The sequence below is a fragment of the Phymastichus coffea genome, unplaced genomic scaffold (genome assembly GCF_024137745.1).
Source record: "Phymastichus coffea isolate CEN01 unplaced genomic scaffold, Cenicafe_Pcof_1.1 PCOF00028, whole genome shotgun sequence".
Taxonomy (NCBI): Eukaryota; Metazoa; Arthropoda; class Insecta; order Hymenoptera; family Eulophidae; genus Phymastichus; species Phymastichus coffea.
In genome coordinates this window covers 1,573,516-1,861,873 of record NW_026706839.1, presented here as the reverse complement: position 1 = coordinate 1,861,873, position 288,358 = coordinate 1,573,516, and the positions used below count along the sequence as shown (strand labels likewise).

The 288,358-nt window shown below is 39.2% G+C and overlaps 3 protein-coding genes across 4 annotated transcripts; 2 read left to right on the top strand and 1 right to left on the bottom strand.

Annotated features, from left to right (window-relative positions):
• Positions 1-65,957: 65,957 nt before the first annotated feature.
• On the top strand, positions 65,958-68,278 carry LOC131662779 (uncharacterized). Its single transcript, XM_058932689.1, has 3 exons — positions 65,958-66,099; positions 66,451-66,795; positions 67,316-68,278. The coding sequence occupies exons 1-3, from the start codon at positions 66,069-66,071 to the stop codon at positions 67,345-67,347; spliced, it is 408 nt and encodes a 135-aa protein (XP_058788672.1). The 5' UTR covers positions 65,958-66,068; the 3' UTR covers positions 67,348-68,278.
• A 3,938-nt stretch (positions 68,279-72,216) lies between these two features.
• Positions 72,217-189,721, top strand: LOC131675721 (neurotrimin-like). The gene is made up of 10 exons (XM_058954829.1): positions 72,217-72,423; positions 151,365-151,459; positions 161,580-161,787; positions 175,727-175,885; positions 179,221-179,349; positions 179,497-179,634; positions 180,874-181,023; positions 182,011-182,067; positions 185,476-185,541; positions 186,740-189,721. The coding sequence occupies exons 1-10, from the start codon at positions 72,336-72,338 to the stop codon at positions 186,907-186,909; spliced, it is 1,260 nt and encodes a 419-aa protein (XP_058810812.1). The 5' UTR covers positions 72,217-72,335; the 3' UTR covers positions 186,910-189,721.
• Positions 189,722-191,159: 1,438 nt separating this feature from the next.
• LOC131675770 (opioid-binding protein/cell adhesion molecule homolog) lies at positions 191,160-284,161 on the bottom strand. 2 transcript variants are annotated; one of them, XM_058954902.1, is made up of 10 exons: positions 283,997-284,161; positions 218,310-218,407; positions 199,527-199,734; positions 198,982-199,140; positions 197,675-197,803; positions 197,462-197,599; positions 193,993-194,142; positions 193,574-193,657; positions 193,075-193,170; positions 191,160-192,570 (listed from the first exon to the last, which is right to left on the bottom strand). In XM_058954902.1, the coding sequence occupies exons 1-10, from the start codon at positions 284,106-284,108 to the stop codon at positions 192,308-192,310; spliced, it is 1,437 nt and encodes a 478-aa protein (XP_058810885.1). In that variant the 5' UTR covers positions 284,109-284,161; the 3' UTR covers positions 191,160-192,307. The 2 variants fall into 2 exon arrangements, with proteins under 2 accessions (XP_058810885.1, XP_058810886.1); XM_058954903.1 differs by having other exon boundaries at positions 218,310-218,404.
• Between the last annotated feature and the right edge of the window lie 4,197 nt (positions 284,162-288,358).

Below are 288,358 nucleotides of genomic sequence, written 5' to 3'. Positions count from 1 at the left end.
CGCGGGGATCGATCGACTCTCTCACTTGCGCAAGTTGTGCATTGGATTTTTAGGTCGGTCCTATAAGCGTGAACTAGAGGAGAAGAGGAAGCAAAACGGCGGAATAAGGAGCGGAAAGTGCAGACAGTTGAAGGCGCTTACACGTACACGTACACACACCGAGTGCGCAGCCTTACTCGAGAAAGATCTCCAGCAGATCTGGACGTTTGCCCGTAGTTCTCTCTTTCGACTTTTTCGTAGCTCTTTCCGGCCACTTGAATACGCGCTCACTCTCTCTCTCTCTCTCTCTCTCTCTCTCTCTCTCTCTCTCTCTCTCTCTCTCTCTCTTGGCCGATTACCATTTTAGCCTCGGAAGACGAACGGATATTACGCGGTTTTTCCTGATAAAGCGTGATTTAGCCGAGCGATAATCTTTAACCTCCCTTGTGCCATTGTATGCCTCTGAATGGAAATAAGAAAATAAGAGAACTGCGCCCTCGCTCTCTTCTTGGCTCCCTCTCTACTTGGGCCGAGAATCTTTTCGGACTTTTCGCATAATGAGCTACGAAAGCTTGCTTTACGTTTATAAGAAACTGGCCGACCCTAATGCATCGCACGACGCATTCTCCTCGACGACGGCAAATTTCAAGCCGACTAAAGTATTCATCCCTCTTTCCCTCTCTCTTTCCGACTTGTCTTTATTTTCAAACTTCATGGACTTATTGCCACTACTGCACGGAAATTTTGCCAACTTTCTGGAAACTGTTATGCCTTACATCTCCGATCTCGACAAACTTTTCCAAGTAAGCTTATCCATGAAGTGCTATATTCGTAGCCTTTTCAGAAAAAAAATGAATTTAATTAATTTACTGACTCGCGTGAATGTGCCGTGACCGATAGGCATTGAAATGTAAAACACTAGTTGGACATTTGATCTAGAAACTCGAGTCTTCAAACAGAAAAAAAAATCTCCATGACACGCACACACAGAGCGCGTATTGATGTTTCCTTTGGACATTTGAATACTAGATCCTCGTTTTCGAAATATAAAAAAACCTCACGTCGCCTTGTGTCTGTGTACCTTTGAGCAGGCTTCTCTTTCCGAACTCGGCGGTGCTAACATGAAAACAAGAAGAGTAGAAGTGCCGCTAAAAACCGAACAGGAGGCGTGGGGACTGCTACTGCGTCTCGTACGCGGCTCGATTGCTAAAAGTGGCCTGGATTCGCACACCAATTCCGTGTGCCTATGTGCGCGCGCGCGTGTACCCACCTGTTCTTCTCTTTTTTCGGTGTGCGACTTGACAGCTCGGTAAGCTACCGTGCGCCGCTGTGTAAACGCCGTTGTTACACCGAATACAAAGGGGCCCTCGATTTACTTCGGCTGCTGTTGCTGCATTCACTGATCACTCATGGACAGACCGCGTTTTTAGCTGTTTTTAATGCTCCTCGACCACTATACTATGACCAACATTGTTATTAGTAGGAAAGTGGATTTCTTTAAAGGGGATAATGGACAACGCAGCAGCTGCTCGCTATCCAAATAATTGTCTTTGTGGTATTTTTTGACTACATAATTTATGTAATTTACTTTTAAATGGCGCACAGGGGATTACGTTCAACTTTATTTAGATGGCAAATCGTACGGATGAAATTCATCATTAAATAAAAGTATATTTGAAAATATAATAACATTGATAAATTAAAGAAGAATATAGTATATTATTTTTGAAACTATAGGTGAAATAAACTACAAATCGCCCGATAAAATCTTATTCTGTAGAAGTTGTGGTTAGATTAGATATACAGTTTCTAAAATATTTCTCTTACTCAACAAATAAACTAACCAAATTTTTCCCATAACCGATAAAAAAAAATAGACATTCTCGTCTCGTGCAAACATTTTCTTCCAGCGATGTGTAGACGCACACACGTTGGCATTTCGAGTACGCGTATGTGTTGCGCATTCGTTAACGTTCGCGGAGCGCCTTCTTTGCCGCGCTCGTCGAGGCCATTGTGCGGCTTCTGTACAAACACGTCAACTTGTCGCGACGCTGTCAGTTTGGCGAACGGGCAGCTCTCTGCTGCTGCTGCTGCTGCTGGTCACTGCTGCTGCTGCTGCTGCTGCTGCTGCTGCCGCTGCTGCTGCTGCTGCTGCTGCCGCTGCCGCTGCTGCTGCTGCTGTGTGAGAGCCGAGTGTCACGACACGCCGCCTATTTAGCCTTCCATCAGGCTGGCTACGTCCTTTTTATGCCACTCAGGTGACACGTGCCCAAGCACGGAAATGGGTTTTCGACACTTGCCGCCTTCCTCTGTCACCCACACGTCGCTCGTGACGAGCTTTGCACCACTCTTTTTTTTGTTTCGCTTTTTATTCTGCACTCACCTTTCCTTTTGTTTCGCGAGTGCGTTATTCTTAAGTGTGGGTAGTTTTGCTTTTGACTGCGGCGCGTGACTCTGAGTATTTAGCTTGATTATACATGTCAGTCACGGATCATGTTTAGTATTTCCAGTTTATATATGACAGGTGATTGATTATGGAAATTTAATTTTCAATTTGCAAACCTGATCGCAGGGAATATTGTATACAGGTTTTGTCGAGAGAAAGAGAGGGAGGGAGGGAGGGAGAGAGAGAGAGAGAGAGAGAGAGAGAGAGAGAGAGAGAGAGAGAGAGAGAGAGAGAGAGAGAGAGCGGTAACTGACGTTTAATATCAGCATTGATGCTCGCGCGCGCTTTGTCATGCTTTATAGATTATCCTTAGAAATTCAATCAAATATTGAATTATGTAACATTATGTGCTTGTCAGGTGAATAACAATAGCGCTTTATTCGATATACAGTCCGAAAGGTAGAAGGCTTTTGGATATATATATAGACGTCTGTATGCATATAATCCAATTGTATACACCCTATAGAAGTGTATCATATTTAAAATAAATAAATATGTCTTTACTCGTATAACAAACGTTACATGGAAGATTAGGAAATAATATCTTTCTATTACGTTAATTTGAACTTAATGAAGAAAAGCACAAAAAAATTAATAAAATATTATCATAACTAATGAAAATGTATTACGTATTATTAATAAATAATTAATACATAATTAAGTAATAAATCATCTACCGAAAAAATAGAAAGTCAGTTGTAATAATTAATAGAAATATCATCAGATTTTCCATTTCGTTATAAGTATTATGGACAACTGGAAAGTAATCTACGATCAGTGAAACATTAAAATAATGTTGTATTCTTTACAAATAGATATTTTTAAGGAACTTGCAAGAATGATTAAAAATGGAATAAATCTATCTAAAATTAGCAACATAGATTTTATTGATTCTACTACTTGTGAGATCTGAAGTTATAGTAGTTACACGCCTCTCTCCAGCCGATTAGACTCGTCGTGAGCCTCGCAGACAGGAGCTCGTCTCATCGAATCTTTGTCAAGCGTGTTAAAAAGTGTTATCCGCGCGTGGGCGCGACGTAAATACATGCGCATGTCAAGGAAGAGTAGTAGCATCAGCTGACGGACGTACAAAGTGAAAAAAAATAACGAAGCGGTAGCAGCAGCAGCACGGTCTGCATAAATAATGATGTCTTCTTCTAGTATGGAGCCTCCATTCAAGTGTCAGTCCTCTGGCACGTATATGTAGCAGGGGATGGGCGGCTGCTGCTGTTCTGCGCACAGTGTCAAGTGAGAAGAGCGAGCCTGACTGACAAACCCCTGTGCCGTCGTCGTCATAGCACACATGCGGTCCACGTCATACTTCATAATGCGCAACGAGATTAGGTCGCGCATTGTCACGGCGTTGGCTTCATCTACATGCTAATCTCTCGGCACAACGTGACGTGGCTCTTTCTGCGTTGCGTGTAAAAAAAGAGCCATGAAGGGATGGATTCTTTTTTCCTTCGTTGTTTTCCTCCTTTCTTTCTTTCTTTCGTTCTTTTTTTCTCTGAGTGACGCGTAGATAAAGCTGTCGTGAATTGTTTCTTTTTTTGTTGTAACTTGTCGGCTTGGCTTTGTGAGAGAGGCGGCTTTTTATTGGGAGAATAATGAGATTGGAGTTAGATTGGAGTTGAAATAGACACACTACTGATTTCGAAATATTTTTAGTTCCGTTTTACTCGCTTTGTTCGAGTATCGTTCAAAGGAATACTCATTGTCGCGAGCAATCTATACTTGCAATTTTACACGTATTACATGCAAATAGTAGGGTCATTCATTGAATGTTGTAGAGCTGTTACTTAGCTTGGAAAAATGAAAATTTTTTGGTCAGTGTAGTAGGCGGGACAGTACGTATTTGCCGAAAGCAGTTGAATTCGAATTTCAAACAACAGCTGTCACAACTTGGCTACCAGCCATGATGACCGGACCTCTTGTTTGAACTGGTTATTTGTCTCCCAATCTAATTTAAAGACAAGCAAAAGCTTTACAGTATTTGGCCAACCGAACAGACAGCAAACGTTGAATTATACATATTTGCGCGGCATAGCAAAGGTCAACAAAACATGCCGATTAAAGATAATGAAAGAACAGCGTATACGTAATGCCATAACTCGAGTTTGCATCATTTGCATGCGGCAGATGGTCTGTGTATATTGATGCATAAGTAGATTTGCAAGTGCTAACGACTGCAAATTGTCGCAATCGGACGTGCATAGGGGGTTGAAAAATTGAACCGAGCATCATCTGGCACGGCACCGCTGGATTATTAAAGTATACGCACGACCAGCGGACGCGCGATCGTAACCTCGTGGGAAGAGTGCAGGCGAGTCTTAACAATTAGCCGAGCGTAGAGAATACGTGGCATCGGTCGAGTGACAGGCTTGCGGCGCGCTCGGACGACGCCACGCGATGCAGCAAGGCCCGAGACGCTCGCACGCGAAAGAGCACGTCAAGGGGAATTAGGTACGCCACTGCTGCTGCTACAGATTATAGGAACGCTTGACGTTGACGTGCCACCGGCGCGACTTGCCCCTTCCGCTATATCGTCATCTGTACGTATATATAGCATCGACCAGATCTGACCATCGGTGCTGCCTTTCTTTATTTTATTTTTACCTTTTACTTGCGGGCACGGCTGTGTCTATTCTTTGGTTCTGTAGAGTTAACGTGACTAGTCAAAAATAGATTACCGAGACATTGGAAGATTATATATTTTTTTCATTATTACTAATCAATCGATCTAAAGCAAGAGTCATTTTGTAGCAAATAACGTAATGACGATCGAGCCCAACAATGCACCGATGCTTGTCAAAAATACAGATACTCATTTGCACGCCTAAAGTTTATCGTTCGTTGCTATATTACGGCAAGCCATTAAGTGCACCCTCTCCCTCTCTCTCTCTCTCTCTCTCTCTCTCTCTCTCTCTCTCTCTCTCTCTCTCTCTCTCTCTCTCTCTCGTGGTGGACATCTATGAAGCGTTGGTTGGCATGAAGAGACGTCTATCGGCGTGCCTCCGCTTAACCGCGATATGCATATTATATAGCTCGCGTACAGGGCGGTGGCGGCGGCGGTTGCGGCCGCGCGAGAATTTGCGGGATGAGGAATGGCGGCGAGCGCATTGTGCGGTGGTAGTAGTATCGTCTGCCGGGACCTCAAATCCCAAGATTGCTATACTCTCCCTCTCCCTGGCTTGCCCGCGTGCACGCGGCAGAGATTTATACCGATCACCCACGCGCTTATTATAGCTTATTCATGCTCAAAAGGGATTTTTCTTTTTCGACGTCGAGCAACGGCGGAATTTACGATATTTTGCTTTTTCTCCCGCGGAGAAGGGGCAAAAATCGTAACGATGCGAGAATACAAAGGAGTAGCGAAAAATTGACGAGCCTACGATGAGACGCCGTACGCGCTCATCAATCTTTCTCGCCGATCGATCATCCCTACGCGGCTGCATCGTTGCTATTATATATAGAGAGCGCTCGATACTTATCGAAGCTTCTTCATAACGCTGTCACACGCGAAGCTCATCGCAGCAGCAACATTATAACCATCCATCTCTTTCCATCGGGCACTCGCTCAGCTCGAACGCCAGGGAGAATGATTATCCGGGCACTCGCTTCTCGCAGCGACTGCATTATATATATACATATATATATATATATATATATATATATATATATATATACCGAGAGCACTTACACATTCGCGTTCGGCTTGATTACGATCGCAAGTAAGAGAGAGAGAACGGGCCGCAGCTGCGCCCACAATTTGTGTTTGCCGTCTAGCGCGCGCAAGAGAGCCGTCCGTCAACGTCGACGAGACTTAACGAGATGCGAAACTCGACACTGAATGAAAGCTTGATCGCCAGTCAGACAGGCAGACCTATACCTGCCTGCAGCTCGCTCGCCGACTTAGAGCTGTCGCTGCCATAGCAGTGAATCTTGTAATGCACCAGCATCCGTGAAGTCGTACGTATTTTACGCGCCAACATTTGCGCACGTCCGATTTCGTTTTTGATTTCCAGTATAGTTCGCTTGCACGCCGAGACAGCGGGGAAAATTAAAATGTACGGGCTTCTTGTGTCCTGCTCGATTGCTCGCGCGAGCGCGCCAGTTTATTCGAGCGACAGCTCGGCGTTTAATTCCGCGCGTGTGCTAGAACTAAACGTCAAAAACCAAGCAGTGCCGGTTTTATCTTATGTGCACGCTGTGCTAGTCATGAATGAGATAACGTGCAATCATGCAAAATTGCCCCGCGCAAGCTTTAAACATTTAATTCAGAGTAGATTTCATTTACAGTCAGCGTGGATTGAGACGTACTATAATTATTTTCGCGTGCAATTGCAGTTTACAGAGTACAAGCTTGCAGTTTTTGAAATCGCATGCTTTGTTTTTAATTGCCGAGCCTGATCGTTACTTTTAAAAAATATATTAGTACCAATTTCATCTTCTAATAATTTTTTATATTCTACAATATCTCAAACAATGCACAATTATCCTAGTAATCAAATATACATAGTCGAGTTCTCACATCGTTCGTCTCCTCAGTGACAAAAATCATACGCACGACGTCATAAGTAAATGAAGAATATTTTTCATGGCAATCAACAAGTAACATTCCAAATGAAAACACTGCGCTCAATGTTTGTCATTAAAGCTCACAGAAAACAATGTGACACGGCCAGCTGGATGTTAACATGCTCAATCCATCATTTCTTAGACAGTTCTGATGTGCGGACAAAAAGTCTGAAATCTCTGGCGTACGTGACGTCTGTGAATGGTATAAAGGAATCTCAGGTCTTGGAGAGCCGATACATACGGTAGCGCGCGCGCGCGCCCTCAACACCAGTCGACGGGCCCTCCAAACTTCGAACAGGTAACACGATCGGGTCGCGACGGCAGCGGCGGCGGCAGCCTAAATAAACTCTCCAGAATAAATAAAAGTGCCATTGGAGACACGTCAGCCAGCCAAGGTGTATTTGCCTTGCTGTCAAGCCTCGCCACCTTCCCCCGTTTTTGCTCGTCCCTCTTCCTTGCTCCCTGCCCGTGTGTACTTACCAATTGGCTGTGAGCAGCAAAGCCGCCCACGATCTGTCGCCGCGGGCTCATCAAAGTAATAACATTTCCATCCTGCGCGGAAGCGTAGGAAAACACGAGAACGCCCGTGCGAGTGACGAATAGGCCGCGCAGGGGCCCTTTTGTCGGGAATGGTGTTTATATACTGAACCTCGTTTCTGCGTCCCGTCAAATCTTCGACTGCTTGCTTGTTTTACGACGAAACACCCGCGGCAGGCATGTAATTTTACCTTTTGTTTTCGAGAATTGATTGTCGGTCAAGCGATCATCGCTTCTAACTTGTACGTTTCTTTACATAAACATTTTCGATTTGTGGTTAAAAAAGCGAAGAACATCCGTGAAAAACCGACTGGCAAATGAAAAGCCACGTTGCTTGTATATTCTCGAATGCAACGATACTTCCCTGCATTTGATTTTGAAAAGCAGGACTTATAATTCGAGATGAAGCAAAGTTCGACTCGCACAGATTCAATAGGAGCGCTTCTAAAACATTCACGCCCAAGTGAAAAGTAAATCCTCGGCAATGCTGTCTGCGTGTCGCGACGTAAATCAAAGGTTCGTCCGTGGGTCGCGGCGGAATTAAAGTTGTAAATAACGCTGATTCAATTTCCAATCAAATCGAGTGTCAAGCTTGGCGCGCGATCGGCATATTCCTCTTGCGCCTCGTACACGACAGAAAGCCGATCATTATTCGACCACGAAGCTCTCAAAGCAATAATTGACAGCAGTTATGGAGCTCCGTGCTGGTGCGCGGCCCGTCGTTAATTCATGCCGTAAAGGACAATCGGTCTAACTCAATTTGGCTCGGGCACACGATGTCTTCATTATCGCGTCGTTTCTCTCTTTCTCTCGCTTGCTCTCTTTAACGGTGAGAAAATCCGGGAAAACGGGGCCGGATGAAAGTGCGCCGCGCGAAAATTGACAAGCGATGTGTCTGTCTTTCCATTTCAGTCTCGCGGCGGCTGTCAGCGTATATAGTGCCGCGCCGCGCCTCTTTATTATACATTCAATTATTAGGCATACTGCGCTTGACAAGCCCTCTCCGTTGCATATTTATGCGAGTTTAAGAATCGTGCGCTTTTTTTACCCCTCGCACCTTCGAATTAAAAACACGTCAAATCGTTCGCCCTCTTTGCCGGATAGAGTGCCGACCAGCAAAATGCATTAGCCACAATCTCCGTGGAATTTTTTCCTTTTTTCGTCGCTCGACGGATTGAAGTGCCTCCGTGCGGTAATGTATTTCACGCCACTCGCAAGGATAACCTGGAATTTGTTCTCTTTTTCCGCTCCCTATCCCCCTCATTTAAACTGATCCCCTCCCCCCTCTCTGTCTCTTTCTCTCTCTTTCTCATTGGATTATTCAAACGAGTGATTTACTCTAGGCGCGAAAGGCAAGGCTGGTCTGACTGTCTTCTACCACTGAATTTTTATTACGTGTTGGCTTTTATTTTGGTATAAGCGAGAGAACTTCAAAAAGATTTGCACTTCACAGAGTTTTCTGTTGCAAAGGGCGTCACACAACAGAGCCACTTGTTTAACAAACTATACACCAGTTTCTAATGATATTTGAATGTCAAGTTTTGTTGTAAAATAAAAAAGGAATGAGTTGCTTTTGACGTAGCGCAATTCTATTCATCTTTCACGGCTTTTGAATTCGAATATAACATCGTTCCCATTGCAGTTCAACGTAAAACGAGCGATCCATTTGCTTTGAAGTGTGTACAATAACATTAGGAACAAATTGCAAAGACTACTTCTCGGACTAATTTCATTTTTCTCGTCGCGCGCGTTCGCGATTTATAAAGTTTCGTCCAGACTTTTTCCATTCGTTACAAAAGAAATTACATGCATGGTGCATGCCCGAAATTGCGCATTAAGCGGATTAACTTACACGTCGGGTATTCGAGGAAAAGGGCCGAACAGTATCGTGTGTCAAAGAGAAGCTGGACACCGAATTGAAAGCTGTAATCCGACGGCATCCCGCGGATAGCACGCGTCTTGTTCTTTTTGACGGGACGTTTGTTTGCTTTGTTGCCGTGTGCACGCGCGATACCAATGTGTGGCTTGCCGCTACGAGCTTTTCTTTGCTCATTGTGTGGCTGAAATGTTGCGGGAGCTATAAATGAAGACGAAAAGTTGTTTTTCCTTTGTACAACGGAAAAAGACTATCTTTTCTTTTTTTCTTTTGTAAGTAAAAAATTTGTATAAGAATCGATCATGCTACCGATGTAGTGTTAATTTAATAGGTATAAGATACCAGGAGGTGTTTCTTTTGAGTGTATTGTCTTGGTTCTCATGGGATTTTTGCGCAACCGATAATAACAGCCACTTCGCGATGGATATCCTTAAATTGCGACATAAAGTACGAAATATCTTATTTTTGTAAACATACGCTTGATCTGTTGATGATCTGTAATCGTTAAAATTTAATTTGCATTATCTTAATTTATAAGTAAATAAGAAAAGAACTCGTTAACGTCTTATTAACAATTCACATATGCTCGTGTCGACTAGTTTTTACTCCATTATTCAATATACAAGATTCCAATACAGTAAAAGTATTATGATAAAGTGTATACAAGAAACTAAAATAAAATACAAACTGAAAACTATCATTCATTTCATAAATCAATAGCACATTCAAAGGCCTTACACTTTCCAAACGACAATCGGAAAAACTCTACGCTATCAATCCATAGGTAAGATTGCATGCACACACAAGTCATAACTCTTGTAATATATAAATCAGTCGTATTTTTATTTTGCAACAGTCATGTGAAAGGCGGCATATAATGCAATAAGTGACATTCGACACGTGTTGCCGCGACGGCGGTCGTTGCATTAATAATAAGCCATAAATTCACGTACAGCTTTGAATATAAGCTTGCGCCGCGGTGGATTATACGCTTTGAAAATATCGCGCGCATCTCAACTCCTTTAAATAAATTACAAGTGTTGAACATTGTCAAAGAGGCGCGTGCGTATATCAGTACAGCGCACGTCCGCGGGCATTTATCTACCTACGCGCGCGACGACGTGGTGCGAGATTAATGGCACACCTGCACACGAGGTGGCGCGATCCGACGCGAAGGGTGAGAGAGAGACAGAGAAAAGTCCATATTTCGCGCCGCAATGCAACACTTGCCATGTAAATAGGAAAAGCAGGGCGCATAAGGTGACGAATAAATCAAGGCAGCAGCAGCCGCAGAAGCCCAAGGAATTGCTAGAGCAACTCGCTCATCTCTTGAAATATACATTGAGCCTTGAAAAATTGCTTGGCTTTCAATTCTTTGCTCTCTCTCTCTCTCACACTGCTCTGACTCTCTTCTTTTTGCTTCCACGTCGCGAACACTGCGCCTTTTCTTTGTCGGCAACGAGATTTTCGCTTTTGCTACCTGTCTGCCTTTTGCTTACAGAGACTATTTGTCGTGCGCCAAGTCTGAAAGGATAACGACTATTTTCTGTTGCTTTACTTTGCTACTGTTTTTTCTTTTTTTTTTTTTTTTCTGGCGAGTGCGATTCGCGTTTGCAAAGTGTTTCATGGAAAGAAAAGAATTAATTCTTTAGATGGAATTCTATCGCTGCATTCGATTGCAAATGAGCTTCGAAATGAAAATTGAATGCTCGCGGCGAAATATTCTTGTAAACAAATAATCGTCAGAGAGTGAAAAAAAAAAAAAAAAAGTAGGAGACAGGAGAGGAGAACGAGCCGCGCAGCGAAACAAAGACACATTCAGAAGTCCCTTTCATCCACCCTTCGCTTAAATGTGGCATGGCAGTCGCGCGCGAGAACGAGCACATTATTTGCAAAACGCGCGGACCCAGCGATGTATTATGCCCGGCAGGCAGGTATAATATACCGAGCCGAGGACGTGGCAGTCGACGCTGGTTATATAGTAAATGTGCAGCAGCTAGCAGCAGTATGATTGATGACAAGTCTTCTCACTGTTATGAATATAATATCGATCAATCACGCTATTTACCGGGTGAACGCATAGGACCACTCTATCATTCGGCTCCTCATTCTGTATGTGTTAGTGTGTGTGCGTGTGTCTGCGTGTGTGTTGATATATATACGTGCTCATCCATTTTTCACTGTCACGCGGGCTCTCTGACTTCTTGCTGATTTCCTAATGACGTGATTTATGCTCTCATAGCAGATGCACATTTTTTTCTCACGAGAATCAAATCAATTTGAATATCCTAATTAGCGAATAGCGAAGAGGACTGGACGTTAATTGAGCTATCTCGCTCGATCGAGCTCTCGACAATTTTCGGAAGGCACGACTACAATAATAAATCGAAAGTTAAAGGCGTGGCTCGAACCGGCGCAGAATTCTAATTGCAGTGTATATTTTCCCGAGAAGTTCGTAAATTCTTCGACGGCGTATCACTTTTATCGGGCACAGCTTGAAAAAAAGAAAAAATTAAACGTTAAAAACTGATTTCCTGATAAGTCCATCTTTATATACCACGGAGCTATAAAGGGCATTAACGATGATAGATGCTGGCTTTCGCGCCTCAAGGATCCGCGCGAGCGCAGGATCCTTGCGATAGCATCAACGTACTACGATAAATCTGGCATCGCGGTGTCCCGTGTAATCATGGAAATTCATACAAAACTCAGGCTGCTACGATGCAGATAATTCATGCGTGGCCCCGATAAATTCGCCTATATACCGCCCCTCGGCGTACGGCAAAAAAAAACAAACAAAGAAGAAAAGAAACCCTCGACAACGCGGTTCATTACACTCGCGTCGAGAAAGGGGAGAGCAGGGCGAAACTCGTATGATTTACGCTCGGTTGCGAGAGAAAAGATGCTGTTATTGTCGGCGTGAAGATGAATGCCGCGCATAAAGCATTCGCTACTGGCTTGTATAGGGAAAGAATTTGTAAGGACCTGCTGCTCGCGCGAGTACACGCATCTGGTGTGCGTGCGTGTACGTGCGGTTATACGACGATCTTGTCACCGCGTTTTCACCTTTGTATTCTTTTTTTTTTTTTTCGCGAAGCTCGTTAAAAGTCCGTTACCGCGAGATGCTGTCAGATGTATAGGATGCTTTTGTGTGTGATTTGAATGCGATCCGAGAGCTAATCTCCGATCAGTGTCGAGGCGGCAGTGTAATACGATCCGACGTGCGCGAGAGTATATGTATGCATCCGTTCGAATCTCGTCGTTGTCGTCGCTCTCGCGCCGACAGACATATATACTCGGATGCTGCCCGCGCCGCCGGCGATCACACCTGCACACGACTTTATCACGCTTGTGAATCTCAGCTTCTTTTTTGGCGGTTGGTCTCTTTGTTTATCGCACACGCCGAACTACCGCGCCAAGATTGCCATCGACTTGTATACTGACCACTACTGCTTGAACGTAATTGCAGATGTTTTCGTCTCCGCCACTTCGTGTAGTCCATTTTGCGCCCTCTGACACTGATTTCCTTCATCTGTTAATTTATGGCGACGCTTTTTCCGCGAATTTTTATCGACGTTTTATAGATAAAAAAATTCTCAGCACTTTTGCCATTTGAAAGAAAGAGCTTTGTGAATTCGATTGGTGTATAGCCATCCGAAACGAGCGAGGGGCCAACGTGTAAAGCCCTTTTTAAACGAACAAATCCGCGTGTGGACAGAGCCACGAGAGAATGACTGACATTGGGACAAAAAAACTAGGGGTCGATTGGAAGCTAATAAACGCCAAGTGGCATCAAACGCGCGCGACGCAGGCGTCGGAGGCAATAGACGTGTCAGTTTGTGAGAAAAGAGCGAACAGAAAGGTGGCCAGAAATCCGACAAAGCCAATGTGGCCGCAACAGGCATTGTTCGTCGTAGCAAGCGTCAAGAGTCGTCGTATATGCGTGCACGGGCGCGCGTGTGTGTGTGTGTGTGTGTGTGTGTGCAGAGTGTTATTTGCGTACACGCACAAGTGAACCGGTTATATGGTTCGAAGGGCGTGTAACAGCTGCCGGCGTGGCGCTGTAACCCACGTACATCACCAAGCGCTTGCTCGCGTCATTGTTCGCGCCGAAGAGAGCTTTGCAGGTATGGTTATAGCTATACATATGTAATATACGTGTGTGCGGGCCCCATGTCAACCATATGTCCGGTGTGCGGCGTGAAGAGGCCTGCGAAAAAAATGAGAAAATGAACGCGCCGCCTTGTCGTTTCTGTGTCTTGTAGGCTTGAAGACACAATGATCACGTGAGAGAGAATTGAATTGATATGTAGTTGAGAGAAAAAATGAGAAAGGATGATGTATTGAGTTGGGGAGGATGTGGCCTTTGAAAGGAAAAAATAAAACGATGCTGTAGACTTTTCAACTCTTTATTCACTCGTCTGGAGATGGGATAAGAAAGAGCCTTTATTAACCTTTTTATTATATTATTTATTATGGGAATGAGTCAATTGGAGGTGATTTTTGAATGACTGTCATTTTTGACAATCACCCTTCGCTCGCGTTTCTGAGATGCAGATCGAATTTTCGAAATGAGACTTTTCGAATGATGCTTGACGGACAGGCAGTGAATAATATCCTTTTAATAAGATTATCCAAAACAAGACAAAGGAAAAGTGTAATGACGTTTCCGGTTGGATTGTCGAATTAGTTCATACTCGATATAATTATCGGCAATAGACGTATCATCAATATCCTGTTGCAGGCAACATTCGTCCGTTTAAAACCGCAAAACAAGTGCAAGCCCATAGCATATGTCAGCTTATTTAAAAGCTTGCGGATGTAACAGATATCGACGAAAGCCGGCATCCAAGTCGGAATGAATTTGACGGATGGCGTTTTATAAATAGCTACGAAATTTTTATTGTCGCACTCTGCACGGAGAGAAAGGATGTGCGTGTACCGTTTCGTGAAACACGAAGCGACAGTATGACGAGTGGTTGGTATTTTAGCGGAACGGAAGTTTGATTCCCACCGCACAATATTCAATAGGGGGACGCTGCGTGAAAAATTACGGAACGATGATCAGCTCGATGTTTCGACGCCATTGAGCTGAGCGCGGTAACGGAGAATACACTGCTGATGGACGATTGGATCTGTATTGTTGTCGTTTAATGACGATAGCCCTGCGAGCGTTAGTTACCTAGCGATATTGCGAGACTCCCGTGCCGCACGTCCATTCGACGCGAATCAAGGGTTGGCATTGTGTTGCTTCAATCTGTTACTTGCTGGCTTGAAAATTGATTGTTTTCGTTGTGGATAAAGCCACGGGAATCAGTCACGAGTCGCTGCGACGTACTGTCAATTTTCAAGCTGTTTTCAAGCGTCTTTCGCCTTTTCGCGCTGAAAGATTTCGAAATACGGTAAGCACTCGAATCCGCAAGAACCACGCGTTACAAGCTCTGCCATCGAACATTGAGCTTAGACCGGTGCGCACACTCGACTGTGAGTTCACACCAAACACGACACTCAATTAACCTTATCGAACGCGACCGCTGTGCTCGAGGGATCGTTGTAGCTGGGTCAATCGTAATTTTGATCGTCGATAATTCGAAAATCGATAATTCAACCGTGCGCGCAGCGCGTTTAGCATTTCTCGGACGTAACTACCAGCTCGTGTGTAAAGATCTTCAAGCGGAGATCTTTCGCTGCAGCGCGGCACGTTTTCGCGAATATTTGATCACGTACGCGATCGAACCGTATCCTTATGTCGTTTCTCTTTAAGGAGAGTTCTCGAGGATACACGCTCATGACCAAAGCCAAGGATTCTTTTTTTTTCTTTTCTTTTTCTGCTCGTGGCAAAGGTGGCTTGGATTGCGCATGATCCGCAAAAAACCATGAGCATTGCCAAGGACAATAGCCCAACGGCGCTTCATGGAAATCCCGATGCTAACTCGGAAAAGTGAATACAAACTCCGCCTCGGGCAATAATAAAATAATCGCGCTGCGCAGCGTTAGCCAAAGAAAATCCCTCTCCACGAGGAAAAAGAGGTAAATGTCTCTCATATTTGGGGCGAGCGGAAAGCTAATCCGACGGGAAAATCCTGGCATGGACTAGTGCAGCAGCCGTATGTAAGGATTACCAACGTCGAGTGGCGTAGCGCGGCAAAGTCGAGGCTAGCCATTAGCAAGACCCGCGCGAGCTTACGTTATCGGACGACTGAAACCGAAAGAGAGAGCCACCTTGCACTTCCGGCTTTACGTCGTGTAGTAGAGGCCATGCGATGCCAGCATTTGCTGCAGCTGAGATTTACGCTCTTTGGGTTCAGTTTCGCTGTGCAGGAGCCTTCGTGTATCTCTGACTGCAGCAATGTGTTTATTGGTTTTGATAGGATCAACACGTATTTGGCTTGTTTGTCTTTTTGCGCACTCGCTTGCGTATTGCTATTCTTGGCACTCAAAGAGAATATATTCTGCGACGAAATGCTTGTAGAAAGCAGAGCTAAGATCGCTTCCACTTGACTCAACAATGCGCCCGCCGCGCGACTCTGAAAACGTAACGACACGTGCAGTCTTATTCGCCTTCCCTATAACAGTGTCAGTATGGCGCGTTACTGCCCACTTTAACGTCTGTGCGCACGTGGGTATTACTGATCTCAAAGATGGCTATCACCATCACGAGAGGGAAAAGGAGGTACGTTCGGATGGGCCAATAGCTGGGGATTGTGAGCCCGTGCTTCCATACGAGGTTACATCGGTGTATAAGCTCTGAATATTGAAAGTCTTCGTGCTTATCAGTTTTCATAAATTATATTATTATAACGCTTTGTATACACTTCTGTGGCATATGCAGGTGAAACTGTGTATTTATTGGTAAATCAAATGAAAAAATACATTTTTCATAAATTATTTGACCGAATGGGATTACTAAAAGGAGAAATGAATGAACACAAAGATTTTAAAAACCATACCTTTTTTATTTTATCACTCGACAGATGTCATGTTTGCTTGCCTTACAAATATTTATACACTCAAAGGATCTATAAGTTATATATTGAGTGGTACCGATTTCACCTACAATGAATAGAGATTCAGTATATTGTTTGTCTAATTATTTTACATAGTGCAAACGCGAGCAAGAAAATACTTTGGCTGTTCAATAGGAAAAAAATGTATTGATTTGTGAAAATCAAGATTTCATAAAATTCCACAGAGTTACATCAATTTAATTTTCCAAAGCACGTCTCGGTCTTTGAGTCGGCAAGTGACGGGGGCGCGTTACGTGCCCACGGGGGACGTAAACGAACGGACGGGTGCAAAGAGAGCGAAAGAAAAGAAGGAGAGGGGGGATCAAGCAATTTATCAATCCACGAGACTGAGCGAACGACTCCCGGCCGGGCGGGTAATTTAACAAGATTGATGCGAGGCCGACATGCCACAGTTCGGCGGCGTGCGCGAGAGAGGTTACGTGTGAGTGACTGTTTATTAGGAGGCTCGAAATCACGCTCACACTCGCGAACTGCTAATGAGCCTCGACCATGAGAAGCCGATTCTTTTGCGACAATACCCCCTCGATCGAATTTTTATGAGTTCGGTGCACGATGCTAAAACGAAGAACAGCTCTTTCTGCGTTGAAGGCCATTTATTTTACGCCCGAAGTTGACATCTGCGACGGAGAAATATGGATCTCGTGTAATTTTTTTTCTTCTCGCCAAACGCATGGGAAAACTTTGGCTGCCGATAATGAAGTTTATCGGCGTTGATTCGTTGATGGATGATGTCGACGCATTGCTTTGGCAAACGTAGATTTCGAAACGATTTGTAATGATCTGATACAAATGCAATTTATCAATATTTTTTGTTTCCTTGACGGGTTCTTTTTTTCTTTTGATTTTTCAAAACTATCGAAATAATTGCATATCTCGATCGTCTTACACCTGCCCATTAATTGCCTTGCGAGCTTAATGAAAGACATTAAAATTAATGGTTGACTGGGAGGTAAAAAATAAACTGGTCCCCAATAACGCGCAATGAATTTCTCCGATTATCGGTGATGAATATTCTATACTTGCATATACGTAAACGCCATTTCTCAAAAACTTTCTGATTACAAGTGGAGATATGACGTATGATTGATGCATGTAAAAAGTTGTGGTTATTAAGATCAAGGATTGATTGAAGTAACGTATTCATTATCGAGACTTGGTCAACTTCTTCACTTCGAGCAGTCAAAACATTAATTACGATTCTTAATTGACGCGTAGTGCTGCCTTATAAAATGAACGATTAGGAAGAATTAGCAAAGCGTAGATGTGGAGATGTGGATACGCAGTCGTGTGTTCACGTTGCTCAAGCAACAATGTTCATCCATCCACCTTGAGCCAGCAGTATCGACGAACGCGACGTAATACTGAAGAAAAAGGTGCATTGGCGCGCGAGACCATCCATTATTATAAAGACGAGCCCAAAGGCGCCACGGCATTCTTCGGCGTGTTACACGTTGCGGCGAGAAGGGAAATTGGTGATATCGAGGCCAATTTATCGACGATGACTCGCACCGGAATTTGAATAATTCCGTCGTTTCCAGGCGGACTCCGCGCGCGCATTACGCGTTAGCCTGTAATGTTGGCTAGTTATGCGTTTGGCGATATACACATTGTCGGAGGAAGGGTAAAAGGAGCCCTCGGAGACCTGCCGTTGCCAAGGAGTGTATAGGCGTGCACATTCGAGCGCGCGCAAGGAGACGTAACGTAGACTCCTTTGCGCCTTGCAAAGACCTTTTTCAATTCTGGACAATGGTGATGCGCTGCAGAGATGCAGTCCAGTTTGCCAGGCTCTTGGATTATTGTTACGGATATGGTTATACGTTTGTTTTAACCTACTTTGTTTCTTCTCTCTCTTTTATTTTTTTTTGTAGACACGTCAACTGATAAGCATTGTATGGAACTGCGTGCTGCTACTTTTTACGAGGATCATTGTGGAATCATTTTCTTCTCCCTTTTTTCCGATAGATATTTCTACGTCTTCAATTAATATCTTATATTATATTCACTGCTCTGCTTAGTCTGTTTGCACGACGAAAACTCATTTCCAAGCGCTTTACTCGCTGTAATTATCATATATCGAGTATAAAAAAAAGTTGTAGTTGATGAGAATTACCGCAATAAATTAAGTCTTAGTAATTCAGTTATCTGCGCGAGACACTGACAGAGAGATATACACAGTTCCGAGAGTTGACAAGGTCTTGCATAGTTGTTTACGCGACAAAGCGATAATTGGAAATGGTAAAAGAACGACAAAATTATTTTCACATTGAAATCGATCGTGAGTGTTATTTTGCGAAAGATCGACTTTGAAAAGCGGGATATGTTGTTAATCTAGAATGAAAAAAAAAAACGCATCGTAAATTTATCAGTGCAACGCATAAGCCCGTGTGCCGCGAGCGACAGACGTGGAAACTGTTATTTCGTTACGGCGAAATTACGTTTGCGGATGGCGCTATCTAAACGCAAAGCGATAAGTTAAAAAATTTACGAGCCTCGTGGTAAATCATACGTTGCGCGCGTGCTTTTCAGATTTTAACGCGCTGCGTGCGTTCTGCCGAGAGAGAAGGATAGGATGGGGGGGGGGGGGGGGGGAACAAATATTTTCCATGCATCCTGAAAACGTCCCTCGCGTATTAAGCAATAAAGCAACGAGCGCGCCAGAACATGTGGCTTCAATCACGCGAGACTGTGCGAGCGGAACCACAAAAAAAAATAATAATAAATAGTCGTATTTTCCGCTTTATTCGCGCGCGGGGTTGCATCGCAAATACAATGAAATTTATGAAAGCTATGTGCTTGTGGCTATGAGGGCGAGCCAATTCTTATTTTGCAACGGGAACCTCGTAAACGTCAGGTCTTCCTAATGTTGCCTATTTATGAACGCTGGAAAAATGTTTAGATTTATGAACTTGTACTTTACGTAATTAATTTTTTTTTTCTTGTTCGGTGGAAAAAAAAAGACTTAGATATTTTATAATTTACGCTTTACATATTGATTACCGAAGGCAACGCAACACGTCATTAAATTGGATATCCTCGCAATATATGTATAGTTTCAATTTTTCAATTAATCATTGTCACCTCTAGGATTAAAAAAGTCAAATTTATAGAATATCTAATGAAATAATTGCAATGTTCCATCTCTCCCTGTAAACTGCAAAAAATATGTTCTTATAAACTCTACACATACAAAATATGAAAGGAGCATAAGTATCCCATCATACAAAAGTAATCGAGAGCTAACAAGAACAGTTGGCGCGTGCAAAATGCTAATTTCCTGGCGGGACAAGGCATATCAAAGTAAAACAAGCCCCCATCGTCGTGGTCGTAAAAAGTGCCGAAAAAGCGCGTCCTGAAAAATACAGTGCTACTCGAGGCGCTAAAGTCACGCCACAGCTAACAAGCATTCTCTCTCTCTCTCTCTCTTGATTTTTTCGTCGTGGTGCAAAAGGAAGGCAGCCATTTTTTGGCCTTTAATCTTCCTTTATTTTGCCCCCTTCTCGGGGCGCGCGCTCACGGCTCGTAATTTAGCCTTGAGCGTTTATGGCATTGTTGCGCGAGTGTACGCGAGCAAGCGGCGTCTTATAAAACCAATTTCGCGGGTATTATGCAAGCTGTCAGTCCCACGGCAAAGTTATGGCGTCGTTGCCCGCAGCGCAAACATACATTACCGCCTCGCGGAAAATAACAGCGCGCTCTCTTTCGCTCTGGCGGTCGAGTGTTCCCGAGTGTTCCCTCCTGGCAGCAGGGAGGCAGCTTCTCATTTTGATTTCGAATTAATCGCGCGCGGATTCTCCCTATTTGCTTTTTCGCCTCGCACGTCGTTTTCACGTGCGTGCTTTGGAAGCGCACGACTCTGGCCGCGCGTCTGCCCGTGCCGCTCCGGAGTAGGGTCCGACGTCACATTAATATCCTATCTATTTTAATTGTAAATCGCGGCGGAGCGGGCGTTTCTTCAAATTTATCGTCGCGCGTAGACACTTGTCGCTCGCTGAGCTTGCGTACGCGGACGGCGGCTTCCGCGCGAGACTTAATTTTTATGAAAACCCACTGCCATTCTTCACGCGTATAATTTCCCAGGCGCGATATTTCCTACGCGCGAGTTTGCGCTTAAGTGTGCTGCTGCCTGTCGTGATTGCGCCTTCGGAAAAAAGCTTATTGCAGTTGGTAATTTAAGGCGGAATCGTTTATAACGCCGCGCTCGTAAATTCTTCTCCTTGAAAAGTAGCATGATTAAGAATAATGCTGTGGAATAGATATACCAAGAGATTGCCGCGAACAATAGGCGTTATTACATCAGTTAACTTTTACGACTGCGCGCTATATAAATTCAACATGCATCCTTCAATCACTGCCAATTAGCCTTGCGTGAGATTTCCCGTTACACACTTGCTGACTACGCGATTTTTTCGCAGAAAGAGAACACCTTGTTTACCCGTCAGCCACGAGCCAACAACTCTCAATCTTCGTTTAGCCAACGCGCGCAGCTCCCTCAAAATACATTCGCCACGGGCGTACCTGTCGCCCGAGAGCTGCGCATGCGATATCAAAAAGTAATTAATCGCCGAGCGGTGCTGGCGTATAAATCTCGCGGCACTGCTGGCCATTAAAAAGGAGAAACGAACGAACGCGCGCCGCCACCCACGATCGATTTCGCAGCCGGGCGTTTGATCCATCGCGTGATGCCGCGGACCAGCCGGTGGATTGAATAATTTCTAGGAAATGCCGACGGCGCGCGCGGATTATAATGATGCGCGAGAGTTAAGTGGCTGCAACGCCAACGCGATCAAGTATTTACAAGCCGCCCGACGTCAGATTCTCCTCTATTTTCTTTCATTCTCTTTCTTTTCTTTTTATTCTTCCTCCTGTTCCCTCCTCCTCCCGCTCCCACCCCTTTTCTCTCTTTCTTCAGCTAAAGCGAGTGAATGATTTATAACGCGCGCGCGCGCACGCGCCTTCTTGTTTATTTATTTACCGCGTGATAAGAGCTTTTCGTATATAACGATTAGATCCACTAAATGCACGCGTTGACTTATTCATGTCGCGGTATACACACACAAAACTGATTGCTAGATATACGTGACTTCAGTTTTTCATGAGGGCAAGTATAATTGCAAAAATTACCGACGTTCTGTAAAGTGTTCTATTTTTTTTTTCGAATAATTGCTGGTCAGAACAATTTCGTAGAATCGGTGCGGCATTTTTTCCGAGAACTCGCGCCAATTATCGAATTAATATTTACGTCTTTACGAACAAGAATAATAATTATTAGGGTTCGAAACAATTGAAAAAGCACTGCGTGCATGGAGCATATTGCACACCTCGATAGTTTTACCGTGCAATCAAACTAATTGCAAGCTCATTTTTACGCATTGCAATGAAACCAACACGTTGCACGCTCTTGCAGTTACAGCGGAAAAAAAACCTATTTATACGACGACGTAGGATCGCCTGAGATGGTCAAAGTAGTATGTGATCACGTACGTACGTACATTTCACGGATTCCCAAGTAAATCAATAGCTAGCGAGAGAGAGAGAGAGAGAGAGAGAGAGAGAGAGAGAGAGAGAGAGAGAGAGAGAGAGAGAGAAAGAAGAGAGAGATCCGTGAAATATAGTCATCCAGTTCGCAAACCGTATAAAATGGCGATCGAGCAGTAGCAGCTGCATTGGCAAGTCGTGTAGCCTTTTACGCATCGATCGGGAGCGAGCTTGTCCGCGCCATATAAGAATATATACGCCGACCATATCCGTTGCTCGCGCGACACTAGATTCTGCTTTATCGGCCGTCGTAATGGTTATATCTCGCGCAACTTTTCCAATCTTATCTTTCTCTCAGGAGAGAGCTGCACCACCACTACTACACAAGTCCAAGGGGATATTTGTAAGGAGGCATCCTCTTGCTGACTGCTGTAAAACGCGTCCGCTCGGCCTCCGCGAATTGACCGGGGAGAGTGAGCTGATACGTGCTCGGCATTTATATGTTACAAGAGCGGGACGTGCTCGAGAGCCAAGCTGATGAGATTACCACAAAGGCCGATTTCCAATCGATGCTTGTACCATCCGCGGCAGAGCAAAGTCACAGTGGGAGGGTTAGAGAATGTGTTATTGGCTGGCTTAGCGATTGACCCAGCATTGCTGCACGGCTCCGATTGTTGGTCCAGGCAGAGGGCGAAAAAAAAACACAGGATTTCAGTCTTGATGGCCCCTTTGCCAAGTGCCAATAGCCAGCTTGTCTGACATCGCCGGCGGATTTCCTGTGGAATCGTTTGAGAGACGCTTGTCAATGTGGATTACTTGTGTGGAAAGGCTCGAAAACCAATCGTTTTATGCAGCGAGGGCGTGCATAGCACTCGAGTGTTGTCGCGATTTCGAGGAAAGACTAACTCCAAGTAGTAATAGTCCGATATGGTCAGGCCTACGAATCGAATCCCCGTAAGCTCTTCGTGTTTCCGGTAATCGGGAAAAGTATCAAAACGTTATCGCGGCACTATATCCAAATAGAAAATTGGTTGTTTTATGTTCGAATAACAGAGTCGTCGCGTGGAACGGAATCGTCTTGAATTTCACGCGCGCGCGCCACCCTATTCCCAACAATTTTCTTTATAGCAGCTATCGCGTGCCTCCGGTAGATAAAGCGGAACGACATCAAGCTTTATCAATCCCATCAAGAGAGGTGAGCAGGCAAGTCTACTAAGCCCACGCGATAAAACATCTCTACCCGCTCGAGTACTCAGTCAAGAGTAGTAGTCAATAAAACAATAAACTCGTCGGCACTGCATGCTCGTTGTGTTTCATACTGCTGGGCTATATTCCATCCTCGTTCAATCAATCGTTTCAGCAAATTAATAAAAATAGTGAAAAGGGAAAGCGCCAACACAATTTGATCGAACATCTTTGCGAGTAACATGTTTTTACCAATCTATTTCTTACAATCACGTTACATTGTTATTATTTTCTCTTATCACTTCGATCCTGTCCGCATTTTCATTGACACAAATTAAAAGCTGTCTTGGTGATATCGACTGAAGAATTAAAAAGATGTAACGTCTGGCAACCGCAAATTCATCACACGCTTATGACTATTTAGTGACTGAGATGGAGGTACAAGAACCATACTCATTTGCGTACGCGGACATCGTTCGACGCGCGTGGCCAAAGTGCAATAATAACGTCAAGCAATCTGCCTTCGCGGTAGAAAGAAGGCAGTATGCACAGTGGGCACAGGGACGAGTCGAGTCGAGCTGACGTTGCGCAAAGATTTACGGTCACATACATCCTGCATGAATGGTGGACAGCTTGCGATAATTCAGCTCTCTGGCGGTGGCGTGGCGGCGGCAGCGGCCACACCTCGCGTCCGCTTCCCGTCCGCACGTGTGCGCCCAGTCGACGAGTTTCCGGCAGCGCCAACCGTAATTCTCTTTTCCTCGGCAGATTTCTCGCCACCCTCTTTTCCGACCGATTAAATTATGAATAAAAGCTCCGCTATATACACTTGCAAAAGATGAAACGCCTCGTCGTTTTGCTTGCGTTAATTGTGCGTCTAATGTTAGTATTATTCCTCTCGGCATGCGCAGTTCGTTCAATTAATTTATCATTTTACTAGCATTCTCCAGTCTCTTTCTATTTATATCTCATTTTCATTTGTCGACCAAGTACAAAGGTGCGTCAAAAGGACTGGATGAATAACATAATCTTAGTACTTTGAAAAATATGCTGACAGCGGTCTAGGAATCTAATAATAGAGATCCAAGAGATACCTAATATATAGGTACGTTTATGGCACCAGCCAAAGGCGAGCATAAACACTCCGCACGAGTTGTGAGATTTAACTTGTAGTTCGAATACCACAAAAAGCGGCAAAGGTGCAACTTTGAGAATAAAATGTAAATAACGATATTTCATACACTTTTTTTCAATTAATTCAAAATCTTGGTAACCGCTCTCCGTTTGGGCAACTGCAGCATGATACGCGCTGGACAGAAAAAAGATTATGATTTTACATCACAAGATATAACATGATCTGTTTTCCTTTTTATATATCATCTGTGCATAACACGGCTTATGCATCGTCAGATTATTAGTTTTTGAAATATAGTTACAAAAATAAATCTTTCTTTTCAGTCATCTTGTAAAAGTCCGTCTTGCTTAGCTGTTTGGACTTATTTGAAATTAAAAAAAAAATTTGAAATTATATTTTAAGCTTTACAATTCTCCCATTTACACCTAAGCTCTAAAATAAGTTTAAGTAGATGAATTTTTCAATTAAAAGTCCAACTAACAATTTTTTTTAATTTTATAAATAATTAATGCATATCAACTGGTTTACAATATTTACGCATTGATAATTTGCACAAAATGGTTGACTATACGTGACATCGCTTCAATATATTTCTAGTCATTCTCAATAATAATATGAAACGCATTGTAGGAATTAATTGTCATTTACCTTTGCATTGTTCCATAAATTTTTTATGATTAAAAAAAATAATTATAAGCCTGCTCAATAAACAACGAAGTATACGTGTCTTTCTAGCCGCAGCAAATGGCAGCTGAAAATAAAAAGAATGTGTAGTTTTCTCTCTGCGGAGCTTGCAGGCGCGTGACAACGGCCCTCGAGCGATTTATTCGCGAGCAAAAGAGCTCTTCGGACGCGAAAATTTACGGAGTCATGCGCGGAAGTCGGGGAGAGGGAGGCCCGAAAAGACGTTCATAACGGGATATATCGTGTACAAGCGTTCGCTCGCTCACGTTTATAACCACGGATATAAATTCTCCGATATTCCAGTGAGAGAGAAAGAGAGAGAGAGAGAGAGAGAGAGAGAGAGCCCGTGTCGTTTGAAATGGGGCAGTTTTGCTGGGGACCTAATGGTTATTGCCTTTTCTCGGGAGAAGGGGGGGGGGGGGGTTACGTCGACATATTGCGTTCCATCCAGTGCAATGTGCGCTACCGATATATCAGCAGCCGCACCAACCAACGGTCCTCTCTTCTTCGTTCGCCACTTTTCCTCGTTCTAAATTTTCTCCGCCGTCTCCTCGTCGTCGTTGTCGCTATACCGCTGCTAGCCGCTGCCTCGGTCTGCAAGCGACAACTGAGCTACGCGGGGATATAACAAGCCCCCTCGACTTTCTTTTCGCTTGTTCTCGTTTTTTTGTTCTTTTTTCATTTGTTCCTTTCCTGATCAAATGATAGGAGTGTGTAGTCGTGGAAAAACGCTCGACCATAGGGATTCATCGCTGGCTTTTCGGATGTTTTCACTCCAGATATGGATTTTTCATAACACCATCTAGGGATGGAGAGTCGAGCTTTTCTATTAATGAACCAAGGACTATGTGAATGTTATTAAATAACACGAATGTTTAGAAAGTAAATTCTGATTGAATAATATTGTACGAATAATTGCGCTCCACGCTTAATAAGGTCACGTGTAGATTTTAAAGAGAAGGCAACTCGACCATGGATACAGTAAGTCTGTAGCTTTTCTATTACCATCATTTCAATGAATCTAAAGCTCTGACTAGCTCTCGCCACTTAGCTGGCGAACTCGAAGATGCTATCAAGCTAACTCCTCGTCCACTCTGATCAAGTCTAATCCCATTAGACTGAAGCCTCTCTGCCGTAGCGCGCGCGAGCTTAAAAATCGTTGTCGCGCTCAGAGCACATAGGAAAAAAGCGTGCAATTTCACGTAATCCATAAGAAGCGCGCGTGTGCGCGGATCGCGCTTCAAATTAGAGGTTAGCGCCACGCGCGAGGGAATCGAAGAAGTGCCGCGGAAATTGCCTTTTCTCCGCGCCCATAAGATGACCATTATCACGCACCATCTTGCTCCAATGTGTCCGGCCAGTAGCGGTCGCGGCCACGCGTAAACGAGATTGCAACTTTTTTTTATTTCCCTTGCCTTTGCTTCCGGCGCGCGCTGACCTTTCCTCCCAGCTTTCTTATACTTCCTTCGTCTTGTTGCCGTCGCACGTACAACTTGCTACGTAGGAAGAGGATATTGCTCGATTCTCTCTCTCTTTCTCTGTTACTGGCGCGCACTCGGTTCGAGGATACGTAATGGCACAACGTCTGCCAAATTATGCCATTTATTTAATCTCTTGGAACGGCCGCGAGCTTTCTCCGAATTCCCTTGTGTTATACCCTGAAGGAAAGGAGAGAGTACATTTTTTTGGCGATGTACGAGAGTATCGCGCCAAAGTGACCCACACGCGCACGTGCGAGTGTTCACTTCGGAGCTTCCTGCGTGCACTGTGTAAGGATCTTTGATTTTTCTTCAATTCTCATTTTAGCATCGCAGGACGACATTGAAAAGTATTTTACGCTTCCGCTACGTTAGCGCAATAATCATAATTTGGACACACAACATCATAGACGCACTGAAAGCTACATCTGTCACGCAAGTGCGGTCGCGTGTCCTGATTAGTTCCATAACAGATCACCTAAATCTTGAATGAGTCCTAAATCACAGAAGGCGATCATCATAAAAATGGTCATTCGAATAAATAAAGCATAAATCAGTGCGAGAAACGAGCGCGCAAGCAAATTGATCGACGCATTAGTATTAGCCATAGAGGCTCTTCCCACCACCCTAACCATATCCCCGTATAACGCTGACATGTAATAATACCGCACACACCAATGTAAATCAAAGAGCCTTTTGAAAAATGTCCCGTACGCGTGACAAATTAACAAACGGGACGCACTGTATTGCACAAACAGTCGTGCAGGGAGAAAATACGAATTACATGGAACGAATTGACCCTCTGACAAAATTTTTTTTTCGATATCATTCAAATCGGTAATTTATTGAGCTTGTCGAACATCTGCGGCATAGCTAGGTTTTTTGAGAGAGAGAGAGACGAGTCCCTTTATGTGTAAGGAAGAGCTGACAGAGACGAAGTAGCCACCCTTATTCGCGTGTCACGAGTAGGACGCGAGGCGACGATGACGAGAGTGAGTATATATAGCCGCGTATTTGTCACTCGACACGTCGCCGCCGTCGCTGCCGCCGCCGCGCAGCAAGCAGCCTTCCCAGAATAATATCCTCGTGTGTCTCTATTGTCGACACCACCACACGCGCGTATGTCTCTTGCCGAGTCAGCAATAGGCCGTGTCTTTGAAGAAAAGGAAAAAAAGAACGCATAAATGATTAATCACGCGGAGCAGCGCCGACAATGACCACTGGGATTACAGCGTTTACAGCGATGAATTACCCTCATGGACTCCTGTGTGTACGCGCGTGTGCACCACGGACGCCTGCTTCAGTACTTTCATTTGACACGCTGACTTGGCTAAATTATTCAACCTAAATTTTTCATTTTCTCCACAGAGCGAGACCGAGAGAACGAGTACGTGATAAATTGTCCGCTGACGATTCCAAGCTTTGTCTCCTCGTGTACACATTTCAAATACATTTCAACAATATTGTTAGACTTTTTGCCGCGACTATTTACTTTTGTGCGATAAACAAATATTGCGAATTCAGGTGATTTTTGTCCACCTTCGTCATTGATTTATCGTCACCGGGAGACACGATCGCGAGGATGAAAAGGAGGGGGCGCAGCATAACGCATTTTCATAAGCTGAATTACGAGGCTCGGGCAGAGGAGGCACGTCTGCCAAGTAACAAATAATGAGCGTATGCCAAGTTTGAAAGGCGCATTTCTTTCCCACTTTCACGGCTGTCCGTTTCGGCTGCGGCGCAGAAAGTGAGTTGGCGTGTGCGAGCTCTGCTGTCATCGTTTGAAACCGAAAACCCATGCGCTGCGAAGCCGAATATAACTCTCTCGCTGTTGCGGGCTCGCTCATCTGCATACGCACAGGCTTTCGCTTGCCCCTTTGAAATGAAGCACTCAATCACTAGCGGGAGAGAAAGAGAGAGAGAGAGAGTACGGGGCTTTGAGGTAATCACTTCTCGTTAGCTTGCGTGAGCGATGCAAATTGCTGGACACATTGGGATACGTTCATTAGTATGGCTGATATTCACATTGACGTAGGAGGGAGAAAGAGAGAAATACACTGGTCCCTCCTGCTGCGCGCGCGTGTCTACGTGTTTGGCTTTAGCGTGGCGCCGCCGCCGATGAAAAACAGACGGGCTGTCGGCTTCGATGTGCCGTTTATTTGTTAGGTTTACAACGCGCTGCCTGTCGATGTGTTCTGCTGTCGAGTGACGCGCGGGGATATTGTTGCTGTCTACCGTGCCACATCAAACGGTTTATAATGCCACCACGCCAGTGTGAATATCGTCCATGGCAATGCGCGTCTAGTCCGTAGGATTTGCGCGCTCGATGTTATTTATTGACGTCTGCTACTGCTGCTGCCTGCTCTCAGGATCTGTTATTGATGGTGCAGAGTTTACAGGATGGGGAGCTTGCTACGCTTTGATTGTTGATAAGAACTGTTGAATTGTATTTAGATTTGAAGGCTGTCGGCTGGATTGAAAAATAATTTCAAGCTTAACTCGTCGTGTACATTAGAATGGTGAGCTGGCATTCGTGCGTAAAATTGAATGACATATAAATATGATATGAAGAAGATCGCAACAAAGATATACGAAGGATAAATAATCAGAAAAGCCTCTAAAAAAAAATTGCCATAAATTTCGTTGGCGAGCATCCATGCGTGCGACAAGAGCGCTCCGCGCGAGGCGGCGCGGCGGTGGCCCCGACAAAGGGGTCAAACTGCGAGTAGTCCCGTTTGTCATTTCGGTAGCAGGGCTGTTGCAATAAAAAATAAAATAAAGAAAGGACGAAGAGAGTACCTCTTCGAGGCGGCACGCCATTAGCCCACGAAGGGGGGATGCAAAAGTAGTATTGTCAGAGACGTGTGTAAAGAGTTGCTTCCCCGCTGTGAGATTCCAGATAGGGTTAATGACGCAGTCCGACAATAAGACGGCGTTATTTACGCTCCACTCGTTACTCTTGCGAGGTATATACGAGGGATATAAACGGACTTTACTTCATTACCACGCTGAAAGCCACCCCGTGGCTTTTATTGCGGCTACCGAGGTCGATTATGTTTTTCGTTCAATGATCCTCTAAGGGGACCTGACGCACGCTTCACTGGCCAAGACAGAGAGACTCGCTCTTGCGCGCATTTGCTAATGACCTCATTCAGAATTTCAGCAATATTACGCTCTCGACTCGAGAGATGGTTTATTCGATTGCTGAAAGCTCCAGCACGCGCAGCCACTTTTAATTAAAAATAAAGAGATCGATGGATGGAGGGGGAGGGGCTTCAGAAGTTTCGCGAAGAAATGATGATACTCGAACGTTAATGGCCGGACAATTCAATTATACAAGGACAGATTTATACAAATCGCTCTTTGTCTCTCGCTCACAAGCCGTTCATTAAATCAGCGTGAAAAACGCGCGAATCAAATGGATTCTCGAGAGCAGCGCCCGGCCGGTTCTTTCCCAATCAATCCGGAGCATCTGCTACGACACGCGCGCTAGCCGATTCATTAAGAGAAAGAAAGAGAGACAATCCAGCCTCCCCTTCTTCAAGTATTGTCATTCGGGCGTGGCGTTACTTTTCCAATCTGTTCGGCGACTTTTCACAAGGATCCAGAGGGCGTGAACGTGATTAAGGTGGCGGAGCAAGAGCAACGCCCACAATTTCTCTTCGATTCTTTTAATAAAGCTTTTGCGAACGGGAGAGAAAGACTTCCCGATTAACGAGCTGCACGTTTCCAGAGGGACGGGAAAAGACAAGTGGCCCAAAAGGGAGGAGTTCTGTCGAGAGGGAGAGTCTCGTGAGTTCCTAAAAGAATTTTTGAGCATATTCTCGAGGGCTATGGCTCTTCATCGTTCGACAATTTCTAATAGTCTACTTTGACGAGTAAGGTTGCAAATATTTCTTTTTCGGGAAAACGAAACGGTTAAAGGAATTAGTATAATGTTCTTACGTATTCGATGTTATTCAAATGATAAATTATTTTCTGTATACAGAAATTGAAATGGTTATTGAAAACGTCAAGTTTTTATGAAATTACTTACTACTTTCTTAAATTATACTTTAAATGCTACTTATTGCATTCAAAATAAAATTTTTAAGAATTATTACACTTGCGAGATTGATTGTATTGATTCTATGATTCTATTAAAATGAATGATATTTCTTTTATCTCATTACTATTTAGAAAAAAAATTAGTTTGCTGCGTTCGTTATAGAGGAAATCATGATAATTATATTCGTTATTAGAACATTTAATTCCAAGATTTTAAATAACAATATTAAATAAGAAATTTTGTATTCGAACAATCTCTCAAAGATTTTTCGTAATTTTGTGGTATTGAACTGATGTAAATGTTTTAAATGTAATTTAAATATAGCACTAAACACGTCTAGCACGCTTAGCGTGCTCATTTTACCTTTTTCATTTTTTTATGTCGACTTGCGGGCTTTTCGTAAACCAACAGTTTGGCAAACGAATTTAAATACTCCAATACACGGTGAAATACATATATGGTTATATAATTTAAAAATTTCACAATCTCAACTTTGAATATTAAATAAATAAATAAATAATCACCTGGAGTTTGGAAAAAGTAAGAACGTTATTTCATAATTTCAACTACATAAACATATAAAAAATTGTCAAATAATATTAATTTCTAAGATATTTATTGATGTGTAATCTTATTCATAACTTAATGTTATAAACGGCAAACTTTAGTTGACCTTTTACGGTTAATAACAAATGAATAAACCTATTTGAAATTGATTGTTTGCTAAGATTTCAGAGGTGAATTCCAAATTAATTTATTATTTTTGTACAAAATAATTATTTGATTAATTACTTGATATTTTGCTTAATTTCAATACATGTATTTACGTCATTAGTCAGTTATCGGTTGCAATTGGAAAGTTAATTTATTTATAAAACATTTATATTTCATATGTTTGAATTTCACAATTTATCACATTAAAAACTGTTATTTCAACGATATTTCCAACTACAATTATCCAAGATAATTATTTTATATTATTGTTTAATATTATTACTATATCGACAATGATTTTGAGATTCCTACAGACGACAAAATCAAATTATTGATTAGTAATAATGAATATTTAGTATAATAGTGAAACATAATATCTTATTTTTGTAAAAAGATTTATGTCGTGCGCCTAATCAAATGAGCGACACCGTCGAGTGTATGGAATACGTCATACCACGTGACCATTTCTCAGCCAATCACGTCATGAATAAAACGTGACACTGTCTAGTCCATTTCCTTTTTTTATATATAGTATATAGTATATAGTATAGTATAGTATTGTACACGAGATAAATGACTATACATTTCGCTAATATTCCTGTTTCTATCAAATAATACTCAAGGTACGTAGATCTAAATAACAATCAGTTTCACGAACAAGCAGAAAGCACGGACCAGAGAACTTTATCAACTTGGAAAATCGTAGGAGGAAGGGGGTGGAAAACTGCCCCATCGTCGCGGTTGAAGATAAAGACGTGGCCCAAGGGAGCACTAAACAGAATTAGTGGCTGATTCCCGTTTGAGAAGAGAAAGACGTAAATTTTCCCGAGGAAAACGTGACTTCGGTAGGTACTTCCGACACGTTTTTTTCTTCATCGCTCGGCTTTCTTACATATTCCGACGTTATATAAGCCAAACGAGTCTCGAACGCGGCTTTTATCTTGAGTCCCTTATTTTTAGATTATGTACCCTCTGCCGTGTGCGCCAAGCCGATGACGACGACCTGAAATATTGCGGATTAATTTAATCTTGAATTTTCATAAATTCACGAGAGCTCCTCCTCAGATTACGCGGAAATAGTTTGGGCCACTTTTTTTTCGAGAAAATAGATTTACGATTATTCGCTGACAACGACAAGGTATGTTACTTATCGATTCTATACGAATTTTACAATGGTGTCTAGTTAAAACGCATCTTTCAAAACAGAAAAATTAACGAATGATTAATCGGCAAAAAATATATACGAAATAATATATACTATTTTATAATTTTTGCTAAATGAAAGTACTGTATTAAATGAAAAAGTAAAAAAATTTCGATACGAAGCCGATCGAACATTAGTATACTTTACGGGCGAATGATTTTCAGTGGATCTTTGTAATGTAGTATTAGAATGAGAAGCTGATTGAAAATGTATCTACACCTCTAAACATAAATCATTTTTAAAATGTAACTCTCAAAGCGCAAATATATATGAAAAGAATGATTAAAAATGTTTATTCGTTTGAAAGTGATATCTAGATCTCTTCATTAGAAATATCTCGACGATCACACAGTTGGCCTATACATAGATGATGCGAATAAACAACGCACAATGCATTGCGTGTTAAAGGGGTCTTGTCCCTTGTTAACATAGCCCAATACAGATGACGCCGTTGAACAAATGAAACACAGTGGGCATGCTGGTGGCTATACAGTGACGGTCGCGCGCGCATATTAAGCCTATAATCATCATAAAACACGCGAACACGCTTTCTCCGGAGCGAATTCGTGCGCGGGCTGCTGGTTAATGCCATTCATCGGAATCGCGTTATCATCCGATCGAAACAGTTAGCTGCGCGGAACTAGAAACGGCGCACACGCACACAAACACGCGCGCGCACATGGAGAGCGATTAAATTCGAAAGCATATTTCCCTAACGTGTTGTCGCTTGTGCGCCAATTTGTAGGACCTCCCCAAGCGGCTGTTACCTGTTAACCAAAATTAATCCCCGTGCCGAAAGCACAAGCGATAAGCTCTTGCAACTATATGTACGTATATAAGCGGCGATAAGGATGAATATATATACGCAATACCTTGCGAGAGTTTCTGCACACCTCCGCTGCGTTTCCGCTATTTGCTACAGGAGCCCTTTTCCGAATCTTACCCGTTAAGGGGGATGTTTAATCAGGATCGGCGCGATTTTAATTAGAATAAACTGGATTTGTGGCCGGAGGGTTGCTCTGCTGCTCTGTTCTGCTGCGAATCTTAATTACCAGTGAATTTATTACATGGCAGATGCTCACTTGGTGCTTAAAGTCATTTACGACTCTGTTTAATGAATATCATTTGAAATAGTAATTGTCATCGTTTTCATTTATTATTCGTGGTCGAGTAATTTTTATGGATGCGAGAACAAAACTTTTTTCAAGCACTTGGTTTCAATTAATAATTGACTGCAGCTTACGAAGTAGTATTAAATTTATTTGTTAAATCTTTATTTATTAAAATTAATACAGTTATTCACGATGTAGCATACTACAAGCAGTAGTGCATTTTAAAGTATCGTGATAGTCACTTTCTTCGTTTGAAAAGCAAATTTCAGACCATCTACATCTCGGCCCGACAAGTTGATTTTCCAACTTCAGTGACAAACGTAATATCTCAATAAATACAATCGAAAGTAATACCGTTGCGCGTCCATTAATTAGCTCTGTAGAGAGAAGAAAAATAGAGGATGTAGTAGACGTTGCAGCGTCCAGCAGCAGCAGCAGCAACCGTCAAAAGCAGTAGCTGGGACTGTAGCTGTCGTCCTCGTCAAAATGGCACGTCGCGCGATTAATGAGCGACGGAGTAGCTCTCGCTCGCTCGACGACGGCGTAAATTCACGTCGGGACTGGAGCCGCGCGTCGAGTGATTAATGCGCGCAGCTCGTCGCCTGGCCTGTCGGGACATCTGTGTTAATGGTGACGGATGGCCGCGGCTAATGGTGTCAACGCGCGCGCGATGCTACACAACCACCACGCCAGGCTCCTATCTCGCGCTCGCTCGCTCCCGACTCTTCGCGCCCGCTGTAGGGCACAGCGACCGCGCGTACTCGCGTAACGCACGGGCGCAACTTATTCTGCAGCTTTCAATTAGCTCCTATTTATTATTACGGATGAGCGAGGCGTTCAGCGATGACTGATGGTCCACACATGCATCACCATCTGCGAAAATATTTTTGTCTTTGCTACCATCAGCAATGCTTTGACTACTTTCTTTCGTGAGATTTTTACTGATTGATCGGTCTTCAGGAGATTGGGCAGTGCTAATCCATTCTATAATAGAGTTTTCTGGTGTAAAATTGAACGATCGTATTTTTATACGACCGGACTGCTGCTAATCCCTATTAGTCCGCTTTGCATCCAACAGTAAGCTTCTGCACTAGTTTGAACGTGTAATCGAATAATGATTTTCTTCGAATTATTTGATTATAGCTGTTTCAGTTAATTGAAACGTCCAGTATTTTGCAATTGAGAGTATAAGAGTACAATTGTATATTGATTGTTTTCTTTCGTTTGAAAAACGCACACCGCATCGGTGAGGATTGTTTAAGATCGACCTTTTCAACATCGACAAAGAACAGCTTGAAAATACATCCAAATAATTTATAAATGCACAGGAATCAAAAAATCGAAAATATCGTCGTCGGAAATTTGAAACACCGCGAGCATTATGATTTCTCGGTAAAATCGAAATGGTTTCACGTGACGCCAGTCACATGCACGAATTAATATCGATGAATTATTCCACTCCGCACGCGTTACAAAGATAAAGCAAGGCAGCACAGCTCTCGTAGAAACTTAATTAATTCCAGTAGTCGGATTCGAAAAATTTCTCTCAACAGAGTGGTATTAAGGAATTCCGTTCGGACGCGCGAGAAAGCATCCCCGTCGTCGTCGGAAGAAAAGCGAGCTGCGGGGCGGCAAGGCAGATATTGAGCTCTATATTTCCATAAGCTGATATTTACGTGGCAATATACGCGGTCGTAGCCGCTACTTTACGAGCCTCGTAAATACAACGGCCCGCCGGGAATTGGCTGGCAAAGGCGCGGCGGGCCCTCCTTCAGCTCTATTCGTCGTTTTTTCTTTTCCTTTCCTTGCGCGCTAACTTTGCCCTCTTGAGCTCTCCAACTTTAATTGTGTGTGCGTGTGCGTGTGCGTGTCTATACTCGCCTGTTGTATTTATGAGTTTGACTCGAAATTCATAACCCCGAAAATACGAAAACCTACATGTTTATGTCCTATAAGTTGCAACCTCATTTGGATTGCCAAAGCACTTTGCTCTTCTTTTGAACTTGAATCATACAACGCCGAGACATAGCAAATCCGCAAATCGTTGGCTTGTTTTACGACCGATTTTCTCGCTGGAAATTTACGAGTACACTTTAGTCAAGTTATGCTTCTCAGTGCTGAATTTCTCCACGAAATGTCGTTAATAAATTTCACAAGCCAAGTAAAATGTCTTAACTCGAGAGGTTCGGCCGCGGCAATAATTAAACGCGAATAAAAAAATGCCGTTTTCGATCGCGATTATACTCGAGCGATTATCCTCGGACAACGACAACGACGACGACGACGACGACGACGACGACGACGACGACGACGACGACGACGACGACAACGACGACGACGAAGAGAAAGCACGACGCGAAAGGATCTTACGAGTATGATGGATGAAGGCGCATCTTTTACCATCGATATTCCATGTCTCAAGCGAAGCACACAGCACAACTCACTTTATCATCAAGGCGCATCTGCTTGGGCTCGTTCATCATCCGCAATCACTTCCTTGCGGCGTGGCGCGCGCACGGACGTGTAATTGATCGAGCGTATCAATGTTTGCTCGTATAATTACTACAAGTAATTTCGCCTGGCGATGCGGCCATGAGAAAATTTCACATAAAATTGAGTCATTTTCGTCCTTTTTTTGCCCGTCGTTTTAATTCCACGCGCGCGACGATTATCTTGTATAATAAATATCACTTGGGCTTGTTATTAAGTTTTCATACTTTAGATAAATTGGCGATGGCATGCGTTGCGAGGAGAGAGGACGAGTTATGCGATTGCAGATATCAGTATAAACTTGTATAAGGGGAATCGCGACACGATATGCGCTTGATATAGCTGTCAGGCAGTTTATAAACACGTTTTACGTGGAAGAAAATTACTTGGATGCATTGAAATCGGGTGATTAGTTATACACAAGCGATGGATAAATCGAAGAAAAAGCTGTTAATTAGCATGAGATTTCAGTGAAACAGCCAGCTTCAATCCATATCGCCATAATGGGCATGTCTCAGGACGGGTAAATGCCGTGTAGCTGCGCAGGCACTCGAACGTGCAAAGGAAATAGAAGCCACGGTGACCTCGAAAATATATGTATGGCGAGGAGGTAACGCAAACCACGCCTCGAGTCCCTCCCTCCTTCTGGCGAATGTACATAAGCTGGAGCGCGCGAAGCGGCATTATTTACGGCCGCCTCTTGTTTTTCGGGCCCCGAATATACTTCACATAGCTATTATATTTATATTCATAACTGCGCCGCCAGACGGAGAAAGGAGTGCATATATAGAAAGACAAAGGAGGAGCGCGTGGCGAGAAGGCCGTATTGTTTGCGCGACCAGTGCCGCCTCTCTTTTCTGCATGCGCGCTGTATCGAACGCTGGAATCTAAAAAAAAAAAGAAAAAAAAGATATCAAGCAGCTTTTTTAAAATGACGCGGCCTGCCGAGTAAATTTAGTGCGCTTTATTTCTTTCTCGCCGCGAGCCCCGCGCGCTTTTGCCCCTCACCTCCCAAAATTTACGAGCTCCGAATTGTAAAATAACGTATTTTATCGGCTAAGAGGGTGCGCTATCTATCGGATAAAGTATTGGATTAGTGGTTGAGACTGTATTTACCGGGAAAAACGTTTTTATCTATCTTTTGTGCTTTTCTTTCGCTATTCATTACAAGTATTGTTTACTGCTTTTTTTTCGTGATCAGCTCGATCCTCGTTTGTCATTTTTATTTTCCCTTCCTAAATTACTTATATGTTTCAATGGAATAACGTAGTTACGACCATCTCAAAATTTTATTGATAAAACTGAATCGAGATAATTGGATTGCCTACATTATTTTCTTGCCGAAAACTGAGAAGAAAAATCATTAAATGTGTATTCTTTAAAAACATCTGACCTTGTTTTCGATCTCCTCAAAGGATTGTTCAAAAGTATTGTTTGGGTAATGCATAGCAAAGTAGATGCAATGAAACCGCAAGCGTGCTAAGCTCGACGTAATAAGTCTATGCTGAGACTGCAAAACCCGAGTGCGGAGAAGCAAGTGGGAAAACACTAACGAGAGAGCGAGAGAGAGGACGAAAGCGAGAGAGCTTGCGAAGAGCCTGGGATGTAAATGAAGCGACTCATTAACATCGTAGCTTCGCGCTCGCTCGACTGCTCTTAATGCTCAAACTATTAGCGCCCTTCCCAAATTAGAATAGATACCTGCTCTTGTGGAACATTCTTATGTTACGCCACGATGCTCTTGTAATTTGCACGGCTCTTTGCGGGCGCAAAGTTCGTACTTAATCGATACTTCATTTAGATAATTTCTGACTGAATTTAGACTTATTTGTCTTCTGCACAGGAACATTTCATTCTATTTTCTCGTTTATCACTTCTTTCAACGCAGTTTTCAAGTGCTCGTCTAAAAATATTTGCGAGACTAAGACGTTAATTAGCACGCTATCAACGTAGGCTAAAATATAGCCAAAAATGAAAAATAAAGAAGCTCTGAACGTTAAAACCTTCAATTCGAAAGATAAACGGCGAAACGATAAACTCAATTATCTCGGAAGCTGCAACTCTGGCGACCGACGCCATAGCGCGGCAAAAAGAATTTCCTTAACTCCTCGCCGTGAGGCGAATGCTCCGTTTCCACGTCGATGAGCGGCGGCATATTAGAGCTTAACGCGCCGATCGCCGGATCGTTTATCAAGCTTCTTCGCCTTCTTGTCTTTTTCTTTTCGGCCCATTAACCGCGACAATTCGGCACATTCGTTCTCCCCCCCCCCCCCCCCCGAGTCATGTTTGCCATTAGTTCACCGCCACTTAGTTACCAAGAGAAGGAAAGAAGCTATATACTTTATACGTCCCGCACTTTCGGGATGTAATAACTTTCGAGTGCCTCAACGCAGCAGAAACAAAAAAAAGAGAAATATCATGCAGCTGTTATACGGTAATTCCACCGCGTCAAGCAGAGGCGTTATATAAAGGCTCCACGAGACATTTTAACATACAATCGTATCATCACTCGGCGGCCAAGTATAATGCTAAATGTCAAGTGCGTAAGATTTTTCGGAAACATAAATTCGCGCAGGAAATCTAACATACCGTTCTGCGGTCACGCTCGAAATTCGTAAACTGCGAGGTCTAATAGCCACGATAATTCGCGTGCTCAAGCGCGCACGAACCTACATAACAATTCTATTATTAACACAGCCAGCGGAGCTCTAGGAAACATTTACTTAAGCTTTCTCGCGGCTAAAGTAACTTGCATCATTAAATTATCAAACTCGCGCTCTCTTTGCGTGCACAAAGAACACGGAGCCGCGGTAATTTCTCGGATGGTTGTAATGCCACGAGAGCACGACAGCTGCAACGGATTCGCAACCAGGAGGTGAGCTGCATTAACGTCAAACCGACCACGTCGATTACACGCGTTCAGTTGCTCTATTTTCGGAATATTAAGGCCAGGAGCGCTCGTGGTGTGTACACATGTGCTCTATACGTTTGTTTCGAGCTGAGGCTCTGTAGAAGTGATAAAAACCATTTCTTTCGGCGGAAGTGCTTCTCTCTCTCTCTCTCTTTCTCTCTCTCTCTCTCTTTCCCTCGCTGATGAGTATAAACACACTTTGAGCTTAATTTTACGCGAGGCGACTGTGTTGCGACATGTTTGCCTTGCGCTAATAAAACAATCTGTCTTTGATGTTTTTTCTCTCTTTCATTCTTCTCATGCTGATGTTGGAAAGATAGTGAGTGGCAATTAACCGCAGGGGAGATCTGAAGAGTCAAGTGTTTTCTCAAGAGTGTCGGGTATTTTAAGTTTACCTCGGTGATTGATCGCGCAGTACTTTTTTTAAGATCTCCCGCAAAAAGTCGATAATTAAAACTAATGAAAAAGCTAGTTTAAATCGATAAAACCTACCATTTCAAGACAATAAAAGTAGTTAAAGATTTTTTGAAATTTACAGGAAGGAGTAGTAAAATATGTCTTCAGAATTTCTTTTGAAAATAGAAACTCTATCAATAAAAATAATTTTGCTCGTAATGGAGACGAACCGTTTATTTTTCAATTCTCAATTAATCGTAATTTTTCATTTGACTGTTAACTCGTAAGCTCGTGCACTGAATCAAAGTAGAGGAAGCTCGAAACGAAAGAAAAAGAAAGAAGTATAATAAGCAAAAAGGTGGCACGATTAAAGCTGAAAAAGCGTTAGCCGTCGTCCAAGCGAAATGGGACAATTCCTTTCGCGAGATTAGAGTTTATAGAAGCTCGGTCGTCGCTTGGGGTAGAGTCAATTTTGCTCTCTGCGGCTGGTTGTCGCTCGGTGTGGCATAGAGGATGCATACAGATGAGGCCGATTACAACTGGCCGCGATCATTTGCCACTGACATCCGCAGCCCATTTGCTCTGCGGCCAGCGGACCTTTCGCCGTACGTTCTGCTCCCAACTTTATAGATGCGAAAGCTTTTCCACGTAGACGTATATATACGTCCCCTCTCCGCGACACCTTTTTCCTTTTAATTAACTTTCCTACTTGTAAACACGCATTTCCGTCTCTCCTCGTAACTCACCAGTCGACGCGTCACGTCGACACCCATTACGGCTAAGCGTTCCACGAATAAAGCGGTGTTCTCATGCCAGCGAGCATATTTCGAGCTTGCAAGTTGAAAATAGGCCTCCTCTTCTTTCTCTCTGTTCGTGTCTGTGTTACACCTCGAGGTATCCTGCCTAGATTAACCTTACTAAAGGTTTTATATAGCCTCGAACATTGAGCTTCGCGAAGTTAAAGGCCAGTTTAATGGATTTATGCTATAGCCCTTTATTGATTCTGTTTAATTGCTCGACGACGTGTTTTATCAATCTTCGCTTCTCGGACGACACTTCATTGGCAGAGAGCTATCGCCGAATGGAGACACATTTCATTTGCTTGATCCGCCCAATTAATTCGTCGGTCTGGACGCTTGGCTTTGTATATTGCATTATAATTCGTCGGATTCGAGATTATACATCGTCGATGCTAATTTAGTTGTCGGGCAATCGCGAAATAGACTAAGAATTACAATACACTAATTAAACGATTGAACATTCATGACGTGAAATATGCTAATAGACTGAAACTGATTATTGAAATGGCACTCAAGCTATTTTAATGTTTGCCCGAGACAAAGTGCTTGGCAACTAATCGAGTCGATTTTTTAATCGCAGAGACGACGTAATTACTTCTCTCTCATTATTTCACGCTTGTTCCCAATAACTTCACCTTTGCAACTCCGTCATCGTGCGCCAAAAAAATTTCGCTCAATAAAACGCTCCATTCGATGCAGGCTCTTATTCGTCGCGTTCACGACTGTACGTGACTCGACAGCTGCGCGACAATGAGCCGCGAAATAATAAACTTTGACGCGTTTACCGCGTGTGACGACGGCAACGCGACGACGACGACGGCGGCGACGACGACGACGACGACGACGACGACGACGACGAGGCAAGTTACGATCCCCCTTGAGAGAGCTGGATTATGTACTTACTTTGGTGAGCGTCAGCGTGGAACGACAGAAGTAGCTACACTCGAAATTAGAAAGCGCAAGTGCATGCATACACACATACACACACACACACACATACGCGCACACATACGCGCACGCACAAGTGTGAGCACGCTTGGGACGTACGTTTCTGTCAGCAATGCGGCAACTTGTGAAGGAGGCTTCTGCTGCTACTTCTCCAGTGCACACTCCTCGGGGTAATTGAGCAAGTATCGTTGTATTTATATGCCTTGCACTTGCCTGTGCTGCTATTTCTCGTATAACGCTGTACATATGCATAAATATATACGTATGGGTATATATTTCTTGGGGTATCAATGTGCCACGCGATGGTGAGAGGTGCGTGACAAGTTTTGACAGTTTGTTGCCGCGGAGATGATTTTAACGCTTCACTTGTCTTGTTGACGTCGAAAATGCGCAATGCCGGTCGTTAACGACACTTGTGCAGTGTGCAAGAGAAAAAGGCTTAATTTATTATCTCTTCAGGCTCGTTATTAGTTAATTCCGCGATAAAGGTTATTTACGATGTGACTTTAAAGTAATAATCAGGTACGCTTTTGAAAACACACGATGAATTATGTTACAAAACTCGTATCAGAGGCTTAATAACTATTTATATTGTCAGTTTGGTCGCGTCTTACTAAATCTACTTCGCACCGCTGAAGTTGAGGAGAAATTTTGCGACGTAGCTCTCTACCATAAATAATGGATATTACATTAAAAATCGCAAACTGCAGTCTCTCTCCTGGTGCAATTGCTTGTCACGAAAGCCATCGCAACGCTCTTGCGCGAAGATTCGAGCCATTAAAACGAGGCGTCACGGCGATAGGCGCGCGCGAGGCGATAAGTAAAGCCGCATTAGTATCGCCTGCACATTCGCCGCATCATCCTTCCGCTGGCAGCGGCGGTGGTAGGCCAGCACATAGCCGACAGGTGCACAAGTCCCTTTGACACGACTCCGTGAAATTGGCCGGCCACGCGAAATCTTTTTATCGGCACTCTGCCGCTTATTTTTTCCCCTCTCTGCTCTCTGCGGACTTGATCGACGTGAATCTTTGTTGCTGGCGAGCGCACCGGAAACTGCTCAAGTCAGTGTGACATTTGATTGGGATTCTGAAGGTTTGGCATGAAAAATGAGGGTGTTCGAGAGTGCAGCTTGAGCACTTTTTGCTGGAATCGAAATCGAGTTCGAGTATTCTTGGAAAGCCGTTCGATACGTCGTGCATTTTTCCTGAACTTACGTCTGCAGTGTGTTCTTTTTTTCATTATAGCGATGAACTAGATCCTAAGAATACCTTGCAACTGCTGGATCGACAGCGACTGAATCATGCAGCGTCCGACAAAATTAGATCTACGTCTGTATATGCGGAATCGGTCTTATTAACACTTCATTAAAAAGCGTCTGCTGCTACGCGAGGGAGAGCCAGAAATCGAGGTTGACTTGGCGCGCACGTAACGCGATATCGACTCTCACCCGGGCGGCGCGGCGCGGCGCGGCTGCGCTCGATCGACGTGCGCCATTAATTATGCGCGACATTCAATAAACGAACGGCTCATTCGCGACGACGTGCCGCATGAATCATTCTTTCGGATCAGCGCACTACCGCCGCGGCTGCTACTCCTGGCATGACTTCTTAATGCTGCACCCGATCGTAACTCAAACCGAAGGCTCGCGTACGATTTCGTAACGACTATTTAGTCGCTTGAGGTAACGATTTAATAAGCTAATGAGAAATATTAAGGTTTATTACTGGCAGGCCTATAAATCCTGTATTTACGAGCGAGAGAAAGAGAAAGACCAACCAACCGCGAGCGTTGTTTCTCGATTTTAACCTGCGTATAAATCAGACCAGCGATCGATTTATTTTCATTATTTCGAGTGCTTTTTATTGTTTTCTTCAAAGATGGAATTTATGCCTTGTTATAAAGATTTCTTTTCCACACAACAGAATGTTTCATGGGTGAAGTTTAATTGAATTATATAACTTATGGTTATTATCTCTATGTACGGAACATAAATTAATATAATTTTATTATTTTTCATAGAACTGATCGATGGTGGAATCGATGAGATCCCAGAGATTTATCAAGTTCTTTTAATTTATCTCGTTCCGCCAAATCTTCAGTACATTAAAGTTACAAATTCAGATACAAGTGGAAAGTATGCATGTGCACTGTGCAGAGACTCCCGATAAGCAGACCCAACCTGCTTTTGTCGGCTCAACTCTCATTCCAAATAATTTCCCTTTTTCACCACCTTTCTCCAAGTTCAGTCCTAAAACTGTTAAACAGATGATTGCAAAAAGCATACACTCTCTGTTCCTACTTTTAACAGAAAACTAAACCCCGACCACGCGAAAACTTGTAAACGCTTGATAATCTTTATCTGCCTATTTTCCTCACTATGTACTGTACATTGGTCATTTTTGAAACTTATGCATCTTACTCAATCATAGTTTTATTTATTTATTTTCATGCAGTTTTGGTATATCACTGGTAACTGCAAACTTGCAAGAAGCATGTAGTTCCTGTACGCAGGGTTGCATACAAAGAGCCTTAGGAATGAAGCTCGTAAAAGCTAACTAACCTACACTCAGTCACAAAGAATTCAATCCTAGACTCTAGTTATACTAGACTCATTGCTTTAAATATTTTTTTCAATCCTTTCTTTGATTCTTCTTTGGTATATTTCCTTCCTTTGTTTAATATTTTTAACTCATTTAGTAAGTAATAAAAAAGATTAATTTTTATTGTATCATCTCGCTTAAACAATGTCTCTAGGAACTTTCATGTCTGTATGCTTCTTATTCGAGACCTACCGTTCGATTTTGCGATTTGATTTTTGAGATTTTCATAGTGATAATACGGAGATTCTAGTAAGAATAATTTGATCATAGCCAGTAATTCTCATTGATGAGTGTTTTTTTACTTGAGATTATACCGTAGGTCTCTATCTCATATTTCACTTTTGGAGGTATGCGTACTATATTGACAATAGAACTTTTGCACTCAATATTTTAGCTTCGGTTTTAATCATACACACTTTGTAGCTTTTCATTACGGAACATTCTGAATTGGCAAGGAAGCGTAGAACGAAGCTACTAATTAGTGTAAACTAATTTTCAAGCGCCACATTCCGAATTCCCCACGCTGACATTTACTTGCCGAAAGAGAGAAAAAAAATGCAAATTGGACAGTGTCAATGTTGCGAGACACACACAAACGTGCGCGACACCTCTCACCGCAACTAACGGTATCACGCAAGTAGCCAATTTGTCGGAGCGTACAAGCGACACACTCGACTTGCGCGCCGCCGCCATCAATTAAAAGCACGTGGTCGCGCATTCATAATGAGCGAATTGATGTGAGACACGGCAAAAGAGACGAAACCCCTTACATTGCCTCCGTGGCAGCGATGAATTTGCAAGTTTGTGCGGCGGCGATGTAAGCATGATTTTTTTCGTCGCTTTTGCGGTTATGCTATCATTACACCGGTGGCGCAAGAAAGGCTGCGATAAAGTGACCGACAGATGCCGCGGATCATAACTTTATACAAGCATCCAACTTTTATTCCTGCATGCCGTGGCTAATGAATTTCAAACGGCGTTGCGAATTGTGTGTAAGTTATGGCGTTAAGGTAGTAGACGATGAGACTACGACTAACAAGATTTTGTTCTTATAATTAAAAAAATTGATTAATGTTTGATTTGATAAGATTATATTGATCGAAATTATATTGGATGAAACGTTAATCCTAGTCAAGTTGTGCACTTCATTGGAACGTACTAAGATCATTGAACAATCCGATGCTTGGAAAATACTTGGAACCAGACCATAGATTAGAGAAAACACAAATCAGCAGTGAGCGCGCGAATTGAAAGCCTTTGCGCGCGAGGCAAAAGCAAAAGAAGTCGTAGTTCGTAACACGTGTCAGCGTATATCTCAGCCGAAGTAAGAAGCTTCTTTCCAAGAGCGAGGGCGCGTAAAACGAATAGGGAATTCCACGGCGAATCTCGGACGCCATAGATCGCGCCGGCGCTGGCAGAGGCGGAGGTGTGCGGGCGACAAGAAGAAGAGAGGTCGGCCGCGACACTATGCTTGCGTGGCGAAAGGAGCGAGTAAGGGAGAGAAAGTGCAAGCGTTCAGTCAGAGAGGAAAGGCCGGAAGGAAGATGACTGCTCGGCTGAGTAATGGATCAATTTATCTCGTTGCCTCCGCTGCGATGCGGGCATTTCTTTCCCGCCGCCGCCTTCTTCTTTCGCTCGCTCGCGCGGCGTATTTATTTCCGCGCGCGCGCGTGAGAAAGGAGCGCGAGTGATCTATGTGCCGCGCGCGCGCAGACACATCTCATTTACTCGCGCGCGGAGCATAATTCCCCGACACTTTTTCGGCCTCGTCGTATATCTTGGTTACGCGCCACGGCAACGCGCACGTACGTACGCGTATATATACAAGCGTTCGCTCGCAAGAAAGTGCAAATTTCGCGCGAGAGCGGAGCTGCATTTTTCTGCCGGCAGCGCCAGCAGGATTTATTCATTAGCACAGCCAGACCCGACAGCTGCCTCGACACTTCATCCATAACTTCTTTTTCACGACCTTGTTCGCTGGCTTGCCTCCTAAACATGCTTAACGTCTGCGATTTCACTTTTGCCTAATGATTATGTTTATTGCTCTCTCGCGGCTGATGGGTGGCTTTCCGTTCGCTCTTTCTCGTCGTTAGCGAGATACTCTCATTACGATGCAATTCGCAACACAGGCAAAGTTCACTTGTGTAAGGTGACGCACTCGATAAATCGTCGCGGAATGTCTCCTCGTAAGAGACTTAATGGATACGTTACGATGTCGCTAACGCTGAGGAATTAACGGCATTATCCGTCAGTATCTAGAAGCAGCAACAAGAAATAGACCGAGAGTGGCTGTAATTCACACCGAGGTCCCGCATAATTTGCGTATTGTCGACGCGACGGCTCTTGCTACGCGGAAAGACGCGGCTCATAAAAGACAACGAATCACCGTCATTAAGTCCGACCGCTCGCGTCACTTTGTCAAAGTCGACCGAGCGACTTTTCATTCGACACGCCCGATTTTACAGAGGGGCGGCCGTGGCGTTATACGCTGCCAGAGCTACCGTGACGATATCACATTTGAACGTTCATGCCTAGCATGTTGCTTCGCTTTTCTCCGTTTCATTTATAATTTACGGATATACATATGTATGTTGATCTTTGAAATTTCACTACGAATTCATTACAAACCATTGCGGACAAATTCAAATGACACTTTCGATTCTGAGCAGGATGATTTCGTCTTTTATCTGCTACCTAAAAGTCCTTGTAATAGGGAGCTATATTTTTAACTCGGAAACTACCAATCGAAATATTAAGTTTTATAACGATTGACAGAACGAATCCAACAGAATTATATGAATTTATAGAATACGGAAAATTCCTTGACATATGGTACGAGCAGCACTTGAAGTATGCCCGGAGATGAAAAGTAGATTTTTTTGTTATTATCTTTCAATAGAAATAAACAGCATTGAGAAATCACTTAGCATATTTTTCAGACTTAATTGGTATCATCTTTCGCCTCGGCAATCAATAAGCCGCAGCTCGCCCATAGATCTAAGGGTTCGTTAGAAAACGTAGCATGCCGACAGCTCGCTGTCGGGAAAATCAATGCTCTCCCCTCTCTCGTATAGCTTTGGCGCCGCACCCTCTCCGCGGAGAGGGATCCAGCGCCAATCGAGGCAACGGAGCGCGATAAACGCGGAGATCTGTCTGTCTATATGTGTGCGAGAGAGCAAGTATCGAGAAATGGGGCTTCTGCCAGTGCACTCGAGCAATTTGTTGGAAGCAGCGCCTGCGCGACGATTTATTGTTGCGGGCACCCCGCGTGCCCGTCTGCGATCCACTCTCATCCATAATTCGGATTAACACCGTGTATCGACACGTAAATCCTCGCGCAGCCGATAAATTTTTATCCAACGAGAGAGAAAGCTGTCTCCTCAAAATGCAACGGGGCGGTAATGCAATGGCTACATAGCTTTCTATTGGAACTGTTGAGCAGTTGATTTATATCCTTTGCTCGAGAGATACGTCGAGGGGTGTACCGTGTCGCTATTATATGCCGCCAATAAATTTCTGTTTTTCCTTTTTTATTTCTTTTCCTCCTTTTCTTCGACAACGATTTGATCGGCTCGAGTGGCTTTTGATTGGCGATGGTTATGCTCGCGTGCAATAGATTTGTCGTATTATTCTGTCTTGTGGTGGTCAGAGTTACAGGTAAGTCCAAAGGAACCAAATAGTATTTATGATGTCCGAACCAACGATATTACATTGATTTGTAAATAATAATTGCATTTTCTTTTGCAATTTTTCGAAATCACACTTTAAAATTGCTTCTTTTATTGTGAACTGATTTCGACCCTCGAAAATAACGATTTTCATTTTTAGAGAAAGCTCACGATTGAACGTGAAAAAAAGGTTGGCTTGACAATAAATTCAGCGGGATTGACAGATTCAAGAAAGAATGTCGATAGTATAACAGAATCATTCGAGCACCACCAACAAAACGTATCTCGCGTATATATCAATTTGATCGTTCGAAAAATGATGTCTATAAGTATATCTATATATGCCGCGAGCCGAAGATCGCGATAGATTGAGAAATACCTGAGGGGAGATATTCGAAAAAGGCGCGACATAAAAGCGGAGAGCGAGAAGGGGATTGGCCCCCTTTCTCGCGAGCGACGTACTCGTAAATCACGCGGATTTACGATCTTAGTTAAAAAGGCCAACGCAATATTTATAGTCATCTCTCTTGTTCTCTTGTGAACCTGTGCACGCGCGGCTGAGCAGTTACACATAACAAATTGAACTTTTATACAAACGCGTTTGCCATGCTCCCACACTACTACACACGGCCGGCAGATTTTAATTATCGATATCGATTTATTGCCAATACATATTAATGCTCGCCAAAACGAGCATCACGCTCTCTCTCTCTCTCTCTCTCTCTCTCTCTCTCTCTCTCTCTCTCTCTTTCTCTCTCTCTCTCTCTGTCGGCGCTGTTTATTCACGCTGATAGCCACTGGATTGAAACGTAAACCGGATATGCGATATGTACAAACCGACAACGAGTGATCTGTTGGACGAACCGCCGTGCGCTGCCGCCAAGTTTTGTTTCCATGTTTTCAATCGGCTAACAGGTGCATTTATCTTTCAACACTGATTGAAAAAATACACATATCAATCGAGCCGCATTAAACTCGATTCTTACCACTTGATCTTCGCATTTAATTAAATCGTTGCGAAGAAATGCAATAATCGCGCTGCACAAATTAATGATAATTGAATCCGATAAATCCTTGGCTTCATTCTAAGAACTATAGACTAAACTCCAATGATAAATGCGTTAATTCACCGTCCATCATTTTTCATTACACACACACAGATATAGACACCTCGAAAAATGAAGACGGCCGCATCGTCCCGTTCTCATATCACTTCTAAATTGACACGGCGATAAGCGCCTCGATTACGTGCTATCAAACAATCTTCAAATACCCACTCCAGTCGCTCAAAAGCTGACAGCCAACATCGTTAGCCGTAGTAGTAGTGAAGAGAGAAAAGAAGAAGAGTTTGAAAAATACGATTATCATTTTTCCGTAGCTTGGCATTTTATCTGCGTCACGCTCGTGGACTTTTCGCCTGTCCGAAGGCCGCGAAAGAGGAGAGAGAGAGAGAGAGAGAGAGAGAGAGAGAGAGAGAGAGAGAGAGAGAGAGAGAGAGAAAGCCGAGGCATATAGTCGGATATTCTATCGTCGGGCAGCGAAGTGAATGACAGACAGGCAGACAGCAACCAGACAGGAGACTGACAGCGCGGCGGCGACCTGACAGCTCTCGCGCTCTCTACTCGGCTACTGTAACGTGTTGATCCTCGTCGTCCGATTCGTCAACAAAAAGCGATCAAACCTTACGCGTACACGGTTCTTTTTCGTTTTCTTTTGATCCGCCAGGTGTACGCTTGCGCGCGTTAAAGCGCTGATTAAATGATTGCGCGCGCGAGAAGACGAGATTGCCCAAAGATACGAGGGGGATATGCTAATGAGAAATGTACTGTGTACGTACAAGGATGACGTTTTGACACTCACTGTAACGTCGGTTAATTTTTTGAAAGGTTTCTCAAGTGGCGATAATTGCCCAACGTGGCAGCATGCGAGTTTTCTGATTTAGGTATATTATTTCAGTATCAATCTCGACAACGTGGAATATATATTGACCAAATTAAAGTTGTGATTTCTTTCTTTTGGTGGCCCATTTAATTTCATAAATATTTTACGAGTTTTTAGTTCAGAAAATTCGAGATCTCCAAACTTAAGTAAACTAAACCAAGTAAATAAATCAAAGTTTGAACATAGAAAAAGAATGCAAGTCTCGTTAAAATTGAGAAGCAGTTCTCGTTAATAACATGCTGGAGTGCTGGCTAAAAACTACACACAGAGGCTCTCTCCCTCGTGAGAAGAGAGAAAAACAAGAGCGCGGTGTAAAGTATCGCCTTTGGTACACACACAACACAAAGGTGGTACGCTGGTGTTTCGCCGCCTATCATTCTCTCTCTCTCTCTCTCTCTCTCTCTCTCTCTCTCTCTCTCTCTCTCTTTTCTGCAGCTCGTGCAAGATGAGGCAGCAGTAGCTCAGCAGCACTCGGGGCAGCCGCGGGAGTTGCCATTATGTCCGTGGGCCTTGAATTAAAATGCCATATAATGACACAGGGGCTAGTGCTCTCCGTGCGCCTCTCCTGTAATTTACGTCCATAAAAATAAAATCATAATTACAGAGTTGGCTGGCCTGCGAAAAGGGCGGTAATAACACGCTCTCGCGCTCGTTTGGCTTTTTTTTTAGCGAACTTGCGTGCTGCTGCTTGCATTTCTTTTTCTCTTTTTTCTCTCTTTCCGCGCAAAACTTGCCTCTTCATTTTGGCCTGTTCATTATCGAGAGCTGCAGCAGCAGCAGCAACAGCAGCCGCGAGTTATTTACATCGTGTGTTGCCCGCGTGCGAGTATTTTGTGCGCGTGATGCGATGATACGAGCGTTTTGCCAGTCCACATACACAACGACGATGATTGACGTCGATCAACTCTACCACTGAATGAATAGTTGCGGCCAACTGCGCGACCATCGCATTACACGCGTTCGCTGCACGAGATCCTGTCGGCCTGCTATTGCCTTTCAAACTGCCTAGCCTATCGATCAGCCCTGTTATGTATTTGTGCGTATTACCGACTGATGTATTTCTCACGGTTCATTCGCCACAGCGCAACTATACCTGTATCGTTGGGAGTAATAGAAAATTATATTTTAACATAATTTTATCGGCTGTATAAAAGTTTTGAAAAAAGAATTGATGACTTTGTCGAGATGGAATCCAGTGAGTTATCGAGCGTTTATAACGTAACAAACTGGGGACGTAACGATATGGGCCACACTCGGCGAGAGAGATTATATATATATATATATATAATCTCTATATATATAACACCTATATATATATATAAGTGTTTTGCGCGGAAAGGCCAAAAAGAGCTATTGAGGCACTCAGGATGACGAGGCGATTGAAATCGAACATCCATTAGCAGAGCGACACATTACGCTTTATTGAGGAAATAAATATCCTCTGCCTGTGCGTGTAACGCGTCCGGCTTCTCTTTCCCCTCGATATAAATGACGTGGTGCAGCAGCAACGGCTTGCCGCCACAAGGTTCAAATAAAATAAATGCAAATTTATCTGGCCTGGGCATCTCTCTTTCTCTCGCACACGCATACGTACAGACGATTCAATCGAGCTGATAAATCTGAGTGATCAAACGGCGGCAACGTATCAATTATGAGATGCTAAAAACAGTGAAAAACAGCCATTGGTATATATAGCCGCAGCAGCGCAGAAATCGTCACGAGAGAGAGAGAGAGAGAGAGAGGGAGAGGGAGAGAAAGAGAGAGACCCTTAAACGCGATCGCGTTGATGAATGTCCCCATTACACGAACACCGCTAGTTACTCCGCGGAGATAAACCGCGCTCATTATTCACTCGCTTGGCGTGACCTTATTCTCCTTCGCCCGAGCGAGCCAGCCAGCCAGCCAGCGAGCTCGCGCCTATTAAACTAATGCAAATTAATATTGGCCTCTTTCATCTCTCTTCTGTAGCGGCAACGGCAGCAACGACGCGCTTATTAGCGCCGTGCGACTCGACATTGCAAAATAGAGCTGTGCGCTACTGCGACAAATGTTGTGTATTCAGCGACTTTGGTCGGCGACAGATTTACGTCTGCGATCGGTTCTTATTGTGTCTGCATTGCTTAACTGCAAGGAAAAACATTCTTTTGCGCGAAAGTATCGGCTTACATAGCGAAAATACTCCTTTTATGCATATACTTTGAATGTATTACAAAATTGTTAGTTTGTACGTGTCAAGTAGATGCTGCTTGATTTTTTTTCAATTATTCTTTCCCTCGTTCTTCCTATAGTCAAATTTTTATTGTAAATAATTGTTTATGCAGTTGGCCAATGCTCAGCTCCCATGCTGTTGGATAATCATCTCTACAAGTGGAATTAATTGACTGTTAATAAATAATACTTTTATAAGAAAACGAGCACATTGAAAAGTATATATTCCCTTCTACCCTGCTCGAGAAGTAAATTGGTTCATGGTGCTCAAATTAGAGCATAACAAATTAGAGCTGTCGTGATTTATTTGATGTTGCGGAGCCTATCTGCATCACAGCGCGCGCGCGCGCGCGCGCGAGAGAGAGAGAGAAGGAGATAAGTTGACCGGTAGTCATTAATACAAGTCAAGAGCATAGTTCGTTAGGGAGAAATTATTAAATTTCTTACATAAATCTGTTTAGAATCGGCTTGAGAAAGGATGGGAAAAAAATTTGGGTATAATATTTAATTTCGTTTGCTGAATACATGAATTCATTATTGCATGTGCGCGTTATATTTTACATATTTGCATAAAATATTCCGGAAGAAAAGGCTAGTAAATTACCGCGCTAATCTTGTTTCATGTTTCTTAATTAGCTCGTAGAATATGGTTATCCAATGAATTTCTTTGTGAGATCCAACAATTGTTCGTAATTCTTCAACTTTCTCAGACAGTTGATATCACGGGCAATTGGGTTTTCGGCTTCCGTGCATAATTCTAAAACAAAACAAAAAACAGTGTTTGGAATCGCGTGGACGCCTCTGCAAAATCGGAAATTGGGCAGTATATAAGTATCGGCGACATGTCCGGCAGCTACGGTGGTACGGGCAGCCAAGCGAGTAATTGAGCGGGCGAGAGTGCAAGACACTACAAGACAACGTTTGCACGCAACTATACGTGCCGGCGGCGCGGCGACAATGAACGCACCTGATTCACGCGCGCGGCTATTGTATGAAAGAGTAATGTCCCATTGTTTATCGGTCGTGATAATACGTGGTCGCGCTTGTCCGCCTTCGCAGGAGGTATATTTTTCGATTCGCTGGATCGCATAATTGTAAATATGATCATTCTTAATTTATCGCGCCTGTAACGTATCCTCTCTCACGAATGCGAGGCCAGTGATTTACGATTTTCATTCACGGTCGAGAAGGTATTTATTGCTAGAAAGCTTCAATGTTGTAAGCCACTTAGGTATAATAATATGAATTGCTCGCATAATATTGAATATTATTCATCTTGCCGACGGTTGGTGAATATTTTTTTAATTGAACGAGCGAGTACAGCATACTTGTTAATGTTGTATATACGCAGACGCGCAACACGATTTATTACTTGTTGTTCAATGTGAGTATATCTATATTGCTAGATTGTTCATTATTTCCTGCTTATAATTTTTCTCTGCATGTGAGTATAATGAAAGAATGCTTGTACTCGTCCAATGAAAGGTTCTTTACGCGCGCAGGTAATAAAATATCTTTGCACCGTTAACTGTCACGTTAACTTGCCCATTCAAGTAGACGTGCTCTTATCTCTATCAGACATAATCAGCCAAGACAGCACTCGACACCCTCATGGCAGCCTGTCGAAGTAATAGAATATCTCCGCAGCCGTCAACGACCACGACGACGTGCGAATACGAAAAGGCTCACGCCATTACTGTGTAATTGTGATCTATAACAGCTATAAAGCATCGCGTAGACTAACACCGACCGACGAAAAAGGGGGCTGTCTTCATACACAGGCACAGGCAAGAGATCGTTGCCCGTAAATCTCTTGAACGCAAAACTTTTGCCTCTCACTCACGAGCGCCTGAAATATTTACGCGCATAAAGCCACCCCTCTCGAAAAGAGAGAGAGAGAGAGAGAGAGAGAGAGAGAGAGAGAGAGAGAGAGAGAGAGAGAGAGAGAGGAGAGAGAGAGAGAGGAGAGAGAGAGAGAGAGGAGAGAGAGGAGAGAGAGAGAGAGAGAGAGAGAGAGAGAGAGAGAGAGAAAGAAAAAATCAGGATGCGTGAAAATGCGCGCACACTTTTCACGCTTCCATTACGGCTGTGCGCGATGCACTGTATAATGGATTATACTTCTCTGCCAAAGTGATCTATGGCGACCTTTCTCGTATACCTACTTCGCTTGCGGCATGTGAATCGCTTGAATGAGAAATTTTCTGCTTTGCAAGAGGCTGAGGGGTACTTGAGAATTGTGGTTCGACTTCCGCTTTCCGTACACTTGTAAATAAAAGCCACGTCAAAGATGTTCCAAGGCGACCGTTCAATTTTTCTACTCTGCAAGCTCCACAGTAAATTTGTAAAGACTGAAAAATGACATCGCCGAAATGGGCAAGTCCATCAAGAACGCCACGGAGCTCATAAAAGCGTCATCGATCTGACAAACGCTGCAGTCAAGAGCGTAGCTCTATTTACAGAAACAAGTTTGGTCACACGAATTTCAAAGCGATCATCACCACTCCATAAAGGCTGTCAACTCGTGAAATCAGCGAGCACGCGCGTGCGGTGGAAAGAGCGAGGGGTGGTGGTGGTAGGTTATACGTTGACAGTTTCGTTCCGCATAAAACCATCAGTTCTCGGGTGAGAGAAAGAGAGAGAGAGAGAGAGAGAGAGAGAGAGAGAGAGAGAGAGAGAGAGAGAGAGAGAGAGAGAGCTGTACGCACGCACATAACTCGGCGCTTTTGGATGATGGATGGTGGCAGTATTTGAGAGGGGCAAGGGATGAAAGGAGACGTATTGTCCCCGACGGTGAGTTTATTTTACGAGCTTTCTCTCTCTCTCTCTTTCTCTCTCTCTCTCTCCTCTCATCGATTATAACGACGCCTTGATTAATCGAGTGCGGATGTTTACAAGCAGGGATAGAAATGTGTAATGTGAATTATTGGAGCCATTACCGAGGCAACGCGACGATGAAAATCGTGTTCAGTGTAATTAAGTGGCCTGCTCTTCTTGCTTTATGTATTTTTCTCAGTGATGGATTTTCCCAGGCTCTGATGTCGAGGCGACGTGCGATCGCTCGTTATCAATATGGCGCTGATCGATCGTCAGTTATCACTCTGACCGAGGCTCTGATTTTTCTTTATGGACGGCACAGATCGTTCTGGAATCAGTGAAAATTGGCTACCGTCTCTATATCATAGATAATTAATAACAAAATAAAAAAGCAAACAAGAAACAATTCCTCGGAGATTGGTATAGTATGGTACTTGTAGGGAACTACATTGAATAATCATTTTCAAAACAAAAATTGAAAAGTATTAAGAATAAGTAAGATGGCAAAGAAGCAAGCAAAAATTAGAGACTGTCTACCGGCGCCAAATAGTAATCGTATGTGGCAATTAGCAGCAAAAGCTTTCAGGCGAAAAATTCTCCTTGTAACCGATACTCGCCCGTAAGAAAGTACCTCTTCAATATATCAGTGCAGCGATGCTTCGAAACTAAAATTAGCTGAAAGGTGAAATCTGCAGGCTGTTTGAATATTCCAGCCACAGTTTTTCTCTTCCTCTTGCAAGCTTCTGGTATTACTATTGAGTGAAGTCAAGAAGCCTTACAGCCTCCTCAAAAGATCATTACTCAGCGTCAAAGTCAAAGCCGTCAAAGACATCGTTAAGCGACGCATCTCTCGCTCACGGCATCGCTTACGAGGATCTTAATACACCGGGCGATCCCACTCAGCGATAGCTTTGAAAGTCTCATGAAATATGACAGCCTATCCTCCCCTCCGTTTCTTCTCTCAAGTCATATCACACGCGACTACAGGCTGAAACGACTTGAACCAAACGATTGAATCGTGTAAGAATATAAGTCCCTCTCCCTCTCTCGTGCCGCGATCGCAATCTTTATATACGTCATTTATCAACAAATACGCGCGCGCGCGCGCGACGGGTTTTAGGATCCTTTCCTCTGTCGCAAAAATTGATGCTACTGTGTGCACGCGCTCGCGTGAGCAGTGCATTAGTCAACTGTAGAAAAGGGCCGCGGCTAAGCGAGCGAATGCGAAACAGGAAATATACGTACAAATGATGGTTTATGGTCCCGTAAATCCCACCGGCTATCGTCGTTTTGCGACGTCGCGCGAGCGCGAGCATGTTATATACTTCGCCTCGTTTCAGCTGGCTGCTATACCCAACTTTGATGCACTTTCATACGAGTGCGCGCGTGCTCTCATAGGTTTAGTTAATGTTGCCAATTAGAATGATTTAAAGCTCATTTTCTGATACGAGAAATAGATGCGGTACACTGATATATTGCATCTATACGGGTGTTCCGCGTAGTGAAGGGCTGCTCGGAAACTTGGATGTTGGCGCCATCTAAGAACAAACTCGCGAACTCTCCGTTGAAATGTACCAAAAAGAAAATGTTTGCGAGTGAAAATCCGTTTGAATTACAATTTCATTATTATAATTGTTATGTTTTCAATGTAATTCAATTGCATTAATTTTAGTTTATTAAGATGGTGTTAACATGAATTATTGCATTGACACCGTCTATAATTTTTGTAAAATATTATTAAATCAGCGACTGAAATTAATTATAACTTGACCTTAAGTATGTGAATTTAATTAAAATCAAACCAAAGACAATCGCTCGAAAGCGCAGCGTAGATATTCCAACTGATAGTGTTCAGCAGTGTCTAAATCGGCGCATATATATACATACACTTTGAGACTTTTGGCTACAGTATTAAACTCTTGCCAGCTTAGCTCTCGCCTGGTTCGGACGTCACGCTCGCGGGCGTGTCAGTGAAGTCTACGCGCTGAGTACGATGCAACTTTGAAATCAGAGTATCAGACGATGCTCGGGCGATCTGCTGAAAAGATAGGGTAACGCCCCGGGCGAGAACGAATGGATAGATGAGAGGGAGAGAGAGGAAAAGATCCTCGCCTATGAATGAGAGGAGAAAGGAATTGCAGCTGATTTGACTGACAGTTCGTTGGTTAGCTGAGTGCATTTCTGTTATATAGTTCTGCTTCGCAGCTTTCCCGAGACGGACGTGTGGCGCGTCTGCAATAGAGTTGTATAGAAAGGATATGACTCCGGGCTTTGGCTGACTTGGGCGAAGAAAAATTCAACCAAGTTCCAAGCCTGATCGTGTATTTCATTCTTTTTTTTTTTTTTTTTTTATTAAGTGAAAAATGACAAAGAGTAGATAGCTAGTAAAAGCCATTCTTTTAATAAAATAAAAATAATGAACCGTATAAAAATATTTTTTAGATTTTCAAATAAATAATACTACGTTCTGTCAGACATTGTGTCTAACGATGAAAATACTCAATGCCGTAGAAATCATTTCGCACGCTGAAATTGGAAAACGTCCTGCAAATATTCAGTTGGAAACTTGCTCCAGCTATTAGCCTTTTATTGGCCAATACGCGGTAGCTATTCATCCCAAAAACTTGAAGTAGCCTTAATTTGATAAGGCGTCGTACAGTAAGCTCGCCTCAACTTTCCGTGCGTCAAAAATAAACGTCTTTCTCGGTGGAGGTCGATGATTAAGTAACGCTCGGCAGCAGCAGTAGCAGCAGCAGCAGCAGCAGCAGCAGGCTTTTTTTTTTTATTTTTGGAGGGGGTCCTGAAACTAATAACTCTCTCGGCTTGCACGGCGCACTCTCTGCGCGAAAGTTATTGCACGCGCGCGGGCACGCGGAGCTAAAATCGTGCGGCCATATGCGCGCAGCACCTCGCGCAAGCCATTGACTTCCCCGGCAAAAGCAAGAGTCGATATATATCTCTTTGGCTTGAGCCGCTGCTGCACCGGGAAACGCGCGTATTTCAAGTGAAATCGGAAACGCGTCATGCGCGTCGCTGAAAAGTCGCGCATGCGCTCGACGTGATTTATGACGGAGTAAATAGCTAAACGAAAGGTTTACTGCGGGTGCGGAATAAAAAAAAAAAAAAAAGACAAAATACAACAAAAAAAGAAAAAAAAAACGCGCGCACACATACACATCGTTTTCAGCGTGCTCCTTTCACGTGTATATATATTCGCGAATATACACATACGCGTGCATGTACGCGAGTGTTGGCCGTGTCAAAGATTTACGATAATGGCAAAGATACGGGCTCGCGCACACACATGTATAGGCTGATTTATTGGCGAGCGATCGGCGGACGCCTCGTTAGTTAGACTCGCGAGTGAGCGAGCCTGGTAGTCGATATGGACGTCAGCCACAATTCGTTTCGTTGCCTAATTATAAAGAGCGCCCGCGGTTTCGCGGCTTTTTGCTAGACGCGTACGCTGTTTTGTGCTTGTTGCCCCGTACTTTACGGCTGCACACCAGCTGAAAATCTTCGCTACCTTCATTACTGCTTCTATTTTATTCGCGTTTCTTTATTACAACTCCATAAATGACTTTTCCTTTATTGCAGCTGTGTGAAAAAAAATATATATATAGCTAAAAGTAGCGTGAAAAGCTGTATTAGAGTTATTATAAGAAATTTGGTTTCATATTTCGTAATATTATTGATTGAAAGAAACATGATCCCCTTATTCAATAAGTGCGTTGTTAAAATTTAAACTACCAGAACAATTTAATATTTTCTTGCTGTTAAAAAGAACAGCAAGAAAGCTGATAAATAGTTCTTACCTTAGTTGAAATTAAGCATAAGCATAAGAATTTAAACTTGTGAACGTTGGACTAAAATAAAATTATGCTCATTGCAGTATAACAGTTATGTTACAGCAAGTGTTTCTCATAGCTATCGGGCGTTGCAATAGAAGTCGTAAACTTTCTCTTTATTTCATGACACAACTACAAAGTATCTCTACTAACGAATTTCAGATTGCTATATCGCCATTTCCACATTAAACTATATCGAATAATTTGAAAGATGCGAAATCGATGTAGCATTCGACAGAGCGAGCAGCGTAAACAACGATCTTTGAAAAACGCAATAACTGTCGAATGAGCTACGCAAAGAAACAAAAAACAGATGATATAAAATGGCCAAGGATGTTTGGAGAATAAAACTGAAACAAGCGAAGGCATATAAAATAACGACTGCGCGCGAGAAATAAAAGGCAGAGTCGCTCTATTACCGGGAGAGCTGAATGAGAGCTGAGACGCGGCAATAAAAGCGTGAAATCACGGTGCTCACATGCAAATAGTGCCATCGGAGAGATTTGACTCATCGCCGCTTAGACTCTAATGAATGGTACCGAGTGATTTACGGCTCGCTCGCTCGCTACGTACGCGCCGAATGCCGAGATATTGCGCGGTTGATAAAGCTGACTTTGAATGCGTTATGTGCATGTATATATGTATTCGTGCAGCTCGGAACCGCCGGCTCTCTCGACTCTCGGTTATAGTCGTTAAATTCAATGGCGCGTGCACTGAATCAAATGTTGCTTAGTAATGAGCTTTATGCACGCTTTATGCTCTCCAACCTATATTGAAACTCGCGCGCGGCTCGACAATTAGCCAATAGCTGTCGCTGATAATACTGCTGAGTAGAGACATTAACGAGCTAATTACCATCTTCTCATACTCATTATTTCCACGATCAAGGTTTCTACTCCCATTTTTTCAAAGAAATCCAGCTTTCCTACTTAAGTATAGGCTACAGTGCATCTTCTCAATCAGTTCATGTCAGATACTCTCGATGTTTTTAATTGATTTTTCACGTATAGCTGACAACTCTAGTTACTCTAGTTATATTTTCCTAGAATTCAGCTTTTCTAATTTTCACAATTCATCTCTAGTCGTGTAATCTCACTGCAACAGTATGCGTTTCAAATATTAAAAATGACAGTAATATTCCAAATAATATATATTCTTAACGTGTCAACTTTCAATAGTAGCAATTAAATCTCAGATTGATAGTGGTTTTATTGGCTCATAAAAAATGAATACTATGTCAAATCACACAAGATTGAAATTCATTAATGATTCGACTAGGTAACGCCATCTTGCAGTTGAACTTAAAAGGTATTTTGCTCTTTTACCGTATGGTTTTTCGAGTAGATGTCTGTCTTACCTACAGCGACTGAAACAGAGAGTACATGAATTTTCGAATTCTGTACAGATTTTCTAGCTATAGATGGCAGTTCTATTGACTCTATATAAGTATGCCGCCAGATATCGTATTTCAAAATCTTTCAACTTTTACTTGTATATTGCAAAAGTTCCTAACGGCGACATCAGATGGTTCTCTAATAAAGCAACAATCAAAATGAGAAAATATTCAGCTTGTATTCGCCGTTTTATATATTAAAATTATAATAGGACACGTGACGTGCAAACTATGTATTAAGGATTAGAAAGTGTAATTAAAAATTATCTTATACAGATGTGAATGATGATGTGACGGTAAACACGGTTAAAGGAAAACGGTGTGACCCATAAAAGAAAAGTGATCATAAGTATAAACGTCACGAACAATCGAAATGAAATATAAGAAGGAGATGGACCAGATAAGAGAGGCCTCAATTTCAAGTCAGAAGTAAGTCTGAATTCATGTGGCCGCCGCGAATGAAACAATGAAGCGAGTGAGAGAGCAATTTAAAAAAAGCAGGAAGAAGAACAAAAGGTATAGCGAGCGAGTACAGCGGCATTGGAGGGGCAGTGGTAGCGAAATCGAGGTAGCGTGTTTCTTCATACGGGGTTCGCGTGTCGAACTCTGATTTGCTTTGTTGAATCAAGTGTGTACGGGGTGGAAGGGGGGCCAAGTCGGCGAGGTCGTTACACAGAGAAAAGCGACGCTGCCAACAGGATAGTGCACTTTTCCCTTTATTCGCGTCTCCCTTTCTCACGCCAGCCCGTTCCATTATCATCGCTAACGATTAGATTGGAAGCGCGATCTAAGTGCAGTTAAACTTTAATCGCCTGCGCGCCGGCCGCTCGCGCACCACCACCGGGCGAATACTCCCTTTTTTAAATCGAACAAACAAAAGCCAGATCTTTTAACGCAAAAGTGCGCGCGAGACGAATGGACAAAACAAGCAAACGGAGCAAAGAGAAGGAGAGTGGAAATATAGGAAAGAAGGACAAATAAATTTTTCCGCGAACGCGCGCGCGAGTGAGGTAACGAGTGCGAGTTAAGCCGATATCGCACTTGTACGCGCAGGATTTCTTTCGGAGATAATTCATTGTTGGGCTTGCGTGTTGCAAAACTTTCTAGAGGATTTCAAGTATCAGCGGTTATGAAAGCCATTATTTAACAGTCTTTCTGAATTTCCAAGCAGCGGTCAATTAATTTTGTCATGGAACCTCTGTAATAAAATTATTCTCGTTGCCGGAGCGAACAAATTTCTTCTTTGATCGGAGACCAGATATAGCTGCTAAAGGAAGAAATTGTTATGGGCTTAAAATAAGTGTGTATGTATTAATGGTGAATTGGCGTGATATTCTTAAATTAAGGCTTCGATGCGCGCAAGCCTACTGTTTCACGCAATATACCATTCTAAATGAGCAAGTCACTGAAAGATATTTAGATTTATTTTGCAGATCATAGTTCTTCGGGTATTTATTACGTAGACTCCGTCTGCGGAAAGAAAGACATCCTTAATTGCATCAATTTATCGCGAGTTACAATGTTAAATTCATACGCAAAACAATTACTCCACAGGCGCGCTTTTTCTATTAATTTGATCAATTGGTTATGGAGACGTGCTGTATAACCATTTCGTCAAGATTCCACGTATTTCTCTTCAATGTATTTTCGAATGAAAATAAAATTATTACGTTACTGTTAGCGATAGAAATATGACGTACCGTTTGAATATTGTCATTCCTCGAACAATATTATCGATTATATACGTGAGTTTCAATACAGCGCAAGCTTGTAAAATTCAACCCGATAAAAATTTATTTTTAAATCGATATATTTAATTGTTCTTGTTTTTATTTGCTGTAATGTAATATTCCGTACCTTATGTAAAGTATTGTTGGATATGAAATCATGTGAAATTTGAATATTACAATGCTGAAAAGTAGGTTGTAAAATGAATAGTCCATTTAAAACGACACGCTCGAAGCTCGTAAAATTTTATACACCGCTTAAATCGTTTGAAAATCTTTAACAAGTAAATTGACACTTGCAAAGCTTGTCAGTTTGGTCGCTTTATTTCACTCTCAATATTATTACAGAAAGCTACACATTGAAAAGGTGGTATTACCATCCGCACGGAATGAAAATTAGGATTGATAAGTTCATTGGTTTCCTATACGGATCCACGAAGCCATTCTGAAATAGCCTCGTGCGCGCGGGGATATTGCAAACGAAGGACAGCCTTGGTGATTTATCGATGGAAAGTTTTGATTCTGAAAGTCAAAAGCCGACGTGCACTTCGATATGTGAAATCCCACTTTATCAAGCTGGGATTAGTTTGCGTCTTTGCGCTCTGTGCTATCCCAGTTAATGCTTCTATAATGAACGTTACTCATCGCCTAGGCACACTTTCGCTATATCTATCTCTAGCCGAATGAGCTTGCAACCTCTAATCAACGAATCGCGAAATGGCATTTATAATTACAATGCAGCAACGTTAATGTATTTAATTTTACATATACAAGACAACCACAAATTATTCTACACAGTATAGGAAGTTTCCCTCTTTCCGATAAATACAGTGAAAAGTAAGTGTTACTTATTTTATATTTAGAAATGAGAACAACTTTTTAGAGTATACTGATAATTAAGAGTCCGATGATTTGGATCGACGGGCAAAAAATTTGAAAATTAGATTCGAAGTGCTTCGTGGAAACGCTTGAAATAATTCCTACACGTCCGAATTTTCTTGAAAAAGGAAAAAACCAAACTAGCCAAATGCGGAAAATAGCCGCTACAGCCCCCGGATTGCACGAGTGGCGTCATCACCAGACTCTCTAACACTAAACTTGTTACCTTGAGTGGTCTGCAAGTCACGAGCATGCGTTTGCTGGTGCGATGCTGCAAGCAGCACGTGTCATCTCTCCCGCATATTCGTAATCGATATCCTCTGCACGCAGACAGCCGTACTGTGCTCCCCTTCCTCTCTCTCCTTAATGCGACGTAAGTGAAAGACAAAGAAGAGATATCGGTGGGGCGTGGGGCGAGAAGTTCATTCACGAATACATAGGCGTCATTTTTTTTCATCCCACTGGGTTGCGCAGCGATCCGATCGAGCACGCACGTGGTGCGGCGGTTGCTCGGCGATGTATTTTAGAAAGCGTGACGTCGACGCCTACGTCTGCGTCAACTGCGTGCACACGTGCATCAGCTTTTCGTTTGATTGTGTACGAGCCGGAGAGCTATGGTAGTGCTTGATGTCCTGGTCGGATTAGACTGTATCGCCGAAGTCAGAGTCAAGAGGCCGATCAATTGGCGGGATGTTCCGTTGATTGATTTGTCGAGAGGGGAGAACGATAACGAAAAAACTAAAGAACGAGAGGCTACAAATTGGCACTTTGCAGAACAATGAGAACTGAACAGATGCGCGCTTCTTTTCCCTGATCTCGGATTCCATTGAAATCATAATCAGCAACGATTCACTGAACTTTCAGAGCTGGCTGAGAGTTGACGCTAATGTAACCTAATTAAAAATTCAGCCGTATCCACGAGCGCCGAGCATCAAACTTGCGGCATCGATTTGCGCAATGTGTGTTTGCTCTCTCTCTCTCTCTCTCTCTCAGCAAATCGGGGAATCGACGTCTATTGGTTTTGATTGAATGTACCTCGCTGCAGCTTGGGTATATCTAGAGGAGGGTGGACACGTTTTGCGCAAACCCTATATGCAGCTCTGGAGGCAAGACAGCAAGCAATACCACACGATACGCCAGGCATGAAAATAGCTTGTGTACGGATATGTGCTCCGTGAAGCGACACGCGCGCGTTTACGGATTTGCTCCGTGATATTACTATACGCTGTCGCTTCAATGGCAACTTTCGATTTCCAAGCTTGCCCGAGCGCGCGTTGTTTGCGTTTAGCAGTGCAGCTAGACGCGATAATGCTGTGCTAGGTTGTTGATGAAGCGTTTCAAGCACTTTTATTGATCTTCGTTGAACAATTGCTAACTGTTTCTTACCGGAGATCGTATAGCGAGTTTACGCGAGACTTCGTGGTAAAAATTTCATAGTAATATGTTGAAAACATGGGTTTTTCGAGAATATAAGCACTTACAGATAAGAAATGTTAAGAAATTATTCTTAGAATATTCTATAGTCACTCGTTAATTATCCTAAACCGTTAATTACTTTGACCTTGATTACTCTATTATTATAGATTACAAGACAGCTGCATGAATTCATGAAGCCTTTATTTACATTTATACTTTGCTAAAAATAAGCTTCTGCGCGCTTCTCTAATTAACGTTACTTGGTTGAGTTCATAAAGTTTTCTTCCGCAAATACTTATAATGATGAATTCGCATTTGTATACTATTCAAACGAATTTAAATAGAAACATATATAAGGCTACGCGTATATAACAGCGCGAACAAGTTCAATCAACTTGGCGATTTCTCGCTTTTCAATATCAGCGCAAAGCAAAAACCAGCGCACCAAAGTACATAAAATAAAATTACTGGATCGTGTTGTCCGTTTTGTCCATGATAAATCGCGCAATAACAATGAACACCAGTGTGCGAGGGAATACCAAAAACAATACAATAGAGCGCCGTGGAAACCTCAACATTTTCAATCTCTTTTTAATTTCCGCGCCTTCGCATGCGAATAGGAGGGTGCAAGGCGACGACGGCGAAAAAAAAAGACAAAAGACGGAAGGAGAGAAAAGAAAAGCAAAAAATCAACTGGCAGTACAGCGAGCTACGTAATCGCTCGTCGTTGTCCGCGCAAACAAATGGCGCAAAAAAAGCGCGTCATTCGGCATTTTCCGCGTAAAATCGCGAATGCAGTAGCGGCAGCGGCGTATGGCGCTTTAATCAAGCCTAGATGGCTCGTGCTGATTGACAATCTTCTGCGCTTCGGGGGAGAGAGAAGTGCACGTATGTGTTTGATATACGTGTACGCGCGTGAACACTCGTTCCAGATTCTCTCTCTGTCTCTCTCGGCCTAAATTGCAACTGCTGTGCGCGCAGAAATACTGTTTTATCTCTCCCTCTCCTTTCGGCACTTTTCGCCTGGACTTCATTTTTAGAGCACTTTAACGCGATTGATGGATTTTCATTGGATTGAGTGCCACTTGCTTTTGTGCTCTTTCTTATACTGGAATTTCAATTTTGATCCATATACAGTCGTTTTTTTTCCCTCTTTCTCCAATAGGATATTTTGTGATCGGATATTGAAATTGGAATGGCGTCGATACCTCGTGCTTTATTAATTTTTTATAAATTGATTAGTTTTTCAAGAATAGTCTGAGAAAATTCGATTGTTTTTGAGAAGACAGCAGCCTTAAAATTGCAAAAAAGTATTAACCAAATTGAAACTGCGGTTTGATAAACTTTTTACAACGTATTTCTCGGAAATGTTTCAAAGCCTTGTAACGAAAAAAAAGTGAGATTACTCGAGAATGCTACGAAAAAAACTAAAGTATGGTGGTATGCACTCGAGCTGTCAGTGAATAAATCACGTAGACTAGATTTGCAGCGATGTGTTGACTACTTTTTCGAGTACATCGCACACTATCCGTAAGCTCGTAATAAGCTATTGTGTATGCCAAGTAGATCTCAAATGCTTCGAGCGAGAGAGAGTGTAAAGTAGCTTTACGCTCCAAGCCCTCGTCTCGCGCGCGCGATATATATGTATATATCTATATTGTGTGTATGTGTGTGTGTGTGTGCGTGTATGCATGTTTATGTGTGTAAAGGCTAAGGGTGAGTAGAGATTAAGTGTTAGGGCTCTTGATTAACAATAATCCCCTTTCGTCACAAAAGACCTTTCTGTGTTCCAATGCAAATCACTTTTGTAAGATCTGATTACTCCCATACTCTCTAATTTTGGCATTATTGTCACTGTGGAAAGCACTCCCGACGTATGAGCTCTTTCTCTCCCTCCCTCGGCTTTTCACGATAATATTTATGAGGCTCTTGATGTAAAAGCTGTTTGTTCTCTTCACAGTTGCTCTAACCAATTTGTCGCCGTCCCTTTTTTTGGTGTTTTTTGTCGGTAAACGAACAACTTGTTGAACCCCTTCTTCCTGTGATTTTTCTTTTGATTATTCAACGTATATAGGGGCTCGCTGATTGTTTTGGATTACCGAATACTCGCATTGACTAGGACAATTCATATAATAAAGATAGACATTATAAAGTACGCAAAAGATACTTTTCGCAAACTTGTAAGTAGTATTGTAAATTTATGTTTTCCTCTAATAATTCAATAAAAATGCGAAATAGAACATGTTTATTTAGAGTAACTGTTATTTCTGAATTATCTAACAGCTGTAATCTTACATCGTTATCGTTGCTGAATTGCAATCGAATGCTCTTTCGACTCATATGTAAAAGCGATAACGTTAATCATGACAATATAAACTAGTCGATAATAATGTAAAAAGCGATTTAATAATGACTGGCTTCTAAGCACTGCAGTCGTATTCAAGATTAGGAACACGATAGATTGCAAACGCTGAATTCCGTTTAGTAGATTAACGCTAAAATATTATCTAAATAAAAGCTACATTTTAAGCTACATATAATTTTAAAATTATGTCGTTTTTTCGTTCTCGATTACTTTTAGGTAAGTATTTCTGGCTATCTTCAAGTCGATTTTCTCTCGAATATCAAATCCGCAATTCATGCGTGTGCCTTCTTATTTACAATTTTTTTGAGCAATTCAACGCGCATACGAGCTGAGCAATAAAAAGTAAACTATAAAATACGAAAAAATAAATGAGAATAAGACGTCGCAGGGATAAGGTTTAGCCACAGTGTAAGCTGCGTATATATCAAAAATTTTTGCCGGACTCGTGAGACAGAGAGCGCGAGACAACATAAGTACACAAAGCGAAAGAAACGCGCGCGTTTATCGTGCCGAGCGAAGGCCTTTAGTCAAGATCAAAAGTTCTTAACGCAAGGTTGCCGTTTGCAGCGGTGCTGCTGGTTCTTGCGAGCACTGCAGCCGACGACCAGTTGAACGAATGCGTGACTCCGCCGACGACGACAACGACGACGGATGAACCTGATCCACCGTGTAATTGCGACGATCTCTGCGGGGTAATTGGCTTGGGCAACAGAGAGTCCGCTCAGGGAGTTCTGCAAGAGGACAGTGACAAAGATGGCGATCCGACGATTTGCGCTAGCAGCCGGGAAATGAAGCATCGAACTTTTCACAGCGTCTGCCACATGATGTGCCACAATAGCTGCACCACTTTTCGCCTCTTCCGCATGATGCGTGGTGATAAGAAAGTTTCTTTTATCGCCAGTTACAGAAACAGTAAGTCACTTTCTTTTTTCTGCTCTCAGTTACTCGATTTAACGGGCTTGAAATTAATTTCGATGGTTGACATTATCTTTGACACAAGTAACTCTTGAGAGAGATAAATGCTCGGGCCTTTGTGTGTGGAGCAGCTATTCGTGAATGCGTTGAAATGAAAGTTTTATGTCAAAGCAAAATGGCTACTTAGGGACTAATAAAATGTAAAGTACAATTGTGATTGCGCGAGTAGTGAGTATTCACTTTGATTTAACGACAGAGAAAATTTACATTTTTGAAGAAAGTAGCGCAGCAAATTGTTTCAATAGAACAAAATGAAAATATATCATTTTGCTTCGCAAAGCACCAATGTATTTTATTTACTTTGTTATTAGGTTGTGCCGTGAAAATTTTACTAAAAATGATCGATAATTATGGTTAGTAGTAAAAAGGCGCAATTGATGATACGTACATACGAGATATAAAATAAAGCAAGCATTCATAAAATTATCACGGTAAACACATGAATCTTTCTTTCCAGATTTTTACAAACTTCACGACGGTGCGTGCTAAAGAGTATATGCCACTTGAGCACCAAACACCGTCTCGTGCGCAATCTGCTACGGCAATAAAAGTAAATGAAGAGAGGAAGGAAAAAGGAGACAATCCGGGGCACGTAAAGAGCAAGCAACAGTAGAAATCCCCATCGCACGTGAGCGCGCGCCACCTCTCACGAAGACAGATGCTCGAGCGGCGACGAGGACGAAGCATTTAGCAATCGTATTCGTTCCTCTGCTCGAGAGAGGCGCGAGCCAACCAGGCTTGGCAATTCTCATTAACAAGCTGAGCTGGTGTGCGCGCGCCAAGCTCTCGGGAATAAACAGCCAATTAAAATGGCAGAACGCGCAGGGCGCAAATGACGTCCTTTCTCAATTAGGCGATACGGGGAAATGCGCGAGGCACGCGGCAGCGACCCCCCGACCTCCGCTATTCCGCTACTCGAGGAATGCTACCTCGCGTGTGAGGCTCTTCAAGAATTAGCCGCTTGTTGGATATTTGGCAGCAGCAGCAGCAGCAGCAGCTTGCAGCGAGCGACATACGCTGCGCGCGCAAACTCGCTTGGGCGCTGCGCAAAGTTTTTGGTGCTGGAAATTCGGCGGTGCTCTCAAAGGCGATTATTCAGGCGATGCCAAATATTCATTCCTCTGCGAGAGCATTTCTGCGCGCGCCGACGTATTTTGATGAATTTATTCACAAGCTTGTATTTCATGTGCCCGACGCTGGCTACCTTCACTTTGTTGCTCACTTGTTGCTTCGTTATAATAAGTTGTGAGCTCGAAGAAAGTTTCGAAAATTGTTCGAGATAGATCTTATTCTGTTTGCGTTGCTCCGATGTAACTTGAATTTCAGTAGAGTTGCCTCCACGAGTTTGCGGGGCATCGAACTTTTTGCTCAACTGTACTCGCGAATGGTATTTATAATAAAATTTATTATGTAAGTATGACGTTAATCCTCCTTACTGTAAGCTCATCAAGGTTTAAACGAAGAAATAATGAAATATCACACTGACGTAGCGAATTATTCAAAATACGAGCTGCCTCTCTGAATGAATTCTCGAAATTGGAACCGCATTAAAGACAGTGACAGCGCTTCTTTGTTTTTTATTCAGACGAGGTTTTCAAAGAATACCCAGAGAGCGCTGGCGCGCACTCGACGAATGTAAAATGCGATTTTTGAAAATTAGTAAAGCGCCTGGCGAATATTAATTAGAAATCTTACTAACAAAGTGCAAAGCATAGAAATGAAAATAATGGAACAGCAAGGGAAATAGAGAAGCAAATGAGAATCAAAAGACGGGAGAGAGGAGAGATAGCACAATGCAGGCTACGATGAAAAGACCTCCGAGCGAATTGAGTTGCGCGATGGTAGAATTTAAACATTCAAATTAACCCATTTAGCAAGTCAAAGGGCTTAATGCGTAAGCCAGAGCGAGAGAGCGAGCGAGAGAGAGAGAAAGGGAGCTCGCAGGATCAGACACCCGGGTGCCGCGACTAAGATCGTAATATTCAATCGATAATGTAGCGTCTTATCTTGGTGCACTGCTACTGCAGCTTTAGCTCTGCGCGCGCGCGTGTGTGTGTGTGTGTGTGTCTTTTCACAGGGGGTTTGCTTGCGATAGCTTGGGCGATACTCTATTGATCGTAATTGCATCGATTGTGCTATTCTCTTCCTAGAAACTTGTTTCGATTCTTCTTTTTCCACTTTCGACTGGCTGCGAATACACCTATGTTCAAACGCGAGCTACATTTGATTGAGCTCGCTTTACATGCAATCGCGAAAATCTATCCAATTTCTTTTAGCCAATTATAAATTCAGGGCGTTTACGTTAAATGCAACTATCCGAGTTGGGCGTAGAAAATTACCCGCCTATAGAGCTGATACTAGCGCACACATTTCCCGCGAGTGAGCCGCGCGTGAATGACGTAACATTTTTTATTTAAGGCCGCTCGTATTGTGCGAAACAAGTTATGAACATTTCAAAGTTTCCTTCCCTTTTTTTTTATTGCCACAGCGAGAGAGCGTATAACGAGCGACAGAAAAGTTTGCTTTTTCAATCTCATAAAGGCGAAAAAGGCTTCGCGCGGTGCGGCTTTCGCTTAATTGCCTATGAAAACGACAAAAAGACAACAACAACAAAGGGATAAATGGCATTGCAAGCATTTGTATGCTTTAACATTTTTCGCAGCGAGCAACGTTTTGCAATTTACACTCTTGGATTGTAAAAATGTTTGTTTAGCTTTCATCGTAGGTATCTCGCCGTCCATTACCTGCTCAGTAATTTAATCAAGCGGATTAATTCCAACTATTTAACAAGTTTTATATAGGTATTTTTATAGCTCTTGCGTTTTCTCATCAAAAGAATCTCAGCAAAGCAGTAAACTTTGTTTTTATTTTGAGCGACCATTCTAATTTTCTATAATGCATTGGGATAGAAATGTGCCGACCCCGCAAAGCATTTCAAGTTTGCACATTCTCGGAGGATATTTTTAATGGCTTCTCTTTCTACTTTTTTTTCATGTAGATGCGTAAATCCTTCCAAGTACATTCACCCTCTATTTCTTACAAATAAGTGAAACAAATTTTGGCCGTTAGTTTATTGAGCTGGTTAACAAGTATTATCTTTCGAATGTTCTTAGTAATATTTGCGAAGTAAAATGTTGCACACGAATTGAATCATGTTCTAGTTCTATCGTGGTCAGAAAAATTTGTCATTTTAGTCAAAAGGCAATAATGGCAATATCGAGATTTGATAACCTTCGACAAGAGCTTTAATTATCTCATATAAATACAATCGAATGAGGTGTTGTTTGTAGTTTTATTTTTCCAACAAGCGAATGTCAAAAGAAGAATAAGGGTCAGTGTATAGGCGTTAGATGTATCCTTCGTAGCGTGATTCAAGTATATTTGTAATTTTGCTAATTACAAAGCAACAGCACCAGTGGAGAGTCGAGTCAGGGCGAGTTTTACGTTAATTCTGAAGTCTGAAAAAGGGAGGTTTATTCTTTAATTAAACTAATCCTATTCTTCGCCAGAGTCTCTCTCTCTCTCTCTCTCTCTCTCTCTCTATTTCTCGCTGAAACGTAATAAAAATCCCTTGACCTCTAGTAGCAGCGCGCATCTCACGCAGAGAGAAAGGCAAGTGCTTCAAGCTTTGATTTACGAATGAGAGACTCTTTTTCTTTCGGAGAGAGCGAGACAGAGAGAGAGAGAGAGAGAGAGAGAGAGAGAGAACGCGCATCTTCGTGTCTTCCCCCTTCGGAGCTTGAGCAACTGAATTTTCCTCGTTCGTCTGGATTATTGAGAAAATTGTCAAGTAACTGCGCTCCCGTGCTGCTGCTGCTGCTGCTGCTAGAGAGTAGCTCGTGCGCGCCACGGAAAAATAAAGGAAAAAACAAAGAAGACGACGAAAGTAACGAAGAAGAAAAAAAAGTGGAAAAGAACGCTCGAGGAAGGAAGGAAGAGAAAGCTCGCTCTGGCGAACGGACTAGAATCACGCAAGTCATTCCAGCCAATTCCAATACGCGCGTGAGTTAAACTTTCATACTCGACGAGAGAGGGAGTGGGGTATATTCTTATTATGCGCCACCGCGGACGTGTAATCGGACGCACGCGATTGCAGACGATCGTCCTTACGACTTTTTTTATTCTTCAGATCGCGTTCATTTGATTGCTGCTCCTAACACAGCTCCCCCCCACCTGATGACTATATTTAGTAAATGTTACTTTTGTTGTGCAGGATGAATTTTAACGCCCAATATTAAAGACAAATATATAATGCTAGCTGGTCTTCAAAAATAAATTCTGTGTAATTAGATTTGGTAAGAGTTTACGTTTAATAAGCTTGCAGTTGGCAATAAGGAAAACTTGCAAGTCAAACGATGTATCGATTGACTGACGCTTTCGATCTATTCATAACTAATTGCATGTCTAGCCAATCCCGTATCAAATTTCTTGATTGCCTTCGCATTCACGGAGATGAATGGTATCTTCTCACGCAAAAAAAGAGATACAGCTAAAATAAAAAAAAACATGTTTTTTTAATTTTTCCTTACACACTTTTACGTTCACGAATTTTACGTACATGCTTATGATGCACGAACATTAAATTAAACTTCAACAAGTAATCTTCGTATACGTTTGAGCTTCGTGGATCATTACTTTTATAAACAAAGAAATTATATTCTATATGGGTCATATTTGATTCTACCCGATAATATTTTTACTCAGTGAAGCAATAACCGACCATTGATCTCTAAAGTGAGAGATATCGCAGAAAATTTTAGCACAGCCATAAAATACAAATGCTCGGAATAATTTCAAGGTTATAGTTTTATTGGATTCGTGGAATCGACAGCATTCATAAAAACTTGAATATTATTAATTTAATAAAAAAACCGATACTGTCAGCAATGCTCATTCGATTAAAAAGTTTTCGACAAAGCAAGACATAATTTTCAGGAATCTGTGTTGTAATAAGTACCAATTCGATTAAATCTCACGTAAAATCGGCAATCTTCTAGAATAAATCTATGATTCTTTGAGGAGTTCCGAGACCGAGTCAAAGATTCAGCAGCCTGCGTTGAATAGAACCGGATACATACAATTTGCAAAATTTCGTTCACCAAAATATTGCCGCAAGCACAATGGCCTTTTCCCTTTGATATCGGTTTTCTAAGTCGAAATATCAGTCAATCATTCTCTCAAGAAAGCTGAGTAATGTAAGCGGCAAATAAAAAGCAGAGAAAAGAGCATCATTCAGGCAGTCGTCGACGGAGGGTAGTAGCTGTTGGTGGGTTGCGCGCGTCGAGTTTGTACGGTGGGGGTCGGTGGATATAGAAGCGGCAAGCCGAGAGCTACTGAACTCCAGTCTCGTCGCGACACGCGCGCGCGTAACATCGGAAGCTTTGTCTGTGCCAGTGGCTCCTATATACTTTGGTCACATAACATCCACCATATGAGTGAGCATTGAGATAAAAGACAACCACATTGCCATTACCAAGATGTTGCTGCCATCGTGTCGATGGAGGACTTGGTTCCTTGGCATCTATCTGTGCTGGACTTTTGCTGTAGTGGAGTCGCAGCTACCTGGTGAGTGTTTCCACTTTTTTTATTACTCTACAGACGGAAAAGTAATTAGTTCGCTGGGGGGGGGGGGGGGGGGGGGAAGAAAATTTTTCTTTCGCTCTATCTTTCTCGATTGCTCGAGCGTCGATTTTAATTGCAACTCGAGGAGCCTAGCCGGTAATTAGGTCGTCTCCTTGCGCTGACAGTTGGTTGCAGTTCTTTTTCACGCGCGCAGTCGCCTGTTCCCCGATTAATTATAAATAGTCGTTGTCGGACGCTCTAATCGCCCATATACTCAAATTCAGTTGAATACTTTTCGCCGCTGTCAGTCTCAGGCTCGTTCACTCTCTCGCTGCAAATTAATTTCTCAGCCGAGTAATTGCGCACGTCATAGCGCCACGTGCCGCTGGCGAGGGTGGATCACTCAAAACTCCTACTGTTTACTCCAGGGTTTTTTTTAAACCAGTCAGTGTGCAACGTTGACTTTGTGTTTGACGTGATTCTTCCTTTTTGGTGTGCATCTCGCATAGCTTGCCATTCATATATGATCTATGCAAAACCAAATTGAATGACTGCTCTGATGTAGCTGCGTATACGTGGTCTAGTCAGAAAAACGGATTAAACGGATCGAGCTGTAAGCTCAATTTGATTGAATTCCAAAAACTAACGAGCGTGCAAGCGCGAACAAAAAGTGCGTGACTCTATACCTACGCTGTGAATGACTTATAGCAAAAAATATTGGCTGGAATACGTGCAATTTTCAGTTGACGATTTTGTTAACGTTTTTTGAGATACATTATTCTTTTAAGAAGAAATAACGAAGAAGGGAGAGCAATTTTAACGGCTGAAGAAATCCAATGAAATATGTGAAAAGCAAATCCTTGCATCAAAATGGACGTATTTACATATATAATATGAGCTCCGAGTATAATGCGCGCTCTGGAACACTAAAATTCTTAAAAGACTGGATTACAGGTCACATTAAATTTTTTTTAATTCAAACCAAATTAATTACAGGACCGTAAATTAATTTACCATGCTGTTCGACATTAACATCTCTACGGTTTATAAATACTTCACTTTTCGAGGGAATAATTTAGTAATGTTTTATTAGTAATGCATATTTGTACATTTCCATGATGTGCTGCATTTATCTATAGACATATGTAAAGTAGGATGTACAGAAATAATTATTGAAAATAGATCGAGCTTTAGCTACAATTTACGATGTACGAAAAATAATACGCATGATTGTATTTCGGCAAAACGTAGTCCATATTTGTGTCCCCAGAAAAAATCATTAAGTTATTTTAAAATTAACTTCTATTATTCTTAAATTAATTTGATTACGACGTCCAAGTTAGCATAAATTCATGTGGAATATAATAAATTCGTAAGCTATTCTTGAATTGAATGTAAATTAAAATTCCTCACATCGTAAACCACTGCGTTTATATGATTACTTTTTATTAATTTTATGAATATAATAAAAATATCGTAAATGAATCATTCGGCTCACATTTACTGAATTTATACGCATGACGAATAATTAAAAATCAGTGAAAGCGCTAAATACTCTGTAGCTAAGGAAATGCTGATTGTCCGGTGTCGATAAGGGTTTAAACCGGTAATGACAGTGATAATTGTCCGCTTGGAAGTGGCGTGCGCTAATCCTTAGGTTGAGCTATAAGGAGGGGGGGGATAAAAGAGAAGGGGATAAGGTTTAAACGGATCGATTGTCAAAATGAGACTTGCAAATGTAGGTGGCAAGGAGAAGAACTGTGTAACATCGCGAGTCGCCTGAGCGTGTCTGTATGTACGATCGCGTGTCTGGTTATATATGGCGAACGTGAGCAAATCGATATCATTACCAGTTGCGAAGATGGATATTTCGAAAATCCCGGGCTTACAGATATATGGTAACTTTTTTGAGTTTTCTTTTTACTCCTCTTTCATTCGGTTGTATATCTTGAGAGCATACTTTATACTGAGAGAATTGCTACAATAAAATTTGCTATAGTTGTAGTAAAATTTACTACAAAACATAGTAACCGTGGATCATACTCGAGTCATAATAAAATTTATTGGACTTTTATTAAATTAATAATTTTTATATGACGATATTGAAAAGTTCATTATAACAAATAATAAAAAATAATATGTTATAATAATTATTAAAATGCGTAATAAGATATGTTAGAATACCTAGTAATAATTACTATGATCTGAATAATTTTTATAGTGAATGTAGCAAAAATTGCTGGATTAATTGAAGTTCCTAGCGCGCGCGTAGTAGCATTAAACTAAACTGCATATTGCTAATTTGATAATTTGCAGGTATTTGATAATTTGTTCATAGGTCATAAAGTAATATATTGATGAATTTCATCAAAGAAGAATTTTCAAATTAATGTCACCAACAATAATCCGAATTAAATAATACATTTAAATTTAGTTTTCCGAAACAATCAATATTGCAATGTACGTACAGTAAAATTTACCGATATAATGTCCTGTATTTTGTTTAAAGTAATAATCACTATGGGTTTTAGTAAATTTTATTATGTCGCGTAATAACACTTCCAAAGTGTAAATTTTACTATGTTAGATAGTAATTTTTACTTCAGTCAGTGTACATTCCACGATTATTATGTTTTGTAGCAATTTTTACTATAGATTATGGAAAATTTTGTACTATCAATTCTCTCAGTGTACTTTCGGCCAAATCCATTTAGTTAAAAAAAGAAGATTATAAATAGATTTTCGTTACTATATATAGTGAATAGGGTCAATCTCGACTGACATCGACAATGTAATTATTTCAAGCGTGTTATTAAGATTTTTATCAATCAACTGTCTTATGTAAGGTAGCGTATACTTGCTGAATCACTCTGCGTTTAAAGACTTTCTTGTTATTGTGTATCAAGAATTTTATAAAAAAAAATAGGATTCATTTTCTTTCTGATGAAAATGAAGTAGCGATAAGAATTTGTATTTTTTGGTAGCTTGAACAGATAGTATTTTACAAAAAGTAGCTACAAGAAATAGCGAATTCTCAAGATATTTTGCGCTTAATAATGAAAAAAGCTTAAATATTATCTTGCGTGTTCAACTGTCTTATTTCATCTCTATTATCAAAATTTTACAGAATATTTATTTTTTAAGATACCACATTTTCTTTGTTAATAGGCACTCGTAGGTTTTCTACAAAACATTTGTTATTGTAAAGTGTACATTTTTTCATGCACATTTGCTCATGTACAGTTACATTAATAATGTGAAATTCCAAATATGTGCAGCGCTAGTAAAAATTAGAATAGCGCATTTGATCTATAAATCTGAAATTACATTACATGGGACATTGAATGATAACAAGAAACGAAAGTCATGCAAAATGACGTATGTAAAAAAAGAAAAAACTAAGGATTCATAAAGAGCGGCGCGTCGTACTTTCTCTTTCTTGAGGGGTGTGTGAGCAAAGTCTTAGCTTACCGAGCAAAGGAATCATAATCAGGCTGCGGTGCCAACTCATGCTGGGCAATAAAAGCCTCGTAAGCACGTATTATAGGAGACGCGTGCCTCCGAGCGTTGCTTAAGATAGGGAAAGGGGAGAGTCGCTAGCTACGACTTTTATTTCTCTTTTATAACGTCTCTTTCTCTTTCACCGTCTTTGTTCTAAAAGTACGCAAACTGGTGTGATGGCTTAGATGTCAATATAACGAGAATAAGGACTGAATTGTTCGGAACGATGAAATTTCTGATGATACAACCCTGTGCAGTCGATCGGCTTGTTTGCACTGTTTTGAAAAAAAAAAAAAAACAATTGGCCAACGATCGATATACAAATGCCTTTTTTCTTAAGCTTTTTAGATTTCGAGCTTTGACGATTATTGTCGGTAAGTCAGAATATCATAAAAAAATTCGTTTCATTACATCGATATATTTAAAATTTAGAATACTGACTCATTTATACCAAGTACGAAAATATACAGTTCATAAGCTGGAAAGACTTGTAAGTTTGAATGCCTTGAGATTTTATCAAGAAAATATTTTCTATATAAATCCAATTACGTGTGACTGCTATCAAGTAGCAATAAGTACAGTTCAAGGGGTTTCATCAAATCATTTTTTTATTGCCTTAACGGGTATAGCGTAATTTAATTATTTTAATAATTTTCAATCCGAAAACTCATTACGTGAAATATTAATATTTTTATAATTAAATTTCATAACGTTCTGGTAAATGAAAGTTAGTTCTTATTTTCGGCTTCTTTTTAAAAACAGCTCTCTGGAAAAAAGATTTTAATTAGAAGTACTTTATCAAATTCTGCTCTGATGGAATACTACTCACTTGAAACTGTTTATGAGTAGATCTCGTACGCAATATAGGAAAACTTTATTTCAAACATTTTTGCCAATTATACTGAATTAAATTAAACTTTTAAATTCAAACTATCAAAAATGCTGCATTTGAACTTTCACTTGGTTTCTTTTATCGAAAAAATGTATAAACTGCGCAAATCAATAGATTGAATTTCGTACGTCAAGCCTTTTGCTTTGCCTCACGAAACAGCAGAAAAAAACAAGCATATAAAAAAATGAAAAAAGTAAAGTGGCAACGTTGAAAAAGAGAGAGTCGAGAGTAGAAGAGAGAGAGAGAGAGAGAGAGAGAGAGAGAGATGTACAGGTTTATCTGTATCCTTGAAGGCGGAGTAGAATGAAAATTTGCAAAAGCGCACGTGTGCGAGTGAGCTTCGCTGCTATCGAATGCAAATCCGTGCGCGCGCTTTCTTGGGCGAGGCGGCAGTGACGGCGGCGGCAGCGACGGTGGGCGGCCAAGCCCGTAAATTCTCATGGAATTCTTTAAACGTCGCCATAACTCAGGTTCCGACGTGGGCGCATCGATTGGAGCGATTGGCCGCTACGCGCCGCGCCTCGGAGAAATGAAAACCAATAAGCGAGGCAATACTTTTGGCTGGCTAGATCGCCGCCGATTACCACTTTCTTTGCTTCTTTTCGTTCTTCTTATTTGTGACCCTATTCAACAAGTTACAACTTATCAATTTTTTATTGCGACTGCTGCGAATGCCATTTCGCGAGATTGTTGATTTGTCTTGGAGCGCAAGCTACCAGGTAGCTAGCTTTTTCGAACAATTGCTGGCTGTTACTGCTCGCTTTGCGCACGACGCTCTTGTTCTTTGATAGAAACTACTTGATGTGGACGGCGGTGGCGGATTTTGCTGAGTGAACGAGCAAAGTGCCGAAAACTAGCGTAATTAAACAGTTTTAATCTACTTTGAGACTGTGCGCGTTGGTCAGTTTGAATACCGTTGGAAAGCACGGATTAGTGAATTGGCTGAAAAAGGAATTTTATTACTTTTTACGGTAAATATCAAACTTATGAAATATTAAAATTTTTTCCTTATATTTACAGAACTCGATTTTCTCTTGATAAGCTGCAAGTAATTTCATTCAAAATTTTCAAATATTTAATGTTACCGTGTAGATTACAAATTCAACCACCATGATCTATAGAGTTAAGTTATATTAACATATTTGATATCCAAGTCTGTTAAAAATTTATAAAATGAGTTCGTCTCAAAGTATAGCTTTCCAACCGAGTTCTTCTGTTACATAGTCGGATATGTTATTCAGTCTACAGTAGCGTTTCTTCTCATTATTCAAATTAAATAATATCTATGATTCCAATACTTTATTTCATGCTTGCATCATGATTCAATTGAATCACGTTAACTTAATTTATAATCAAAAAACCAAATTTAAAATTTTTCATTAGGATTGGAAAATCGCTTGCTCTGAAAATATATATATTTCCGCGATTTCCAAACGTTCCGAACAAGTTTTATTCTTTGGTATAACTTTTGGATATGCGCGCACGGCTGTAGCTGCTACGCTGGCCAACTTCGAAAGAAAATACAGATGTATCAGCGAGAAAAACGACGACACGTCGGTGGTAGGCGGCGGGAGGGAGCGAAAAATGTATAGAGTTTCTTCTGATATCGAGAGGGAGGTGGCGCGGTAGTAGAGTGCATGAGTGATCTCCGCAGATATCCATGCGAATCCGGGAATAATTCATGCAGTCGCGCAGAGCCGAAAAGTGAGACTCTCGCGCTCTCTTGAAGGTATTATATGAGCTGTACGCGACATTTTTGTTACAAGTGCACTGCGGGCACTTTACGACGGATACTCCATTCTGATTATCAGGCTATTCAATTTCCCCTCGATTATTTTTATTCAGTTTGCCTCAAAAGCAGTTTATTGTGTTTCGACGAACATCGTAAACAAACGGAGCTTTTTGTAAAATTTTACTTTCTTCGTATTTATCTGATTAAGCGTTAATTTCGAACATCCCTTTGAGCGATTTCACGTAAATATTCAACTTTATAAAATGAAATACATGTTTATTGAAATTCATATTATAATTATATTTATCATTTATCTGTAAATAGATAATAATTTTTAAAACAATTATCAAGAATCGATTGATGGGTCGTATTCAATGCATCGAACTTTTGTATTTGCTTGGAGCTTCTGTTGATCGATGGATGATATGCTCCAGGAAACCGACTTCAAAGCAATTGTATTACCCTTGAGCCTGCAGAGTTTAATTTAGCTCAATTTCAGGAAGCTACAGTTGCTAATTATTAATTACTCCGAAATAATTACTTTATCAAGGGGAAGCGCGCGCAACGTTTCGCCTAGTGACTTTGATGCCTGAAAGTTTAATATTTTTAATCAATCGAGAAAAACGACTGACGAATTAAACTTTATTATAACTTAATACTTTGTTCGTATCTCACTGATCTTATTTACTTATTTACCTTTTATTATAGTCGTAATTACATTTTATTTCTTCCATAGAAAAAATAACACAATTGTAAATAATACCATTAACAAAGAGAAAAAGCAGTGAATGATGTTTCTTCCACGTCGACCCATAGTTTGCACAAGATAAACATTCGATACCGTAATTGAACGCGCAAAAGAATTTTTTTTCTCGCAAAATCAGTAATTTGAGCTCTCTTTGCGCCAAACAATAGAAGCATTGAAGCTTGCAGTTTGCTTTTTTTAATTTTGTATTCAATTTGAATCAGAAACGATTCATCGCTCGACGTGCAAGCCAGACAAACGATCAACCCCTGATATAAAGACGAAGATCGAGTTTTTTTAGATGTGCGCTAGGTGATTCCTCCAAGAAGAGAGAGAGAGAGAGAGAGAGAGAGAGAAAGGGAGGGGAAAATTCGTTTGCCTCTTGGGATTGAAGTAGCACCGAGCAATTGAAGCTTCAGTCATTCAGCACTCGGACACGCATGATTGGCTGAGCCTTTACGAGCGGGATAAATAACAAACTTTCATCAATTCACTGCACGGCGAAAGCTCTTATCGCTCACCTACCTTTTCCTCTCCCCTCCCCCTTTCTCTCTCTCTCTCCTGCTCTCCGCTTCGGTTGTTGTTACTGTTTTTCCTTCTGCCGCGTTTCTGGCGTGAGCTTACTTAGCTGTTAAATGTACCCCCGACTGCGAAGATGCCGAGAAAGCGGTTTCTTTAATTCGCTGCAACTGCTCGCAGTAAAAGCACAAACATACACACACGCGCGCGCGAGCGCCGACCCTCTTGCATGATTGCAAGCTGGAGATAGCTTTTAGTATCGTTCGAAATTAGCGAGTGAGTCTGTAGTGTGCGAGTGTTCGTTAGCTGAAATTGCATACGAGCATCACCGTGAAATATCGTTTATCGACATGCTACTTCTCTGTTTGATTATATCAGCCAAGCTATATTCATGCATAATCTTGTTTTTTTATTTCAGAAGAATTCTTTTGTTTTCTGCAATTAAAATTTATCGGACATGCTACGGTTATTTAACTATGGAATTTTGTGGTTTAATATTTTATGGATGTTTCATTTATTAAAGCACCAAGTGAATTTGATCTAAAATTAAAAAAAAAAAAAGAAAAATAAAAAAGATCAGCCTTTTCAACTTGGATAATTCCCCATTCGAGTAAAACTGCAGTGTCCAACTTAGGTTTCTCGTAATTACTGTTACGCGGATATAAAGAAGTTAATCGCCGAGCTCATCAAGTTGTAACTACACAATTTTTAAGTAATTACCGAGAGTAGTCTGGTGCAGAGCTTGAATGCGGGAGAATAACGTAAAATATTTTATTTATTATTTGATTACGAAACAACGTAAAAAGAGATCGCAACGGAAAGGCCCCTTCTAAAGAAGCAATTAATAGTAGTTCCCTACGAGAATCTATTATTTCAGAAAGATCCGAAGAACTGCATACATTTTGCTGTTCTCTTTCTGGCATCCATTGTGCTAAATATCAAGCCGCTTACATGTAGACGTGCGTAATTTCAGTTTTTACGTGCAGAGACAGAAGGGAGAGAGAGAGGGTGGAGGGGGAAGGACGAGACAGGTCAATTCGCTAAAATGAGAACTGCCAATTTGCCGAAAGTAGTGTAATTCCGCTCAACCAGTGTTTTCTCTCTTTTTTTCAAGCTTCGCTCTATATACACATACACGGGCAGCAAAAATAGCGACGAATGATTATAATGTAAAGTGTCTGGGTCTAATTTAAAAGCGTTCGTGCGGTGGGGGTGGGGGGGGGGGGTGCCTGTGTCGCCCGAATATCAAGAGACGCACACGATCTACATGTACAGGTATACACGCTTGCTTGCGCGAGCGCGGGGTCACGCGGAATATGTAATTTCCCGGGGCGAATCTCGGCCCCGAAAGAAAATAGCTTTGTTATCTTGTTCTCGTAAGTTTGGTCGCACACAATCTCGTTCTTTCTCTCTCAATTTTTTTGCCATTCTCTATCCCGCGCGCATGCATCGGCTTCAACGAGTATTAGACGCGGCCGAATTGCATCTAACCCCATAATTTCGCTCGCTGCTGCGTTTATCACGTAGAGAATTTTTTTTTTCGGTACCAAGATTTTCGCATTTTCGCGTATAAACATAAGTTAATTGAGATGTATACAATAGGGTTCGCGAGTGTACAAGATTACATCCGCAGTAATAAGATGAGTTACGCTGCTAAACCACCGGACTTTCTCTTCATAAACGGCCTATGTTAATTTATTTTGAATTTATTTATTTCACTTGCATTTTATGCTACAAAGCTTAATTTTAAAGTTCCTGTTATTTTTGTCTTGTTAGCAATAAAGTCTTTTAATTGGATTGTAGAAACACGGAATTTTATAACGACAAAAGCTATTAATACGGACTTTAATAAAGAAGATTATTTAATTTTATTAACGAAGATTATAAAATAAAATTCGTAATCATTTCACAATGCATGCAAAAAACTGCAGAATTCCTTATTTGGATAGGATGTTCTTTTAATAATATAAGCTTTTCCTGATTCTTATATCTACTCGTTCATACGAGCATTTAAATGAAATTTTTTCTTCAAAGATTGAATCAAATAATGAATACAAAGTAATAGAGGAGAGAAGATAAACAAGAATTTAATAAATAAATAGGATAAAGTCAACAGTTTTAAGGTATTCGCCTTGCTCCTTATTTGCTGACTCACTCGCCGCGCATGCAAAGCTTTTTCCGTATACGTTTTCTTTTATGCAAACGTTTACTTTTCTTACTTTGTGTGGAGAAGCTGGATTTGGATACAAAATCACAAATTCTTTATATACTCTTGTAGCCATCTTTCATTATGTAATCAAAAAATTTCAAATAGACCCGTTGCTTTTTCATTTTTATTTATTTGCATTGTATCTAAACTAATCTGGCAATTGAAAGCGATTTATATTATGAGAGGTTTATATTCTAATACATAATGAAAAATGTTGGCAGCAATATACCTCGAGTACTTTTATCAGGAGGGTAGAGAAGAGCCGACGATTAGTCGTCGTTGAATCTTTGATCGAGAGTCTGAAAATAGATTTCCACTCGAAATCGCATTATAAAATCAATTTCGTATGAATTTACAAGTCACTCTATATCCGACGTGAGCGCACAAGCTCGGCGGAAAGAGCCGATATTTGAAATATTTGGTGAAACAGTCTCGGTTTAAATAAAGAATGCAGAGAAATAGAGAGAAAGAGAGAGAGGGGAAGGAAGAGAAGGGGGTAAAATGCGCACAATCTTGTAGCCAGTAGCAACACCTCTCTTTATTATTTCCTTTGTACGACCAAACATTTCGTCGCGGGCGCGCGTATTGCGTATATAAGATACGCGCTATGTAAAAGGGGAAATCGGGCGTTTTGTGCTGTATGTAGTTCGCATGCTTCGAAGATTTTCTATGGTTTATTTGGGAATATTTTCTTGTTTGTCTTTCTTATGACTTATTTTCTTTGAATGTTCTGATTTAGTTTTAAAAACGCCGTTAAAATATGTATAAAAATTTATCGAACAATATTGCATCTAGCAAGACTATATGAACTAACAAATGAAACTCTGGTTTTGATACAGAATGTCGAAATTATGAATTAGGATAAAATTTTAAAAAATGAAATGAGGATTAAACTAAAATTCTCTGTGTTTAAATGTTTTTTGTTTAGTACCAACAAAAAAAAGATAATTAATATAAGAATTCTCTATTTTTGGAGTCGTCGCGTAAAAGAGCAATTGATAATCTTTAACTTCATCGAAATTAAAAAATAAAACTGCAAGTTGACTTTCATTTCCTCAATGAACCTGATTATATTGGAAACTCGACAACCCGTGATAAAATTGTCATTCGCAAAAGAGCTTGAAAAAAAAAATCACTGTAAATTACGAGAACGTTTTCCTTTGAAAACAAAACGCAATAAAAATATTCAATTTTAAATTTATATCCACTTTAATCTTCGCTCTCTCTTTCCTTGAATCCAAACAAATAGAATAAAAATACAGCTGCGAATGCTCAATAAGTGACTCTAAAAAAATAATGCAGTTGAAAATGCGTGAAATGATGCTGTCGACTGGATGAAGCATCGTTAACGCTTTCTCTTTTCTGTGTCTCTTTCTCTCGAGGGGAGAGAGATAACTTCACCCCCTTTACCAAGTAACGCTTCCGTTTGTTCGGAGTATTCAGTCGTAAACGCCTCTCCATCCCTTTACTCTCTCTCTCTCTCTCTCTCTCTCTCTCTTTCTCTCTCTCTCTCTCTCTCTTTCTCTCTCTCTCTCTCTCTTTCTCTCTCTCTCTCTATCTCTCTCTCTCGTTCTCTCTCTCTTTCCTAGTTTAGCGTCTACATTAGGTGCAGTACTTGGGACACGCGATCAATGTGCCCTTTAGAGAAGCACGAACGACAAGGAAAGGAAAATGGAGAGGGAACGGGCGACGAACATTCTATTCTTGCGCATTAATGAGCGGATTATGTATATACGCGTGCATCTGACAAGCTGTCTACTGCACTCCCAATGTCTTATTATATTTTCACTTTTCCAAACTGTGTTTGCAGTTTTATTGAGGCTTATATTGCTCACTTGCACGTTTCAATTAATACATCTTTGTACACTGAATTTTATACTTCGTTAGTTATTATTACATTTAATTAAAAACAGTGTAAATTCTTTCATATCCTTACAATTAATGAGGTGATTAATTATTAAATGCTTTATTATATCTAAAAATGACTGTATTATTTTGTTTCAGAATCTGAAATTCCCGAGTTTGATTGTGACGACAATGGTGTGTTATAAAGTTAAAATTTGTGGTGTGAATAATCTATACTAACATACTGTTCACGTAAATGTGTCCATCGTACTAAATTATACACTTATTTGATTTCCCCGTAGAGTAAATTTTAATGACGGAGTGTAATTAAATATACCTGTAATGGTTAGTATATATATTAGTGAGATATTATGTTTACCACTATAATGAAAATTCGATTATTCTAAGAAATTGATTGTTAAATAACTAATGCTGATTTTCTGTGGTTTATCTATTATTAATCGTTTATCGTCGTAATAATTTGATTTCGAAGTTGATATTTATACAATAAAGGAATGATTCGAATAACGTTCTATGTAATGTTCATCAGGAATAGAAAGGTAAAATGTAGTTACAATCGTTGAAATGCAAATAATTAGAATGTGTAGTATCTGAAATATTTTATATTAAGAAACTTACTGTAAAATAATTTATTGAAAATAACATAAACTTGCCAAGATCTTTTTTTATTTGACCACCAACTGAAAAAAAGAAAGATCGGACGACACTCGCGGATAAATTAGCGCGTCTGAATTATCACCCAAGTTATTATCGTCTCGTGAGGATAGTTCCACGACTTTATATACGTATATGATAAGAGCAGTATGAGTCCTGAGGGCTTAAGGAAAAGAAACAGTTACTGCGAAAAAAGAAGCTAAAAGCCCTAGAAAGATAGGGACGTTTGCTTGGTTTCATAACTCATTACGTTATATTACTTCTTTCATCTATCCTTTCATAAGGAGCTAAAAAAGAAAGAGAAATAACAACCTCATGCAAAACGATTAATTTTCTTTTCACAATTAATCCATCTAGCGTATTCCTGTACAACGGTGTAAATTGAAGTTTTAATCCAAAGCTCGCTGACAGCTTAATTCCAAACAAAGAAAAGGGCGTCGGGTAAAAAATGAAAGAAAATGAAAGAGCAGAACAAGAAAAAAAATAATAAAAATAAACGATCGAGCGCATTCAAACGGAGCGCACGCGGGTAGCAAAGACTTTTCTTGAACTTAATTAAACGAGGGCGCGTGGAGTTGTACGCGGGCGGGCAGTTGCTTTTGCTGAAGTGGCGGCACGCGACTTGAAGAGCGTGTGCGAACCGCGCGCGCGTTCCCGCTGAAAAATAATTTCCCAGGTTAATTGTGAGCTTCATTTACCCCTCTACGTGAGGCTATTTGCAGCTCTGCGAGCGCATCCGTGAATATGAAAATTCCTTTTTTTTCTCCTGCACCCCTGTGAAAAATACGGCGATCGTGAAAAATTTGCCCTCCTCGTTATTGCTATGCTGCTGCTACTGCTGCTACAGCTGCTTATTGCCCTCGTGTTTCGCGAGCAAGAAAATATTATAACCGGCTGTAATTCATTTGCATTGATTAAGAAACTTGATTATTGCGCTTCCTTCCTGCGCTTTTGCCTTTATTAAGTGCTTGTAATGTCAAGATGTTAATTCTTTTACTTTCAGGTTATTGTAATTAAAATGATTAAGCAAAAAAGACACGAGAATTTCTTATGAAACATCTTTAATCAGACCAGCTAGACGTTTTTTCTTTAAGCTGCTAATTGAAAACTCCATTTCATATTCCATTCAAAACAGTTGGTGGAAGTACTCTTTGACATTTCGGTTATTCAACCGAACTTTTTAAAATTCCGTGTCCCTGATTTACTTAATTCGCGCTTTATTCCGGGATCTCTCCTCGCGACGCAATAGCCGGCCATGGTTTTTAAGCATCACAGCCGACGACAGCGCCTTGGGAACACGGTTTCATTCAACCTGGATAAATGAAAGGCAAGCAAATTTGACTTGGTTCCAAGTTAGCTTGCTTGTGGCTACTGCTGGTGGGCGCAGCATTCATATTTGCTAATACGACAATTCATTCCGCTTACTTAGAATTGTGTCGAGATGAGAAATTATACGCGCGGTTCTTGTTTTTTCTGGTCAGCTCGAAGGGAAACAAGTGGTTATGCGGTCGAACAAGAACCAACAATTTTACTCTTGTTTGTTTGTTTTTTAATTCTTATCAGATAAATATTTTACTTAAAGTCATGTTTATTTCTTATGTTTGTATCGCATCGAGTATATTATATTTTGATAACTTTTTCATTAAAAGCTTTAAAAAATTTTTAATAAGAAATCAAGAAAATATAATTTCGTATCGACCACATTTTATTTTGAGTACTCGTTCGGCATCTGCCGTTGAATTAAATAATAACTTTTAATTATTACTTCGTTTCAAATCCATTTATCAATAACGAATTCTTCGATTGAAAGAACCAAGTAAAATATAAGAATCATGATATTGATTTTATCAATTTGCTTTTTATCTGAACTCTCATATAAAATTCATATAAAAAGGTGTCACGCCATAACAATGGCACGCAAATATAGGGGATTCCATAGCGGAACTATTTAAATAAACATAGATACCTCAAATTGAAAGCGCGATGCATCCGTCAATTGTAAAAACATGCACTCGTGATCTAAAAAAAATAAATAAATAAATAAATAAAAACTAAGAAAAAACAAGAGAGAAAGATTAAAATATTCAGCAAGTAAAGGATAAACGCTTAATACCATCGGTGTGAGCTAAATAAAACAAGCGCTGTGGAGAGTGTACAATCCTCTTCAATCTCGTTCGACCAAACATTCAGAGATACGTCCCTGTAGACTTGTTGCTGCTGCGCTTTCGAATCTAGAATGTCTAGACTTGCACCCAGTCGCGTGCAAGCCACTCCGAGTAAAATGCAGCTAGAAGCAACAACGACAGAGACACATAGCTTCTTCTTCCCTAAGGGTTTTCAATTGAGAAAGGGGGGATGAGAAAATGAGATAACTAAACTTTCGTTATCGATCGGTGCGATGCCGATATGGATGCGGAACGCAATCTGCTAGAAATTAGCCTTGGCATTTGGTATCGCTCCATTAGCTGTCTACTCTCGTGAATACGTCTTATTATCAACTATTCAAAAGCATCTTTGCTAACCTGCTCGCCCGCTCGATATTTTATAAAGGGTTCACCGTCGGCTTCTTTCTAATTGCTGCTTTGACTTTCTGGCTTTAATGGATTTTGTTCTCTCGTATCTGCAAAGAACGAAAAACCTTTAACAGATTCGTCAATTAATCATCGATGGACATATACTACTATGGACGTTAAAGTGAAACGTGAGCTCTGAAGTCATTGATAAGAAGAATTTTTTCGTTGTAAAAATAATTTTAACATCTTGAAACAAAGGAAAATCGTAAACAATAAGCCTGAGCAAAGAAAAGTAATTACGTAGAAAGAGGCAGAGTTAAGAATTTATCAAGCATCTTTTTTTTGTTCCGATTTACACGTTTTGAGACGTCATCCCCCATTGCATTAACCGTGTAATTTTTTTGAGGGACAAAAAAGGCTTAGATTAAACTCTTGGTTCTCGACGTACAAGCTAACTTTTTTACGACCACGAAGGGCGATGCTGTTCCGCAAAAAAATACATTTTGTGACTCGGAAACATATATAGTTGTAAAAGTGATATTTAAAGACTCGATGCTATGTGATGTTGGTCATTACGTTTGTGTGTAAATGTGTTTTCTTTTTCTTATTTTTGAAAAAGACAGGATTATTTAGAACTCTAGGCTAAAAAAGCGAGAGAATAGAGAGACAGCGCCTGGACCGGTGCCACTAGACCCAGTAGAATTTACCTTGTCATACTCGAATGTATTCGGGCAGTCATATAACTGCGAGCTAGATCTATGATAAGACGTATAACAACAAAGTCAGAGTTTATAGTCTCTCTACTATTCTCTGCTGGTTTACGAGTTGTTTTCACTATCAAATTCGACTCATGTTCCGTAGCACACGTTTCTGCTCTTCACGTAAAAACTAATTTAGATGAAGTGTAATTATTGGCAAGGAATTAAATTTATTAAGATGGCAAAGTCATTTAATTTTGGAGTAGGCGACATATACAGCTGAGGGCGTACAAGCTCGTCGATGGCCCTCAGCTAACTGACTGACTGGTGCAACAGTCGTCGTGAGTTCAAAAATCGTAGAAAAGCAAAGAAAATTCTGCAAGTACCGACTGAAAGTAATCGATAACTATAATCGTAAAATTTTTAAACACGAGCACTTGCTTACCATAGATAACAACTATATCGATTACTACTTGAGTTCCAAAAGATGTATTTAAAGCGAACTTGAATTATAATTCTTATTTTCTGAATAGTAAATGCCTGGAAATATTCAATGATATAGTGTAAAATAATATTGATTAACATATACAATGAGGTATAATTAGAAATTATATCACATGTTTAAAGTCTCTAATGATTATGCTAAAAACATTCAGTCTAGTACAACTCATATCAAAGCTCTCAAAAAACAAAAGAATAACAAATGAATTTGCGCAGTATGGAACGGACATCAAACAGAAACTTTAGTTTTACACGAACTGATTGACATTTTCAATAGAAACTATCGAGTGATTGAAATGTTTTCGATTAACAAATCTCACTGCGTTTGATTTTGTACAAAAACAACAGATACAAATAGTTTTTCAATTAAATTGCACTTGTTATTTTCTGCAACGAAATTTTTTATACCATTCTCAATAAAAAAAAGTTCCACAACGATTGCATTGTTTAAACATATCAATTCTATTCATCCATAAATAACGCATTTTGCATAAGAGTGTTACTTTTCAGATGGACATGCATCGGATAGATATTAATTGCATATTCTTGATTCCAATGAAACATAAACTCAATTTACACGAGAGCTATAAATTCAAATACCTTTTTTTAGGTTTGAGAGCAATCAAACCGTGAACGTCAAAACTCGACTGATTTTTATAAAGTATATAAAAAAACTCGTTTATTATCGACAGTCAACGAGTGTTTTTCAAATTTTGATAAAATTACTTTTTATTGCAACGTTTTTTTATTAAAAAAAATGTTATAGCTACGTCACTTGTGAGCATAAACGAAAAAAAAATTAAGGGTTAGTCGAAAACTCGAATATTTGAAGCAATAAACGTGTTTATGATAGAATGAATATATTGGTTATTATCATGAACGTGCCTACGACAATCGAACCTCATTTGGTTAATATATCTTGGACAAATAGAGAACAATCGACAGCGTCAGTAAATCGAGTAGACAAAGTGTCCCAAACGAGTACTACACGCATAACCTTGACAATCAGAGCAGATCGTCGATCGGTCGCTGCTGACTGCGACATTAGCTTGCCTTTAGCGTGTGTGTGTGAGTGTGCGTGTGTGTTGTTGTATAGGAACGTTAAAGTACACACGCGAGGGAGATCGTGGCTCGTCGATAAAGAGCGCGGCGGGGCAGAGGCGACTAAAACCACCAAGGGAATTTCTCTCTCAGCTCCCCCTCCCCCAAGAGACAGACTTGATCGCGTGTCGGCATTTAAATAAATAACAACTCCCCACCACCTTTGCAACTCTACTATGTTTCTCCTTGATTTCTCTCGCGCACCTTAGAATCCTACCGAGCGCGTCTTTGAATTGTTTGTACCTTCACAAGCTTTAGATTTCTCGTAGTTCTCTCTCTCTCTCTCTCTCTCTCTCTCTCTCTTTCTTCCTTCAATTTTCTTTCTTCCTTTTTTTGGTACTGCGAATGTCTGGTTTTGCGCTTATCTTATTCAGTTGGTGTTGGGATTTTCACTCGAGCTAGCTCTTAGAAAGTAGTTAGGTGGTAACGGGGTGTCAAGTGTATGCTCTTGCACGCCGCTAAACTTTGCTATTCAACCAGTACGCGAGAGTTGCTTTATTTTTTTCTCGCTTTCTCGTTTTTCTTTTCTTTTTGATACAGCGGTTTCAATGGATTTTTTTTTCACGTGATATTACTTTTGAAAAATGGAGTTCTGATACCGCGCGCTTGCTCTCCACGCATGTGAACTTTACGGCTGCACTGCGCTCTTGTGCTATCACATACGTACATACGCATGTATTTTATGAATGTTTTTCGCGTTGTAAAAAAAGTAAACAAGTTCTTTTGACTACTTTCGCGCGATTCGCGATACGCGTAGCTTTCGGAAATACATAAACACTGCATGCAATATCAGTTTGTTTTAGTCTTTGAAAAATTCTGAGAAACTAGTACATTCAACCTCTGGGCAAAATGAAAAGGCTTTAAATTAAAAATTAACATTGAAATCAAATAATTCTTATCTAAGTTTTGTTAGATCAATCTATCATAATGCTTTTAACTTATAAATTTCCTGTGCCACAAATACCAACAAAAAAAAGACATCAATATATCGTTTTTTTTTTTGAGAAGACAATTTAATTTTGCGATTACAGGCTTGTAACCCTTATGAGAAAATAGTTATTTGAACTCGTTTGTCACTCGAGTTACATAATTGTACGCGTGAGTACTCAAAACAAGTATATACGAGAAACGGTCTCGGCAACTGCACAAACTCTCTTGTCGGAATAAGGTTGAGTTTAAAAGTCACGTGCCTTGCGCGAGCGGGCTTGTGTCAAATAAAAGGTACCGTCGCGCGCTTTGCGTTGTATACATATCGTACGGGGCGACGACAGATACACAAACAGCGCGCGGAGGGGAGTGCCGTAGCGAGTAGTAGGTGGCCTGTGCTTGCGGTGCCAGCTGTTATAATAGATTACTCGGGCGTCGTCAACGTAGATGGTGTCGCTTAGCCCCGGCCGATACAGGAAGGCGTACGTGCGCGCTGTGGCGACCGATAACATCTCATTGTCACAAGTGCCGCCACATAAATCAGCGCCACTCGCTCTCGTTGCCTTTCGTGCGATCTCGCGTGGAAACTTTTCTATGAATAGCTCGTGTATTTCACATAACTACCAAGCACCCCTTAACGAGAATCGTTTTTCGGCTTCGAAACTTCTTCGCCTTCTTCTACTTCTACTTCGTTCTTTTACTCGCCAAGTATTTTTTTTTGCTTGCTTTCTTTCTTTGCCGCGAGATGTACCTACGTGAGCTATTATTTGTTTTGAGGCTTGCGTCTACTGTGTACTTCGTCCGGAGCATTGGATCTCTTTTGTTTCTGACTTTGAGTCATTTTTATTAACGAAGATTGAAAATGGAGACAAAATTTTTTCATCAATCACAGGGAGGCATTCGTTTTTATTTTGGCAAATAAAAGAGAACAAAATAGGTATACAATTTTTTCAGTTCCTCGTACAAGCATCCAATATTCCTTTCGGTGCGTTATAGTAATGGCAGTTTTTACCGTTTGGCTCGTTCGACCGCGAACTCGCACCTTCAATTTCGCGACCAGTCGCGACAATTAAACTGCTGGTTTTCCCTCGCTATGCCACGGCAGTGCAAATAATCCTTTAATCGTACGTTTAATCAACTCTTCGCTTTCTCTTCCTCTCTCCCATGAGCATAATAATTATTGCAAGCCAGCTATTTGCGCAAAAGCCACGGTTATTTTGATCTTTTTTATAACGATAGCGTGACTTGATCGAGCTTTTAAACAGCTTATAGAGCACAAATGTTATATAGAATACCTGAAAGACGCTCGTTATAGATTACGAGGGTCCATTGTGAACACGCTTGCAAATGACTTAGAGCTATTTGTACATCTAAAAATCGTTTATTTTTAGGCTTATGCCTAATATAATTCTATAGTTGCATGCTACTTGCGTATATTGTCGAAGGATTATATTTCATGAAACTAAAACCTATAACATTCGAAATTCAATCCAGCTTTAGTACTTCTTGAAGAAAGTTAGGTTATAAAAAAGAGAATCATAAAAAGCCTCAACTATGCGAGTTATATCAAAACTTCTTGATTATTGTTTATCACTCACTGAAAATACTCGCAGTTTTTTACGAAACGCATTTACGAAACAAAAGTTGGACGCAAAGCTAATAAAAGTTGTTGAAAGACTAGTCGCAATTAACGCTCCATACAATTAATCTTGGCAAACGATCAACACAGAAGAAACAATTAGCAGTTAAACCGTGCAAAATAAAATAAATGAAAGCTCACGATTGGACGCAACGAGAAAAAAAGCCGCGCGTTGACACAGTTTTTGCCCGAAATAAATAAAAATCTAATAAATTTGATATTGTCAGGGACTCACTGGTAGCAGTAGCAATAGCTAGTAGTAGCCAGCGCAGCGAAACTTGTCGCATGCCAAGCGAACGACATCAATCAGCGGCTTTTACAATCGCTTTTCGGCGCTGATGGGCTTCGTCCGGGCGAGCACGTAGAACGTTCTCTCTGTCAGCCTTCAGGGTATCGTAAGTCGAAGGGGAGGGAGGTGACGGGGGTAGTAGTAATAGTGGTAGTAGTATAGAAAGACCGGCCGTCACGAAATGCAATTCCGGCTCGCTTGGCGGCGGCGTGGCGGCGCGAAAGCTCAACGAGAAAAAGCTGAGCCGAGCGCGTGCCGCTTGTAAATCCGATAAATACGCAATGTAAACGCCCGACTGACCCGTTCTTCTCGCTTACTACAGAAAAGCCTATACACGAGTCTCTTGTTCATCCCCTCTCTATCCTCTTTTTTCTTATTTATATGTTACGATATAAAAGCTTTTATTGCTCAACTCGTATATGCGAATATAGTCTGCTCCATGCACGACATTCGGACATTTGCCATGCAAACAAACATGATCGGAAAATCTTATCGTCTTTGAAATAGAGGCAATGTACCCTTGTACAGTTAAACGTTAGAGTGTATTTGTGACGCATAGAAACAATTGCTCCTCATAATCCAATAATACTTTGGCTAGAGATCGGCAACCAGCCTTATTATATTATCTTAACTTCATTACATTTATATATACTACGGCTCACTTTTATCCTTCTTCATTTCTGCTAATTCTATTATATATAAAATTAAAACGATGTAAAGCGAATAACTGTACTTTATAAATTCTTTATGAAATGAATAATAAAAAGTAAGAATAAGCACTGTGAATTCTCTTAACCTTATTAGAGTACAGCGAGAAATATTATGAATTCAACTTCGCAGCCATCACAGTAGCGATGCATCAATGGAAAAATCACGATGCAATAAGGATACCACAATTAAATAGATAATATTCACGTACCAAGTATAAGCAAAGACTGTGTGCATAATCCGCATAGAAAGACCGTAGGTATTATCGGAAGATCGCTGCATATCTGCATCGTTAAACTTTAGTGGTCCACGCATTATAGGTCTAGATGCTTTTTCTTTGAAAGCGAGAGAGAGAGAGAGAGAGAGAGAGAGAGAGAGAGAGAGGCAGTCGTCGGGGAGGAGGTCGTCATGTTTCGCCGATACATAAACTCAGCTTACGATCCCGTTTCCACATTCAAGAGCCACCGTAAAACTTACCAAAGTCAACTTCATATTCCAGCGAACAAGCGATGCCCCTCTGCTGCGGCTGAATATTCGATGAGTTCTTGAAGACTTAAAAATGCACTTGTATTCTCTCAAAGCTAACACTTATAGCTTTGCACTCGCTTCGATCGGCGCTTCCCTTGCCATCACTGTTTGTTAAATGAAGGGTGAATTGGAATGATATTTGGCGTTTTCTTTTCTCAACACAATAAAAGCGCCATTCCTTACTCCGATTAATGATTGAATGATCAGTGAAAAGTAATAACAAAAACAATACTCTTATCAAATTGAAAATACGGTCGATTGCAGGGGTAAAAGTGTATTTTACTCTGGAAAATATCGACTGCGCTATTCATTGAAATCCGTAGTTGCGGTTAGGTGAAAATGAAAAATAAACAACGTTGATACTAAGAGGCAGTAATGAATTAGAACGACTTTTTTCTTCATCTTTTTATTCGTTGAATTCTTGAACATTTAGCTAACATTAACATCGTTAATATTATTGCTATTTAATACCTATGTTGTTCGTTAAAATTTTAATTTTAACAACGACAATTTGAGGTTTATACGAATTTTTTGCGCAGTCAATATTATACATTTGTTGCATGAAAAATAGCACTTATTTCGTTATTTTAAACTATTGATTGTACTTTCAATTGAAGCTGTTGCTGAGTTATCTTCTAAATGATAAAAATAGACGCTGAATAATACACTTACAATTGAATCTTGATTCCACCATCACTGGTAATTCTAAAATTAGCCCACTTACTAGAGGTAGCTAGCGCGCTAAATAAATGGTCTTTCTTTGGTTGCTTTATCAGGAAAATCAGCTACTGCAACTCTCATGAACGAACCTATCGCTTAGTATTTACATGAATACGAGGACACAGCACAAAAGATAGATATACCGACGCGGGGTCAAACAAGATTGCTCCCTCTCCCTTTACGACGTCTAATGGCAGCATCGGTGGAGGCGGTGCAGCTTTGCTTTCCCCTCCTTATAACTATATGCTTGCGGGGGTCCTGAGAGTCGCTGTTCGTTTCTCATCGGCTATCCGCAAGCAACAGCCAATTATCCAGCTAATAATAGCATGTCGATGCGGGCATACTCGCGCCTGTACAATAAAATAAGCGGTTTGGCGGACTTCCGATTATAACTGAGCACGATAAGACCGATTTCAATTGGAATCGATGTTTACTAGATTATGCACACGCGTATTGTTTGATGAAACGTACGCGCACCACGATTTCATCTAATTGTTCAACGGTATTATTCATTTTAATTTGACGAGACGATAGCTAAATTCTCTTATTTGGTTTAATCTAAATAAAGAATTCAATAACTGAATTTATAAGCAGAGAGCCTTTTCATGGCATTGTGAACAAATAATATCAGCGTCACTATACGTATCAACAATACGTCAAAGGAAAAACGCGCGTAATACGATAACCGTTATTTTTATAATTAACGAGATATTCTCATATAGTATCGTAAAACAGTTATCGCCATATCTACATACACAATATATTTGCACGTAGCTTTTATTTGGAAAAGTGTGAATATTCTCAGTGCAGCGATATCATCGTTAACACGGATACTAAAACTGGACAGTTATTGCGAGAATTATCGGAGTAATATTTAATAGACAATACCTACTGTCTGACATTATTGGATTCTAATGATTCCCTGAATATATTAAAGCAGTAAAACACATTTTCTCAGCAGTATCTTACCGTACACCGAGCGTACCAATTTGAAAGCTGACAACAAACAAATCCTATGGAGATAGAATAACAGCGCGAAGAGAGATAGAGGCACTTTCCGAAAATAGGTTGCGCATCCTTTCCAATCACGTCGCTTGCGCGCGCTGTATGTTTCTCTTAGCGCCGGACGAATCTTGTGCATCTGCTGTGTTCGTTGCGCGTGGCTCTTTAATTATTCAATTAAATGGCGGATGCACGCATTTCCGAGAAAAAGCAACCAAAGAAAGACCGTTTATTTAGCGCGCTAGCTACCTCTAGTTCGCAGTTTACATCGTAAATACGTGATTTGATGCTGAATATTGCAAGTTACTTACGTCTTATGTATGTATAAATATAGCTTTCCTTATCTCTTCAATTGATTTTTATCTCTGTGTGGAGGATAGTAATAAGATGAGACAATTTTCGCGCGATGTTTGTAAACCAATTTTTAGCTAGCCGAGTAATAATATTACAAAATCAATATCAAACAACGACGGTAGTTTCACATGTAGGTTTCTCAGCGTTTTGTAAATTGAACTGTAATGGAATTACGATAGAAATTGTTGAAAAATATCAAAGCTTTCGTTGATTCTAATGTTATTTCTGTTTTAAATAATATATTAAATTTATTGCATACGAGAAATCACACACACATACACATACATGTATGTAATTAATCAAATAATTCGAACCAAAGTGGTAAGGTATGTTATCTCCGAAATCATCTGAAAAACGTTCCTCCAATATATATAATATGCTTCTTAATTCATAATGGCACGTCATTAATTATCCTTTCTCAGCATGTCATTTTGAAAGAAGAATTTTAATTCAATTACCTTGCGCTTTCCCGTTCGCGCAGCTCCCCAGTATAATCGCATACACACCTTTTTAGCCATTGTGCCTCGTGAATTCATTATTTTCCCTTTTCTTTCAGTGAAAGCTCATCGTGCTTTTTTCCGTTTTGCCCCCCCCCCCCTCCTCCCCCTCTCTCCCTTCCGCCCTCGGATCGTCTTTCATTATCACAGTCGGATCGCGTGCATTATTTCGTCAATAGTGGCTTAGGCAGGAGAAAAAAGAAAAAAAGAGAGACAAATGAGGAGCAGACAATGAGACAGACAAACTGTCAATGAATCCTCAAAGCGACAATTGAACAAAAGTAGCGCGCACGAAGAATCAAGCGAGTGTAAAAATAAAAAAAAAGTGGCTCGTGGTTATATATCCCTTAGTTCGCTCTTCCTCTTGTTAATGACACAAAGTGCATTTCATTAGCCTCCAGACCGTAGCACAAGTTTTCTTTTCGGTGTACACTCTCCACCCTCCCTCCTTCAGTTGCGCGAGCACGAGGGAAAATAGACGGGAAGAAAGCTGGAAGAGAGAAAATATTTTCAAGCTGGCACAATGAAATATGTCGGCGTCGGAATTCTCGACACAAATACGCCTTGCTGGCGCGCGGCGCGGTGAGCGGGCTCTTTATTCTTCTCGGTAGTTTAGCGAAACGCTCGCCCGCGCAATCTCACCTTGACTCGAGCCGCGGCGCAACGCATAATGCTCTTTTAAAGCTTCTTGGTTAACACCAGATTCTGCTGCCCCCCCCCCCCCCCCCCTCGTGATATACCGTTTTAATTTTCATATGCGCCGCTGCTGCCGTCGTCGTCCCTTGCTACTACCCGCGTCTATTGCCGAAGATTGATTTACCTCCACACACTCCGGTCGCACCATTCGTCTCTATTTTGAATCTCTCCTGCAAATATTTCTTACGTTAGATCGTTACTGCCTGATTTACTTACTGACGCTCTCTACCAAGTTTTATATTTATTGTGAGCGTTTTCCTGCTCGTTGAATATTTTATAAAAGAATAAATAAAAAGCATAACGGATTAATTGATTGAAACTGTAAATAAGCAATTTTAATATGAAATATCGCTAGTGCATGAATGAATATCAAATTAAAAATACTCTAACCATTTTTATTTTCATTCTCTGTTCGGTAGAAAGTAAATATTTGTAAGGTTTCGAACGAATAATAACATTATTTATTGAGCCATCGCTTCATTTTCAAAATAACAGAAAAAAAGTAAATATTTAACTTCAAATGGAACAGACTTGGCAAAATGTTGAACAGTTTACATTGCAACGAACTTCAGGTGTAGCGTTCGACACGTTTTTTATTCGCGTTTGTTTACCCAAAGTGGTGTATAGTATTGTTTATTACTTCAAGCGTGATTGTAAAATTGTGCTTTGAAAATGCCGCCAAACGTTTGTCAAGAACATTATGCAAAAATTTTTTTTGAAGCTGAATTTATTACAGTATCGGAAAATCATAAATATCAAAGACATATTGTTTGTCATATAACATGCAATGAACAATCATAATTTTACCGTTCGACATTCTCATATAACGCATCTCACAGGCACACCACAATTCGTAAAAATTTATTTCGTTTGAATTTACGTAAAATTCGATACGCACTTAATCTTGATTGCACTCTGGAAATAAGTATTGAGAATTATAAGAGTATGAAATATGCTTCATTATCCGGAATTAAATATCAACGACAGATGAACATACTGCAAAAACCATAAGTCTGTATCGCTACACAATATCGCATCATGTGTCATTGAAACATACACATAAGTATACGTTCGGTTGAATTGACTCCTCTTCACGAACTCCTATTTTCAGAAAAGCTCGCTCTGTTTGAAGCTCAAAATCCGCGCGAGTCTCCCTCACACTTGCAGCAGAGAAACGTGCAAAGCGCGCGCGTATCTCGCATGTCGACTTGCGAGCTCGCGAATTTGTTCGTGACAAGCCACTGCTCAACCTGGGTGGCATAGGTTTGCGTTACACAACAATTTCGCAGCGCTCTCGCATTCTCTGTGGCCTTCCCCTTGGCTGCATGTATATGTATGGCGAGAGGGCTTCGTTTCTCCCCATCAGCTTGCCTCATTGTTTTACCAAAACCACGCGCACGCGGTGACTCGTTTTCTCGTTCTTTACCCTCGAGTATTTTTAAAAATTTTTTTTCTTTTTTAACGTAGTCTCGACGCTGCAGGTGCGCACTTTTGGTTTCCTCTCGTGCTCAAGAATTTTTTCGCTCGGATACCGAATCCACTTATAAGTATCGGTTATTTTGTCGTTGCATTCGGTACTGACTGCATGAGAAATCGTGTCTATTTTTGTCGCAGCGATGTTTACGAATTTTATTTAATTAATTGATTATTGAATACGAATTGTACGATTCGCAATCAATTGTTATTGTATAGCTTTGTAATTTGCAATCAATCACTGTAACGCTAAGCCAATCTAAGTTAGATTCCAACTTTATGGCGACTTTTATTACTGCAATTCGTATTTTGTAATTGCAAAATAATTGGAGAGAAAGATGCAGGGAGGCTATAACTCAATTAAAACTTTGGTGCTTTATGGCATGTAACAAGGTTTTTCCCTTTCACTTTTTCTCCTTTCGCGCTATTCTCTTTTTCTCAATGAGAGCTGACTCGCAGTATTATTTTTTGAGCTTTTGACAAAAAAGATGAATCAGGCCATTCTACATTTTAACACGAATATATTTTTCTGAAAATAATTGTTATCATTTTTTTCTTTTCGTAATCAAAGGTTGATATAAATATTTTTATGACAAATAATTAATATTTTTAACCAACGGAAAAACGTAATTATTTTGAGATAACAACTCGTTCGCGAAATGTCTAACTGACACACCAATCTTAGTTAAAGATAAAAAAACCTATATAAAGCCACGCGTCGAACGCAATTCCACAAAACAAATTGTTTTTTCTCTCATTTTTTTTTTCGTGCTACCATTCGTTGCTCATTTCAGCGGTGGTATCTACACCTTATAGACTGCTTAAAGAAAAAATAAAGCAGAAAATAGAGACAGGTCAAAAGAGAAAGAAGAGGACGTAACACGTCCGTTCGCCCCCGAGCGAGCCGTTTCAGCGCGCAATTTTCCAGAGCGTGCACGTCGTTTTGCCATTTTTTTTCTTCTCTACCCTCTTTCTCTTTTTTTCTTTTCTCTTCTTTTTGCCTTTCTTCGTCTGTATGCGCTTTTCGCAGTACGCACTCCCAGCCACAAGGAAATTCACTGAAAAAAGAGAGAGGGAGAATTATATCTTTCGGTAAATCAACATGTCGCGCCGAGCGCCAGCGTAAAGCGAGTCGGTATATGAGCGCTTGTGGTTTATATGCGGGCAAACGTCAAAACTTATGCCTGGGATCAAAGTGAATATTGCCAGCTGTTTATAGATTAGACAAGAGTACTTTCGCCTCGCGGATTTGAATGTCCAAGTTTTTAATTGCGGTTGTGAGGCTCTTTCCTTTGCCGTAGCACCAGCTTATTTACCGTATATCCGGATATTAAAAACGAATCGAGTTACTTTATTCAGGAAAATTACGATTAGTCTCATTTCCTACGTTTTATTTCATTCGAAATCTTTTAAAATTACACGGAAAAATAACGTCATAAAGGATTATTATAAAATCATAAATTATAACTTGTTACTACGAGAGACACTGCATATTTAAAAGCGCACAAATCGCGTCGTTCATTAAACTGTCAATTCTCACTGACGGACGTCCCTGATTGACACTTCGTAGAACTGCGCGTAGAAAAAAAAAGTGTCCATTTGAATTTGCATGTCACATCATAAACGAACATGAATGTTTAATTCACTGGGCTCGGCGTATTGCTGGCACAACGACGAGCTTCGCCGGAATTCGAAAATGCAGCTGCGACGACGGCGACAGCGAGGACTGCAGCGCAAAGGCAGAATTTACGTTGAAGATTCAATCGGTTGCACATTCCGCGAGCGCCAGCGTAATCGGGAATTAAAGTTATCGTCTTAGCGCGGCAAGCACGCGAGGCGCACTGCGTGGTACAAACGACCCTTCCGCTTCTAGTATTTTCACCGTCGATGGATTCGTCGGACGCCCAGGAATTCAACCTGAGGATTTTTATTTTGAATTTATTTGCGCAAATCGCAGCCGCGCTTCCTCCAACGAGATTGCTCGTGGGCTTATTACAGTCCTCTTTATATTTATTTTTGGAAATTTGCCAAGTTTTGGTGAACTGCTTATAAGCTTTTATTTGCTCTTCATACTGATTGAATCAATCATTCCTGACAACTAAGGCCGTGCTACTTGATTATAACCAAAATTTCAACCATTAGTGGGTATTGACCTCAGCAACTCGTTCAATTTCTTATTTTGGCTTCTGGATACGGGTCACGTACATATTTCAAAGGATGCTCTATATTATATTTTTAATTCCTTTCGTAACGGTTATGAATATAAGTTTTAGACAAGGATTAATGGTAGCCATGTCTTTTTTAACGATGATATGATGATATCATCGCTTCGCGCGTAGTAGATTCCCATTATTGAAATATTGAAGCATTATTGAAATAAATTCGGACGTTTCGTATAATTTCAATTTCGATATAAACGAATTAGAACATAAAAAATACGATAATAACTAACTTGAGGTCGCCTATTTTTATGATACAGTGGATTCAATCATTTTATTTCAGATCGTCTGAAAAACGAAAAATACATGAATGAATACTGCAGCACGCGATCGGACACGAAAATAGTTGAAACTCCGAGAGATAAAATCTGTGTGCATTGAACTTTAACGGAATCCATCGCAGCGCTTACATAAGGCAATCCGCGCGGGGCCGTAGATAGAAAGTTGAGATAAAAGCTGCTAGTCGATGTAAGACGAGTCCTTTCAGCCAGCATGGGCTAGAATCATAACGCACAAATCAAACTCGGATATTGAATATGGCGGGTGAGCTTGGCAAGCGCTAAAGGCGCTTTTCCATGTTCTCCCTTCACTCCGTTCGCTGCCAGAGTCTGCAACGCGGCAGCGGTCTCTTAATTGGAACTGGGAAAAGTGAGCGAGCGAGCGAGGAGGATGATGATGAGTCGTCGTGGAGCTTGCGCGCGCGCGGCAAATGCCGAAACGTCTTAATTAGCGCTCGAGGATTACACTTTGACGAGGTTGCCGTAAGGAGGAGAAGGAGGAGGGCCGCGATTGGATTATGTAAAACAGTCTGAATAAATCGCGATCCCTCCCCTCTCCCCCCCGCCCCTCTCTCCTTTCAAGCAAACGCCAGCTGGCAAGTAGTTAATATTTGTAATCAGCTCTCTCTCGCTCTCCATCATCATCCGCGCCCTGAGCGAGGATGTTGTATAAACTTTCGCTCGCGAGCAGCAACGGCGCGCGTCGAAGCCTCGAGTTTGGCTTGCTTCCTTTTTTCGCTGTTATTACCGCCCGCCGCAGCGCCAGAGCACGGGGATCGTATTCTCGTCCGAACCGCCTAAGTTTTCTCGTCTCTACTTCTCTACTCTCCTCTTTCCTTTTTCCGCTATCCTTTCATTCGTCTTTTTCTCGCTTCTTTTTTTTTTCTTTAGCACTCATTTTATTTCAACGACACCTCGCACCGTCTGCGCACGATGATTTCCACGAAATTAAACTTCCGCTTCATCTTAATTCGATCTCGCGGACGAATTGAAACCCCCCTCCTCCTCCTACAGATTCAGAGACGCTATTACCTCTGCACTACGTACCGGTTCTCGTGACTTTTTGTCTTACATTATCTTAGCGTTATGATTTATGCTCCAGTTTTTAGCTTACATATTGAAACAAGAACAAATGGACTGTCACTGATATGGAATATAACTACTTAGCTTAATATTCATGATTATGGCGCTTTATTTTTTTTCAATGTCTGATATGATTGGCGTCTTAATGAAAAATTTCTATTTTTTAGTTCTCCATGATAATAGACGAACTTTTGAGTACTTTGTGCTATCTTGCGGTGAATGCACAGTGTGAATTTATATTTACACTGTCGATGTTATACAATTATCAATTAGTGATAATTTTTACAGTATAATTCAATTTTTAACGGAAAACATGGTGTTTTCACAACTAGATGCTTTATGTATATATACATCAGATTTATTCAAAACATATTATCGAATTTAATAATCTATTTGAAAAATGCACTGTTAAGACAATTATATTATTCCTCGATGTATTATAACATTCAATGCTTGAATAAATGAGTACTTGTACAATAATTGGCAAATATATTTAGCAATTTGTGTGCTAAAATATTTTCATGTTTGTGGACGATTACGTAAGTTTATGAAGAGTACACACGCGTGTTGTAAAACTTGGTACTTTGTTGTAAAAACTGTTCTACGTGTATACTTAAATTTTACTTTGCAGTGGTGTTTTACGAAGTGTTAGTTTATTTTACATTATGATGAGAAATAAAGGAAACATAATGTTAGAGAAAATAGCATTTCATACTTACAGCTGGTAGTCGGCAAGTTGTACATTACTTAAAATAAAATAAATGTAAGATGAAACAATTCTAATCAATTTATGTTTTTTTACATGAAATTTTATTGCAATGATTGTTTTTTTATATCACTACGTACATGACATATCGATTTTAGCCCACATAAAGATAAAAAACACAAGACAGCTTTTTCAATCGAGTCTCGTAGAATTGATACATCATTTAATCGATAGTCGATAGAGTTGCTAGAAGATCGATCGTCATTCGAAAAAGCAATTATCGAACGTATACCAACTTTAATGTCAGTGTCCTCGTCATTCGGTGTGCAACAAGTTTCACGAGACTCAGATCGAACTTACGCGCCTAACGCATTAACTCTCTTTGAGAAGATACTTTTTTTTCTCTGGCTGTGGATGGAGGAAGGATACAAAAAAGAAGGAATCGAAAAGTGGTTAAACGTCTCACGATAAAGTTGTTGCATGTTTCACTCTTTCCAGAGGCGCATCTATTGCATTGCGCGCACGTGTTGGCTTCATTTCATTGAAGGAATGTATTACTGCAGTTTTCGTTCAGTGATGAGCGTAAATTTTCCTTTTATAGCTTGAGCAAACTAAATTACGCGAGATGAAATGTCACTTGCAACTGCTCGCGAGATTAACTCCAACTTCTAGCGTTTAATGTATTTTACACTACTGAATTAAGCAGCTTATTCTGAAGAGTTGTATATTTTGCAGCAAAGTGAAGACTAGGTTTTACATCCATTTCATATTGTTGAACAAATATCACAACTTCATCCGATTAACGTATTTCACCTTCCTCGCTAGCTATAGATCGTTCTTTAGATGTTGTAGCTATGCATACCACTGTACCTCTGAATAAATATTACGTTGAAATCCAATTTTGCAAATCGAGAGTATTCGTGAATGGTATTAATGTCATTTTCAAATATCTTTAAATGAAGCATCGTACTAAATCATTTTAAATAGTCAGCCTACTCAGTCAGATGATATTATACGAAAACATATACTTCTAAAACAATTAATTGCCATTTTTCTTTTCAGGTAAGTACCTCAACCATATCAATTGTATCTTGTCAGTCTTGGATAAGCATGGTATGTACAAAAATTGTCGTTTGCACAAGCGTTACCAAAATCGAATACAACTATTTAGTTCCGTTGACTTTGCCTCGACCTCATCTCAAAATAAACGTCCTGAATATAATGAGATACAACGAGGCACCGCGTCGGTACATTTATTATCGTAAACTTCCGAGAAACTAATTGACCAAATAAACTAGATATCGCTCGATCTCTGTGTCAATGTTGAATAAATCTTGGGCGTAAGCAGCGTTCTGGGAAAGTGCGCGAACTAGAACATATTTGCCGGATGCACAGCAAAGGAAAACATTTGTATAAAGTATAGGCAGAGAGGAGAGAAGAGAAGAGGACGGAAGGGCAGGGAAGGGATAGCCGATACTCTTATCAATTGATCGTTTGCTCGAGAGATAGTCTAGCCGAGTCTCAACTTGGCAAACTTAAGTAATGTCGACTTTGTTCCAGTTGGCCGTCGTTTTCTAGAGCATCTTCCGGGAAGTGTGCAGGTGTATCGCAGCCGCTAGTGTTTTCCGGGAAAAAGGCGATCGAGACTAGGCCACGTGCAGCTATATAACGATTTATAACCCGAAGAGAGTAGACGAATAGTCTGCCGCGACTATAGCCAACGCGCCGTCGCACTCTATCTCTATCTTACTCGCGCGCGCGCGCTGATCATAAAACTTGGCTTGCAACATCAGGCCAACTTTTCGAATCGCTTGATCATTCTCGGGCGCTCGCGCGGCACGCTGAGAAGCGTCTCTTACCTTGCGCTTTATTATCGCGTCCAATCGAAACTTTTGCCGGCCTCGCGAGAACAACGTAAACAGAAACGCAAGTTTCGCGCGAATTACCACCCTGGATTTCCGCAAATCATTCGCTACGAATACTCGGTCTCCTAACCTTCCTACTCCTCGACCGAGCGTAGAGTTAAATAAGTTTTGCGGAATGAATGGAGTGGAAACTTGCGTAATCGAAATCTGCCTTGCCTGTCAGCTCATGCTCTCTCGTGGATTTACTCTCACGTTATAGCCTGTAATGCGCGAATTGCTAAGCTACGCGGACACGCTACAACTGATCAATGGCTTACATGCCATGACATAGAGCCTCTAACCTTTAGCGTCTGGGTAACTTCATTGCAACTTTTATCGCAATAAAATTCTCCTTTGTAAAGTTCATTGTATCGTAATTATGCGAGAGCTAGGATTTGTGAAATACGCGGAGGCCAATTATTTTTCTTGTAAAGGCCCCGCAACTCAGCTCTTATTTATTTATCGAAAATCACTTTTCATCCGTCTTCAGAAAGATAATACATTACAAAGTTTTGAAAACAAATTCTCATTTCATTTGTTTATTTAATAAATTCGAGAAAATATTTTGCATAAGTATTAAAATATATACTTAGAATTTATGACCATTACAATTTAAAAAACTGAAAAAAATAATTTTTCGCTAGATATCCCGGATTTTTTCTTTTTTTTATTCAAGATACATAATTACGGACAATGTTCGCGAACGTCAGAAAAGTTGACAAAAACCATTTATTTAAAATTTTTAGATCAAGTTGGCTATAAAGTACAAAATTAATGAAATGAAAGTTGAATTTTTTATATGACAGTTTGAGCTGCTATCTATGTACAAATTAGTCTCAAACTAAAATTTAATATTTTAGATGACCAAAAATAATGATTTTTGAGATGACTATCGTTTATTAATAAAGCCGTTTCAAACGATAAATAATTCTGTTATTTACAAAGGGCTCTTAAACATTCGATTTTTGTGGTGATCTTTCATCATTGTTATCTGAACTTGAAATCATTATTTTGATAGTACAAGGTATGAAATGAAGGATCTTGCCATATAGGTCCATATTTTTACTCAAAGCTGTTGTTAGTAGATTTTAGTTCAAACTGCGAGTCACAGAAGTCGTTTTCATTTCAGTGATTTTTATTCGATTCTCAATAGTGTAAAACTGATGATAAAAAATGACTCCTGCTAGCTTTTTTAATAATCACGAGCACTTTCCATCATTATGTACCTTAAGCAAGGAAGATGAAAAAAATTTCGAAAGTTCTAACGGAGAAAATATCTTTTTCAATATTCAATCTCAGAATGGAAATCGTTATATATATGTAAAATCAGTCAGCTGTTATGAATGTTGCATATGTTTGTCATACTTGTTGACGGGATTTTTTCTTTTATTTTCTACCTGTCAAAGTCAGGTGGTATCTATCTCGTACGTACAATAAAGCGTATTATATTTTCGCTGACACATTTTTCAGTATAATTTTTTACTTTAGAGGGCTTCCACTTGCATATCAATTGGAATATTTTCATAGAACGTTAAGCTTGACACATGTACATGAAATCTACACGATGCTTGAAACTGAAAAGTTGTTCGCAAACGATAAAAAAAGAAAAAAACGAAAATAACTAAGCTTCAGCGCACAAAGTTAATCCACACAGCATCAATCACTCAATTAATTAAGAGGTAGATGTGGGTAGGGAGACTCCTGGCGATCTTTATCGACTCATCGAGCAAAGTGAAAACTTGCGGTTGGTCTCCTCGGGGCTCTCTCTCTCTCTCTCTCCCTCTCTCTCTCTCTCCATCTCTCTCTCTCTCTCTCTCTCTCTCTCTCTCTCTCTCTCTCTCTCTCTCCGTGCACTCAATAAACGACGGATCACCGTCGAGAGGCGAACTGTGCATTAGCGCGCTTGGTATATAACTTACGAGTGAGTGAGAGCGAAGTTGTCGCGCACGTTCAACTTCGTGGCAGGCCCCGTTGGGAATTAAACTCGGCCGTGCATTCGTCTTATTACCGACATTGTAATTACCGTTGGAAATGTTTGCCACTGCTCTATTTCAGCTGCTGCGCCCCGAGAAGTTGCTTGGACTCACTGAAGTACGCTCGCTTCAAAGGAAAATGTCCGAGATCCGTCAAAGCGGCGACCGCGGATTCCGCGTATTATACGAGAGTCGACGGTATGACCAAGGCATAGTAGTGGTAGTGGGATCGTTTGTCGAGTCAGCCGGGAGAAAGCTTCACGTGTCGGCGCACACCAGCAAAGCTAAGCTCCTTTCCAACAGATGCTTAATGCTTATGCGATCGAGCGTTTACGATTGGGCAGAGAGGGAGGGGGGCGGAGAAACTTGTTTGTGGCCAATTATTCCCTTGCGGCACTGTATGAACTTCTCTTGCGGCGCATTTTCTTATTTCTAACTTTACGTTTCCTTTGAAAGGCTTTCGTACTTCCAGAAAGAAATTGACTTTGATTTTTTGAATAACCTGGCTACATTTTGCTTGGCCACTCGAGCGACAATTCATGCAATGTTGTACGCGGAAATGTTAAAAATATTCATAAAGAGAAATTATAAGTGAATTCTTTCTTCTGAGTAATGTTTAATGTGCTTTCACGAATTACTTCTACTTATAATTTGTCTACATTTAAGAATCGATGATGAAGTTAGCGATCGAAAAAAGAAATTTTCAAAAAATGAAAAGTATTGAAGAATGGCTCTAAACGTAGCTCGTTCTATAGCCTACGTGATGGCCAATAACGAAACTATGCCAAATTGAGAATCGGGGATAGTAATCGCATGGACGCAAGTAGAGATCGATTTAACTGTCGGTAGCCACGAAGAAAGTGTACAATAATAACGAAAGCGCGTTAGGGCAGACCTTCGAAGCTGCCGCCTAATCTCATCCATTAAGTGGCGACCTATCGCGGCGCGGCAATTTCAAATGGAATTACCGAAGGCGTGCGCATTGTCCCCCGCGAGAGCGCCAACTCCGATTAAACATCGGTTACAAGCCGAGCGTCCCCCGGAACATTAAGGCTTTCCCCGACCGACTTTGCATTGTTTCCGCAGCGAATAATTCACGCTTTGATACGTTACAGAGAACCGAAAGCAGGTTTCCACCAATTATTTCAGTAGCCTTCGGTAATACGTACCTTGCTTATTCCTTTCTATTCCGACTAGTTTATTTTTATTGCGCGTGAATTTGCTTTTCATACTTTGAAACCATGTATGACAATTTAGTCTGACCAAATTTGAATAATACTACTATTTGTAATACTGGTTTAGATGGCGAACATATCCCGAAAGTAATTTAATGCGTATATCGCGTAACGCAACTTTGGAACCAGCTTTCAATAATATCACGTCCGGCTATTATTTAAACGAGGTTGAAAATCACGTGTCACAAAGGAATGAACGAAAAAAGTAATAGTAAAGAAATAACATTTAGCCTGAGATATTTAGGAATTGTTCTTAGTTCCGAAAGAAATTAGTTTTGAACAACTATTAAAAATCTAAACAATATATTTATGAATGATGGCCATGAGTCGCAGACTCGCTTGAGTTGTTCGTGGAATTGCTTATTAAAGGCACATCGGTCTCATAAAAATAGAAGCTAACTCGTGTAGTCACCGAGGCCGCAAGCAGTCAATGAGGGCAAGCATCAAGCACTTGAACATCGTCGAAGTGCGTATTTGTGTGGGTGTGTACGGTGCACAGCGCAATGGCAATACAAGAAGGGAAAAAAAGCTACCGCAAAGGAAGCTGCGCGGTACAAAAGTAAGTGCAACAACAACGGAAGCAGCGAAGCTTCCTCTTCAACTAATTAACGTTCTTGGCCGTGAGTGCGATTCCACTAATTTCCTTAATGCCTGGCCGCGGCGTCGGCTCGCGGAAAAAATTACGAGGCAACTTTTTAATCAGGTACTTTCATTGGTGACGCGCGTGCACTTTTCCACCCTACTACTTACCTTCGTGCATGAGTATACGTAAGTTCGATCTATTCGAAGCTGCTCAATATACCGCGGGATGGAAATTTACAAAAATGCTGCATGGTGGCTTTGGATTTTTGTCTGGATGACGCGATATTTAAAGCTCAGCTATCAGTGATAAACAGTCGAAGATGTCTTTCTTGATTCGGTATACAAATGCATGTATAGAAATGATGAACAATTGAAACAGAAATATCCGCCGAAACATGAGAGTCCCTTATTCATTTCTTCAATTATCAGTAGTAATGCGTACTGTACACATAGACAAACACACACATAAACAGACGAATCCGATGGATCAAGAGCCTGAAAAGCTGCTGAAACTAATCGGCAAGGCGCAACGCCGAGAAATATAAACCGCGGTGAGTGGGAGAGCCGGACATTAATTTGCCGAGAAGTCAATTCGCGATCGCGAAAATCCTTTTGAAAGTACCCCTCCAACTCTCTCGGCGGAAAGCGAGATGAAGCGGCGAAAAGAAGAAGAAGTAGAAGAAGAAGCTGTCCGTTCGCCAAGGAATTACTGCTGGCGTTGGAGGCATCATTAGGGGAAGCTTGAGCCTCTGCGCGGGCGCGTCGTCGCCAGTTAAAGTGCCTACGTGCGCTTTTCTTTCCTAATTGAATTCGCGCGCTCGCTGCCTGCCAGCGCGATTTATAATAATGAGACGCCTTATTTACAGGCGGAAGGAATGAGAAAAGCTTTCGCTCTCGTCGTAGCCGGGCGGTGAGGGAAAAAGGCAAATCGGTTAAGCCTCTTACGGCGATCTGCTCCCGACAACTAGCAGCGCCTAAGCGAAGCTCCGAAGCAACCATCTTAAAACCCGTAATTTCTTTTATGTAAATGGACGACGAAATATAAGCCGACAGTTCCGTATAGCGTATTAGGTGATGGTACCTGCGCTCATTCTGCTTTTTTTTTCCCCTTTCTCTCTTTCCCTTTCGCGCGCTCTTCACGTCAACTTGCGAGCTCAGTGAAATATTACAAATGAGGATTTTTCAGCTTTGTTAATTCTATTTACTCGGAGGGATAAGAGGAAAAAAATTAGATTTGTATTTTTTACTGGCACTGTAAACAATTCACTCCGCTTTTTGAATTATTTCGATTCGATTATACATTAGTGCTCGGGAAACCGATAATTCTATTTCTATTGCTTATCGTGAGATATGTTTATTATACCAGATGTCACGTTAAATTGCTAGTCACTTTAACGAAACTACATTTGAATTCTTCTCGTTTATTTCAATTCTATTTTAATGATACCGGTACTTCATTATCAATTTGAAAATCATTTTACATTTTGACACTGCTCGTATTCATGCATATCATTTGTATTCGTATTGTAGAGTGAAAAGTCTGCAGAAATATTCTTCGAGCAGGTGGAAAGTGAAATGCTTTTATTCGGGTTAATCCTTTATATGTAAAAATTATGACGGTAATTCATATATTCAACATTGACAACTGGAGACGTTGATCTACGTCAACACTAATTCTCCGTAATTTCCAGTACTAGTTCATTAAAGATTTGCAGCGTTCATGCAAATAAAAAGTTCGACTTTTCCGGATATGATTTTCCCAATTAAAAATGATGAATGGGAGAAAATAGCGTTGACGAGCGATGCAAAACGTGTATTCAGTAATTTGGACAACTGAGCGACCTAGGAAACGAGTCTTCTATGGGAAACTGAATTAACGCTCGCTCGCTGGCGAGCGCGCAGTGCCGAGGTCGAATCGGATTGAGTTTGTTAGTTTAGAGGTTCTTCGTGTGTCCCGCGTGCGGCTCATGCACACATGCGCGCTTGTGCTATCTCTCTTTTAGCGCGTAAAGAGGGAAGGGGCGGGGGGAAGGCGGAGAGGCGGGAGGGCTAGTATCGAGCTCTCTGTGGTTCATCCGATTTCGCTCGGCGAGCGCGTTTGTATTAGCGAATGCTCAGCCGACAAACTGACTGACTGCGCTTAGCGACGTGCGCGCGCGCGTTCTTCCAAAAACCTGCCAATTTCATTCGACAAAACGCACCTGTGTATGCGCGTACGGCAAGACTCGTGTATTTACCATTATTTACCAATTATTAAACTGAATTAGCGCCGGCTTTCTCTTTCTCTCTGTTTGTCGGCTAAACGCTAATTCTCAAAATCCCAGCAGAATTCGCCGATAGGCTTTGTCATGATCGCGTTGAGAGGTAACGATATATTTTGAAAAATGGTATCCCAACTGATGATTAATAAATTTATGGGACAGTTCTACAGTCGACAATAGCGCGCGAGGCGCGTATAAGTGTGTTCGCCGGTTGAAAACTGATTTATTCGGGGAGGGAAAAGGGCCGAGCCCCGGTCGTTCATTATACACACCAGTCGAGTCATCGTTCCGCGCGCGGCGATCACGCGACACGCGAGCGCTAGAATCTCAGAAACGATGGGTGACAGCTCCCACCCACTCCACCGCCTTTCGACCTTTGTATTATCATACTTCTACGGAGGGCAGAGAGGTAAATGGGCTTTTGTTTTTCTTTTCTTTTTTTTCATTTTAATCGTTGATAATGACAATTGAAGCGAGCTGTCTTGCTCGACGTACTTTTTAGGAACGATATTTCATTATGGAAATGCGCGCGCCCGCGTGCGAATGATTGTATATTGAGCGATATTGTGAATTGATTAGTTTTGAATGAGCAATCATGCGTATAATTGGATTATAGATGCTGAAAAGCGCGTGTATCATGCGGAATTTTGAACACGGGCCGTCGTATAATTCTGTTAATTAATTCCGAGCTTCGACAATTACATTTCGTTTTTATGTTTCTTTCTTTTTATTGAAAGTAGCAGCAGACCTCGACATTGGCACTTTTGAGAAATTCAAACTGGCGATCGTTATGTATTTGAAGATAAATAAGCTTCACAACTTGAGAATACTATACAAGTTAATAACATCCATTGCAGCTGATATGCGGGCGTAGTAACCTATAAAATACCGAAAGAGAACTCTTTCGTGGAAGCACACTGGAAATGAATCTTATCAAGAGTACAATCGACACTCGAATCTAATTTAGAAAACCACCCGAGTGTGCGTGTTTGTCCGAAGTATAAAATACACATCCACACACGTACATTCACATTTGAAAACACCGTGAAATTAATTGAAACTCTTTAGCGAATGATCGCCGCGAGGATAGTGCTGGTTGCATGGCCGTAAATTGGTCGATCGACCATTCGCCTCGGCACTTGTTATCTCATCTCACTGACCGTTTGATCAGGCCGATCGTGCTTATTTGACAGGCTTAAGTTTCAATTATGGCAATATTCCAGTTTTAGGCGCTCAATTACTTTTTATTTCTGTTTGTTTTTGTATTTACTACGCTTGGTACAGTGCGGGCATTTTGTAAAAAAATACGCCCACGTACGTCGCTGGTCACACCGAATATCAGTTTCTAGATTTATTTGGCCATGCGTGCATGAATCCTGAATTTTATGTTTCAAGTTAGTGCACATAATCGAGGTAATTATTATCTTATGCTATGACAATTAGGTCGTTTGTTGTTGTAAATAATATCTTCATAAGTAATTTTAATTTAATTCTACATTATTTAAAAGTTATTGCAGCGTTTATGTTTAGTATTCTGCGTCACTTATACTTTCTGATTGTTATACTATCGATAAACATGTACATAGAATTGTGTAAATGTAATTTTTTAATTATTTACTTATAAAATAGGCTATAAACTACTAATTGTTGCAAAATTGTGTGGATAAAGCTATTGAACTCAATTATCAATAATATCGTAATTTGGATTTCCATTACTGAATGCGCAATTATTATCATCAATTAGATAATTCGGTAGCTGAACTCAATAATTTCTGATATAGTGTTGTTCAATATTACAATCAACATCATGTGTCAATGCTGTTAAGACTTTCTAGCGCCTTAAAAGTACCAAATGCACAAAAAAAACAACGAGACTCAATTGCACAGAATCGAATACACACAGCGCTTGCACTTGCCCGCACGTGTGGCGCTACATAATTCTTCTTTTGAATAATGGATATTGCTTTTTGTCGCGTAGAGCCTCTGATTGAATAACAACATACATTTACCGAGATCACACAGTTGCAAATTGCGCGCCGTGTCCACGCGCGCGACTCGTTATATTATTCCAATGCGCAATCAATAGCCCAGGACGAGCAAGCAAGCGAACGAAGCAGCGAGCGAGCGAGCGAGCGAGAGGGAGGGAGACATCAAGTGGTCAACCGCAACAGCTCGATCGTTATCGAGGCGTCGATGTCGGCACGCACTTTAATTAGAACCAAATCAATTTGTCTCTATAAAATTGGCTTCGAGTGCGCAAATCGTTCTTTTGCATCCACTTCAACGATTTAACTCGACGAGTAAACTGTTTCGTACTCGTCGCTGCGAAGACTTCCAAGCTATTACCGTTTCGCTCTAAAAATAAATACGGATGAGAATCTAAAGATACTTGTCGTTGCAAATTTGTCTGCGCCATCTATTAATGTCAAAGCAATTTATTGATTTAGTAATCCAAGAAGTACATTGCAAACATTCTGACTTCTTAAGCGTACTATGGTTTATAAAAGAAGACGCGGCTATCTAGATCACGGTCAGATCGAAATAGTTTTCAAGAAAGCTGAAATGAGAACGATCGAGAAAATGCATGTTTTACATAATAATGAAGATGCCGCGTCGTACTCCTCATCGCGTTAATTCGAATTACCGTACGAATATAGCTATCGGCAACGCGAATCAAGCATCCATAAAAATAAAAGTGCAACATTTGCGAGTAGTAAGTTAAACTAGCTTGAACAAATTACGACAAAATCTGAAGTAAGAACGCGAACGCACAAGGAGTTCCCTCCCTCGGCACGAAAGGCGCGCTATACATGCAAATTTTTGATTATCAAACACTTTACGATAAAATACCGTTGGAAAAAAAGCAAAATAAAAGAAAGAAAAATAACGATGAGACGATACTTACCAGTGTGGCACGGAATGTTACGAAAAAAAAACTCGCACGCACGCGACTCGTGGAAATTATCTTCGTAATTAACAGCACTTCTTGAAGGTGCTAGACGTGTGTGCACGCGCGCACGCGCACGGGGATTGCATGTCTGGACCTTTCACCGAAGCGCGCGAGTTTGAAACCACTCTCTGATATTCGATAGATATACGCACGTGTGACTCGTCCTGGATCTCACGGCGCGGGCTGCGCGTCTACGAATCCGAGTGTGCGCGCACGCGGCTCTTGCTCGCCTTCGCTAGGTACGTTCAGGTATACATATATAGCTTTTGGCATCTCTCAACCATCGCTACTGCTAATTACTTATTAATGCACGCGAGTCACGCTTTCCGCGCCACACTACTAACGAGCCCTTTTAACGTCTCTCCGTTGGCCTTTGACATTGCACCTTTGCTTTATACATTGCCACTTTTCTTTTCGTGTATTTCATCTTTCGAAAGATTGCTATATGAGAACTTGTTCGGATTTCTTTTTAGGTATTGAGCTCGACAGATAGATTTTTTTATGTATAAACGTAACAATTACAAATTTTTATTTTAATTATATGTCTTGGTTTAAAGACATTGCTTTAGTAACTAGTTTCAAATTTCATTAAGTGTAATAAAAATATGACTTTTTATATATTTTATTTTTGGTAAATGTTTGTGTCGCAATAAATGGAAATCTAATGTTATTTCTTTATTCTTAGCATGATAATTTCTTAGCAATAGTTATTAAGATGATTTAGCGGTGATGCATATTCTATTATTTTATTTTAAACTAAAAATTTAAGATTTAAGTAAAAGTCTATTAATACACAATTTAATATGTAAAATGACAGCTACAAAATCATTCGAAAATATTAATTTTACAAAATGAATAACGTAATATACGTTTATGTATAAGAGAATATGGAAAATTAAATGTCCATGTGACACAAAAATATGAGTTGACCATTAATTCCTGTGATGATTTGTAATATGCACATAAATTAATTACTAACAAATATTGAAAGGAATATATCCGATGCAAATTCTCCATATAATTCGCAAAAGCAATTCTACGATGAAAAGGGTAATTAAAAGGAAATTGCATTTGGCTATTTTTCATATGCATGGTCATATGGCACGAGAAATTCATATTTCATGAAATCGAGATGGCCTCAGCAGAAAATTGCTAAATCCAATCAATTATTAAAAAAGGATGATTTTATGAACCGCATGGTGCTACCGCTAGTACAGAATATAGCTTTTCATAACAGTTTAATGTTTTCCAAAGGTATAACATTATCACGTCGTAATTTCATTTTAATAATTACCGATACGCTGCAGCGTAAAAGCGCTGGTCTTCGCGTCCACACACCGTAATAACCGCACACAACAAAAAGCTTAAATCTAATTTTTCGAATTAATGACCGCATGCACAAAGGGCTGGTATATATCTGCGCATTGTTAGTGAGAATCTCATAGATGGCTGACGATTATCGTTATTCATTCAAATCCCCGACATACGAGTTGCCCACGCCGAGGTAGAGGTAGAGAGAGAAAGTCAAATCGCAATCCCGTCCGCAAAGCGAGTGCATCTGTTATCGGACGCTTAACGGCCAGTTAGCGTTTGCTTAATATCACGCGATGTTGCCGACGGTCTCCACCATTATCCTCCCCGCGGATTTTCCACGATGCCTTGGCTCTGCCTGATAAACCACGCCTAATGCGTTTGTGTTTGTGTGTGCGTGCAGGCAGGCACGGAGGATTATAGATGCCCGAATGAGAGAGAGAGAGAGAGAGAGAGAGAGAGAGAGATTAGGCCGAAAGAAAATGAGATGCAGCTTAATGGCCAGCACCAAGAATATTTTGAGACATTTTGCATTTCAAAGTACACTTCTCTCTTAATCGCCGATTTTTTTTTCATTTTTCTATTTTCGTTAGCCCTTTTCCAGCAACAAGTCCAATAAAGAACGGATTTGTGCCAAAGTGATCCAAAATGCTCTCGATTACAATTCATTTATTTCGTACCGACGTATCGGAAGTTTGACAAATTGATTGATTTCGTGATTAATCGCAGAGTGCAGTTTTATGATCGCATCAATGTAATTTTCACCTTTGGCAGGCAGAACTGCCAAGCCGTAATGGGATGAAATATCATGTACGCGGGTAACGTTGCAACGAAAGTATCAATTAATTTTTATTCTTTCAATCAGTAATAACACGGCTTGATGTGCTTGCGACCGCTAAGCGAGATTAATTACTAGAATAATAGTTGCATTTTACGCGTGGTGGAAAGAAAAACAAAACACATTGCATCAAGACTGCAACTCAAATGCATTGTGGGAGAAGGTTAAATAAATTACAGAAAATTGACAGCTGCGAATAAATCGAAGGCAATATACATTGAAGCGCACGCTGAAGCTTTCAATAAAAATACATTGGAGTAACTTCAAGTGATGATACCGCTTTTTTTCATTTCTTTTGGTCCCGATCAGTCAACTCGAATGATAACTTTATATTGTCGGTATATGTGGCGTGAAAAATAAGGTCACTTGAAGAAAAAAAAACGAAAGCTTCTCTACTCCGTATTCCAAGTGAAGGAGAAGATCCATTACGCGACAGCTGATATGTCGTCATATCGATGAGAAAGAGGCGGCCAATCTTGGGTCCCTTAACGAGCTTACCGGAAAACGCTTTTATCCAGAGCCCTCTGGTTGACAAATAGCCGTCATAGAGGAGGAAAATAGACGTTTTCAGAGGGAGTCGATTTTCTTCCAGAACAGTTTCGCGCAGCTGGTTATTGTCATTCATTGGAACGAGTGCACTATAGATCTATTCGACTACAGGACGATAAAAGAGGCACGTTTAACTCTTGATTGCTGTTTCCTTTGACTTTCACGTTGCCACATTCTTTCTATTTTAATATATATTAGGTTTTATTGTTGATAAGTTTCTTACCAATCGAATTATATTTCGTTCAAAATAATTTAACAAGATTACATTTGCGAAGATTGTTATGCTATTCAGCGTTCCTTTGACTTTCGAATGATAAATTATGCATTATGGTAAATAATCCTTATTTTTCTTAAAGATCAAAACAAAAGTTATTTGAATAAAATTACAATAACTGATTTAAATAGTAACCTACAAAGTAACAATACATTTTTAACTTCCATGTATTCTTGTCACTAAAATTTACTGTTGGTTCTTTCTATACAGATCTAGTTACATAAATTAAACTTAATCTTTGTATAGAATAAAGATGCATGTTCTAAGTTGTGAATTGATTTAGTAATGTTAATTAAATCTGAATAGTTAAAGAAACATAACTTTGATAAGTATCGTTACATTCGATAGCAAGTGTTGAAGTATGACTTGGTATACCTTGATTTCGATAATGTCGGTCTGAAACTTAAATTAAATTTTATCGGCACTACTGCAAATTAGTAAGCAACAAACTATTTGCTTTCTAATTAATTATCGTTTATAAAAATCTATACAGTGGGTCCATTTTTTGCCATATACTAACCACAGGATACATTGGCAACATCTACGAAAACGATTTACCAATGAAACTTGAATTCTTTTTGAAGAAATATAGTACTCCATTGAAATTCTTGACGTGATGAAATCAATTTTAAAAAGAAAAAAGATCGATTACATTAAGTAGGAAGGACGAGTGTTCACGAAGCGTGTAACCAAGTGTCGTGAAATCTCTTTTCGGCTGTCGTGAAGCATCTCGGTAGGAAAGAGGGAGAAAGGAGAAAAAAGTCTCCGAGAGCGAGGTGATAAATTATTCGTGGGAAAAGACGCGAAAGAGGTGCTACGCTACCATGGAGAAAATGGGGAGGGGGGTGGGCATTTGACTTTCGAGCGCGCAAGAGCAGGATATGCGCCAAACTTCTTGATCCTTAAGGATCTTTTCTCTCTTGGAGCGTTACTAATGTAGCTAGGACACGCGGGCTATACGAGCGTTATGAGGCTTAACGAGACTTAACGCCGACTCGATTTGCCCGCTACTTGATTTAGACGAATTGCTACGGCCCAGTTTTAGTCTGTTGACTTTGCCCGATGTGTATCTTGTTCAGGAGTTCTCGCTGCAGCTCGTTTGCCTAATTATTGTGAATCCCATTTATATCACTTTAAGAATAAAGTTTATTATCTACGATGAGTATAAAAACTAGTGGCTCGATGAAATTGTTTAAATTTTCCCAGCAAACTGTATACAGAATAAATGGTTAAAACACACCGAACGAGTATCAACATTCAGTACGCTATAACAGACGATTGATTGTTGACGATTGGAAATACAAAGTTGGTTGTTAGCTATGTAGCCGAGTAATTTATTTAAGAAATTAAATTTTTAATCGGTGTACCAGCAGTTTGTTGTTTGCAAATTCGTGTCAAAATGTCACTCTAAACGAACTTCTGCTAATTTTATTTCTGGAGCACTTGAAATTCAATTGAAAACAATTTCATTCTATTTACAAAAGCCAATTGTAATCGAATTATTGCTTTTATGTGTGGTTCACAACGTCCAGGAAATGATTGTATTTGAAATTCATCAAGCAAGACTAGTGAGATCGCTAATAACTTTCGGTCCATTAGTTCTCGCATCCTGGGATTTTCCGGGCGGTCAAACCTTGACAGGCCGATTACAGCATCCTGTCTTCATCCTCTATCTCTCTCCTATGTGACTAAGCGTGTGTTCGCTTGGGGAAACCAAGTGATCCAATTAGATTCGAAGTTGCAGTGCGCCAAAGCGGGAGGCCTCCTACGCATACACGGCGGTCAAATACTCGGCAGAATCTAGTTGATCAGGCGCCACGACGTCAACTGTACAAAATCTTTGCGGAACTTTTAAGACACGGAGCACTGACTCCATTGGGAGAACTGTTTTCGAATACTCCTTGTGCTCGTTACTACATATACGTACTCATGTGGTCTCGAAAGCTCTTGCAAGCTCGATGTATGATGAACAATTCAGCTGTACATTTCAAATTGATTATCGGGCGAAAAGTAACGTCTTACAGATTGAAACTGATTATCAATAAGACTGCTGACAACTATTCGTAATTTCATAGGCCATTATTAGGGTTATGCTGAGACTATCTAACTTAGACATACTTACAACGAGCAAATAAAATTATGATACTATTTACTAAATTGATGAATATTTTATTTCTAAAGTAGCTGGTTTACTTGAGACTCTAACATTTCTGCCTGAGCGCATAGGCATACGTCAGCCTTGTACACCTTTACTATACGACTATCGTATCGATACCATAAAGACCAACGGGGATAGACATGATCGTTAATAATTGAGTGACCCAACGGCCAAGCCGCCCGGCTGTCTACCGCCACGCCGCCGCCACACCGCGCTGCATCGTCAGACACTTTAATGTACAACTGACGACTGACACCTGACGAGCTACTTTTCGTTAATTTGGAAATGATCGACTTTATTTATTATTCACATTGCCTAGTTTCTTTTTATCCATGTTGCCTGTACTTTTATTTTCAATTTAACTAATGCTTGTCAAGTTCGTGGATTGCGGATTTCTAGTTGGGGTGAGCCTATCAATTCAATCAAGTTCTGTATATATATAGTTCTGATGACGTTACGAAAATGTAACATTTTAGATCTTAATATTAGGATTTCAATTGATTTCTGATTAAACAAAAAATAATGAAATTTGTTTCATATAGATTAAAATTTACAATTAAATGGATGATTTATCAAAAACAATTTATAGAGGTAAATTAATACTATTTAAAGTATATAAAAATGTTGATATTTTATGTATAATAAAGTAGTAACATTTTTTTTTATCAATAGAATTGTAAATAATTTTGCTAACAAATGGAAAGTTAGTCTAGCTATGATAAAAGCAATTTCTTAAAGATTACATACAGTAATGATCACAATTACAGACCAACTACAAACTAAATCTAGATTTAGCCAATTTCTAATATACATTGAATTTTTAAATAAAGAAGCAATAACACTAGAAAAATATACTTTTATATAAGTTGTAATATTGAATCTTGAACTCGAAAGAAGGCAGGTTCAATTGAGGTCGCATACTTGCAGCCTTTTTGCAAAAGCGTAAACGTGGACGTTCTCCACAACTGAAGTTAGTTGCATTCAGGAAACCATACCATTTGCTCAGTGTACTAAATGTATAGAATGTTACAATAGAATCGTATAACGATTTTAACAAACAAGAAGACAAAAAAATTTTTGCAAAAATAAAAAAAATTTTTTTTTCATAGTGCTGTAATATTGAAATTTGATCTTGCTTGTTTATGGAACTATTTTATAATACTCATTGACTTGAAGTGCTATTTTATAAGCATGTAGTTGACTGATGTCTTTAGACCTCGTGTGAAATGCAAAATTATAAATTTGCCTACAATGGGAAGGACCGCGACACCAGTGTCATTTTTATTCAAATAAAAATAAAGTGAATGAGCTACCGTACACATGTATTAGCAAGATCTGTCGAATATTTTTAACAATAGCAAATAACACCGGCTAGGTATTGCTAATTGATACGCACTTAGTTGCAACATCTCATCTGCAATCTCTCAATGAAGAAAGTGACGGTTAAGCATTTGCAACAGATACACGCAGGCAATTAACTGGAAGAGCCTATTGACCTTTGATCACTTAATTAAGAGATTTGTAGACTAGTTTACGGTGGACGATGGCAAGGAATGCAAGGTGCTTGTCAGCCGTGTAGTGGACAATACGCTTGTGACCGTTGGGCTCGATGAACGAGTAATAGCCCGTGACACGGTCGCCATCGCGGGTTTTCTTCCTGGGACTTGATGTCATTAGTGTGGTGATCCTCCATTTTGTAGGCGATTTTGTATTTTGGGTGGAATTTCAAAATTGAGGATGCATACTTTGAAAGCCATGACTATAGATTGATTTCTTTTGGAGAATTTTGGCTGTGCGTGGTCCAGCAAGAGACTGATGCAATTTCAAACGAATTTTAGACTTTATATACCAAAGACGGTAGCCTACAGTACACATGCAGGGCGCATGTCTGAAATTATTTGGCAAGATAAGCACGCTTTCAATGGCTGGCTCACGTAATCCAGAAAAAAGAGCAATCAAGGAAAAGTACAAAACTTCCAAAGCAAATAAGAGCTTCGTTGAATGCTCTATTATTATTTTCGGATTTCTTTTATACAAAAAAATAGTATTTTACGTAGTAATGGGGCGAAATTTTAGCAATTATACTAATTGAGTGTGCAAAAGAAAGCTTGCTTTAATGGCCTAGATAACTAATATTTGAATAGTTTTTTAACATTTTAGGCTCAAAGTCTTGAAAGGAATAACTATTTAGAAAGAAAAATCGTTCATTTACTATAGAAGGTCCTTCACGATCAAGTTCTATTTAGTCAATCGATTACAAACATTGCGTAGAGACACTGATTTCCGAAAATATTGTTATAAGCCATATTCGCAAGGTACAAGCACGGCACTTAAAACTCGATACTACTTATTCAACGATAAAATTCGTCTATTTCAGAAGCACAAGCAGTGAGGTAGGAAAACTCTTAAAGTTGTAGTATCAGTTTCGGTTGAAACGAGTGGCCAGAACTGCCAAACTAAGATCCCAAAGAGTAGCTTTGGCGGATAGTTATTGTGTAGCGCGGGCAAGAAGGCTTAGATACGAAAGGTTCGGGTCCGATGAAAAATGCAGTCGGTCGATCGATTTCGCCGCGAACTCCCGGAATAATTCAAGGTTTCGCTGTCTTCGTCCTGCCGAGTTGAGAGAACTACTCCTGAGTCCTCATTGTAGTGCTATAGTTTCCAACGCGGTTACCGCTATTCTTAACTACCCTGTTCAGTATCTTGTTATTGACGTTGTTCTACTGCTTTTTACTAAAACGTTAATTGATTTCAAGTAATAGTTGCCTCTGTTTTGCTTTGTATTCTTTGAAAAAGTGTCATCGGTTTTTACAGTAATTGCAAACAAAAATTATTTTTGTAATCAGCTGTGTTTCACATTTTAATATGTTATTTCACATATTATTACATGCACGCTGCACATATTGATTTCCGGTAGATTCAGAATCAAAAATACCGTTTTACGTTATCTTTCTTAGAGAAATATGGCATAATAAGAATTACTTTTCTAACAAAAGAGTTTAACATGCTGAGCTATCAGTTATACTGTGGGTATTAAGTTTGAAAACTTTGTTATCATAATCAAATCAATAATCTGTCGAATTAAAAGTGCCTCGTATTAATTCAACGAATTAATTACTTGCATAAACCGTAGAGTTTGGAAAGTTATAATAGACTTGGAGACTTCCGCATTATGTGCGTCGATCAACATTCACATGCAATCTAATTAAGTTAAAAAAAACTTCACGTAAAGTAAGCATCTATCTCACTCTCTCTCTCTTTCAACCGACAGGGATTAGAATCGATGTTAAGATGTATATAGATTGCAACATTCTGGTCTTTAAAAAAAAAAAAAGTAAAACAACCGAGCAGCAACTACCGAATTACGATGCGATAAATCGTTAATCGTGTGCTGCTCTCGCGCGTCCGAATTTATACGTGGCTTGTCTGTGAGTATGTGTGTGTTGGCCCCCTGCCCCTGCCTGAATAATTAAACGCTCCTAGAGGCAAATTTCGCGGCGGTGTAAATGGCCGCGCGGCGACGTAATAAAGCGTTTATTTCGCATCAATAATGCAAAAGTGACCGACAACAAGCGCCATTGTGGCTTGCCTTGCGCGAGCTATTAAACGTAATACTATGTGTAGCAAAGCGGCTGCGCTTGACGCTTTACGAACTTTCGTACTTTTCCTTGTCCAAGAGATGTATTGAAAATGTTTATCGAGGGGATGGAATTTCTTTGGGCGGGGGAGTGAAGTTTTAATAAAGGTCCCATCGGTCCTACCAAGTGAACCCCCTTGTTTTTCAATCACCGCCAGGACGTTTGATGAGTTGTGTAAGACGCTCTCCTTTGGCCTCTTCGAGCAAGACTTTAACGAAGTTTTAATTGGTTCCGACAGCCGTTCTTCATTGTATTTGCTTGTCGTCACTACGATCTCTCTACGAAAATACTTTCATTATCAGGACGTGAAAAGTGTCTTTTCATTACATCTGTTTGGCTAATGAACCATACTTTTCTTTTTAAATTTAGTTTCCATATTTAGTTTTTATTCTCATATTTTATGATCTTTGACATTATGTTTTAATAGCGAATATTTCTTTTCTGCTACGATTTGTAATTTTAGTATTACAAATACTACTATATATAAAAGTTTGATTAAAAGAGAATAATAAATCGTAAAATAAATTTTCTAGTTTAATAAAAAAAAGTTATGATTATACTTTAAAAGAATATTGGAAATTTTCTAATTATTGTAAATAAATTAATTTTAATTATTTCGTGGTATAAATATTTCATGAAATTAGCTTTTGTTTGTATATCTTCGATCTGTTGACACATGTATATTTGTATTCTTTACCTTTTTATAAAGTCAGCTTTTCATTTATAAATGCTATGCCTATATATCTGCTTCTAGACACCGAGCGGGATGTAATAGTCATGATAAAAAATGACAGAACTAATAATAATAAAATAGGTACAGTCAATATTAACAGTCGAATCACAATCACAGTTAGTAACGTACAGAATTTTGTAGTTGCCGTTGCGCTTTGGCTGATGATATTACGCTTGCATTACGGGTCTTGAGCGCGAGCCTATGAGAGTAGCAGTTGGGTGGTTTAGCTGGAAATCCCGCTGTAGGGTAAAGGATAGGTGCTGCGCGTGGACGCATTCGTGCGGATAAGTGGCTCCGACTCGAATGCTCTTTCTAGCCGCTTGCGCGCGTCTAATTAGCGAGCAGCCGCCGCGGCGACGCTTTGCATTGTTTCACTCAAAGGGCATAATGTCTGAGTCTGCCCGAGTCGTTCATCATTTACCAAGCTTTGCTACTGTCCTTGTTTAAACGAGAAACAAAGCTCGCGCTCTCAGACGAAATTCCGAAATAACTCGAATTCAGGTTCTGTTTGATAGCCGTCGCCCGAGCCTACACTTTATACACAGCCTCCTCTTTCTCCCTTGCCCCCCTCTCTCTCTCTCTCTCTTTTTCCGTCTCTTTCTTTAAGTATAAAAATTGCATTCTTCTAGGAATAGCATGTAGAACGTCCTCATGTAACGCTGGAACAGTAATTAACCTACTTTTATATTCTATACCATGGCAGGTTTTGTAATTATGAAATACCAACATTTTTCTTTCGACGTTTATTCAACTCTGTCGCGACAGTTTTCGTCAATTATTCAATCTATTTTTTTCATATAATTATAGCTTACCGAATTGTGGTGACATTATCGACAAAGCTTGCGATTTCGCAGTTCAATTGGTTGGAAAGCGAGACAGAAGAATCATCGAATGATTTATTCGCTTTACGAATGATGACAAAGTATATTCCGAAGCGCAACTCCTGTAATCAGTTTCCAAAGTAAATTATAGCCACTGTAGTTTTAAATTTACGACTTTTGGACTCTTTCATTTAATTGTGGTAATCCGCCAGATTTAATGAACGAAAGTTAAATGTCGATTTAATTTTTCATTAAATAATAATACTATTAAACGAATTGCTACTCCATTCTCGAATTTTTAGTTAAAGATCCATATCAAACCAAGATTCGGAATAAATATTGTTAATTTTTTATGTTGACTGATATTAAATCAGTTATGAATTTCTCTGTTCATGATATTGTTTTTTAAGTTTTATTATTATCTATTACTCCTAATATAATATATACATATATATATTAAAATAAACACAAATTAAAGAAATTTATTTTACGTAGACACAAAGACTCAAGAATTCGATCAATATTAACGCGGTAAGAAGAGAAAAATGAAAAAATAAAGAAGGAAAAGAAAGCACACGAGAAGCTCGAGTTTGAGAACTAATTACAAGAGCACTTTGTAGAAAGCACACCGTGAAACCTTTCACTCTCTTACTCGTGCTTGCGGGGGTGTCCCCGAAGAAAATTACTCGACCGTAGTGTGGTACGCGCAAATTACGTAAACGAGAGGCTCTCAACGTCGTCGTCGTCTCCCGATTTTTATCGCTTCGTGCTCGCGCACACAGCCGATGTTCAACCTGCACGCCGAGCATTGTTGCCGCTCATGATTTACCGCTGGGCTTTGCCGCTGCCACCGCCGCCTTACGATAATAATACCACATTGTACTACGAGAAAACTTTTCTTTTTCTATCTTTGAAATTATATATATAACGAGGATACAGATTTTACTTAATGAGAGTTGTGCTGGATGGCATGGAAAAATCGTGAATTTTTCGAATTCTTATCACTAACGTGTAAATTGCCGTTTTTTTCTTCAACGTAGAATATTATTCCACGATCGCATAACAGTGCAGATAATGCAAATCGTAATACACGTTTACGATGGGAGCGTAAGTATAATTATTATATGTACTCAGTAGTCGACATGGAAAGCTACTTTGAAAGGAATAAAATTTTTAATACTTTGAAAAATGGTTTTTTCAAGCGGTGAATTGTGTGTGGGTGTGTGTGTGTGTGTGCGCGCTCGCGTGTCTTGTATTCTTGTCGTTGAATTTTTCGGCAGTTTTGCAATGCAATGATAAAGATAAATCTTTTATAAGCCCGGCCAGTATGAATTTTTTATATTCAATTTCCGGCGAAGTGAGATTCACATTAGAATTGTCGGAAAGCATACATTATTGATAATTTAATGGTATTTTGGTATAAGCAAGAATAAAATCTGTTATATAGATGAATACTCATTTCTCATGGATCTATAATAAAATGTCATATTTCGATCGTCATGTTGTAACACTCATTCCCTGCATCATTACTCAAAAACTCAGCAACTCTAATGATGAAATATGAATGATACCAACCGCGTGAAGTTGAAAGAATGATTATCCGTGAGTATATAACGGCAACACTACATATGAATAGCGGCGGCAAGGTAAGCTCGTGCAAGTTCATTCTGCGAGAGGCTTTTCGGGTTAGGTGCGTGGCAAGCTTGCACGCACTCGGCCATAGCGTTATAAAGCATGAGAAAGAGGTAGTCTGTAAAACGCTTAAACCGCGACGATATTGAACTAGTGTGGCAGAGAGAGAGAGAGAGAGAGAGAGAGAGAGAGAGAGAGAGAGCGAGAGAGGGAGAGAGAAAGAAGAGGCCCAGGTGATACATAAACATTGCGCGCAAGCATATACGAGGCGATAAAACATTATTGCCCCGCGTAGGACGCGAAGCGCGTCAGACTTTAATTCGTTCGTGCGAGTAATATATACGTGCAGCGAGTAGAGTACGCCGTACGCCGGGAAATGAAGCACGCCGATACGTGAATACGTGCTCTATTTTCTTTTTCAGCATCGCCAGCGGAGCACACCTCTGTTAAAATCTTCTTTTCCATTTTGGCGAGGAAAGCACAAAAAATGCCTCGTTATCAACTGCCACGGCTGCTTTAATGATTCGTATTTTCGAGATGCGTGCTTTTACTATGGAGATATAGTCGCCAGAGAAACTCATAACTGCTATATGCACCCATGCGCACCTATGCGCGCCTGACCGTATCATACTCGTACTACTGAATTGTGCCTTGCCTTGGTTTCTACTGTCTTATCGATGAATGAAAACTGAGAATAACCAAGCCGCTCGATTAAACTTTGACGAGGTATATACAAGAGCTCTGGTAATTCGTGTAACGAGCGCGTCACGCGCGGTATTATGCAAACTGCGATGCAATTGTCTGTGAATAAAGGAGTGAGCTTTATCGTTCGTGAGCTGACCCTCGCAAGTTGGTTTCGAAATGACCGTTATGTTACACTAGGGAAATCTTGCGTAATTTCTTCTTGAGACGTCTTGTAGGCGCCCAATTCCTCTCTCTCTCCCCTTCTGTGGCTTACGAAATTATAATAGTGAATATGTAAGAATGATCATCTTGTACTCCCTGGTGGTCTTTAACTTGCCTACTGTGAAATTATTAACGCTCGAGTTATGAGTGTATACTAGTGAGAATTGAAAAAATACCTGCTGCAATTTGCGTGCTCAACGAGCCCTAAAAAATCTCATTTGATTTGGGTTATTATTTTATATGAAAATAGAAAACCATAATTCAAGGTTGATTTTTATGTTTATGATCCGTTTCGTATATCAAAAGCTTATATTATTATGATGTTATTCATGATTAACCAAACTTATAAATGTTTCATGTAATATATCTTTATTAAGTTTGTAAAACACATCGGAAAAAAGACTTAAAAATAATATACATTGGTCGATGTACGATCGCTGCTAATTTATAATGAATGTGCTATTTTCTCGGTGAGTAAGATTCCACTCTCGATAATGACGTCCTGGATATGCGAGGTATGGATATTAAACTAAGTCAATCGAACTTTTATTGAGTAAATGGATCGCGGCTTTCCAATAGCGTGAATAATAAGAATAGCAGACGCTAGTTACGTTAAAACAATTCATTAAATTTATCAATAACGTATGCGTATATTTCCCGAAGCAGATCGTTCAACATATCAGTTAAACGCTGTAAAAACAATGTAGAAAAATACAGAGCAGTATTGCGCGTACTCTTTCAGCAATTGAGCATCGAGCCAGAGGCAGTGTAGTTGTGCTTTGGCTAGCGAACCGCGTCGTAAATGTCGAAATCGTCGGTTGAAAGTTGTGCGTGCGCGATTGTGTGTGTGGCCGCGGTCTACCGAAGTCGAAAGTACGCAAATGAGGTACTAGTCTACACGCAGCTGTACGAGTCGCGTCAGTGCATTAAACTTGCCGTTGTTGAACGAGTTTGCATATAAAACAAAAGGTGAGAGAGAGCTGGATTTCACACTCGTCGCTTATCGTTGGCTTATCGACAGCGGCACCAGCTGCACACATGCGCGACCAGCAGGCGAATTACGGCTGAAACACCGATATTAAGTCGGCCCTGTTTCGGAGAAATACTTAGTCCGCAGCACGAACTGCAATTTCGTCGAGGTAGAGAGAGAGAGAGAGAGAGAGAGAGAGAGCACGGGAGAGAGAGAGAGAGCACGGGAGAGGGGGAAGGGGTTGGGACTCGCACGAAAGCCAACTTGCGAGCTTGTCATTATTATTTTTCATTTCTCCTGGCGAACGCGCGATTGCCCGGTATCTTTTCAACGATTGCACGAGAGATCAATTTTGGAAGCAAATTTCATGCGACTTGCCCTCTCCATTCCGAGAATGATTGACGACGATTGCGCGGCCTTATTTGTTTTTCATAGGGACGCGCATTGGCACGTGCGAGCACTTGATCAAAGCCCTCGCATAAATATATATGTATGCATAACTTTGTATTGCTGTGATGAACGTAATGCCATGAAAGAAACGTTTGCAGGAAAGCTCATCCGTAGAGCGTTATTCAGTTAAGGCTCGTTCGCCGTTTCCGGAGCAAACACAACTAATATTGCTTTCGTTTCGTGAAATACGGTAAGATTAATCTTACTTGGCGCATTGAAAAAGTTGATTGCGGGAAACGAGTAAAGTAATTTTACGTTGAATTGCATCATGACAACGGCGCTACTAAAGTATAAAAGCTTCGCTTTGTTCAAATGGCAAATAGTTTCGATAACGAGAATAATTTCAAATAAACGTCAAAAAGTGAGCGGTCTGCAACTTTTAATGATATTTGCCCATCAAACATTATGCGCCACGAGAGAAGAGGGCACCGATGGCTTTTCATTGAACTTTATCGAGGCTCGTAAAAGCCCGTATCGTTTTGCAATGGATACGTACATATACAGGCCGATCGAACCGTTAATTAAGCGATCGCGCAAAAAAAGCGAATGCCGATTCACGATAATGCACAACACATTTCACGCGGCTCGAACATATCGTCCGAACAAAGCACGAAAAATATAAAACGCGACGGACATCGCAATCATCAATCACGATTTGAGCTTGCGCGCGGTAAATCTTTGGCGTTTACGGCGTAGAATTGGCAAGCCTCGATAGCGCGGCATGGCTCTGGAAATTCCACGAAGCGCGCAGCGGCAGCTTGCAGGCGCGCGGCGGCGACGCGGCGGTACCGGCAATTACGCCGCTGATTTTCGCTTAATTTCACGTTCGGCGACACGGAAATCTTGCTGCTGCTGGCGCTCGTGTGCCTGCGTGAGGATAATACCCTGTCATGGGCTCTATTGCTTGTTCACTTTCTTGCCTGGATAATGGCGTGGCGCGCGATACGATTTGCTGAAGCCCGCGAGACTCGTACTTATTTTGTCCCAGGCTCTGCATTAATTTTTGGACGCGGCGATTCCGTTTTTCTTCAACTCAATTTCACGTTATCGCGCGTATAACGTTATGAATTTCAAAAGAAAGGAAAAAAGGGAATAAGATAATAATTATTTCAACGCAAAGCAAGATTTATGACGTTCGATAAGATAGAAAAATAAGCCCGTAAACTTGATTACGCACGAATAGAAACAGCAAAAAAGGCAATGAAAGCTATACTTTAGTTGACGAGTCCGTAGCCACATACGTCGCACATACATATACACGCGCGTTTCAAACTGTTTTATATCCTTGCAAAAACTTCAAAGAAATGCAATCTACGAAATTATAGCGTACCTAGACCGACTCTCCGGCGGTAGATATTCGTGAAAAAGCTCGCATCGCAGACACATCAGTTTTTAAATTGCACTTGGCATTCACTGCTCAAGATCTTGGTGACTCTCTTCTTGCTTGTTCTCTCCTTCTCTCTTTATTTATCTTTTCACTCTTGCCGACAGCTCTTCGGTACGCTACCTGACTATTTGGGACAACTCGACAACTCGGCGCAATGCTTGTGGTGGAGTCACTTATTAGCAGCTCTTCAATTCCCAGTTTTAACATTTCCTTTTCCACGCCAACTATTTTGAAATCACTATTGTTTAATCAATCGCGCATACATGCCAAGTAGAGCATAAAAGAAAGTACATTCACTCTGAATTTCGCGTAAGAACAGATAGAATTTCGCGAGTTGATAGAATCATATTTCAACGTAGAAGGACGCCCTGTTGAATGAGAGCTTTCGACAATGGCACAAGCGCGCGTGCAAGCACCGAGAAAACTAAGTGCAGCGATACATCTTACGCTAGGCCCCGACCTGCCGCCAGTGCGGCACCGGCCCCATACCGACAGATTCAAGCCCGAGTGGTATGTCATCGTATCATTCCCGAACGAAAAATAAAAAACTGGCGTCTTCGAGTGCATCTCCGCTACTGGTTGAAAGTGTTAAAATTGCGTTGTATTACATGCGAAGATTTATAAAAGATGTAAGGCTAAATTGTTTCCAGGAAAATGTGGCGTGGTAGAAAGATAAATCGTTTAAAAGAGTTGTAAAGAATGGAAAATATAGTAGTTTACTTTTTAAGTGATGGAGTTGAGTCAGAAAGTGCAAGAATATGAGATAATGTTACTCATGAACGATTCATCGAGGAATAGAAAAGTTCTTGAAAATGAACAATTGACTTAACGAAAAGTGCTCATTTTCGTTAATATTTCGCATTGACATACCTTCATAATTAATGTTATATTCTGCCGTAGCTGTAATTATCTTAAATCAATGATTACAAGTATAAATGACCGCAGCAAACGTGCGTAAATTTAGCATAGATTTGAGAATTGCTGGGCGCGTGTATCACGGCCCATTGATTCAGTGAAGACTGCATCCCCACACACCCGGCCTCAGACAGGCGTATACCATAGTGAAATAGGATCCGAAGCAGTAGCGCAGATAGACAGGGCGCGCATTCGCTCGCGGCCCACGGTACAAGAAGCCCACGGGGGACGTTGGCCCTAAGTGATGGAGTGCCGCGCAAAGCGGCCAGTCGAGTTTGCGTAAAATACTACATAGGCTCGAGCCTCGTTATCGCGTGTCCCGTTTGATTAAGCTACTGCTGAATTTCAACGCGCACGTCATCTGTTTTTCTTCTTCTCGTCCTCTTTATTAATTGAACTCGTAATAAATTGCCAAAAAAACTCGGTGACGCGCCGGGTGATTGATGGACAAGCTGCGTATGAAAACTCTACAGCCGAGTCAAAGTAAACACACGAAGCTCTCTGTAGTTTCTAGCGCGGGGATTGCGCTGCCTCGTTGTACGAACAGTTCAGCGGGCATGCAGACACACTCGGAAGTTTGTATGTGCGAGTTTTAATATGTTTTGACAGTGAAGTATCCCGTGTAAATCAAAGTTGGGGGGCTTTGTTTTTGGCGAGTAATGTAATGCATTTTTTTTTATTATTATTTATTGCTTCTAACTATTTTTTCAAATGCATTGGTCGAGATTAATGAGCTAGCTTTGGAATTTTAGTTCGCCCAAACACAAATTTAAGCAAATATTTCAATAAAAACTTTCGTTTCTTTGCAAACACGAATCGACGACTGTGTGTCCAAGCGAAATTTCAATTATTCAAACGGGATTAAAAAGCCCGTCGAGTTTCCCCACGCAATAGTGAGAGATTAAAATAAAGTCAAGCACAGATAATTTTCTCTTTTGGTAAAATAGTAATTCTAACGGCAAAGTCAGCAGCAGTGGGATGAAGATAACACGAAGAAGCAGCGAATTCGCGGATGAAACATTTTCCAGCCGAGAATCCGAGAGTAATCCAAACAGAGCCGATTGAATTTATAATCTATTAGGCGGGCTCTTAGCCGACATTTTTCACAAGAGCCTTGAAAACGAGTAAAAACCTCATTGGCCAAAAGAGAGAGAAACTGCGGGACCAGTGGCAGTTGAAGTGGAGGGCAAACGGAGAAAATTGGAAAAACTGAGTATTTTTATATTGAGAGAGAGAGAGAGAGAGAGAGAGAGAGAGAGAGAGAGACCTAGCCAGGGTGGAATATCCGCGAAAAAAAAGGAGAGGAACGGGGGCGCGCTGGTGCAGTATTAAATTTCAAATTCGTTTGAAAGTCCGAGCGAGAGCGTTTGTCGTATTTTAATTAACAGATGGATCCCCCTTGCTCGATAAGGGCTTTAAGAGAATTGCTTCGTTCGCTTGGTACCATCGGCAAAAGAGAGCGTCATAGAGACGGGAGTGAGAGTGTATACGCGAGAGAAATGGAGATCGAAAATGCAATCGGCCGGCCGCAGTGTATAGATTGCAATCAGTGTTGCGAAAATTGTCATCAACCGGCACCATGATCAATGGAAAATTTATTGCTCTTCATCGATAACACAACAATCGTTTTATGCTTTTCCTTTTTTAACATTTTTTGTTTTCGCTCTACACTCCTTCAATTTTCCTTTCACTACGCGTGCACTTATCTGTATATTCAACAGTATTCGCTTGTCAAGATATTTCATACTTTCTTTTATGCAAACACTTCGATCGTTGATTGAGTTTAAAGATTATAGGCTATATGCTAAATGAATTTAAAAAATTAATGGATCGTACGGACGAGTGCGTTAATTTTATATGTAATAACGCACAACTTTTTTTATGAATTTTTGAGCAACACTTTGTATTATGGCGATGAAATGCTCGAAAAACAATGCGAAAGGGAAGAATCGAGCGACAGATCGGTTCACGTAGCGAAAGAAAAAAGAGAGGAATAATTGGTGCTCCAAATTTTCTCTCAGTAGTGAAACGCACTTGAAAAAGTTGTTGGCTTAGTTCTGTGATAGAGTAAGAGTGAGGGAGAGGGAGCTCAGGGTATTCGAGCGATAGAAATTAATAAACACTGTGCGCAGCGAGCGAACTCTGCAGATTTGACGACGTTTGAAGTCACGCAACAGTGACTGCGATAATTGGGTTTCACTGACGTTATCATTGCGGTCCAATCGTACGACTATACGCGTAATTATGCAACTTGCCTTTCGCAGCGCTCTCATACGTACACGAAAGAAACTTGAGCAAATTTTTTTCTGACACCGAGCATTCGACGCGCAACTTCGTAATACTTTCAAATAGAAAGCATGGCTGGCTCTCAATCAAATTCCAACTTTTCCGTATTTTGCTCACTCTTGATTTTCTCGGTGAAAAGTAATTTGCGCGTCATGTTATATTAAATATCATTCGATTGGTTGTTATTGTAGAGCAAATCTTAACGCAAATCTCTTTCAAAGGGTTTCATTATGAGCAAGCGTTTACAAAGGTCCATTGTCATTCCACTGAAGCAAATACTTTTACAAAGCTACTTTTCTGCGATATTTATAAATCGAAATTGGACAGCTATGAGTTTTCATTAGCAGCTAATAAAATTTTCCAATCATATTTTCAGTCAAGCAATGCCCTTGACGTTTATTGAACAGCACTTTCGATTCATACCGTGGTTTTCAGCCTTTCGATGTGATATCATCACTTTTTCATACAGCTGTAATAAGTGATTAATTCTTTATTCGTAAACGTTAAGCATATAACGAATACCACACATTCATTGAATATCTACATTTAATGACAGGCTTTGTGCTGATATTTTAAATATGCATTTCTCTTCAATATTAAAGACTAAGTGAACGTGAACTAATTTTTAAAAAATCGAACAATATTACATTTGAATACGTTTAATTCGGTTCGATTGTTATCAATAACGCAGCATCGAATGAAACCTTGCGGTCCGAGTAAGAATTACAAGTTGACCAACGCAAGATAAAAATCAGGGGCGTAATATAAGCCCCAGCGTGAAATTTCTGACGTAGAGCCGTGACACGAGTCCGTCAAAAAAAAAGTGAAAGGGGTCGAGCAACTGCGGCTTATCAAAGTCTCGAGCGATCAGGATAATCTCGACGGATTAGACGCGATTAGCGCGCTCACAATTGGAGAAACCAAGGGAAGGAGAGAGAGAGAGAGAGAGAGAGAGAGAGAGAGAATAGTCCCCAGTGGGCAAAACGGGGAATTACACGCCTATCTGAGCTCGTATATCGCGAGTTCAGGATCAATGAGATATACATCACACGCTTTGACGATTACTTGTTTTTGTTCCGTTGTTATATTCTGAAGCGTGCACTCTCATTATGTATATATAATTCAAGTTGACTAGTCATCAAATCTGGTAATGAGAGAATAATGAGCTCGTGCGTCGCGAGAGAGAGGGAGAGAGAGAGATTGGTTGGGGCGGATTTGGTTGACTAATTTATTTTTGTCATGCGATCGTCGTCGCTATATAACTCGCCACATCATTAGAATGGCATTATATATCTACTAGTAGTGTTGCGCAGGAGGATGATGGTCATATACTCGTATCGTTGCCGTGCAATGAGTTTTATATTTGAAATGACAATATGATATTGTTAATCGTTATTTATGATTTTAATTACCGCGCTAGCGTAACGGGGAAAATTATCGTTGTACTAACCGTAAAATGTCGCTGTATCACATGTAACTAAGTCAGGATATAATATATATGTTAAAGTGATATTAATAATCGCGTAATGCGAGTCATTATTAAATAACTGTTTGCGAAATTGTTGAGTGCAAATGAATCAATCGGTTACATCGGCTTGCGGATTTCTCAGAAATACCATTATCCGACAAATCCGCGGTAAGCACAAACGCAAGATAGTGTTGCTATCTTATTAATGAAGCTTAGTTGGGATCATTACCGATGCCAACAAAGACTTTCTTCGGCTCGGAAAAATAGCACAAACAGAAAATTATCGCGGGCTCGCGCGGCCGCACTGTGATAAATATTATATCCTTTGTGAGTAAAAGTTTCGTAGGCGAAATGCGAATATTCAGGCTGCTAAAACACACGCGAATAAAAAGCGCATTGTCCGGAGAAAAAAACTTGGCCGCCGTAGTATTTTATTTGATGCAGGAGTACGTGGATATCGGCTTACGCGCCGCAGCATGAGGGAATGCGCCAAATGCACTTTTTATTCGCACTCGCGTGCGAGGGGGGGGGGGGGCGAGGCTCCATTTCAATTCCAGTAGCACTAGCAGCCAGCGCATTATGCGTTCCTTTGGCACTCGAGTTATCTTTCGGTTTGAGCATCAGACGGGCCTGGGTTAGATACGCGGTCAGTCAGTATGCGCATATAACGCTAGCGTTGCCTCTCTCTCGCGCTCTCTCTCTCTCTCTCTCTCTCTGCCTATTGTCTCTGAGCGTAATTAACGATGGCAATGTTAATGCACACCGGAGAATAATCTGCACCTCAATTAACCCGGATACATGCATGCAAGTTCAGTTTCCTCCGATGCGGCGGGCTTTTTGGTAGGGATAAAGGGATCCTTCAATATAGGCTGTCCGTGCTTTAATGATAGTTTCGGTTTCATCTTACAGTTGGATTTTGAATAAAATACCTCAAGATCGCCTACGTCCACATTGAAACTTTGCGAGTTTTTGCTTGGGATCGTCGTTTTGCGTTTTTCTTCGCTTTGAACTTTTATAATAATTTCAACTTTCGTCCTTGAGAAAAGAAAAAACTGAAATGGAGTTTTCTCCTAAAATTTAACTACATTCAGAGCTTAAATTTTACAATGTAGGAGCGTCAAAACGCTTAATTATTTCATTTTAAGATACTACTTAAACTGTAGCGTTAGTAAAGTTTATTTTCGCACCCATAACTGATTCAATTTACTCTAGTGGATTCAAGTACTAGAAATACTAATTTTAATTTCATTTAATTTGATACTTTTCATAAATTGCTATCCACTTAATTAACGTATATATAGCTCGAATAATCAACGCGAGCGCATTTCAAAGTATTTGAAATAGTAATGGGAAACATCTTCTTTTTTGTAGACGAAATGGTAGTGCATGTGACATCGAGATAATAGCCCTAACAAGCAGTCGGATACATTATGGATCATGGGTATTCATGGATTTGGCGTCCATTGAATCATCGAGCAAATATTGGTAGTGCAGGCGGTAGAGCCGAAGTTGACACTGACTCTTGTTGCGGAATGACAATGAAAAAGCTCAAACTAAACACATTCACTCGATCAGTTGGGCTCCGCACTTCGAATCGAATATTCAATTTATCGTTGAACCTCAGCAATTAGCTTTGACGTTGTCGACTCCGCGTGAAACAACGTCTCTACAAAAGCTTGCATCGGACTGGGTATTTCATTCGTTTACAGAGCAAGAGTATCTCGCTCACTCGGAAAATCTTTTTAACGAAATTGCGAGTCCGTGCAAACTGATACAATGGCTGCAAATGAGTCGAAGTCAGCGCAAATATAGAAACGCGTTTCGCGAACTAACAATTCGCACGCGCGCGCCGAGTCCGCTGGTTGTAGCACGCGCGTATATTGGCATTGGAGTAGCTGCCACCTATATCCGATGCAGCGAACATTGGCTTCTGAGAGACATAGACAGAGATTCTTTTATTTACACGTCACTGTGAGCTTTGCGTTCATCACGCTTGAATTACACGCGCAAAAGGGACACTACACAAATGCTTTGAGGCGATGCCGCTGCCGATGAATTGGTCATCGCTGATGAATTTTCAGTTCCCATTGAATCACTGCGTGCTGCGCGGCAAAGTACGACTCGGCTTTTTCCTGTTTTTTGCTGAAAAATATTTGAAAGAGCCTGCGCTCGTGGATGCATCTTTTCACATCATCACCATCACAATCATCACACATGGCTTGATCAAAATACAAGCAAATCTTACAAGATTTAGTCATTGAATATTATAAAAATAACAAAGAGAAGCAAATAACGAGGGATTAAGTTAGTTTAAAAGGAAATGGATCGACTATTGAAAGCTGCTGGGTACTAAATTATTTTAGAAAGCGAGAGAAAAGCAAGGTCGGGTAATTCTTTCTAACCATGTATGGAATCAGTACAAAAGTTAAATTTTCAGATACTGTTCGTAAATATTTACTTAAACTAATTAAAGCAATTACTTTTTTAGGTAATGATATGAAACGTGTTATTGCATCCGTTGAACTGCACCGGTTATTCTTTTTCCTCAATCATCTTTTATGCATTTAATGATGCCGTAAAATTATAGACTTTCGTGATTGTCAATTTAATGAAAATGTAATACTTATTTTTTCCGGTATTGTTGTGCAGCAACAAAATAATAGGATCACGTGCCTCTCGAAGCAGGCATTTCTTTTTTAAATACCTTAAGCCATTAAAATAAAAGTAATCAAATATGCCATCAATGAAAATTGAAGAAACAAAGAAAATCTTCGTTGTGTACTTTTTCCAAAATGCAGTGCACGCAAACTCAATAATGCGATATTCGCGGGGTGGAGTGCGTTAAATTGAGACGATAATCGAGGCGATGCAGAGAGAGTCGTCCCGTGATTACAGAAAGCCGGCGCGTGTTGTGTGAGCACAGCGCTCGCCAGTGCAATTTCGACGACCACAATAATCAGAATCTGTATAAAGTGACTGGCCACCACGCCGCTATATATCTACCTGCAATGTGTGATGGAGAAGAGAGTATTTATTTATGTACAATTTATAAAAGTGTTGGTGTCGATTAACATTCTTTTTCGATTTCAACCATAGGTGTAATCATTGGTGCACCTTTAATAATCAACCATGGGTGCGTTTTTGTATATTGATTGAAAACCTTAATGACCTCTATATGTACTAACTTGCTAACAATCTGCACTCAATTTGTCATGGAATATTTCAGTGGCGTCCTGGCAGAATCGCTTGCAAATTCGAATTTCAAGAAAATTAAGCTAACTTGATATTGACTGATTGAGTTTTTGAAGATATCATGTGCATATTGGACAAAATTTAAGCTAAATCCCTGAAACTCACAATGCATAATGCGTCAAATTGTTCTTCATGAAAAAAGCCATCGATACAATGTTTTAGAAAAAAAAGTAAAATGCACCATTTGTAAGTATCTCAAACGAAGATCTTAATGTCAATTATCAAAAAAGTAATTTACAGTTCCTATCTACTTGTTTAAACTTTAAGCTTGAATATTTTGGAATTGCAAGTAACTAACTTGATTGATTGTTCCGGGACTCAACTAATTCTTACTTCATTCAATAAGTTCGTGAGTTCGAAATAAAAAAAATATTTATTTAAATAATTTGTACTGACTTAAAACTTTGTATACGTGATCGTTTTAGATGGGCCTCTTTCAGAGTATAAAATACATTATGATAACAGCACTATCTTTCCAGAAGTCATGGACTTATTGAACAACCTTCCTAAAATTATTCTTGAAACGGAACATTGAATCAGAAATTTTCAAAGAACATTATAACGGAGAGATTATCAGTGATATTTAAAATAAATACTTTGCTCTCATTTCATCTGTTCAAATTTGATCAATCAAAAGAATTACGCACGTAATATTCATATTAAACTTTCGTTTATCTTTACATTTACTTTTATTTTAGAGCACCTGCTATATATAAAAATTGCCATTGCTTGTTCATGTTTCGAAACAACCGGAGCACTCGCATGATATATAAATCAATCCCCTAACTACCATGCGCACTCGCAAAACCTCAAAAAATGACAAAAGACGCTAATTCAGAATACGCAATAGGTAGGATTAAGCTGCTCGCTTGAACAAATGTAACCTAATGACCTATTTTGTAATTAATTTATAAAAAGAGCATTCGGTATCGTTGGTACGAATAGTTGGAACTATCACGCGCACGATCTTTAGGTAATATTTCGCAAGATTTTCCATTGCACTGGCAACGCGAGAATATATTGATTGATGATTTTGCTCTGTGAGAAGCCAAACAAATTCATCGGATGGAAAATGATTTCTACCGTAGGATTATTATTCCGATCGTACTGACCTTTCGCCCCCTGCGCCTACCACTCTGCCTCCCTTGACAAACAAGCAATTACACGGTAATGTCATCTCGTGAATTTCGCTTCGACATGTATTAACAATGCCGCAATGCCAATATTGACGCGAGTGTATGCGCGTGGATCCTCGTGTGCACTTGGCACGGCTTTCGCGGTACGGCTGATGTTCATACGCGGATTTGCAACGCTGTATCTACCTATTCCCATTTATTATTGACCTACTTTTTGGAGGAAAAAGAAAAATACTTAATATCCCACGCTTTTACTTATGCTTCGTATGTTTACTGCACACAAAGCCTATTGAGAGATAGCCTTTTCAATTTGAACATTGAGATTTGCGGTCAGCGCGCGCGAGCAACGAGTGATGATTTGAACTTGGTTTTTCTCTACCTCGCCTAATTTTTTTTAGGATTGATATTGAAATATCCGATCCAACCGCGCGAAGCAAATTATTTTTTCGCAACAAAGGTTAAGACTCGAATCAAGTGTTATGAATTATGTCTGTAATTCGCTAAGCAACGGTAAGCTCAAAAGCTTACCGAATAAATCATTGTAGCAATCGGTCATAATACCCACGATAATGTTGCTTGAAATAGCGCTTTTATTAGAGCCAAAATTCTCTCTCTGTATTTTTAGGGAGAGCAGGAAAAGCTCAACGAAACAAAAGACAAAGCCATTAAAAAATCGTAAAAGCCCCATTTGTCCAAGTCGCCGAGAGTGCAGCTTGGCGTGAAGCTTGCGCGCGAGCACCAGACGTATTATAAAAGGCCCGCGATCCGTGACGCGCCAATTTATTTGTGCTCTCGTTTATTTATTATTTATACGTCAAAGCTCGGTAAATTGCAACAGCTATTCCAATAGCGAAGGACCAGTCGAGCGCGCGAAACAAAAACTTCTCTGCGATCTGAATCGGTATTTTTCTATCCGGAGCATCAGCCTATTCCCTCTCAGTCGAAAAATAATTTGAGCGCCGGGTGAGACGAAGAAAGAAAAAGGAAAAAACGCACCGACGCAGCGGATTTTTCTGTATGCTCGCGCGCCTCGAAATTGATAGCGGTAGTTCGGAAGAGTTATTGCCGTGAGCGCGTGCTCTCTTCGACGGGACAGGCACAGGCAGGCAGGCAGGCAGGCAGGCAGCAGCGACTTCGGAGAGCAGCACACAGCGCTAGAATTCATTTTCAGTCATGAGACTTTCCGCATCGCGCGCTCGACGCCATTTACTGGTTCATAACTTCCGCCGCGACAGCTGCCCTCGTACGCGTCCGCTCGAGCAGTCTAATGAAGACCTTTTTGCCATCTCTCCTTCAACCTTCTCTCAGTCATTTATTTTGTGAAACAGAGTTGAACGTGCTCTCTTTTGTACTTTGCTGAGTTGCGGTAAACGAGTTCTTCCATCGCATTGTTTAAAAAAAGGAATAAGAGAGAAAATTATGATGCTGGAATAGCTACCTCTTTAAATATAGCAAGTGAATTGATTTTTCGATTTGATGGATTATAACAGAATCGTTGATTATATTTTTGGTGATCTGGGAATGAACTGGTACGCCGTCGTGCATATCAACCTCACAACAAGGTATATGAATAACACACTGATATGTTAATCAGCATCCCAATCGACTATTAATTCAGAATCGTACATCTGCTGTATAGTCTAACACATCACTTTAATTAATTTACTTCATACTAATACAATTATGATTTATCGATAATTTCGTTATTCAAAATACAATGATCCGTTAATGGCATACGCTGAATGATTGCACGTATGCAATGCTGAATCAGTTAAGCCAGAGATGACGTTGTATCGTCAAAAAAGTTAAATAAAAACATTAATAACAACTCAAGCTGAAATAAAAATGAAAACATAAATCGTACGTAACATAAAACTTTACCCGACCGTAATATCTTTCTTGCTTTTCTTAATGACCGGATTTTATTTCTTCATGAGGTCAATGGGTATTCCATGACTACTTTACACACTACCAAATGCCTACATCAGCCGGCAATAATTTCGTGTTGGATATATCCTGTCTCTCTCTCTCTCTCTCTCTCTCTCACACACATACATACACACACTCTTTCGCGAGGCTGTTCGGAGGCGTCCGGTTACTGCGCTACACTTGCGCCTCGTGCAATATCGTAAAAATAGCGAACCGAGGTTCCATAAGTATACTCACTGCTAGACACTAACAGCCCAATTAGGTTGGCTTTAAGTTATTAGATTTTTACACGCGCATTCGAGCCCAGCAGCAGCAGCAACCAACCAAGTACACTGTCATCGGAAACTCTCACCGCCAGGTAATCGGATATCGTTCAGTCTCTTCCTATCTCTATCTTTTTTCCGCGTCGCGAGAATTGTCTAAAACGTAAAATTAATGGGAAAAAATTCCAATAGATAGCCCCCAGCGTAACTAAATTGGAAGTACCACGATAAAAAAATAAAATAAAAAGGAAAGAAGCAAGTGAACGATGAATATATAGGTGGCGCAAGTTTTTTAAAATTTTTTTTCATTATTTGATTATTCATGAAAATGCATATTTATTGAAGCTTATTGTATACGGAATAAATTTTCGAGAGATTACACCGGGACGAGCTTTTGACTGGTTTGAATGTGCACGACGATGTGATTTTTTTTTGAGGAGAGAACACTCGCGCTCGTTATTTATGGCGCTTGAAATAATTTTCCACTGATACGCGGCATTTCATAGCTTTTCGTGCAATTCAACCCTTAAAATTGTGCCACTTAATAAAGCTCTGCTCAAGGAGTGCAATGTTACGTAATGCGTTATATTTCCAGTATTTTTTACACGAATTGTTAATGCAGGGTTAATGTTTATGTAGATTTTGTGATTGTATAGTGTTCAAACGAAGGAAACCGTAATGACAATCAATGAATCACTGAAGTGAATTATAGAGCAATTCATCTGCCATGGTCCAACGAGAACAATTTGTGACGTCTAATAAGGAACATCGCAATTGTTATAATTATCCAATGAACCAAATATAATTTGTCCATGATAGAACTGTCTTTCCCGATCTCTCCTCTCTTCTACATAAAAATAAATAAATCTTCTTGAATTTCACGGAGTGAATGGTATAGCAGAAATAAGTGGCATCAAAAAGTCGGGATGCAATCAGCAGCGAGAGATATCGATTCGTCACTTTAGTTTGATCTCAAGCGCTTGGTGCTTGCGAGCGGCAGGCAGTTCGTTAGCGTTGGCCGTCTCGCTCTCTGTTTCGCTGGTTCGGCAAGTGGACTTATTTACCGAGTAGGAACTTGCAAGCTTGGAAATCGGGTGCTACGTGAAAATTAGCTCAATCATAATGAGAGAGAGGGAGAGAGTATGCACGTAGCGAAGAGGCTCACTAGCACTCCGCGGTACATTCGATGCTCGTCGAGTACTCTCTCTCTCTCTCACTTATCGCCTAACCGTAATAACAAGCACCTAATCCTCCTCTTATCCTATATTCTCCCTTGTTCTCTTTTTCTCCCAGTTCGTTTGTTTTTTTTTTTTTTTTTTCATTTCTACTGCTTTTGTTCGAGTGCCAACTTCACCTCTCACGCGCGTACTTTTTTTTTTATTCCCGCAGCGCGCTGCTCTCTGCGGTGCATTTGTCGGGAATTGGGTTTCTATTGGAATGCGTGCGCGCGCAAAACAAATCGACAGCCAATTCGTTGCAGGCCGCGCGATGCAGTAGAATTCTCAAGGTCGCGATTTATGAGCTAGTGGTGTTTCTGCGTGCGATTGATCGCCTGCAACCTCCAAAAAACGAATTGCCGCGACGAAGCGTGCGTATACTATGAGATACCGTATACCCAGGCTTGTTGGCAAGGAAACTCTGTAGCTCGAGTGTTGCGTGAAAAATTTATGGATGAAAATTCGTGCGCTTTTTTCAATTTGAATTTGAGATACAGCTGAGGCTCATCCATATTTTTAGATTTTTTTATTAATTTACGATGAATTTTAAAAATAAAATTTTCCGAACAGTAAATGTCATGGTAATGTTCTATAGCAGAATGATAAACAAATGCAAAAACAACAAGCACTATTTCCAAGGAACTTGTTAAAAATATTCTAGTTGTAGGTGATTTGGAGCTGTACAATCGCGGCCTTTTTAAGGAAAATCTATAATTCAAGCACAGCAAAATGAATTCTATTGAACAACCACGAAATTCTAGAAACGTCAGTTCAATATGATTGATTTTATTCAATAATGGTACGTATTCGATTCCAAGAGTCGATCGAGCAAAAAGTAAAAAAGAAAAGCCTGTTGATCGAATGGAAGGGGCAGTACATACATTCGTCCACTTGTCCATGATAAATCAAAGAAAAAAAAATCGCGGAAGTCCCGGTACTAACGAGCGCGCAAGCTATTGACGTCGTTGAAAGAAAGTTGTCGCGCGCTTGTCATCTCTCAGAATACAATCCAGCCTCGAGGAAATCGAAATGTCAATTACGCTTTACGCCGGTCAATGATAATAATCGAAGTCACGAGCTATGAAAGCGAAGAAGAAAAAAAAACTTCAAAGTGATTCCTGAATGATGCCTTTTTCTTTCTTCTTTCCATTTTCCACGGTTCGATTAATAGATGCTTCTACGCATACTGCGTTCGATCATTACTACGCTTGCCGTGCTTAAAAACACGCTTTCCGTACCCGAGAAGCAGCAATGGCAGCTGTGGCACTCTCATTGTGCACTGATTATTAATTATACGGTTTGAATACCGTGATTGTCAGATGGTATAATTACTTCCCACCGACTTGTACCGGACTCTCTATCTCTCTCTTTTACTCTCCCTCTACCGCGCCGTGTCGATTTACATCCATTTTTTGTTCATAATACGCGTCATTCCGACAAATTAATCCAGTAAACTGGTGTGTACTTTAACAAAAAAGATACGGAATACACAATTACTATTGTGACGAGTTTGCCTTGATATATTCTTCGTGTACCTATGTGCTCTGATAAAATAACAACGCTCGTGCCGACAATAATCCTTTCCTAACAATGCTCACTCGTAGACAGGGGCAAGCGTAACGAGACGGCCCCGTTGAATTTATCGCGACAGCTGAAATGCTCGCACAAGCGCGTCGACGTGCAGGTCATTAGGTATCAAAGTCTGTGAATCATCGTCTTCGTAGCATCATTTTTTTCGGCGACCGAGCGCGATATATGGATATATGCGTATCGATCGCGCAACGCGATATGCCGCCCTGTCGAGGAAGGAAGCCAGAGTAATTGCAACCGCAAGATTATCTTTGCGGCATCGCAAGACGCCTACACTAGTGACTACGGTTTCAGACGAATGTACAACTCTGCTCTACTATGCGGTTTTTAGATATATGCTGATTCCTTTGCGACCAAAGTTCTAAGAACATTTCAAGTGTCACCCCTTCGATTCACTCTGGAAAGGACTGCTTCGTTTATTCACACGTTGAAAGAATTCTTCAAAATTCTGTTTTCCCAACCACGACAATTATTTTTGCATAATATAGAACGAGTTTGTTTTCTGAGATTACTTGGCCCATAAATTTATGATGAGTTTGCCGTCAAGCCTTTTGAAAAGGCCAAATTTGTAAATTGCTTATGTTTTGTAAACATCACGGTAATAATATAGGTACCTCGATATTTCCACGCAATTTTCAGCTTTTATTAGGGAACGCATGAAGGATTAAACAATTTTTTAAGAAACTCTCTCATGTTTTTTTGTTGCTCTTGCACACTTTGCCAGTAGCCCGTGTTATAATTAATGACATAGCCGGGGTCAAATGAATTATAAAACTACGCGCGAATAGGTCACATAGAAAAAAAAATGCAATGTAAAAAGGCTTAGAGAAATTTAACACGTTTTTATTGTAGTAAAATGTATCGTAACCCGTATTTTTATCGACATTTTGATTTGCCTATCCAAAGCGGATGCTCGTTATTCATTTCCTTCAGTGTATACACAAGAGTAGAGTCATATAAAATAATAGTATACATGAAAGTATAGCAGTGCAGTCTAATTTAGTGTTTGTAGAAAATGGAAAATAGGCAAACACAAAAGTGCACTTTTCAAGCATACTGCAGTGCGATCGAGTCGTTGCTCGGTCAAGACTAGACTGGCGTACGGTCATCTCGTGACTAGCAAGCGTTAGTGCTTGGCTGGCGGTGGCGACGCGATCTTCCTGACCGAATAATACTGCAATTTAGGTGTCCCAATGCTTGTACGTCTAACACCTGCTACCAGCAAGAAAGTCGTCCGCGGACCGAGGTGTCGCTCATAGCACGACAATTAATATTTATTTATTACTCTTGTCAAGAGGAAGCAAACTACACCACCGGAACCTTCCAAATGACTCGGCGGCTAATTTAATCAGCTATAGTTTTGGACACGCCCTAATGCTGTACCGTCATTATGACTCGAGGCTAGCAATTCTCGTGAGGCTAAAGGAAAATTTGTCATTTTGAGTGCATAATATTAGTGTCAACCGAGATTGTATTATGTCGTGACGAATATTTTTTTTCGAGAGAAGCAAATGTTGTCTTTCCATTTGCAAAACAAAAATGTTTGACGGGTAGCTTGATTAAAAAGACTGAGATAGGATAAAGCGAAAGAGAGGAATAGAGCAATGGAGCAAAAGAGAAAGAGAGAGAGGGAGAGAGACTGCAAACTACGGGTGAGTCATGCATCGCGAAGTGTTTTTTTTTTTTTCAGGGAGATTTGCCGTGGCATCGTTAATGGTAACTGTTCCCGTTGCCTGCGCCGCAAAACCAAAATATCCAGGTCTCGTGCCATTTGATTCCTCGCGTGTAGAGGAGTATTTTTTAGCAGACCTATTTGTCCGTTAATTGGAGCTACCAAATCGTGTATATGTCCGTTTACTTTCAAATTACTTGATATTCCATCGAAATAATAACATGAAAATATGCGCGAATCGATCGTTAAACTTCAATTCAATTCTACATCAAATTTAGTGTTGGGAATTCTCGAGCATCGTATATTCGTCGGTGATAACGACGACGAGGTCACGTGGGAAGTAGGTGGGAGGAGGGGGTGCGAATTAGTTAGGAAACAATCCAACTATAGAAACTGTTACGCATAGAGTGCAAAGTACAAATCGCAGACCATTGAAGCGAACGTGTGCAAGCGAAAACACGAAGCAGCGAATCGAACGTCGAACTTGCACAAATTGGTAATCCTAGAGTTGGTGTGTACGCGATGCTCCGTTATGTATTTGCAGGTGTAAACAATAATTAGCGCTCGCCCGGGGCGCGAAATCTCTCAACGTGTAGGTATACTAGCGACGAGCAACGCCAAGAAATTGACTACTAGAGTTACTTGCTGAGACTTCGAGATACTGATGAGAGAGAAATGCGTCTAATGCGCGACCTTGTTACTTAACCGAGTTTCATACTGGGCTCAACCCTCTTCATTACGTCAGCTTCCATAGTTATATATATCTACTTACTTGGTATTCTGCTGCTGGTTATTTCTATTTTTTCTAATAAGCTCACTGAACTTTTGTTACGTTATTTTTGTTTTATTTAAGTCACGGGCATGAATAAATCTTTCTGTTTATACCAATATTCCATGTAGATTTCATTGTAATAATAGAAATGTTATAATTAACATTTACATTTCCAGACGAGAAATGATAGTATAATATAAGATATTATTCTGTGTAAACGTGGATGTTATAAAAACAGACTCTAGAATTGGAAATAATTTAATATTTAGAAGTTTAAATACAACAAAACGATCTATCTTTTATATTAATTTGTCTATTTTGAATATTTAAGACATTCATTAATAAATGGTCAACAACTTACAGTATCGCAATATCTTGCATATACTAAGCATTACCAAATTTAATGAAAAAGAACAGTAACTCGACGTTTTTTCTTGCGAAGTTGACTTTGCATTTGTAATCTTCTGGAATTCTTTAGCGTTAGTAGAAAAGAGCGTCTACCACGGAGGAGCAGCAGAAAACGGCGACCATGTGATGCATTATGGTAGATTGCTTTCGGACGGCTAAAGGTACAAACAAAGTAAACGTGAAGAGAGAGAGAGAGAGAGAGAGAGAGAGAGAGAAGAGCATACGTATACAGGGAGCAAGCGCAAATGTGCCCGAGCATTAGCTTAATCTTCGCTGGAAAGTGGAGAGACGAATTTCCTTTACCAGTTTTTCAGCCTTTAGTAATAATATACCCACAAAATCATCCTAATACGCATTACCTCGTTTTCACGCTTTATCTTGTTTCCTGTATATGAGTAAATTCTTAAAAAAAATAAAGTACCCCTTTTGGGATCCCAGAATCGCTAAATTTTCTTTCAACGCTATGACTTAAAAAAAAACGCTCGCAAACATTGAAAAAGTTTTCAGGGACTTTTTCCTTTTTTGAAATTTTTAAACAAGCCAGATTTTTTATTACATCTTTTTAAATAATTTTTGATATCCGTTGATATACCTAGCAAATAAAATAATACCCTACGGCGGTTGATTCAAGGGATAATGATATAGATTTTTATTTCCTTCAACTTTCAGGACTATACAACATTATCTTCAAAACTTATGAAATATTTTCGATGTATTTTTTTATGTAGACTCGATGGGGCTATTGATTTTATGATATAATCTATATCAAAACGCTAGAAATGAAAAATCATAAATGAACCACGAAAAAATTTGGTTTATGATGTAACAATACAAAAAAATATAGCTCGTTCGAACTTTTTAAGGTTCATGAGTTTTCATGACTATATATTTTAAGCCAGAAGTAAGAAATTCGAAAATCAGACCATCGAACTACATTCGCATTTCTGGGATCTAAAAATGTGCATCATTTTATTTTGACATCTATTCACATGTATTTAGCTCGGGAATGGATGAAAATTATCAGTAAATCCATTCTGTTGGTCGATTTTCATGGTACCATTCTAACAATATGATGGATGTTCATTGGATGAATTGCTATAAGTGTAATCTGTGTCATTCTGAAATTAAATTTCCAATAGTTCTTGAAACTCTAATTTCTTTTTACAACAACATTGTCAAGTAAAGTTGTGAGATGATTTCCAGTAAACAATTAATTAAAATTCAATCTGCACTAATCACAATATCTTGAGATAAGTCTTATTGAGTGTACGAGATTGCCAATCTGATAAAAAGTAAGTTCGTTTCACTACTACCAAATTCCAAAGCAAAATTTTATTGGTTTATTGATACACGCGATGCCATATCTACATCCTCTTTGGAAAATATTTGGCGAGTGAAAATTCGTGCAGAAAGAGAGAGAGAGAGCCCAGGAAATAAATGCACGTGCGGACTTTGACTCACCGAACAAACAATCAATCTTTCCGGCCATAATTCATCGGGACAACGAGAGAGTGAGAGAGAGTACGCCGAGAGCTTTCTGTCCTACATTCGCGAAATAAATAATGCATTTGCCTGTGGGCCATTGCACTCACTCCCTGAAAAGTTAAGAATCTCGAACTGGACGTTACGTATATACGAAAAATTGACAATCCGTCAATCGTTGTTCGAATCACGACCTTACTAAAATTTGAATACAGTGAATGTGAGAAAATACATCAGCGGTGTTATCATGACGTAATTTTTTGGTATGCAATCGATTATCTTAGTGCAGGTAAGATGAATATGTAGGGCGCATGATAGTTATTGACTAATTCGAATGTGTCGAGAATATGAAACTGTATTAATAATTCAAAGCGCATCACAAAACAAAGATTCCGGTTTCTAAAATTTATAGATTTAATAACAGAAGTAACAAAGCAGAATGACACGTCTAATGATAAAAACTTTAGTATCACTGTAAGACAATTGCATTCTGTAAATCCGCCTACAGAAGGAATTCGAGCTATGTAGGAAACACATCGCGCGTGAAATGCAACCCGCTGATAGTGTCCCTTGGAAAAAAGAAACTGCCAGAGAAATATTCGTCCAATGTGAGTACAATAGACGAAAAAAAAGAAGGTTCGTGCACAGAGAACAATGGCAAGTTACGCGACTCAAGAATGCGAAGACTTGAAAAGAGTGGTCACACAGATATCTGCGTTTAATTTCGTTTGAACCGAAGAATTCGTTTGTCCACATTCCTTGCGGTGCGTCAATAACGCGAACGTAATGTCAAGTATACATTGTAATTTGTATCTTTTGTGAAAATCTTCAATGAATCAAATTTAATATTTTCATATTTTTCGTTAAATTGACAATGTAATTTATTCCACTGAAATCGTAGCAAAATGATGAAAATCTAGCCTACTTTATCCAATATGTAGGTCCAGGTGAATGCTTATACCATAGTCCACATAAAGACGTCGCGATATATAACGTCAGCACAGAAAACGGGGATTGTATAAGAGACCATTGGGAGTCAGAGAACGGCTGCGACCAGGTATCCTCATTACGTATTTCATGCGATCAAAAAAAAAAAAAAAGAATCGACAACTTGGCTTTAATTTTAAAAATTCGACGATGGATGCTACTCTATTCTTTGTTATTTATTTTTTACTAGTTAAAATTATGTTTTTGCTACTCGACTGTACATTGGAGCTAGTATATTTCTTCTTATAACTCAGTGTTTATGAAATAAGGTGTACAATAAGAAAAAAAGATTTTTTCGACTCTACATCCTCGGTGACTCGATCGACGCAAATTGCTTCAAATATCGTTTCGCACATGTCGTATTGAAAAATCAAATTAGATATATGTGCGAGAAAGTGATTCAGCCTCATCTGGCCTGTTCACCCGCGCTTTGATCGGGCGTAAATCTCCCAAATGTACTATTATGTTATCAGTCCTCTTGTTCAGTCCTCTTGCAGTAAGAAAATATCTTCTTATATAACAAAAAGAAATACTTCTATAATAAGAGAAAATTTGTACTCCGGATTACTTTTAGAAGAATGCTCTTAAACTTTTTTCCGCGTACTTTACATGGTATTCAGATTTACATAAATTATTAGGAAGTCATTTTTGTAGATAAATGCAGAAATTTATTGTTTAAGTATTCAACTCATGCTGTGCTATTTGAAGTTATTGGACAAGTAAATTAAAAATGCATCAAATTGGAACTAAATATCTCGTTAAATTATTAATATTACGCGCAACTTTGAGCGAACGTTAATATTGCATAACAAAAGCATTAATAGACTGTATTCTATTCACTTCAATAATGCAAAGAAAAAGTATCGCGACAATCATAACGGATTCCCGAGCAATAGAAACGTTAACAAGCTTGCGCGGAAAGAAGAGAGAAAGAAAGAGAGGCTCGCTTTCTCGGAGATTATCTTGGCTAAATGAAAACACTTCCGCTCAATACTATGTTTTTTCGTTATTCTATTGGTACCAGAATTGACTTTTTTGAATATGTATTTACAATTGAAAGTTGCCTAATCTGTTTATCTAATAAATCGTCGCTAGTATAAATTAGCTGGAATCGAAAGCTCTTACAAATCTTTCTACGCAAGCTCCCTCAGAAGGACTCATCGATGAGTTAAGCAAACGTGTCGTTGAGCGGTCAAATGTCCAGGAAGGCAAGTGCTCTGTACGTACATATATCCTCGAGAGTGCTCAAGGGCGCGTCATCCTCTTCACACGCTTGACTGTTTTGACAGAAGACTCTCAAAAAAACATCAGGACACTTAGAGATATGCTGGCCTACCACCCCTTTAGTTCGAGGACCCTAACCCTTCCCCCCTCCCTCCCCCTTCACCTTCGATCTTGAGGTTTCTCTGCTACTTACGACGAAGGTAATGGTTTTGCCGTTACAACTTCTTAGCTCCTTACCTTCCTGCTGCTGTTGCTGCGCCTTTCATAGGATAAACCCGTCAACTGGGTGACGTGATCTGCGAGTGGCTCTTGACGTCTACCCGCTTCTCTCTCTCTCTCTCTCTCTCTCTATCTCCCTCTCCCCCTCTCTTTCGCTCTCTCTTCGCCTTGAGGAATTTCCGACGTTAAACATCTTACTCATACGTATATAGTATACAGATGCTATACAACGGGAGACCCGCCTCCAGATTGTCGTTGCTGACGATATGGTTGCATCTTCATAGGTTTTTTATAGAGATATTTTCAGTGAAAAGATTTACTTATTCGAAGGATTTTCATGAGCATTGCATGTAAAATACGAACTCATTAATGTTCTCGAATTTTAAAAAAGCATACTAGTTGCAATTTACAGAGATTTTAAATACATATCTCAGGAATAAATCAGTAAAATCAAATGAGAATCCTGTCAATTTGTTAGAGGAATGCTGATTTCGATTGAGTATTAAAGTTCTTAATTATTCGTAAAAGTTGCTAAAAAGTTGTGCAAAGTTGAGAAAATGAATTTGAAAATAAAAGGCTCCTCAAAGATGGAATGACTTCTAGTCGGCGAATCAAGCGTACGTTACATTTTCTGACAAAGATTGAAATTGTGCTTGATAACTCGTTATCGGTATTAATTTCAGTATTCAGAGAGAAATAAAAATGTGTTTTTCGTTTTTGCAATGGTATGAAGCTATTCTCTATATGAAAAAGCTTTGGATAATTTATCCCAGGTAAAACAGAAGTAAAAATGATTTGCTCGAGAGAGAAATAAGTTTTATTTATAAAATTGAATGTCCGCAATGAAATGCCGTTCGTGCCGTAGCCGCTTCTCGTTATTTTAGCCGAGCTGTATAATTGTTGACTCCTACTTTGCGAATAAATTAAACTGCTTCAACTCTCGATCCGATAAAAGAGCATTTTATTTTGGCTCGAAAAAAGATGGGATCGAAGACTCGTCAAGCGATCCGCTTTTATTACTCGAATATCCGTCGGTGAACTCTCTGGAGATAGAAGGAGAGAAAAGTCCTGGAAATATTTTCAAGTTGAAAACTAGGAAAAACGAAGCTTGATGATCATGACTTTAATCTTGACTATGTGGCATGGCGTGGATGCATCAGGCTGGCGGTGAATGTCCTAGTCTGGCAATAACTCGGAGTAGCCTGGTGCATTATTACGAGGACGTGTTATTGCCATTACCTTTTAATGTCGTATGCAGCACCGCGGAGGACTTTGTTACGGGCGAGCGACCATAAAAACCTCGCGGTGAAAAGTATGCATTCGTGTGTATGTATCGAGCTAGCATCATATAAGAGCGTGTTCATGCTACGCTCGTATAATCCTTGGCGTTGGAGTGAGAACGAGACAGAAAGAAAGAGAGAAACTATAACTCGATGCCATAGCTCGCTTTATATATAACGCGCATATGTCATAAGTCATTTTCTATTCTCTTTCTTTTGCAGATCCCAATTTCAAGGAGCCAATTACGAATGTGACGGCGCCCGTCGGCAGGGAAGCCATTCTCGCCTGCACTGTGCAAGATCTTGCCAGCTTCAAGGTAAGGATTCGCACTCATGCTGCTCTGACGCATTATACTTTCAAATCGCGCTCTCGTTTGCCACTGTTTTTTACCGCTGAATTTATTCCTTTTTCCTCTCTGTTCTCTTTTTACGATTCGAGGATCTCATGTCATTGTTATTGAGCCACATGTAATGTCTGAAGGGATCGTTTTGTATGAATCTTGTCTGTGATTATTTCATGATTTATCAATTATTATCTTGAAAAATTGCAATCTCGCGTCATTCAATTTTCTCGTTATGCACGAGACTCGTGATATTTGTATAAGCAAAATATACGAATAGATTCTTTAAGATTTTTTCATGCAAATATCACTGTAATAATAAATCGAGTAGCATCTAAAATATATCAAAGTTTTAGTCTGACCAAACTCTACTTTGTCAATTTACTTTCATGCCAAAGTGTTAAGTTAAACTCTGTATGAGTTATGCTATTTTGCTTCGAGGCCCTAGAACTAGACTTTTTCGAAAAATAAAGAAAGCTCACAGAGTTTCTCCGTTAATTCGTCAAAGTTCTGTTTTTTGAGAGAATAAATTAATGATTAGGAAACGTCTGTCTCTTTAAAGCAACCTCAGCGCCTGAATAAAGCAGCATGGAATCTAGTCTTAATTGTTTCTTTATTCTGTTCGCTTTTAGATAGGCAGAAGCACCTTTTGACAAGAAAACAGTTTGAAGCGAGATAATTCTCGATTACTGTAATTTCATTTGACATTTCTTTAATTAATAGCCGTATTGTCAAAGCGATGCAGCATCTAGCTAGCATTCTCTTGTCGAATACTTGAAAAGCTATACATTGTGTTTCGATCGCTCTTCTACAACGATTCTACTTGTCAAATGCTTCGCTAATACTTTGTAGCTATACTAATGGCTCTCGCCTTTTCTTAATCTAAAGGGATAGTCAGAGAGAATATTGACAATTCAGTTACTAATTATACGGCATTTCTATTATAGATTTTTTTTCATCTACTTTCCAGTAAGATAAATGGATATTTGCACAGTAAATGGATGGTCGGATTAATCTCGGCTGCAGATATAAGAATTTCCTTTTTTTAAATACTTCAACGTTAACTCGAACGTTTCAGTTTACTCAGACTAACTTATTATTCTTCTTACTGATTCTGTGACAATAATTAATTAAATAGTTTCCTAGCTGGGACGGTAAGATATTTGCGTAGATAAGCGCGGTTCCTTTTAATCCGTATCAATAAAAAAGTGACTAATTCGCATGTTAAATTGCCGAATATTTAAATCAAGCTCAACCGCGAAAAATATGCAGCCATGAACGTACGCAAAAATATAACCAAGTCATTAATTAAGTATTCCGAGCGAAACGATAAAGCAGAACGAAATTTATTCTTAAAAGCTTTTTCGGAGGGATATCCATAATAGGCGGATGATTTAGCGTCCTTGGGAGGGAAAAAGTATAACCCATACTACAAATATTCCCCAAGCGAGAGAGCAAGAGAGAAGTGCCTCGCTCTGCCTGCTGGAATTTTGTGAATCGGAGCCCATAAAGCCCGTCGCACAGAGCGACGAAGGGAGAGCCGCTGCCGAGCGCGATTGTGCAGAAATGAATTGTTGTTTGCCTGGCGGCTCATGCAGAAATATATATACGGTAATGCGGTCGGAACGTGCCGCTGCCTCCTCTGTGCGGGTTTCAATTTCAACGATTTCTATTCGGCGAACGCGCGCGCACCACGGACATGCTATATACGATCTGCACCACACTCCTCTGTACGTGCATATACATATAGATACTTGCACCACGGAACGAGAGGGAGGGGGGGAGTGAGTGAGAGATTCAACCCGAGAGGCAAATACCAGTTTCTTTAAGGTCGCCTGCACCTGTATGTTTTCATTATGCCAGCCCGTACGTTTTTTCTTGATGAAAATTTAATGCAACTATACGGGGCGTTACGAGCTGAATTAGCATTTATGTGGCTCGTTTTTTTTGTTTTCTTTTTCCGTGAGCTATTATTTAAATTAGCCGCGCTTTGTTTGTCTTCGATATTTCGAATAATAATAGTAGTACGACGCTTGAATAATTACATTCAGCGTTTACGGATGTTTAATCGGTTGTGTAAATGCGTGAATTTACGACGATGCGAATCATCAGACTCGAAGTTAATTAAGTATATATTGATAAAATTATACACGGCGAATTCGGTCTCCATGAGCAATCAAGACGTTAATTGCAGCTACTCGTTATACACGTTTGCGCAAATTAAATCTTTTTATTATTTTTTTTCTACAGACGCGTTTTTGATCAGTAGTTACGTTACACTTGAATTTATTAATGCGAAATTTCATGCTCGTTAATTTTATTAATGTTAACATGATGCACATATAAACGCTACGTGAAAATTACGATTGATGTTTTTTATTCGAATATTGACAACGTGCTAATAAATCACAAGACAAACTCCAGCAGTACCAAGGCCAAAGAATTGCATCTGAAACTTACGGTTCAGCATCGAAAAGCTCTCGACAGAGCGCAGCGGCAGCAACGGAATATCGGAGAACACTCGCGTATGAATTTCAAATGTCCCGGTCAGTGGTGCTGCTGTTGGAATAATCGGGTCATTTACAAGCCTGCGCATGCGAATGACGGATAAAGACACAATCTCTTTGGTTCTCCCTCTCTTTCTTGCGTGCTTGATTTTCATCATTGTTGTTCATTTTCGTCCTTCCCCAAGCACACCGATTACACCGTCTATTTTTCATGGCGAGTAGCGAAGAGAGAGACTGAGGCAGTCGATCCGCTAGCTTGTTACTGGGTAATTGGTTTTTGTTTCGAGGCGCGAATAATGTGTTTACGAAATTAGCGTAATTCGCGAGATGCTGTTAACTGCGAGCGCCGAGGTATTTTCGTGGAATACTTCATGATGTTGCATTTGTGATTTGAACGGATTACAACGAGACGTAATTACAAACGGCAATGTTCTTGTTCGTTCAGTTATCGGAAATACAATATTTCGCCTTAGCTGATATATACGAAACGATGTTTATAAGCGAAGGAAAACTAAAGAATTGGGAGCGAATCAATTCGTCCTCGCACGACTGCGAGATCCATAAAGCCGGAAAAGAGTCGCTTTAGCGCACGCGAGGACGATATTAACGGCGTTGGACTTGCATCCTACACAAGTTCGTTACTACTGGAGCTAAGGAGTTAATGGCTTCCGCGAGCGAGCAAGTGAGCGCGTTGGGCGCATTTTACGACAAGACTATGACAGTGCGACTATGCCGTAAAGGTGTTGCTCGCTCTCGCAGTTTGAATTTTAATTGTGCCGTTTTAATTTTATCGCGCGCGCGCGCGCGCGCGCACGAGTGTATAAACCGTCCTATGACGCTTCACGCTTTCTCTTTCTCTCTTACTCTCCTAGACTACGTTATATGCTGTAAAATACTTATGATATTTTCTATTTTGACGATCTCGTAACTCATGGAACGTTAAGAGCTGTTTTTATGCACTCCCGAGGATTATTCTTCCAGCGATGCTTAAAAATTCTCTCGGAAAACGTCGTTGTCGTAGTCGTTTAACGCGCCCATTCAACTGTCAGATAAATTTCATGGTCATTAGAATGTGGTCTGCTGCATAATGCGCTCTAAATTGCCGCGTGGATAATTGATATTAATTACTATGATAAATGAAATTTCGCATTCGTCGCGTCGAAGAGAGGCGCATTATGAAAATAATACTAATGAAGAGGAGAAGGAAAAATAAATCGGATCATCGTCAACGAAAAATGCATGCAGCTTAGTCTAGTCTAGATGAGAATATAATAAGAAATAATGGATCTTCGCACTTAGCCTTTAATCAGTCTTTGGCGACATGGGTGTGATTAATCTGAGTAATTTGAAAGATAACACGATCAGCCACTTCATGCATAAAAATCATAATATTTCTCATGTGGTGGGGTGATTTCTATAATTTTTTGCTCAAACTTCTAGTTCAATATTGAATATGATGGAATACTCAATTAATTAAACCGCGTTAGTGCATCCCTGATAAAGCAAAACAGCAACTCGCCAAAGTCCTTTGAGTGAAAGTAAACATCGGTAATTAAACGCATTTCACATCAATGAATGAGTCTCGTTTTACAGACTTTACAATGTTAAAAAAGAAGGACAGAGAGAGAGAGAGAGAGAGAGAGAGAGAGAGAGAGAGAGAGAGAGAGATACAGAGATACAGAGAGAGGAAGGGAGCAACTTGGTTGGAAAAAAAATATCAAAAACTTTGATGATAAATACGCGCGTACAAGAGGCGAAAAAAAGATGTTCTCTCTCAATTCCACATTTTAATAAAGCCTGAAAAGAGAGAGTCAAATGAAATATCATTTTTTTTTTCACGGAACACACGAGGCGGTACGGAACATGAAAAGCCCGTGGCCCCGTAAAATAGTGCCAAATCGGCAGAACTGAAAGTTCCGTCGCTGCACATTCATCCTTAGCTCTACAGTTCAAGTGGCTCGTGAAACTCTCTCTCTCTCTCTCTCTCTCTCTCTCTCTCTCTCTTCTCTCTAATGCGAAAAGAATATTAATTACGAGTGGGCGCTAAATGAAAGTTTTCGAGGGCGCCGCTCGCGTGAACTATTACATTTGATAACCCAGAGCGAATGAATGGACTGGCCGCGCGAGTACGAGTGTTTGTCGCGCTTCCGACTGTATGATAACCCAAGTATTTACGGCGAGAGCGAAAATCCACGTAATTTACAGTAGCCTCTCGGCGCCTCTCCATCCTCTCCCTTCCTCCGTTCTTTTTTCCCGCTCTTCCGCACCAAGCTGCGAACTGAATCCGCTTCGTGGACTCGAAAATTAAGCGTTTTTGTGCTCTTTACCGGCGAGAGAGAGGGAGAGAGAGAGGATTCGAGATAAAACTTTTTCAAACAGGATTAGAGTGAAAACGCAAGCGACCGGTCGCCCCCGAGTCAATTAAGCTTGGAACAGGCAGGAAAATCATTATAGCGACTCAGCGCCGTTTAATGCCTCTTTTCACTTTCTACAAAGAGTGACTCGAGCGCGTAATTGAAGAGAGATTCGCTTGTCCATTGGCATTCAATAGATCGCTATTGGCTTCAAAAAGCTCTCGCTTCTTTTTTTTTTCGATCGCTTACAAAAACATCAGCCTTTTTCTCCCAATTTTTCAATTATCTTGGATGCTGATCAAAGTCTTAAAATTCTGCATTGGAAATTGTTGGGGGGAGTTATCGATGCGAAAATTATTATTGAAGGCAGCCAAATACTATCGAAAATATCTCGTGCTATTTGCAACATAGTTCTATTTCGCGGGCATGTTAATTGAAATATTTATTGTTTCCAGACGAAACACAGGAATTTTCACTATGTCATGTTCACTCGTACGTCTAACAACCGTAACGCATATCTATTAAATTTTTCTGATTATCTATTAATTTAACGAATATTAAATTATTTCAAACTATTCCAACAATTTATCAGTAAAGAAGCTTGGTATAAAGTGGCAATTAAATTTATAGGAAAATGAATTATCTGCTTATTCGAGAGAAATTTTATGTTATACGTCTGACCTAACAAAAATTTGTACCACTGAGCGCGTCAGAACTATTTTTTGTTTTGGAAATACAGATGCATAATTATTCGTTCGACAACTGCAATGTAGAAATGTTAAAGTGTAATTTATTTGAGAAATCGATATAACATTTTGATTGAAGGTATCACGACATTTGAACAGGGTAATTCTCGCTTCTCGAGAGCGCGTAAGCGTTTCACTTAACCCGTCGTATCTTGACCCCACGCTACTCAAGATTAAGGGGCTAGGTGGTGGAGAGGAGTAGGATAGGTAGAGGGAATGGATAGAACGAGCAGGACGCGTACAAGCCGCGCGCTTGTCGATGGGGATATTGCCAGTCAGAGGGATTACCGTACGCCTGCCACACTAAAGACATCCGGACATCAGATGGCTTATTGTTAGTGCGAGAGCACGGCGCACGCTGCGCGTTCTGCTGTTACTATTATCACTGAGCTTCCGCCATCCGATAATGATGGCGCTGACGATGATGATCAGCACGATCCTTATGAATTTCTTAGCAGCGCGCATCCAAGTTATATTTAATCCAACTCTCGAGCGTACACGCGCGCTGCTAGTCCGTTTGCGCACCTACTTGCCTATGGTTACTCCATACAGGATGATTAACTTGGCCTCAAGTCATTTTCCACCCTAGAACACGTTTAAATGTGTATGTGCGTGTATACACTCACACTTGTACGCATATATATCGTTTTGTTGCGCGCGAGCGTCCGCTGACCTAATTCACGATTTTTTTCACCGCGTTGATTGATCGCCAGCACTTTTGTGTCGCAGAAGCTTTTTTCCAAATCCTGCATCGTTCGGATAAAAGGCACACGTCCGATGCCCTCTTTCGACTATCTAAAGTGAAGCTCTATTTTTTTCGTTTCGTTTTGTTTTATCAACAGTATTGTTACGATCTTTTCTTTCTGTTGTAACGGATATATACGGCAGATCTATTCGGTGCTTAATGTGTCTTTGATACTGATTTTTATTTAATGAGATGATTTGTGCACAAAATTATTTATGTAATAAATAGGATGTCTACTGGAAAAAATTTTCGAGTGTAAAGTATGTGTAACGCGAGAAAAATCTAGTTGAAGGATACTCGAATTAAAAATATCCTTGTATTCAAAATTTTACGGTAAAATATTCAAGTTACAAGTATCAACAGTATTTACTTTCTATAAACGATCTTCAACTGAGAACAAATGTCAACTTTTTCAAGTAATATGTTTCTCGCATCTTTGTAAATGTTTTCTCTTAAAAAATCTCTACGGAGAAACGTTGTATGTGACAAAAAAGGAGAGAAAATAAAGAAACTTTTTTTATTAAAAAAAAATCTAGAAAAAGGAGATTGTTGCTCACACAACGCGGACGACCTAATTGAAACGAGCACGCTTGGCATCAAGTTGCTCCTCTCGACGCAATAGAAAATGACAAACGACAAGCAAGTGTACATTATATTCCTTCAACAAAGTATATAGACAACGTAATGAATTCGTCGCGGTGTTCGTCTTAGAGCGAAAACGAGGAAATTCGAGCGGTATACTGACGAAATAGTTAGCGTGCAATTAGCAGGGGCCAAGTGGTAACGCGGAAGTGTCTGATGGTATTGAGAGAGAAAGAGAGGAAAAGAGCCAGTCGGAATTATTTTGCACTAAGGTTAGTTCAAATGAGAACGCCTGGGCTATGAGATTACTCTCAGTTGCATATAAAGCAATTTAATAAGTAAGTTTTACTGTCGTGAAATTGTAAGATTACCGTGGTAATACATTTTCCGTTATCTTGAGAGCTGAGACTTATAACAGTCAATTGAAAAGCCTGGAAATGAAAATTTATTTTTAGTTTATATCGACTGGCAATGAGAAAAGATATTTTATCTATAATGCGTAGATTTATTACGCGTTCTGTATTTGAAAAATAAAAAGAACTTTTATAAATCAGTTGAGCAAAGTCAACAATGACTGAGCTTTGTTGCTCATAAATTGTACAAATAGGAAATGTTAATTTTAGTCTTTTATTATCGGAATAAAAATTGTGACGTAAAGTACTATTGAATTAGATATACTCTGAATAAAGTCAGAGTATAATCTAATACGAAATGTTAATACACTGGCGGAAAATTAAATTATTTTAAAATAGAGATTTATGCCGTCGTCTCGCCTCTCATTGTCAGGCATTTGGCTCGTGCGTCGAAAGTCGAACTCTCTGCCACTCAGGACGCGTTTCAATTACTTCATTTATTTCTTGAAATGGCACACGTTATCGTGCCACGGATGACGAAGAGCCATTTTCTACTTTAATTCACGCCGTAAGTTGGCTCGCACCGAGCAGAATAAATTTACGAGCCGCGCAATTTGCATGTGCTCCTTGTAAAATCGGCCCTTTATGAACGCGTATATATCGCCGACTCGCCGCCGCATGCTGCGAAGCAACTGCGCGATGAGCGGCGACTTTCACGCTAGTCTAGAAAGAGTCGGCACACGCGACCACGATATAGCTATGAATGGGCACGTGACATGAGAACGAAAAAATTCACTACCCTTTGCGTATAGATATACACGTACATGTAGTCGCTTCTTTCAAAACAGTATTCGTATATATATACTTACATAAAAAATAATTAAAAATCTCTATGTGGAATTATATCCAATCTTTTATATTCATTTCTAATCAGATTACATTTGAAGCGATGAATATTATTTTAGTCTGTTATGAATTTCATTTGAAGAAGTATTGATCTCAGTACTAATCAAATAAAAATTTCTTCCCCTTCTGATCTTTACGATTCGATTAATTGATAATAAAGGTTGATAATAAACGTTAAGCGAATAACATTATTGTCGAGCAAATTGAAAAGTCGTTATTTCATACGCAAAGACAAACATATAATATGAAACAGTACACATTGTGAACTGTACGTCGTCAGAATGTAATATTCGCTTGACTTTTAGACCTTTAAAAAGGTGATACGAAATATGATCCGAACGTTGCCCAATTTTTCAAATTAATTGTCAATTAATTTTTATTTCATTACCCCAAAAGCTCCTTCAAATTGAAACAAGATTGTAAACCGCTTGGAATATAGCATTATCAAACATTGTTGTGAATTCAATTTATTTATCAACTAATTCTCGATCGCGATTACACGTGGCGTTATACTTTTAAATTTTTAATTTAAATATTTATCTTGTTATTACGATATAACGTGCGTGTGCATAAAATATATAAGTTAGCATTGTAGTTCCTAATTTGGCCGTTCTTACTTGGTGTTTTTAAGTTTCGAACGTACTCGTCCGAATATATTCAATAGCAACTTGATAACATCTTATAGATATAAACATCAATTCGCCATATCTTGTACACAAAACAAGCTCCTACGAAGCATAAACAGTCTCAACGTACAGCGAATATTATTTCGCTTGCGTAATTCCAAAGCTGATAAGGTTGTATACTAATGCACCGGCGATGCGCATCACAGACGCATTAAACGTCAAGCGTACACTGCATTCGAGACCATTTAATGTGTAGCTTTGACTTGACTTGCATTAAAGCGCGTAGCTCGAAAACAATGATTATGGTACAGCAAGAGATTCTGCATGTGTTTGTTTTTGAGCATTGCACTCGTAATGCGCCCTTGAAGCTCTTGTGCACCAGGCGTTCTTCGTGCCAACCTCGTTACTTCGGCAGGGTCTTCAAAAGATCGCTTGAACAAATATGCCATATTTTCTATGCTCTGAACTTCCGTCAGCGTTTATTATAATACACATTGTTTCCGAGATGGTACGTTCAAGTTGATTCCGTTTATAAATATGGCGTACGAATATATCTTCTAATTTAAAGTCAGATTGAAACAAAATTACCGTTGTTTCGATAAAACTTCAATAATTAAATAAAAATATCTGCTTCCTCGCCGTGACTCGTTTTTCATGAAATAACCGCAAGCTCCAGATTGGCGGCTTAAGGAAGTACATATAGCATGCAAAACTTGTCTCGTTTGTACTCTCGTATAAACGACTCTTTGTGCTACACGAGAACGAAAAAGAAAGCTCTCTATTGCGCTTTGCAACTCCCATTCATTGGCAGCTGTACGAAGGCTGTGTAGAACTCGTTCTGCCTTCTTATTCAAGAAACTCATCCGCGTTAGAATGTAATGATACTAATTATTTCTCAACTTTATTCATTAAATTAAACAAAACAGCCCTTTTTGAGACTGATTTTCTCTAGTTGCAGCGAGAAAATTGCTTTTTTTTTTCTCAAAACTCACATTATTCGCAGACTTTTAAAACATGATAATTTCATCTTCATTATGAATTCCGTGCAAATTCAATTATAATATCTGAATGTGGCAATAGACGTACCGATTTCGTATACAAATCCCTGGCTGTATAATAAATTTTTCGTAACTTCAGGAAATTAAAATGAACGGAATTGTCGCCAGCTGATAAATAACGTAAGACTGTCGACGATAAAAGATGAAATAACGCCTGAACTAAAGAAGAGAATAAAAATAAGTTCTCGAGTAATCAATGGTACGCGTGTGTGGTTGCAGGTCGCCTGGCTGCGCGTCGACACGCAAACGATACTGACGATAGCGAGTCACGTGATAACGAAAAACCACCGGATAGGCGTGAGCCATAGCGAGCACCGCACCTGGTTCCTGCACATAAAGGAGGTGAAGGAGACCGATCGTGGCTGGTACATGTGTCAGATCAACACCGACCCGATGAAGAGCCAAATCGGTTACCTCGATGTCGTCGGTAAGTTCATCTATATATACATAGTATTTGCGTGTTGAAGCTACAGGTCGACGACATTGTCCCTCTTGCTCTCTGAGCTCTCGTCTAAGTTTCATCAGCTCTTTGAATAATCATTTGGCAGCGAGCGCGAAGCTCGCGCTTGTCGAGCTACTCTATTCCCAATGGCTGTACGCTGCCGCTGCTTTCATTATACTGAATAAGATATCGAGCTCAAAGTGAAACTTTGGTTATTAGTTTTCGTTCTTGGATATTATTTCCGAGAAAGTTGACTCCGACACAATTAACTTCAGGATAAGCTGCCGTTTCTCGTTGTATCGAAATTTTACGGGTCAGCCACGCTATTTTTATCAAATATCGAAATCCAATTGAAGTTCCTTTTCGCAGGCCCAAAAAGGCTTTTTACGCGAAAGACATTTTCCCATCAAATTTAATCGAGATTTTGCGAACTGATCTCAGAGTTGAAAATCACCTGTACATTCGACACACCCAGAAAAGCAAACTATTCGCTCGCTCGACCCTATAAAAATGAAGCTGAAAGACTCAATCTCCCGTGCGTTGCATGCATGAAAATCTCGGTGGATAGAGTGCAATAGCACAAACGTCAAAGCTGACCTTCGCCTCTTTACGGATTTCCTCTCATGCGCGCATGCGAGAGAACGTGAGAGCGAGAAAGCAAACGGGAGAAAACGATCTCACGAGGGAGATGAAGTTTCCTTAAAGGCAAGTCGAGAGCAGTTGCGTTATACGTCGACGGCGCGCATAATCTCGCGGGATTGAATCGCTAACAGACGTAAGCTGTAATGGGATGTCCGTTCGATGAATGGGATCAAAGCTTGGAATCATCTCGTGAATTGTAATTCCTTTGCATCCGGATGTACGTCTAGATGAGTTTGTACCCTCTCGATATCTTAAGACTCTCTATTTCTACATATGCTTGCCTGATCACGAGTAATCAAGCTGACATCATCGATGTTTTTTCAATCTCTTCAATAATTAAACTTTAGACAAAGAATACCACATTACGGACATTAATTTCTTATAGCTTAAAATATATTTAACTTGCAAGCTCTGCGGTCCAAAATTGTCGATGATTTCAGTGCAGGCACCAGTTTCAGGCAGCAAAAAATAACTTTAGTTATAAAAGACAAAAGTATACCATTTACTCGCTGCATATAGTTTCATCGATTTGAAACTTATTCGTCAAATGGCAGCCGCAAAAGCATAATTAATGTTTGACTTTAGAGCACTAAAAGCTTTCCAGAATATAATTAACTCAGTGCATTGGCAAACAATTTTTTGTTTTTCTTTTTTAATCACTCGATGTTCGCTATCTCGCACTCGAGACACCAGCGCTTCACCCATTAGTGCCTTATTTATTCGGCTCACAATAAGTTAGGGGGATAGACTTTCGAGTTAATGCTCCTCGTTAATTGAATCGGCGAGTTTCGAGCACCACGACCTCACGTACACATACTCACCTACATCTGTGTATATACACTTATGTACATGCGCATACGCTGGTAATCGCTAGTGTATAGCAGAGCGTATCTCGCAATTAGACGATCAAACAGACAACGAGTTGCTTTTTCGAGTATAAATTTTTTTTGTAAGGTATCAATTAGTATTGTATAGTCAGACGATGTTGACCCGAACCAGAGTGAGTGAGAGAGAGAGAGAGAGAGAGGGAGACAGAGCTACCAAACTATCGACAAACTTAGCAAGTGGCCTTAGCAAAGCGGCACTTCTCCAAGAACCGAGTCAGTTGTGGAAGTACCGACTTCCACGCTCTCTCTCTCTCTCTCTTTCTCTCTCTCTCTCTCGGTGTATTAATGCTCGAATGCACGCCGAAGTAGATTACGATTACGTGGGTGTTGGTGATAAAGAAACTTGCGGATCCACTATGGCCTACAGCGAGTAGCGATGAATGTTTGAAATTTTCGCAAATCGCATTCTCCTGCTATACAATTGCTCTTCCACGCAACGGCTGTCCATAACAAAGTCTGCTCGAGCTTAACTTGCGCGCTCTAGTTTTGATGTCAGTTGCTGCGTGTGTATGTATATCCGTTTCTCGCGGGCGTACGAACGAATGGTAATAAAGTCGTATTTTGCTTCGAGCTTCACGTCCCTTTTGATAGCGCAAACTCTCATCCACGTATTAATATGACTTTCGAGTGTTTTGATACTGAGATTCGGAGAGAATGCGTGTATTCGAGCGAGTTTCTCATCAGTCGCTCAAAGATAACAGGCTGCAAGGCGAAAACAGACTGAGAGCTGCTGCTAGTTAACTCTTGTCTAATTTAGTTCACGCGAAGGTTTCGCGACGTCGACGACGACGACTACGCGCGAGAGCTAAACAATGAAAATCATGGAAGAGATATCAGCGCGTACTACTCGTGCGAAGGCAAACAATAGGTCGTCGAGGTTGTTAGCTTGCCGGCTGAATTAGTCTGGCATTTCATGATATTAGAAGGGAAGAAGAGCTAATGGCACACGCCTAGCGCCATACCAACAGAAGCGAGAAAGAGGTTAGCAGTGAGAGAAAGCTTGCAGCCACCACTGCCGTCTACAGTAATGAATAACGCGCGAAAGCTCGGAGCAACTGCTAGACATTCCGTGGGCAGGGCTTAAGTGGATGTACTTTGGTTTTGCCCGGGACTTTGTTCTACGACCTGCGCCCCTTGCCTTCTAGCTTTTCTACCAACTATACATATATGTATACGTCCATCCGCACGTTCTTTTCTCAAAACATTCCAAAGTTCTATTGCTAGCTTTAAAAACAGAACGCTTTTATTTCGACATTGACGATATGAACCTATCGATAATAACTATAACCCGACTGTCACCTGTCTTGACGTAATATACAATATGGATATGAAATATGCAATTTTTCTCGTAAAGCTTTTTTTAAGTCTTTGCAGAAGAATATTTGAAGACTGCAAAACGTGAGAGCTGAAAAAGAAATATACGAATCCACCAGATGTTGTTTCTTATTTCACCTCACGGTCGTTAAAAGAGTTCTGACTTTGTAGATATCAAAGGATTATCCGACGTAATATTTCCAGTTGAGAATCCAATCATCATTAAAACATGAAAGAGAAGCTTCAAATCGCAAGAGAGAGAGAGAGAGAGAGAGAGAGAGAGAGAGAGGAGAGAGAGCATGGTAGAAAAACAGAAGGAAAGGGAAAAAAAAGAATCGTTCCATTGTCAAGCTTGCTATTGAGGCAAGAGTTCTTCTATTTGATAAAGCGACCCATTGTCCAGCAAGTGGTGGTTCACGCTGCACTTGATTTGAGTACCGAACTTTTCACGCAAGACATACGCCGACGACAATCCACTTGCTCTCTCTCTCTCTCTCTCTTTCCCTTTCCTTTTTTTCTTTGGTCTCCTCTTTATGGCCGGATAACAAGACGGCAGCGAAGCGCGAGACAGAAAATATTTCTTCGCCGCAAAAAGCGAGAGAGAAAAATGTCCGGCGTTAAAACGGAAAGCGTCTCTCTTTATTAACTTCCTTGAGATCTAGGCAGTTATCACCCTTTTGTTGCTATATTCCATGGGAAATGAGGCAACGCACGAATGTATTAGGCATTGTTATACCAAGTTGTCAAAACTATAGTGATGATATTTCAATAACAATGAGTCCGCATTAACAAGTTTGCGGAACAGTTGTTGCAAGTTTCAAATTCTTACGGCTCTCGAGTTAGTTTTCTTGCTCAGTAATATCCTACTTATGTCTTTATAGTCGTGGTTTACAATACCGCTGTGTAAAATTGTAAGATAAATTATTTTATAATGTACCTCTTATAACGGAAACATATGTGCTTATTCATTTAATAGTAAATTAAATAAATCAGGGTTGTAAATTTAGAGTAATTTAGCACAGTTTAGTACGTAATTTTACATGTGAATTTGATACATTAATTAAAATTATATTCTATTCTTTTTTTCGATTAAGTATATAATGTGCAATATGTACAAAAATAGAACGATTAGATTTATGTGCTAATTAATTCATTATATATAGGTATTTGCATACCTTCAATATTGATTTCCAGTCAATTAAATTAATATAAAACACCGAAACATGGTCAATATTCACACCCAAGGCGGCAGAGCGTTACGAGTCGTTTTGCGCTGGCAGCTCTCTACGTCGAACAAGTAAAGTCAATGTAATCAGCGATTCGCGCGTTGATATTAGCTACGCTTGATTTGAAATCAAAGAGCCGGGCGATCGTCTCTCTTCGACCGTTGACCAATTGCGTGAAAGTCACCCGAAATGATTTTCGAGTGTACGGCCGCGTGTTATTTACCTTTCGAGTAGGGCGCCACTCACCTCTGTTATCAAGTAAACATCATATGACCACTGAACTACAAAGATTTCTTTGTATCTCTTGAATACGATTTAGTATCAGAGTAATATTTTTCGACTAAAAAGTAAAAAAGAGTACATACGCACAAGTTTTCCCCTCGCAAATCATAATTAACGAAGATGGTGTTATAGAATAGATCCATCACTAAAGAATCGTACGACTGAGCAGATAATTCAATCACTCGACACGAGATAGTGAATCCGTCACGGGGCAAAAAAGGGCCTAGGCGCGTGCATTTTAGAAGAGTGCGCCCGAGTGGCCACTTCAGCTTACGATTGTCCGGCTATACTGGCGCAATATCGTGTCGTGCTACGCTCTGCTCTGGGAAATAAATAAATCGGCAATCGCTCAAATTAAATCAGCCAAGTACAAAAGAGTCCGTTAATGAAACCCGAAGCGCCCTCGAGAACTCCAGAGGGAATTGGCACACACACACATGCACGCATACACACACACACACATACAAATAGACAGAGAGATGCTCTCACTTGTATCCAACGGCTTGGAAACGAGTGGCTTGTTTCTCTGTCTCTCTCCCCGACTTCAAAGGCAAAGTCCAGTAAAAAGCGGGGCTGCTCATTGTGTCGCGCGCATTAAGGGTCTGCGCGAAATCAGTCAGCGCGCGCACACGCTCGCACACATACTCTCTTTTCGACGGACCGTGCACAAGCCTTTGTTAGACCGATGATAATGGGGACAGATTGCCTGGCGGAGAGAGAGAGAGAGAGAGAGAGAGAGACACGCTTTCGCATCTTATTAAAAAATTTCTAAGGTCCCCCTTGCCCCGTCCCATGACTGAAGAGATTTTTTTTCTGATACGCTCTGGCTCTCTTCTTTGTTGGAGTGCACTTTTGGATTTACTGGGACTTTCACATATGTATGTACACATACATACATGTACGAAGGATGCACGGCAACTTGTGTGCGGTTCTTATGAATTTTCGAGGCGCACCGCGCCGCGCGCGCGCAGAATTTTTCTTTATCTGGTTTGCCCGCTAGAGCAGACTCTTGGGACCCCTTTCGAAAAGCTTCGTTGCCCCTTGCCGAGGATGAATTATTTCTTGCATCTTTGCCCAACGTTCCAAGTAGTCTAATTCACTACCGAACTTGGAATAATTGAGATATTTTATTGAACAATCAGTTTCTCATCCTTACACTTATGTTTCATTGATATGATTTTGCATAAATTCATTCATTTTTTATTTTAATTTAGTATTCTGCTCTCAATTGGTTTTCCAAGCCACGGTTAGCTTCACAAAAAATGTATTTATCATAAATGAAAACAGTTAAATTCATCATAATATTTTCAAATTTGGATTTGAAAATTTTATCTAATTTTAACTTCCATCATCTAAAACGAAATAGTTTCGAGTCGTTGCTACCGTCAATTGATTCAATTTCTTCGGTACGTGGAGTTTAAACTTAGTTAAGTTTCTCGATATTAAAGGAGAAATATGATATCCCGTAAGTGAATTATTTACTGTGCCTCAAAGCTGCAATCCGAATAGAAACTAATTTTATCGTACAGACCACCGTTTGATGAAAAAAATATATTTATCTATAAAATGGAAATGGCACATTTTAATGTAGTGGATTTATAAATATTAGAAAATTAATTCGGAATAAAATTATTATTTTATCGAAATAATACACTGCTTATTAAAAAGTTCATTAAGAACCTATAACAAGATTCGATTTCATCGAAATTGTTAGCAAAACGCGTAGACACGCAGAAGAATCCTCTTTAAGGAGCTTGAGGAACGAGAGTCTCTTTGGTGATAGAGATTCGGACGGGTCGGGGGGGGGGGGGGGGGGGGGGGGGTGAGAAGCTTGCGAGAGCAGCTCGAAACTTCGAGACTTGTCCGATCTTGTGTATCTTAATACTTATGACTTCTCTCTTGCGCTCTTCCCGACTGCTGAATTTTCTCGGCTCAAGCAGGCCAAGTGTAAACCTTAGCGAAAAGTTTTCGACTCGGCCGAGGAGATATCCTTTTGGCACGCCAATCAGATTCGCCGAAGTTGCCACCTGAATTTACAGCTTGCTCTGATTGCTCTCCATTTTAAGTGTATGCGCGCCTTACTTCCATCAATTTCACTCTAGACGCTATCAGCGCACGCCAATCTATTTGAAGCTTGTGCGCATAATATTTAAAAACTTGTAATTTTGCCTTTGAGCTTGATGAGACTCACTTCTTTACTCTGATTTCTTTATATTTACAGATAGTTAGTGTGTACTTTTCTGCTGATGCTAGATTTATTAGTCCAATTAGCTCAACTTCTTATCCTACATCTGAAAGCTTGACTGATGACTTAATGAGATTTGCAAGGATGCTTCAGCTTTCAAATATTTCTTTTAAAATCTATAGCATCACCTTTATAAATTAGTTTCTAAAAGTATATTTTGTCTGATATCTTGATTATCTTTTATAAATAGCATGTAATGAAAATAATTTTATGTGATGGTATTCAAATAATGTGATAAATCATATTTAATAAACAGTGACAATCAAATTTCGATAGGTCAGATTTTCAATAATTGTTTTTATACTATTGCTAGGAATATTTAAATCCATTGTATAACAGCAAGTTTCCTACGGCATAACGATCATTCAGAGCTTGATTAGTAGAAATTCTGAAAAAGATTGACTGTCGTAACACAATGAAAATTAAATGTAACCAGCGTTTCAATCATTTGATCGTTGTGAATCACAAAGAGTTTGATTGGTCAAACATTTAATCTATTCCGAGAACAATTGAATACTATATGGCGTGAAAACGTATTTTAATTGAGTCCAGCGAAGCCTTAGCGAACCATTCGACTGGTATGCGAGCCATTGGAATGGTAGGCGGAGAGTTTCTGAATTTTATGGTGAGTGCACAGTGCGCATTGTGGCAGTGTTTTAATCATTCAGGCTTTTGTCCTGTATACAGAATAAAGTACTTGTCCGTCCACCCTCAAGGCTTTATTTATCAATTGAATTTGCCAATTGACGTAAGTCAAATTTCTCGTAAGCCTGATTATAAAGTCCTTGGTAATTTCCTTATATATACAGTATGGCAACGGCGATGAACGAAGTGATATTTTTTTATCGCGAGGAGCTATTATATCGAAATAAAAGAATTTCGCGCCGCGACGAGTTCGAAGAAGCGTCGTTGTCGTGGATTACTCTTTCAGTCGTCGTCGTCTGCTCGACTCGGCAGGTATAAAGGTCCAAGCGAATCCTTCTTGATCGGCCTGAGCGTCCAATTTCAACTTGCATCGTTTAGATTTCTCTTTTCTTCTCCCCCCCCCCCCCCCCCCGCGGACTTTGCTCGCGCTCGGTTTGTCGCCTCTCCCTCGAGGATTGGCAGCATCGGCCCAAGCCAACCAGCTTTGTCCCGCCTCACTTTTATTTTCAATCCATTCGCAAGCTCCTTTCGTTCCGTCGTCTCCCTCTCTTTCTCTCTCTTCCTCTCTCTTTTGTAGGCTCTTGTCTGATTTGTGCGTTGTGTCGTAATAGCCGATATTTCTTTGTAGTTTATTTGGTTTGAATCACTGTACCGAATTATGGTGCTCCAAATTGCTCTGCAATGGGCTTTACTCGGTTTATTTTTTCCAGATAAAACGTCGCTAGACTCTCTCGGTATTATTGATGAAATATTCCGCGGAAGTGAAACAGTATCAGCAATAAAATTGTAACATAACTCTTCTGCGAAAATGTACCTTGATATGAAATTGAATTTACTGCCAAATTGAATTTTAATTTTCTGCTAACCGAATTATTTACCAGAAACGCTCATGTCAAATTACACCGTGATTATTACATATGTATACTCGTTTTCATTCAAGAGTTATTGGCAATATTTGAATTAATCATTAATCATGCATAACAATGTGATGTTAAAAATGAATAGTTGAATGGAAGCAATATAAAAATGTTTATAACTGTGAAAAATTAATTAAAATTATGTGACCGAATAACGGAAATGGTTATGGTTAAAATGGTTTCTCAATTCCCGAAGATTAAAAATAATTACTTGTTTGAGTATGCGAAATCGTCAAATGAAAGGGATTAAAGAAAAGTGAAAATCGAGACAAGGCCTCGAATAGAAAGCCAGTCACTCGCGTTACTTGCGTCTAAACTCCACGTTGATCTCAAATAAGAGCATAAACACAAGCGCGCGTACCCATTATCCGGCACAAATCGCATTTTATACAGTCCTGCGACGGGTCTGCGGCACGCCTTCCCATGAAAATAAGCGTCCAAAGGGAGAATGCGAGCGTGCACCACGACAATGAAACCCAATTTATTTCCCATCACGAACAAGGGAGCCAAAGAAGAATCGAGCATTAGCGCCCACCAGTGGATTCCACGGAGAACGAATCAATCTCCATTCGCGGCCAAGCTCGAGAGGAGCTTAGATAAAAAAGCAAGGATAAGGGGTGGGCGACGATACAGGAAAAAGTGCAGAGGATCCGATTCGCCAACTAATCGGACGCGCTATCCGAGTGGTCCGAGTAGTCGGATTGATGGGAAACTTGAAGTGCGCGCGCTCGCCCCACTGAGATTGCGGCTGGAGGAACAGGTGAGCAAAAACGAAATTCGACATGGAAAGTAGATTGCAAGTTGGAAAAAAAAGAAAAATCGCGGCGGACGAGGGACAACGAAAATTCAGTCGAATGGAAAATCGAATCGCTTGTAAAAGTTTTGTATGTGTTTTATTGGTGCGCTAGGGGTACTATTTTTATCGTATTTTTATTCCTCTTATGAACGTAATATTTTTCATTTATTCTCGCGTTTATTATTTCAACTGGTGCCAGTAATTCCGTTGTAGAAAATAAAAGCTTGCATATCACGTTAAATTCAGATTAATTTTTTTTTTACAATCAGTTTATATAAAACCATATATTGCAAAATACAATTTTTTACGATACCTTAAAATAAATAAATAGTTTTTTAATGAATATCCTTTAATATCGAAGAAAAACTTGTATTTTCCTTACATTTTCTCTCTGCCATTGTCGTACATAGATTTCCACATTGATTGAATGTGGTAATTGTAATTACAAATATGAAAAAAGGAATATTGGTATAATAATATTAGCTTATTTGTAAATAAATCTACACTTATATATATATATAAATTATATTTTATATAAATGTTATCACATATATTTTTAAATATATAATGATGATAATAGTACGTTTATTTATTTATCAAAAAATAAAAACTAAAAGAGGCGAATAAAATCATACGAACACGGAAAAGTAATATGTTTATTATTTATTGAAAGCCCTTTCTGTAAGTTTGATGACAAGATGTTAAAACTTTTTTACATTTGTCTAAAAGTTTACAACCTGAAAAGTTTTCAAGAACCGAGCAGTAAAATACCAAAAGAGACGTAGCCGAACAAATATACAGTTCGCACTCATATACATAACCATCTGTGTCAACCCCCTGAAAAGGAAACGAGAGAAAGAGAAAAGAAGAAATCGGCTCGTCAGTGATTTTGGGGTAGGATGGTTGGGACATATCGGCAGACCGCAAATCGAAGTTCCGGGATCGCGGAGAGCTGAAATAAAATCGCCCGTGGGTTGATTTGTACCGTGCGTATATATAGCGTGGACGTGTGTTGTAAGACATTATTCGCGAGGGACGTATTCGAGGACACGGGGATGATGGAAGAGGGCGGATCCGGTTTAATGCGCACTCCAATGTGACTTCGGTCATTCAAAGATAGGGGCGGACAAAAAGAAAATCACGCGTATGCCCAGTGGAATAAAGTAGAATACCGTACAATGCCGAGATTCGACACAAGAATGGATGGTAACACGAGAACTGATGGTAATGAAAGTCGAATGATGCTTGGAATATTTACTGCGAATGCTGACTTGGTTATTTAAGAAGAAATTGAGTGTCTATTACGAATAAGTATCGTAAATCTACGAGCGTGTATTTTCTTTTTAATAGATATATTCTTGTGTCTACTTGATTTATCATTTTCTTTTTGTTTTTCTTAAGTTGTACCAAAACTTACGCTAATTCATGTTGGAATTTCAGAACACTGTATGCACAAAGTGCGTAACAAGTTAACTTAAAATTCCTTTTAATAATTAATTTTGCCAAGATCATAAAGTTATGTAATATTCATTAGTAGTTCTTTGTAAAAGTACTTATATAAAGTATATGTGACGAGTAATACAAATTTACTTGGACAAAATATCTAAAAATGATTTGTAACTTGTCTTTACAACGCTATTTTTTACTATTAATATTGGTAATCAATATTTGACAATAATATTAGTAGAAAGAATTTGTTTAAATAATACATTGTTTCAATGAAACTGGTGAAATATTTTGGCTCAAAAGTATTTTCTTCCTTTATAAATAGACTAACCAATATAAAAATCTTTCGAATAGCTTTGCTCCAAAGCTACCAAGTAAACATATCGATTCTAGAATTTGTTGTCTGGCAAACCTCGAAGATGATCTGCAAACAGTAGGTACACAAAATTACTTATCGACTAAAGGCCGAACATCAAAGTAAGGATTTCAAGTTGAAAAAGGCAACAACAAAAAGTTTATTACAGCCTTAGAAAAAATAGGACAAATAGATATTACACGGAGTAGGGGACGAGGTAAAAAGGAAAAATAAAGGCGTATAAAAATCTAACAAAAGGAGAATCAGAAAGGGACTAAGCTTGCGGAAAAGTGGAAAAAGGGCAGTGGAAATAAAAGCAAGCCGTCGCGTCGAGAAAGAATAAGAAGAGAAGAAGAGTGAGAGAGGAGATAGAGCGAGCGGAACTAAATAAGTTCGGGATAGAGCTGCCCGCGGGACACGAAATACGAGCGAGCGAGAAAAGAGCGAACGCACAACACACCATCGCGAGCGAGTGAGCGAGCCAACGGGAAAGGACGCGTTAACGCTGCCGGTCTTCCTGCGGATATGATGTTCCACGTTATCATTCCGCTTTATTGCGCAGTCTTTGCTGTGCTACCGAACATAAAGAAAAAAATGCGAACAGTTGAACCGTCATCCCTCGACTCTCGATTCATGCATGCGATGCTTTTTACATTGTCCAAGCGAATCTTTGTCACTATCCCCCTAATGATACGTTTATTAGCCACGCCATAGAGCAGAAAACTAAAAGGGGGTTATTGAAACAAAGTGCACAGGACATAACGTTCGGTCAGCTTGTTAGATTTCATAGGTGGATGGTCAGAAAAGGACGCGCGGCAGCACGACAATTTCATTCCCTCCTTCTCGGGGCGTTCTCTTTTTATTTTTGTGCTGCTGGTACACGCTTCAGTGACGATTGAAAGCGCTCGATGAGAGCTTCATCGACCGAGTGTACAACGTGCTGCTGCACTGTATGCAGCTCGCTCTCTTCCGTTATTTTTCTGCGCGCGCGCCAAAAATCGTTTATTATCCAAATTGTGATTACTTCGCTGTTCCGGCGATTTCGCCATCGATACGTGTACGGATCAGTTTTTTCTTTCCTTTTTTTTTTTCGTTATCGAGTGCTTTGATCGATGTTGCTTCATTTTCTGAGTTATTTGATGACGTCAGATTGATGAAGTCAAAATTTTATATATTCTTTGTAATTGAAAATTGAAATACTAGTTAAATTATATGATGCACACCATACGACACAATTTGTTGTTTTACGTTCGTTTCGAGATCATTTTTGTGTTACAGAGACCAGTCTTATTATATCGAATACTTTTTAACATTAACAATAATATCTAATTATTTGTAAATCTTTTTTTGCAGCTTCTTAGTTAATGAAATTCAATTTTTAAATTCTCTACATATTTATTTAAAAAATATTATTTATGAACGAATTATGATATGATTATTTATGAATCGGCATTAAGAAATTCATTTTTCGGTTAGCTTCCAGATTGCATATCATTGTTGTTTGAAACTTTAATTGATTTCAAATTTTATTAATATTGTAATTCAAAAGGATTAATGCATAGACTTAGTTAAAGTATTTGATATTTTTCTTGATAAAATTGAATAAAAATACATGTAAGCTTTTCCTTGACTCTTATATTCCGATATCTGGCTTCAATAACTTTGCCAAATTCAAACAAACTTTTTCTATTCTATTTTTGAAGCAAAAATTTTGCTAGGAAGAAGACTTTTTCATTTTCATTCAAGAAACTCTTGTCAGCGTAATTTTGATATTATGAGGGAGCTTTGAAAAGAACCACGATAAACGTGTTGTACAGCATTCCGATATAATGAGAGGATGTTCTAACAATAACTTGAAAGATAATTTGAAAATTTTTATATAAAAGTACACAGAGAAAAGAAAAAAAAATCGTTGGAAATTGAATTTTTGGATGAAATAACGTGACTTGTGCTCAAGCTTTTTTTTTTATTAAGCACATCAAAACAGACGAGCGTTGAAAAAATATAATTTCGAGTCAGGAGACAGCTTCCAGCGTAAACAAAACACTGGCAACGTAATATTCTCGTCCCGTAGGGATATTTCAGAGTCTCTGAAAGAACAAATCGGTCTCTGGATTTTTTTACCCCAGGCAGATAAAGGAATGCAATTCGGACTGACGTAAATCGCGAACCGGAGGAGTGACAGCGAGAAAGAGAGAGAGGGAATGATAAGAAAAAGAAGATTTGAATTGGTAATTGCCAGACTCGAACACGCGCGAGTAGCTTGATGAAAAGACGATTGGTTTTGTTGAGAGAGCCATGCACTCGTATGAGAGCAAACGAGCGCATGGTTATCTTGGAAAACACAGCGGACATCGAAATTTAGTCTTGGATTTTTTCTCATCGCTTGAACTATTTACGCGAGTTTTATTTACGGAACTTCAATGTCGTTTGCTTATAACATTACTTTCTGCTAGCATAAACAAGTATATATAATTATTTGACACAAATCGGATTAATGCTGACAATAATTTTGAAAGTAACAAAGGGTAGCAATATGATACATAATATTCATCACATGTGTTGGAAAGCCCCCATGATGACAAGAACTCAATCCTATTATAGTTTGAAATAGGATCGTATCGCAAGAGCCCCCGATTCCGTAATGAGTGATTTATAGGTTCAGAATAATTTAGAGCACCGCGTTAACACTACGATCGTAGAGCTGTAGGGTACAAACGTCATTACTTTGAATAGCTAACAGTTCTTTCGGCTGATTTATCGAAATTTTTGTGATTTAATAAGCTTCTATGATTTTATATCATCATTAAAATATCTTTGCAATGAACAACAGGCAATATTTTATTTCTGTCGGTATGTCAATTTTATCATCAACGCTATGCAATATTCACTGACGTATGTTCATTAAACATTAATTTACTTACTGATACCAAATACCATCAAAATACTCATCTATATGTCAATAAATAATTTTCATATAATTGCTTTGATTTTGAATATTTCGACACTGTTAACACGAAATAAAGCGAATAAAATGTATTTGCAGAAGATGTCTGATCATTGAACGGAATTAAACGAATATCTTCTAGAATTAATTTGATTTATCTATACGTAAATGAGCTTTAATATTTATTGATGAGATACGTCTTTTTTTCATGAATGGTTTCAGTTCCACCAGACATAATAGACTATCAGACTAGCACTGACATGGTGGTGAGAGAGGGGACCAACGTTACATTACGCTGCGCTGCCACGGGCTCGCCGGCACCCACTATAAATTGGCGCCGAGAGGACGGACGTCAGATTTCCCTCAGCAAGACCGAGCAGGGTAAGCGATTATGCCTACAAGTACGACCGCTTAAACGTTGACACGAGCCAGATGTACGGCGTGGGTATACACCTCTGCAATCTCTCTACTTTGTCCTTATCACGACTAAATTTCACGAATATCTTTAATGCCTATTGGATAGTTGATCAATTTCTTTTCTCTATTAGTTTCTCTGTTGTGAAGATGACAAATTATGAATATTTTATTTATTTAATATTAAGATGCTTCATTAAGTAAGTATCAGCTATTGTAGAATAGACATAGTGACACATTTCTTGTGCAGGACAAGAATATCCGTCGAATGGATAAATGTACGTCATCGGTATCATATAAGCAGAGTGTTCTACTTCTCTGTTCAGCGACTTTTAACAAACTAAGACATTTATAAAATCAAATAAAATATTCTCGTGACCTGAATTAGTTTCGACTTATAGGCGATGTAACAATGCAACGTATTAATATTATTAGACAAAAAATACAAAAATTAATCAAATTAGCCTGCATAATAAAAATATGTTGGCAGCAATGCGTCTTTTGCGCAAGTTGTTGGAGCAAACCAACTGAGCTGTTAGAGAGCTAACAAACAAGCAACCGTCGCAAGACCTTGGGCTCGGTCCCCGTGTTGTAAGCGCGCACGTGGAGATTTGAAGTATTTGCATTGAAATTGGCAAACACAAACACATACACACACTCACACACTCACTCACACACACACACACACACACACACACTTGTATGCACGGGCCAGTCAGCTTTCAAACTGAAATTCCTCGGGCAGATTTTCGCTGTATATGCGTTCTCCCGCAGTGGTGCGAAATCCGACATACACCGCGCTTGCGAGCACCAGCAGCCGGAAATTAGCCCTACGGTGCTTTTCACTTCAAGCTTGTTCAACTGTGACTAGGAAAGGGGAAATGTAGGTAATGGCGACGTTGATAAGCAAATGCTGGATATGAATGTGTAAATTTTTGTTGTACTGATTTATAAGTGGATTACCAAAAATTTGATAAATTAATGCTTACTTCAAATGGAAAAAATTACAACATGTTGTAAACAAGATTTGTCTTATAAATTTTTCGTTGGCTAACGTTTTTTCTCCGGGAACATGACTTTTACTCAAAGTTTTGGAAAGTAATGTTTTTCATTTCATTCATCTATTATTGGTTTGCTGAAGGGAAAAATTATTGGTTGAATTCTATGATCATCCGATTCTTCCTCTACGTTTAAAATATTTAATTTTAAAAATTGGACGCAGTAGAGAAGCCTAAGGACTCGGCTCGAAAATATAATCTTAAATCCAATGGAAGGCCGTAGCTTGCTAATTTGAAGCCCGCGTCGTTTCAAAAGTAAATCATGCAAAATCCGTTAAAAGCTTTTCTATCGCTGTGCGGCTCTCTCTCTCTCTCTCTTGCTCTCTTCAAAAGCGGAACTGGTCCCTGGGTTCTCGAAAAACAAACGAACAGCACGAGGGCACAGAGATAAAGTGCAGAGCCACCGGGTCCAGTACAGCGTTTAACCGCCAAGCGGTCGCGGCACGAGACAGAGGGAGAGGAAAAGCTTCGAATCCTTTGGATTATCGCTCAGTTTTAGTGGGCACGGCTTTGTAGGACAGTCTCGCTTTTGGACCTTGGCAGAGTGCTTCATTAGCGGTCGTCTGCCAATCCTCGACCACAGGGAGAGGGGGGACTTTCCACTTTCCTCTTACTTTCCAGCTGCAGCAGCGGCAGCAGTAGCGCAAGTGTAGATGCTCCCATGAGAATTAGCCTGAGATTTTCACTTTGCTTTCACAGCTGGCGTGTGCGCGTGCGTATGTGGGTAAGAGGGGACGCAGCGAATTATTTTCACCGTGCAGCGTAGCTTTTGTACGTGGACGATTATGGTGGCAACTTGCTGCGACCTCACGCGCAACGACAATGTGGTTCGCGAACAATTTTCTCCGCTGATGATGGAACTGTCGTCGCTCACTGCAAAAATAATATTACTTCTGCGCGAAGTTCCGCGCGGATTGTTGCAGTCAACTGAGTTATGTCCGACTACACGCCGACGTTTTCTACTTCAGATGCAGTCCAACTTCTTATTTTGATATTTTATTTAAAAAATTAGAACCGAAATATTTCATCATGGAAAATTTATTTATTTTCAAATTACTTTAAATTCTATATCTACTTCGAAAATTATTTATTAGTTATATATAGATTGCTTGGTCGGTTTATATTCGAAAATACTCATTGTTCTTTACATAGCTTTTCGGTATTCTTTCTTTTGAATGCCTTGTTGTATGTATACTTTACATAACTCCCTTTAAAGCTAAATAAAAAAATTTTAATGGATTCAGTTATTTCAAAGCACGTAAAGAAATTGAATTTTTAGGTTGAAATTTGTTCTGATTGAATTTCTTTTATTCATTTCAATATTTTACAATTCGATTGAAGGAGGCCACACAAGAGAGTCGATTCTAATTTTTTTTCATTAAATGCAAAAAAGTACATCTCAAAAGTGGCATCCAAGGTGGGATGGGGGTCCAGTATGCGCAGTTTGTCAAGAGTGTGCAAATATTCAGGGCAAAGGGGTTATTCGATTGCGGCAAGTGCAGAGCAGAGAAGCAGCAGCTCGACCACGACTTCCGGATAAGTAAACCAAATTTACGGGGCCGGCGTGCACAGCCGGTTGCTCGTTTGTTCGCGCCAGGCCTCTGTACTTCGACTATCTTTCTGCCTCTATCTCGCTTGCGCGCTCTTTAGCTGCAGCTTAGCCGGTCAACGCGAATCGCTATATTGAATTTTCAGGCCGCCAGCAGAGAGAGAGAGAGAGAGAGAGAGAGAGAGAGAGAGAGAGAGAGAGAGAGAGAGAGAGAGAGAGAGAGGACAGAGCTTGAAAGTTACGAGTACTACGATTAACGGATTACTTTTTAGGGTTGTGACTCGATGCTCGGGTGGTCGCTTGCTTGACTCGTTCACTTTGTATCACTTTTTCGGTCGTTTAATATTTGCCTTGCGATATTTAATTTGCCGAAGCATTTCTTTGTTGAATTTGTTAGTTTCTTAATTTGTCATAGTTTACTTTTGGAAACCTTGATAATATTTAAAGCAGTATAGTGTATAAAAATTGAAAAAGTACTTGTATAATTTATTATTTACAAAATAATGAAATTAAAATGGTTTTGAATGTAATCATTTGTAGTTAATCATTAATGTTTTAAGTACTTTCAAGTACCCATTCAAAATATTAATATTAAAATTGTTCTCCAAATTGATTTAAAAATATCATAGCATTCAAATTACGAATAATAAGAGCATCATAAAGTATATAAATCTATTTCTTCATGTCTCTAACAGTGCAAAGCGTCGAAGGCTCGACGTTCAACATTACAAAGGTGAATCGACAACACATGGGACCATATTTGTGCATAGCATCGAATGGTGTACCGCCGACAGTCAGCAAAAGAATTACCCTCGTGGTACAATGTAAGTCGTCTACGTATACATGCGTTGTATTGATGCGTATGTATGCTTGGTAAATGAACGTAAATCAGCATATGCTAGCTGTGCGAATTCATCAAGCGTCAGAGCGGCGCTGGCATCCACTTGATTGACATAATCGATGGATTTCAGTTCCGCCGATGATTTGGATACAGAATCAACTGATCGGTGCGCGAGAAGGTCAGCAAATCACGCTGGAGTGCATTTCCGAGGCCTATCCGAAATCCATCAACTACTGGACTCGCGATAAGGACGAGATTGTACCACAAGGTGAACAAAATATCCATCAATTCAATAGTCATGAAAGTGATATTTCCGATACGGTATAACGAATAGAATAACAAACTAGACTGTGTGCATTACATTATCTCCTACAAATTATTCTCCCTAATGTAAACGCACATCACGCTATTCATTGTCTGATATTAAGCGGTAAATCCTATGTTAGATATATATTTTCCTTCAACGTTAAAGCTACAATACCAGCGCGTAGTATACGAAGTCTGATATTTTTCGAGGTCATTAATAATGTATTGAGTCGTATTACATAAAATGCGTAACTTTATGCATTACGTGCACCATAAAAACGTCTTTCTACGCTCGTGCGCAGGATATTTCATTCGCATGAATTTTTTTTTCTCTCTTACATCTACTAAATAGGTCAATACTGACACGTTTTCTTTTAGCCAGTTTATTTGAGCGAAATTAGCTGTTGAATAATGCATGTATACGAATAACTGAAAGAATATGGTGAAATGAGAAAAAGGAATTAGAGAGATGAGGGTCGAAAGGAAATGTTTTTCAGGAATGAAAACAAGAAAGTCAGATGCGACATACGTAGGTGATATTGATTATATAAGTCATTGAATGATTGAACGATTGATTCCGTCGTAACAAATCAAACAAATGCTTGTAGAAAGCTACAAGACATTAGAACTAATCTAGTATTTGCCAAGCAGACCTGCCGGAAATGAATAGTGAGTTTCGTGTTGCATTGCAAAACATACAAATTGCAGAGCGTTCTTGTATTATGTAATATGCTCTTGAATCAAACTTGCTTCAAAGTGGGTCAAAGCTTAAAGGAGAAAAGTTTGTATAATTAATATTTTGATTTATTTTCTTCTGTAATCAATACTGAAGTTCAGTTTGAAAGTAAAAAATGAAATTTTGCATTTATTGATTTTTTTTTGTGCTATATTTTTCCAAAATTCTATCGAACATATTTTTTTCAACGGTCTGAACTATACTTACACTAACGGAAATCACGTATATTCAGTCAGAAGATGTATACTACATCGCCTTGATTGAGCTATTGTGAAGTTTCATATTGATTTTGAATCGTGTAGAAAATTGTACAAATCATTTCTAAAAAAAAATATTTATCAACGAAGTCAAAATGAACTATAATGAGTTCATTTTGTGAGAAATGTCAGAGTTGTATAACGTTTTATCATTCATGATAGCGCTGTGTTTGACTTCTTAATAACTAATTTATATCTATGAATGCAGGTGGAAAATACGAACCAGTTATCATAGACAGTGCGTATAAAGTGGTCATGAAGCTAACGATAAAGTCTGTGAGTGCCTCAGACTTTGGCTCTTACAAATGTGTATCTAGAAATTCCCTCGGGGACACCGACGGCAGTATCAAACTATACCGTAAGTATTTCCAATTAAGTCAGAAACTCTTGCTAGATATACTATATACTTACAGAAGATAAGCTTGTAAAACGTATGCTGTGAACTAAATAAACTTGTAAAATATACAATGAGGGTTAAATTATTCGCATTAATTAGCAGCAATACAGAAGGCATTCTGAATAGCCGCTTTCATTTTCGCGTATCTACGTATACACGCAACATTAAGTAATTTGTATTTGCAAGCCCACGTACAATCAATTTACAATTAAAATTGGATTGGAATTGTTTTACATTTGGTGTGTAGGTGTATACGGGATTTGAATGCATCGAAGTACATGGAAACTTGTACTCGTTACTAGAGAGAAACTTGACTTGAAATTCATTGTATCCCTATTAAGCACGAGAGCGGCGGCCGCCTCTGTTCCCCTCTTAGAACGATAAATTTTGTCACAAGCTGCTTGCTCGCCGAATCGACCGGGTTACAGAAAGCACGTGGATACAAATCTCCTTCTCCTCCTTCTTCCTCTTGCCTCCGAATCTTGCAAAAGAAGCCCGTTGCCCAGGAATATATGGCTTCGCTATTGAATACATAAAAGACCTCGATAATATTTCTTCTATTGTGCGCTACTGAATTCGGTGAATGTTGCCCACGGATCAACTTGCTTTCGTAACTTTATTTTTCTTGCAAATACTATTCGTTATTCAAAGTAATGTTTATTCGTGAACGAAAGACCGAATCGTATTTATTTCATGCACAAGAATTTATGATAAATACAAAAGCTTGCACTTTCTTATAGTAGAAATATCAACCCTAAGCTGCAATTACTCTAGCGGTCCTAAATATGTCGCTTTAAAATAAATTTACCACGCTAAAGTCTCATACTTAACGAGATTATTATTGAGAAAATACTATTTCATACATTTTGGCAAGAGTTCTATCGTGTAAGAAGACATAAATATCAGTTCGACGCTTAAGTATAAGCTTCAATCTCTCTTCTTTTTTAGGAATACCTGCAAGCTCTGGATATCATGCGACTGATGTGGAGATTTCGAAACATAAAGGTATATAAAATATATTATCATTAAATCTAATTTTCTTAGTTCTCAGGACAATGCAACATTTTCATACGTTATTTTTGAGTTGCGTAAATATTAGTTGATTTTACGTGCATCATTATACAACTATGCTTGCTTGTATCAGATTACATTAATATCAACATACTAAGTACATAATCAATGTCGAATCAACTAACATGTTAACATACAGCTATGACAACACTATAACAATCAAACAAGGTCTACAGCTAATATTCACATTTTCTAAAATAAATTCAATTTCAAACGTGCAACGATTTCACAACCACAATATGGTGTGCAGGATTATCGTTTGATAGTTTGAGAAAGTACGGCAGTTAATTATTTTGGTTCGAGTGTTGAATATTTATTATATGAATCTATTTTCTGTAATTCCTGATGGTAAAGATATTATTTATTTTCACCATAAATCTACTTAAAGCAATAATTAAAATCGAGTGAATATGATTCTTTCTATAATAAATCACTATATTATTCAACAATAAAAAAAAAATTTTTACTCAGAAGCAAGATACATATCTTTTACTAGATTAATTTAGGAAATTTATTTCTATAAATAAAAATAAAACAATAAAAATGTAATATACGCGTCGTAACTTATAGTTTTCTTCTAATATACAAAACCAATACACCGATAAAAAGCCGCAGCTTTTTTGTTAACTTTTAAAGATTTCTAAAATAATATATTTTTATAATACTGAAATTGAAAGAATGAGATCTGTTGAAATTTTAGCGGTCTTTATTGTCAATCTCAATCTCGTATTTTCATAAACGCAGGCGATGAGATATTTTATTCAAACGGAAGAAGAGAAAAAGACATATTGAATTAAGTTAGCCAATTGCCGCAGCTTTTTCATCAACGTACGTACAGTTTTCTCAATGAAATCCGTTCATTCAAGCTAAAGTACAGCGTTGGCGCGCGTGCGGGACCGCGACGCGGCGCATCGACGAAAATAGCTTTCTCCTTTCGGCGCACTTTGCAAACCGCGAATCTCCCGCCACTTTTCAGACGTCCGTGCGTTCAGCGGCCGCAGGCCCAGGGCTTTTTCAGTAAGCAGCCAGCAGCGCGTCTTGCTCACGTGTGTTGCTGCTGCTGGCACCGCATATGTACGTGCGCATGTTTATATATATATATATATATATATATATATATATATATATATATATATTTGTCGAAATGTAGGCGAACGAGGGGCAGGGGGACCTAGGTATGTACGCGCGAGCGAGCGCGCACGAACGTGTAATCTACTTGCCGCGGTCTCTTTGAGCCTCAACGAAAAGGAGCGAGCTTGAGAAGGCCGAGGATATTGTGTGGCTACAGAAAAGCAGCGGTAGTGGGGAAAAGATTTCCAACGAGTTCGTGCTCGACATTTGTAATTTGCTTCTGACTATATACGTGTCCCCGCGCGTGCATGCTCTTAACAAATTTTCGGACAGTTTGTGTCGCTACCGTCGCCTCTGCGTCTCTTTTATGCTTGTTTGTCCTCTCTCTCTCTCTCTCTCTCTCTCTCTCTCTCTCTCTCTCTCTCTCTCTCTCTCTCTCTCTCTCTCTCTCTCTCTCTCTCCCTAGAACTTGCGGATGTGCCGTAGAACGGTAATAATTTTTCCTTCCTCTCACTTTTCGCAACATACATACACGCAGTCATATGCTTTCCTCTCCCGTGAATCTGCATTAGTATCTCTCTCTCTCTCTCTCTCTCTCTCTCTCTCTCTCTCTCTCTTTCCTCCTTTTCAGCAGACTCTGAGTACTTTTTGGTGTTGAAGCTTATTTCTGGATGGGATGTGCGAGCGCGCGCCCGGCTCGAGGAGGAATTGAAATTTCGATTTAGGTCACTTTTTTGCATGGAATTATCAAAGTGCAAAGAAAAGCTTTTCAGATATGTTATTTCGATAATTACTTTATTGGCGAATTTTCTCGCAAGCATTCAAATAATAAACATTTCAACGCTAATCTTGCGGTTGTCAGTGCATCTTTAATCTCATTATTGTTTTTAATGCATTATCGCAAATAAATGAAAGTTCATTTACGATGTAGAACGTACTAGTGGTACTTTCGGTCGTAATTTTAGATATCGATTCGACATTGTATTATTGGTTATTTTCTTATTGCTGTTAGAGATGAATACTAAAATAAAAATATTGAAGTCGGCTATTAAATTGCGATTAACCCAAGCTCCCAACGGTGTTCCTTAAACTTTTGGTAACACTTCGTCTAGCCACGTCATCACTTGTTTGAAGGAAAAAAAAACCGAGTAAAAGAGGGATGCATGCAAAATGTCAAGTTGGCCACGAAAAGGCGGATCTAAACTCGCGAGAGGGACAGAGAGAGGCTTGTTCGACGAAAGATTTATGTAGTCGCACGAGCTAAGGGTTAACTTTTACGAACTTTTGCCTCCTCCAGCCTCGAACGCCAAGTTTCTTACGCTTGTCTTTTCTCTCGCGAAGTCAAAGCGATTTGGGAATTAAGATTCTCTCATGCTCAGATTAACAGGCGTTGTCTCGAGACTCGCCCTTCCTCTGTGTTACACATTGTTATGAATAAATCACAGGCTTTTTCAGTAAAAATTGGAATCAATGTTTATTTTAAATGTACCGCAAACAAAAAAACGCATATTATAGAAGCAAAAAAGTTTTTCTTTAAGAACGGTCTCTTAAAAATTAATTGTCTTTAAATTACCTTCAAACTTTGAAAATTATTTCCGTTTCTTATTACCTCTACAGTATAAAGAATTAAGCATAGGGGTGTAATGGTATTTAAAATCGATAATTCATTTTCAAACTAGCTTTTTTAACGCGCGTCAGATATGCTCAAATAATTTTCACAAAATATTTCGTTTTTTTTTCATTTTTTTGAAAATCTAATATTATTCTAGCGATTATAAGTCATAATTAAATGTTTTATTAAGAAACATGGGTATCGGTGCTTATTCAAAAGTTATATCCAGCGAAATTTTGTTTTTCTACTCTAATATTATATCTATGTAATGGTGTAGTTCATGCAAGTTTATGATATATAATTTTTTTTTTTTTCACTATTTCTATGCAGTTTAATAATGTTCGAACGACTATGTATCACTTTTGAAAAGTTTTTAATTTAAACAATGCTGTTAACCGAACATTTTCACGAAGGTAAATTTTTTAACTTGACTGTTACAAGAGAAAGTCCTAAAAGAGTTACAAACACTTGTAAATATAGATTTATTTGTAGATGTTCTTTTCCTTATTGTATATAGTTGTACGAAAGAAGAATATTCAACTCGATGGGTTTCTATTTGTTTTACAATTCTCCGAGACTTTATTCACCACACAGCATCCCACATTTTGCATGATGTCGTGCTTGCAAATGAAGCTGAAACGAATGTATCATAATTGTAGGTAAGCAGAGAAAGAATGCCGGAAACAACTATCTCGAGGGAAATCAGGATATGCTAAAAGAGAGAAGTGAGTGTGAATAAATATGACGTATAATTTATGCCAGAAACTATATATATCTTTATTTACATGTCAACGCTTCCAATTCAAGACTTTATTTTCGTTGATGTGCTTTACTTGTTTTGTACGCTACTCTCAATTTTCCTTTTATCAAAATATGTATATGGAATTGATGGATATACGCTATTTATTGTTGGCTGTTTATTAAGATCAGAATTAACTTTCCTGCTCGTAAAATTTTCAATAATTTTGATTTATCATCATAACTTTTTAATAGCATTATGCATGATATATACTTGCATTAACCTTTAGAGGACCGGGATTTTGAAAAATTTGTAAATCGTATTTTTCTATAGAAATATGGTCTAAGGCCCATAAGTTAGGGCCAAACTAATTTGGGATATTGATAGGTCATACCCATTGCGTCTAAAAGCATACCATGGTCCGGTATGGTAAGGCCAAATGTTAAAATTTTCAAAATTTCAAAATAACATTCGTATACACTATTTTTCATTTTTAGCTTTGTTTAGCTTTCATCTGATGAAATAAATACATTTTATATAATTATTATTTATTTACGAGTGACTGAGCTTTTATTGATCTATTTTACAATATTCATCTAGTAGTAGCAAAAAACACCGCTTTTTTTACGCCGCTAGGCATTTTCCGGCCCTCTAAAGGCTCAACAGAAATTCAGTTTCATTGTACTTTAGGTGCACCACAATAAATTGCAACTCTACTACTAACATACACGCTTTGTTCAAATTATTTTTGTCATTCATCATTCTTTCACTAACCTTCGTTTAAACAGTAAAAAATCTTAAATAATATTGAATTACGATTTTAATTGGTAATGATTCAATATTTACGATTTTATCATCAAAAATTTTAAAGCCCAAACTGAAAGTAATGTCAATATTGTTTACATAATTTTGCACAGTAAAGATCAGTTGAAAATAAAAATTGTAATTTGAAAACATCATATGTAAAAAAAAAAAAAAAAAAAAAAATAAGCATGTTTGCCCTGAAACGACGTGATAACTAATAAGAATTTTTACCCTACCGGAGAGCAAAGAAGTTACGAAGCATCGCAGCGTCGTAAAAAACGATCTCTCCGCATATGAAGCTTGCGCAAATGCGTACACTTGCTTCACACGTTGCTAGCTATATCAATATGTAAAGCCATTTTGCTTTGGATGCCTTGCAGATTCAAGCCAGCGGAGTCGTAAAGAAGACGAGGACAACGAGGAGGATTACTATAGCTCGGGAGAGGCAAGGTGTCGACTGCCCAGCCCAGGGGCTGTAGCTGCCTGCGGCCTTATGCTGCTTTTGCTGCTGCTGCCGCCTCGACATCAACCGCAGCTGCGACCGACCTGAGAGGCCAAGCAACCACGACATCTTCAGCTTCCACGACCACGCCAGCCACACCAACAGCCCACTATTGCTGCTGAGTCGGACTTTTATTATTTTTATTTTCATCAGCCTCGACTGAGCGATCGTGTCTCTTTTTTCTTTCCGTTTTATTTATTCATATATGGACAATGGGGATGGCAGTGACATTATTTATTGTTTCTGTTTTCTCTAAGAAACAGTTCAATGTACAAAGAAGTACTGACGAAAATCTTTCAACGTATGTATAACGTATACTGCCTTTATATTCAAACTACCAATTTAGTAAAGTATGATAAATTGTTACGAATGCCACTTAATATTATCAAATACGCGATACTGTATATATAAGCATAAATACTTGATCTGTATATCCTACCATGCTTTACGCTGCATTCTAGAGATTTTTTTAACAAGTATTTAAAATCTTTTCAGTCAATTAAATGGCATATTTTATTTCATTAATCATTCCATGATTAAATTTATGCATGATATTTGCGAATAAAAAGAAAAATGTTTCTAAATTCTTTCAATTTTGAGAAATTCATAAAAGCGGTATAAAATTAATCTGTTCTATATAATAAAAGAATATAATGACTGGAAAGATTTCCAAGCAAAACGGAGCGAAATACAAAAATTATATTTTTTGGGTAAAGGAATGTTATATAAATGCATGTAGGACCTATTTTGAACTCCAAATATGATAAATGCTCGTATTCCCACTGGGCTAGCGAGATATCGACATGTATATAACCATGAAAAAGAATGTGAGAGTTCGGCTTTTTAATATAATGCAATGCAATGAACGGTCGATGTAAATACTCTCAATTACCTTTCAGTTTGGTTAGTGCCGCCCTTCAATATTTTTACTTCAGATCATTTTTGATTGAACGATATATAGTAAGCATTTAATTTGCATTTAAAAATAAGCTTCAATGTGTTGCGGAATAATATAGTGAAACATATTTTTGTGTGAAAGAGATCAAGACTCATGTAAGTTACGTCGAAAGCTGTTGAACTACGAATAGGTGTGAAAGAGAACTGAAATGAGGTATTCAGTAACCGCATCAATCTTTACCATGAAAATACTCTTGAGAGTACCTTTCAAACATCAATCTATGTAAACGAAAATACATTTAATGGTAGAAAGAAGAAATCCGCGATTTTTATTTTTTTGAATGCGAGTAGAGTACGTATCTGATATATCTCACGTCGCTGATATACACGCCTGTGACAGTGATTCGCGAAAAAGATATGCGGCTAACGAAAAGTTGGAATAAAAAGTATGCTGCGAGACAGGGTATTGAAAAGAAACGTGTAAGAAAGAATGGAAGAGCATCAAAGGTAGCTCGCACGAGCTCCAGACACTCGTCAACATTTTTCAGCCGGCTCCGTCGAAATGTCAATTGAAAGGCATGGAAAAAGTAGTTCACGAGTACGCGCAACGGTAGCGACGGAATCGTAGACAGACAATCGCGAAAAAGGCAAACGTTACGCTCTCTTTGAGCTCATATGTATCTTTAATGCGTCTCTTTCTCACTCTTTCAAATAAAATTCAAATATGTTTCCGGTGAATTGATACGATAATTCTGGTGACGCATACGGGATCATGTGAATAGATATACGCATAAGTACTTTATTCGAATGAAACTGGAACAATTATCATCTAAAATGGACAGAGAAAAAGAGAGAGAGATATTGTCATTCACTTTTAAAGAGCTTTAGAAAACACGCTGTATTAAGGCGAACTCGAAAAGAAAAAAGTCTCCTTGCATGAGAATGATTCACACAACTGCTATAGTGTAAGAGCCCCCAACTGAATTCGCAATAAAACGTTTCAAATATCCTGATACAATCGCAGCAGCCAGCGAATCGACACCGAAAAATTCGTGCGCGCAACTTCCATATCAAGGGGAATTCACTGACACAGAGAACGAGAAAGTGTCGGGTAGATAGTAGGTGGGGGGGGGGAGGAAGAGAAGAGTAGCTGCTGCAGGGCTTTGGAAAATATCAACCAAAAAATGCGTTCACGGACCATCAAACGCGCGAATTTGAGCGCTTACAATGCGTACGCACGGCGCATGACGCACATACACAAATCGCTCGTGCGACTCAATGCGAAATAAACTCCACCCCGGATACTTAGGCGACCTAGGCGCAGAACTAAAGCCGCTCATTGTCAGTTGAGACGTCCTGGCTTTTATATATTACTAGGGGTGTGCAACGCACATAGACCGGGGAATAAATAAATCTGTACGCGCGTGCTGCGCGCTTTGTTCGTCAGACCAACCCTCCCAAGCTCACGCTTTTTTTTCCTTTCTCTCTCTCTCTCTCTCTCTCTCTCTCTTTCTCTACTGCGTTGTGCATGCTGCACATTCTTAGTATACTGATAATAATTATTGCGAATCCGACAGCCGGAACAGGCACGTCACTCGCATTCGAGGGTGCACGCTCAGGCTTCTCTATTCTTTTTCTTTTTATCGCGTGCTGCTGGTGCTGCTATTGCTCGGGGTTTTCGGTTCCACTTCGCCAAGCCATGATTATTCCAAATTCTCTGTCCTAAAATTGTTTCAATAAGAATCGAATTGATTAAAACATTTTTTCATTTTTACTTTGCCATGTTTAGATTTCGTACAAATATGCGAATCACAGAAGTATATGGAAAATTGAAGAAATGAAAAATTTTCATATCTTTAACCGATCAGCGAATTAAGAAATAACTAGAATTGTTTTACACTTGAATATAGATAAATTTGATAATTTATCATTATTTGATATTAAAGATTGAGCTCCCAAGGAATACTTCACTACAGTCAATTATAAAGCTTATAATAATTAATGATGAATTATCGAGTATAGGATATTGTATAAATGTGCATGCTATTGTAATAACTTGTAGGATAACTTTATTTTCTTAAAGTTTTATTTTGGTCATTTGCAATTTTAATTTATTAAAATAAGTAGTATTAATAACAAAACTGGCGATACAAAAAAGCGTTTGCACACATAATGAAGTATTGATTTTCTTCCATGAACACAGTTAATTACTTACAATAAGTACTATTAGGCCAAAGAAATGTTAAAAAGCAATGTTTGTCAACTATGAATGTTTATAAAATGCTAAATTTATTGAATGAATACAAGTAAATATAGTAGAAGTAAAAGATGAAAGATAGTTGATGAAGTTGCATAAACTCATTAATGACTAATTTGGAATATATCTTTCACATTGAAGATGATAAAACCCATAACAAGTTAAATATTCGCATCGAAAGTACATTAAAAAAATTATTTTTACTTGAAAAGATAAACCATTTAATGCGATATATCTCGTCTATAAAAGAATCATAAATTCATGTAACATAATTTGTATAAATATTACTTTTTGTATCTACGAAATCCCTAATTGGAACAAATTGTTTCAATTGACAATTTATTTGCAACGATAAATATGTATATGATTTATAATCTAAACTTTTAATCAAATAATTTTTTTCATTAAACACTGCCTTTTCAAATATAATAAAAGTAAATTTAACAATTTCCGATGTACATTAGAAAACTCATAAATTAGAGTACAACGCCAATCAACCTGTGAATAAAACACTTTTTGTATTGCAATACTTAGTCTTCTAAGTTTAAGAAAGATCTCCAAAAATATAGTTATGAGCGCCTGTTAATGGAAAAATAAAAAGTGTAATGTATAAATTCAAATGTATGTATTTAATGCTGAAAAGTTTTCGAGAGTGAGATATAGAAATTTGCTTGAAAAGAATAATATGTATGTGAGCACATCACACAATAGATTTGTACAATAAAGTAAATTAAAAATTGTACATAACGTATATGAGTCAATAAAGTATTTCTTTTTGAAAATTGTTGCTATTTATTAAAACTAAAATACTATCGTCTTTAATAAATTAATTTTTTCAAACAAAATAAACAAATATTGTTTTGTAAAAGCGTTTATTTCTTTGTAATTCAATTTTATAATAAAGTATCGTTACCTTATGTAAATGTATTACTAAGACCTACATGTGGTAACGATAATGGAATACATGTTTGGTGAAATCTATTTTACCGATTTAAGATAAAATTAGATCTTGATTTTCCTACAAAGAACGACATAAGCCTTGAATATATATATAGATTACTTTTGTAACATAATTTAAAAGTTATTGAAATAAGATACTACAAATTTTTACTTACAAATATTATTTATTGTTATATGTTTTCATGATTTATATACAAAGTTACATGATAATGAACGACTCGGATTTTCCTGAAATTTTGCTCGAGAGTTAAGTTGAAAATAAATTTATTATTATTACTGACATACTGTAAAATCAATTAAAGTTTTTTCTTTTTTCAATTACATTCCAAAACTGATAGATTTTTTTGTGTTTCTCAAATATATACGTTTATGATAATTATTCTTGAACGGTTGTATATATATGTGCAGTGAAAGATTACCTATGTATCGAGAAAAGTTTGCACATACAGTTCAATCAATGAACACCAACATATTTTTTTTTTATTTTATACGTATATACATGTTATCATTAATTTAAGATAATTGTGCATCGAACCATTACGTATCTTAAAAATATTTACAATCACTTTCGTGCCATAAACTTCCATGTTGGATGCAAATCTTATCTATACTATTTACATGGTTTTCTACAGTTTCTTGCAAAATAAACTAATTTACGCAATTTATGATGAAATTCTAAATTTCGAATTTAAAAAAAATTAATGTTATCACAGGTTAATTGTAAAAGTAAATGTTTCAAAAGTAATGCATGAACATTGACTTAATTAACATGACTAATAAACATATACGTTTGAGAAATTGAAGCCTCGCATATAAATTAGATAGGCCATGATTTTGTACAAATATTATTCTCCTAGCACTTCAAGAAAGCATTCAACTATCACTTTCATAACAATATTTACACTCAATTGAAAAATTATATGAAAAAGCTATAATATGATATAATAAAAGGCTTCATCACAACGATATTGCGATTCAATAATCGGTTCAACATGTAAGCAATACTTTTTGAATATAATCGTATATAATTTACATTAAACATACGTACACTGGTCTTTAATAAACGGCACCAAAGTTACTATTACACAACAGTACACTCGATGCCAATACTTAATCATTACGATTCTTTACTCTGATGAATTTCATTGATACCGTGTCACTCTCAAATATTGGAAACACATTCAGTTTCAATTAATAGTTGTACTTTGATATACAAGTAACACTTCACATATTTTTAAAATATTAGGTCACTGATCAATACAGTTTATTATTCACTTGTCTAAAATATGCCATTTTCAATTATTTACAAGATTGCTCTTAAGCATTCGCATACTACGTGCAAGCCAACATTCGATTGAAAATGAATAACATAAAAATAGCTGTCACTGTTGCATTTCTCAATACATTTGCATTGATTAACATCGAGTTTGCCGAGGCGGTAGCCGATGATCGAGATTGTGCTGTTTTATCCCGTAAATCTAGCCGTTGCTCCAGATTGTTATTGTGGTTGCCATTTTTCCTGCTTGTATTTGCTACCGTTCCTGCTTTCCCAGTACCTGTCGCGTCATCATTTGCTTTGCCTCGATATCGAGTATCTAAAACATAAAGACATTATGTACAGCATTCAGCAAAGAAATTTTTAAAATAGAAAAAAATTTTCCATTTGTATGTAAATAAACGTGTTTCATATTTAATAAGCTTGCGATTGTCTTCGTATTTTTATGAAACCCTAACTTTTTGCTTGATAAATGGTTGCGGTGCCAGGTGGGATTCAAGGAACGTCACGATTTAGTATCAGTCACCCGCACATAGCATTCAAATGTAGTGGTGCGAATAGATTACCGTATGCGAGATATGAAATTTCACGAAACCACGTGACGACCATGCAAAGAGGAAACTAAAGCAGTTTTTAAACGTAAATTTTCCGTTCTGAATCTGACAGTTGTATTAATTATTCGATTCAATTCACTTGAGCTGAAAGCTTTATCAAGTGAACATGTACCTAAAGTATTATACAAACACAATTATATTTTGGTATAAGCTTAAAATTGTAAATTATTCTATTGAAGAAGATAAATCTATACAAAATTGATTATTACCTTCTTTCTTCGCAGCAGTCTTCGACCCTGTCACTTCATTGACACGAGGTTCAGAGCTCGGGGTAATTTTTTGCCTAGATCTTTGCTTTTTTTCAGCTGAAATATTATTGTTATTTATGTAAAACTTATTGAAAATTAATTTGATAACTAAAAGTATAATTTGCTGGTATATATAGAAAATCCATTGATTTCATAAAATAAATTTTTATGGAATCAATTTAATCGACATTTAATTTTTTTTTCATATGTTTGACCTAAGAACGATATTAAAGAACTTTTCTGATAATTGTATAAATTAATACTGCACCCGATTTGAGCATTAATTACTTTAAAGTTTTCAGATAATTTAAATAATACGCTAGAATCCAACAGAGTATTTGCTGCTAAAGTTACTTTTTAATTTAAAAACTTTTCGACGGTCGGCCAAAGCTCTAAACGATCAAAAAGTTATTTTACTGAGAATAGCAGCAAAAAACTCATTCATCGCCGATAGCCTTACCTCTCGTGACAGGGAGAATGGGTGTCATTGTCGTTGTCGTCGTAGTAGTTGTTTTTGGTGTTGTCGTCGTTGGTGTAGGAATGTCTGGAATAAGAACATATCGATTCATCTCAATAATTATTAATGTCATTCCTTAACTATGCGACATATTTCTTATATTGCATAATTTTAGCAGATACGTAATTTTAATAGACACCGTAAAAGTTTTAAGCAAACTATCATTAATAACAGAAGTAAGACTATTAAAAAATCACATATTGAAATTTTGTATAGTAGTCCAATTTATTTGATGATGTTAAACTTTAAATTAAAACATTCGAATTCAATTTACCATATCAATTCAAAGTTTATTCAGGGATTAAGTCAAATTGAAAACATGATAATATAAATTGTTGTTACAACTGTTGTAACGTACTTACGATAAAGCTTAATACTTCCATCAGTACTTCCGAGAGAGTTTTTGGAAATGCATTTATATGTTCCATAGTCGTCTTGCGTTACTGACCTTATAGTCAATTTCATATGCACTTTATAGGCGTTGTCCAGTAATACAGGTTCGTATTTATCACCTGAAAACAAAATCAGTTGATGTTTGAAATTCTAAACAGTACGTTGGTTTAATTATGGCAGTTAATATTTCAGCATTGCATTACAGAACTTTTCTATTATAGATCAGTCAGATCCATGGGATAACAGCAAGTATAAACAAAATGAGTGACGGTACCGGCAAACAAGAAATAAAAAATAGGGAGACATCAAGATATTCGCGCCTTTTCCTTGGTTCACCCACTCGAATGATCGTCTGAGCGAAATAAAATGGCGAATATTTCAGTAACGATAGAATAAAATTCGCGAATACTCGCGCCGCGTCGGATGGCAGGGAGCACAGTAGACGCACGGGATGAGCAGTCGATTGGCGGCAAAGACGGACGTTTTGGGTTCAGCGAACTAGAAAAACTGGCGTTAGGACGCTTACGCTTGAGCGCACGGCGCCCTTAAGAATCGGCTTATGCTTCGTTTGCAAGACGAATGCTATGTGCTGCTTCTCTTCCGCCCGCGATAGATTCGCGGTGGAGGGAGACGTTGAAAGACCTTATATGCTTGGGAACGCGGAATAAGTACGCTCTCTCTCTCTCTCTCTCTCTCTCTCTTCTATTCACAAATTTCATTTTCAAATTTGCTTTGTCGATTAATTCATCCGAAATGTACTTTAACTACTCTAGAAATATCTTTTCTGTGCTGATATTTTCAAGATTTAGGCTAACACGAAAGTCGCCTTGTGTATAAGATATCGGATTTGAAAATGGTAATTTTAGAAAGCTTATTTCTTAAGTAACACGTATGTATTTTAGGTCAATGGATGCAAATAGCAAATGGCCATAACAAAAATTCTTTATATATTGGATCGTTCCGTTAAAAAGTAAAAAAAAATAACAAGGTATTCATACACTCCGATATTGGATTTTCTTCTTTAAATATTAAGCATAATGTAAAGATTGAATTATTAAATTTCATGCAATTCGTAACGCTAAAATTTCAACGTATAATCTGTTACTGAAATTTTGTGTCAATTATTCACATAAAGCTTAAAAATAATAATTTTTAAATATATTTATAATATAATGCATCTTGTGCAGTAGGATGTAGAAATGTGGACTACTGATTAAAAAATCAACTATTTATTTTTGAATTTGCTATAAACGTTTTCAAGCACTCTTCAAAAAAATTATCGCAGTAGCTTGCTTCCTGGTCCAAAAAAGAGCAAAAATCGAGTTATGGTAGTTACGAAAAGCAACTGGAATATACAGAGTGATGAAATGTCAGATGAAAAGTATAAAAACGTGGAGGGGATATACCCACCTACTGATGATGAAAACTTTCGGGAAGTAGAATGCATTTATGGAAGGAATATATACATTGTACCACAAGAGAGCGTAAAGAGTTTGACCGCAAACCTTTCCCTTTCCTTGTTTCAAGAGAAAACTTTTATCGGCTTTCAGTTTGAAAAGCAGATGAAAAAGTTTAACGACGTAGAATCGCGCGTCACAAGGAACGATTTTTATCGCTTGCGCAAGAGCAAAAAATACTCGATATACTTATATATATGTATATATATACACACACGCTTTCTGGTTTTCTATGAGGATCAAGCTAGCGACGGCACGCGCTCGTTGACGCATGCTTGATGACTGGAACTTTTGAGACGCCGCGCCACTGGTAGATTTGACGCTTGTCGCGAGAAAACTTTTCACTTTTTTACGGGCTTTTCTTCCCTATTTTATGTAAACTCATATTTTCACCACGAATTGTTGTACAAGAACTCGATTTCCTCCGTTGATCGTTTCCGATTGATCGTGAATTTTCTTCATTATCTAAGGTTCATTACATGTCAGTTCCACGTGAATGTAATTATTCGACAACTAGTATAGTACGATAATATGGTGATTGGCGTTGTAATGCGAATAGCAAAATGGACGCTGTCAATATTGTCCGTTGAACTAGAATTAAGAGTCGTTCTAAACTGCAAATTTCGATTCGCAGCCTGTCAAGGCGTAAGAAATGAAAACAATGGTGACACTGAGGCGCTTGCGAAAACCGATGCCACATTACGTTCGCCTGGATTTTCCGTAATATAGATGTAAAATTCCAAGCGCCCATGTTTCCAAGTTGATGTTATGTAGATATATAAAGGTATGGAACGTGCGCGTGTATGTGCGCAGCAGTAACGCAACATGCATAACAGTAACATGACTCGAGGGCAATTTGCGAGTGATAGCGAAATCATGCGAGAGGTAATCCGTGTACATCCTTTGACAGTCAGAGTAAGCCACGCGTAATTGACAGTTAGTTCATTTAGCAAATTATGCCCTCCCAGCGGGCGAGATCATCAGCGCCCGACAAAATATATCTATAGCTATATCAACTTAAAATATTGCCGTAGGTAGCGTTCCATATATCACGTCGTGTGCCCGCGCTCGCGAGTTAGCGCCGGACAGTTGTATGGAGTAATAGTTTTGACAAGCGTAAGCGTATCGGATAATTCGCTCACGTATGTCTGCGACCGATTCCCGCGTGTTCGACATCAACCATAAAGTATGCTGCCGATTATAAGTTCGCTCCTCGAAATAACGAAAATCAGCACGGAGATGAAGTCAACAATTCGGACAGTCAGTCGATATCCCCGATGTATCGACTGAAACAACAATGGGATTTTCATAAGCGTAAATTCAATAATTCAGCAGAGCATATAAAGCGCGCGTGATCTCTTAATTGGCAATTAGGGAGATATTTATACAGCGTTGGCAGCTCCATTAATCACACTCGGAAAATTGAGAGAGAGAGAGAGAGAGAGAGAGAGAGAGAGAGAGAGAGAGAGAGAGATCGCCCAGTCCGCGTACGCTTTCTTTCTCGCGGAGGCTGGTGGTAGACGGAGCCTCGTGCTTTTCACTGATTAAATGCCGGCGCCGAGAGATTAACCTAATTAACCGAGCGATCAGGGTGTGCAAGCGAGTTGGCATGCTTTTCTTGCGCTCATTTCGGAGTATTTGCGCGCGGACCTACCGACCTAGCCCCGCGAGCCATTTACCTTCACGGATCATTATCCAGCTTAGCTTCCATATCTTTGAACGTGTCTCCCCGCGTGTGAGCGTCTATTACTCGATCCGCGAAATGGAAAGCCAAAGCGGCATCAATCGACTGTTGGGATGTCAGCTATGGCCCTAAGCAGTGAACTATAATAATGAGAATCGGATTTCAACGCAAACCGATCGCGTAGTATTAGGTTGGGCTTCTGTTACTCAATAAATCACGTTAGATTAATGAATTACAGCTTGATTATCAACCTTGAGTAAGAGGAATAATATTGTATTCTGAAAGCTGTCTACTCACTATTTGCAATGATTTCATCGTTTTCACGGGTCCAATAATTTATCGACTTGGGGAATGCTTCGGACAGACACTCTAAAGTCATTTCTTCTTCTTCTTGGGCACCCACCAGCTGATTTTGAATCCATATCATAGGCGGAACTATTGAACGAAAGAAAAAATATCCAAATTCAATGTGAAATCCGAAAGCATTACCTATTAAGCATCCTTACTCACAATGAACTATCAACATGATTCTTTTACTGACAGTTGGAGGTACGCCGTTTGATGCAATACATAGGTATGCACCCATATGCAGCCGGTTTACCCTCGTTATGTTCAACAATGATCCTTCAACACTTATAACTGTAATTATAATTATTCTCATTATTAAATTAATTAATTCTCATTATTAAATTAATTAATATGAGCTACGATTCTATTATCCGCATTGCGGTTCACAATGGTTAAAAGGTGATTATTAGTTAAATTAATTGATTATCATGAGAATTTTGATAAAATTATGCAGCAAATTGATAAAATCCACATTTGGTTTTTAAGGGAATTTAGTTGATTTTTAATTGAACACCTGTATAATAGTGAATTTCATTGAACTACATCGATGTGCTCGTAGAATGAAACATATAATTCATCGCAAAACAATGACATTCTCTTTGATGGTTTGAATGGTAGGAACGTTTCTTCGACGAAATATGAGGAATTTACCGAAAACGTATATCGGATTATCTGAAACGCACACCCGCAAACGAGCGAACGAGTAAAACCGAAGTTATGCCTTAGAACGAAGCTCACCGGCAGTGCGTTATTCACTCGGCAGTCCTCGACAGATTTTCTTGCTGTCGCGAGAAGTGTAATTAACGAGCGCGCCACAGATTATGCTGCTTTATAGATGATACCGAGCGTTGCCTCGATATAAGCTTTTTGCTTGTTAACCCTCTCATACCTGCGCGGCCGGCTTAGCTACGTCGAATTACAACTTGCGACTTCGCTAATAAATTGCCTGCGCTCGAATCGCCCGCTATTCTTCGCGGAATTTCTTTTACGCAAAGAGAAGTTGAATTGATTACCCGACGTGGAAAACAAGATCAATTATTCGCGATCCATAGAACGAGGAGTATAACTCAATCAAGATGCAATTTCAAGCTAAATCATATTTTCGCGCTTCGCTGCCTGCAGAATATTGGAATTTACTTTTACCCGGTAAAACGACTATTAGTGAAGTTCAATAGTTATCCGGTAGCGTGATCATTGCAAAGTAATCGAATGCTACGTTTCACGGCGTACGCATCCTGATTTATAAATTCAGTGAAAATGTCAAATCTCGCGGTAAAGGACCACGTGATATGCGCACACGTAACATGGAAGTGGCGCGAAGGCATATGCAACAAGATACATATATAAACACAGTTGCACAGCGCAGCTCGCGCGAGATATGCAAAGTGGGCATGTAAGTCGATACGGTATGGGGGTATGTCAGAGCTGCGTGGGTGGAGGGCTAAAGTAAACGAGAGGCCATATCATACCTTCTTGACCGTTGCCAAGGACTATCTGCTCACCAGCCTCTCGACGCCACGTAATATTCGGAGTCGGTGTACCCGTCGCTGCGCATTTCAACGTCACATTGCTACCTTCTCGCACTACCATGTCCGTACTTGTCGGGTAATCCAGAATGTCGGGCGGTACTGCAAACCAATATGCGAAAATATCAGCCACAGGCTGAGGCTATATTTGTGCTTATCACACAAGTCACGCGAATGTACACGTATTCTCGCAGCGAAAATTCTACTCTGCGCGATGTGCGTAAAATGTTATATTTTATTTGAGTTTGCTGATTTTTAGAGAGTTTTATATGCTGATCGATACTGAATAAAGTACAACCATTAAAAATCATTTCAAATACACCTCTTTGGTAAATATAACGAGTTTTCGGATAGACAATATTTAAGCAATAAATTTTTATAGATATTTAATCTGGACGAAAACTTTTATAGAATTTTTTTTTCTTTTAGATGTAATGTATAGTTAAATGGAGAAAATAAAAATAAAACTCATTCAAATATTAACTTACCGACAATTTCCAAATAACCAATTTGACTTATCATCGGATCAGTATTGATTTGGCACATGTAATCTCCGGCATCAGACTCACGGACATCACGAATGTGCAGATACCAGGCGCGATGGTCGCTATGCGTCACGCTAATTCTGTGATTTTTTGTAATTACGTGATTGGCTATAGTCAGGATGGTCTGTGTGTTTACGCGCAGCCACGCTATCTGCAAGTAAAACAATATGGAAATTTGGTATGCAAAAAGAGTTTCGGAAAAAGGAAATCAAAACAAAAACGTTTTGTAAATCATCATTGTGTGTCGATAAAGGAAAAATTCGAAAAATGGTACTAACATTAAACTAAAAATATTTTTATATGACTCATGGAATATTTCGTTCAATTTGAACTTTAATAATTAACATCTACGTAACTATGTAGCTAAATAATTACATTACTTGAACTTGAAAAATTTTTATTTAATAAACATCTTTGAAAATAAACAGTCGTTATAATCGTAGCAATAAATATGAAATAGTACATTAAAAATTGTTGATGTGAATATCGCGATTCGAACGAGCTTTGTAATAAAGAGAAAACATTGATTTATGAAGCGTAGAAGTTATTCTCAACAGATTTACGTGTCCAGGGCTCGTGAATAAACGACAGATATTTTGGCTGAAACCGAATTATCCGTGCAATGGAATTCTGTCAGATCATATTTTCACGATCCATTAAAGCGTTGCACAGGGGCACATTCGCTCACGTTTTATTCGGTTACGCAATATTAGAACTTGAATTATTTATGATCGTTGAATCGCTTCGTGCAATATAAGTATAATTTACATTTTTTCCTTTCAAATAGCTTTTTCAATGAGTCTTTGAGTTTCGAACAATTTTTAAGTATTTCGAATATTGATAGATTGAGGAAATAACTTTACATTTTTTTAAATTTTCATGTTGTACTATTAATATTTATCTTACTTTTGCAGTTTATATTAGTTGAGATCTTGAAAAATGTAACATGTAGAATATTAAACAGAGTAAGTAGACATTCATTCAATTTACGACATTTTTACATAGCGGGAACATCCTTTCTACGAAACTAGGTCATCTTGTTCAAAGCAACAAAGAATTGATTTTTCAAGATGCTTGAATTCCAGCCCCATCGAGAAAAATGAAGAAAACGCGCAAAGCTCCCAAACTATCGATCAAAACTCGTTGAATCCCCACCCTATAGATTCTTACGAATGTTGATGTATGGCTCAAAAATCCCGGGTCATTAAAAAAAATTTTTTTGTTTGAGAAGATCGCAATCTCTGTGACATTTACTTGTCAGTCCAAGTTAATACCGTTTAAATCCGGAAAGAGACAAGAGTCTAAATTACCGCCCTGGCAGAAACTTCCGCTCCCAACGTCTTTGCAGGCTATACGCTATAGCTTCCATCCCTCACGTCATCACGGACGTTCATTCGCCAGCTAACACCTTTCCAAGTTTCTGTGAGATGTCGCCTTTACTTTATGAATTACTGGTAAAGTTTCTCCACGCTTTTCAACCTGGATTTTCTATAGTTAACGTTTCCCTGTGTTGCATCTTAATCTATTTTTTTCGCAGATTCAATTTTATAAACAATTTGAAATGTTGCATTATCTTTGTTTGTAAAATTTTTCAGATATTTCAAAGATCAAGAGATAGAAATAATGAATAAAATGATGAAAATAAATAATAAATAATGAAATCTAAATGTATAAACAATACATAAAACTAATAAATATAAAAAATAATAAAACTTAAATATATTGATAGAGGTACATTATTATCATTTTATTATTTTCGAAGGTATTGAGAGCAACTTTTTTTAGGATGAACGTGTACTTTATTGACGTGCATCTTCTATAATTGATTTTACCGATAATATCACAAACGTTGGATACTCCGCAAGACTTCGGGGTAGTTCTTATTGTTGAGCTTGTGTCAATATAATGCACGACAAATACATGCAGTTTATACGATAACAATTATGCTACGAGAAGTAATTTTGATATTTTAGCAACTCGTTTAATAGATTTCACTTTACGTCATGTGACCAATAAGTAATATAGCCAGTTACAATGACCTATGCAGTCCTTGTTTCAGAAAAACTGCCATACAGAAAACGAGAATAATGTAGATAATATTCAATTTCGCTATACATGACTTTCGTAGATTAAAGCCAAATAGTAAATCACATTTGACATCCAATCTTTATCAAAAGAACTCTTTTTATATAATAAACCGCACGCTATTGGAAAAGTCTATCCCGAAAAGTTTTTCCCCGCGACAAAGTGGATTTTAGTGTCGCGTAACGCCAAAATCGTACGAGATGCATTCCCTTTTGATCTCATCTTTAATCTGTAGAGATCTCGAGTTCAGTCAACTTCTTGGCTCGACTGCCATAACTCGAGTGTGCATTTTTTCCTCGCACAAGCACGAGATGGTCCCTTGGGTAAATGCAAAATTCCCTTGAGCGTAACTCCGGTAGCAGCGGCTGCAGCCCCCTCTGATCTATTAAACTGCATGTGACAGTTTGTGCTCGCACCTCTATATTTAACTGGTCCTCTCTCTCTCTCCCTCTCTTCACCCGTTGAATAATATAGAGATGAATTGCTGTATTTGTCATCATTGCAGTTTCATAGGCTACTGACTCGCTACGATAATGTTATTTTTTGTAGGAATGCTACATATAATTATCTGATATTTCTAAGTTATGAACATTATTGTAAAAATTTTTTAGAAAAATCTCTTTAACAAAAACTATATCGAAATTCTGTCCCAGTTTGCCTATTGAATAATCGAAAATAAAATTAGGAATGTATTGAATATTTGCATGAATATACTTTATTAATTAATTAACGATGAGTAAAGAGGTACATTGTTGAAAATACAAAAGTAATCATGAATCATACAAACAAAAGCTAATATTTTCACAATACCCATATTGTTGATTATTTTCTATTTGAGGATTATTAGTTGAAACAGAGCGTATATTTAACAAAAATTTCGATTTACGTATTGTGTAAATAACGAAGTATTAATTTGTAATACAAACTCATTAATCCATATAAATTTTAAATTGTGTTCTGTTTGTGAGAGAAGAGCTTCTGTTTGCATAGAATTAAAAATAAAACGCAAAATATATTGTTAATAACTAATCTTGGAAAAAATGTAAATTCATCAGTTTTGAAATATCTTGACGATGGAGAAAATATGTACGAAGCATGCATTGGTAGTGAGAGTCTCTGAAAATCTGAGAACAATGGCACGAGGAAAACAATTTTGTGTCGTTGAATTACAGGTACAATGAAAAAATTTCAGGGTAAATGATAATATAAATGTGTAAATTTATGAATATATGGTATTGACTACTACATGATGTAGTAAATGTTGTTGAAGGAAACGACGAGAACACGCGAAATAATGTAATTGTTAAATAATAAAATAATTGTTAAAGAGAATAGAAAAATATAAAAAATGCTATGAAAAAAGTAAGTTGAATATTTACAATGTCTAGCATCGACACCTTTCAATTTAGACTTTTGCACTCAGCCAGACAGTCAGTCAGCGATTCGTGGCAATATCCTAGCTGCGTTATGCGCACAGTATATAGCGTGGCAGGCTTTTTCCGGCGAATAATCGCAGCCGGGAGGCATGCGAGTGGAAGCGGCAAGTGTTCGTCAAATCGATGCGCGCTAGAGGACCGAACAACGATGTGTGCGCGCACACATAAACGAGCGTCGCCTATAGGAATCATTCGGCCGCGATGCTTGTTATACGCTTGCTCTCCGGCTCTTTGCCAACGTTCTAATTATTCGCGGTACGTCGAGCGTGTTTAGCGCATATTGATTCGACGAGATTGCTCGCCTTTCTCTTCCTCTTCACTTCTTTTCCGTTTTTTCGACCGACAAATCTAATTGCTTCGAGCGAGTGTAGTCGTATCATCGATATCACCTTCCCTGCATATCTTCGATGCAGCAGTCAGAAGCGATTGAACTCGCCGCACAAACATGTAAAATGAATGACTTTTTAGCGTTGCACATTATGTACAATAACGTATATCTGCTGATACAAACACTTGATGCTATAGCAAGCGAGAAGTGTAATTGGTCTCAATTAACTTGATGGCCGCCGTTTTTATTTTGTAATTAAAGGACAGCAGCACTTTTATGGAGGGTGAAAAGAGCCGAGGAACGCGGAGAACAGTACTGCACAGCAGCGCTCAGCGAAAAGAAAGTAAGAGAAAAAATTTATTTTGTCCTCTGGCACGCTTTATTGAAAGTAACAAGCACGCCCACGAGAGATGAATTTTTAGGAAAGTGCGGCGCGTATAATTTTTACCTCCTTGGCACCTGCTGCTACTGCTACTGGCCGTCGGGGACGAATTTTCTGTCCTGTTGAATTTTTCGTGACTTTTATGTTAAGGCAATTTCCACGTAGCTGCAGATTACGTCTTTTCATTTTTTGCATTTTTACTTTTCCGCACCTGTCTCTTTTCATTTTCATTTTTTTTCGGTCGAGTAAGTAGTATAAATCAAAATACAGTCAGGCAAGATCCGAAATGTAATAATATATGCCGTTCGGATTTTAAATTGATACTGACATTAGATATTAAATATAATTTATTATTAGATAATATATTGACAATAAACAGCGGGACAATTAATCATGAGGAAGATTAATGTACATAGGAGAAATACGTCGCTCCAGGGCATATCTCGAAACGAACACCACTGCATAATAGCTGACGGTCAGCGGGATGGATTAAGTCGAGGGAAACGTAATGGGAACACGCGTACGAGAGAGAGAGGGAGAGAGTTAGAGAGAGAGAGAGAGAGAGAGAGAGAGAGAGATTCGTGCTCGACGATGGGCAGCTGCCCCAAAGTTCATGTTAATGTATGGCTTAATGCGGGCGCATGAGTGCACGGACACGGCGTTCACTCCCAAACTCTCCGAGTTTCCAGCTAATTTAAATTATGTCTATCAATAGACTCGATGTACTATATTTCAGTACAAGCATGTTGTTATTTTGATTGGAATATCAAAGTGTGCGCTATGTTAATCTACTTTGGAGTAATCTCACGAACAGTGTTAAGCTTCAACTGAAAACTCTCATAAAACAGTTATGGTAAAAATTAGAAACACTAGCTATCGCCCAAATAGACTTATAATCTCATTATCAGTGTGACCTTGTTAAACTAATTTCAGATAAGAATAGCAAATGTAAATAAAGTTCGCGACGAAATAATTAGTTACTCTGATAAAACTTATCGAATTGTGAGTTACCACAGGATTGACAAATAATTAATGAAATACTAATCTTGCTAATTCAGCGCTTACAAGCAAACAGATTATCATTCAATTATCAAAGCTATTCGTAAATTCCTGACAAAGAATAATGTAAACAGCGACGATGTCGTGTGGTTTGCAGTCCTCGTGAAGATGAGTGGTAAACTTTTTAATTCGACAATTACGGTTAATCACCATTGACGCCTGCGCTCGCGAAAAAGTTTGACTGCTCTCTCCTGCTCGTGAAAATGAATAATGGAGAGCTGTGGCACGAGCTAACGCCAATTATGAGATTCCGTGTGAGATACTCGTTTCGACATTACAAACTTTCAGAATCCGCGTGCAGTTTCTGAAATGAATAACATTGAAATTCTATTTTTGAAGTAAACATTCAAAGTTTGTTATTTCGGTGTTCGTTGATGAGATTGTGAATTCAGTGTATAGATCATATAAATAATCTGGAGCAAAAGTTTACATTAATTACATTTTTTTTACTATCGCGGTTCACTTATTATTTCTAAACCTGACAGATAAACAAGGCATGAATCGATTGTTCCAGTACACTTTACGTAGCCACGAAATTTATTATAAAATAAAATTTTAAACATTGGTCGGCTTATTTAGGTGAGTGAAGCTGTGGTTACATCACTTTCAGAGAGATTTCCAATACATAAGCTTGAAAAATGAAAATCTTATACTAAAAGTATGAACATCGAATAGGATAATATTTTGAATACAGAACCTCTATTCACAGTCGATGACACGTGTATTTCGATTAAACATAAACAAAATGAAAAAACGAAGGACTATACAAGAGTATCAGCCACCAGGAGTGCGCACCTGTAAAAGTTCGTAAGTCAAGCGAATGGCCGTTCGGTAAATACCCGGGTGTAACTTTAAAACTCGAACGCGCGCGTGTATGTGTGTGTGTGTATGTGTGCAGTGAACACGATAGCATATATGCGAAAGCGAAGAAGAGAGGAAATGGAAAGCGAGATTTGCGCACTGGTAATATCGCGATAAATTTCCCGCTCGCGGGCAACTATCGAAATTTCCAATTTCAGCTTACTGTGCGCCTAGTGTTGTTTGCGAGTATACGGACATCGCCACTTTAGTCCTCTCCTAAGTTCCCCTCAAGAGATGTTTTACTGCACGAGGCGTGAATGCATTGAACTCTAGATAAACTTTAATGAATTTACGACACAACTTTTCTTAACACTTTGTCCGTCAAACTATGCGAGAATCTTTAGTATTCTCTACCTTCACTCGATACAACAACAATTAAAAGTCAAATAGTTCTAATAAATTTTCTTTAATTAAATTCTCGGTTACTATCTAAAGTACATTTAAACAAGTCAAAAGTTTCCTCCTAAATTTATCTAGCTACGATGCAATACTTTTTCAAATGATATTCCTAGCTGTCAAATAAACAACAGTGGAAAATGTTACTTAAGTCATATCAAATTAAGTTTTCACAAAAAAAAGCATTCATTTATTAATTCACATTTGCCTCGAGTAATTATTCCAATGGAGTATGAATATTACTTAAGACGAACAGTTTGCTGTTCAATTTCTGTAAATAATTACTCGAAAAAATCGGTCACTATTTTTCGGAGTAACTCTTATTTAAAAAAATTGGTAGGTTCTGACTTTGCTTAATTATCCAATAAAAAAGCCAGATAAAAAAGGTAAATCTAGTTACAGCAACGATCACCCAGTACACTGTAAGCATCAAAACTTTGTAAAATATGAATTAGCTAGCGTAATTATAGCAGGTGGTACTACAAAATCAGCTACTTCCATTAATGACGGTGCGCTTTCAATGTGCTACAAAGCGGTGTTGAGCTAACAAACTCTAGTTGAGCAACCAAGTCATCGCAAGCAAGTATTGGTCAAGGAAGTCGTTTATTAATGGCTCATCAAAAACGATTAATTAGCATCTCGAGTTGAAGGAAGACACGTATACGTGATGCTACCTAATCAGTAAATCAGTGTTTGGTCAAATAGCAGAGCAGGATCGCGCGTCGCGGGTCGCGTCGCTCGTTGGTTGCAGTCGGCTGAGAAGCGCAGCGTGACGAAGTGTACAAGTACGTCTTGGCCCCAATCGGCTGGCAAGGCAGCGCGGCTCGGGATTTAATTATCTGATAGCCCGATGCATCTATGTGCATGCTTGCGCCGCGTGGGGCCCGGGGGTGCGCTTTGGCGCCTGGGCAATCTCATAAAGCATCTGGCGCGCGCAACTCGTTGCGGCCGAGACGTGACAAGCCCCAGGCCACACTCGGCTGAATCAGCGGAGCTAGCTGCTGCTCACCGCTGCTAGTTGCTCGTGAATTGTGGTCTAAACTAAGGACTTTGCCATTTTCGCTATACACCAACACTCCACTTCACTGTGCTCTCAGTGCCACCCTACGGCAACGAATCCATCGTTCTTCCCGTCGTCTCTCTCTCTTTTGCACCTTAAGAGGCATCGTTGCGCATTAAACGGACGTGCAGATAACGTGTAGCGCCAATTATACAATTGTGTCGTTCTGTTGCTCTGCGGTTATACTTTCAATCCTTCGGCGATCAGTTTGAAGCTGTCAAATTGAAATTCTAAAAATTATTTCGACGAATAGCCGATCTTCTAATTAAAGAATTTATACTGCTACGTCGTTTCCATCACAAATATTTAAACAAGAAAGCAAAGATATTAAGAAAACTTGTCAATTCCATTTTCAATCACACTGTTGTTCCATTTCCAGAAAATAAAATTCTACTAAAATTCACTCTCTGGCTGACCGAACAATAGATGGGATTTCACCGACAGCTTCATCACTGAAGGTGCTTTGCAAAATAAAAAAAAAATGAAAATAAAACATTTCACTGAGAGCTGTATTGACAGTAAAAATACAGTCGTTTAACGTAAAGTTGCTATTAATAAATGTTTTCAATAGAAAAATGCAAGAGAACACTTTCTTTATTTTATACAAAGCTATCAATATAATCACAACTTTATAACGTTAATCATTAAAACTAGAATCATTAGAACTAGAACAATTTAAAATAATTATTACGATTAAAGATTTATGTAGTTCACGAACGAATGAAAAACATAGGAACAGTAAAAAACATGGCACTCAAGTTGTTATAGATAGGATGCGTGATTTTTATTATTATTATATTATAGAGTGTCATTACTATTATAACACCAATTATTATTATTTTATTATACAATTGTTCATTTCGCTTAAAAAGAGATATGGGAAAGCGATGAAACAAGATTGTAAGACATCAACCTTTAGCGTAGAAATCTATAGATTTTATTTTGTTGTGCTACTTAACGCCAGATGTATTGGCTGTGCGAGGTTATCTACGCCCGATATGAAAATGTTGCTAAAATAAAATTATAAGTTATTTTTATTTATTTAATAATTAGCGATTTATGAAACATCCTATGGTCCGACCGTCGGCAATTTTGCCTCAGTTTAAATGTAAAATTACTGTTAGCGAAAACAAGTTTCAGCCGTAAGTCTTGCATCCGCCCTTCACGTGCTCAAATAAACTTTGAGGCCGTGCCCAGCTGTGCTGTGACGGGAAAATACTGACGGGGAAATTCTGAATTTGAGAGTCGCGGGGCAGCAAGCCTTATGGCGCAGAGTTTCATTTGACAAGGAGGTGAAAATTGCTGAGGGAGAGCTCACGGAAAACTAGCATTGAGGAGAGTTGCCATGGTACCTTTTGACACGCTAGCGACATATTAGTCCTCGTTATACTGTTAATTTTATCAAAATACAGTATTGATTGAACATTTTGTTATTCTTATATAAAAAATTTTGTAGTTCCATTCATTCCCTCTGTAACTTTAATTTTATTACTTCAGTCTAATTTTTCTTAGTATTAAAAGAAATATTGTGCGTGGTTTACTTAAAAGTGTTGTAGTTCAATTTATTCCAGCTGTAACTCAATTCACAAGTAATATAATTACAGTAGACGTTCCGTTCAACGAATACAAACGTCTATACAAAAAACATGCGGTAACAAAAGGTTGAACACCCGCAATCGTCCACGAAAATCCCATTTATAGCACTGGCATGGCATGAATCGACACATAGCTGTAAATCAACTGCAGAAGATTCGTCGATATGATCAACTGGCTCGGATTTTGGGCATTCTATTTTGGTAAAACGCGAAAACGCGGGGATATATTTGGGGAAAGCGGGAGGCGCGCATGCTTGCCCGCCTGGGATCAATTATGCAGTTTGGAATATTGGCACTCGACGCGAAAGCAATTAGCGATTGTTTCATGTCTCGTTAAGCGTGTAACGAATATCCAATGGGCCAATGCGATAAAGCACCCAGTCTATACGTTTATAACATACGCGTCCATCAGGGACTGATTTGGCTTCATTCTGAGTTTATGCGATCTTTCGATTTGCTCTATCTGATATCTTTCCAAAATGTTTTTATATACCTCGATGGAATTCGTACTCGCTTTTCGGTGTTTTATTAAAATTGGTACGTGGAAAAATTACGCGCTCCTGTAATTGAAGGTTTCCAACGGTGAAACGAGCAGCAACTGTTGTGCCATTAACTTTTAACGAGACGATTAGGACTGGAAATATGTTTCCAGAAAGGTAGAGAAAGGGGGGGGGGGAGAGAGAGAGAGCGAGAGAGAGAGAACTGTTTTATGTGGAAAGCTTTACAAGCATTACTGGTGCTTAATATGCTTTAATGCTGATCGCCCTATTGCGAGTTGAGAATATTTTTTGTAATTTTGCGTGTTCTTGCAAGCTCGCAATACGAGAACCCTTCCCCCGCATGTTGGTAACTACTTTTTATGATTACGAATGCATACTTTACAAGCTTGGTCGACATTTCAAGTGCTATAAAGAGGCGAAAACTTAAAGTTTTTTCTTTTGGAAACTGCAAATTGAACTTTTCAAATCTTTGATAACCCATAGTTCGATAACGATCAAGTTTTCAAAGGAAAGTTTTTTAATGATTTCTTATATATGAGTTTATAATTTATGCTTCTTTCCAACAAATATTTCTTCAAACACATTACTTTCAAGCTTATGAATCAAATAGGACTTTGCAAACTACGAGTAACTCAAAGTGATAGCATAAGAATATTAGGTTAATAAGATTGAGTATCACATTGAAAAAGCAAAGTTTTAATTGATTTACAGTTTATTTCAAACCTTATATATTTTTATTGAGATATTTTTTAAATTGTGATATTTAGCAAGCAACCGGATTATCTGATTACATTAAAAATGCAACATTTATAAGCTTTATATTAATTATATTTCAATAAGTTCATAGAAAATGTGCCAAAAATTTGTAATAAAATTTATTCGAATTAAATTACCTATACCCGTTGTTAAAATATTAATTTTCATATAACACGATAATCTCTGTGTAAATTAAGCTAATCTTGCCGTCACTTTGTCCCCTTGGGAATTCACGTTTTTTGCGCTGGTAATGCACTTCATTTTCAGCATCCATAAGGAACTTGTCGGCGAATGAAGACAAATAGTCAATGAGAGGCTTCAAGATAAATGAGGCATTTGCTTAAAAAGGTTTTATTGTTTATCTCCGTACCAACTTTTAAGTTATCACAACATCAATCACGGTACGAAGATACTTATGATTTACACAATTAAGACACTATTTGTATGCTAAAATTTCACGATTAGCGAGTGCTGAAGATTTTCTATATTACGGTTAAAGTCGGCTATTTTAGCTTCGTAATTAGTTGTCGACAATATTATATGAAAATGAAGCCATGAAATTCAAGTTGCCCTGTAGTGTAAAGCAGGTCGAAGTTGAGCTAAGAGATGAGATAGATAGATAGGTAGAAAGAGAGCGAGAGAGAGAGAGAGAGAGAGAGAGAGAGAGTTCGGTTATGTTAAACCGAACAAGTTTGTGGGGAATCGAAGCGCATTCCGTCTCGGTACTTTACTCTCAGAGAAAACTGAGACCTGGGCTGCGGCTCTGTTTATGGGGCTCTTGAATTTGCGAGCTTGCCTCGCTAACGCTAAGTTACTTGCCAAGTTTCGAATCGAATTTCTTCGGCGACCCTCTCACGCGACCTCCGCTCGATCCCTTCGACTAAACCGGATGTTGCCTTTTATACAGTAATTTCTATTGCAGATATAATGCCCTTTCTTTCTTTTCTTTTATTTGCTTCACGATCAAAGAAACCTTGCATTTATTTGATCTTTTTGGCGACATTTTCAAACGTACCGTGTAGCTTTATTTGAATCGCTTTCCACCTTTGGACCTTTATTAAATCTCGTAAGATTCTTTGGAGTTTTTATATTTGCTACAAGTTAAATTACGAAGAATTTATTGAAAATGAAATGGTCATGTTTATTAAGTAGTAAGATGACTAAATTGTTTAAACTACAACTAAAAAAAAAATAATCATCAACTAAAGTATAGTAATAGAAAACCAGTATAAATTTTAGATGAATAAATGTGAATGTCCATCGATTACAATGTTCACTGAATTGCTAATAATTGGAAATATCTGCACGTCATTCATTTCGCTAACGAAAGAAGAACGAAAGGTACGTTTAGAAGACAATATCTGAAATAAAATATTGTAGGTCTGTGCGCACGCTGGCAATATATGAGGTGGAGAGGCATCCACAGTTCTCCTACGTCTAATTAAAAGAGAAGCCACGAGGAAACAAAGCCACGAGATATCGAGAAATCTAGGAGAGATGGGCAATGAAGAATGGTGCTGGACACCGCAATGCTTGGGCTTCCCGCGATCCCTGATTTCAATTTCCCCTCGACGCCCGCCGCCGTCACCGCCGCCCGATTGACTCGCGCGCTCGATTGCCGTTCCACACTCCAACGGCTATCTCGAACAAAGACGCCGCCAACGCCGCGGAGCACTTGCAAGGCGCCAGCTAATTGAATGTCTTCATTTTATTCTGCGCAATTGTACATAAATGACACAACATGCCTCGTAAATTAGACTCCAGCAGCGTGTGCCTTTTCGTAATTATCGCAAGCGTAAACTGTAATAGCACGCATCTTCTGGAAGGCTAGGACATTTTAAGAGTAATGCAGGCCGAACACTGGGAGCAGAGTCGCTCGCTGCGAGCAGTTCGAAAGTACGCGCAATTTTCGCAAGAGTTTTAACAATTAAAACAAGAAGCTGCCATCTTGTGTTTCCGCGTTGAAAATTAGACAAAAGAGCCCGGCTCGCGCGCTGAAAGTAATTCGCTGAAAACCGGCCAAGTTATGTTCTCGCGCTCTCCGCTTGCACGCCACGCGTGCGTCTGCCATTGAGAGATAGCGCTAGGTGCGCGCGCGCACGCGCGAGCCAGACAATGAGAAAAACACAGCCAAGTGAGAATAAAGCGAGGATACAACGTAGGCTTTACGTGACAGAAAAAGAGAGACCGAATGAGAGATGGAAGAGCAAGCTAAAGCTTTATTGTCAGCGAAAATAGCGACTAGTTTCTGCTCTATCGCGACTGATTTTTTCGTCCGTGATCGTGAGTCCATTATTGTCTTTTATTGTGATTAGATTTCACTCTGCATGCTGATTTTTCTCTCCTTTTCAATTTCACGCTTTACAATATTCTTGCCGTTTTTCTTGAAAAAGACCTATCTTCCTACATATTTGTTTCATGCTTCAATTACACGCAAACTTTTTAATATTTTTTCATGGATTATGTATATGTAAGCACCCGCGCGTACGCGAATGTGTCAAACGCATTCTATCAAGTTGACAATAACCCGAGAAATGTTCACAGCATAAGTCAGTTGATAATGCAATTTGCGAAGACAATTCAAGGAATAATAATAAAACTTTATACAAGCAATAGAAAGAAACTTATTTATACCGAATCGGGCGCTTTTTTCGCAGATAAAGCGAGCTAATAAAAAATGATTCATTACACGACTATCGCGCGCGATTCGCTCGTTTGTACGCAACAACAAAAAAAGATAGAAAGAAATCTGCATGGCTATCTAGCGCGAAAATTCGAGTGAGGATGAGAGAGAGAGAGAGAGAGAGAGAGAGAGAGAGAGAGAGAGGGAGATGGGAAAAGCAATGAATGGCAACGCTCTCGCGTTTGATCGCCCACTGGGAGAGAAAAAGGGCTTGAAGATAACCGTTACGCGACAGAGAGAGAATAGATATTTCCCCCTGAGCGTGAAACTTGTTCTCGCTACAATGAACGAAAGAGAACCGCACACTACATGCCACTGAAAGAGAGAATGAACACGAAATAACCCTTACGATAATACCTGAACATTCGTGTAAGCAATAGCGAAACACGTATTATCTGAAATAATGAGTGAGCCCGTATTAAAGCATTCGTAATTATTATATTAAAAGTTTTCTCATTTTTATTCATACGGTTTAATAATTTCGGATTCGCATTCAATCATTAGATATACAGCTGATAAAACATATCGATCCTTGTTCTGGGAACGACATTTTCAGAAACATTTCCATGCGAAGCGAGGTGTGTTTACCTAAAAAGTGAGCGAAAATTACTTGCAGCGAGTTCGCAATACAGTTGAATAATCATGGTATTCATTATATTCTGTCTTTCTGCTACATAATTTCGGTCGTACTTTTACATTCGATTAATTGCAGTATTTTATTATGTTGCGCTTTTCCCGAGGACCATAGATCAAAAAGCATGTTTAAAGTTTCAAAGCAACGTCGCTAATCGAGACCATTTTAATCACGTTGCATTTGTTAATTTTGAGCCACCAGTATAATGTGGCTTGGTTTTCTCTCTCTCACCATGCCTATGTAAATCTCATTCTGATTAACACCCGCACGTTCGCGAAAATACTACACAGACGTTATATCTATCCGTGTAGCCATTCTTTTGCGCGTACGTTCACGCTAAGTAGACGTCACTCGACACGCAGTAAGATAGAGTGCTCTGATAGTTCAACGCATTAACTCAGCAAGAAGTAAGCGGTTGTGTCAAGATTGCTGTCAAGTTAATTGTTTGACTGAAGTGTATGTCACTTCGATAGTTCAATGTGACGAAATAGATAGAAATTATCGTATCTATATTTTAAGTGAAATATATGTATAATCTCTGTATCATAAAAATTGCACTCAAAATTGTTAAACAGCACTTTTCAAAGAAACATTTTAGTTTAAAAACCTTTAAATCCGGTGGGAGGATTATTGTCATGGAATGAATTATGTTTTCTTCATTCGATTTTATATTATTAAATTTATTGTTTCTTTACTGTTAGAATATTTCGTACTGCTTTTTAAAAAGGTCTTTGCCTAAGATTAATTCATTGAATCACAGCCGAACAAAACACGTCATATCCGCTAAATAGTTATAAAACGTAATTGTTAGGCTTTCTTGAAAATAATTTTGAGTTGATACAAGTACCTGATGTCTCAATCTCATATATAGTATTTTCCATGTTTGACCGTTACAAATTCCAGAATCGATTGAAAATAAGACGAGAGATTTGTATTGCAAACGTAAAATAGTACTTTAATCCCTTGATTTCCATCTCGGCAATAAACTACAAGGAGCCGGCTTTAAAAGTGTAATGCCAGCTGCGACGGCCCACATACGCGCGGCTGTAGGAGAGAGTCAAGGAAAGAAATAAACGTCGCATTCCGGCGGAGGAGAAGGTGTAAAAAGTCTCCTAAGAGCAACTTCCAGCTTGTTTGCGATGACTCGGGCTTGGGCCAGAAACAGCGAGAATAAACGACTTGGGACTGCGGCAACGCGAGCGTGGGAGGACGATCTAATTCGGACTTTTAATATTCGCAGCGAAATGAAAAGTTGGCCGGAAAATTTCGAGCTCAGTCAAAGTTATAATGGGGCTCTTGCGCGCGATCACGTTCGCGCGTTTATATATCTTCCGCTCGTAAAGGCGCTCGTTCGTTTTTCGAGGGCCGACTCTCTTTGTTGAAATTTCAAAGTATCTGAGCTCCTTACTTTTTTTAATAACGCTACGATGTCAAGCATTCCAGCACGCTCGCGCGAGGAAATAAACAGCAGGGGACCTTTCATCCTATAAATTACCACCTTTCTTCATAGCGAACTCGTGCTTGTCAGCATGAAACGTAACTTCACTTGTAATAGGGTCGATGTGTGCTTGAAATTCCTACAGTTCTACCAGGTCCCCCCCCCCACCTCCTTCCCCCTCTCGCACCTCTCTCTCTGTCAATTTTTCAACAGTAAGTATTTCTCTTTTTTTCTAATATTTCATGTTTTTAACATTTCATACTTCTGATTTTGCATTATGTATATAAAGCACTTTGCTGTTCTGAAGAGACATGTTTTTTTTTGCTGCCGACATTGTATGTTTTTCGTAGCGTAGCACGATTTCATGCTCCGTAAAAAAAGTAGGTTACTTGACTTTCTGGAGTGCGAGTTTTCTAATTTTTTACGCGCAATATTTTATATACGTAGTTACTTTCAACAATTTTTATGCACTAGTTCTATATACTACGGTTTACTCGAGCTTCATAATCAATAACATACATGGGTCAAGAAATTTATCAGAAAAAAAATTGTTGATGGAAAAGTGTACTAACGAATGATAAATTGCTATATAGGAAAGTATATATAAGTTTTTGAAAGTTGTTCTGGAGAATAGAAGCTTGTTGCTTACGGAAGTTACTTTCTAAAGGTCTTTGAAGAGTCTAAAAAGTATCCAGCTTTCCATATTCTATTTTTTAAACGTACATAGAATTTGTGCTATAAGAAGCACATTCACTACTCAGACTAATTTTCAACAATCCTTTGCTAACTTCATAACGTTATTCGAAGTATAAGTGAGTTAGCTCTATGCATACAATAGAACCTAATTTGAGTAGCTAAAGCTGCGAGGAACGATTCGCGAGAACTTTATATCATTACCGTAGCTTTTGCGGTGTCCGAGTCGCCACACGGACAGTAGAAAGTGCTCGATAAGGGGCTTTAAGCGGTCTTCTTTTATAAGGTCGAGCTTGAGTGGTGGATAACGGGCTCAAAGGCCCACGGCGTGGTGATCCCTCTGAATAAAACAAGAAAGACGAAAGCGAAAAGAACCAAATTGATTTGGCGCCCGACTTTGTTATTACCGGTAAACTTATTTTTATCTAGTTTCACAACTCTATTCCATGCGCATTGAATAAAAAAACCATCTTATGATTAATTTATTGACAAAGAGCCATTCAATATTTTCGTGCTCTAGTTTTTATCTTTGTTTGACAGAAAAATTTAGTTGATTTTGTCAATTCGAAAAGTTTTTCCTCGGTAAATTTTATAGAATACATTTTTTTCAACAACTGTTTTTAACTAATCAATCTATTCTATTTTCTATTTTTATTCAACATATTTTTATAGAGTTGTTCACTTTCTTAATGATAATAGTTAAATTCACGCTAGACGTAAAATTTTTGAGGTTATCGTGAAGAAAGGCTCTTGCAAAAGAAAACAATGAATGTTTAGTTGAATAAACCATCAAAAGTAATATAAACAGTTATTTAAAACTAACTTTGCACTTAAAAATCTTAATAATAGGCTGAAATTGTTTGCTTTTTTTCTTGAAAGACTTCTAGTATCAGCAACGAGCTAAGTTTTAGCGGCGTAAGGCTGCGCAGGTATATTTAAGAACTATAACTTGGTAACATCCTTACTATAAAATTCCTACATAATATCAAAAACTTTTTCGCTAATGTTCTCTTTGGAAAAGAATATCGTTCATGTTAAAACAGTCTAAAATTACTCAAGTAGGAAGATTCTCTGAAGAGATAAAAAGTACGTTGAAGTTTAAGACGCGCGAATGCACCCCAACGGTGTCCTAAATTGACGCTCAAACGGTAGAAACCGCTAGGAAATGACATCCTTCTTAAGTGCCGGTAATTAAAAGACGCCCGAACAATCAGAACTTTCCCTTTCCCTTTCTCTCTCAACTTTTGCCGTTCCGCGGGAAAACTTGGAAGCGCGTGCAATGAGATATTGTTCGACGCTTGCACGTGAGTTGGCTCGGAGTTGCTACGATTGAATGCGTATAAAGGAGATGGGATCGATTCCATTGTTGAACCGCTGATGATGCAATTTTAGCTCGAGTCGACACCTTTTAATTGAATAACTTTTTCAATCGTTCATTGAAAACATTGACTTTGCAAAGTTATCTTGTTTGTAGAGATGCAAGAGCATCTTGCTCGATGAAAAGATGCCAAGAAAATAGCATCAGAAGCGAGCAGCATCATTTTTCGTTGAGGTCTTTTCGAAAACGACAGACTAACTCAAAGTGTTAATCTTATTAAGTATTCAGCGATGCATATATCTCCATGAAAACTCAAAGCTGAGCTTTCTCGGCGAGCGAGCGCCGAACGCCTTTAATGAATCATTCCATTTAATCCGGGGCTTTAATCCAACTTAATACCAAGCCGGCAACAGATAAGGATGCAAGATTTAGCCTACTTAGTGTGCGCGCACAGGATTATCAATGCTTGCTTGGCGCTTATATATACACTCGAGATAAAAAAAACTGTCGAGTCAAGAAGCATCAAGACACGCGATGATAAGTTGTTAGGGCTTAAAGCTTGACGCACTCAAGTTAAGCCCTTTGCATTATACTGCACAGTGCTTCATTTTCAAACCCTTATTTTCGCAGCGCTCTCATGTCAATCGAGATAGCATCAAGCACGAATCTCTGTATAGCAATTTTCAAGTGAATCAGTGCAAGTCTATTACTTGATTATATGTTATTATGCATTTCGACGACACCATTGTCACGTAGAGTGTTTCGCGTTTGATCTACTATGATGGGAGGACCATTAGCTTGAGTACTATTTAATATTTCCTTTGGATACGGCACAATAATTTATTTCGAAAAATATTTCATTTGTGGCAATTATTCGCCACAAAACAAGCCGACGCTTCAAGAACTTGTTTTAAGTACAACTTTTAAATTATTTTTTAATATCACTGTAGTATTTATTCAAAAACATTAAAACGTCCTGATTTTTGCAGTTACACAGTCGATAACGGAATCCGATAAGAGGAAGAATCGTTCTAAAGCTTTTACGGCAGAACAATTGCAAAATAAACAGGCCCTGAAAAGTTTCGACATCGAGAGTTTCACCGAGAGAGAGAGAGAGAGAGAGAGAGAGAGAGAGAGAGAGAGAGAGAGAGAGAGAGAGAGAGAGAGAGACTGGAGGAGTAAGGCTCCGAAAGCTCTAAAAGTGTACAAAGTCGCGTGCAATTTCAAAAACCTTTCAAAAACGCTCGAACGATCTCATTATATTCAGAGAACACACGGCATTACGCGATAGAATCGCTCGCTAAGTACCACTTTTCGCAAAGGATGTACATTGAAAGGAAAGTTTCGACAGTCGAGCTGCTGCTGCTGCTGCCGCTACTACTGGGCTACACGACGGAAGTGGCGCAAAAGTTGGCTAACGTTCGTTGGCATTTTGGCCATTCGTGCATGTACATACATACATCCACATATACGTAGACGATACGTAGTATGTAAGGACTCACCTTGTATGTGGATAGATTTTCGACGACGCACGAGAGCACGGCTTCCCTGCCGACCGGGATGGTCACGTTCAATATTGGCTCTGTGAAGATTGGCCCTTCTGAAACACATTGATGATGCGTCTTAGTATATGAGTCTCTGGAGTTTCCATTTTATTTAGTTTAAGCTGTTGCACGTGCCAATACGATTTAGGCATTATTGCAGTCTCATTTCTTTTCAAGAATAACAACTAACATTCAACATCACAAACAAATTTTGTTTTAATACAGCTCTAACATATCACTTATCCATTTGAAATTATGCAAAGAGAAGAAAAAGTATATCAACACATTCTTAATAAAACACATCATGGTTCACTTTGATCAAGTCATTTCAATATACCGCATGAAGTTATCGCGTATGATCTAGAAGTTTACGTCGGAACCCCGTCAAACAGTCTTTTCGCCCATGTCACGAGTCATAACGAGGCGAGGCGAAGCTCGATACTTACTCCGTGTATTGCATATGATATAAGCAGACAGACAGAGTCAGTCCTCGCCCAGTATACCTCATAGTTCAAGTTAATCGAGTCGCGGTACTGCGTCGCTACAGATAAGCTCTGATCCCAATTACATGTCGGCGCTGAGAGAGCGGATCATGGATTATTGACTTCGGGCCGATTAGCGGGATGCGTATCCGCACAATAGACCATTTCCCTCTGCTTTGCGCTAGATACTTACCCTCCGAGAACTCTATTCACCGCTGTGGCTTATGCTATCGTGGATTCTTTACCCACTGACGAAGTTGCAGTTGACTTTGCTTCGATGTATTAGGTCAACTCAAAGATGAGCATTATTTTAGATAGCTCTCGATTGTAATATAATCAATTTGAAGAAACGCTTTCACGTAGAAACGCGATCGCTAAATTATATACCTAAAGTGCTAGAGGAAGTAGCTTGCACTAATTATAGGGCGTAATTAATGCCTCATTTAGGGTAATTGTCAAGTTAAGTATCACTAATTATTGACTGCTTGCATTCATTTGAGATTCTTAATTAAAGATTATAAATTTTCAGCATTAACACATGTTCGTGAATCTTTTCTAAATCACATTTTTCAAATCCAATTTGTTGTATGCATTAAACGTGCTTCGGTTCTCTCTAAAATTATAAATGCTATGAAAGTAACGTAAGCATTTCTCATTATCCATACTGCAAAGAATATTGCTTTTTAAATATATATTTCAAAAATTAGATATCTTGGTAATAAAAAGAAATTATCAATTTGGATAAATAATATAACTGTACTTTCAATAGTGTACGTGTCTGACTAAAATTGAAGTTCGACTACTTGAAATCTTTTCTTCGATGACAACATTCTTCTTATTTGGAAAGTTTAAATTGAATTTTTCAATCAAGACGATTTAGCACTTAAAGAGATAAATTTTTTTGCAACAGTCACAGAGGTTGAAAAATTCGAAAAATGTTGGGATATCAAAAAGTAAAAAAGGAAAAATTGTGCGATTGTTACTTTATTCTGTTCCTAGTCGTATGTATCGAATAAAAATCTCTCGATACAGTCAGTTTTTTGTCAATGATTTAGTGGAGCTTTGAAAGTGAGAGTTGTAAAAATAAAACAATTTTTGTTCCAAAATAAACTTTCCATTAGATTTCTGCTTTCAGGAAAATAGAGTTTTTTCATCTCAACTATGGATTGAGAGCTTATATCAGCACAATATAGCTTTTGTCATATTTAAATTAATTTTTCAGTAGTACTCAAAAAATATTACTCTACAGTAAATCCATAAATCACAGTTTGAAAGAAGACTTTTTAAGTTTTTATACGTATGAAAGGACGAAAGAAAAGATATTACTTCCTTTAATTTATCAAAATTGCAAAGTTCGAAGAATGACGCTGAGATTTTTCAAGACACCTACCGACAAAACAAAAGCCCAACGATGTATGAAAAATGTTAGGACGTGGTATTATCAAAATGTAGGGTCAGGATGAAAAGAGAGAGATATTTATCGCGGCTCTTACTTTCTCTGGCTGAAATTGTTCTCCTTTCATCAAGCGACCACAATCGGTTTAAAAAGTGCTTGATGGGAGGCTGCTGCTACTGCCGCTACGGTCTCTTCCTCTTTCTCTCATCCTTTGTACCCGAGCAACGCCGCTATTTTCGCAGTAATTCCTTTCGAAAGTTTCGCTTCCGTCGAGCTCAGGTAACTCGTTCGTGCAAAATAAAAAGTAATGCAGACTGCACTGAGAGAGAAAGAGAGTGAGAGAGAGAGAGAGCGCTTTGTGAGATGAAAATCAAAACCGCTTCAGCGCTGTCATTCCAAAGGGTAAACTATTTACACGATTTATCCGGGAATAAACGTAACGGAGTTATTGCTGCTTGTAAAAAGCTTATTAAGCTTTCATGAAATTGTTTATTCACTGATTTGTAATTCAGCTTTCACGACTAAAGTTTCATTCGGAATAATGTTGCGAGATATCCTAAACAATACAATTAAAATCTAGAATACAATCTAGAATACAATCTAGCTAGAATCAAATTATTTTCTATAAACATTCATTTTTTAAGAAAAATATTCTAGCGAGATACAAATTTACCTTATTCGCATTCTGCAACGCTCATTAGACTTGATTAAGACATGTTTCAACGAACTTCATCCACATAGAAAATGTATTTGCGTAGTTATTATTTGAACTTGGTAGGTTTCTGAGCAAAGGCGCTAAACAGAGACAGGTACTCCAATTTCGCTCACTGAACTCCATGTCAGTCTAGCTACGACAGTGGCCTCATCAAACGCGTTATACACCGAGTGCTGAATATATACATCGTCTAATTAGATGCGAAACTACTACTCTGTCTTGAGTAAGTGGGTGAGAGAGAGAGAGGGAGAGAGAGAGAGGGAGAGAGAGAGAGGGAGAGAGAGCTCCCACATTATATCGTCGCCGTCGGTTCGTAATTTTCGTAGGGGAGAAAAATTTATACAACTCTCGCTAGAAGAACTTTCGTTATAATCTTAGAGAACAGCGCGCAAGGAAGGAGGGAGGCGCGCAGCTCTTATATCACGAAATTTGAAGCGACGGTACCATCTGGAGCTTCTCCAATTATTATATAATACCAGAGCGATGAAATTACGCTGGATTTAAGGCCGCTTAACGGGCAAGAGGAGGCGGTGGCCCTTCGCTTTCGTTTCACTTTGCTGTGCCGAGAAAACGCTGGAGTCTGTTCCTGGTTAGAGGAACCTAGTAGTAGAGCCTTCACGAAATTGCCGGTCCATCTTATGGCGTTGGCCTACTTTCTGTTTACGGCCGATGAGCTTGTTATATTACGCAGAGGTGGCTTACTAATTATGCAACGCATTACTTCTAATTTTCAAACAGATTTCATAAGATTCGAATTACCAAATAATGTTGTTTATTATGTAATAGCTTTTCGCTGTCTGTCTCTGTACATTATAAATTAGCTTCTGGTTCATTCACGGAATAGTTTATTGAAACATACAATTTTGTTAAACAGTAGGATACATTTCTTTGTTTGTTATTGCATCGTACATCGCGAAATCTTGCGTATTTTGCAGAACTTTCGTATTTTCTATTTACATTGTTCTATTGCGAAATATTAAAGACGATAAGTTTTTGCTCTACGATCCACAAAATATTTAAATCAATTAAAATTACATTAACTTAGAAACCACAAAAAACAAAACTATTGCATAGTATCTTCATTTTAAAGCAATATAAAAAAGTGAAACACATTATTCGTAGCAAAGTCGAAGAAAATAACGCAGTATCTTCACGATAAAAACAGGCAAACGAAGTTTGGCATCGATTGTAGTCAACGTACTGGAGAATTGACGAGACACGAAGAAGATTGCATTATTGTGAGCTGTGCGTGGAGACAATCCGTGCAGAGTGAGAGCAACAAGTGCAGCCGCAGCTCGTATATGCGCAAGCTCTTTTGTGCATATGCATACTGTAGCACAATGAGCTTTCCGCAGTGAAACTGAAAGGGCATTAGAGCTCGAAAGAGAGAGATAGAGAGAGAAAATGCATAAGCTGAGATTCATTATTCGGCTCTACCTCGCAACATCATTATGTGAAGGCTTTATGCCTCGGGTTAAATAAGAGAAATAATAAGAAGAAGTAATTTTCTTGTGTAATTTGCTACGAGAGTGCTACATTTCTATCTACATATAAAAGTTTATCCACAAAATTACTTGAAAAGAGAGTACTGTCAAAGAAAAACATCTTTGGAACGACGCGACATCGCTTAACAGCGCTATTTTCCCCTCAAGTACATTTTATCTTTTTCAGGGGGTGGTAAAAGGCTGCAAGAGAAGCGCCAAAAGACTAAGCTGAGGCAAAATCAAGTAAATTGACGTTTCAAAGCCGCGCGCGCACATTTTTTTCTTTTCCTTTCTTTTTGACCCGAGCAGAGTCTAGCTTCTATGATTACGCGTGATAGCCAAGAAAAAGGGCGCAAGACTATTAAACTCATCGGATTACACGAAAGCAAAGGCAAATTTACGTTCTTGTTTTTCCTTCTTTTGGTTAGCGACAGCGAGACAGAAAATTGCATTCGGCAATTTTGCAAAGAGCTCGATGATTTGATGGGCTAATGGCAAATGCAAACTGAAAGAGCTAAGACGGACAGACTCCCCTCCACCTCGACTTTCATGCGTGTGTGCCTGTCGGCCATGCTTCAAATTCTCGTTAACGTCCCCTCTGACGCTTGCCCGATTTCTTTTTGATTTGCTCTACTCAATTATATTGATAGGTTATGATTATCGAATTTTAGCGATTGACTATAATCATTAACGAATAATTTTTTTGAAACATCAAGAGTCACTGAATTTTTCAAATTCCTCAAGTTAATCAGATTTTCACGGATAAAATTGTGTTGCATTTGCCAAATTTAATCAGTTAATAACCAAAATTATAAATATCTTGTCACAATACCGCATATTTTCTAAAAAATATTATTTATTTTATTATTATTTTATATGTTTAATCATAGTTATATGAAAGACGTGATTGTCTGTCTTTTTGATCGCTATGATCGTTATCAATGTTTAATTGCTCGGCGTAACTTGTGAATAAATATATCACAAGATTAAAATAAATTGAAGTTCATTAAAAGCTTTCTTTATATTCCCAGCTCCAATATTAGCGACGAATGACACTAAAGTCCTTTATCCCCAATGTCTTCAAACAATGTTCTAGGGCTAGGTTATTCAGTCAGCATAAATTAGCATGTATAATTTCCAACATACCTTCGCAGTCGACAATTTATACTCACGGTTGGTACATATAATGCGGAGGCAGAGAGAGTCGGTCTAATTGCACGTCGAGGAACAAAAATAAAAAAAAGAAGTCGAGGGCGAATCGTCGGCGTGATGATAATCTTTGCTCGTTGCTTTTATATAGCGATGCGAAGTTTGTCTCAAGCGCAAATCTAAACGCCAATACCAGAAGCACGTGCCGCCCGCTTTTCATCGTCAATTGCAATAAAAGCGCGCTGCTAGTGTTTTCTCTCTCTCTTTCTCTTTCTCACTCTTCTCGTAGTGGCGCGAGAACAACCGCCAATGCCAGATTCTTTGCTGCTGATGCTAGTCGACAAATTTCTTTTTCCTGTCTATTTCATTCTGTTCTCGATGTCAATAGTGGCAATGTATTTTTTCATTGTGAGAAGGTTAATCTACTTCTGAAAAGTTTTTTCCCCTTTTTGGTTTGTTTTAATTTTGCAAGCCATTAATCTCACCTCAAAATGTGACGATTAATGGAAGAACATCGCTAAAACGTCAAGAGCAAAAAGCTTTCCGAGACCCGAAAGCTTGTTCAAAGTCATTTTTCTTTTCAGATTCGATTCGAAATTACTACAGTGAAAATTACGATTTCCACGGTTTCTATTGTTTCTAAGAACTACTTCGTAGGATCAACTCTTTTACGTAGAAAATTAACATTTCGATATTATATTTCGATGCGCATTGAGTCGTAAAAAAGATAAAGTACTTGTATTACCAAGTTGACTGCAATTCTTACCAGTTAATATTTGTAAAAAGCATTTCAATGCTCATTTGAAGCCATCCTTCGAAGCTGGAAAATCAACGAATTTTCAGTGCACAAGTGATTCTCTAGAGATCCTACTTGTAGTCGTGCCTTTTTTTATACGTCATTAGTGGGTTCTTCGTGAAGTCGTTACAGCAAGTGAGTGCCGCAAATAAAACAGAACTTTTCAATTACGCTACTTTCCGGTTCACGTTATTGATTAATATTGAAATATTCGTAAATCCACTGGTTATTACTTCATCTTTCTAGAATTTCAAGATTTTAATAGATTCAGAATCTTCAAGACTGAAAACATTAAATAGACACTTTTACTCTAATTTTGTAACGAAACTGACGACTACTCTTTTATTCAAAAATGTAAGTTCAACATTTTCGCTTCTCTTGATTTTACATATGCTTTTTTTCTTTCATTTGTTGGTTTTTTCCGCAAGTCATTTCGTGGGCAAGTGAGAACTTCGCGGATGTAATTAGCTCAAAGAACTTCATTAGTTTCTTCTCTCGCTTTTGTACGCCAGCTTCTTCAACAAACTTTCCATATTTTGTTTTCACCTTTTGGACTTTCTCATAACTATATATCTCGTCTCTAGCCAATTCTGAACCATGTATTTATTCATTTTTCAAGCTGTTCTTTCTGCTGTCTTTATCTTTTCCTTTGTTCTCTAACGTCGATGCCTAAGGCAAAGAATGGGGAAAAAAATCAATGGCATATCGTCATTCTTTGTTAGAAAATAAAAGCTTTTTCCTTTCCGTACGTTGGAAAGCAGAACTAGAAAAATGCGGGCACTGTAATTAACTAAGTGGCTGCAGGAAGGAATTTGTATATTCACCTCGGCACAGGTCGAGATTATACTCTTTGCGCATGCAACGAAAAGAGGATCAATTTCCAGCTCCGGGGTTCTCCACGTTTTCTTTTTCCTTCCCCTCCATCTGCTTTTTTCGTTGGAATTTTCTCTCTCGACTTAACTCTACTTCTTTTTAAGATGCCAAATGAATTAATTTCTTTAGACTTTTACGACTCTTGGAGAGCGACTTTTTGTCACAACATACCACTTTTGGAGGCTTTTAGATTCGTTTTTTACTTCTTTATTTAAGTAAGTATTAATAAATTTGGTTAGCTTTTTAACGAACCGTCAGTTTAAAAAAAAGAACAAATTCCACTCTATTTCGTGTTCCAAAGGAAGCAAGGTAGCTGACGTCCTTGCTCCGAAATTAATAATTAATTTTAATTATACAACATACAATTCCAAGTCAATTATGAAGTTGTCAACAGTCTACATTGCATTTCTGGAGATGTTGTAAGTCAAGCCCATTCTGTTTGAATAAATAATAATACACAAGGAAATTCAAGTCTTTTGTAACCTTACTATGATTCCAATTCAAGTGATTGTTTAAGAAAAATAAAGTGCTCTACGGTAGATTAGATACTTTTAATAGAAAACAAATTTATTTGCAACGGAGTTCATGAAAATGTAACTTATTTTTGTCTGCAAAAACTTTTTTAGCGTGAGGTAAAAAAAGTTTTAACTCAATTTCAAAGAGGAGGGAAAAGTTTTCTTCTTTCGTTGAGGTCTATTGTTAACTTATACGAACGAAAACATTTCTGATGGGGAAAAATTTTTACGAGAGATTCTCCACCTTGATTTGCAAGGACTCGTTACCAATGTGGAAATATTTTTTTCTTACCGTCTATTAAAACAAAAAAAAATAAAAGAGTACGCGATTGTCACACAGTTTTCCACTGGGACGTTTCGTGTCACTTGGCACCAAGCCGAGCTTGCGCTCGCACTTGCTCGCGCGCATACGATATTAATAGTCAGCATGATATATCTTTATTTGGATTTGCTTCGCGAGTTAGCTGCATTTATTTGTGGTAATTAATCATCGAACCAGTAGGTAGTAGTACAGCAAGCGGTAACGTACATACAGGACTAAAACTGGGACTAGATTAATGGCGATGCCGTATGTACACCACGGGAACGAGCAAAAAAATATTAAAACACTGTACCTTGTATGCGAGTCTCCACTTTTTACCTAACGAACACTGATCGTCTAACTCTTCGTGTAGCCTCGGGTAAATGGAAAGGAATTTTTTGAAAAATGGTAAGTATGCTATCGCGCGCGCGCGCGTGTGTGTGTGTGTTTCACTTCTTTGTGGAAAACAAGAGGAATTCATAGCCTAAAGAATTCTGATCGTAAAGATCTTCAACATTATTGTATATAATAATGAACTTTGACAAGTGAGCATATTTATTTTCGACCTTATTTATTTTTGTGTCTCAAGATCGTTTTCCCGAAGGTTATTCACCGTACAAATATCGAGAGAATTTTCTGTTCAAGCTTGTGCATATATCATATACGTAATGTAGTTTTATTTTCCTTTCTGTACTCTAGGTAGTATAACTGACGATCTTGTATTTCGTAGAGAATAGAAAAAATAGGCCGAGTAACAAAGATACCCAGTCGCATTATCGACTAATCTCCGGTATGAAACGCGTCAGTTCGGAAAAGCGACAAACAAGCGGGAAGCTAGCCATCGTGTGGCGTCCTCACTCTCGAACATTCTACTTTTCCGGAGGGGACGATAGGTTGTGATAGCTTGAGCTTTGCATTAATTAACGGCGGCTCGCTGGGCTTCCTCGCTGGCCATTACGCGATTCTGTTAGTTTTACGTGGATCCGCTAACGCGCCAGTCAGGCACGATAAATCAATTATCGAATTAGTGGATTATCGCGCGCTATGCTATATCTTTGTGAGATGTCTCTTGGCGCTACATACTCGCGCCTCTGTAGGCTATTAATACCTAGCGTGCTTTACCTAGGACCCATAAATTGTCGCGCAGTCAAAGTATTGGCTCTTGCGCGAGATATGCTTTGTTCTCCTCCCCAAATTGATCATCTATTCTTCGAATGCAAGTCGATTGTGCATTACTAACCATGCATTGAATAGATCGCGTGCACACGTGTGTATTGCATTTAAAAGCGATTCTAATTATTGGTGGTAGAAGCAACAGTTATACGTTTGATATTTGCAATACGCTTGATTTGTTTGATCAGACAAAGCTATTAATCGACAGAATATTATTCGAATGACTAGGTCATCCGACGATTAGATATTTGTTAAAATGATTGTTAGCGATTTAGTTCGAGATCAAATACTGAATATTACATGGACCATTGTTACAAAATCAGACGGAAACTGAACCCGTATCCAAGCGACATATTATCTAGAATCCATTCGTTCCCCATTACAATCATAAATTTGTATGCGTATTCTCAATTAATGCACAAGTAAAATATTTATTTTCCATTGGCCGTCCAGCAAAGCGTCAGAGGATCACGTGATTTAATTTACATGGCAAACTACGAGAAGCGGCTGCTGTTCTGCCTCATGAATCATGCGTCATATACTCATCTCTCCGCGCGGCAAATCAATGCAAAACTAGTTTGTCTTAGTCCGTTTAACGAGAAATAAAGTTGCATGAATCTTGTATGCGGTATTAATACCACAGACGGTCATACGAAGGATACGCACTTAAACAACATGTCGTGGTATTTCATGCGCGTTATCGCGTAGTCCAAATGTATGTTGCACACTACTCTGCGATATAAACGCGTGGACATTACGCCACGCGCGATGCGCGTTGACAGAGTATGGCAAATCTAATTAATCAGAGAGGACGTATATATTGCTGGGCATACGCTAATTGCACGTGCAGATTTGCCGATCGACAGCGTGCTCGGCAACGACGGTCATTTGAAGCCCGTGCTGCTTTGCCGTTTGGAATATCATTGATTACTCATATTGTTAGAACCATGTTTTGCGTGCCTTTCAATTATCTTTGTTGCGTAGTACAGTGAACAGCTGGCGTTATTTTGCCGCTGTTTTTTCAAATTCCAATTTAATCAGTTTTAACGTCAAAGTAGAATCTTTTGATTGGCATCGTACAAACTACTTCAAAGAAAACTTTCTCGAAATAACATTAATGTTGACCTATTCAGAGTGTAAACGACGGTATCTCGAAGTTCAGCTCTGCTTATTTTAGCTTTTCTTAGTTGAAACAGTGAATCCAGTAATTGCCAAGACTCGTTCAAGTTCGGAACCTATTGAATATTTATATATTTTCGAGTCCCGCCAGCTGCCGGCTTAGCTCATAAACTAGACGTTGTTTAATTTTATAGTTTTAAAGTGCTATAAAGCGCCACAGAGTTCTATATACAGAACGGGCAGAAAGAAGACAAAAAGTGCACATTCTGCGAGCCATCACTTTTTTATTGCCATAATATCTTACAATAATATGCACTGATCGTAAATTACAAATGAAGAGAGAAGTATAAAAGGTCGACTTTTACTCGCACTTACGATATTGTTTATTTAACGATCGCGCATATCGCAACATGATTTATGAAATGTTACCGGTCGCATAATCGTTGACTAAAACGTATGTGCGATGAGATTGAGCCAGCTATCAAGAATAGCCTAACATCCCCTCAATTTGTAAGATACATCGAGCGATAGGTTGCATACATCAAATTAGATTGCAATCGAACGGGTGCAAGCTGTCGGATGGGTAGGGAGGGGCTGAGAGAGATAGATGCACGCGTGAGATATGAGGACGTCGCGCGAGGGCCAGGATTCGCCTTAATTGATCGGTGCTTAATTAATGCTCGAGAGTTTGCTACCTCCCCATCCCACTTGCGCTTGGGTTATAAGGAAAATCGGCAGGCAGGGTTTCCAGTTACTCGACTCATGCAAATCAGTCTTTGTGATTGTTATTACTGGCGCGACTCTCGCCCAGTTTAGTCAGGCAGTGCGTACGACAGGCTGCTCGCTCGTCTCGTCACAATTTAAATGATAATTTAACAGAGTTTCATTGCACCCGAAACGCGGGGTCAAGCTTCGCGACTTTGCATCCGCAAATACACGGCAAGCTTGCCGCTCTAACTTTCCTGTAGTTGCACATTTAGTTGCATTACTGTTTCAGATTGTTTACGGGACGACAGCAAAGATGGCCAATTCCTAAAATTTTCCGCCCTTCCACTGCCAGTACGATCGCTTTACGCGCACACTTCTTCCTCGACATTTCCGTTTCGTTCGGACGCACCTCGATATATAAGAGTGCGCAAGTTTGTGCGTCGAAGAAAGTCGGGAGCAATACGATAAATATCCGTCCGGCTAATAAATAATGAATCAGTGGCGATGGCGAAGTACGCCAAGGAAAGCAAGAAGGGAGGCGAGCGAGAGAAATGAAGAATCGCGCCGCGTCGCGGAGTAATCGAATTCTTGCTCTGCAGGAGGGCTCGAGAGCATTGCTCCAAATTATGTAGACCTTCCGTCGAGCAGCAGCAACGCCGGACATTATTAACTTCCATACATCTCCATTCTGACGCGAGCCTCCCAAAGTTTACCGGCGCGATTCCTCTCTCGCGGAGTTCTCTTCCCCCTGTCCCATCTGATATTCATAATCGGCGCTAACTTGACGACGAACTTGTTGCCCCTGATAAACTTTTGCTTTTTCTGCCACTCAAGTTTCACCTTGACAAGCTGTTTTTGCTCGACGACGTTACGTGTAAGTCCACGGAAAACATTTTTGAAATGTTTTCGCTTTGAAATTTGTTTTCGATTGAAAGTTCTGAAGGGGCTCGCGATAGACACTTTTCCTTCTCTCGAAGCTTTGCGAAGCAGATCGCTATCTCGCACAAACAAGCTGCAGCTGAAAAATAATAAAAACCGAAACAAAAGTAAACCAACGCACGCGATGGCAACGTTTATTTTCTGACGCCGTGGTTAAACCTTGAGGGGATAACCATGCGAGTAGAGCGAACGTACACGCGCTTGTTTGCTCGCGCTGCAACACCCACCGTGCGCGTTGAAAATGGAATATCACGTTCGACATTGCTGTCGTGCATATACACTCGAAGAGAGCGTCTCTCTGGCTTTTGGGACCGTTACCACCAATATCAATTACTCGACGGTACGTCATCTCTCTGAATTCTAGTGGGAGTTTGCGAATATTTGTCCCGGTGTATCGACGCCGCACCACAAACAATTACATCGATAGTTGACTTATTATTACTTATTATACCCAGGCACGAAGGGAATATTCTCATGATATTTGGAAAAGTTATCGTGGTATCAACGCTATGCAACGAGCTATTTTAGTTAACGTTGCGATGCTTGGAATTTCATTATCCGGTCGCGTACGAGTTTCCATGTTGTGCTTCAGATGGCTGTTTCCACTTGAGCTTAATTGATTTAAGAATTTTGAATGTTTCTTTACAAAATTGATGAGTTAACTATTATGAGCAAAGGCAAATTTTCAAATCTACTTTTACAATGACTGATTCGATCAACCACTTATTCGATCATTACCGACAAAAATTTCAAACGAAAAGGCTTTGACGCTTGGGGTTCAAACTCGATCATTGAATTTGGTCACGCGCGGGTGACTTTCGAGCGGAGTACGTGTGTGTACGAGTTAATCAAGTGGCTGATTGACTTTCAGTTTTGACGCCACGCAGGAGTCATTTGTCGAGAGGTTCTCTCTTGTTGCTTTTTTAGAGTGCACAAGTGCACACCGCGGCGTCGCATGCCGATGAATAGAATTAAAGTTGCTAGCTGTGCGCATGCGCTTGAAGTTTTGATGAGTGCGCTCGCATAAAGGACGTATTCCATTAACGACTTCGTCAATCACAGTCACTTTTTATTTCATAATAAAATCGACAATTTAATTTTGTTTTATATCTATATTACAACCGCGACATTCTCGATATAATTTTACAAATAAAACTTTCTAAAGCCCATTTACGTCATTTGAAATATTGGTCAATTTCATTTTTATCGAAATGACGAAATTCTACACATTGATATACAGGTTCCATAATTCACAAAAGACTCGATTCACATTTTTATTTGTTTCTTTTTCTTCCGATTTTTTCAGAACATGGAATTTTCTATATATTATAGAAAAATGAACTGAGCAAGAAAGATAATAATTTATATTTAACGCTTTTTGTAAAAAAATTAAAAAAAAACTTTGAAAAATATCATTTTAAATAAAATCCGATTTTTACGTGTTTTTTTTCGTGTGAATTGGAATCAAAGAAAAAAAGATTTAGGTGAATTATGACTAAGATTCAAATCATAAATTAAAAACTCATAGATTCAGCTGGAAAATATAGTCTTATACTTTTTATGTAACAATCTTCAGACAATTTTACAGTAGAGGCAGAACGGTTTCTCTTTCCTGTCTTCCAGTACTTTGAAGTGCATCGCGCGCATCTCTTTCATCCGCTTAGTCAACTTAATTATGACATATAAAAAGAAGAAGGTCAAAAGAAGCTTTGCGTAGTCTCAGCGTCGAGAAATAAAGAGGAAGAAAAAAATGGATTCACAGTTGTGTACATAGCCTCTCACTTCGCTTACAGACACACACTCGCGCACACACACAAGCACGTCGATATCATCGCTGGTTTTTCGTGCCATAAACGCGGTACAGTAAGTAGAGAGAGGGACATGTACTCGGCAATTTACATGTGCGACCGCGTCGATGAAAGCGTCGCATTCTCGGGCGTTTCGGCCTCGCGCGCTATTGAATGCAGACGTGACGATGCTTCCGCCACGCTGACCACACCGTTATGGCACTTTTACCCACGCCTCCCGCCGGCATTATTGCATCGTTTCTTGCATTCAAATTGATTCTATATATACGCACTTTTTCGATATTGCTTCTAACTCTTTTGTAAAGCCACACGTTATTGCATTCGTCCAGTCCTATGGCAGATATATATTAGAGAAACTACACTTTTTCTTTTTGTAAAACAAAATCATATTTTATGCCATTTCAACCATTTAATTTATTTATAAATAAATTTTCTTTTATTCAATAACAAATTGTTCTATTCCTAACAATAAGATAGAAGTAGAAAAGCATTTATAGAACGCAAAATAGCAATATTCTGTAATTACTATGTCAAGAGTTTGTGCTTTTGCTACTGGCTACGGAAGAAAATTGACGTCAGCAGTCGTCGTATCAAGTGGTTTTCATTAAACGGCTGAATAGCCGCGGAAAATGAATCCTTACAGAGACTCGCGTCACCGAACACAAAGTTTTCTCCATCGGCGATTTTCAATTCAATATTGGAAAATGTTGGTTTAAATGAATCTTAGTCCTCAGACTTTATTATTACTCACGTTAATACATTTCCTTTTCGAAAAGATTGAAATGCATTTCAAATAAATGAATCTCATTTCGGTTTTTTCATCTTTGGTTTCTTTATTTTCTTATAAATATTTAACTGTTCTATACGAATGTGTCTTCATTTTCTTGATAACTAAAAAAGTTCCAAAAAGTTCGACAACGTTTTAAAGCGTGTCTGACTATAAACGAACTTTTCCACTTAACATTTTATAATGAACTATACTGCAGTTGCATTTTTCAAATAAAAAATTATAAAAGCTTTTAATTTCACTAGAACCATTTTAAAATACCAATTGATTATATTTGGACAAAAATAACGCAGAGATATAAATGTTTTGTCATTCAGATATAATAGTTGCTAGAAACGATGAAATTCTTCATTAAATCAATAGCTGACAGGTAACTTTATACCTAAAATTGCCTCTCACCCGCAGACGCTAACTAAGTAGATGAACCTATTTTCTTGGCATTTTTCATTCTTTTTATATATCTATCATGATCTCATAACTTTAATCCTTCAACAATGAGTTCGTTGAACTACATAAAACGCGCAATAAAAGGTGATAGTTTACAGAAGGCAAAGTTAACAAGTCAAATGTAAATTTTCTCTCAATGGCTTGACTTTTTAATTCGAATCAAATGTGAAGACACATTATGTGAGTCTGTATGTTTACAGGGCATGAATATGTATTATACATAAAGTAAAAGAGAATGGGCTAAGTGCCATTGGAAAAGCTCGTACTACCCCGTGCTAGTATAGAAAAAAAAGTGGCGGAATCAAGGAAAAAAGAGTAAAGCATAGAGAAAGGAAAGTGAGAGATGGAGAGAGAGAAAGAGAGAAAGAAAGGGAAAGAGAGAGAGAGAAGTTAAAAACGAGCAAGCGACGCGGTCGAGCGTATCTTCGTCTATACGTTGCGCTAATTAACTAAGTTGAATGAGTTACTTCAACTCGAAAGAGAGAAAATTTACTTTTCCGTGGCTGGTTGGCTGACTCGCTCTCGGCTCGTTCCCTTTTGCTCACGCACGCGATTCAAAGACGATTTATGGGGAAGTAAAGCTTCAAGCATCGGTTTCGCTCGTAGTTCGCCTAAGAAATCATCTTTCCGCTCCATTCCTTCGAAACGCCAATTTGCGGCAAGGTTATTAAGTGTCTCATCGTATAAGCTATGGGCTAAAGTTACTTGCAAGCTTACTCTGCTTATGCCTTTATCGTGAAGAAAGAAGAGTTTAGGCGTGATAGACGCGATTACTGAAAAACTTGATACTCGTCTCGGCGAATAGTAAGAGAGAGATTAAACGAAAGTTCACTTGGCTCGTGCGCTTCGAGCGAAATTAAGTGATACTTCGACGACTCGTTACAATTTTAATAAGCACGATTCCCGTCTCAATCTTGCGCCGTTTGAACTTTTCATCCCGCGTGAAATAAAATTTAATTTGTCAAAATGAGAGCTTTGGTGCTGCTATTGCGACCTCCGTGAATATTTCTCGGCGTTTCAAAATCCGAGTGATATGGTTTTTTTTAATTAACTAAGTCTCTTCATTTCCAATGTAAATATTTTATACTGATTAACGTATTATCTGTTATTTTTGTTTCTTTATTTATTTGCTGACTTGTATAATTGAAAATTTATCAGTTTGCGTTGATAAGCACATACACGTAATAATTTTGTCGATCATAATTGAAACTCGTTAATGTTCACAGATCATTCAGTTCAACTGATTAAGTATAGTACATACACGAAAATCAGAGATCAATTATTTTATAAAATATCTATTTAGCCAATGTAAATGAATTAGTTCAACAATAGACCACATCCACGAAAGTTCTAGACATTCGGATAAACTGCTCGGTATCAAATTAAATACTATTTGGCAACACGTGCATGTGATAAGCAGGTAGCCACGAAGTAAATAGAATATATATATACATATACTGATTTTGTATTATCAAACTATTCTCTCTCTCTCTCTCTCTCTCTCTCTCTCTCTCTCTTTCTCTATCTCTCGGCGATGCAGCAGTTAGTTTCGAAAGGAAGGCAGCGATAGTAGCTGATCTTCACCGACGCGCAGCGGTGCACCGAGGCTACGTCGATAACGTTGTGCAAGCAATCAGTGCGAGACGCCCTCGTCCTAAGTCCACAAAGCGCGCGCGCGAGGAAATCGGAGAATGATACAGCACCTCTCTCTCTCGCAAAGGGAATATTTATGTGTGTCCCTGACCTCGCCGTGACTGTATATACACCTGATAGATTACAGGGCGTTATTAATCTTGCTTGAAGAGCCTGATGTCAACTTGAGTGAGCTTGGATTTCATTGGGCATACGAAAGTGACATTCGCTGGATGGATACATTAACAAGTAATCAATACCGAGATTTAGTCAGACGTGTACGGTAATTTTATATTCATAATAATGACTCATGGCTAATTACACTCTTTGCTCGTCCTATTGTTCAGTAGAATTTTTTACTTTATAATAGAAGCTTTTTTTGTTCGGAAAGCTTTTTAATTCATTTTTCAAAAAGTATTTTAGAAGAATGTGATAAAGTGAACCACAATTACTAAAATTGAAACTAAAATTCACTTAAAATGAAGAAGAAGAAGAAGACCTCCTAAAACGTATAATAACGAATGAAAATGAGACACTAAAAATGGAAATTGACGAGTTGAACGCCAAAGTGAACAGATCAAACGTCCACAGATTAGAGGCTTGATTAAAGCAAAGATGAATGCGATGGAGTAGGGGAGGTAGTAGAGCATGAGAATGAAAGGGAGAGAGAGAGAGAGAGACAGACAGAATAAAGTATGCGATCACGTGGATTTTAGCGCCGAAAGGTATATGCAAGCGGATTTTACCGGATTCCATGTCATTATTCTCGGCTACTCCCCAAGACCTTTCAGTGACACTGAAACATGTCTATTAAGTTATTCGATGTCTTGTTCTTCTGCGCTACACACCTCAATTTCCAAGCCATTTTCCTCGTGTCCCAAATTATTATTCACTTTCAATGTAATAATGTGTATTATTTTGTTCCAGATGTATTTTCGTCATGACTTGAAAAGATAAAATGAAAACAGCAAATAGAAAAGAAAATAAAAGAAAGAAAAAAATGAGAAGAGTAAGCGTGTTCACAAAAGAAGTAAACCCATGCGATTGTCTGTCACGTACTCGGCTTGGAGCACACTGACGTGTCCGAGAACATTACGTTACCGCCACGTGCTCTACGTCTTCGCTTTACGACACCTGTTTGCCGCTAGTTTTCTCGGCCTTCACGCGAAAATGAGCGTGCAACCCACCACCGACGTTCCCATAACGGCTTTCCTCCAAGTGATGCCTAAATTATATCCCTCTATTCTCGGTGATAAAGCACGCAAAATTTAAGTGGATTCCATACTGTAATTGGTTTATTTATTCGTTGCTTCAAATATTCTTTGTGATGTTCAGATGAAAAACGTTATTTCAAATATTCTTTGTGATGTTCAGATGAAATGTTAGTTGAAAGGAATATTAGTAGAGAATACCAGTTTGTGCTCGCGCAATATTGCCAGTCCGTACACATATTTCTGAGAGCAAGAGAGAAGCAGCGAGGCATCCATAAAAATACAAATTTCCGCATATAGTAAGATATATACATGCATCATATCTATCTCCGCTCTCTTTCTATCTAGTCAGTGAAAATCCTTTGGCCGACGGCGCGCGAGCACAAAATTGGCATCGACTTTGGGCTACGCGTGTGTGGTTTTGGTCCTACTTTCAATCTGCGTAAGTACAGGTTAAAGAGGAAGGGAAAGAGGGGAGTGAAAGAGTAGAGCAAGCCTATCTTGGTTTTTTCGATCCCCGTTGCTCAAAGGGCAACGCCGCACGCGACTCGACCGGAAGTTTTGGAAGGCGCGCAAAAGAGTAGTTTCGAGGTCCGAACTAGTAGGGCGTGTTGTCTGGTTTGAAAGGGAACCACAAGAGTTGCGGTATACTCTTGCCTGCGGCTTAGTTCCTTGATCCTACGCGGCCACCTTACGTGTTTAAAGTGATAAGCTCGTTTGATGCGCTGCGTTGGCTCCTTGAAATATTGCTTACTATATAATTATGCACGATTATAGATTTATCATGTATGGCTTCGACTTTGAGGTTCTACCAATGTTTAGGGTGATGAATGTTTTGTTAATCTCAGGAATGTTAATAAATAGAAGTCCAGAACGTATTATAGTGTGCACGAAATGCGTTTCTTATTTTTAAATATATACTTATGTGTTTCAGAAAGTCGGAAACTTAAAATTAGAAGTTTGATAAAAAATGTAACTTCAATATCAATTTTTTTTTTCACAATAATAATTGATAATCTTATCACATGACATCAATGTTGATCTTCGAAACTTGGAGTTACGATTAGAAAAAGAGGGAAAGAAGGCGAGGACTAGGTTCCAGCTCATAAATGGTGCCCAAGATCAAAAGAACGTGTCAGCTGTCGATGGCTGGAGGGTAGAGAGGAAGCGCAGGTAGATACACGCTCGAAAGAAGGTTGGTCTTTTCACGTTACGCTCGTGACGTTCGACAAATCGTTCGACCCTCTCTTGGCATCAAAGATCTGATTTATGGTCGAGTGAGAATCTCGCCTCGCCACGGAAAGTATACCGGTAGCTTTGTAATTTTTTTTACTTCCTATACTCCAGTATAGATTTCGAAATAAAAAACGAATTTCCTGCACAGCATTGGAAAACATGTGTTCGATGATTTATTTCATGCGCACTTATCGAGAACGAAGTACATATGCTTTTTTCTAATTTAGGATACGGATTTTCAAGATATTTTCATTTTGTAAACATTTTTTTATCTTGTATAGTCGTTTTTAGAAAATGTTATTTTTGTATCATTTAAATCAATAGATCAGCGATAACTTCATGAAAAAGAAATCGTTTCAATTTAAAAATATTAAATTTTGACTCATGCAAAACAATAAAATGTCTTTCTACAAAATTCGTAAACCATCAGCAATAAATTGAAAATATTAAAAGCAATTGAAAAAAAAAACTAGTTCGAAACGGGTTGGAGGAAAATTGACTAACGAGAAGTTGCTTTATTGACAGTATAGCGTAGTGGAACAAACAGGAATTCCAATTCTAACGGATGTTAAAAGTTTTAGCAGTATTTTCAAAATGAAATAAATTTTACGATAAAACAAATGTCAGTGACACGTTTGTGGTACAATGTTTAATCGTTATTGCATTACAGATACCAGAAGTGAGAAAAATGAGAACGTTACGGACGAAAATATTTTTGTTATCTAATAAAGTTGACGGATGAATTCGCCGCATATAACCCTTGGGATGATTGACGTCAGCCAGGTGCGGACTAACGTCAATAAGCACATTCGAGCGTAGCAGCGAAGTCAACGAGAGCCAGGGCGTATATCGTCCACGTAAAAGCCACTTAGTAGCGCGGTGCGACTGCAAGAACCGAGGCGTTCGCTCTCCGACAGTATCTCCGGAGCGAAATCCGAATATGCTGGCGTTCGTCGTACAAACAGAAGACGAGCGAGCTTCGTCGTGCTGTACGCTGCACAGAGACTATACATCTAGCATGGACTCTAACTGACACTTGCCTCACCGAGGTGATGCATCGTACGCATATAACCCTGTGTTATCTTTGGCATAGATTTTCTATCTCGCTCGTCCGGGCTTATTTCTTTGTATTTTACAAGTTAGACCATTCCGCGCACCAAAGTTTTATACTTGGCGCTCTTACTCCAGGCAAAAGATTTCGTTTGTTGCGAACGAAAACTTTTTCTCTTTCTCTGATATGTATATTTTTTGGAGGCGCAGGAGAGGGGAGGTCGCCGCTTGAAAATGTAACTTACCAAAAAGCGAAAAAGTATGCGCGTACTGCAGTAAATGAAACAGAAAACTCGGAGTACTTTAGCTTTTTCCACGTCCTTTCTTCAGAAATATTAGGCGTAACAAAAGAATGATGATTTACTTTTTTCTGAGTATCACTTAGTAGCTCTCAAGAATAATACGATTTAATTAAAAAAAGAAAATGCAATATTCTTTCGTTTAGTGAGTTATCTCCTTTATTAAAGCACCATGTGAATATAAACGCGATACCTTATGATTACGTAATTTGGAGAGGCTACACCTTCTCGAGTATACAGCTGCGGCAATACATTATTCTGGCAATCAACGAAAATTTACGAGGAGAAAACCGCCTACCAAAAATATACAAAACAAGCATGCTAACCTCGTTTTTCGTAAAGAAGGCTGTGCCATCGTTGGCAAACGAGTCCCAAGATAACGGTGAGCGAGCGCGCAGTTTCAATTCACGCGAGAAAAAGCACACGCCAGACGTCTTATTAACGGAGAATTGATGTTCGCCACCAAGTGCTCCCCCGAGAGTAGTTGAGAGAGACAGCGGAAGAGAAAGAGCTAGCGAAAAAAAAGTCGCCAGCACTTTGCATCGAGGCCTCTTTTTAACGAGGACAACTGCAATCTGTTGTCGCTCCGCGCTCGCGTTCTCGTACATGCGATCGTTATAACTCGGCGTTGTACCCACTCCTATTATCTCCTATTGTTTGTTTATTGGATCATAAAATGCTCGAAGAATATACCGATCGATAGCTGTGCACACGCTCAAACAACCGACGAGATTGTGTATGTGTGTGTCGTATGGAATTCTATTCACGAACTTTTTAATTGTTTTTTTTTTATTTTTGCTCGCAGCCGCTGAAAAGATACGTTATGACGCGTGATTTACAAAAGGTCAGATGTGCGAGCATCGTTTGCAAGCTGTTAAATGCCAAAGTACGTCAACGGCTTTTATAGACCGTTAAAAAGTTTTTACGCTAGCGCCGAATGTATCAAATGCAATAACTGCACTGTGCAAGCTGTCCGATTTTTCGTACTTACCGCAAGTTTCAAGAAAATAAGTAGACATATCGTTGATTCGTCAGATTTAAGCACAACTTTGCGGGACATAAGTGCTTAGTTAGTCGATTTTCTCAATAACTACGATCATGAAAACTTTGTTATTCTTGAGTCTGTAACCGTCGGATGAGAGCAGCAGAGAACAAATCGTAAACGATAACAAATAACAAACTACATAATAACCAGAACTTCGGTAAGAATGAGAGAAAAAGAAAACAATGATATCCCAGTGGCAATTTATCGAAGATCGTCGAGCTATCGCACAAACAGCGCACATTTTTCTCACGGTTCGAGGAGAGAAAAAAGGAAGCAGACGAAGAGTACGAGGGTCAGTCTCAGGTGATGGTTAACGAGCCTGGAAGAGAGAGAAAGGCGCTTGCTGGAGGTTGCAGTCAGGGCAAGACGGTCTCCAGAGAGAAACCTACGGAAACAATCTTGCCCGACTCTCTTACTCTTTTTCTCTACATATCTATGCTATGTGGTAGTCTTGAATGATCATCTTTTTTCCTTTCCTTTTTTTTCTTTTTTCGATACTTTTTTCGAAATGAGCAATCGTGAAAGAGAAATTCGAAAGAATCTCAGAGCTTAATGGGATCGTACAAGTTTTATTTTTATTTATTTTCTTTAATATTTCTACGTGAATACGATCGGAGTCTTTTGAAAGTGGAAATTCTCGAGAAATAACACAGATGTTTCACGATTGAGAACGTGCTGAAATTTTTAATTTTATTTAGAGTTCTGATAAATGTGTAGAATCAATGAAGATGTAAGATAGTAGAAAGTTTATACGTACGCTTGTGGTACATACCAAAAATAAAAGGTTTCTCTTACCTAAAATAAAAAACAGAGATTTATTAGCCTCATAGTGAACATATATATATATATACCTATAATTTCTTTTATACACAACAAATCTTTTAATCGTATAAATTTATTGAGAATCGGATTTATGAACGCTCCACTTAAAAAAGCTTTGTGCTCAAAGTTAGAACATAATCTGAGAAAATTGAAAATAACCTCGCCTTGAAAACACCCTCGCTGACTTTTGATAAATCGAAAAGTTGCTCGAGTGGAAAACCACTCAGTCAGCCTCCTCGGTTTGAAAAAAAAACGTCGCTATTTTCACATTCTGCGTTTGCAAAGATAGCATCGCGCACTCCCAAGAGCAAGCAGTGAGTTGGAATATATATATATAGCATCGGTAAAGACTATATCTCGACTGCTTAAGAATCCGAGAATCAATTAACCCTCTATCAAATTCATCCCCAGGTAGCGCTAAAGAATAGGAATGTCCCGTGCTCTTTAAGAAAGAGGGAGATTTTTGCCGAGTTACATGCTGCGTGCTTACCTCATCCGCGAGATAAGACATCTCAATTTCAGCGACTCTGCTTTTTTCTTCGCTCTATAGGTATCTGCACGTGTCCCTGGGGAAAGGAGGCAAGCACGCGCGCGGAAACGCACCCGAGAAAAAGTAGTGCAGGCGCGCGCAGCGAGATAATGTGTGTTCCACGTTTGGGACAATGGATAATGTCAAAGCTCTCGGTATATCTCTTTCCGACTGAAAGGCAATGGTCGTCGACTCGCGCAAACCAAGGAATGTCAGTTCCGACGTTGATATCTCTTTTTCTTTTTCTCTCCCTTGCACCCGGAAAACCAGTTTTTTGGTTGATTACCTGCCAAATCTACGTTATTAAAAGCTCTGTGTGACGAGCGTCGTTTGTTATACGTTGGAAGCTTTCTTTTCTTTTTCTGTTTTCGCTAGTGTGAGGCGGCAGAGTATTGTTAGTTTTCAAATAATAAAACATTGAATCAATTGTACACGCATATTAGTCAAATAAATATTTTATCTTGCGTATCAAATAGAATTTTTTTTTGGATTCTGAGCTTCAATAATAAAAATACTCTAATAATAAATCATATTAAAGAAAATCCGTCAACAAAGACTACACACACGCACACGCACGCACATATATACACGCATAATTTGCGAAGTTTGTAAAGAGTGTTGTAATGTCATGTGGCTGTCGTGTACCTTTATACGTCGACAACACCTTCACCCTTTTTGTCCTGCGTATACACTTTGACAATGAAGGAAACGGTCTGGAAACTCGTCGCGTTTGTTGCCGACTCGTTTCTTCTCTTTTTCATTGCACTTTTACGTATGCAGATTTGTCAAAAAATGCAACTACGTTAGTTTTTAATGTAGTGGACCTTTGTTAGACAAATATAAATATTAGATAAACAATTTTTTCACTTTAATAACGTGAAATAACTATTTCAAATCAAAATTTACGGATGTTATTTAAATCAATAAAATATGTTTTTATGATTTTACGCTCCATCATCGATATGACGACTAATACATCATTTAAAACTCAATAAATTTAAAGATCCGTGAATAAATTTATTTCTTTTGAACGTTCAGAATACTTTTTTTTAAAGCCAAGTAGAGCTTTAGAAGTAAAGCTTTCACGAAGAAGGACTTTTGCGCAAAGTCCTTTAAACTCTTGGTCGTCTCGAACTATGAGGAAGATACGCTCTTTGGCGTAGAAGGTACAGCGCGCTCGCTGAGCAGTGACAACTTTTGTCTACTACAACTTGAAAAGACGACTCGCTCTGTCTTCAAACAAAGCGAGAAACGAGTCGACAAATGAAGGTTGGAAAATGAACGTGCGCACCGCCTGAGAAATGACTGTGGTTTAAAGTGCGTCGGAAATTAATGTCAGAGTCTCGGTAAAAATTTTCAGATTAAAAAATGACGCCAGTGAATCACACCACGCTCTTCATAAAATTTTATTTTGCTGGTTCTACTCTTATCTTATGAATTAAGAGTTTCCATCGTCTCCCTAATATTAATAAATGCATAGTTTTTCAAAAATTTCAATAACCTCTTAGATTTTAAAACATCAGTAATAGTTGTAGAAAAACACATATGAACAATATACGCTAAACTGGTAGCAACATCGATTTGTTAGAATTGTAATCACGGTACCTTTACCATGCAATTTAGTATTTATTTAGTGGTCGCTATGTCGCTGATTCCTGTTTTGCGATTCTTTCAAAGTTTCTACGTCATACACTTTGATCTACTTGTTTCCACGTAAAAATAGATGAAGTAAAGTTAGGAAACACAGTTTCTGCCAAAAACTCTAGCACTTCTCTGAGTCAAATCCCGAATGAATATTGATACGAAAAGGCGGACGTATAAAATTTTTTAATTTATAAGCTTAATCAAATATACATTTTTTTCCTATAATCTCGTTCGAATGGGATAAAATCACTGCTTCAAGCTTTTAGAAAAACTTTTGAAACAAATTTAACGACTCAAAAGTTACGGTTAATCGCAAATACAGTAATACGTTGTTTTCTTAGAACTCTATTCTAACAGCACTTAAGACAAGTTATAATTCTTTACATGCAACCAGCCGGTAAAACCACAAGTATATAGAAAGCCACAAGTAGGTGTGTAAGTTGTTTGCCCGCCGTACTTGCAAGCGGTGTCGTACTAGTAGGCCAATGCGTGCGAAGCTAGGAACTCTCTCTCTCCCTCTCTCTGGCTAATAACCAAAGTAATGTTGTCGCACGGCTGGATAAACATAAATAGATCCTAAAGACGTTAATTAATTATGCACTTAGAGAGGGGGTGGGGGGAGAAAGAGAGAGAGAGAGAGAGAGAGAGCGAGAGCCGACTTAAACTCTTGGAAGGTAAAGTCGAGAACGCCTGCACTACGCGCGCAGTCCCGCATAGTAATTTCGAGATAAGCTTTAGTCGGCGCGCCGCGCTCTCTTCCCTTGCAAAAGAGATCTATGCTCCTGCCCTGCACTGCTGCAGCCGCGCTTGATCTTCAGCCAAGTATTAAATCCGAGAAAGCGTTCAAGGGGAGCAGGGTGGGTCAGCACTCTTGGTGTTTGAGCAAAAGCTCCGGGTTATAATTGTGACGATTAACGCCCTTACGCTTATATATATACATATACGTATATAGAATAGCTTCTCTTTAACAGCGGTTGCGGATTAATTAAGGCCTTCACCGGCCTAACGTTTGAAGTCAGCAAAACGCGCAAATTCTTATTTAACCGTGATCATAGATCCTCTCTGTATATATGAACGATTCTGTGAATGTCTCGGAAAATTTGGACAAAGCCACGACCAGGCGGTGAGTCATTGTCGAGCGCTGAAATAACATTGGATGGCACTCGGAATCGCGCAAAATTAATTGGATCTTGAATATTTTAGCAGTTATTTGTAGCCCTATACTCTCGGCTGCTTCGAGTTTCTATCACTTTCGGCGGCGGTTACTGTCGCACGCTCGCAGCAAAGCTTTGAGCACCGTTTAATTAGTTGTAGATCGTAGCCTTGTTTGCGGTATTTGTTTGACTTTGGCGCGCTCTCTCTCTCTCTCTCTCTCTCTCTCTCTCAGAAGCAGTTACCGAAACGCTACATAGTTAGCAGCGCAGCCAGTTCACTCGTTCGTCGTGTAAACATCCATTCTGTCTGTGCGCCAGCAAAAAAGAAAAAAACAAATGCACTAGAAACTCTATCAATCGCGCCGTTTCTCCCGCGAAGCGCGCGCCGCCGCACGTAAATTTTGTACTCGTAAACGATTAAACTGCGCGCGTAGTTTGGCGCTACGCGGATCGAAAATCCGTACGAAGTAAAAGGGTGAGGCGCTGCCTCCGCGCTCGCAAAATATTCGGCAAGTGTTGTAAGAATAGCTCGCGGTTGTGCGGCGGACGTGTACGAATATGCGCGTGACAATCCCTACATTATGCGTTCAGCTGTATACATGCCCGTACCTCACCTCTCTACAGACCGTGCTCAACTTTGCCGGTAAATAAAAACTGGAAATTCCGAGCGCGTTTATAAGTTTTTCGCCCAGGCCGGTGCTGCTCGCTGTTTACGGAAATCCTGTGCGCAAGCTGCAAACAAGTCTGCGTCACTCTTACGGCTTTATACTGCGTGATTGATGACAGTGGTACAGCAGCTTCATTTTTTTCTTCGCGCTCCGGGTTTCTGTTCGAAGGGAGTTCTGTTCATCAATACTCAAAGTTGAAAGGAAAGTTTAGCGGATCACTCCTATCAAAGATTTACGTTATTTTATGTAAATTACACTATCCCAATCGAATTAGGTAGTACATCATTTACAGACGGCACTTATGAGCTCTCTAAGTGACTTCACAGTCTGTAAACTTGAGTGTGCACTGCTGTGCAAATGTTCATACACGTGAGTACGAAGTTGCGTACCTTCAACTTCGTGTAAATTAAATTCGTAAACTTGCGCACGCTAAGCTGACTTATGCCTATTCTCTCCTAGTAGTAATATCATTTTGAGAAATAGCAAGAGGTCAATCTTCTTTACATTCAAATGGCTTTTAGAAGTTACGGGAACTTTAACATTTAATACGTCGAACAATCTGATTTTTCTTCACTGTATGCGTACTAAAGTCATTCACGGACGATAATATCTCTGTAACTCGTTAGATATTTTGGATACGAGATAAATGTAATGCAGATGAAAGCAAGATGAGCTTTGCTTTTACGCATGGTCTATGCAACGCAAGCACGATAGAGAGTTCAATAAAGCTCCATCTCTGCACAACCACGAATATTGGCTGCTAGAATTAACTTCCGTTATGACTTTAGAAAGTTTCATAATTTTAATTGCGATTCAATGGGAAGCACTTGAATGGATTATTATGATTTTGCTATTAGAGCAGGATATCAATTCACTAATGAATTTAGTTTGACGCGCATCCTATTGTACATTTGCCTATCTAATTTTGACCAAATTATATATTACATGAGAACTATATATCAATATAGATTTCTAATATAAATGTTTGATTAACTAATTTTTTACCGCAAAAATAAATTTTAATTAACAGAACCGTTAACTTCGAAGATTTAAAAGAAAATAAACCATATAAAATGAATGCAACAACCAATAAAAATCAGCAACAGTAAACATCGAGCTTTCATTGAATCTGTAACAAATAATTCATCGTTGCATACGCAAAAATCTACGAAAAATCTAGCGCACGACTGCAGCATTGTGCGCGCGTTAAGAAAACTTGCCGCTTGAACGCCCTGCTCTCTCTCTCTCTCTCTCTCTATCTCTCTCTCTCTCTCTCTCTCTCTGTCTCTCGCCGTCTGTTTTCTTGGCGTATGTAAATACGTGGCGATAAATCGCATCTTCTCATGAATTCGTTGCTTCCGTACAGTTGCACCTCCGACTTTTTCTCTCCCTTTCTCTAGTTTCGGAGGGCGAATATAAAAAAAAATAGGGCACGTATCCTAAACCTTTGCTACGCGAAGTAAAAACTGTCTATGCGGCGGTTCTTTACTATCCTTGGGGGGTTGTTGCTCGTCGCCGACTCCTTTCCGTTTTGGCTGGAGCGCGCGTTTTCTCGCCGCATCGAGCGGTGCGATATCGATAGGCAGGGGTATGTGTTTTGTGCCAGGAACGTGAATCCCCTCTTATCTTGAGTGCTCGTGTTAGTACTGTGTTGCTGTTGCTTTTTCTAAGCGACACACAGCGAAGGCAGCAAATTGTCGTGTTTAGCGCACTCTCGGGGCATCAGATTTCCACGTGTTTACCGAGCTTTGAGCCATAGGGGTGTTCAAAAAAAAAGCCCGAGCTCGAGCTTGAGCTTTAAAGCGTAAGCTTTAAAGATAAGAGGTCTGTTTGTTTTGGCACCGAGCGAAGATAAAAAAAAAGAGGAAGAAAACAGCAGAGAAAGTATATATCCACGCGCACCTACCTTGCAAACAAAAGAAAAAAAGAATGATTTTTTTTTCATCGTCATCCCTAGCACGCTACGTGGATGCGTAAGTATGTAAGTATAGTTTCGAAATAATTTAGTATAGTTTGAATATTGTAACAACCATCACCATGAAACTAAGAAAATAGCTTTCACTCTACTTTCATTTTTATCCACGAAAAATGATAACGAATTGATGTATCAAACGACTAGGTACTAATGACTAATCGCAGAAATTCATTAAATTAGTACTCTATCGTCTTAATCAGAGTTTCTCTCGCAAAGCAGTACGTAACCCAGCACTATTAATGCATGCATAAACTTATTATTTTCGCTCGAACATATCATGAGGCCGCAAAAATCCATTAGGCGAATTTACGAGTACACGAAGAAAAAATCGTAAGCTCTATCTGTCACGCGTGGGGATATACAACGCACAGGATAAATGATACCATTATCACGCAGTCGTATCTCCATTAAATCATAACTAGGCGAGCGAGCCGCTAGGGTGTCTTTGTTCCGTTAGTCTCTGCATTAGTAACGGTACATTGTCTCCGACGAGGGAGAAGAAAAAAGATATCTAGCAAAGAACTGCGTGTTGAAAAATGGCTGGTACGCTTACCCAACCCGCAAACGACTACATTCTGAATAGTAGCGCGATATGACAAGAGGATGTAGTCATTAAGACATAGCGTTGTCCTGTCCGGTTACGGCTGTCTTTCTTGTGTGGCGCGTGAAAGAGGCTGCACGCGAGAATGCAGCGAGCTTCATCGAGAGAGCGAGTGGATTAACCCTGTCACACTCTCGGTCTTCTAACCTGATTATTGTTCTTGGGTTTGCACGCTCTCGCACACACCTATTGCTCTCGGATACAGCTCCTCTCGCTGTAATTTGAATTAAATTTCCAGCAGGATATTGGACTGGAATTGGAGGAGCTTGCAAGCTCCGGCGAGCTGTCCATTCACTTCGCGGGAGTTACCGATTGCATTATTACGTCGCCAAATAACGCTTGTCCACGAACAGTTTATTGTCGTTAATCAACTTTATTGTTTCGCTCAGAATACTTCATCGCTTATCGCTATTGAATAGTAGGCACGATTATTAACTAATTTGGGAAATATAGAATATTGTTCTCAAGCTTTCTTCATCTATACAGCCAGCTTGAATTATACGACGCGAAAAACACGAGGGAGGAAGAAAAAAAAGGCGGAAAGGGTTTTTCTGCATCGGAGAAAAGAATGCGAGAAAGGAGAGCCTCGAGCACATTCATTCCGGCATTTTTATTGTTTCACGTGAAGCGCACCAAAGCCACAGGAACAGAGAATCGCCGAGTAGATCGATAAAGAGAGAGAAAGAGAGAAAAAAAGAAACCGAACAACAAAGTCCATTTGCTGAAAGTTCGATAATATCTTTAGTGAAAGTCTCATATTGCGCTTGCCTACAAAGCTTCGACGCTTTTTATTTGAACGCTTTGAGGGGGGGGGGGGGGCTTCGGGAAAAGCAACGATTCAAATTCACTCCCTTTTTCGTTCTCAAGAGGTGAATTTTTCAAATTCTTCGCTAATTAATGCGTAGTTAACGAATTGCATTCGTGGTTCTCGGTAGAATGGCACTATATGCTATTATGCAGCCAAACGAAAAGCAACGTGCTTTGCCATTTTCTTTTTGAATCCCTGCGTTTCATATGTGTACAAAATAAACGTTAATTATATTTCAGCTTCGATTGTACAGTCTCAGTGAACATTCTAAGAGCATGTGAAGTAAAAAATACCACGTTAATGATATTTTAGCTTCGACTACACTCTGAGCGAAAAACTTTAAAAATTTATGCATTTCAAAAACACAGTATAACCCACAGTAATTCACGCACGAGTTAAAGGTGTATAAACTTAACAGAGCAACGATGTTGGATATGGCCAACAGTAAAGAGTGCAAGGCGCCAGAAACGCAGTGTGAAAAGAAATTGCATTGTGTCGTTATAGGGCATGTGTCGAGAGCAGAAGTAACAGTCGTATAGCTAAGAAACTGTAACGTTTGTGGTACAGCGGTTTATCCCTCCCTCCTTTCACGCACATCTGACTAACTCTCTCCTTCTCTCTCTTCCTTAAAAGGAACTCGAGATAGCGTCGACTTAATAGTGCTGCTCGTGCTACTTCTGTGATTTACCCCTTTAACGCGCAATTTTAGTACATTCATCTTACATTGCTACGTTGTAGTGTGAACGATGCGAAGTTACACATTTTATTACTTTTCTTTTTCATTTTTATTGTAAGTTGAGATTTTATGGGCCTTTCTTGTTTTATTTTTTCCAAATGTTCCAAAGACGCATCGTACTTGTTTCAGTTCATGTGTAGCAAGTTTCAATTTTTTAAAGTTATCATAATGGGACATTTTTTCAAAAGAAACTTGCCTGGAATGTAATGCTGAATCATACAATATAAGTTTACGTTGCAAACTTGCAGAAAGTCGGAATTACGAAGCATTTTCCGTGACTCGCAACAATTAAAACGTAATAAGATTTCAAGATTGAAAAGAGATTTCCAACCGATCTACCGTTAACATCACAACTGCAATATTCTTAACAGATAACTAACTGGAGTTCCAATTTCACTTCAAACGGAGATTGCAAAGTAACATGATATAATCCACTTCATACTCACTATATCTGTTGAGTAGTTTTCTTCTTCTTGAAGCTCGCGCGTGAAAGCATAATTAAAAATGTAGTGGCTGGATACTGAAGCCAGACAAATAAGCATTCCACGAACGAGCAAAAAATAACAACACTCTCGGCCGTCTTTTCTCGCGCGAAAGAAGTGGCAGTTTAATGTTTTAACGAGCTCGTCGCTCGTCTCTCTCCCCATCGTTTTTTTAATGCGAGCCAATGAGAGCTAGGCCAAGCGAGCTTGAGAAAAGTTTAACTTTGTGCAAGCAAATACAAAGTCGCCATTCCTATCTCGTCGACATGTATATATTGCTGCTTTCTCGTGTGGCGCGAGCGCCGACAGCTAGAGAAATTTCCGTGGAAAAAACGTATTCTTTTGCAAGTGAGAATAGTACCTTAGCTGACTCTCCTCCCTTCGTCACCGTGAAAAACGAGTCAGCTGAAAGAGAGTGAGATTTCCTGACTAAATTGTACAGCTACGACGGACACCACCGCCAGGAGATCCTTTATTTTTTTCTCTTTGTTTCGCCGCGCAGCGAGGATCTGTGCATCGTCTAGCGGACGAGATTTTATTAAAACCTTTCAAAGGCCGCTGCCACTGTCTAAAAGTTTCCTGGCGCAATTCCGTGTGAATTTTACACGCTTATACAAGAGTTTGTATAACGCATGATTTAGCTATGCGAATAAAAAAATACCCACGTCCTAATTTTTTGTTGAGAAACCGAGGAACCTGTTGAGTTATTCAGTTGAGTTTTCGTAAATAATTACATTTCAGATATCGTTTACTTTGAATTACTTAAATAAATTTCTGCTCAAAAAAGATACTAATTGGTAACTGACAACTGAATAAAAAAGATAACTGAATTTTTGCGTCGAACGGTCTGCGCTTGGCATCTTATAAACGCGGTACATATCAATTATTCGCAACTTAGAGGCGGCAAATACTCCGATATATGATAATAAATAAAATCTATATCACGAAAAATCACGTTGTATATTCAAGTCTCTCGTATATTATGCAGTGCACGAAATTGTTAGCGTATAAACGTTTGGGACTCGCGAGCGGTGCCAAAATTTCTGCTGGAGGGAGGAAAAAAGAGAATACCTTATTCACGCTCGATTTTCTCTTAAAATCATTAAGCGAAGTCAAGATATAATTATGTTCGGCGACCGCGTATCGAACGTCGTTTTTCACTTAACACCGCAAGCGAAAAAGCTTCGCTTTACCCCCCATCTTAAAGAGGCAAAGTTCGCCGACCGAATTGGCATGCAAGCTGTGTAACCGGTCCTCGTGAATTCACTTCGCGTTTTTAGTACTTAATTAAAATAATTAAAGGCCCGTCTAGACAACCGCACCTCTGCTATTCTGCCTGGCGAGTTATCCGTTTTCCTCTTATCTATTTATGCTCTTGAGGATCATGAACTCGAAGGACGCTTAAGATAAATTAGAGTTTGAATCAGGAATTGCGAATACACTGAAATTTACATATTTTATATTTTCGTTCTTGAGTGACGGGCTAAGTCTCTGATCTTCTACCGGCCGCTTCGAATCTATCTTGGTGCATATTTTGTCTAATCGTCTGTACCTAATTGTTCACAAGGACGTACAGATGCACACGAGTTAAAATTATATACGGGTTCGAATGATTCTCGCGGCACTTACGATTGAGATACTTTAAAAGTTGATTCAACGATTTGTATAAAAAATATTATTTAGATTGGTAACGATTGATAATGATAGAATGTATTAAAAAACTGTGATAATAGTAAGAACTCCATAGTTTTTGGGTGCCCTTACAATTTGAACTATCGGATGCACTTGTCATTTCATTCTTACTTGGGGCTTCGTTACTATAGGATTGCTAGATATTTTTCTCAGAGTAATTAGTTTTGTAATTGCCAACAGGATAAATTCGCTTGTGAGTGTCAGCTGTAAGCTTGTAAGGCCAATGAAAAATAAAAATATTAAAAAACCTACTGAGATTTCCAATAGCATAAGATGAGCTTGGAAACACAGCTGTTGTACGTGTTTTGTAAGATAAACACGAGTAACGGGAAAATCCAAGACAAGAAGTGCAATTTAATTCGAATAAATCATTTCCATCTCGAGACTGCTTTTCTCGCGCAAGCTTGCAGAGCCTTGTCTAATGCCGTTCGAGAACGAGGAAGAGTGAGTTCCGCATATACGTAAGCTTTATGTGGAGTTAAGAAACAATCTATCCCGAGCAAGGAAGAGAAACGAATTAATTAATTCCACAACAATTGTAACTTGTGGATTTAGCGTGGCGGCAGACCGGAAAACGGATTACTATGACCGCGTACAGGTAGCAGTTGCTTTGCCGTTTTACTCCCGCGGGGAGAAGCCTGCGCTGCAGCTAGCTCCTTTTGATTGTCAAAGTCTCCGGATACTAGCTGCTGCTACTGCTGCTGCTACTACTGCTGACCGAGTTACCTTTGATGAGTGCAGCTGCATTCAAGACGGATACAGGTCATACACTACGAATATATCCTTAGCTTCGTGTGCACTCTAAGCTAATTCCGATTGCTTGGTACGTCGTGGAAACTGAACTTGTTATGGGACCAATTCATTGCGTACTTAGTCTCCTCTCTCTCTCTCTCTCTCTCTCTCTCTTTCTCTCTTTATAGTAAGCTTTCTAGTTGAAGGAATGCGATTACCAAAATCTTTGTAAAGTTTCTTTTGGCAAGGCTCAAAAAGTACATCGAATGAACGAATACACTCATAGAAGTTATAATTATTTTCAAACAGAAAATATTCTCATCAAATAATCGTACATTAGCATGTAAAACATCTATTTGGATTAGTTTGAGAAAACTTGTTAAGCTTGGTGAAATCCCAATCGCATAATCCTTATTTGGATTGCGACGATGAGTTTAAAAGCGGAGAGACTTCTATTACAATGGCTGGAAGTGGTTAAGCTGTTTTCAAATCAGTGTTGCTGTATAAATTCTGGACTGCAATCGGATTAAGGCTACATTGTTTACATTGCCTACAGTATATTATGCGTCGTTTCTTTGTTTTACCCATTTTAACACTGACATTCTTTAATCGATGCTAAAGAGTGCTATTCGTAAATGTTCTCCTCTGCTGGAGGATTGTACTAATTAACATCCATTAGTAATTTAAAATTCGTTGTAATTATTTGAACAATTTTAAACATCAACGAATACTTGTTCTAATAATTCTTAATAATAAAATGGAGTAAAAGTTTTGTCGATAAGATATGTTTTGAAAATCTGTATTTAGCATTCGCATAGCGGATATTCCAAAACCGAAGACAATATTTGGAATAAGTTGCTCGTCGATAGTAAAGTATTAAGCACTCTCTAAGTATCTGTTATTGCTTTTGACGTTTACAATCACAGTCCATGTATTGGATTTTGACATTTATCGAAGCGACGTTATATTTGAAAAACTAGAAAAAAGTAAACGCATATTGACATTCCTTCGAGTCTCTACTACTTCTTTTTGTAGGTATAGAAAGCGAACGATGCAAAACATTCTTCTTTACAAAACTTCTCCACGACGAGATTTTTCTCGAGGGGGCGACTCTCACACTGATATCAAAAACGTTTCAAGTTCGTATTGTGCCTATTGATGAAGGAAAAACTGTCGTTAAACTGTGAGCTACTTAATGGACAGTTTTTATAGTAAGGGGTTTAACCAAAGTGAAAGAGCTCGTTCTAAAAAGAAAGAGAGTGTTCCGAGAAAAAATACTCTGAGAAAGTTAGTTTCTCCCGATTTCTATACCGTTTTATAAGTAACACTTTTCCGTACCTGATGATAAGTTTTCTCCCTGCAGACTGGAGTAGTAATGTTTTTATCATGTAATAAATTGGAGTACAATTTTCAGACTTACAAAGAAACTCTAAGAAAAAACTGATTAATCAACGTTATTAAGTATAGTCTGTATATTGTCAATTACATTTCATGTATATTTATTCTTCGCTACCACGCAGAATATGATTTTCATAATCATAATAATCGAGTTAATTAGTCTCTTTAAGACAATCAAAACTTATCAAGGTATAAAAATAAAAAAAAGAAAAGAATCACACGATATGCATATATCTCACAAATGTTCGGGTCGTAAAGAGCTGGACCAGCGTGTCAGTTAGCACAAAGGTCGTCTGCACCGGCTAGATCATACAAATTGTACAGGGAAGAAAGGAAGGGGCTTCCTTCTGTCATGGCGTTAACCGCTGGCTGGTACAAACAAAAGCAAACTGCCGACGTCGCCGGTGCCGTCGTCGCGTCTGAAACTACAACATAGAGAAACCTTCTCACCTTCCGTGTGCTGCTCGCCTGGTCTGGTTGTACTACAAACACATTGTTCGTTCGCTCGAGTTTCCTATTCGTGCGAAATTTTACTTGGGCATTTACATCCTTTTACCCGCTAGTGCGCAAACAGATGAGACATGGCCGTTTGTGCGCAATTAGTTCGCTTTAAGCTTTAGTTGTTAGTCGAGGTTTCTAATATGGTTGGATAAATCAATTTCAATGAGATATACTTAATCGTATTAATTGAAAGATTCTATGAAATTGTTTCGTAAATCCATTGCTGTTGAGGAATAGAAAATTCAATGCACACAATTTAATATTAAAGATGGATTTATTATGGAAATAGAATGCTAAAACATGACTCGAAAACAGAAGGAGAATCACGTTTAAAACGCCTGGTGAAACAGGCGATGATCCCTGGCGCAATCTGGCGCCTGCGAAAAACAAAGATGAGAATTTAGCCTCGCTCGAGCGAAACAAATCTAGGGGGGGGGGGGGGGGGTATAAAAGAAAATGCACATATATAATGGTTGAACCGCAGCAGCAGTAGAGGGAAAAAACTCTCACCCGTGAAGCATTTTTCTAAAGCTGCGACCTCTCACCCTTCACTCTTCTGTCAAACTCGAGTTAATGAATACCGCCTTCGCTAAAGCTTTTCTTGCGTTGTTCAGAACGTAACGACAAAAAAAATAACAAGAGAAACATATTATCATGTATTTGATACAAATTTTATGCAAGTAAATGATGGAATGTGGAAGGGGAAATAATCCGTTGTTTTAATTATTGAAGCGAGGAATTTCTTTCTGTCGACGTAGATGTGCAAGTGGTTATATTAAGCTTGGGATTCTGCAAGACAATAGCGACCTCATTTTCTTCTACCAGAATAAACTTTGAAATAAGTGACAACTGACGTTGACACCGTTGTTATGAGATCGTATTTTATCTGAAATTATTTTTAACAATTTTTAACATAAATCTAAGACTCTTCAGATCAAGGAAATTGAAACAAGTACAATTTTTCAGAGAACGAAAAGCAATCTAAACAAGTAAGACTTGAAAAATATACACGAAAAGACAACAGAGGTTAAAAGAAACAGAAAGAGAGAAAAGGATTAACTTCGTTAGGTATTTTTACAAAAACGATAGGAAACTATCAATAATATTATTAATACGCAACAGTATTTATAAAAAATATACAAATATTCAATTTTATAACAAAATTTTAGTAGAAAAACCGATTTTCACTTTGTCACCAAACATATTTGTTTATTAAACTCATTTAGCCAACAATAACGATGATCTGCAACGAGAAAATGCAAACCATCGTACTTTTGCCCCATGCAGCATTTAAAGTAGCTATCTTTGAAAAATTCACTATAGTTATACTACCTTGAGCTGTAACTTTTGAATATCAGAAAAGTTTAGTAAAGAGCATTATCGAAAAAAATAATTCACTTGAAAAAAGTTTTAAGGCGTTGCGCCGCCACAGCGACGTTAGCCTCATGAACGTGAATAGAAATGAGTTTTCCTCTCGGAGAAAAGGAGCACAGCATTACTTTTTTTTTCAAAAAGACGTAGGTCTTACGATCTCATAACCATGCATAAACGATGCGCATTCAGGTGTCGTTCCTGTTGGCTAGAATTTCAACAGTAACGTGCGATGATCAAATCTTTGAATGCGTAATAAGCAGTTATGAAAAAAGCAATCTTGAACGACACAATCTCACTTTCAGCGAGGGAATAATAAATGATTGTCACGCGGGTACTTTTCCCCGGTGCAAATCAAATATGCTTCGAACGCATTTTCTTCTCCAAGAAGTTAAGTTGGCACGTCAACGCACTTTACCTTCAGGGGTAAGAATCAAAGAAGAAGAAAAAAAAACAATTGATCGAACGAGAGGTCTCTTCTTCTTCGAAGTCGACGCTTTTATTGCTTCTTGATAAAACAACCAGGAGTAAAGAAAGCGCATCGATACTTTTGCTGCTTAAAGACTCGACTCTACTCATTTCTCGTAGGCGACAACGGCTACAACACCCCACTCGTCTTCGAGCTGTGTGGCCTTTTGTTCGTCTTTAAATTAGTAAGCATTTTCTTGTTTCTCTCTTTCTCTCTCTTTCCTTCTCTCGCGATGAATTCCATAAGTGACAACATCACAAGGAAGAGATGGAGGAGAGACAAGAAATGATGTAATTAAGTCGGGTGTACTCTTTTGCTTATTGTTCTGTGGATTTTATAATTTTATCAATCGAAAGTCAATTCAGATCAAAGGACCTTCGTAGCCTTTTGTTGTCTTTGTGATATATAATAAGCAATTCGGTTGGTTCATTACTACGTCTATTCTTTTGGTTCTTGAGTGCTTTTTAAAAGAACTTCTTTTGAAAATTGAAAAATTGCAATTACCAAAGGTGCATTTATAAAACAACGATTAATTGAAAATTTCTTCTTTTCTTAATAATTAAAATCATGTAACAACGGAATATCGAGTGTTGTAATACAATTGTATATACGCAGCCGAAAGTAGTATGAATAATTTCGAATAAATTCCAATCACGACAATTAATTAAGTTGATATTAGCGAACCCCATAAACTTGCGCGCTATTCCTAATCAATTAGGCGCTGCGTCACATCCACGAAACGCATCGATTCTCACACATCCAGAATGAAACAAGGACACAATGTTACTAGGAGATCAGTGCTCCTTTCCGTGGTAGGGAATCGGCCTTTGTAAATAGCGGTTTAATTACGCGGCGCCCGCACCTTAACTCCAGTTGAGCCCTCGTACGAAGGATTAGCGTGACAGAGAGAGAGAGAGAGAGAGAGAGAGAGAGAGAGGAGAGAGAGAGAGAGAGAAAATGTTCGGCCAAGACGCTAAGGGATGGCACACAACTATTAACTGCATCTAATTACAAGGGGCTGACAACTACCTCGAGTCGGATGCCTAATTAATGGCCGCAGATGCTCGCGCCAAGGATAATGTATGCAAGTCGGTGGCTGCTGCCAGTTTCTTCGCGCGAACGACGAGTATTACGCTACTCTCGTTTTTCACGCGCACCGCTGCCAATTTTCCACACATTAATGATGGTAATATGGAGAATTTCATTTGTCTGAATTAATTTTAAAAAAAGAAGACGGAGATATTTATTTTTGTCGAATCAGAGAAATAAAGAGAAATAAATAAATAATTCATTATTTCTAGTTTTTTTTTACAATAGGTTATTGCTCGGTCTGGACATGAGTATGTAGCATCAAAGCAGTTAAAGCAGTACCTTTCGATATACCAATGGAAGAATCTTTTTCTGTATTGGAAAAGCGGTACAAATGCTGAACTTTGTTTGACAAGCACGTTTCACAAGCATAAAGGTGAGCGTGACGCAAGAAGATTTTTCAAATAGCTTAGAAAAAAGAGAGTCCAATACAATACAATACGCCAATATTTAACTGTTAGTTAATGTCATTGGCTATAATACAATTGTTTGTCAAATTCCTTTACAATTTCGACAAGTTGGGTGTGTGCTGTGCGTGTATCTCTCACTCTCTTTCTCTGTCTATCTCTCTCTCTTCCTCTCACTTTATATCAATAAACGCCTCTGCCATGGTGAATTTGGTCGGATTGCGTTTGCGTGCGAATCAATTGTCCCCTGATTGCAATTTGCATACGAGCCGGATTTCATGCGGAATGTTTTTTCTCTGGCGCGTGTACTTTCGTCAACAATGTTGTTTCCGCGTGAAACGATACCTGATAAAAAGCTAACGAACTTTACAATTAGTTACTATTTGTTATTTATCATGCGATTAATTGTGATTTCTTCGGAAACTGCACCTGCCAATTTTTCATTATTTCGTGTTAACGACCGAATATTGTGGCAAGCAGTCAACGTGTACAATGAATTTTGAATTAAACATTTACATGTTCAATCGCGTAGAAGATTTATTTTTATGGGCTTTTTCGGAAGATGCGACTTTATCTAACTTGGAATGAAAATAAGTTGTAGGGTAATGCTACAGTGAATTCCCAATTGAGCTCAATGAGCTTAATTGCGCCTTTCAGTGCGCAAACTTTTGAGAATTATCGCCGACGCACGGGTGCATAAAGCAAAACAAACGGTGGTGTTACTGGCGGCACGCGGAAAGAAAAAAGGAATAACGGAAAAATAAAGAGAGAGAGAGAGAGAGAGGGGGGGACAAAACGAGAGAGTCACAGGCCTTATTAACGTAATTAAAAAACTTTCTCGACAATTAAGTGGTTGCAGGGCCTCGCGCGTGCTTGATAACACACGTAGCCTGGAGAAAAAAATGAAATTAGCCGTGACGCCTAATTTTCGACAGAGCCATACTGAATTCTCTCGTGTAACGCACGAACAGTGAAAGCGCTGAATTTTACGATGTCGGATAGTCGTTTCCCACGTTGTGCGCGCTTATGTGTCCTGGAAAATGCTCTGTTTTATGATTGTACGCCGATGCTAAACTACATCTTAATCCGCCGAGCTTTTATAGGCCAGACGGAGTAGATTTGCCCCCACGGCGTGATTTACGCGTGATCCGTGCAGCCTTCCGATCAGATATACGAGGCCGATCGTTTAGGGATGACTTTTTTTTATTCTGCTCCACGGTAATGCTCGTAAGTTTAGTTTTAGAAGCAGTAGGGTCTATGTGGATACTGCAATAACTATTTTATAAAGTAGCTAGCTCTCAAGTAAAATTTTCATAATACCGAGATGCATTCAATTGTTGGATTCTGTTTATTCAGGTTCTGTAGGAGACTTTTGAACTTACATTTACCAACATTGGATATTTTTTGGCTGAAGTTAATATTCGGAGTTTCATATTCTCCGTTTATGAATTTATTATGGCGATATTTTGATTACAGCTCACTCGAATAATTATGAAACTATCTAAATCCCTAGTTATTATTCAACGAATGCTGCATATAAAAACACTTTAATAAAGATATGAAAGAGAAACGTTCAATCATGTTGTAAAAAAAGTCAGTCTGCAAATTATCTTTTATCCAGTCGGCCAGTCAGCAGCAAACGTAAGCAGTAGCAAATTATAAGCTGATAGGCAATGACTCGAGCTGCTGGATCCAACTGCCGCCACTGCCTACTTTTTTCCGTTATCCTGAGTTCGAATTTTTCCGGATGCTTTGTACATAGCGAGGCTTTTGCGCGACCTACTTTTTCCTCGCTCTTATTGTACGCAGAGGGGACAAGCGCGCGAAAGCTTCTTTTTCAGCAGCAGTTCAAATTTACATTTTCTGGTTATTCAAAATGAACGCATGTAGGTCATCGGAATTCGTGAAAATTGCACATCTACCGCATATGCTGCTCTTATTTTGTGTTTCGTAAACAATTAAATTCCAAAATTGCTTGAAACTTATCTTTATTATAAAAATATATATGTTTTTAAGCGAAATTATTTGAGTATAAACATAAATTGCTCGGATACTTTGTTTTTTTCCCTTTACATCGGCTAAGAAAATTTAGAGCAATACGTATTTTATTCAATATATCGCATAGGTAACTATATCTTACATAAATAAAAGATCTTTGGCTGTAAAAAAGAGAAAGAAAGCTTTTACGTCTTTTAATTTAAAACATCACATACGGTAGCTCGAAGTTTATACGCGTCACAGTCTTTACCCATAGCCTTACAATGGCGTGTCGCTTGCTGTACAGATTTAAATTGTATCTCTAGTTTTACGAGCCATTCCGTAGTGAGGCGCTTGTTGTAACGCTGTAAAGTGTAAATAAAGATTTAAACATGCACACTGTGCGAGCAACTGCAAAAGAAAAAGAAGAAAACGGAAGTTTGTCAGCGTTACTAACAAAAAATCAAATGATGCTCTAATGCGAAGTCGATGAACATTACCTTTACACCCTTTTTCTAAACCAGTTAAAAACATTTAAAAAAGGTTATAGCAGGCATTTGAACTGATATTTTAACATAACAATGATCATCTGATTATTTTCAAGACGTTTGCGGCTCGATTCATCTACCCTTTATATATTGTGTATGAAAAGAATGTTATAAAAAATTCATTTAAGAAAAATTGATGAAGAAATTATGAAATTGCCGTCGGTTTCAATCTTTGAAGAAAAATTATTTTTGAATGTAAGATAACAACAGTTTGATTAGTTAGTCGAAGGCTGTGACCTATCGCATTCGGTTCTTGTTGCGGTAAGGGCTGGCGAGTAGTTCACCCAAGGTGACACTCATTTGCATAACATGACAAACCTACTCCTCTCCACCAAGCTGTTCGATTAAAAACAGCTATGAAACTGCTGTAAGGCGAAAGACGTAGCATGAAAATAATTTTCCCTACGAGATCGCAGATTATTAAAATGCTTCTTACATAACATGTTGTCTTTTTGATCAGCTTGAATGCCAGCGAGAAAAGGAAGAAAAGTGTCGATAAAATGGAAAAAAGGTCTTGAACTATACATCAAGCGAGAGATATCCATTGTTAAGTAAGAGGACGCGGATTAATGTAGCAAGGTGAGTGAAAAGTGCAAAGGATATTCCCAGAAAGAAACGTAATAATACTAGCGATCGCGCTTGCGCGGAAAAAGGAGAAAGAGAAAGATAGAAATTGGATAAAGCCTTACAGATATCCCCCCGCTGTCACTCGCTTTGAGTTATTTCGCGAGAATCAATATCGAAGGCCATTTGGTGCGTCCGCGCACACTGTGGTCGTGCTGCTCTCAAATGTTGGCTAAATTGATAGTGTTCGAGAAGAAGCTCCTTGGTGGGTGCGTGTTTTCTTTTCGCCCTCCCATAGCTCAGCACATGAATGGCCTCGTACTTTGAGGAGATATAGAGTTTTTTATGAAAGATTTGCGAGCGGTTGAATACGATTTCGCGAATTGCACCGGATGAATTTTATTACGCTGTGCGGCGGCGGCGGTGTCGGCGGCGGTTTTGCCTGTTTAACGCGCAACGAAGATTAATGGCTTAGCTACATCTGCGTGTCTATAAGCTTCGCTCCTTGCCCCTCTATAGTAGACTTTAAGATATGCTAATTTTATAACTCGATTCGAGTGCACTGCTGTTCTAGTTCGAATTGCCGAGTGGCGGCTTAATTTCTCAGGAGACACTGATTTATGAAGTATTTTACCGAAGTTGGCCTGCTCGCGCACGTGAAGTATGCCAGCGAAGATGTGCCTGCTATCAGGAAATTTGCGATGGGTAATTTGAAATTCAGTGGATAAAGGAATATATACCCTCGGACAAATTCAATTAAGCTTTTTTTATGAAAATTCTCTTATGAAATTGCAGACCTACACGTTCGACTCTCATCACATACTTTTCTACGCTGGATTATAATGTATTTTTATCACGCATTACATGTAAAACCAAGAAACTAAGAAGTTAAAGAGCTTTATACTAAGTAGATTATATAATTGAAGAAGATTAACACACGTTACATTCTGCAAATGAGTTTATTTTCCAATAAGCTTGTATACTTATGGAGTTGCGTTGCATATATAGAGGGAATGGAATATTTTACTTGTAAATTCTATTCAGATGTTTTTTTAATCGCAGTATTAGTTACTCTCCAAACAATATTATTGCAAAATAATTAAACTTTTTTAAACTATTTAATATCTTTATACTAGCGTTTCCTGTTATCAAAGTAATGACATATTTCAAACTTACTACTTTACACTAAACTATACTCCATCATTATAGTAAATTTGTTTGACAAGAGCTTGTCAATTGAATAAAATATATTTTTATAATAGCTTTCTTAATTAACGTAACTACTCACTTATGAAAAAACCAAGAGAATAAACGAAATAAGTTTTGCCAAATGTTGCGATGAAAGTAGATATCAGTGAATGAACGTTCGTCGGAGGACGGAAAGTGAGGATTCAAAAAAAAAGAAAGAGAAAAGCTCGAAAAATCGAGGAAAATGTCACTAGCACAGTCTGTGGGGACCTGCATTTCCGTCCGTTCGAATGTTTTAATTAAAGTTGAAAAGCCGCGAAAAGTTCTTCAATTACTTCGGATGGCTTCGAATACCAAAGCGCAGCACTTTGCAGCTCACTAGTCTTCTAAATCATAGCACCTTCTTGTACATTTTTGCGTCGATCGATATTTCTTTCAATCTTTTTCTTCTCAATTAACCAGAGGTCTCTCATGTTTCAACTACTTGTAATTTTGCTCGATTTTTTAGGCTAATTATCGGATTCTTCTAGTCTTTTTTTTTCTTTTTTTATTCGCAAATTACACTTCATTGTTCGAACAATTGTTTTTTCTTCCAATAACACACGTGCGCGCAGCGAGCCCGTTAGATTTGATTTGCGTTTCTCTTTTTTTCATGAAAAGCCAATATTTAATATTTCAGGAGTGGAGTAATATGATGAATTAACGATCTCCACATCAATATATCAACTGGCACACGCTCGACGAATGACAATTGAAGAGGTTTTCGATCGACATTCTTGCTAGCAATTCCACGTGAGGTTTTTTCATTCATCACTCACGTGACCGAGAGAGAGAGAGAGAGAGAGAGAGAGAGAGAGAGAGAGAGAGAGAGAGAGAGAGAGAGAGAGTTCTGGTAGAAAGAAAAAGCTGAGCTGAAAAGACAAGTGCACTGGACTTGTCGTTAATTAACCACTTAGCGCACTCCATACGAGGCTGCCAACGAACGTATAATGGGGGCATCTCTGCTACAAAATAACAGAGAGCTCAAACTATTTTACCCTAACTTATGTTTTGTATACTTTGTTTTTTTTGAATCACGTCGTTTCATCAAATTTAAAAAGCACACTTGTTATATTTTGATACTGATTGAGACTCGTGTATCTACTCGTGCATTAATGACTTCGGTTTTAAGGCCGAAATACCGATGGGACAATGAGCTTTAATCCGAAATGATTATTGAAGGTTGATAGGATTGCATTTGATATTATGGGTAATAAAGATGGAGTATTTAATGAATACCCAGAGGTTATTAAAAATAACCTGTTCGGTAAAATATTTTTCCAATGACTTTCGCAGTCTGTTGAAAAAATATACAGCGTAAACATTGATTTACTCTAGTAATTTTTTATGGTCCGACGTAACATCTCTTCAAACTATGATTATGAAATATGTAATACTGCGCATACTGCGCATACACCCGCGTGGATAGCGCAAAGTGAGTTGAGTTATGAAAAGCTCTTTGGAAGCATTAACATTACTAATTTGAAAAATAAGCCGTCTACGTTAGCACACAAGTCAAAGCTATGTGTTTATTTACTCAAAGCTTAACATCGTTTTCTAGTCAGCGTTTAGAAAATCTATGCAGACGACCATAGAAAGGTTTTTAAAAAAAGTAGCAAGCCCAACTTGAGTTCTGAATGTTTTGGAACTCGGTTAACCTGATCGAAAGTATAAAGAAAAAAAAAGAAATCGGATTCCCAGTGGAGAGAGTCGAACAAAACCTCAGCTTCGGAATAACGTAGAATAAGAAAGAAGGAAAATAAAAGAAGTTTTGTGGGTCAAGTCTAAAAAAATTAGCCTTACCGTCGAAAGGACGACAAATGAGAATAGAGTTTGTAGTGAAAGAATGAGAAAATGTGCTGACAGATACGGCCACAATTAGACGACGTAACGATGAATAACGTATTTTTGTTTTTCTATAGATACTCTATTTCCCAGATCAAATTACGACGAGGAAAGACACGTAGTTGCTCAGCGAAGTGCCTATTTCTACCGTCACTCCTTTTGGTACACTAAGATCGTTCGGTCGCAGGGCTTTACGAGCGATTAGATCGTTTTTTATCGCAAAACGTGCGTCTTCCTTCAAGGAAAAGTCGGGACTCGGTTTTCTCTTAGCAGGCTTGCAGAAGAGCACAATACGGACGTCGCGAAATCCTTCGCTTTATCTCGGATTCTTTGTCTCTCTCTTTCTCTCTCTCTCTCTCTCTCCTCTTTCTTGCGATCCGTCTTTTTTTCGACCGTCTATGGTGATCAGATAGCATGAGTGTTTGTTTGTTCCCTCCCTTATCTGAAGAACGAAAGAATGAGAGGAAGATCGAGAGAGAGAGAGAGAGAGAGAGAGAGAGAGAAAGGAGAAAGAGAAGAAGGAGAAAAGAAGAGAAGAAGAAGATAGGGAGATCAAAGAGAGGAAGAAAAAGCGACCGATTTCGAGCGAAGGAAAAGAGTGTAGTGTTTTAATTCTTTATGAAGTACTTCCGCTCTTATCTACGGAGTTTAGTGCGACTTTTTACGCTCTGCACTGGGCTGTGAATATGATGCAGTTTTTCTTCCTTTTGCTCTTCCAATCTCTCTTTCTCTCTCCCTCTCTCTCTCTCTCTCTCTCTCTCTTTCTCTCTCTGTCTGTCTGTCTCTCTGTCTCTCTCTCTTTCTCTCTCTGTCTGTCTGTCTCTCTGTCTCTCTCTCTTTCTCTCTTTTTCTCTCATCTCTCGTTTCGTCGAGAAATTCAATTTTTCGGACCTTATAACCACTGCGATTGAGTTAAATTTCACAAAGAGCAATTTTTGGTGGTAGATTCGCACGGTTCACGTGATTATACGTGATTATACGTGCAAGATTGTAAATATTTATTTTATTTTTATGATTTATTTATTTATATTAATGGCATGCAATTTAAACGTCCAACTTATGCATTCGTCTGTATTTGAACTAAACGATTAGAAATAATTATGTACAAGGTAATTTTTTTTTGTGTGACACAATAACTCATCGCTAAAGTTTTTCTTTCCTGCATCTCTCTCAAGATAAAAGGAAACGAAAAAAACTCAATTTCATCGCTGTCAAGACGCAATCCAGTTAAAACGAGCACATAAAAAAGTATCACGAAACGAACAATAATAAACATTGCGCCCAACGACGAAAGGGTAATAAAAAAATTACGTCGTCAAAATCGCCCATCGGCACAGTGCCACTTTTTACGAGCTCGTAAAGCCTTGCCATGGAATTATGTACACACATATACACTCATACGCCCTCACAAACAGACATACACAGTAGCTAGCCTCCGGTATAGCAGTAGGGTACTAACTAAAAAATCGACGTGTCGCACACAGATGAACTTGAGAAAGTCCTGTGTTTTCTGTCTTATTTTGTTACTGGGTAGTTGTACGATGAAGAAATTCAAATGTTCGCACATCATATCTATGGATGCAACGAACGCAACAAGCTTTTTTCCATGAAACATGTCTTGCATTATTATAAACGTATGCTGCATATTATTTAGAGAAGTGTGTATGAAATGTAGCCGGAGAAACGGAGGATTTTCGTGTAAGCTTTTTGTGAAAATTCTTGCGTTTAAAAAAAAATTGGACGTTTTCCAGATATCCATCAGACCGCGTGCGCTTGGTCACAATAAATTTTCTATTTTTCACACCTCTGCAGTATATTTTAGTTAAATAAATTTTATAGACTATAAAATGGCGAATGAAACATTATTTAGATTGAACTCCTTCTATGCTCATGATTATAGCATAGCCAAATGTAAAGCATCATGAGGTTTCGTTCCCTATAAAAGTCATACTTACGTTCAGAGAGATATATGTCCCCACATTATAGTATATGAACCTACCCGAAATAAAAAAAAATATAACTATAAATTATTTGTCGTCATCAAGAGGGTATATCATCTATTATTTTGGACGTTCAATACTAATTTTCTTATTGGTTTTTTTAAACTGATTTCCAGGTAAATTGTAGTTATCGGAAATCCATTAACTTGCAACTTCCACAAATCGAAGTTGATACTCCAAGATCCTTTTTCGTTGATTTCTCTTTCAATAATCTATTCGATCTTACGATAAATGGAATAAATGACTTCAAAATTGATGGAATGGAAGACAATAGATGATTAAGCCATTCGAAAAGTGTGAAAGAAATCTTTTTCTTCTTACTTTATCACTGTCGCGACTAGACTTTGAATTAATGAGCCCATTTCAGGAATCACAATTTATTTCATCCCTTTTCACTTAAAATATGAGGTGTTATATGGAATATAGATTGTAACAAAAAAATTAAAAAAATAATATTGCAATGTAAAATGATGTGTATCACGTAAATGACGTAAATCCATCATCTATTATTTAACTATAATTGAAGCTTTGTATCGCATTAAAGATATCAAACATTTTAAATTCATTTTCATATAGCTGTAGCTATCGTTAATTATGAATATTGCGAAGTCTACAGAAAAAGCAACTACCAAAATTGTTGAAGCATGCACACACAATGTTCGATATTTCAGTTCAAAGCGTTGCTTGCAAAGTTGTTCGACTTTCTTCCAAAAGCTGCTGCATTTTCCTCAAGAGGCAAAGGTATGCCAAAAGGATTTCCACAAATTTTTTGCACTCTCATCGTTTTTCGCATTTGCACCTTTTGCAGAATTCCTCGAATTCCCAGCATTTTTTATTTATTTATACTATGATGTTAGTAAAATATAATTACTCCAGCTTTTAAAACGGTAAAAGTCAAAGAGGAAATTTATGTTACGTAGGCGATTAATGCCGAGCTTGTTACACGAGATTCTTTTAACATTATCTGTGCTTTCAGGTTACCAGGCTTTTTTTGTTTTAGAATAAAAAAAGTTAAAACTAGACAGAATATCACTAAATATCTTCAGTAAAATTTATTTAATATTTATTAAAAGAGTTATTGAAAAGAAAGGTTTAAATTTTTTTGAGTTACATTGAAAAATAATAACTTATAAATGTTAAACCTTAATTTCATTGTAATATTAACAATCACTTGTTTATTCTCTCAACGTCGAAAGTCGCAGTAATATGTTTTAAACCAGAACGAGAATACTAGAAAACTTTTGAACGCCAAGTTATTCTGAAATTTCGATGAGTAAGTGGTGCTGCTGGCGCATTCTAGGTTGCACTTAGAGTTATACAAGAAGCATTACATGCAATATTTACAAAGTTTTACATTCACCAGCGCTAGCAGAAATTCATTCGTAATAATTCAAGTCAGATTACAATCCTGAAAATAGCCCCAGCCGTTTGTTTACATTCATATGAAAAATCCAGCTTACGCGGGAGAGAGAGAGAGAAGGGGAAAAGAAGGCGAATTCCAAGGCGATTATGCCATAGTCGGTACTGTTCCCTTTCCTCAAGACGAAATCCGGGATATCGGCCAGAAGTAAAGTTTCCGGCAAGCCGAGCAAAGCGTTGCTGCACACACAAGAGGAAAAAACAACGAAGCCTCTGCTGGGTCAAACTATTTTCTCTTTCTCTCTCTCTCTCTCTCTCTCTCTTGGACACTTGTCACTCGGCTAGCCCAACAATGATTGTGTGTGTGTGGCCTTTTGCTCTCGGGGATGCGCCCGTAATAAATCGTCGGATAAAAAGAAAGCAATATGTATGCGACAGAGAGAAAAGAGAGAGAGAGAGAGAGAGAGAGAGAGAGAGAGAGAGAGAGAGAGAGATAAGCACATGAGGAAAGTGAAAGAAATGCGGGAAAAAATGTAAGAAAAGGCTGACAGAGAAGGGACTCCGGATGACAAAAGCACACTGGGGTCGTGCAAAAAAGAAAGCGAAGGCGAAGACGGCAGCAGGTAACCAAGCTGTCTGGCGATTTGGAATGTCTTGGAAGAAGTGTAATATGCTTCGTTGCATCAGTTAACATGTCAACAAATTTCATAAATTTCATTTCATAAAATGAAGAATCCCGCAACGGCTCATCGACATTTTTTTTTCTTCTATACTTTTAGTTAACACCGTGATGACCTCCACCAGCACGGCTGCATGGGACCGAACAACTTGATTACGTGTGCGCAAATTATGATTGCTGCACTGGATTCCATAGAAATATAACGATTTCGCTCGTTCTCCCCATTTTTTTGTTCCTCCCGTTTCGTGTACTCTACTTTTAATTAATTCTTCGCTCTTTGCCTCTTTCGAAAAATAGACGTCGAAACGATTTTTATTTGAGGTACTATTTAGCGCAAATTTAAAATCCTTGATGAGAAAAGTTTTCTGCCTTTCTGTCATTATCATAATGGTCTAATTAGATTAAATACGAGAGAATGTTTTTAAATTCATTCATATCTTTGACGTTATGATTTGCAGTAGTAAGACGTGAATACAAAGTAATGAAGGATCGAAATGATCCGAGTTAACGACGATAAGTTTACGACGAGTATTATTCTTATGGAATTGGTTTATTACAATTTAAAGCTTACGAAATAGATTTTTTAGAGTTTATGTGGCTTGATACTCGCGATAAAACTGCTCCAAATAGATATAAATGCCTGGGCACAGAGAGTGGCTTTACAAGTTGCAAGTGTTGCATAAAGTATCAAATGATCATGTTAATTATTAACACACCTTAAATTTTCCGGGGCAACTGGGGTATGATTATTAATTTTTTAGCGCACTCCTATTAAAAAACAATCTACGCTATTACTTTCAAAAACTGCATTTTATGACGTTGATTTATTAATGTCAAACAAAGTAACTAAATCATATCTACGAAAACACCGGTTTTGGAAAATTGAATGGAGAATTGATGCTGTACATTTGGCTATATCGCCGGAAAGTTAATAATGTTTAATGATAAATAAATTAGCTATTGTTTGGTCGAAAAATCCTTTACTGAAAGTTGTTGGAATATAGGTTATTCCGACACTTCGTTTAACTCGAGCTGTATTATATAGGCATCTGTATATTGCAGTGAGAAGTAACTAGTACACGGAGAAAGAAAAAACATAGCAGAAGTAAAAGGTAAAAACCTGAAAGTTTAAGTTTAGTAAGTGAAGACTTATCGGCAGCTCTCTTTCTCAGTCTTCCTTTCTAGCGTACACAAGCCAGCAGCAGCGGTCCCGGAATCTTTATCGGCAACCTAAGAGAGCTAATGGTTTCGTCGGTTAATGAACGGCCAGCAGCTCACGGCTACATAGACATGGATATATATATCTTCAGCTCTAACCACTTTACTTGCTGATCGATTCTCGTAGGTCTCCACCTTCTCTCTCGCAGACTTGGCGCTCTCTTAATTGAGTTATCCCCTTGGCGCTGGATCCTATTGTGTCGAGGTAGACTGACGATCGTGAAAAGATCATAGCTTTATCTCTCTCTCTCTCTCTCTCACTACTGCGAGCGTCTTAATTGAAAATACACTGTACAATGGAGGGAGGGGATGGGGGAGTGCTTCATTCAAAGAAACCCTCTTGCGCAGAAAGAGAGTGGAACGTCGAAGCACTGGGCGGAAACTTGAGTAGCAAGAGACTTCGTACTTAGTGAATGTTGCGTATGGTCGCAGCCGCTACCTTCGTAAAAACACGAGTATTTCGCGATTGCAATTTTACTGACTTATACGATAAGATGTCCAGCTCCTCATCGCTAATGCAGTTTAACCGCGAGATCTCCACTCATATTTCTTATCGTCTATACCGATGTAATGAATTTTACAGTTACAAATTCCCGTCGTTACATATAGTATTAAATATAATAATACATTCGCAGTTCACAGTAGAGAATTACTCATAGTAGAGAAAACGATGTAAGGAGCGAGGTGTCGAATGCAAATACACATGAGGTCGTTCAACGGCACAATCTCAAACAAACGAATCCAAAGTTGGTGTAAATATTGGATTCACAGGGCGACGAGAGTAAGTGAGTGAGTGCGAGAGAGAGAGAGTCGAGTAATTCCAGCAACATTTGCGTGACTGTGGGTTCGCACCCATGCCATTTGCGTACTAGCGTCGCGCCTAATTTTCTCAACGCAATTACCTGGGAGGAATCTCGTATGCCAGGCTGATAACAATATCGCGTATGCGTGCACACAAAACAATCCAGCCGAGATCTCGCTCGCCAATTATTAAGCAGAATAAATAGACGGGGTCAAGGCCCTGATATGCGGATAGACATTTGTGGCTGGTAAGTCTTTTCAAAAATACAAATGTATAAAACTTTTTTCTTTCTTTGATTTAAAACCGGATAATTTTAAAAAGTCTAGAGAGCTCATGTTGCAAAAGCTAATTTAACAAACACTTGAATGAATAACTATTGCATTATCTGGCTGACTATACGCGTATTTGAACTACTCAATTGTATTTAGGAGTAAGTACTCCACTTTAGACTAACAATATTATATGAATATATTACATTAAGAATAATTAAAATAATATAAATTATTTATAATTAAAGAGAGTAACGACGAGTTATGATCTTAATTGAAATTTAATTTTAACGAACATTCAATTAATTTTCAAATTATATGGCTTGGAGTCACTCACTTCAATGATTTAACTTTTTAATTAAATTTTCGGTTATTTTACATGCCAGTCTAATGAGAAACACTTTTATATTTTTGTACAATGAATCTGGTACAAATTAATATCATTTTAATAACACTTCTAATAATGTTAATTATAATATGTGATCTGCACAATAATGTGTCTGACGTACAAAAGCTCAACGACATTATTGCTTTAAAAATTTAATTACTTGATTTTAATATATTTCATGTACAAAATTTTTATACATAAAAAATTTCATTCTGCTTAAATTCAGTAAGAACCGAGACTATTTAACTGAAACTAATTATGTTACAGAGATCATGGTAAATTCTATTATTGTTAGAATATTGGAAGTAAAATGAATTGGCTTAATTTACCGACTCGTGTAATTTGATAACAGTTATAATCCCAATTTATTAGTTGTTAAATTCTAGTGTGAATTAGTTTATTCATTTATCTCTGCACGAGTAAGCCAGTAATACTTCAAAAATACATTGCTTGTAGCTTATACCTTGTCACGAAATCATCGTACGATTCATTTGTAACAGTGCCACAAATAAATTATCTAGATGACGCGAATCGTTTCGCAAAAAACACAGACGAATCTAGAGAGCGAGCCTAGCGAAGAACTCGATGGTCGTATCGTTTGGGCGACGCGGCCAAATCCGTTTTTCCGCTCGATAAAAGCTCTCATTGACGAATCAGCCGAACACGCTGAGAATATTCCTTGGCTTGTCACTTATCGATCGCCGTCTCTCCCGGCACCTCGGACGAAAGCATTGCTCGGCCTCAATGAATACGGAAAGAGTCGAGTCTGTCGTTCCGCACCGATTGCCTCTCGCTCTGCGAAAAGCTTGAAAGGCAAAGCGGCGCAATCTTGCAGATCGCTCTCGCGCTAGAGCTTGTTTCGTTCGCGTGTCCCTTCCTCTCCCCCCCCCCCCCCCCCCAGTTTCTTTCTTACAGCTGCGCGCGCGCACAGAGTCGGAAAATGAAATTCGCCACCTTTATTGCGAGCTTGCAGGGGTTATAGAGAAGTCTGCCTCCTTCTTATTAGTTTACGCCTGTGGAATATGAAAAGTGCATTCCATCCCTACAGTTTCACGCAGCAAGGGCCTTTTGTAATGCTTGCTTTGGATTTCCTTCGCGAGCAGTCTCGCGCGCGCGTCTCCAATATTTATTATCACGTTTTCAACCTTGGAAAATTAGTATTGCACACAAGTAGGCGTCTGCTTTGACTTTTGTCGCTTTTGTCTATTCATGTGGCGCGTAAACCTGTGCTTCTCGTAGCGCGTAGTTCTGTTTTTTTTTATTTAAACAATTACGCTGTTGCTTTCTCTCTTTCTCTCTCTCTCCCTCTCCAGCACAATCCAATCAAGCTTTGTCTCGTAAAGTTTGAGATAGTAACAGTTGTTTTTTGTTGGTATTCGCTTTAGTTTCCTAGCTATTTAAATTGTTGCGATCCTCTTAGTTGATTAATATTTTGAAATTAATATAAATATATAGCAAAGATTTTTAATAGAGACTTTTTACTTACATTTATTTACCATACTCTTCGAAATAAATTTTTACAACCAGCAACAGCCATCGTAGAAAACGCAAACAATTGAAAAAAGCAATATAATTTCAAAGTGAAATTTTGGAAAAAAGAAAGATCCGTGCGTACAGATGAAATGGAACGAAGTAACGTCAGCCGCAAGTCGTAAGATGTTATAGCAGTACACGTTGAAAGATTCGATTCGGCGATACGACGGGCGCGAGTACGGAGCAGCACATTCAACTGTCAAAAAATTTACGAGTTTCAATTATCCGCGCTTGCACTGCTGATTTCCAATATCTGCTGTTGCTTTCGCGTCCCATGACCGTGATCTTTCAGTTATTATTTCGCGTCTGACTTTTTTATCCACAAAGAGAAAACAAGTAAAGAAGGTGAAAATGAAGAAGCCTGAGGTTGGCACGACTCCCTGGGAGGCCATAATAATTCCCGATACATCTTATCTGAGAGCTCCACTCGGAGAAGGAAAGTTGGTCGTAGTCTCGACAAAAGAGGCCCAGAGTGCGAGTGAGATACGTTCGCGCGCGAGTGGCGCGGAACTCGGTCACGCAATTTATGTGTCGACTTAATTTTTCAGTGCTCTCGCAAAAGCGAGTTGCTGAAATCCGGCCAAGGAAACTTCTCATAGCGCATAAATCGACTGCAACGAAATCAATTGCCACGCGCGGCGGCAGCGTCGGCGGCGGCTCCTCCTCTTGCCTCGCGTCGAAATATGGCTCGGCTTTCCGTTCGATTGGCCGCGAAGCTTTTCGATGGGTAGCCGCTGCGACGTTAATGACCGTAATGCTCTCGCTGCACACCACCCTGGGCACGTATACATGAAATAAGTCTGAAATAAGTCGCCCGGGAGGCATTACCGCGGTTTTTGCTCATTTGCATACCAGCCGAGAAATGACGAGCTATATGGGAAGCAGCGCGATCGCTGAGGACGCTATTATTGCAGTCCAGATTCGTTTATGGTTTTATTGCTTACACTCCTATATTTCCTTTTCTTCCAATCAGTTTCATCGCTGTAGATCGATTATTAAAGCCTTTTACCGTATGGCCGTATCGCAGTCGACTCAGCTTTTGGAAGATGTTGAGCTCGATGTTCCTTGTTTCTACGTTCAATTTGAATTTCTGCATTGTGATTTTGTCGTGAGAATGATACCGTAATGTTTTATAGCCTTTTACCTTTTATTAAGTGTAACCGAATGGTGTCGAATGAATCAATAGGGACACGTGTGACGTAAATGATACGCCATTAATATTATTCAACACACGTAAAACTTCGAACCATTAAAATCACGTTTCATTTATTCCGATTAAATAAATATTTACATAAATCAAAACAATAAATAAACTGATACCCTATGAATAGGATAAATATGAAAACGAGATGATCTAATATCATTACGGTCATCAATTTACTTTCACATCGTAGATATAGAGAACTTTTTTAATAGCCAATTACTTACAACTCACAGTTAAGCTCATGTTATCTCTCTCTCTCTTTCTCTCTCGTTCGCGCAAAAATAAATGACTATTTAATAAATTTTGCATCGAACGAATGAATGGAAAAAAGAACACTGGAATGGCGATAATAGCCATGGAAATTGTTATACATGTCGACTTTACAAGGCCCGGTAAATCTAACTCGATTTTTCCTTTAGCTGAAATACGATGAAAATTCATTAGTCTGTGTATTTTAAGTTATTTCATAAATTATATAATAAAGGATTGGCTTAGAAAAATCAAGTGTAATTCTTCTATTAGTAGAGTGAACATACCAAGCGCAAAGAGTGCATCACGAGGCACTTGCGTTTTCTTGCTTTTGCGAATGAAAAGGCTTCTCGTTAAAAGAGAAAAAAATTCTAATTAAGAAGTCGACTGTGGCATGAAAGTACGATAATGACTCGCCCCTTTAAGCGTTGCCCAACTCCTCCAAAGCAGAGCGTAGTGCCACATCAATAGCAGAGAGAGAGAGAGAGAGAGAGAGAGAGAGAGAGTCACTACGAAACTAAATTATTCCCCCGAGCTGTTCGCGATAGAGCTGAGCTTCCAAAGTAATGTTATTGCACGCGACACCTCGTTACCTAATTCTAGTTTTAGCCGGTGGTCCGCTAAAAACTATTAACGCTAATGCCTGATTGAACGTTTACGAAATTAATTACTTGTTTGACAGTTTGAGTATGTGCTCATCCACACCTCTTGATCAGGAAAGCCTTTTGTTATCTTCGATTCATTTGATAGCGATGAAAAAAACAGCATTGTGTATGATGCTCGAATAATGTAATCAAATTTGAACTGCCCCCTGTCCCCGATGTTGTTGTTGACGTGTTTTCACGCTAATAATTGATAACTTTTAAACTATGTCGCAATGTTATAATTGCATAAAGCAATGATAATTGATTTACAAATTAAATTTTATGACGTATAGAAATAGAAGTTTAAAGAAATATTGAAATATTTATAAAAGTAAATATGAATTTCAATCGATATTCAGACTTTTACTGCAATAAAGCGATACGCTTGTATTAGAATTGGAAAATATTGAGTTCGTTTGACATTAAAGTTAAAACAATTAGTTAAAAAATTTCAATCTTTTCTGTGTATCTAAGACAATACATTTTTTTGATCGCAGCTTTTATCAATTAATAATATCGATAACACATGTTAAACAAAATTATTTACTAAGTCTGTTTACATGAACATCTGTTTATCTTCAATATAATCTACTATCCCAATATTTCTAATAGAAACTTCAGTTAAAAGGAAAATAGCCATTCATCATATCGGTGTGCTACCAACGATAAATTACAATTTTATAAAATTGCATACGTGCTCTATCAAGCTGACTATCTGTCGGTAGCCAATATTACAGAAAACCTGAAAAAAGTTCCAACCCCAACCATCTACTGCTAAATTGAATTAAATTGCTGACCTTCCATAGAACACCGAAAAACATTACAAAGACTTTGTATTATTTCACTGCACACATAGCTTATCCGAATTTGTCTTGAAGCTGCCTTTGGCACATTATTGGCTATTGAAACAACAAGCAAACATTTTCAAAATGGATTTATAAGGAACTACGTTTTGAATATAATATTCAAAACTGGAATGAACGTTACAGTCACAATAATTTTTGTTTTTCATTGCCATCAATTAAAAACTTTAATTTTTCTGTACGCAGAGAAATAAACTTACCTATACAAGTGGAAAAATCTACGTTTAGTCAGGCATATTTAAAATCGATAATCCGGTGTATTCTTGTCACACCCAAGCGCCCAAATATACTGCAAATAATGAAATTTCATTACGAGGTCGCCTTTTGATAAATTTGTTATCATAATCTTGCAAAAAAAAATACGCGATGTAAATTAGCTAATATCAGTTTTCCCGAGTTTAGCCAGCCGAATGCCGGGGACATTTGCAAAAACAAACAGCGTATCATAAAAAGCACACACGGGGAACAAGATGAAAAATTGACGAGAAAAAAAATGCTAGCTGCAACACGCAAGCGCGCGCGATGGCGAATGATAGCTCGCGCGCGCGGGTCATCGTCACGACGGCACAGCAAGCGACAAAGAGAAACAATGAGCGGAATGAGAGGGAATGGGAATAGGAAACTTCCACTCACTCGCGTACACATGCCGATGTGCGCGCAGCTCGGCGTCGTAAATCTCGTCGCGAATATCAATGTGTCGCACACTCTCGAATCTCGGGCTCTGGCGTAATTTTCTTTCACTCGGCAGATTGCCTGGCTCGTTTCTTCAAACTTTAACGAGATGTTCATGTACGCTTGCAGCGTTGCAGCGTTGCGAAAGGGATTCCCGCTAAATTAATATGTTCAGCTTCCTCCAATTTGGATCATTTTAAAATTATGCGAACCAATTAATTGTAAAGCGAACGTTAACGAACGATAATGGAGAAAGTTTTCCGGAACGGATAACGAGGTTGTCTCGCTGAAAAATAAACAGTGACCGATCTGCGAATTCTGCAATAATAGCTCGTAGCCGAATAATAAAATGTCTTCCAAGCTTTGCCAAGCAGTCACAAAACACAAATCTCGCGCACAAAAGTGTCAAACAGCCTTGTCCTGAAATCAGAGTGTAATCAAATAACGGGCGTCGGGTTGCGGCAATGGGCGCACACACGCGTAATGGAATTTCAAGGAAATCCCTCTGCTTGGCAGCCAGCGGGTAAGAACGAAGGGTGCCGGCGTCTTCGCGAAATTGCGCCTTGCTAAATGAAACGTCGGCATGCAGCGAGATCCCTGCAGTGCGTATAATCGTAGGCGCAACGTTTTAATGCCTGCAAGAAATATGACGCCGACGTTGCGGGGTTAGAGGGAACTGGCAGTGGGCGGATGCTGCACATTCGCCGGCTGTGGCTTTCTTTGAAGTGCGATATCCGAGTTGATTGGAGACGCTTTTGCTACTTGAAAATCATCCGCTTTGAACGATTAAAGTGTATGAATAGCTGCAACGCGCGCAGCGGCGAAGGCTTTTACCAGATGGAAATTACTGCTCCGGCAAACTCAGTTTTTTTTTCTTACCAAGTTCACGAGCCCACTTGATGAATATTGAAGTTGCTTTATTGGATCAACGACGCTGTACATAGTCTCAGAGAAAATAATAACATCATTTAGCGATAATACCTTTAAGCTTGCAACGAAGGCAGTTTTCCTTGATTTATTTCTGAAACTATAATTTCGAAGTACCTCTTTAGCTAAGTTTGCTTTCTCGAAATAGTTTATAATTCAATGTTTTAATCACACTTTGAATCGTGTAAATGGATAAAATTAATCGCAATTTCTCATTTTTCCAATTTTCATTTTCCTAGTTTACTCCTCTAGGATAACTCTATTTATTGCAGTTAAACCATACGATGTTCATTTATCTTCAAAACAAACAAGCACTTGGATAAATACAGCGCTGCCTGTGGAATCGCTCGTTTCAAACATCCAAACAAACACAAAGTCATACCATAGCCAGCAACAAAATGATAGAAATAAAAAAACTTAATATTTTCAAAGACACAAACGTAATATTTGTTATACTCTATTACTGCCAAAGCTATTTTTAAAGTGATTCATTTTGACTTTGACAAATTAACTATGTTTCTAACTTGACCTTTCACTTACGTAGTAAAAATTACTAAACAATAACTCTCTTTCTCTCACTGCAATGTAAATAACTTGAATTCTCGTTAAAACTTGAAAAGCGTAATAAACTTTGTGGTTAACAGTCAGACATGCTGGTTAAACTAGTCATACAACGTTAATTATTGAGTGTTCTCGGCTTTGAAGCAAAACTAAGGGAAAGCTTGTACTTGTCTAGCAATAAAAGCGCGTCTTGACAACAACGAAGTTGTTTAGAAGCGTGTCTCGCAAATACAAGTCCCTGCCTTGATATACCCCAAATAACAGCGAGAGCGAAAATCTCATTTGAATCCTTTTCAAGGAACAAGTAACTCGGCAGCACAATAGCTAGTCGTTTCATTTATATACATACAGCATTGAATGCACGATCTCTTGCGTGCATTTAAAAGCGAGAAACATCTCGTGCCTAATAATTGCCTCGTCGCGCGACGCTTCGACAATGCAGATTATCAGGCTGTTCCGTATTGCAGCCCGCGCGAGCGCCAATGTTTTATGCATACCACGCAAAGCCACTACTGGGAGGGGGAGGGGAGAGGGAGGGTCAGTGTAAAAAATGTCGAGCTACGAAGAATAAACCGGCCGCAGCTGCGAAATGCATTCGTGGCATCGCGTCGATTTATCTGGAGATGGCCGCCTGTAAATCAGCTCACGCTGCGTGGATGTGTGTGTGGCCTCGTTCTCCTTTGCCACTTGCTCGCGCGGGAGTTTGGATTTTTACGGCTTTATTCATGAAGTGGGCATAAATTATGCGGCGATTCCCTTGGTGTGTTTTGCACTAGACAACAGCGCTTTATGTGCAATAGGGTCGACGTTCCAGCTGTATAATTCGCTAGTGCGCGCGCGTGTGAACCGCAGTTGTGTAGACCTCCGCGTGGCTTTTAGTTGAGAGAGAGACAGAGAGAGAGGGTCAAGAAAGTTCACCGGTACGTTTGTCATTATTCGTCTCTATATCTCTACATCCCAGACCTGTATTCTGTGCTTTTGTTTACTTGCAGATTAATACGTTGCTTGTTAGTAATTTTTCTTCGAACGATCACATGGACATATTAGGTTGAGAAGTTGTTTACAATATCGCGTGTTTCCTATATTCGCAACTCATAACGGTGCTTACGGTTTTTACCTAACAGTTTATTCAAAACTTATATTACAAAGTTTATATCGCGTCAATGTAACTTTCATAAAATCAAGGTTGTATACTTTTTAAATTTTTATATGGATAATGTTATATCGATACAGTACTCAAGTTCAATAAATAAAATATATTGTCATAATCTGATATCAGAATGAAAATGTATTGTAGAAAATGTTAAACGGGTTAAAACGTAAATGGAATACGCAATTAACAACCTTTTTTATAAAATAGCAATCGAAATATTAACAGCTCGCTCATGATGAACAAATAAATATGAAGCATTTTATATCAAAGCTAATACCCATTGATATACGTGTGCTGTATTGAAAAACAAAATATACAGTAAAATACGACTATGGTACTCAATAGCTATTTGACCTTTTCGATTTCATGATACGTGACAACGCACTCGTTAGCCAGCTGCGCGATTCAAAGCATCGAGACTAATTGTCCCTACGGAATATCAGGAATATTACGTGATGCACTGATTTCCTTAAGTGCACATACACACAACGCGCCGCAACGAGACACCGGCTGTGTGCGCGCGCAAACGCGTTTATGCTCAAGCTCGAATTCTCCAATCGTCTACCTATGTATGTGAGAATAAGAGAGAGAGAGTTATGGTTCTTGAGTCAAAGATTAAAACAACTAATCATTTTGAACTGATTACGCGGTTTTAGTTGCGAATAAATTTGAAAAATGTATTAAGCGTAACGTAATTTGAGATCGAATAATTTAAATCTCTCTCTCTCTCTCTCTCTCTCTCTCTCTCTCTCTGTAGACTATAAAATTCACTAAAATTTACATTGCTATATGAATAGCTGGTTCTATTAAAGCAGATTTAGAAAGTTGCCACAGAGAGTTGTTTTCTAGCATAAGTTTACGCAGGGTATTCGAGCTAATTCTTATGTTTTAAAACTAAACTTTGAAGTACGTATAATAAAAAGCTGGATTTTCAAAATAAATTATTAAAAACAAATTATATTAACAATATTAAAAAATTAAGGGAAATATAAATAAAATTATTAAAAATCTTAAATAGCAAGCGAAATAAAGAGTATCCTTTAACCATTGAACAATACTACCTACCTGAAACTGTGATAACAAATTATAATAAACTTTCTTCTGATTACAAGCACTTAATAAAACCAACAAGAAATAAATTAATTCTGGTAAATATAAAAAAAAAAAACTAAAAAATCATAAAATCACGGCTATAAAGATTTTCAATAAATTAGAGTGCAATATTAAAACACAAGAAAATTTAAAAAAAATGAGAAAATGAATACAGGAAAACGCTAAACTACTGGAAGATCTTAATAAAATGTACGATAAAATAATGTTAATCCGTTGTGTTTTCAAATTTTTAATTCTTGTAAAATATATATACTGAAAAAATTAATAATACCTATATATATTGCAATATTATAAACAAGGAACACTAGTTCTTAAGCTATGAATACGTTACTGGAAATACTGTTGTAATATTTATTTATATGGACAATAAATTATGATTATTATGATTATTATCATTATTATTAATATTATTAGTATTATTATTTATTTCGTACATATTTGGTATTTTATTTAAAGTAAACTTTATTATATGTGAAATTATTATAAGTAACAAACGAAATTTCACCTAAAAATAAAATACATATTCCATAAAAAAGTTCATTCACTTAACTTTCAATGTAACAGAAAATTACACCATATATGCTTGTTTTTCATATAATATGATATATCAATCACACATTAAATTGATCCATTCAATCCTATTACTTAAATAAGTACCAAAAATCTTTTATAATATTATAGAAAACTCGTTTCCTCATCTTCACTATGCTAATTCAATACTCGATTATTAAATTACATTATATTTAATCAAAATTCTAAAATGCTAACGTGAACTTGAATAGCACATGTTGTCTAATGTTCTACTTTTCAGAACAAAAAAGTCGAGCACTTCAAAGCCGTGTCGAAAGTGTCTTACTAAGTACTTTACCAGAATCCAAAGGAAGTTTTGCAAGCAGAAAAAAAACAACTATGAACGCGAAGGCGACGTCACGTACTCGTTCTTTGATATCTCAAAGAGAAACACACGAAGAGGGGTGTTCGCTCCCTAAAAGTTTTCTTAATTAAGACGCAACTTTGGTAATCTGCGAAATGCGCAACACGGCTGCGAGGCACTAAGGTAGCATCTGTGTGTGAATCTATGAACTGCGGTTTGGCTAAATTAAATTGAAGCAACTCCAACGATAAACGAATAACGCGATCGTCAAGCACATCCATGCGCACATACACACGAGCGATAGGTTTCTTTATTGCTTATGGTCCGCAAACAAATGGCATTTTTAGGATAATGAGGATTTTTATTGCGAAGTATGCACAGAGAGTAAGAGAGAGAGAGAGAGAAAGAGAGAGAGTGAACCTGGCGACAGTTGTTTAAAAGCGCGGACGCGCTTAATTTCACCGCTGCTTGCGCGCAGCACAACCACCCCCTTATAGCTTTTGTTTGCCAACGGCTTCAACCGCGGACAAAAAGTCATTCGCTGAGATATACTTCGTTACGTAAATGTGTGCTGACGTGGAGAGCATTATTCATTTTTTCCTCTTTTTTTAATCTTTTTATTTTTGTTAGCGTGTTTGCTTTAGTATCGTCGTCGTCGCGGCAGCGCTTTTGTATCGTCAAAAAATGTAGGTCGTGGGTAAAATTTTTTTTTTATGGGACAATCGTTTTCGCTTGGTGCACGCCTTGATGTTTTATATCCAGTGATAGTCTGCTGAAAATAAAATATTGCAGGAAAAACTATTTGCTTGATTTGTTTTCAAATTAAACGAAAATGTGGCAGACACGATCTGAATTTAATTAGCTAACCATATTAGTACTTTACTATTACGTTTTCGACGATGTAAAAGAATTTCTTAGAACAAACCAATTCCGGATCTTTAAAAACTAAAATTAATTACTACTATACTGTAAAAAGAATAACGAAAAAGTTCTTTTTAACAATACAAATTTTTTTCGCGCTCGAAATGTACAACCGAAAAAGTTTCCTTTCTACAGCTCAATGTCATAAGCAGAAAGTGCAACAGTAGAGTGAGAGAGAAAGAGCGAAATAAAAGATAAAAGCCGAATACATCCCAGCACGTCTGCATAATTTTAATATTTCAAAAAAAAAAAGGGTTTCACGTATAATGTTAGGCTGTAATCGCAGAGGGGGCTCTTATTTCACGTGGACTCGTTTCGCTTGCGCTCCGATTGTCGTATAACGGTAGCTCGTGCAGCAGCATAGCCTCCTAAAGAATATCATTCGCGCGTTAATCCCTTTATCAAAGCAGCTGACTTTCAAACAAAAAAAGGAGAAAAAGAGGAGAATGCTGAAGTTACGTTGCGAAATGAGGACGACGACGTCGGCTGGGCGACACATGAACTTTATATACGTTAGCTTGAAGAGCCATTTTATATCGTCAGCCCGGCTCGTCAGACTTGACTGCCCTGCGCTTTAACCTGCGACACTTTCTTTCTCTTCTTGCCAGTTTAACAATGCGATAATTATTTTACGACAGTCTCACATTCGCGTGCTAGGGCCGTTCTTAGATTAACGGTCCGTACTTATCGATATTAAGCTTGCAATTCTACAGTTCTTTCTTGTACGAATGTTCATTACTTCGAAGAACTATCTAGTATTTAGGATGTAATATATATAATGTATTCTCGCTTTTTTACTCATTGTTATTGGAGCATGTTTAATTGAACCGTTGATTACTAGCTTGCACGCGAATGATTATGCATTCAATCAATCCTTCAATCACGTTATCACACATGTTGCATCGGTCAGATTCTTATTTAGCTATAATTGACAATAGTCTATTACACAGCTCGCATCGCTAGCTCATATACGTTGTAGATGCTACATCTACTTCGGATAAGATTAGCTTCTATAATCTTTGTATGGATTATACTATACATTAACACGTATTTGTTGAACTATTCATAAGTAATACGGAGATATCTAATTTGGATGATGACTGTATCAACTGTTTTGACAAGCTCAGCGGCTCACATATGAAATTGAATAAACAATGCAACGTGTCGTCGTATCTATCGTTATAATACCAACTAACCGGCAAAAAAGATCGCCAACAGCTCGTAAAAAGCTGTCCCGAAAAGTTGCAGTAAGAAAGCATAATGCTTCTGCCTGAGAAAAGTAAAACGAATGCCTGGAAGCTCGTACGTCTTTGCTAGCGGGTTTGGCAGCAGCAACGAGCCATACAAGTGCACCAACAGTAGCAGCAGCTTGTAGCACGTCCATAGCCGAAAGAGAGCAGGAGAAGGAGGAGGAGGAGGGCATGTATCGTGCCAGCGAAGCTGCAACTGATTAAACTCGTAGCGTGCGCGCGAGAACCCGCGTAACACGTGCGCACGGCCCATACACGTTTTACGAGTGCGACTCTCCCCCACCCCCCGACCCGGCCGCTAACCGGATCCAAGCAGGCGGTTACCCCTCCCCGGACAAGAGTGGGAAGTTATGTCCGCGAGCTTGCTTGCTGGCGGCATGGCTTGTTCGCTAAGCGCAAAAAGGAAGACACTTTTGAGGATTCAACCGCGAAGTTGGTGCTTGCTGCAGCGCGCCAAGAGTTGCCCGCACTCCGCTATCAAGTGTCGATCAAAGTAACGCGATGAGGTGAGATAACGATATTTTGAGTACGCGCGCGGCGACCGCTCGTCACAATGGCGAAATTTACGGTACGGCTTTGTTTCCCTGAGAGGATTACTATGAAGTTTAATCGACCGTCTATAGAAGATGAGAATAACTCCTGAAAAAAATTTAGCTTTGCATCAGCAAAACGGATTCACTTGGCTTTTCTACTTTATACTAACGTAAACAAGTTGGTATAAAACTTCCAATAACAAACTCATCAGCTATACCATTATTGTACAGCTAATCGCTATTCATGAAAATTTCGCGCTGCGTACTGGTGAATTTTAAAGACAACAAACTTGATACGCCATCTCTCTCGGTGCACTCTCGATGAAGATATAAATTTCAAGCTATACTAATATCACTTTATTGCAGTATTTTAATCTTTTCCTAGATGGGAACACTCGATACTCTGCTCATTATTTATAATCCTCAAGTATTGCTAGCAGAAAACTCGACGTATCGTAATTTGAGCTGGATAGAGCCATGTGTGCCTTTTCAGTGACGAAACAAAAGAGAAAAAACAGCAAACACGATTAAGCTCGATATTAAGTTATCGGGTTCAAGTAGGATTTATCGAGGGCTGGTAAAACGAAAACTCATTGAGAACATTGACAATGATAGAAAAAAAAAAAGAAATAATTATCAAGTCGATACATGAAACTGAAAGGTGTTGAGAAGGGGCGTTTCTGGGAAAAATGTTGGTAGCGATTCGATTTGTTTCAAGTAATCCGCTCGGTGGAGCGCGCGCGGGCGAGAAAAAGCTCATTCTCGTCTCGAGTTCAATGCAGATCCAACGTCAACAATCGCGCTCTCTCGCTCAAACACAATCAGGATAAGCCGATAGCGCGCAAGCAAGAAAGCGAATGCGAGAGCTCGTCCACTTTTTCGCGCTCAAAAGAAATCTCATCTCCTCGCGCGCGTGAAACTTGAATGCAGGAACTCACTGAGTCAAAGTACATACATATAAATACACAAACTAGCGCAGACGCGCCCCGATGAATTGACGGTGGTAACACAAATACCAAGAAATAAAGTGCGCATACCGCGAATAGCAAATCCTAACGCTGTGCTCTCTGTGTTTTCTTTTGGAATTGAGCTATGCCGAGCTTCCTCAAGACTTACTGGTGTTCTTTGAGAGAGAGGCTTTTAGATGCTTGTGATGTTGTAGGGAGGACTCTGTGGTACGAACTTGTAAATTCAATTTTCGTCGGCGGCGAGATCGTACCGTTGAACTAGAACTGTAAGCTTTTAATTGAAGAGTACATTGACTATTGGCGTGAGCTTTGAAACTACAGTTGATCAGAAATGAATAATATTGACATATTGAATTGCTTTCTACTTAATTTGCTTATTCAATTTGAAAGCTTTGAAAGAGAGAAACGAATGATCACCTTATACTCAAAAATTTTCATGAGTTAAGAAACGTAAAAAATTATAATGTCCCTTTATATTGAGTACATAATATATCAATCCTATTCATTTCGGTTTGTAGTACTGATTATATAGATATAATTAAAGGTGAGACTTTCACTACTGAAAAATTTCAATTATGTTTCCAATAACATTTTTATTATGTTTTGGAACAGTTTTGAATATAATTTCATGAAAGTAGAGTTAATTCTAAGCCATTCATTCTTTGGTTAGATTCATTAACTACAGAATTATAAAAATGACCAATCAATGAAAAATATCTGTAAACAAGTTTATCTTAAAATTTAAAACTTTAAAAAGTTCTTTTTTTACCGTAGAGTTTTAATAAAAAAGCTTCCCAATTCTCTACATTATTTTATAGAAAAAAATACTGCGAAATGTAAAAAAAGAATGTATATTTGTTATAGTCAACTTCATCATTCATTTAGTATTAGACTCATAGATCCGGAAAAAAGTAAAGCTTTTGGCTTATCCATCCACCAAGTGATCGAAAAACGATCTACGAAGAGCGGAGAAACATATTTTTCAACTCACCACTCACCCACACCAAAAAGAGAAAGACGAAGAAGAAGAAAAATCGTAACGTAATATATCGCCCACTCACCGCCATTGTCGGATCGCGCGAGTCTAAGGGCGAGTGTAAGCAGGATGATGAGCTTGAAAGGCGCGCCGGCGCTTGCGCCAGTAGCACTTGGCAAATGGCACGCGCGAATCATACTCGTGAGGGCGCGTCGTCGTCGTCCGCACCACAACCGACGTACGCGGCCAGACCCGGCATTGCGACTGACGCTGTATTCCTGCGACGGTTCGCTCCTTCCCCCTAAGCCTCCAGTCCAACCCATAGCCATTTTACTTTGCGCATGCGCGCTTCTCACTTGATTTCGCGCGCTCTAGCAGGAGGGACAGTAAGACAGTTGCTATACGACGACGATTATGCCACTTGATGATTCGACGAGACACACGCCGTTTTCTCACTCCATGCGACGAAGAAAGCGGGGGGAAGTCAACAGTGTCTTTTTCCTGTCGACAACATGCTTGTCACGCGGTTATGTATGGGCATCGGATGTACAAGGGGAAAGTTAAACGGAGATGCGTGACATGACACTATTTGTGGAATCTTAAATGAGATTTTTTTGTCTTTCAAAACTCGAATTGGGATTGAAAATTCACTTCCGAGTGACAAAGTGACAAATGGTCAAGTTTACTTACCGATATTCTTTATTCTGATTAGGGTTATGAGAATCCAAAAATCAATGTGAATTTTTAAATACACAAAAATAAATTACTCTCGACAAAGTGTTGTATCTAAAGGCACAATCGAAACCATTCGACACTGTACAAACTTGATAGCCATTTTCCGTGAAAGAGCTTCGCACGAATCACCTAAATGGTTCACTTTGTCAGGGAGCGCAGCGAGGCAGTACTCAGCTCCATTAGCTCGAAACTTCTAATCTCCGTCGTCTCTTATCAATCGAGCGACACTAATTATCACTTGAGAGTGAAAGACAGAGAAAGAGAGAGAGAGAGAGAGAGTTTTTTGTAACACCTGTAGAGCGAAGCTATACTGTCTCTCGACAATTAAGCCTCAACTAATCTTTTTTACATTTTTTATTTTGTTTAATTTGTATTCAAAGGTTAAACCTAAGAATTTAGTATTACGCCGGTTATGACGAGAATAATTACAGTAGCGAGATGCTTGGCTGTTCAATATCCTTTTTCCTTTTTTATCGCAGTATTTTATGAGTTATTTCAAGTAGCTTTATTGGCCATTTAGCAGTTCTTTATGACTTGGAGTATTTCTACTAGAGATTCTTTTTTTTTATTAAACATTTCTTACATTGAATTATTTTGTCTGAGATTTTTTGATTACTCTCTATTATTAAGATGAAATGCACATTCGAAATCTATTATACCACGATACTTTGATATAAATAATGTGTCACGTCAAAATGCTGTTTAACGTGGTGATTTTATGAACAAGACACTCATTTTCAATTAAGTTTCATATTTCACGTTGTATTAAATAAAAAATGTCAAGTCTTTTTTCATAAAGTAACGCAACGGAGCTTCCGCGGGAACAAAGAGTCCTTGATAAGTACATAAAACTGGCGGGCGGGCAAGTCTTCTCTCTCTCTCTCTCTCTTTTTTTTTATTTGCAGCTCACCTCTCTTCTCTCGTTACAATTTTCCAGATCCAGCGTGCGGGAGCAGGCCGTTCTTCTTTGCGCGACGTTAATTATCAGAGCGATGCATTTTGCCCGCCAGTTCGATTCCCTCTGTGCGCGAACAAAAGAGCAAACTCGCCTGCGAGCGCGCGCGCGCGTGTGCGAGTCGAAATGGAGCCGAGCGTTCATAACATTTTTCATGCCCCCATGGAGGCAGTTCGGCCATGCCATTCGGCAATTATTTTTTATGCCTTTTGCGCGCAGCTTTTTGATTCCGTCAAACGTGCGGCGCTCGTACCGCGCCGTTGCGTATTATGCGCGAGCGGCTGGCTTCACCCGAACACACGACAGTATTCTCTCTCCCCCTTTTTTTATTTTATTCTAGTGGATTATTCATCGAGTTAGGCTTTTTTACGCTCGTTAGCAACTCTATTTTTGTTTATTAACCGTTAGTCCGAGCTCTGCATTTCAAGTTTTATTTTAAAAACAAAAATAGAAATTCATGGAAAGAAATTTCGAGTGACTTTATGTCATCCTTTACTGAGAATTTTTTTATTATATTATCTGCTTCCATTTGCAGACAAACTTTACACTGGGAATAAATATTCCTGCTACAACATAATTGATTGTATTTTTAATAAATAATAAGGTATCGACCTCGCTACAGGAAACTAAATCAATCAAATTAAGAATGAATTGAAAATCAAACAGAGATCCCATTATAGAGTTCTTCATTATGAAAATTCCAATATAATTAAGATTTAAAAACTAATAACGAATTTCATAAATATACCGTACATTTTAATGTCTAAAAGCTCATAAGAGTTTTAGATGCACTAAGCAAATATTGCATGCACAGAAAAAGGCTCGCACACAAAATATTCTAGAAATATTTACTTTTAACATCATTTACTACTGAAACAGATTTTTAAAATTGAAAAGAAAATAATTGAAAAATATAATCCATACATGGATCACCTCATTTTGCATGTATTCGAAAGAGCTCAAATGTTACGATTGTATTTCTCTAAAACAACATGAATTTAATATAACAATCATAATAATAATCCAATATCGAAGAAAATCTGATGGCGAAGCGTTAGACAAGAGAGCCAGTCAGTACAGGCGGTACACGTCAGTGCTGGCACAAGGGAAACAATGAAACCGACGGCTGCGTGCGAGTATGTATATACGTAATGACGAGCTGAGCTCGAGCTGAAGCTGAGCGGGTAGAGGTCCAGTGGGGCACGTCGCTTAACCCTCTCTCGCTCACGCTGCAACACCAGCCGTAGAGCCAAGCGTGATTAATAAACTCTCGCGGCCATCCGCGTGAAATATGACTTTCAATCGCGCGCCAGCCGGGCTTTGATTGTTTATTTAGCAGAGTAGGAGAGCCCCCCCCTCTCTCTCTCTTCTCCCGACTAATGAATCACCCAAAGTATGATTGATGTGACCAGGTTATTTATTACAAAAGTATCGACCGAGAAATAAAGGAAAGAAAAATATAATAAAGAGAGATAATTGCGATGGATGACGCAGAACTTGATCGTAGAAAGTTGTTTAAACAAAAGGTCTATTTCACTCACGGGCAAATTGGAGATATAGCTTGCTGAGGAGTTCTGAGGTGCAAACATTAGTTGATGGTGAATTCCATATGTTTGCCTATCACTAATCGAATAGATAGAATAGATAGAAATAGATCTCCTGAGCAGAGATTGATTAAATTTTAATATTTAAGGACGCTCATTTTATATATACGCTATAATTGACAATTTCCCCTTGGAATAATGCGTATTTTGGAAAATATCACGGGTTCGTAGGAAAAATTTGTTTGGTGAATGGAAAAGTGGTAATATTCAAGGCTCACTCTAGTTCTTTCAATTTCGTTGAAAGAAGTTCTTAAAATATTGATGTATTTCTAATATCACTTTATAAAACAAATATCGACAAGAAGATGTAATTTTATCTGTAATCAAGTTTAGATGAAAATTGGAGTTTGTAAAATACCCCGCAACAAATAATCCCCACGCACAGATAATATTGTTTGTCATTGGAAATTGACGCCAGAGCTCGAATTAAACAAGTCATTGATCATAATCACAGTCAGAACGAGCATTGTAATTCACAGAACAGCAATCGATTATTTTGCAGCCAAAGAAAGAATAAAAGAGAAAATTAGAAGAAGTATGATCGTTACAAATGAATAAAACCAATCAAATACGAGCTCTAATAAGCTATTAATCCTTAGAGAAGCAAGGCAAGTCGCTGTGGCGTCAAACAACGCTGGGGATACTACCAGCATCGCCAGCACCACAGCTCCGTGAGAATAGCCGGTGTGTAATCCTCGCGATCCATCAACATCGATCAACGCGCGTGCGGAGGTCAGTGTAATGATTCTGAAATTTCGCGCGTTGTAATCTCACTTGGCTGTCGGAGAAGAGCTCACGAGGCAATATTTACCTTTAATCACAAGTTGCACACACATAGAGGTTGTTTACGGACTAGTCGATACTATGCATGGTGTATACGCGTCTCGATCGCTCCTTTAGCCTCTTTGAATTCCAGCGCGCGTATAGGGTTGGTGCCATTAAGGTATCCTACCTGCACTTAGCCGCTTATTAACGGTCAAGCGACGACAGATTACCTATTGCTCGCTTGACCCCAGACGCGGCATTATAATGTGTGGCCCTCCCCTCTCCAAGTTTGGCTCTATCTCCGCAAGGACTCTGATGCAATGATTTTCGTCGGCTATTAGAGACAATGTTACAGTGTGCGGTAGACCCGCGCCAAATTATAACTCCA

Excerpts from the sequence above, each read along its gene's own strand:
- LOC131662779 (XM_058932689.1), top strand. The coding sequence starts at position 66,069 with ATGTCGTTTTTTCGTTCTCGATTACTTTTAG. Across the intron at positions 66,100-66,450 it reads TCGTTCTCGATTACTTTTAG|CGGTGCTGCTGGTTCTTGCG; the intron begins GTAAGTATTTCT and ends TGCCGTTTGCAG. Across the intron at positions 66,796-67,315 it reads TATCGCCAGTTACAGAAACA|ATTTTTACAAACTTCACGAC; the intron begins GTAAGTCACTTT and ends CTTTCTTTCCAG.
- LOC131675721 (XM_058954829.1), top strand. The coding sequence starts at position 72,336 with ATGTTGCTGCCATCGTGTCGATGGAGGACTTGGTTCCTTGGCATCTAT. Across the intron at positions 179,635-180,873 it reads GGACGAGATTGTACCACAAG|GTGGAAAATACGAACCAGTT; the intron begins GTGAACAAAATA and ends CTATGAATGCAG. Across the intron at positions 182,068-185,475 it reads GGAGATTTCGAAACATAAAG|GTAAGCAGAGAAAGAATGCC; the intron begins GTATATAAAATA and ends TCATAATTGTAG.
- LOC131675770 (XM_058954902.1), bottom strand. The coding sequence starts at position 284,108 with ATGATTCGCGCGTGCCATTTGCCAAGTGCTACTGGCGCAAGCGCCGGC. Across the intron at positions 193,171-193,573 it reads CATTCTCCCTGTCACGAGAG|CTGAAAAAAAGCAAAGATCT; the intron begins GTAAGGCTATCG and ends ATAATATTTCAG. Across the intron at positions 192,571-193,074 it reads GACTGCTGCGAAGAAAGAAG|ATACTCGATATCGAGGCAAA; the intron begins GTAATAATCAAT and ends TTTATGTTTTAG.